At 43.1% G+C, this 260,953-nt stretch overlaps 3 protein-coding genes, 2 long non-coding RNA genes and 1 pseudogene across 10 annotated transcripts in view; 4 read left to right on the top strand and 2 right to left on the bottom strand.

The window, feature by feature from the left end:
* The window catches only part of tyw3 (tRNA-yW synthesizing protein 3 homolog (S. cerevisiae)), a 27,181-nt gene extending 20,019 nt beyond the window's left edge, over nucleotides 1–7,162 (bottom strand). For all 3 annotated transcript variants that reach the window (XM_088311485.1, XM_088311486.1, XM_088311487.1), the window contains exons 1-3: nucleotides 6,919–7,162; nucleotides 2,313–2,393; nucleotides 2,109–2,207 (exon numbers count right to left, since the gene is read on the bottom strand). In XM_088311485.1, coding sequence (XP_088167611.1) covers nucleotides 2,109–2,207; nucleotides 2,313–2,393; nucleotides 6,919–7,086 — 348 coding nt within the window. In that variant the 5' untranslated portion in view covers nucleotides 7,087–7,162. The remainder of the gene's footprint in view (nucleotides 1–2,108; nucleotides 2,208–2,312; nucleotides 2,394–6,918) is intronic.
* A 10,551-nt stretch (nucleotides 7,163–17,713) lies between these two features.
* On the top strand, nucleotides 17,714–253,200 carry LOC148325152 (phospholipid phosphatase-related protein type 4-like). Of its 4 annotated transcripts, XM_088311141.1 has the most exons (11): nucleotides 17,919–18,187; nucleotides 69,512–69,697; nucleotides 91,970–92,099; nucleotides 94,058–94,250; nucleotides 109,487–109,544; nucleotides 109,742–109,915; nucleotides 142,015–142,150; nucleotides 186,905–187,112; nucleotides 205,229–205,829; nucleotides 224,925–225,072; nucleotides 244,631–253,200. In XM_088311141.1, the coding sequence occupies exons 1-11, from the start codon at nucleotides 18,107–18,109 to the stop codon at nucleotides 245,395–245,397; spliced, it is 2,682 nt and encodes an 893-aa protein (XP_088167267.1). In that variant the 5' UTR covers nucleotides 17,919–18,106; the 3' UTR covers nucleotides 245,398–253,200. The 4 variants fall into 4 exon arrangements, with proteins under 4 accessions (XP_088167266.1, XP_088167268.1, XP_088167264.1 ...); XM_088311140.1 differs by lacking the exon at nucleotides 69,512–69,697 and having other exon boundaries at nucleotides 17,714–18,187; XM_088311142.1 differs by lacking the exons at nucleotides 91,970–92,099; nucleotides 94,058–94,250 and having other exon boundaries at nucleotides 17,714–18,187.
* On the top strand, nucleotides 36,971–39,216 carry LOC148325155 (uncharacterized). The gene is made up of 3 exons (XR_015846079.1): nucleotides 36,971–37,831; nucleotides 38,400–38,453; nucleotides 38,543–39,216. It is a non-coding gene; the product is annotated as an uncharacterized LOC148325155 (long non-coding RNA).
* Nucleotides 42,331–49,511, bottom strand: LOC148325154 (zinc finger BED domain-containing protein 4-like; annotated as a pseudogene).
* On the top strand, nucleotides 187,553–189,553 carry LOC148325153 (uncharacterized). Its single transcript, XR_015846152.1, has 2 exons — nucleotides 187,553–187,739; nucleotides 188,413–189,553. It is a non-coding gene; the product is annotated as an uncharacterized LOC148325153 (long non-coding RNA).
* A 639-nt stretch (nucleotides 253,201–253,839) lies between the features above and the next one.
* Nucleotides 253,840–256,634, top strand: LOC148325151 (uncharacterized). Its single transcript, XM_088311197.1, has 4 exons — nucleotides 253,840–254,145; nucleotides 254,282–254,362; nucleotides 255,808–256,318; nucleotides 256,409–256,634. The coding sequence occupies exons 1-4, from the start codon at nucleotides 253,840–253,842 to the stop codon at nucleotides 256,609–256,611; spliced, it is 1,101 nt and encodes a 366-aa protein (XP_088167323.1). The 3' UTR covers nucleotides 256,612–256,634.
* The last annotated feature ends 4,319 nt before the right edge of the window (nucleotides 256,635–260,953 follow it).

The raw sequence follows: 260,953 nt of genomic DNA, 5'->3' as shown, positions 1-260,953 counted from the left end.
TATACTTTTCTCCAAACTGGTTAACAAGGTCAACCTCATATATGTTCAGAAGAGTGTTGAGCCCTTAATGACGTCAAAATATGGAATTTGTGATTTTTTGCCAAAAGCTGTTGCCTTGGCAACGCTCATTTCGCCAATGAAAACGCAGATTTTGAGGGTCTAAATATTGACGAAAACTCATGAAACTTTGCACACACACACACATCAGGCCTGGCAATATCATCAATATTTTATTAATTCCTTGTGCAAATATGCTAAAGGGATCAGATGTACGAACATTTGGGGGAGTATGTATTAAGACAAGACCTACAAATAAGTCAGCCATTTATAATTTACTTTAAAGTTTGACATGCTGCTGTAACTTGAGCCACATAATTTCTTCTGAAGATTGCTCATCTATAATTGAAAAGGTTTTTTAGGCCTTCATGATCTTAATAGAAAAGGGTTGACATTTTTCACAAAAAGTCAGACATTTTGAATTTGAATTTACTTGGCTTAGTACTTAGTTTTGTCGCTTTGACAACAAAAGTTGCTGTACATTGAACCACATAATTTCTACAAAATATTTCTTTTCATTTGAGAATACTATAAGCCTGAAGACATCTACAAACTTATGAACTCATAGTGATAGCGCCTCCTAATGGTTTAAGGAAAGAAATATTTCCTTCTTTGATGTTTTCCTCCAAGCAGGTTAAGAATATGTACCTCATATTTGCTCAGAAGAATGTTTAGGCTTTCAATAACCTCAAAATATGAAACAGGCTGTGGGCATGGCTAAGCACAGTTTACCAATACAACAAGACAGATTTTGAATGTGAACGAAAACTAATGAAACCTTATACACAGATTAGGCCAGCCAAAATCATCAATAGTTTATTAATTTCTTGTGCAATTTTTAAAAAATGCCTCACTAGTGCCCCCAAGAAATTTTCAAAAAGCAGCCCTGGATGTACGTTTCACAAAAATTGGGTGGAAAAAGAAAGAGCATGTGCTAACTCAGGACCACGCATCGTGTTGTGTTTATGTTTGACACTCAAAGTGACACAACATGACACATTTGCCACAATACATTAACAGCAACACTCAACAATAAAATATAACCGACCTAGGTCGTTAGAATATCGAAGACAATGCAAAAGAAATATTTGAATAAAATGGGTTATGTGCGAGAGAGAGAGACCATCTGACTCCTGACGAGAAACTGTTGTTGCTCTGTTGTTGGCGTCGGCCCACACTAGCAGTGTTGTTTTATAGGTCATATTTGATCAAAATAGCTTTTAATCAGACGTGATTCATTGAAAAAAACATTCCAATTCCAATATACGAGTATCCTAACATGCCAGCTCCCCAATTTGCCAGGGCTGCGAAGGCCCTTTATAACTGCTCGCAGCTATAATTGCTTTATGTTTTTCTGCCAACGGTTTCCCAAATATACGTCTTATTTCGTCGGACGAGTGTTTTGGCCTTCACGATGCTGCAACACTATGTGAATTTTCTCTACAATACGATACGCTTATCCGGCTTGACTGAAGAGCTGAACGGGATATTTGGATAATGTGATGAGTTTCCGAAAAGAACGTTCGGTCAAAATTGCCGTTAGTTTATTAACACGGATGAGACTCGCAAAATGCAACAAGGGAAGATGCTGGGTGAGGCAGTGATGATGCACAACCAATCAACTCAGAGGATAATCCACTCGTGCTGTCACTGGTCGATCTCATGCCGGGAACCAATGACGCGCCTTTTATGAGTGCAAGTGGGGGATGTATAAGGCTTCTGAGTCAACTAACTCATCTCTTAATCAACGCATAGTGGTGCTAACCCTAGCTAGCGCTGACTCACACTTAGTAGTTAATAGTAGGTAGTCGTAGTAGTGGTAGTAGTAGTGCCGCCACGGCAACCAAACTCATGCTCGCGCAAGCTAGGGTTGGAGCAGCTGTTAAACGCTGGCAACAGGCACCATACAAATACATTGTCAGCGTAATTAAGTCATTTTTTTAGCACCCTTAATCTGTGATTGAAGATTTCAGGATGTTGTAGTGTTGTTAAATTCGGTAGCAAAAGTTTGTGATGGCAAATGGCCCCAGAATTTGTTTCATTTTTCTCACCATTAACTGTGCATCCTCTAGTGTCCTACACTGAACATGGAGCACAAATGGCTCAAATTTCAGCACAGCACTTCCACAACAGCTGGCCAGAGCAGACATCTGCAAAGCAAACACACTCAATAATTGGGTCATATATGTAAATATTCAAGCATTGACATCAGCAAATTAATAAACAGTTTGATGACATTGAAAAAAAATCCTCACCACGTCGTCAAATTTGCATTTCGTATGCGAGACCAACAGCCAGACAAGATTCTTTTTCTGTACAATGCAGCTTTCTGGACCCTAAAACAAATTAACCATTATAAGGGGAGAGGAGATATCAGATTTAAGTTAAACAGAAGATTTGTAAGAAGTTGCATTTTCTTTCGCTGACAGCTCTCTAATCCGCGTGTAATTTGTTCTTACAATTTTAAATGGCACTTTTGTTACCTACCTAAATTCCTGTTGTGTTCAAAACACTAGGCTATTTGCTGAGGCTGCAATGATATACTTCGTTTTCATTGTTTATTCTGAATCTACTTCAGTTTAATTTTTTTTTTCCGCTTCTAAACTGTACAGAATTGTATGGAATAATTTTGCCTTGACAGATATATATTTGTTTTATATCGAATCGTAACCCTTGTATCTAGATACGCATCAAATTGTTTTCCTACCAGACTCCCCTCCCTACTGTTAAATAAATACTGATGAGTTCTTTGTTTTTTGAAGAATTAATATTATACAGTAAAACACTCTTACTGTAATGTTTCTCACTGAATTGAGAAGCAAAAGAAAAACAAAATAAAAGTAACTTGCGTTCTGCATTAGATAGGAGGTGCGCTCACAGTAGAACATCTCAATTACACATATTCAGTCAATGGATCAAATAGATCTAAATCACATAATCGTGACTACAGCTTTTTCATCCAAAGAAATAAAGGAATATGCAACTTTGAGTTTGATGAATGTTTATATGAACAAGGTTTGGCAAAAAAAAAACAAAAAACGCTTGCACTGGTCAGAATTTTATTCAACAAATTATTCATTACAATTCAGCACAAGCTATGCACATTTGCAAATGATATATCAACACAGTTTTGTGAACATGTTTTTATTAATAAGCCGTGAATGTGAAGTGTAGTGAATTTCAGCGGTGATCTTTTCCAGGCCAATGGAGAGGATACATATTCTGGCAGGCAGTAATTCACCTCACAGGTGAACCCTAACCATCAATTGACTTACTCTGTGTATTTCTGGGATCATTTTGAGTAAGTATGAGCATGATCCCTTTTTCATAGGTAAAGTTACTAGGGGATAAATATTCTTGCAAGTGCCTGCCAAAATTTGTATCCAGTAGGGCTGAACGATTTTAAGAAAAAAAAAAATCATTGCGTTATTTCTGACAAATCTTGCAATTTCGATTTAATTTTCTATTTTCTTCACAATGTACAGTGACCTTTACAAACATGACAGAAAATGCCATTATAGCATTAAAAACAATAAAAGCTATTATTGTACTAATGCAGAGACACTTAAGAGGTTTTATTAGGGGGCAGTTTTTTGAAGTTATTAAAAACTACTTTCTGTCTAGTGTAATTTTGTATTCATGTATAATTGTGTATATGAAAATGCATATTTTAAACCCCAAAATGTTTTACATTCCAGACTAATGTACGTTTTCTTTGTACATATAATGTATACAAAATGAAGCCCCATGAAGCAGTCAAGCCCAGCAGGGCAATACTTCACACACGTAGGTGCTTCAAGATGATTCATTTGCTCGACTCCGTCATCATGTGCACAGAAAAATGTATACAAGGCTTGCCGCATGCAATAAAATGGTGGATTGTAAATCATGCTTCGAATACAAAAAAATAAAGTTTTAACATGAATTGTTCTGTTACTTGTCTATGTTTGTGCTTTTATGCAACAAGTGAACATTTGAAATGAAGTAAAATCAAATGCTTATTCAGTTTTATTTAAAAACAATATTTCGAACAACACTCAAACCTAGCGAATCATTTCCTGAATCAGTGACGTGTTACAGCCGCTTCATAGTGCTTCAAACATCACCAACACGCGCATTGACTCGCCGTTCATGAACCACTCGTCTACTAAAGTTGTGCCGTTCGCGAACAATTTGTTCATAAAGAACTAATCTTTTCAGTGAGCGTGAGTGGAACGAATCACTTCAGGAAGTGAGTTTTTTTTTTTTGTGCTAACCTGCAATAATGCAGTGGCTCACAAGATTGTATTAATATAATGTCTGTATATAGTGTGAAATATTTCTTTATAAAACATTTCCATGTTTTCCCTCTGATCCTTAACCAGTCTCATTCCCAAAGCAACGGAACATTGACATCTTCGACAGGCACGCAGAGGACGCCGAAGGAAAAAAAAAAGGATGATCCTCGCTAAAGTAGCAGTAAACGTACTTTATTTTTAAATTGTTATTATTTAGTAACTCAGAAAATATAAAATGTAACAAACAGGGGTAGCAAACATGGAGTCAAAGAAATAATACATAAATATATTATCACGCGTGTCATCATCAGCAGATGCGAAGGCTACCGAAGGACCCCACCCACATCTAGCAACCCGACCACTAGTACCGACACCAGCACACGCTTCAGGGATTCAACCCGAGAAGCAGATCACTTAAATGTCAGATTATATGTGAATAGAATCATTGTCCCTTAGCAAAGCTAAATTCATTAAAATATGTAATTTGGAGACCTATTATTGTGCAGCTCTCAAAACACAAGAAAACACAGTTCTATGTAGTGCAAAATAGTGCAGATATTATTGATATGATGATACATATCTAATATGTTTGACATTGAACCTCTTCGTCATGATGACGTCAGCCATCTACTAAATTGCTAATGTAGCTGTTTTTGTTTACTACTGCAGTACTTTTTATCATTGCAGTATTTGTATCATTGCAGCATTTTTATTTATTTGCCCTCTGTACTTTGGACAAATATTAGGATTGTTTCCTTACACTTACATATGTTGAAGGATGTAAGTAAACTGTGTATATCCGCATAGGTTTGCTTTTCTGAATGTTTACTATTATACATTAAAGGCTACATTACACCGCCATCGCTGTGTGACCTATATCTTCAAATTTGAGACAAATAAAGGCCATCTTTATCTTATCTTTATCTTATCCATTGCAGCCCGACCATCTTGAAAGGGGGATGCCCCCCATCTGTGGTCCCTTCTCAAGGTTTCTGATTTTTCCCCAGATGGGGTTTTGAGTCTGTGATTAAGGGCTAGACAAATAAATTTGACTTGACTTGATGAACAAAATTGACAATTCTAGCAATATTACCTCGCTTGACTCCCTTCTGTGAGTAGATGTTGAAACTAGGCCTGCACGATATGCGGTTTGAACATCGCAATTGCGATGTGCGCATGGGCTTAGTCACATCGTAGGACGTGCAATGTTTCTTTTTTAGAACACGGAAACGTTTGGTCTGTTTCATAAAAGCAGCACTCACTCTACACTAAGCTCTACATTGTTGAGACTACACAGACCGTCTTGCTCACGTCCCCTGCTAATTAGTCAATGCCCCCCCCACTCCACTCTCACTGCCAGTCTGCCCTACGAACAGGAGGAGACAGCAGCAGAAGCTGCAGTAGATTTAGTCCCCAACAGTAAGTCAACATCCGAAATATGGAGTTATTTCGGCTATAAAAAGGAATACACAACACACAAAACACAAAAAACCTCTGCCGACAGTGCCTCGCCGTTGTTGCTGCAACTCGAGGTAATACAACAAACCTGCCCGACCATTTGAATTGCTATTACGAGCCCCCATATGACCAGTTCTGACTCATTCGTGGGACCCAATTTAAAACCATCTACTCAAAAACAATGACAGACGCCTTTATTATACCACCTTATGATAAGAAGTCCAAACAGCATTGACAAATCACGAATGCAATAATTGAACGAATGCAATTTTCAAGGGGGGAAAGCGAAAGCAACTCAACGCCGTCACGAAGGAGAAGTTTAAAAAAATGATCCGCACGCTCGACAAAAGGTATAAAATGCCGTGGCGCACGTACTTCTATCAAGTGGCCATCCCAGAGCTGTATAATAAAGCAAAGACTTCCCGAACAGAGGTATTTGAGTAATCTGGTGAAAATGTTTCTAGTTTCAATATTGCAATGTACATCGCAGCCTCCCCAAAAATCGCAATGTCATTTTTTTTCCAATATCGTGCAGCCCTAGTTGAAACTGGGGGGAAAAAAATAACAAGCCGAGCTCCAAAAAGGGGCAAAAAGGGGCTTTAATAGCTGAGTACGACATTCAGATGTCCTACTGTATCAGTGGTCATTAATACAATACAATACAATGCAATTTTATTTATATCGCATTTCAACCCAACTCAAGTCCAATGCAGAAGGCTAGTGACTTTGTTTTTTTTCTTTTGCTTGTCACGGCGCAGCTATCGATCGTTACATTAAAAATCAATCAATTGGAATACAAGTACGTGTTCTCTAAGAGACCGCAACTGTATCTTGACACTTAAACGTGGTCCCGCTGGAAACATCATAGCCCACTTCCTCAATCGCCTCACTGCTATATTTGCGCTTATCGAATTTGTATTTTTTTTCCGACTACTCTACCCACTACTGATGGCAGTTACTGACAATCGCCACACAGTTCCTCCCTACCCACATTATTGAAAACAACGTAATTTCCACATTTGTAAAATATTTACCGACACTCGCCTCAGTACAAAGAAAATTGTGTTACTAATACCGGATATAGCAACCGTATCTAGTGACGTATATATAAAAAAAACACGCTCACCGTGTCAATTACTGTAATACGTCCGGAGCATGAACTGGTGGTGAAATACTCCTCGTAGCTATTGAGCAAAGACACCAAGTGCACAATATCTTCATCCACATTTCCCTTTTTACTAATGTCACTTTTGTTCAGACAACGTTTCTTCCATTCACAAAACGATTTGTCCATTAGCGAAGTTTCTGAAGAAGCCGAAAGCCAGCGTCGATGAAAAGCCAATAAGCAAATGCAGCGTCGACTTCCTCTTGTTTGAATTTAATTGGGTTAACAACATCGTTCACGTAAAATACCGCCACCTATCGGAATGGATGATCATCAAACCAAAGACAGGAACAAAAAAACAAAAGACAAGAGTTTGGGCAAATATTTGTGCGACCAGAAACTGAATCTGAATATCATCGATTTCAATGTGAATTGCTTAACTTGAATATTTGAATTGAAAATTGAATATTTGAATTGCAAACGGAATTGCTTAACTTGAATAGTTGAATTGAAAACTGCATATTTGAAGTGCAAACGGAATTATTGAATTGAAAACTGAATTATTGAATTATATAAATTATATATTTGTTTTATTTTAACCTGAATTTTACGAGTGGCATAGTTTACGGCCTTCAAAACGAAGGTGCTGATTGGCCGAAGAGGAAATTGATGTACCTTTGTGCCACAAGAAACTGAATCTGAATATCGACTTGAATGTGAATTGTTTAACTTGAATATTTGAATTTTAAACTGAATATTTGAATTAAAAACTGAATTATTCAATTAAATGAATCGTAAATGGGAAAATTCAGATTAAAATAAAATGATAAATCTATAATTTATGTAATTCAAGAATTCAGTTTTCAATTCAATAATTCAGTTTTCAATTCAAATATTCAAGTTAAGCAATTCACATTCAAATTGATGATATTCAGATTCTGTTTCTAGTGGCACAAGTATCTGCCCATAATGCGCATCTACTTGAAATCATAAGGATACAGATACATGTTTAAGTAGATGTATAGTATACTTAAAATATCATTATCAGGACTCCTTTTATTTCATACAACCACTTTCCAAAAATAAAGTTGAATAATTCTACACATTTTTTCAGTGTTGTTCATTCTGCAGCAGTAATCCAAGTTATTCAGAGTGAGCTATTTTTAATACACAAATCTGATGTTACAATACTTGTCGAACCAACTATTCTAATTTTCTTTTGTAGTTTCTACATTCTCTGAGAAAATCAGTCCAGCTGCAGCAATATTGTAAACCACCCCCGAATTTAACTGCAACTTCATCAACATACCCCATTTCGTGTTCTCTTGAAATTATTTTAATAGATCTACTGTAAATATTAGGGATGTAATATTTCACTCAAGCCTTGATTCGATTTTTTTTTTCTCATCGCTGCCTTGTCTCTGCGCTGTGTGTGGTGCTGCAGCCATTCACAAACACAATCCACTATTATGTTTGGCACAACCGTGTCAAGAAGGGCTGCCACAAACAAATTTGTTGCTTGTCGACTACTGACCAACAGTAGTTCCAATTAGTCGACTAATCAGATGATATGTCATGTCATTATCCACACCGCTTATCCTTTGTACAGGGTCGCAGAAGGGTGCTGGAGCCTATCCCAGCTGACTACGGGCGAAAGGCACACTACACCCTGAACTGGTCGCCAGCCAGTCACAGGGCAGACATAGAGTGGGAACCAAACCCACGCTGCCCGCACATAACTCAGGCAAATGTACCATTACATCGGTGACTCAGATCATCTGTAAATTATCTTATATGACCATCGGTAGCTTGCAGCAGAATTCTTTAAGGTATGTACAAAAAATGATAAAGACAATAAAGAAGATTGAAGGATAATTTAAATTAAAGATACTGTGGCTTTAATTTTTTGGGGCTGTAAATGTTTAGTGCATTTTAAAATGGAACCAAAAAATATAAACTGTGCTGAATAGCACTAATACTAAACTACCTATAAATACTAAAAGAAATACTGTGGTGTCCTGCTTTTTGGAGCCTCTGTTTCCCCCTACAGGGCTTGGGCGGATTCCTCGTCACCCTCCTGATCCGCCGCACCTGCAGGTCGTCACTCCCAATCAACCAGCAGATAAAAGCTCAGTGCAGCCTGGAGTCAGGCGCCAGATTATCCTGCGTCAACTGTGGCACTCAGGCTCCCACATGCGTTTATCAAGTGAACTTCTGCCAACTGACTTAATTTCCTGTTTCTCTCGTGTCGTGTCTACAGTGCCTCCTGCCTGTCTGCCCAAGCCCGCGTTATCACCTGCAACCTCCTGAATCTGCATCGACCTCTCCAGGTCCTCTCACCTGGCCTGCCTTCCACTGGACCCACCGCCTGTAACAACCTTCTCCACAATAAACCCCTGATTCATGCCACTTCTGACTCCGTTGCTCTTGGGTCCACTTTTCACCTCCACGGCTTCAACACAGCTGTAACAAATACTGTACTTTGTAAACATGGGTCACTCTTCTTAGGCATCAATTCTTTTTTTCTCCTGCAGGAGACGAGGCATTTTCAAGAGAAAAACACAGCGGCAAATAATTATATAAATAAACGATACGACAGTTTTAATCAATTTCAGATGAATCGTTTACATCCCTAGAAAATGAATATCAAATAACGTGTAAATTCTTACTGTGCGATGTCAAAAATAAGATTTCAACTGATTGAAATTGATGTTCATAAATACATTTTCACAAAAAATAATAGTATACATCCTAAGATCATGAATAATAAATGTTATGCCTCCTCAGTATGAGCTGAATTAATACTATGATGTGTTTATTGTCAATTATATAAATTCTTAAGATGTCATTTTCTCTTGGTTCTGTTCGATGGCAGCAGCTTCGTGTCCTCATTCATAGAGGCCCACAAGTCAGATGGCACATCTGAGGGCATGAATTCATCATCGATCTCAGTCGCTCTCACCTAGATTATCAACATTATCTATCGCCATCTCCAACTCTGCTGTTTTTTCAGCCCACTCCATCTAGATCTCAGCTGTTTCAGTGACTTGCAGTTACACTCCATCTCAGCATGCCAGGTCAAGTTGCGACCTTCAGCAAAGAACACATCCTGGACATGACAGTTGATATTTCTGAAAATATAATGACATAAACTTGTCATCATGCAAAGTATATTGTTTCAGGTGATGGTAACTTGGATAATATGTAATCAAAATATATTATTAAGCTAAATGATAACATTGATCAGTCTTGGCTGTAAACTAACAAAAAAAAAAAAACATTATCTGCATGTATGTTAGAAAGAAAATGAAGTGGTGTCATCCTCGTCTTTTTAATAAATACTGCTACTGTTCTTCAGGCAAGCCAAGGCATTTTGTTGCTCGTACTTTAAAATAAAATATAAATGACAAAACTAATATTTTCAATTAAAATGTGCCATGTCACATATTCATGACACATTTGAAAATCCGGTGGGGGGGTCACGTATGTAACAATGCTGACAGAAAAACGTGTCATTAGATAGCAATCTCTAGCCGTAAGCCTGTGAGTCCAAAGCTAATATTTAAGAATAATATTAAGAAATGAATTATAATTAATAAATTGGATATACACGTAGTTGACTTTACCAGTTGTGAAGATGCTCTACCTGAGCTGTTGGAAACTTATCCGTACCCTGCAACGGGCCGAACCGCGGCTCTCTTCTTTGCGCATGCGTGGGTAGTGGAATCGCCGCTGACTGGCTTCCCCTGGGACCTGCCTGCGGCCTGCTGATGTCATCCTAATCTGCATGTTGTGCAGATTCGTCCTCTCACGACGAGATTGGCAATTTGTGCGTAGTGAAGATTCGTAGTCGTAGAAACGTGAGTTATATTCACAAAACATTTGACCCTCACAATTCTGATTCGTACTCACAAAAAAACCTATAATAAAACCCTCACAACTCTGATTCGTACGGAAGCGTATTGCATTCACTTGAGAAAAAATTTTTTTTTTCTGAGTTATTTTGTTTTTGGGCCTTTGTTTTTTTATATAATTTTCTTCTCTGTTTTATGGAGTATTTTTCTCTGTTTTTTGGGAGTAATTTTTTTTTCATTTTTTCTGAGTTTTTTTTTTTGTTTGTTTGTTTTTCTGAGTAATTTTTTCTCTGTTTTTCTGAGTAATTTTTTTGGACCTCTGAACTTCAAGTGACGTCTTGCCGACTCGCTTATGGCAGACTCCTCGCCGCTTACCTCAAACTGCCTACAACTTTATAAGATAAGATAAGATAAGATAAGATGTCCTTTATTAGTCCCACAATGGGGAAATTTGAGGTGTTACAGCAGCAAAGATATAGATCACACAGAGTCGGCGGCGTAATGTAGCCGTTAATGTATAACATTAGCAGCAGACATTCAGAAAAAGCATGCAAATATACACAGTATAAACGTATCTAAGTGTAAGGAAACACTCCTAATGTTTGTCCATTATACGGAGGGGGAAACGCTGTAATGATAAAAACTACTGAATGATTGAAAATACTGCAATCATAAAAATATTGCAATGATAAAAGTACTGTAATGGTAAGAGTACTGAAATGATAGAAAAGTACTGCATGATAGAAAATACTGCAATGGTAAAAGTACTGTAATAGTAAAAGTACTGCAACGATAGAAAAATACTGCAATGATGAAAGTACTGCAATGATAAAAGTACTGTAATAGTGAACATCCTGCAGTGGTAGAAATACTACAGTGATAGAAGTATTGTAATAAGAATACTGTAATGGTAAACAAAATACATCATTGGTCAATATTTAAGTACACCCTTGGCTGAAAGTACAGTAGTAGTTAATATTGCATCCTAGGACTGCACAATTGCACTAATGCCCCCCCGTTTGTAGGCCTGACCCAATGTTCTTGTTAAAAAGTCTGACAGCAGTTGGCAGGAAGGAGCGGCGAAATCTCTCTTTGGTACAGCGAGGGTGTAAAAGTCTGTCACTGAAGGAGCTGTAAAGTGTTCTCAGAGTGTCATTGAATGGGTGGGCTGGTTTGTCCAGCATTGATGACAGTTTTGCCGTCATCCTTCTGCCCCCCACTGAGTCCACAGAGTCCAGGGAGCAGCCCAGGACAGAGCTGGCCCTCCTCACCAGTTTGTCCAGTCTCTTTTTGTCTCGGCCCGAGATGCCTCCTGCCCAGGAGACCACTCCATAGAAGATGACTGATGAAACCACCGAGTCATAGAAGTTCCTGAGGAGTGTTCCCCGAACGCCAAAGGACCTCAGCCGCCTGAGTAGGAAGAGTCTGCTCTGACCCTTCCTATAGAGAGCGTCTGTGTTGTCGCTCCAGTCCAGTTTATTGTTCAGATGAACACCCAGGTACTTGTAAGTTGAGACCCTCTCAACGTCTGTTCCCTGGATATTCACTGGTGCAGGTGGAGAGTGCCGACGCTTGCGGAAATCCACCACCAGCTCTTTGGATTTCCCAGCGTTGATTTGGAATACTTAAACCGGTTCAATTAAGGTATGGCATGTACAGTAATTAGTAACGCAAACATTCGTTGTGCTTTGTGCTTTTTAACTGTATACTTTACTCATAGGTTTTTATCGTTTTATGGAGCATGTCAAGCGACATGATTTCAATAATGTGTTCTTATTAACACTTAATTTAGTCATCACCCGGAAGTTCCTTCCACAACACTTCAATACAAAGCATTATGGGACATGTAGTCCCAAATACCTATTACTACACATAAAGTATACATTTAAAAAGCACAAAACGCAACAAATGTTTGTATTACTAATTACTGCACATGCCTTACCTTAATTGAACCGGTTTAAGTATAAAGTTGAAGGCAGTTTGAGGTAAGCTGGGAGGAGTCCGCCATAAGCGAGTCGGCAACACATCACTTGGAGTTCAGAGGTAAAAAAAAAATTACTCCCAAAAACAGAGAAAAAGAATTACTCCCAAAAACAGAAAAAAATACTCCATAAAACAGAGAAGAAAAAAAATATACAAAAAAAAACAAAGACCCAAAAAAATTACTCAGAAAAACAATTTCTTTTTTTTTTTTCTCAAGTGAATGCAATACGCTTCCGTAGATTCGTACTCACAGGGAAATAATTACGGGTACGAATCTTACATATGCTGATACGGATCGTTTAATTACACATTTTCCTTTTGAGCCCAACAGGCCAAAGGGGAACTCAAGGCCAACGGGCCAAAACTGAACTCAAACCCAACAGGCGAAAGCTGAACATCACAAAGCATTCCATGACTTATTTTATGGACCACCGACAACCTTTAAAACTCCCATTCACCAAACAATAACTCTTCAAGGTCAAACATCGGTCAACTTTTACTGGCAAAACCTAGTCATGCAAACAGTTAACCAGGTATGATGCCCAAACCAGCAACAGACGACCGAATGGTCAAGAACAATTTTTCTTTAAAAAGGTCACCTTTGTCTTGTGTGCTGAATTGTGCAAAGGGCAGATTCTCAGATGGGACCTTAACCGGTGACTGTACCTCTCTACTAGGGGGAACAGTTCGGGGTGCAAATTGAATTACTGAGATTCTGGTTGGTTCATCTTGAACTGGGCTTTGTGTTGAGGCATAGCCTTTCACATCAGGTCTTTTATATGGTTTTATATGGACAATGTTGTACTGAGTCTTTAAAATCTCCCCATCAGCATTCTGCAATGTCACGCGTTTGCCACATATGCTTAGGACAATATAGGGACCATTGAAATCTGGCTGTAGCCTTCCACCTTTTCTCCCACGCTTTTGCATATTTAGGAGAAGTACTTCGTCACCAGCCTTGTACAGCACATCTCTGTATTTCTTGTGGACCCCTTTAGCATATGCTTTCATCTGCTTCTCTTGACTCTTTTTTACATTTTCCTCCACAGACTTCCTCACTTCCTCTTGAGCAACTTTTTGAGAATGATTGAGCTCACCATAATAACCTTCCTCTGGGAGTATGATGGTGGAAATCTGTAATTTTTTTAACAATCATAAAATGAGAATTATCTGAAGCACAGCATGAGACTTTCATTTATTGTCTAATACTATGAATAATTTAAGCAAGTACATGAAAATAAAATAGACTAGGGCTATGTGTATGTCAGAATAGAAAAGAACAAAAGCAACAACTTTTATAATAATATAACACTTACAGTATCTGCTAACTTAAAAAAAAATGTGTAACTGATCATTACATCTCTGCGACAGTTGAGAAAGGACTCAAATGACTCACTGGCAATTCAGCAGGAACTTCAGCTGGAAATCGTGCTTCCCTCCCATACATCAGGTGAAATGGTGAATATTTGGTGGTGGTGTGTACTTTGGATCGCAACGAGAACAGGGTGGCATCCAAGTATAAGTCCCAGTCATTCTGCTGTACATTAACCAATTTCCTCAGGGCTCTAAAAGCAGATATAGTGAAACAAAACATGTGAAATTGTGAAAGGCACAGATATTTGCGATATGAAATGAAAAGCATACCTTTTTATGTTGTCATTGGTCTTTTCATCAAGACCATTGGTCTGCGGATGATATGCTGCTGTGACTACCCTTTCTACCTTCAGGAGTTCACAGAGCCTGGTGTTGAGCTTCAAGACAATTGAAACTAATGTGTAAATAAATCCCTCATACACACATGAAACACAAACCTGGTTGACAAACTGTATTTACAACAATCACTCACAAAGGATAAGCATTTAATGTTGGTGTGTTCCTTTATGATCACTGAAGCAGATCCTAAAATAATTTGCCAAACATGAGCATTTTTTTTTTTATTAATAGGCTTACTTCATTGACGAACTCTCTGCCTTGGTCTGACAGGATTCTTGCAGGGCACCCATGTCTGTATATTATTTTGCAAATATTCAGACCAACTTCAGCAGCAGATTTCGTTCCCAATGGGTATGCCTCGACCCATTTAGAAAAATAGTCCGTTGCAGTCAGGATGTACTGGAACCCACTGGCAGTCTTTGGAAGTGGTCCAGTAAGATCGATGCCAACGAGCTCCCAGACACCTGACACCTGATAAAATAAATAAATATACATATATACAGCTATACATACATACACAAATAATTTTTGAAAATGTTTACATTGACACTATTGTTTAAGACGATTACAACTCACCTTAATACACTGCAGTGGGAGCGCAACAGTGAGAGGTTTGCCAACTTTTTGGCACTTGTCACATTCCTGGATCTTAGGAAAGATTCATAGCAAAGACAGATATACAAACACGAAAATCTATACACATAGACAAAATCTATATTGCAGTAAATCTGTGTTTATGCATGTTCAAATGTTGCTCAAACAAATCAGAAAGGTATAGTACCACATACCCATTTCTCAATGTCGACAGTCATGCCGTGCCAATAAAATCGGCAACATAAGGCACTGCGTGTTTTAAGGGTGCCAGTGTGCCCTCCAATAGGAGAAGAGTGAAACTCTTCGAAGAGCCTCCTGGACTCCTCTTGAGTTTTAATTGCTCTCCTGGAGCAAAAGAAGAGTTCACCGTCTATATCAGGAAAAAATAAGAATCTTAATAACTTTAAATTGCTAATGATCTGAGCTACACGCGGGATTGGTTACAATGAAAATACTGACCTTTTAGAGTGAATTTTGAGGCATACCTTCTTAGGTTTTGCTTCTTGCTTTCATCATACCCAGGTGGGTATGTTCCAGCAAGAAGAAGATTGTAAACTTCGTCCCACTCCTCCTCCATAACTACAATGACAGTTGCAAACTATTTTCCTTCTGATACAGTTGACATGAATTAACAAGCAAAGTATATAGGAAACATTAAGGAGCACATACATAACTGCATACTCAGTCATGCCATATCTGTATAAGGTTTGGAAGTACTAACTTTAAGTGGCTATATTCAGTCATTTTTACTGGATCATTGTTTTTGTTTTCTTTCTAATTAAGTAAAACCACCAACAATGAAACTCAGAATTACTACAAAGAGAACATTTACTGGCGATATCAAACGAGTATGGTATACATAAACTGCGTGAGAAATGTAGGCAACTGAAACACACGCCCAAAGTATTTTGAGACAATGAATACGTCAAATAAGACTCAAATGAAAATGAAAACATTAAGTACTCACCGCCTTTCACCGCACAATGCAGAGGTAGGAAAAAATGCTGCAAACTTCCAGCGAAATCACTATCGGTAGGACAAAACGCAACTAACTTCCCCGCGAAATCAGTATGGGTAGGACAAAAAGCAACTCACTTCCCGCGAAATAACAATCCGCGTTATGCGCATGCGCGCGCTTGCGCACTAGGCATTGATAGGACTTCTCGATGGGTAGGACATTTTGACTGAACAACGGTACACATTTCCGACTCCGGTTTACAGGTACGGATTCTTTTTACACATTTGTGTATTGAAATATGGATTATTTATACACATTTGTGACTGTGTAGGATTCTTTTACAAATACGCATTTGTAAATAGTTTTGCTAAAATAATGGCCCCAACACCTTCGCCTTTGCCTACACCCACTCAGACAGACAAGTACTTGGTGAGCGCTGCGCTGCCACGAAGAAAACGAAGATAACGCCAAAGAAGAATGAAGATGGAGACACGCAAGTCTTTCAAGGATATTTAGCACTTTGTGGATGTGAGCACACGATATTTGTATACTTTTTTTGTTGAATCATTTAGCATTACAACTGTTTTCTTGTATTTATTTTGGAAGTGAAATGCGTATTTATTTGCCGTTTGAATGTGTATGTGAACAGTTCTCACGGGTTGCTAGAATAAACCCTGTAATTGTGTTCAACCTCGTGCTGTGTTGAGACTGAATACATGGTGATGGCAACTACTACACAGGAGAGTTTGTCCCTCACAATGGACATCAATATTCAACTGTTAAAATCTTTGGCAACAACCTTTCTCACGAAACCCAAGACATCGTCAGAGATGTAAACACATTGACATTCAATACATTTCACTTGTTCTGCACTCAATGACAAGAAAAGAAAAGTTGAATGTTGTCCAACAACAAATATGGTTTCAGATGTTACCACAAAATCTGTTAGCATTGTTCAATTACAGAAATGTTGAAGTTTTAGGTAATATTCAAAGTGAAAAGTTATATAAGCATAAGAGCAAGTCGGGGTGTTGGTCTATATATTGTATTTTGGTAGTGTCATGTTTGCTCTTATGCTGAAAGAAACTCCTGGAGGTCGTAGAAATCAATAAATTAGGTTGTTCTGGTCAAAGCTACCGATCGTGCATGTGTTGTTTTTTGTCTGTGAAATGTATGAGTTTTCTCGGTATTCCCCCAAAAATGGGTTGTTGACGACCCATATTTGGATCTAATAGACCAAATTTAATGGCTTCATCCAATTTTTGACCCAGCAGTTTTTAAGGGTGTTGAATGCAGAACATTTAGGCATGCACGATGTTCCACGAACTTATGAAGTAAATGTTCTCATTACTTATTCACTGCATTGCAGATTTTTAGGGGCAAGTAAAATACGCCTGTCTACAACATGAGGTTACATGCCCTGTTTTACATAATGTCAATTAAAATTTCAATTGGAGGCCAATGTGCAGTTTCAACCAGTGCTTATTTACACTGCTTTCCCCCCTTAAATAACAATTTGATAACTGCATTGTGTGTTGTTTTTTTTGGTTGATCCTGCCTGATTTTTAAATAATTTGCTTATCTTAAACGTTAAAGTAAATAATTTTACAAGAGGGCAAATAATTTTCCATTTTCTTTGTATGTCTGTGTGTTCGCTTGTGTGTGTTGTATAGCTCTATTCAAGCGCACGAATTAGAATAGAGTAGGATGTACGGGTCCGTGTTTGCGCCTAGTGTGCGCGCATATGTACGAGTGTGAGCGTGAGAGAGAGTGGTTCGGAGCTTGCGAGCCGCAGGTTAGCCAACCCGATCACAGGAAATAGCATTCCAGATTTGAGCAGTGGACTTGAGGAACCGCTCTACTTGATGATAGCTAACAATTTGGGCGGACGTCTTGTCAATGCGACTGAACCTTGGTAGAACGTCGGATACACGTATTTAGGACAACCAAAGCCGAAACGCAGGACAACCGTCAGCATCATCTTGACAGCCGAGAGACAATAATTCGACAAAAAACGAGACGATTTTGTCAACATTTACACTGGTATCAAGGTATCAAGTCCAGCGCCTTGTCTCTTGGCAACGGGAGAGCTCAGCAGCTGCTCGGAATGACTACCCTGAATCGTCTGAAATTTGGAAAGGAGACAAAGGACAGCGTTACGCTGCTACCATGTTTTTATTTTGTAGAGGTTAGTTATCTATCTATCTATCTATCTATCTATCTATCTATCTATCTATCTATCTCTCTCTCTCTCGAAATTAAAACAGTCACGTTTACAGACTGCCAGATAATATTCAACAATGACAGATGTGATAGAATTACATGTTACAATTCAATACAGTACAATACAAGTTTATTATATAGCACATTTCACAACAGCTGGAGCTGTAACAAAGCACTTTACATACAGAATAACAAAATAGCAATAATTCAACAACAAAGACACTGAAAGCAGTGTATTAAAACATAAATTAATGATCCAAACACATATACATAACCATATACATAAAATGTAACCACATAACCAGAAAACAGTAGAATAGTGACTCATGTTGGTTCGAAAGCCAATGAATAAAAATGTCCTCAAACGTGTTTTAAAAGTGGACAGAGAAGGGGGCTTGCTTAACATTTAATGGAAAGTTATTACAGAGGGAAGGATTGGCAACAGAAAAGGCCTGATGTCCGCTTTGTCCTCGGCACCTCCAGCATCATTTGGCCCATGGACCTGAGGCACTGGGCTTTTGCATAGGGGTGGAGGAACTCAGTGAGGTAGGCTGAGGTTAGGCCATTTAAAGATTTGAAGACAAATAGTAGTATCTTAAAACAAACTCTAAAATGCATTGGGAGCCTGTGATGAAAGGCCAGAATTGGTATTATGTTCTCCCTCTTCCGAGCTCCTGTTCAGTGGTGAGCAGCAGCATTTTGGACCAACTGGAGATGCTTGAGGGAGGACTGGCTGATTCCAAAATAAAGTGCATTACAATAATCTAGCCGAGATGTAACAAAGACATAAATTACTGTTTCAAGTGCTGCAGAGGAAGAAATAGCATTACCTTGACCAGGTGCCTAAGATGAAAGAAGATGGATCTAACAGTAGCACTGATGTGCCACACCAATTGAAAATCACTGTCCAATTTAAAACCCAAGTTAGTCTTTAGATAAGATGCCCAGGTCAACAGGGTGGAATGTGATTTGTTATTTATGTGATTTATGTGAGGGGAAGTAATTCAAGTTGTATTCTAGTAAATAACCGTTCAATTAAGACCGTTATTTTTTCATAATAATCCACCCCTATTCAATATCATGATGTCGGTTACTGTCTGGAGCCTGGAAATAATTCGGGCTTTGACAAGACAGATGTCGGTCAAAATAACATTGTAAGATGTGTTAGAAAAGAGGTCAGCGTCGAGAGCATTTTACCGAAATTTTGGTTCTACCAGAAATCATAAGGAAGGATTATGCCATTTCATGACTCTAGAAGCATGAATACCATAAAAGAAAAGAATACATAAGAAAAGCTCAGAAACACACTCATTAAAACCCTCACAAAGTTGAGCAAATGTGCTCTACCATTGAGAAAGCAAGCAAAATTTGGGGAGTCATCACTAATGCTGCCATCATCTACATTTATGTGTTCACTATTCACTTAACATTTAGTTCTTACACGCTGGGACTCCCCATCATAGCTATCTTAGAGAATATATCACACGTGTAGTATTTGTAGGAACTATTTTTCAAAAGATTGTGACTGCATTTGATGTCACTTCTAATGTATATGCAATAATGGCGCAGCTGTATTTCTCGTACTCTCTGTGTTGTAAGGACCATCAGCTGATATCGCTCATTGAGGAGATCGTGGATGTAAGATATAGTCACAAAAATCAATGAAAATACAGAATCTAGCCTCGACCTAATTTGAAGGTTGTCATCATTAAGAATTGTAATAATATTATAAAATTATAATGCAATTGTTCGGTCCCAGTAGCTCCTCTACATTCCACCTTGTGGATCTGGGTCCCCTCGCGCCTGATCTAAAGCCAACAGTCTCGAACTTCGGTTCGGACAGCGACATGAGACTGTTTTGCTCCAGGTCTATATAGGCTATACTTGATTTGATTTCTCACGAGGTGCACCTTTGAGCTACTTCAGAAAACCTCACACATGTTCCCTCGTTAGAGAAAGCCACAATTAACATGGCAAAAAAAGCCACATGATATGAAGACGTGTTCAACCATTTTTTCAATCATTACACGAGTTTTATGGAATCAAATTTTACCAAACTGTTGTGGGGTGTGAAACAATTCCAGAGGCATGTAATTTCAATCAACATGACATAAGCAATGGATAATGTAGGAAACAGCAGACAATTCTACATAATCATTTGCATAGATGAAGCAAAGCTTTTGCAAATTGCTCAAAAGAATGAGAATGTACAATGATGGGACAATTCGAGAAGTAGTTTTACAAATTTCTGTTCTGATCCGAGAAATACACCAAAACGACAGAAAAACTGTAAAAAAAAAAATACTCGAGATACGTATAAATATACATATACATATAAATATATATATATATATATACATATATATATATATATATACATACATATATATGTATATATATATATACATATATATATGTATGTATATATATATATATATGTATAAATATATATATATAGATACAGGTGATATAATCCCCCAAAATTTAACTCAGTTAAATATTTTAACTCAGTTAACATAGTTTGATTTTATTATTTGCATACTTTGCAAATATTATGCCATATTAGCTGTCTTTAGCACGTCTCAGAACAAAACACTGTGTTTAAGTTACCACTGGGCCTTGCAAACCAACACTGCTGGAGTGTGGCGCTTATGGGCAGTTTTGAGAGATGTTTCGGAAACAAATGTCTTCAAAATGTCTCCATTTAGAATGTATTCAAGAATCTAAGAAAGCTATTAGAACAGTCTTTGAATTAAATATACTTCATATTGGTGATTTTGCATCAATTCCAAGATATTAAGTAAATATCTGTTATAAGCTTTGCAAAAAATAGTAGTTGAAAAATGTGATGAATCACAATTAATCATGGAATTTTTTGTGATTAATTAGTAAAAAAAATTAATCACTTGACAGCACGAATATATATATATATATATATATATATATATATATATATATATATACACATTCGACATAGACTGGCTTCGTCCTTAACATTAAGATGTTATTCACGTGGCATAAAAGTTGCCAGGGAATGCATCAAACCTGAATTAAAATAAAAAATGTTTACAACGTAAAACGATTGTCATCTAATTATCAGTTGTGTTACGACCTTTGTTCGGAGAATCATTAAAATGAATGAGTATGGGGCTTTATGGGGTGAGGGCGGGGTCGGCATGCAAGAAAAGGTTGGCAACCACTACCATAGAATATTGCAGATGCATGAAGTGGAAATGCTGTCTCTCCGTAATTGTTTGTTGTTTATTTTCACAGTCTTGTTTGTAGGATATTGTCAAATTATTGTTAGAGTAAAATATATATATATATATTATATAATATATATATATATATATATATTGATTTCCATTTGATTAAACAACTCACTAATTAAAACACTTGTGAAAAACACAGTACTTCATAATATAATCATAGAGTGGTAGTGTGCTGTACAGTATGTTAGGGTTGAGGGGATCAGCCTGAAACATCGTGTACAGAGATTTGATGATATACTGGAAACGGGTACGGGTCTTGGCCTTTCTCTGTAGTAGTTTGTGGTCTGGTCAGAAAATACAGTTGCTCTCATTTATTTGTTTTTGTATGGGTAATTTTTTCTGTTTCTTCTTTCATCTCTCAGTGTTGTTGCATGTATTTGATATCTCACTGCCAGATCATCCTACCCGCTAACTGGCTGCTAGGCAACAAAGCGGACTGAATTAGGTTTATTTTTGTATCCATGTACTCAGGCTAGAACTGTTGAAACAGGAAAATATTATAGTGGATTTTGTGTTGAGAGTTCTTTTTTCAAAAACTGGTTCATTCAGCTCAGCTCCCGAGGTGGCTCCTCAATTATTACTCTTTTTTTTTCTTTTTGCTTTAACTTAATTATGTATAAAATTAATCATTAATTAAAAATACATTATTGTTAACAGCGTCTTTAATGGTGTAGTGGTACACTCACATGAATAGGGTCTGTGTGTTTTCTGCAAGTGGCCGGTGAATGGTTCAGGGTGTTGTGTGCCTTTTGCCCGTCGTCTTCTTGCCACGGTTCCCTACATTGTTGACCAAGCGAGTTGCTGCTTAATGTGTTATGCAAGCACTGCAATAAACGGACTCCACGGAAGTCACCATCGTGTCTGTGTAATAATAATCACACCATACATCTAACATGGTGTCAGAAGTGGTCGTAATCCGGTGTATCGACGCATGCAGTTGGCGAGTGGGATTTTCCAAACGTTTTGACTGAGACATAGGAGCTGCGCCGAACCATCGCCTTGAAGTAGCCATGGCCACGACCATACCACCGCCTTCTCCGATGACGCTCAGCGGCAATTTGAGTGCGAATTGGGACATTTTCCGTGCGGAATACGAAGATTATTAATTGGCCACGGAACTGGTGAGCAAGCCTAAAGAAGTCCTAGCGGCGACATTGAGGAGTGTTATGGGAGCAGAGTGCAGACATATATACAAGCACAACCTGAGGCTGAGTGCCGCGGAGCGGGCAGATCTGACTGTCATCTTGGACTCACTAGAACAGTACTTCAAGCCGGCGAAGAATGTGATTTATGAGCGTTACCTGTTTGGCTGCTGTAAACAGGAGGAAGGTGACCCTATAGACTGTTTTGTGACCCGACTCAGAGAAAAAGCTGCTACATGTGAATACGCCGCTCTGCGAGACGAGTTAATCAGAGATAAAATAGTTATCGGCATTACCAACAAGAATACATGCAGACGACTGCTCAGAGAAAAGGATATGACACTGGCCAGTGCTATTGAGGCCTGTCGGGTATTTGAGCTGAGTGACGCACAGTTGAGATCTATGGAGCAGGAGAGAGCTCAATTGAACAATATTAATACCATAGGAAAGCCTACATTTAAAAGAGGAACCAGCTCTGTTGAGAAAATGAGCACTCACCCCTCGCAAGTAAACACTCTCTCTGCATGCAAGTACTGTGGCATGTCACATGCATGGGGGAAGGAACACTGTCCAGCCTATGGCAAGAATTGTAATTCGTTTGGCACTGCTAATCATTTTCCAAAGGTGTGCAACAAAGCTAGGAGAAGAGATAATAAACTCAACGCAGTGGGGGGACTGAATGTATGATGAATATCTGAAACTCAAATACAGTGAATGAAGTTAATCCGCTCGAATTTCGTCACTTCCGGTCAACTTCTGGTAATAATAATAATTTTGAATGATACCGAATAACATTGAATGACTTTGAATGATTCTCAAACCCGTCACTTCCGGTCAAATCCCATTACTTACGGTTCTATTCCAGTCAAATCTCGTCACTTACGGTTGATTTAAATACTGTCGCTTCTGTTTAATTTCCGGTCGGATCACTTCTGGTTAATTTTCGTGACATTCCCGACACTTCCTATTCACTTAGGGTCGAATTTTGTAACTTCCGGTTCACTTCCGGTCAAATCCGATCACTTCTGGTTAAATCCGATAACTTTCGGTAAATTTCCTGTCGAATTACGTCACTTCTGGTTCACTTCCGGTCAATTTACATCACTTGCGGTTCACTCCCGGTCGTTTTACGTCACTTCTGGTCGAATTCCGTCACTTCCGGTTTACTTCCGGCTGAATTCAATCACTTCAGGTTCACTTCCGGTCGATATACATCACTTCCTGTTCAAATCTGTTGAAATCCAGCACTTTCGGTTCATTTCTGGTCAAATTCCAGCAGTTTTACTTCACTTCCGGTTGATTTTCGCCACTTCCGGTTCATTTCCGGCCCAATTCCGTCACTTCCGGTTAACTTCCTGTCGTTTTCATCACTTCCGGTTGAGCTATGCCACTTCCGGTTCACTGCCGGTCGAATTACGTCACTTCCGGTTTGAATTTCAGCAGTGTGAAATGTTGAATGTCCCATTGGAGATGAATGGGGAATTTGGGGGTGAAAACATGTAAAATGGGAATGCATGAATAGAGTGAATCACATGAATAATGTGAAAGGAGTCACAGGAATGCGAAATGAATGACCTGAATGTCTTGAATTTCAAGCTAGAAGCATGTAAATGTGAAATGTTAAATGTCTAATTGGACATGAATGGGGATTTTTGGGGTGAAACATGTATAATGGGAATGCATGAATAGAGTGAATGACATGAATTATGTGAAAGGAGTTCCAGGAATGTGAAATGAATGACCTGAATGGGTTAAATTTTAATTTTGAAGCATTTAATAGTGAAATGTTGAATCTCCCATTGGAAATGAATGGGGTTTTTGGGGGTTAATAAAGTGAAATGGTGGAATTTTTGGAATTGATTGAAGTTGGAAAGGTGAAAATTGGATGAAAATGGGGAAGCTGTAGTGTGTCGAAGAAGGGGGCGGGGGTGGGGGGGCTGTTCAAGTAAATCCGAGATTATCCCCACCAAGGGTAAATTGAATTAGCTAATGTTTCCAATGGAGGAAAAGGGCGGCGGGGGGGTTAATTTATGGGTGGGACCGGGGGGCGTGGTAAATTGAAGCCCGCATGGCATGAATTTTACGATTTGATTGAAGTTGGAACGGTGATAATTGGATGAAAAATGGGGAAGCCGTAGCGCGTAGAAAGAGTGCAATTGGAAATGGACGAATGGATGAATTTTTGAAGGGTGAATGAGGTGAAATTGTGAGAGGAGATACGGCAATGTGAAATGAATGACTTGAATGTGTTAAATATCAAATATGAAGCATTTAATAGTGAAATTTTGAATCTCCCATTGGAAATGAATGGAATTTTTGGGGGTGAATAAAGTGAAATGATGAATTATGGGAAATAGGTGAAGGCATGAAAAATGGAAGCCTGAAAGGCATGAATATTTTGAATAGATTGAAGTTGGAACGGTGAAAATTGGATGAAACGTGGAAGTAGTTGCACGCCGAAGAAGTGCAATTGGGAATGGATGAATTTATGAAGCGTGAATGAGGTGAAAGTGTGGAAGGGGATACTGGATTGTGAAATGAATGACCTGAATGGGTTAAATTTTAATTTTGAAGCATTTAATAGTGAAATGTTGAATCTCCCATTGGAAATGAATAAGGTTTTGGGGGGTAAATAAAATGAAATGGTGTATTATGGGAAATTGGTGAAAACATGAAAAATGGAAGCCTGCGAGGCGTGAATTTTTGGAATAGAACAAAGTTGGAATGGTGAAAATCGGATGAAAACTGTGGAAGTGGTTGCGCGCTGAAAGAAAGCGAGGAAGAAAAAAGTCGAATGACATCTGTGTGACGGCCTCAGCCTTCACACAATAAAGTCGAATGGTGTAGAATAACATATGTGTGAAGGCCTCGTTATCCGTCATATGATTGATACAGTGCACTCAGTCAGATGACGGCTGATTTTTTTTTGTGACACATAGGTCACCACTCATGCGCAAACAACGATGCTAAGTGCAGCACAACTAACAAGCTAGCGAGTTGGTTACCTCGAATTTTAAGCCCTCGTTTTATTCTCTTGAACTCAAGGTGGGTATAAACATGAGTGGGGGTGCTGGACCAAGTAAGAAGACAAAAACGTATCACTTTAATACAGAATGGGAGGAGGAGTTGTTTTTCACGATGACATTTTCGAAGTGCGTTTGCCTTATCTGCCAGTCTACCATGGCAATACCAAAGTAGGGAAATGTGGAGTGGGATTTTCGGACTGTTCATGGAAAATATGATACAGTCTTTCCGCCGAAAAGTGAGCTGAGGAAGCGAAAGGTGAAGGTATTAAAAAGCCAGTTGTCAAGACAGCAGTCATTTTTCAGATAACTCAATCAATCAAATTTTATTTATATAGCACTTTTCATACATAAAATGCAACTCAAAGTGCTGTACAATAAAAACATCCAAATTACAACAAAAAACTAAAACCCATTCCACGCACCCAACATAAACACAAGACACATCCACATACACGCCTGAACTCACATTCACACAACTTAATAAACCATCTTAGTAGAAAGACAGAAAGACATGGCAAGGCACAGAGAAACCATATGAGAAAATGTACGCATGGTAGGTCATCCGCGCTGAGAGGGATGACAGCCCACGGCTACAGGGAGCTTCGCCAACACTAGACCCCCGACCCAGACTGACCGGGGTAGCCCCTACACATAGTGCAGAGGGCCCCGGTCCGCCGGGCCTAAGGAGCCTCTGGGATGAAGCCCCCTGTGAGAAAGCCAGCCACACCTCCCAGCGCGGAGGCCCCCCTTGAGGAAACACTGGGGCTAAAATATATAAAAGAAAATGATAATGCTAAAAGAAAAAGAAGCTAAAAAATTAAAAGACAATAATATAAAAAGACTGAGCTAAAATATATAAAAACAAATGATGATACTAAAAGACAAAGAATTTGAAAATTAAAAGACAATAATATAAAACGACGGCGCTAAAATATATAAGAAAAATGATGATACTAAAAGACAAAGAAGCTAAAAATTAAAGACAATGATAATAGATAAAATGACAGTCCTGAATTAAAAGACTAAGATGAATTATTTAAAAGCCAAACTAAAAAGGTGAGTCTTGAACCTCCTTTTAAAAATGGCAACAGTCTCTGTGGACCTGATGTCCTCCGGCAGGCTATTCCATAGACGAGGACCAGAATGGCTGAATGCAGCCTCGCCATGTGTTCCAGTGCTCATCCTAGGAATAATTAACAGGCCGGTGCCAGAGGACCTCAGGGTCCGCGAGGGTTGATACGAGAAAAGAAGGTCAGATAAATAAGATGGCCCAAGACCGTTAAGGCATTTAAAAACTAATAGAAGCACCTTAAAATCAATCCTGAAACACACGGGGAGCCAATGCAGCGATTTAAAAACTGGTGTAATATGTGCCCGCCCTCTGGTCCTCGTCAGCACCCGTGCGGCTGAATTCTGAAGTCGTTGTAGACTGGAAATACTCTTTTTGGGAAGACCAGAGAGCAGGGCATTACAATAATCTAGGCGGCAGGAAATAAAAGCATGCATCAGCACCTCCGTGTTAGCCTGAGAGAGAAGCGGGCGGACTCTAGCGATATTCTTAAGGTGGTAAAAAACAATCTTGGTTACATTTTTAATATGAGGAATAAAACTGAGCTCAGAGTCAAAAGTGACGCCCAGGTTCTTCACAAATTGTGATAATTTATAATCTTGTAGTTTTGGTAAAAGTTTTTCTCTCTGACCCTCAGGACCCATAACTAAAACCTCTGTTTTGTCCTGATTGAGCTGTAGGAAATTCTCTGCCATCCATGACTTAATATCTAAAATGCAATTTAAAAGGCTTTGTGTCATCCGGAGAAATGGCAATATACAGCTGTGTGTCATCAGCGTAGCTGTGGAAACTGATGCCGTGTCTCCTAATGACATCCCCAAGAGGAAGCATGGACAGATTAAAAAGTATTGGGCCTAAAATTTAACCTTGGGGAACCCCACATTTAATTTCATGGGTTTTGGAGGAACAGGTATCCATACTTACTTCTTTGTAAGTCTGTCTGTCTGTGAGATAAATAAAACCAGTTAAAAGCAGTACCAGAGATGCCCACTAGGTTTTTAAGTCTATTTAATAAAATGTGGTGATCTACTGTGTCAAAAGCGGCACTTAAATCCAGTAGCACTAAAACTGTGAGTTCTTTTTGCATCTGCAGAGCACCTGAAATCATTTAAAATCCTTAAAAGAGCTCTCTCTGTACTGTGGTTCATTCTAAAACCAGATTGAAATTTCTCTAAAACATTATTTGTACTTAAAAATAATTTTACTGTAGAAAAAACATTTTTCTAAAATCTTACTTAAAAACGGTAAATTGGATACAGGTCTGTAATTATTTAAAACACTGAGGTCTGAATTGCTCTTCTTCAGAAGGGGCTTCACCACCGCCGTTTTAAACGCAGTGGGGAAGACACCCGTCTGAAGAGAGCAATTAACTATATTTAAAATCTGTTCCTCAAAAAATCCATAAAAAGCTTTTAAAATTGATGTGGGAATTGGATCTAAAAGGCAGGTTGTTTGATTTACCTGGGAGAAAACTCGACCAAGTGTCCTTGCATCAACCAGGGCAAAACTTTCCAGTGTTTCCTCTGGTAAAAATGAGCGTTAATAGAATTTACATTTTGATGAGCTAAAAGACTGGATCTTATGTCATCGATTTTACTTCTGAAGTGGTCTGCAAAGTCCTCACAGAGAGCGTCTGTCGGTGTCTGTTGAGGACTTTTTAAGATCAGAGCTGGTTAAAGGATCGAAGGTGGAGAAGAGATATCTAGGGTTGTTTTTATTAATTGTAATGCGATTTGAGAAGTAAGACATTCTTGCCAGTGTGACTGTTTTATTGTAGGATTTTAGTTGTTGACATAATATTTGATAATGAACTGTTAGGTTGCTCTTTCTCCACATCCTTTCTGCACTCTTGCATTTTCTTTTTGATTTCTTAGTTAAATCATTTCTCCACGGAGGTAGCGTCTTGATTTTTATGTTTTTTGTTAAAAGTGGAGCAACCGAGTCTAATGTTGATTTTAAAACCCTGGTAAAATTATCAACAATAAAATCACTAGGTGCAGGTAAAATGTCAGCAGGAGTGCTCTTTAAAATCTCAATTAAATTTGCAGCCACCTCAGAAGTTAGGTAGCGTTTTCTCACTGTTCTCACCGGGGCTGCTTGTTGATTAAAACTGGCGATGTTAAAATATACACAGTATAGTGGTCTGACACAGCCAGGTCAACGACAGAGGACCCACCAATGGACAGGTTGTAGGTTATGACCAGGTCCAGGGTGTGTCCTCTGTTGTGAGTTGGCTGTGCGACATGCTGTTTAAAATCAAAATAGTTTAAAAGGTTTAAAAATTCTCTGGACAGTGGGTCAGAGAAATTGTCAACGTGCACATTAAAATCGCTAGTTATTAAAATTCTGTTATAAGTGGAATGTAAAATCGATAAGAACTCTGAAAACTCACTAATAAAAGGAGTAGAGTGATGAGGAGGTCTATAAAGTGTGAAGCACAGAATAGAGGGTTTGCTAAGAACAAAGGCATGGTGTTCAAAAGATAAAAATACCTGTTAAAAATAGTTTCCTTTGAAATAAGAGAAGTTTTTATAATTGATGCAGTCCCGCCTCCTCTTTTACAGTCTTTGGTCGAAAATAAAAAATTAAAATTCGGTGGGCAAGCCTCGATGAGAGCAACTGGAGCATCTGTATCTAGCCATGTCTCAGATAAAAGAATACCTTCATGGTTGTTGTCTAAAATCAGGTCGTTTATGATAAAAGTTTTGTTTAAAAGGGAGCGCACGTTCAGCGCAGCCAGGTTAATGTTTGTGCTGGACGTGCGCTCTTGGTCGCATGGATTTGAAATGTTAACATGAAAAAAATTGTCACTGTTAAAACTACTTTGTTTGTGTGTGGGAGGGAAGCGTCTGCGAGTGATGGTTTGAATTGAGAAAATGTCCGATGTGGGTGGTAATGATAGTGGGGGCCTGTTGGGAGTGCTATTGAAAGAAACTAAAATTGCCCTGTAGGTGGGTGTAGTGAGGTTGTTCTTGCAATGGTTTGTGTTAGAGCTTGGGGTGGGAACACAGGCAATTTGTCCCGAGGAGTCAGCTGGGAGCGTGATTGACAACTGCTAAAATCGAGCTACCCAGGAAGCTCGGGTGAAAACCGTCTGGTTGGTAAAAGAAACGACCGTTCCAAAATAGGTTAAAATTGTCAATAAAAGCAAAACCAAAATGTCCGCAAGTGCGTATGAGCCATGTGTTCAGCCTTAAAAGACGACTGAAGCGCTCGCTGCCGGGGGATAGCGGCGGTAAACGACGGCTTATCCAGCAAGTCGAAGAGGACATTAAAATCTTGCTTGGTTTGCTCCGATTGTCGGCGCACTGTTTCATTCGTCCCCACGTGGACAACGAGCCGGGATACGGATGGTGGAAGAGAGAGAAGAACATCTGGCAGGATGTTAGCTATGTGCGTGACTTTGGCTCCGGGATAACAACGGGTGATGGTACCAATGTAGCGTGTGTGTTGAATGATGCTGTCGCCAACAATGACGGTGGTTGGTGAGTGCAGAGGATGTGAAGAATGAGTGCCAGGGGAACCGTGAACTCTATGGAGATAATCCCGACCTCGTTGTCCTATATCGTGCTCCCCAGGCCGGGTGACAACTGAGGACGGGACTGGTGAGTGGTGCCGATGTTGTGGCCCACTCGTGTGCCGGGACACTGCGTCCCTGAGCAGCCCCACTCGAGAGCGGCCGACCGGGCCACGCATGGACTTACCCACTCCGGCCGAATTCAGCGTGAGTGGCAGAGAATTCGAAGGAGCACCTGGGACCCCAGCCCTGGGGTCAGATGCAACAGCTGACATCTCCAACCGCAGGGGCGCAGCAGTGGCAGCGGGAGAATCCTCTGCCAGGGCGGAAAAAACGATTCTTCATGACCAATCGAGGCCGGGGAGATGGTTCTCTGCTCCTCTGGCTGGGGGATGCCACCTCAACCCAGGTGGTACCATGGAGTGGTGTTGAGCAGGATGGGCCTGGCCAGGTAGCCGGATCCCATCTCACCGTGTTCGTCAGTGGAGCCTCATCATACTCACAGCTGTCATGATTCCGCTGGAATGACCATCCATAATGACGGCGGAGAGTTGTGGGAAACGGGTCGTGAAAGACGAGATGAGGAACTCTTTTCGATGGAGTTCTTCCGTCAGACGATGGACTTCCTCTCTCAGGTCAGAGATTGTTTTATTTGTTTCATCCTGCACCATTATGAACCGGGTCCGGTGACCGGGGCTAGCCCAATGGGCTAGCAGCGGCTAGTCTGAGGCAGGAGTATGCTAGTTGTCTGACAGTTGTTTGACAGTTGGCCGGTTCACCGGTGGGAGCGTGTGTCCGTAGGTTAAAAATTTAAAACAGTCACTGTATACAAAAAATAATAAAAAGTATCTCCAAACAGCAAAAGTAGTGCAAGCTTACTATGATGAGCACTCCTACGGAGAACAACTTCCGCGTCACCACACCGGCCACAGACTCCTTCTGCCAAACATGCACTTACTTAAAAAGCGAAAGCCCCCCCTGAGATTAGCTACATCTACATACATTGTACAAAAAAATCCTCTCTTTATCTCTCTCGCTCTCTCTCTCTGTCCCTCTCTCTCTCTCTCTCTCTCTCCATATATATATATATATATATATATATATATATAAATTTGCATTTTTATAGTAGGTAGATCATTTTGCCTTGGTCATTTTATAAGTAGCTCGCATGCTGAAAAAGTGTGAGCACCCCTCCGCCTTCACACAATTACTGCAATAAACGGACTCCATGGAAGTCGCCATCGTGTCTGTGTAATAATCACACCATACATCTAACACACAGCAGGTTCCCACCATGGTTGGTCGGTCGGTCGGCAGTAGCATTAGCTTAAAAAATACAAAGAAATACAATTAACACAAAACATGTATCTCTCATGCCATTCATATCCCAACTGCTGCAAAGCATTTTCGGAGTGTTTCATGTTTTATTTTTTTGGGCACAGTCTGTTGTGTAAAGGTTTCTCCTCAACTGTTATGTTTCCTGCTTGCAATAAGCTCAATAAAACAGACTACGACATTGTGGACAGTGGCCCTTTTATCTATTTTTCCCCTGCGTCACCAAATTGTGACCAACAGTGTGCTAACAGACTGTTTATTGCTCCCAGTCAGTGCAGCACTTTGGTGTCTCAAGCAGTGTTGTTTTCGGCAACAATGACAATGATGAAAATATTTTGTTAACGCCCCTTTTTTTCATGACAAGAACAAGACGATGACGAGCTAAACGAGGTTATTTGATGGTGAAAACATGACGTGACATACATTAAATTTTTGTTGACGAGACAAGACGGGACGAAATTGATAGCGTGTGGTTCGTCAGATGCTCAAAATTGATGACATCCCTTCTTATTGTACTTGTAATCTGTCTTTCAAAACATTGCAATGAAGTGCAACCTATCTTTCGTTTGGGCACGCCCACCACCGGGACAGCACGCAGGGCGCATGTCATGACCCGTGTCGGTCATGTCAGGTGGTTTTGTTATTATTTGTCACCTTCCTGCCATGTCTTCGTTTTGTTTACTTTGTCAGCTGAGTGGGGCATTTTCCCCTCAGCACTCCGTCCCCACCAGCCACGCACCTGTTCCCCGTTAGCCTCGCACACCTGACTCCCATTTGCTCCCATAATTACCGGACTATTTAACCACCCCATGCCGACAGCTCAGCGTCGGTGCATTGCCTTCCTTTCCCGACATCGCTGCCCTCGCTTTAGCGATTCTGCACGCCTCTAATATCCTTGCCTCGTTCATGCCCCCAGCTCTTGTCACCTGTCCCTGTCCCTGTCCCGTTTCATATCCCCACTTAGTTCGTTCCCGTCTTGTTTTGTTCTTTGTCCGTGGTTCAGTTTAGTCACGTTTAGTTTGCCTCTGTTATTTTGCACCCTGCTACGTTGGTTATCCTTGTTTTGATTCCCTTAATAAATTCCCTTAAAGTTACCCTTCTTCCTCACCTTTTGGGTCCACCTCCAACTCGCCTCCCGGCGGATCGTGACAGCGCATGCTTCGCGCACGCACCCTCACACATGGTGTCTCACGAACACGTCTGCGGTCGTTTGTCTCGGCTCGCACACACTGACACGCATTCCTTTGACGGATCATGGAGACAGTGACACTCGCAAGGCTACTTCGCTCTGATAACCGCAACCTGGTACATGTAAACAAGACATATCTTTGATAGTATTTGTACTTGTGCTAAAATGTGCTAAAATTGTGTTAAAATGTTTTTATTCTATGTTGCTTTATGTGAAATAAAGCCACAACAGTTGCCAAATAAAGCGTTTTGGTTCTCGGCTTATTTTGCGGCAAAGAGCGTTGATTCCACTGTTACGTTATCCGTTTATAATGCATAATCCTTAATAGTCAATCAGAAAGTCTTTGCTATTGGGTGGAATCCTTGTATGCCTGCTTTTTAACTAAAACGGACTAAAAGCTTTTTGAGATTTGGTCTATCAAATATCTTATTTACAAAAACTAGACTAAAACTTTTTTTGGGGCGTTTCCGTCACCTAAAACCGACTAAAACCTTTTTGAGTTTTCGTCGACTAAAACTAGACTAAAACTATCACAAATAGGAATGACTAAATCTGACGAAAACTAAGAAGCATTTTTGTCCAAATGACTAAGACTAGGACTCAATCTAAAATGCCTGTCAAAAACAACACTGGTCTCAAGCCTTCACCAACAGAGGGTGCTAAACACACTGTGAAATGCTCCCAGTCAGTTGTGCGGAGCGCTCATGAAAGTCACACATACAGATTTGGAACTCGGTCCACACATAAGGCCCTCCTCTTATAAGGCACCTTGTCCATTTTGGAGAAAGATTTGGGACGCCCTATGGTTGATAAAATAGAGTAGTTTATTTATTTATTTATTTTCACAATTTTTTCATCTTGGCTAAATAGATAGCAATGCTGTCTTTCACTCTTTTGTCGCTCTCTCACTCCAGTTTATGTGCTCACTGTGCCTATAACCTCCCCCTTCTGTCAGATTCCGCTTACCCGGGGGGTGGGGGACCACATCAGGATAGTGGGTCCCTAGTGCCGGCTCTCCGTCCAACGGATCAGAGGGGAGAGATGGGGCGGCTAGAAGCGGGAGAAGGGCGGCGGGGGAGAACGAGTCCCTTTGCCGCCGCCGCGTACCCTTCTTCCGCCGCGCGCCCCACTATTATTTCACCTTTTAAGCCGGCGTCGAGGCGAACTCGCCTAGGTTCGCTAACTGCCCTGTAAATTATTATTGTTCTTTTCGCGTCTTACGCGGGTAGATTTAGAATCTTTACCTTTTACGGAGCCAATCCGGTCTTCCGTCGCTCACGGGGCCACCGAAGAGTAACCGTGCAGAATCGGGTGCTCCACGATCCGACCGCTTCCGTTTTTACGGCAGCTTTGCCTCAGTGAATCTGGTTGCATTTGTTATTGACCTAGTGGATTTTGGCTGCCCTTGTTAGGACCGCGCGGATTTGGTTTCTCAAAGCCGGAGTAAACTTTTACTATTCTAAATCTTTTATTTTGCTGGTACTTAGCCGTTCGCTCACGTGTGTTAAGGGTCAAGTGGTGAGAATGAATCAAATCATAAGGATGACAAAGATAGGATTGTTTTAGAATCGAAAATCTTACAAGATTTATTTACGAACACAAGGGATCGCGTGACATACATCCAGTAAGTGTTTTAACATCCGAACACGGCAGTCGCGGGATACAGAAAGGACAAACTCGACGGCATCACAGAGTCCCCGCGGTCACAATCGATGCGAGAAAATCAGAAAGGTTCCATCGAAAACGAGGAACAGATAGAAAAGAGGGGTTAAAAGAGTTTCCAAATCATCATATATCAAGTTCTGAATTTAAATAGTGAGCCTCCTGAGAGTGATCAGTTCCCGAAGAGCCCCGGGGTTCGAATTCTAGCGATAAGGCGAAATAGGGGGAAAAAAACAGAAATAACTTTGGACAAATCGACTAGGCTCTCTCTTATTTACTTAAGCGCGCATCACTTATGTTATTCCTTCGGTTTCGTTACCTTATCGGGGGTTAAGCCTTTTTTAGTGGTGTCCAATCGATAGAGGAAAAGTAAAACCCATCCCGCAGAGGGACCAGGGTCCGGGGCGAGAAAGGGTGGAAAAAAGCATAAGTCCCAAAAAAAGAGGAAAAATGCACAAAAATAGAATCCTCTGTCAAAGTGTCCCCATGAAATGCGAAAAGATAGCCCTTAGTTCCTCTTGGGCGAGGCTTATATAGTCCTGCTTTGCCTCAAAGTTTCCATGACTCATAGTCACGAGTGGATAGTCTCACTGACTCATAGCTAGTGTTTTTCCATTCCCTTACCACTAACCAGGGTGTTAACTTGTTTTTTTCTGATCCTCTCAGCTCAGTAGTTAAACCCAACCAATGTAATACAATGCAGCTCAAATACATTGGATACATAATATACATGTTGTTACATTCTCTCTTTGTAATCAACAGGTTATTGAACATTTTCATTTCTTCTTCATCATGTGTCATCATCAGAGAGTAATAATGTACACAGGTTATGTTCATGCACAAAGCAGTTTCAAAGCCAAGCCATTTTATACATCATGGCTAAATATGTACTTGCTTATTCTTTCAAAAGTTGCATGTTGTTTATATAATACATCGTAAAAGCAATAATCATTCCAACATTAGAACAACATCCTGACCAACTGTCTAACCATGCAGCGAGTCATCCTAACCAACTAGGGTTTTCCCCTGTGAGTCACTCTGACTATCTGTTTAACTATGCAGCGAGTCAATCTGACCAGCTGCCTAAGTTAACTAGGGGTTTTCCCCCAATCCATTCGTGTTATGTGATTCATCGTAAGTCATGTGTTGAACACAGCAAGAGCATTGACTTTGGTATGTGTATGTTTTGACTACTTTTATCCACAACGAACCATTGAATAACATTAATTTTGATATATGTATGTTTTAACTATTTTTTATTAACAGTAAGACCCCCATCTGAACTAGGCTGAGCTGGCGTGCCGTCGACACTATCGCCATCTAGTGTCTATTCTAGAGAATTGTTTGTTAAGGCTAAATTTAGTGACCTTTCTACTAGGTCTTAGCCCAATTCATACTATATTACTTCCTATATGTTCTATCACTTTGCCTGACCAGGCGCGTCACTCGACACTTCCCACTTCTGAATGTGCGGACAGAAAGATGCTAGGGCTGTCTCAAACGAAAGAGAGATTTCGCCGCTGCTTCCTGCCGGCTGCTGTCGGACTTTTTAACAAGAACATTAGGTCAGGCCTACAACCGGGCGGGCATTAGTGCTATTGTGCAGTCCTATGATGCAATACACACTACTAGTGTGCTTTTTCAATGCTGTACTTAAATATTGACCAATGGTGTATTTCGTTTACCATTACAGTATTCTTATCGTTACAGTACTTTTATCACTGCAGTATTTTCTATCATTGTAGTACATTTACCATTACAGTACTTTTATCATTGCAATATTTTCTATCATTGCAGTATTTTTTTGGCATTGCAGTACTTTTACCACTACGGTACTTTTATAATTGTCAAGTCAAGTCAAGTCAGTTTTATTTGTATAGCCCTTAATCACAGACAGTCTCAAAGGGCTTTACATAACCACAATCGACATCCCCGATCTTAACCCCCAGGAGGGCAAGGAAAAACTCAAAACCCCATTCGGGGAAAAGTGACAAACCTTGAGAAGGGACCACAGATGGGTGAATCCCCCTTCCAGGATGACCAGGCTGCAATGGATGCCAACTGGGCAACATTTGACACGTACAATGATGCTATATAATAATAGATGAGATAATGTGAGAGTCAAATGAATGAAGTGCTGCAGGAAGATGACTTCAGTGGAGTGGGTCCTCATCCAGGGCCGTAATATCCATCGCAGCATATCCGAGGATGAGCCTTTGATCTTGTACCGGTCAGTTGGTGTAAATTCAGAACAGCCACTTCCAAGTGAATCACCATCACCTATTTCCCAAGACGGGGAATTGGGAACAGAAAAAAAAGGACAGAAACAGTAAACAGGCCAACAAGTAGTTCAACGAAGTGCTGAAATATAGGGAAATCAGAAGAGGCGCTGCATGAAGGCGACTTCGGCAGAGCAGGTCCCTCGCCGGTTGGTCAGTGCCGTAATCTTCATAGCAGGTCACCATCACCTAATTCCCAAGCAGGGGAAGAGGGGGCAGAAAAGAGAAGAAGCGGCAGTAACCAGGCCAACAAACAATTAACTCATTGACTCCCTTAGACGTACAAAGACGTCTTTTAATGCAATGGCGCCCTCTACCAAAGACGTATAAGTACGTTTCCTGTCTTTTTTACGTCATAGTGTACATAAGGGTCTGATGCAACCTCTGACTGAGAATCAGCCTTGTCCGCATTGTGAATCATGTAAAAATCACCCAGCAGGGGGCAGAGGTGCAAAAGATCCGCCTTGAATCTGCGCCAGAGTTACAAATGGGGGGCGGGATCCTGGGGTAGACGGTATAAGTGTGGAGAGCGGCGCAGTTAGCAGCAGCATCGGCAGCACTAGCAGCATTAGCAGCAGTAGTATTAGTAGCGTTAGCAATGAAATCCTCCAAGCAAATGACAATCGAGGAATGCTTTTTTGTAAAAAAAAGCTTCCCAAGTGTACATAAGGGTCTGATGCAACCTCTGACTGAGAATCAGCCTTGTCCGCATTGTGAATCATGTAAAAATCACCCAGCAGGGGGCAGAGGTGCAAAAGATCCGCCTTGAATCTGCGCCAGAGGTACAAATGGGGGGCGGGATCCTGGGGTAGACATATAAGTGTGGAGAGCAGCGTGGGTAGCAGCAGCATCGGCAGCACTAGCAGCAGTCGCATTAGTAGCGTTAGCAATGAAATCCTCCAAGCAAATGACGATCGAGGAATGCTTTTTTGTAAAAAAAAAGCTTCCTAAAAGCATCAAGGCGATGGAGACGCTTTGGTTGAGAGGATGACGCTTCGTCGTCGTCACAACAAACAGGCGTCTAAAGAGGCTGCGCGTGCCTTGCGGCCTGCATCGCCTGCCTTCGGACAATAGCCAAAGCAGCCGAGAGTCCTCACCAGATCCCCCCGAACGAGGAGGTAAGCGCTCGCAAGTTACCATTGAACATGTGGTTTTACCCCTCATGCTTTTATTGTACATATCATGCATCTTGCGGGCAGAAAATGTCGCGGAAATGTGCAGTTAGACGCGAGCTTGCTCGCTGACTTTCTCGTCCGGCCGCCTCTATTGCACAATTACACGCGAGCGCAAGTCCTCGCCGACGAGGAAGTAAACGCTCGCAAGTTACCATTGAACATGTGGTTTTAGCCCTCATGCTTTTATTGTACATATCATGCGTCTCGCGGGCAGAAAATGTCGCGTAAATGTGCAGTTAGACGCGAGCCTGCTCGCTGACTTCCTCGTCCGGCCGCCTCTATTGCACAATTACACGCGAGCGCAAGTCCTCGCCGACGAGGAAGTAAACGCTCGCAAGTTACCATTGAACATGTGGTTTTAGCCCTCATGCTTTTATTGTACATATCATGCATCTTGCGGGCAGAAAATGTTGCGTAAATGTGCAGTTACACGCGAGCGTATCTCCTCCCCGACGAGGAAACAACAATACTGAATGGTGTGGTAATCATGCATACTTTCTAAAATTCACAGATTGTGCATCCCGCGGCAAGAAAGTTCCTCCTCGTCTTGTTGGTGTAAAGAAAGGTAAATTATAATATGAAACTTCACACGCCAGCAATAAAATGCAGCAATAAATATATATTTCCAATTGTTTATATTTCTGTAATTTACAGGTTGTGCATCAGGAAGCAGTGGTTCCGGATGGCGTCACACTGGATGGCAACCGAGGAAAATCGACTTTACAGCAACCCCTGGACCACTGAATGCCGCTGCCCATTTGGAGTCTGAGGAGCCAGCTGATTTCCTGCAGCTGTTTCTCACGTATGAGCTTCTGCAGCACATCGCGGATGCCACCAATCACTTCCCAGACAATTATTTTCACACAAACCCCAGTGGACAAACACAAGCTCGCCTATTTGCCACGGACCAGCAAAGCCAGACCACAACGAAAGTGTCGAGTCTGTTTGCGCAAAGGCAAACGGAGTGAAACAAGAATGTGGTGTGAACTATGTTGTGTGCCCTTGCATCAAGGCAACTGTTTTATTTTATATCACACAAAAAAAAAGTATGTATGACACTGATGTATTTCATTTTTGTACATAGTTCAACAGTTCAGTCGTTTTGTGTTATGTGCAAATAAATTTATTTTGTTATCAAAAACATATTTTTTGTGCTTTTTTTTGTTATTTTATAGAAGGCATGCATTATTTAGATGTTGGAGGTGTCATAAAAGCCATAAATAATAGTGTCAAAGTTCAAATTATGGTCGAAATGCATCAGTTTACAAAAAGCTCATTTTCTCAGTTTTTTCCCCAGGGATTGGAGTTTTCATGAAATTTAGCTATTTTCAAATGCTGATTGCTCAAGAATGGAAAAAGATAAACAAACTTTTTTTTCTGTTGAAAGAAGAGAGTCTCATCTTTCTTTTGGTGTGCTCCATGTCTATATAGCATTAGAATACAATATTCTGTGGGCCTTGCAATATTAGTCAAAATGCTGGGATTGAGCGGGTTGCTCCAGTGAAAATGGCTGGTATTTAATGAGTTAAATTAGATGCTAAAGTATATAAATAAATTGATCAAATGTCGCGCCGCAGGAAGACGACATCACTGGAACAGGTGCATGCCCAGTTAGTCAATGCCTTAAACTTCCCAGTGGGTCACCGTCACCTAATCCCCCAGCCGGGGGAAAAGGGGGCAGAAAAGAAAACAAAAGAGAAAAAAAAAAAGCGGCAGTAAACAAGCCAACAAATATTTCAGCTAAATGCACAAGAGTATAAATGCGTCTTTAATAGTGTTTTGAACATTTCTACTGAAGTGGCGCCTCAAATACCTGAGGGTAGTGCATTCCAGAGCATTGGTGCCCAAATAGAGAACGCTCTAGAACCTGCGGACTTCTTTTTGGCTCGCGGGATCACTAAAAGACCAGCATTTTGTGAGCGAAGGTTTCGGGACGGAACATATGGTACCACAAGGTCAACGAGATAGGAAGGTGCTAAGCCGTGCAATATTTTATAGGTAAGTAGCAGAACTTTAAAATCACATCTCAAGTGGACCGGAAGCCAATGCAAATTGGCTAGTATGATCAAACTTTCTCATCCTAATCAAGAGTCTAGCTGCTGCATTTTGAACTAACTGCAGACTTTTAAGACTAGACATGGGGAGACCCGAGAGCAAAACGTTACAATAGTCGAGGCAAGACGTAACAAACGCATGGATTAAGATTTCTGCGTCACAAGTTGATAGAATTGGGTGAATTTTAGCAATGTTACGCAGATGAAAAAACATAGTTCTAGTAAGATTTTTAATGTGCATTTGAAACGACATAGTTGCGTCAAATATAACACCAAGATTTTTTGTTGAATCCTTTTGGGCAATATTACATTTATTGATACTCAGAGTGGTGTCTTTGAAAAGGTATCGATGACGCGCTGGTCCAATGATCAGCATCTCGGTTTTATCTGAGTTAAGACGCAAAAAATTGAAAGACATCCATTGTTTAATTTCGGCAAGGCATGCCTCTATTTTATAGCAATCACGCGGATTCGTTATATCCAACGGCATGTATAATTGCGTATCATCAGCATAACATTGAAAACTAATGTTATATTTCAGTATAATATCACCAAGCGGTAGCATGTAGATGCTAAACAATAGAGGTCCAAGTACCGATCCCTGCGGAACTCCACATGTGATCTTACAAAGATCAGAAGTCGCATTGCCATGAATTACATGGTTCGTCCTCTCCGACAGATACGAATTAAACCAAGAAAGCGCTGAACCTGAAATGCCAACACACGTTTCAAGGCGTTTTAATAATTTGTTATGATCAACGGTGTCAAAAGTGGCGCTAAGATCGAGTAAGAGTAATATTGATGAGGTGTCGGCGTCCATAGCTATGAGAAGATCATTAGTAACTTTAGCAAGGGCCATTTGGAAAGGTTCAAATTGTTTATTAGCAGTCATATGTTCATTAAGTTGTTGCGCTACGACTTTTTCAAGAATTTTTGCAATAAATGGAAGATTTGAAACCGGCCTATAGTTGTTGAGACTCTCTGGGTCGAGGTTTGGTTGCTTAAGTAGCGGTCGGATAACGGCGGTCCTAAAAGCTGCTGGTACTATACCCGTGGTAAGCGATAGATTAATTATATATAAAAGAGACGGTCCTAGGGTCGTAAACAGTTCTTTAATTAGTTTGCCAGGAAGCGGATCAAGCACACAATTTGTCGGTTTTGCCGCACTAACCAATTTTGTTAGACAGTTATCAGCCCTAACGTCCCTATTAACACCATTTATCGCGGAATTCAGCGGAATTTTAAGAACAATGTCTTTAATCTCATCACGAACACACTCAATCTTCTGAGTAAAGAATTGCATGAAATCCTGGGCTGAATAGGAAGAGCTATCCGAGGTTGGTTGCTGTTGCGTTAGCATTGCTATGGTATCAAATAAATATTTAGGGTTGTTTTTATGTAAGACAATTAATCTAGAATAATAATTAGTTTTGGCTGGATCAAGCGCTTCCTTGTATATTAAACTATCGCACCATGCCTGACGGAAGACCTCAAGTTTGGTCGCACGCCATTTGCGCTCAAGTTTCTTACAAGATCGTTTCAGTATGCGTGTTTCCTCTGTAAACCACAGAGTGAGCCTCTTTGGACGAGTTTTAGTTTTTAAAGGTGCGACGGAGTCAAGCACATTTATCATTGCAGTACTTTTACCATTACAGTACTTTTATCATTGCAGTATTTTCTATCATTGCAGTACTTTTACTATTACAGTACTTTAATCATTGCAGCATTTTCTATCATTGCAGCATTTTTCCATCATTTCAATACTCTTACCACTACAGTACTTTTATCATTGCAGTATTTGTATCATTGCAGTATTTTTCTATATGATCTATATCTTTGCTGCTGTAACACTGCAAATTTCCCCATTATATTTCTCCCGATTAATCTATTGAGTAATTTTACAATTAATCGATTAGTCTAACACATATTTTTTAAACAATTTTTTCAAATAATCCAGCAATTATTTTGGAATTGACAATTCACAAAACACTTGTGAACACTTATTTAAATTCTTTGTTTTTTAAATAAAAATTTAAAAAAAACTTGAAATTGAATCAACAGTCATATCTCTTTTAGGCAAGCATCATGACGTGTGAACATGAATGATGTTTTCTCTGTCAATGCATTACAGTGAAACAATGTGAGTGCATGTTCAGCAGCTCAAGTAAAAGAATCAAAAAGAATAAATAACTAAAAAATAAAGAACTCTTTAATAAACAAAAAAACAATGAGGTCAAATACTGAAGACCAGTGCAAGTGAATACAAAAAGAACTTTTTCCAACAGGATTTAACACAATTTCACTTCTCTAATTTCTAGTGTAATTTTGAGGATACTTTGCGTTTGTGTTTCTCGTGTTTTTTTTTTTTTAAGCAGCGGGAGCAGAGCATCATCCAAAACATGACCTGCATGTTGTGCAGCGTGTGGGGTCTGCAAAGAGACGGTGAGACAGAGTTTTTCAGGAGCACCAGCGGAGTAGATACAAAAAAAATTGTCACATGTTTTTCTTTATGGGTACGTAAAGAATACATGTACAACGGTACATAAAGCAGCAGAACCAGTAACGTTACCTACTAGCACCAAAACAATTTTGGCATTAAAACAATGCTGATTATGAGAATATAAAGATGCACGAAAACTCAAACTCACATATAATTCTTTCGATATTCATCAATATTTAATTATTCAATGGTGTAATTTTTAAAAGATGGCTCGCTATTGTGCAATCATGAGGTCCATTATGGGCACCATCTCGCTCGTGGGGACACTTTGTGACATCATCGAGTGTGCACGACATGTTGGTTTTCGCCTATTCACTTTCAAAAGTGACTCAAAGTGAGTGGATGGTGACTGTTTTGGATCATATTTGCTGCAGGACATTTTCCTTCTTAAATAACATTTTTAAATTGGCTGGGCCGATAATTCGATATTGATATGTGTCGCGATAGTCAGGTGATCTACATAAATGGAAAATGGTATCGATAAATTGCCGATCTAACAAAGTGAAACAAGGAGCAGAATAATCATCGTAAGTAGAGGTGGGGGAAAATTAAAATTTTTAGATACATCGCGATTCAGACATGTACCAACCACAATCAATTCACTAACGTCCAAATTTCGATTATTTAAATATGTGAATTAAAGTAATACACAATGTCCTAAATAATGTTGAACAAAGAAGCGTGGTCACCGTCATTTGCGCACATGCACTGAGGAAAATAAAAACTTGGATTACTGCCCTCCACCTCGCTGTGAAATCCCTAAAATCCCCTTAATTAAAAGCAGATGTATGGAATCAAAACAGTGGAAGAGAACTGGACAAGTGCCACGTTATACATAAGTTGTGTCGCGCTAAAACAAAATACTTTGGTAACACAACAAACACGAGTAGTCCTGTAAGTCGATTCCACCCTACGGAGTCTGGGAGACGGCTGGATGTTGTTGCTACCGCTATAGGTGGCGCTACCTATCAGAAAACAATCAGGAAAGAAATTAGAAAACTCAAAGCATCATTGGAAAAGGCAAACGTTTTCAAGGTGCAGGGACCTAAATATATACACATTTTTAATTCATTGGTAGTTTTTGTGATCATTTATGTAATTTTATTTTTGAAGACCCAAATCTGATAAAATGCCATTTATTTTGGTATTGCATTTTTTTGTAATTAGTTTTCACGAATTTCCATCAGTTTAATAAAATAAAATGGAAATGAATTAATCTCGTTTCTTCTTAAAAATAGTGTTTTTAAAAATCGCTAGTGAATCTTTACTCAATGAGATTGTGTCGTGAAAAAGCTCATCAAAACAGATCAATTAAAGATGCCTCGATAGTCGTTTTATAATCGAATCATATCCCCTGACTCATAATTGAATCGTGAAGCGCCCAAAGATTCCCACCTCAGCTGTATTTTTTTTGCATTTTTTAAAATTTCTATAAATGACTGGACAACACGTGTTTCATATTAAAAATGTTTAGATAACCTTAAGTTTTTTCTGATTTATCTGTTTACAAAATACATATCATACATGCACTATGTATGCAAATTCTGTATAATTTGTGCCATGTTTATTTGCATTGTTGAGAGAAGATATTCATTACAATTGTTTACAAAGTACTATGCAAAAATGTTTTAAATAAGAGTGTATTTAATCTACACTGAACAGTGCTTGACTTTTATCTAGTTTGAAAGTTAAATGTTACTTTTTTAAATAAAACCAATGGAATTGATCCCTTCTTTCCTTTTTTTATTCAATATATATGGAAAATTCAATACATATCGATATCGACCGATGTGTCATACTTGTACCGCGATATAGTTTTCACCCATATCGCCCAGTCTTATCGTGGTGGAGAATTTGAGTGTCCCAATGATCCTAGGGCCTAGGTTATCTGGTGCTTTATGCCTTTGGCAGGGCCACTCATGGGAAACCTAGGGACTAGACCCAGTATGGCTCAAAAGACCCCTATGATGATTAAAAATATTGGACTAAGTTTTCCCTTGCCTGGACGCGAGTTACCGGAGCCTGGCCTGGAGGTGGGGCTCGAAGGCGAGCGTCTGGTGGTCGGGCGTGTACCCATGGGACCCGGCCGGGCTCGGCCCGAAAGGACAACGTGGGTCCCCCTTTTCATGGGCAGAGAGAGCGGGGCAGCGGCCAAAGGCGGGGACATTGGAATGTCACCTCTCTGGCAGGCAAAGAGCCTGAGCTGGTGTGCGAGGCTGAGAAGTTCTGACTAGATATATTTGGACTCTCCTCCACACACATTTTGGGCTCTGGTACCAGTCCTCTCAAGAGGGGTTGAACTCTTGTCCACGATGGGCATACTTATTGCCCCACGGCTTGGACCCTGTACATTGGGCTTCACTCCGATAGACGAAAGGGTACCCTCATGATTGTTGTTTGTGCTTATGCACCAAACAACAGTTCACAGTACCCAACATTTTTGGAGTCCTTGGAGGGAGTGCTGGAGAGTAGTGATGGTAAACTGAAGCATCATGAAGCAATGAGGCTTTCCATCCAACTGGTTCGCTCCTGAGCCGAAGCATCATGAGGTTTCATTTGTTCTATTGGGCCTTAATGTGGAAAATTAATGCCATGACAGGCAGAGTGATTAAAATGATACCATGGATTTGATGGGTTCAAATAGGCAGTGAGTTCTGATGTGAATAAATGTGTGTGTGTGTGTGTGTGTGTGCGTGTGCGTGTGCGTGGGGGTGCACGCGGGTGTGTGTGTGTGCGTGTGTGTGAGTGTATTAATTGAAAGAATGCTTGCTTTATTTTAGACATAAACAAGTAACAAGACACACCTTGCATGAATTTTTATTGAGGAAAATTAGCATTTCCAAAGTTTTGGGCTTTAAACGGTTTATTTTCTCCTGCTTTTGAAAATAGTCTTTCGCAAGGGACGGATGAGGTCAGGGTACAGACAAAGGTTATTGCTAGTTTGGAGACGTTTGGAAAGACATGTTTGTGCAGCGCCCAGTAGTCCAGGGGGTTTGACATCCTGCTTATGTCAGGTTCCCCCAGGTAAGAGTGGACCTCCACAGTCGCATCTGCGGTCTCACTCTGGGTCCTCCTCTGGGTCCTCGTCTGCATGACTGTGTGGTCCAATTGCAGCCACAGTTTATCACCTAAGACACAACAAACAGACTAACAGCCAACAGGCAGTTGTGGCTGACTGTCAAGGATGTTTTATCAAAACATACTCGAACAAATGACTCGACCAGGAAGATTGTCTTTCATTACGCGCGGGGCAGCCCTCGTACTCCGAGGCAAAGCCGCTTCCGACTGCACACATGGTTTTTATTTGCATCAGCATAAGCAATTTGAATATGCCATACATAGGAAACTTGACATTTGACTCTGCCACACCCTTTCTGCCTATTCTAATGGTTTCAGATTACAAGACATCTTTTAGTGTATGGTGTACTTTCACAAGGCCTGACACATACAAGTTATCTTACGGCCATGACGATATTGTTGCTTTAGAAATACCAAGCCTTATGCTGGACCTCCCTAATTCATAAGTTACGGCCTTAAAAGCGAGTGAGTCTCACTTTATCTGTTAAGGGTCAGCCATTTGAACAGGGGTCATCAACGCTCCAAGGGAGTCGTTTACAGAAAAGGGATCTGGCGTTGGGGAGTCACATTCGCGACTAATATGCAAATGGATTTCACTTTCCTGTGTTTCTGCAGCAACACAAGTCCATGAAGCCATTTTTTGCAGTCACTGTTTGCCCAAATGGCTAATAATAATTTGGTAGTGCGTTAAGATGCTTTGTTAATACAATCTTGCAGTGTATCTTCACAAGTTCCAACATACACAACCCATTTTATGGCCATGATACTGTTGTTTTAAAAATCACCCAAGGCCTGTTGGACCTTTCTCTGCCACATAAATTACAGCCCTTGCTTATTAATTTTATTAAAGTCCAATTTTGTGAGTGTATCACGGCCTAATAGATTGAACGGGCACCGCGGCTGTAAAACTGCTTCCACTCTTGCTTTTTTAGTTGGGTCGTCGGGACATTGTAACTCAATTGTCTGCGATAGGACTAAGGGTGCCACTAACCCGCGTGCTCCGCATGTAAACCTTTTTTCCGCTTGGTTTAACTGACGCGGCGTCCCATTTGCCTAACACAGTTACATCAGCACCTGTGTCTACAAGGAAAACAGTTAACTTTCCCTGGACTAGCAACGATAGTTCAGGTTTTATCATCGGTTCAGTTTGGTGACGCATTAAGTAACTTTCGAGGGCAAACGTATGTTTAATATCTTCCTCAATGTCTTCACTGCTGTCACTGTTAGAGGGGGAATCCAGAGGTTTGGACATTAACTCGCAGTCCAAAGCCCCTCTGGGGTCCCGGCCTAGTCATTCATCATCAGATGAATCGTCAACACGACGTCGACTAGGCTTAACCTTTTCCCCACACTGACGAGCGAGATGACCTTTTTTCCCGCAATTGAAGCACTTGCCTTCTTTGAACCACTGTTGATGTTTGGGTGACAATTTGGACAAGTCAAATGGATTTCTTTTTTGGTATTTTTGTCCGCGTGATTTTTCTTTGTTATCACGACTCGGTCCCGAAAAATTTATGTTTATAACAGGACGTTCTGTTTTTTTCTTTTTCTATTCGACACGTTCATAATTTCGTGCAGAATTTAGGATCTTTTCCTCCATTTGACAAGTCGGCCAATTTAAATTAGGTTGTTTTATTTGAAAAGCCTGTAATTTTCTTTTTCCTTTTCACCTAATCACAAATTTCTTATCACAAAAGTGAACATGTTAATTCTATTTTATTTCCTATTTTCCTAATATTGTGACTCATTTCACTTCAACCAGATCTACCTTAAAGTGGACAAGTACACATCAATGTTATTTGTATTTCCTAATTTCTTCTCTGCTTTAATGAAAATTATAGCCTTCTAGCCAAATCTTTCCCTGTCATTTCTACCTTTGCATTTCATTCCATTTCTGGAATAATAATACAAACATCATCAACTGAAATATGAAATATAAAATATTTATTTCTTCAATTCAGCAAAAAGCAGAATCTAATTCCTATCCTCATTCATTTGTTCAAATGACACACTCTTCAATCACTAACTCTCTCTCTCCTTCTCCCCACCTGGGATCTCTCCACAGGCTGCTCCTTCTACACGCACCTGATTTACGACCACACCTCCTCTTTGCATCCTGCAAAGGCTTCTCCTCCTCCCAATTTCCAAATTCACTGTAGCTTATCCAAAACCACTCAAAACTACCGATGTGTCGAATCAAAAATTTCAAAATCAGGAAACACCTATGCTTTTGCAAAGATTCCTCATGTTCACTTTCAAAACCTTCATTCAATCTTTCATAACACCTACTTCTCTCTTTCAATTCATGCAACCAACTCAGTGTCCTACGTCCCTCAACCACATAGGTTCTAATTCTGTTACTCTATACAGTTTTCCACTTGCAAATCTGCCTATGACATCCTTCTCACTTGCCCTATCATTTGAACTTCATCAACCCTTTCTATGGAACATTAATTGTTCCTTTCCCTTCTCTACACACTCTCGCAGAGGCTCTCTCTCATTGACTCAAACCCCCACCCTTCCTCTTCTTTGTTCTCACGCACACGCGTACACACACATTCCGACACAGACATATACACGGGCCCACAAAACAACACATACAGTTCTCAACATTGAACAGCTTCAAACGAGAAGCTAATCAATATTTTTCAATTTCGGAAAGTGGATAGTTAATTTCCCTTGTCAATTTTGTCGCCATTTCTGACGGTCTTAATTGTTATGGTGTCTAGTTATGGTTCCTCAGTGTTGAGAAAAATTCAAAATGCCTGACTTTGGGTTGAATACCAAGCTTCTACTCCAAATTTGGAGCGGGTATTCCTGGGTGTTTTTACTAACAACCCTTGGTCAGTTTTAGATTTCTCAAACGTTGGACATTCATACAATACACATTCACACTCACAGATTGATCAATTCTGTGTTTGTGAAAATAGATAAACTATTTTCGTCTTCTAGAAATAACAAACGTTGTACTATCACTTCCAAATATAGTAATAATTACATCTGTACTCTACCAGAAATAAGAACCCCTAAATCTGTCTTCCAGAAAAAACAACAGTTAATTCTGTACTGTCCGAGCAGATATAATAAACTACACTTGTACTCTCTACCAGACAAGGAATACCTTAATCTGCCTTCCAGAAAAAACAACAGTTAATTCTGTACTGTCCGAGTCTTCCAACTAAGTTAAATCTGTTGTATACAACTGACCTGTGACAATCTCTCCACTGGTTGAGACACTCGCGGTTCGTGGATGAAGTCTGTGCTCTCCCCGGTGGAGGATGACCGAGGACCGGCCTCCTGGAAGAGAGGTCTTTCACGATGGCGCCGTTTTCAGTCGTCGTCAATCGTCCACCGCAGATCACACGTTTTCACCCGGCAATCGAAGGACCAAGTAATGTCAAGGATGTTTTGATAAAACATCCTTGACATTACTTGGTCCTTAAATTTCTTTAACACTGACCATCGTAGAGATGAAAGCAAAAGAATGCCTTATACCACAATAATGCACTGCCGCTCATTTCCTGCTTTGTTTAACACCATTAAAATGTATAGAATATTACCTTGCGCTACAGGCTGGGAAGCTTCTGATGTGTCTGGTTGTGTTGATGAAGATGATGGGTTGGAGTAGGAGGAAGATGCCCTGTGGTGGATCACTGTCGCACATTCAGTTGTGAGCCTCCTCTCAGCCACTTGTGCTTTATTGGGGCAAAAGAAGTCTATCTTCTTGAACCTGCAAATGACAATGAGACTCATTGCAGTTGCGAACTGTTCAACAAGAGGCAGTTGCTCATTTGTTGGTACTAGTAGACAGATGAGAAAAACAGACAAGTGATACAAACCTGTGATCCAGCAGTGTTGCCAGTGACGTGATGCTAATGGTTTGGAGGTTGTAGAGCTTGTCCCTCAGTTGTTTTTTAAGACCCTCAGCCATTGCTTTGCTCTCCTCCATTTGTATGATTCCCATGTCATCCTCCAAGGTCTGGTGCAGCATGGCCAAAAGTGGTATGACCTTGGACCCAGACACTCTCCTCTCTCAGAGCTCTACGGCGGCATCATTATTTGGGGAAAGCACCTGCAGACACTCAGGAATGAGCCTCAACTGGTGGGATGTCAGTGGGGTAATGTCAGTGTGTAGGCCTGCCAGGGCTGCTCCCACGGCTTCCCTGACGTTGTACATGCGTTGGAGCATGTGAAAGGTGCTTTTCCCTGCGTGTCTCCAATATCCCGCAAAAAAAACAAAACAAAAACTCTTGCGAAGCAGCAACCGTGATGAAGGAACCGTGAGATATTCGTGAGGAGCAGCAGAAGGAGCGGCAGCAGGAGCAGCAGCAGAATCAGCATGTTTTCTTTTTTTTACGCTCTTTTTCATGTGCTCTCATACACACCTGCCTGGTAGGGAGAGCATATGTAGGGTCGAACGCTTGGATAAGCTTCCTGAACCCTGTGTCCTCCACAAACCTGAAGGGCTGGCAATCTTCTATTACGATATTGATCAATGCCTCTTCCACTGCATTCTTATCCACTGCAGAAACAGAAAAGGCCTATTAATGAGAGATGTCATTCATTTTATGTTTCACATTTGAAATATACATAGTAAGCTCTGCTGCTTTTTCATTGCATTTTAAAATGAATTACCTGAGCGTGGTTCTATTTGAGTTGGCTCCTTATTTTGATGCAGGGCCCATAATGCCTCAGCATAAACGAAGTGTTCTCTTGGTACCTAAGTTCTTTAGGACAAAATTTTCCCTTCACCTTTTGAAATATTAGCAAGTAGAGGAAAGACATTAAAACGAGGGATATACTGTGTTGTCACGATAATTCTTAATATATATTCACATTTGTTATTATAATTTGTACCTTTATAAAGGGTATCTGCTCGAAATGATTCCAGACAGGAGATGTTCTCTTCTTTTTAATTGTGGACGGTGAGTCCATTACAGTGCTTCTGTGGCGCTATGCGATAAATGGATACATAGAAATGGTTGCCCCCCCCCCGAAATTTTATTGTCGTTGGGCTGAATGTCATTTTCCAATGAGAACATGAGGGTGTCTGTATGTTTATCAGGGTGCAATATTAGCTTCGCCAGCAGAGGGTGCCTAGGACCTTGCTCATCAGAGCCGACGCTGACTACAGTAGCAGAAGAACAGTCAATTTGTGATGACGCAAGAGAAGCTGCGCTTCAAGAACATTTCTGAATGTTACTATTGTGCCCTGACAGGGAGAAGTGCTGCTGATTGGAGAAAAATAAATACGTTGCACGGCAGATGAGTTGGCCCATCATTTCAAGCTGTGTAACATATTTTGGCGAGCCAGCCAGGAGGTGGCGCTAGTGAGTCGTCAACACCATCACCAACCACCATCCTACCCGTGAGACGAACCTTCAAGACAAACAATAAAAATGGACGCAACACAGCATCTGCGCGATAAAGTGAGTGCAATCTTGTGGCAGTTGGAGAGAGAGCCTCTTGTGGACGTCTGCAGGCGGTTGAAATGTCCCGGTCTGGACAGTGGAGAGTCTCAAAGCCAAACCAAAAGGGCACTCATCAAGCTGGCAGAGGGCGTGTTCGATGAGATTGAGAAATGTGAGGAAGAGGATTCAGCGCAACAGTTCTATCGAGATTTGGTCACGTACACCCAGAGCCTAAGTGAAAGAGAGTGCCCATCGGAAAAGGGACTCCCATCCATTGGACCTGTGCCGAGGAAAGAGTCTGGAGACACCCCTCCACGAGCCACTCCTGTCAAAATGATTGATTTTTCACCGAAAGCCCGACCAGAGGCAACCCGAACCCTGCAAGAGGTAACATTAAGGAGGGAGTTTAGGATTTGTGGACAAATTGGGGAGCATGGGCAAAAGGAGAAGTTGTCCTACCTCAGCCTGTTACGTCAAATCGAAAGTGGGAGTGAAAAGGGGCACTCAGAGGCGGAAATAGTTGAAGCTGTAATCAGAGCCATTACCCCAGGATTGCCCCTAAGAGACATGCTGGAGATAAAACATGGACTGACACTTGGTAAACTGCTCACCATATTAAAGGGACACTACAAAGTGGATAGTGCCACAGAGCTCTATCATCAGCTCCTCAACGTCTCTCAGGAACCGAAAGAAACTCCCCTCAATTTTGTTTTCCGCGCCATCGAACTGAAAGAGAAACTGCTGTGGAAAATAGCAAATGAGGAGACTGATGAACTATACAGTAGAGCCACAGTCCAGCGTAAATTTCTCCGCTCACTGGAAACTGGACTGCTCAGCGACTCCATTAAATACCAGTTACTTCCCCTCTTGAGTGAGATGACCACAACAGATGAAGAATTGATCGGGGCAGTTAACGAAGCCTCCAAGCTAGAAAGTGAACGACTAGAGAAACGCAAGAGATCCACTGCTGCTAGGGTCCCCAAAGTCCAAGAGCTTCACACGGAATGCCAGCCAGTCCCGGCACCGGCTTCAAGCCACTCCAAGCCCAGTGAACCCTCCACTTCAGCGGCTGTGAAAACAGTTAAAGGGAAGGAGACAAAGTCAGAAATGCAGCAGATGATTGAAGAACTACGTCAAGAAATGAAACAAATGTTTGTGGCTGCTATGGAAACTAATCCCAACGCGATGGTAACAAAACAGATAGCGAAAGGCTGTAAGAAATGCAGAGAAGACGGGAAAGGAGAAAGCTGCATGCACTGTTTCAGGTGTGGACGAGAGGGCCACTACTCTCGTGGATGCCGGGCCCAGAGACCATCGACGGGAAACGAGGAAGGACTTCTGAGACGGGACCACCAGTAGTCCGAAGCCGAGTGTCCCAACAGAAACAGCAGGAGCCAGCACCAACCCCCAGCGAAAGTGCATCCAATGCCCTGTCAACTATAACGGAAGTCCGCTATTTAACTCCTCAACGTAAATCACGGTTAGTAAGCCTGGTGGGAAACCGATGCACTGTGAAATGCTTCATGGACAATCAGCCAGTGACAGTGTTGTGGGATTCAGGGGCCCAGTCCAGCATTGTCAATGAGAATTGGCGACAAAAGCACCTGCCCCACACAGTTATCAGACCAGTCTCGGAACTGTTGGATGATGAGACACTTACAGTCTTTGCTGCTAATGACACTCCCATCCCATATATTGGCTGGATCGAAGTCAGCTTTAGAATTAACAGTGACTCGTCCCCAAACAGTGAGATGCAAGTGCCAATATTGGTTTCCAGTCATCCCGCCGTGGCTGACGACCCGATTATTGGGTACAATGTTATCGAAGCCGTGGTCAAGCAGGAAGACGTAAAGGAAAAATGTGGAATACGGCAGCTAACGTACCACGTGAGTAAAGCCCTTGAAATCACCGTGAGAACTGCTCAAAACGTTGTGAAGCTAGTGCAGAAAAACTGTGAAGATTCAGGGACAGCTGTGGTACGAGTTGGAGTAAAAAGAGTGCCGTTACCAGCTAAGCAAGTCACCACAGTTTATGCACGAGCTCATGTTAGTCCGCACGCAAGTGGGCAGGACATGTATTTTTCACCTCATGAGGCTGACCCACCATCAGAGGGCGTGATCTTCCAGGACGTACTGGTGCAAATTCCAAACAGAAAAGTACCATATGTGCCCATCCCCGTGACGAACACCACAGACCACACCATTTATTTGGAAAGTCATAGAGTAATTGGACACCTGGAGCCGATAAAAACTGTATATGCAGCAAACATTCAGACAAAAATAAACGAGCTGACACAAGGATACAAGGAGGGAACAGAGCCAAAGTCACACAATCCCAGGAATACACCTGAGAATGAGCAGAAGCCGAGATGTTGGGATCCACCAGTGGACCTACAACACCTAACAGATGGCGAACAAACAGTTGTAAGGCAGATGTTGCGGGAAGAATGTGAGGCATTTTCAATGGATGATGATGACGTTGGTTGTATACCATCTTTGAACATGCGCATAACTCTCCACGACACAAGGCCAGTGCAGAAAACCTACATGTCTGTTCCAAAGCCTCTTCACAAAGAAGTGAAGGAGTATTTGCAAGATCTTCTTAACAGAGGTTGGATTACGCCTTCCCGGTCTCCCTACTCATCACCTGTAGTGTGTGTCCGTAAGAAAGACGGAACTCTTCGTCTTTGCTGTGATTATCGAGAGCTCAATCGCAAGTCAGTCCCAGACCGCCACCCGATACCAAGAATTCAAGACATGTTGGATGCATTGGGTGGGAGCTCTTGGTTTACAGTGTTAGACCAGGGTAAGGCATACCACCAGGGCTTCGTGGACGAAGCAAGCCGTCCTTTGACTGCCTTCATCACACCCTGGGGGCTCTATGAATGGGTGCGCATTCCCTTTGGCCTGAGCTCTGCACCCGCTGAATTTCAAAGGAGTATGGAACACTGTTTGGAAGGCCTAAGAGACACTGTTTGCCTCCCGTACCTGGATGACAATCTGGTGCACAGCAACAACTTTGAGGAGCATGTAGAACACATCCGCCTTGTCCTCCAGCGTTACAAACAACATGGTGTTAAGCTGACCCCAAAGAAATGTGATCTGTTCAAGCGCAAAGTCAAGTTCCTGGGCAAGTTGGTAACAGGCGAAGGCTACACAATGGATCCAGCGGAGTTGGCTCCGGTGACTGCTTTAAAAGAGAAGACACCGGTAACCGTTGGAGAGGTACGTCAAATGCTAGGCTTCCTCTCGTATTATAGGCCGTTCATCCCCAACTTCTCCCGTGTAGCTCACCCACTTTATAGCCTGCTTAGTCCTCCAACTAGTGAGAACGCTGCCCCAGATCCAGTCAACAAGTCCAAAAAGGGAGTGAAGAAAGCTAAAGGCCACTTACCATCACGCACACCTATTCAATGGAACAGTTCCCACCAAGAGGTGTTGAATCAACTTGTGGATGCACTTACCAAACCGCCAGTCCTCGGGTACCCCGACTTCACCGAGCCCTTTGTCTTACATTGTGATGCATCCCAGGTAGGGTTGGGCGCTGTCTTGTACCAGCGACAACAAGGCAAGATGCGAGTTGTGGCCTATGGTTCCCGCACCCTGAGTCCAGCAGAGAAGAAATACCACTTGCACTCTGGCAAACTCGAGTTTTTGGCAATGAAGTGGGCCATTTGTGAACGTTTCCGGGATTATCTGTACCATGCCCCATCGTTTGTGGTCTACACTGATAACAACCCGCTGACATATGTGCTCACTACCGCAAAACTAAATGCCACCGGTCACCGATGGGTTGCGGAGCTAGCCAACTACAACTTCACGATACGCTATCGTCCAGGCCAGAACAATGCAGACGCTGATGGGCTGTCGCGGATGCCTCTGGACATTGACAGTTACATGAAAAGTTGTACAGTGGAAATTGGACAGGAAGCAATAAGTGCATCGATGGAGTCTATTACAGTACAGCAGAGACATCCGTGTCAAGGCGTTGGAGTTATCCAGGTTAGTGCCCTACAGTTGATCAAAGATGCTTGCACCAACCGACCTTTCACACCAGACCAGATTCGCAGGGCACAGGAATCAGATGAAGTCCTGTCAAGAGTTCTCTGGTAAAAGACCCAGGGTAGAAGACCAAGTAGGACAGAGGTGAAGGCAGAGAATCCTACGGTATCCGCACTCCTTAAACAATGGTTGAAGTTACATGTTGACAAAGATGGTATCCTGCGTCGCCAAACAAACCGTCGAAAGCAGTTATTGGTTCCAAAAGTCTATCGTCCCATGATCTTCAAAGAGCTCCATCAGGACATGGGCCACCTAGGTGTGGAACGAACACTCGATCTGATTAGAGACAGGTTCTACTGGCCGCAGATGGCAAAAGAGGTTGAACACTTTGTCACTGAACAATGTGAGTGTATCAAGAAGAAGAAGCCAAGCAAGCAGACTTGTGCCCCTCTGGTCTCAATCCAGTCCACTTATCCATTTCAGCTTGTGTCCATAGATTTTCTCCACCTCGAAAAGTGCAAGCATGGCTATGAGTACATACTAGTCGTTATGGATCACTTCACGAGATTTGCCCAAGCGTATGCGACCAAGAACAAAACAGCTAAGACAGTCGCTGACAAGATCTTCAATGACTTCGCACTAAAATTTGGCTTCCCGACAAGACTACATCATGACCTGGGCAAGGAATTTGACAACAAGCTCATGAATAGATTGAAGGAGCTCTCAGGTATCCAAGGCTCGCACACGACGCCCTACCACCCACAAGGCAATGGACAGGTGGAGAGATTTAACCGTACCCTATTGTCCATGTTACGGACCTTGGAGGACAAAGAGAAAGATGATTGGAAAGAGTCACTGGCAAAAGTTGTTCATGCATACAACTGTACGAAGAGTGAGGCAACCGGCTACGCCCCTTATTACCTCATCTTTGGACGTTCTCCACGCCTGCCCATTGACCTAGTCTTGGATTTAAGGAAAGATGAAGATTATATGGACTATGATGACTATGTTCGATGTTGGAAAGAAAGAATGCAGGAGGCCTATGCAGTAGCTTCGACCACAGCTACCAAGGAAGCTGCTCGGGGAAAAGCTTATTATGACAAGAGAGTCAAAGGGAGAGAACTACAACCTGGAGATAGAGTACTCCTAAGAAATCTCACGCCTAGGGGTGGTCCTGCAAAGATTCAGTCCTACTGGGAGGACCAAGTCTATAAAGTAAAGGAAAGAAAAGCAGTTGACAGTCCGGTGTATTGGATCAGTCCGGAAAATGGCAAAGGAAGAGATAAGGTGGTGCACAGAAATCTCCTACTGCCTTGTGACTTCTTACCCCTCGAAATTCCACCGACGCAGACTGTCGACCTCCAAAAGAATCCCCCAACTGTCTCAAGGAAAAAGTCGAGACCACCAGCTAAGCAGCAACAACAGGCAGAGAACAGCGACAGTTCGGATGACAACTTCAGCGAAACCCGCCGATGGTATCTTAGGCCAGCAGTTCTGGAAAGACGACAGCGGCAGACCCCACTCAACCACCTGGCAGAGCCCTTCCAGCCCCAAAGAAGTCTACCGCGCCATGAAGAGGATTTGCCACCACAGAGTGAAGAGGATTTGCCACTACAGAGCGAAGAGGATTTGCCACTACAGAGCGAAGAGGATTTGCCACTACAGAGCGAAGAGGGCTTGCCTTCGCGGATCCGTGGCAGTGCACCTGACATGGACAGCCTTGGAGGTGGTGAGCCTGAAACTGAACTGTTCGCTGGAAATGAAGGTATGAGTCACACAGTGAGACAGCGTCCTCAAAGGCAGAGACAGAGACCAATTGTACTGAGTTATGACACATTAGGCCAGCCAACTTTGGTTAAAAGAGACTTCACAGTTGCAAAGACTCAGAGTATTCAATGCCATAACTTTTGGAGACCGTGGGTTGTGTTAGTGGATTAATGTACCTGTTTGTGAACATGTTAAGTTAGCGGAAATGTCAGGAGACATTTAATTTTGTGGGGGCGAGTGTGGCGCTATGCGATAAATGGATACATAGAAATGGTTGCCCCCCCCCCGAAATTTTATTGTCGTTGGGCTGAATGTCATTTTCCAATGAGAACATGAGGGTGTCTGTATGTTTATCAGGGTGCAATATTAGCTTCGCCAGCAGAGGGTGCCTAGGACCTTGCTCATCAGAGCCGACGCTGACTACAGTAGCAGAAGAACAGTCAATTTGTGATGACGCAAGAGAAGCTGCGCTTCAAGAACATTTCTGAATGTTACTATTGTGCCCTGACAGGGAGAAGTGCTGCTGATTGGAGAAAAATAAATACGTTGCACGGCAGATGAGTTGGCCCATCATTTCAAGCTGTGTAACACTTCTCAATTATTTCCTGTCACGCCCCCGACCAAGAAAACAATTTGCGCACCCCACCACCATTTTTTTTACATTTCGTACTAATGTACATGTTCTTTGTATATTGATGTTAGATTGTCAATAAAATATCCCTAAACAAAGCTAAATTGATAAAAAATATATCATTTTGAGAACGATTATTGTGAGGATCTCGAAACTCAGCACTGTTGTGCAAATATTGATGAGATGATGAATACTTACTATCCGTTTTTTTCTTTATTAACATGATCAAACCAAACAGTTATTAATACGTACATAATATAGAAAAGACAAAAAGAGCCAGGGGGATTTTAAAGAAAAAATCTAGATAAATAACATAAAGCAACAGTTTTACTACGTTTACGTTTTTTTTATGTTTACAATACGTTTGACGTCGAACCTCTTCGTTGTGATGACGTCAGCCATTTCCGTGTTCCAGCCTGAGAGTGTCTGCTAAATTGCTAACGTAGCCGTCGTTTTATTTTATGTTTAGATATGTAATGGTTGCAATACAACATTTCTCTTCATAGCTGCTGGCTTTCTGCCCAAATGCGTTTCAAGTCAAACTTCTGTTAAAAGTCCAGCAGAAAGATGTCTTTTAATGGTCCCACAATGGGGAAATTTGCAGCGTTACAGCAGCAAAGATATAGATCACACAGAGGCGGCACGTAATCCATCCATCCATCCATCATCTGTACCGCTTCTCCTCACTAGGGTCGCGGGGGGTGCTGGAGCCTATCCCAGCTATCTTCGGGCAGTAGGCGGGGGACACCCTGAACTGGTTGCCAGCCAATTGCAGGGCACACAGAGACGAACAACCATCCGCACTCACACTCATACCTAGGGGCAATTTACAGTGTTCAATCGGCCTGCCATGCATGTTTTTGGAATGTGGGAGGAAACCGGAGTACCCGGAGGAAACCCACGCAGGCACGGAGAGAACATGCAAACTCCACACAGGATGGCCGGAGCTGGGATTGAACCCACGCCCAAAGCTGTCTCTCACTGTGAGGCCATCGTGCTAACCAGTTGGCCACCGTGCCGCCCGCGGCGCGTAATGTAGCCGTTAATGTATAACATTAGCAGCAGACATTCATAAAAAGCATGCAAATATACACAGTATATACGTATATACACAGATCCCCATGAATATACACACTTACATCCCACAACATATACAAGTGTAAGGAAACACTCCTAATGTCTGTCCATGGTACAGAGGGGAAATAAATAAAAACGCTGCAATGATAAAAAAACCAAAAAAAAAAACACTGAATGATAGAAAATACTGCAATGATAAAAAATACTGCAATGATAAAAGTACTGCAATGATAAAAAAATACTGCAATGATAGAAAATACTGCAATGATAAAAGTACTGTAATAGTGAAAGTACTGCAATGATAGAAAATACTGCAGTGATAAAAGTACTGTAATGATAAGAATACTGTAATGGTAAACAAAATATTTAAGTACAACATTGGATAAAGCACAGGAGTAGTGTGTATTGCATCCCAAGACTGTACAATTGCAGAAATGCCCGCCCGTTTGTAGGCCTGACCCAATGTTCTTGTTAAAAAGTCTGACAGCAGCCGGCAGGAAGGAGCGGCGAAATCTCTCTTTCGTAGAGCGGGAGTGTAACAGTCTATCACTGAAGGAGCTGTGGAGTGTTCTAAGAGTGTCATTGAGTGGGTGGGCTGGGTTGTCCAGCATTGATGACAGTTTCGCGGTCATCCTCCTGCCCCCCACTGAGTCCACAGAGTCCAGGGAGCAGCCCAGGACAGAGCTGGCCCTCCTCACTAGTTTGTCCAGTCTCTTTTTGTCCCGGCCCAAGATGACTCCTGTCCAGGAGACCACTCCATAGAAAATGACCAATGAAACCACTGAGTCATAGAAGTTCCTGAGGAGTGTCCCCTGAACGCCAAAGGACCTCACCCTCCTGAGTAGGAAGAGTCTTCTCTGACCCTTCCTTTAGAGAGCGTCTGTGTTGTCGCTCCAGTCCAGTTTATTGTTCAAATGAGCACCCAGGTACTTGTAAGTTGAGACACTTTCAACGTCTGTTCCCTGGATATTCACTGGTGCAGGTGGCGAGTGCAGATGCTTGCAGAAATCCAACACCAGCTCTTTGGATATCCCAGCGTTGATTTGGAGGCGGTTCTGTTGACACCTGTCCTCAAAACCCTGAGTAACCCCTCTGTACTCCTGATTGTCTCCGTCAGTGATGAGGCAGAGAACCGCAGAGTCATCAGAAAACTTCTACAGGTGACAGGTAGAGGAATTGTATTTGTAGTCCGAGGTGTAGAGGGTGAACAGGAAGGGAGCCAGAACAGTTCCCTGTGGCGCTCCCGTGCTGCAAAGGAGCACTTCAGACACACAGTCCCGTGTGGCCGGTTTGTGAGGTAGTCGTGGATCCATGTGATGAGGTGGTGGGCCACTCCCACCTGCTCCAGCTTGTCTCACAATAGTGTGGGCTGGATGGAGTTGAAAGCACTGTGGAGAAATCAAAGAACATGATCCTCACAATGCTCCCCGCTTTCTCCAGGTGGGAGAGTGAAGTGTGGAGCAGGTAGATGATGGCATTATCCACACTAATGCCAGGCTGGTATGCGAACTGGAGTGGTGTCAGGGAAGTTTCTATTAAAACAAGCCTGAACAAAATGAATCAACCAGCCAAGATCGTCTTTGTTACTCGCGAGGAGTGGCCCCCTGAGCAGTCAGGGGCGAAGCTCCAGCTTCCTGCTCCGGTATGGTTTTTATTGTATCACAGCAAAGCAATTTGAATATGCAACTCATACAGAATGGAAACCCCCCTCGCATAAAGGTCAGTGTGACTTCAGTTTGTGTCCTTGGTTCTCAGACCCCTCTACTTCATATCAGACTGGAATGTGCGCCTGACTTGTCTCTTCCTATCAGTGCAGGCACTTCTGTTAACACTGGATAACAAGGGTACAATGTTCACTTGAATTTCAAATGACCTGTAAGCATAGTTTGAAACTTGATAATATGACAAACTAATTTCTTTGACAAGTGGGGGCATCGAAGAGCTCACCAGTGTCATGACCAGTGTCGGTCATGTCAGGGTTTTTTTGTTATTGTTATTGTCACGTCCCATGCCATGCTTTTGTGTTGTTTATGTTTGTCAGCTGAGTAGGGGCGTTTCCCCTCAGCACTCCGTTCCCACCAGCCACGCACCTGTTCCCCATTAGCCGCGCACACCTGACTCCCATCTGCTCCCCTAATCAATGGACTATTTAACCACCCCTTGCCGACAGCTCAGCGTCGGAACATTACGCCCTTTATGGACTGTCACGACCACCCTCCTTCTCACTCTCGTTTCGCCCGCGCCCTCGCTCATGCCCATGCTCATGCCCACGATCCCTAGTGTTTGTCACAATCCTCGTTACTTGTCTCCTTTCGTTCTATTTAGTCACGTTTAGTTTGTCTTTGTTATTTAGCACCCTGCCACGTTAGTTTGTCCATGCCACGTTGTTTGTCCTCGTCTGATTAATGTAATAAATTCCCTTTAAGTTTACCCGTTTCCCTGCTTCCTCGCTTTCTGGGTCCACTTCCTCCTCGCCGACCGGCGAGCACCCCCTGACAGAATGTTCCGACCTCGACCGCCTACGGACCCAGCGGGAAGCTCTCGGCGGCGTCATCGACGTCGTCGCTCGGACTACCCCCCTCAGCCTGCCAACGAACCCCGTGTCCTTCATGTAGGCTCCATTTTTCGTTCCACGTCGTTTTCACCCTTTGCGTTCCGTGATCACGTTAATGAGTACCCCTCCGTCAGACCTTCCCCCGTGCTAATCGACTCTGATCTCGACGATGACTCAGAGTCGGAATTTGCAAACGATTCTTCCTCTCCCGAGGAATTATGGGCCCCCTTCTGTGGTGATCCTTTCTCCCCTTCGGCCACCGCGAGCCCTGACTGCGGCACCCGCTTGGCCTACCGGGCACCCCCAGGTGGCGGCCAACAACGGCGGCCCATTAGGGGTTCTGCTACCCCCCACGGCATCACGCACGCTGCACCCCCTGAGTCACGCAAGTCACAGCCACCTCGTTCACTCCGTTTACCGTCGGTTTCCGCACCGTGTCACGCTCCCCTTGCGCCTCATAGCTCACGTTCACCAGCACCTGTAGTTTCGGTCTCTCGTGTTCCTCGCGTCTCCCGTTCCCCTGATCCCCTATGGCGGCAGGCGGGTAGGGATCTGGTCCCCCGTCGTCAGCTGCAGCAACCCATGCCGCCTCCACGTCAGCTGCAGCGATCCAGGCCGCCTCCATGTCAGCTTCAGCGACCCATGCCGCCTCCACGTCAGCTGCAGCAACCCATGCCGCCTCCACGTCAGCTGCAGCAACCCATGCCGCCTCCACGTCAGCTGCAGCCTCCAGTGCCGGTCCCTCACCAGCTGCAGCCTCCAGGGTCCCACTCCGGCTCACCGTCAGCTGCTGAGCCCCGTCCCGGCCCCCCGCCAGCTGCTGAGCCCCGTCCCGGCTCCCCGCCAGCTGCTGAACCCCGTCCCGGCTCCCCGCCAGCTGCTGAGCCCCGTCCCGGCTCCCCGCCAGCTGCTGAGCCCCGTCCCGGCTCCCCGCCAGCTGCTGAGCCCCGTTCCGGCTCCCCGCCAGCTGCTGAGCCCCGTTCCGGTGCCTCGCCAGCGCCTCAAGCCCATGTTCCGGCGGAGCACGGCTTGCGTCCATCCCACGTTCACGTCCCGGCGGAGCACGTCCTGCGTCCGTCCCAAGTCCTCGTTTCAGCGGAGCACATCTTGCGTCCGTCCCAAGTTCACGTTCAGGCGGAGATCATCCTGCGTCCTTCCCAAGTTCACGTTCAGGCGGAGCACATCCTGCGTCCGGCCCAAGTTCCTGTTCCGGCGGAGCACGTCTTGCGTCCACTCGAAGTCCCCGTTCCGGCGGAGCACGTCTTGCGTCCGCTCGAAGTCCCCGTTCCAGCGGAGCACGTAGTGCGTCCGTCCCATGTTCACGTTCCAGCGGAGCACGTCCTGCGTCCGCCCCATGTTCACGTACCTGCGAAGCCTGTACGGCGTCCGTCCCAAGCCCTTGTTCCGGCAGAGCACCTCCTGCATCCGTTACAAGTCCTCGTTCAAGCGGAGCACGCCTTGCTTCCGCCCGAAGCTCACGTTTCGGCAGGGCACGTTCCTGCCTCGACGGCGGTTGACGATTCCCGGCCGTCCCAAGTCACGTTCGCGACGATGAACCGCCGCCGTTTCCCGTCTCTGTCTCGGCGGTCTTCGACGACGCGCCGTCGCCTTTCGTCTCGGCCTCGACGGTGTCTGAGGAACCGTCGCCGCCTTTCGTCCATCCCTTGGCGGCGCCCGACTACCAGCTGCCGCTCCAGGTTCTTGCCTCGGCGGTGGACGACGACCTGCCGTCGCCTCTCGCCTCTGCCTCAGAGGCGTCCCACGAAGCGCCTTCACTCCCATTTCCTGCACCCGCGGTGGACGACGTTCTGCCGCCGCCCCCCGTTCCTGCATCGGTGGTGGACGACAACACGCCGCCGCCTCCCGCCTCTGTCCCGGCGGTGCTAGATGAACCACCGCCACTTCTCGCCTCTGTCTCGGCGACGTCCGATGATCCGCCACGGTTCCTGCCTCGGTGGTGGACGATGACCAGCCGCCGCCTGCCAGACGAAGCGCCGCTGCTCCCGGTTCCTGTCTCGGTGGGGCTCGACGACCAGCCGCCGCTCCACGTTCCTGTCTTGGTGGGGTTCAACGACCAGCCGCCGCTCCACGTTCCTGTCTCGGCGGGGTTCGTCGACCAGCCGCCGCTCCACGTCCCTGTCTCGGCGACGCTCGACGACCAGCCGCCGCTCCACGTCCCTGTCTCGGCGCCGCTCGACGACCAGCCGCCGCTTCACGTTCCTGTGTTGGCGACGCTCGACGACTCGTCGCCGCTCCAAGTCCCTGCCTCGGCTGAACCCGCCTCGCCACTGCTCCAAGTTCCTGTCTCGGCTGCGCCCGGCCCGCCGCCGCTCCACGCTCCTGCCTCTGCTGCACCCGGCGTTCCGCTGCCGCTTCTCGTCTCAGCCTCGTCGCCGTACTTCGTGTGGCGATCTGGACCTCCCGGACGTCCGCCCGAATGGCCAAGGCGGGACTTGCAGGTCTGGCCACCCGGACGGCCGCCTGAAAGTCCACGAAGGGACTCGCTGGTCTGGCCTCCCGGACATTCGCCAGACCGGCCTCGAACACGGGGCGTGGTCCCACCTCCCGACCCCCTTCCGCCCACCCTCGTTTTTTGGACATTGTTTTCCCTTTTTCTGTCTTGTTTTTTTTTTTGGAACGTCTGGAATCCGTTCCTTGGGGGGGGGGGTACTGTCATGACCCGTGTCTGTCATGTCAGGGGTTTTTTGTTATTGTTATTGTCACATCCCATGCCATGCTTTTGTGTTGTTTATGTTTGTCAGCTGAGTAGGGGCGTTTCCCCTCAGCACTCCGTTCCCACCAGCCACGCACCTGTTCCCCATTAGCCGCGCACACCTGACTCCCATCTGCTCCCCTTATCAATGGACTATTTAACCACCCCTTGCCGACAGCTCAGCGTCGGAACATTACGCCCTTTATGGACTGTCACGACCACCCTCCTTCTCGCTCTCGTTTCGCCCTCGCCCGCGCCCTCGCTCATGCCCATGCTCATGCCCACGATCCCTAGTGTTTGTCACAATCCTCGTTACTTGTCTCCTTTCGTTCTATTTAGTCACGTTTAGTTTGTCTTTGTTATTTTGCACCCTGCCACGTTAGTTTGTCCATGCCACGTTGTTTGTCCTCGTCTCATTAATGTAATAAATTCCCTTTAAGTTTATCCGTTTCCCTGCTTCCTCGCTTTCTGGGTCCACCTCCTCCTCGCCGACCGGCGAGCACCCCCTGACAACCAGGGGGCGCAGATGGACGAGGACCAGGCTCTCCAGGTTCTTCATCAGATGAGACGTCAGCGCCACTGGTCAGAAGTTGTTAAGATCCTTCGGATGGGGGGGTCTTTGGAACCGGAACCTGGCAGGATGTTTTCCACAGCTGGGGGACTATGCCCAGCTTCAGGCTCAGGTTGAACATGTGCTGGACGATTCCACACAGCTAGTCTGTGCTGGATTTGAGGAGCTGGGAGCTGATCCCATCTGGACCCGCTGCCTTCCTTGCCTTCATCTTCCAGTTCTTCACCTGAGATGTTGTGAGGAACAAGGCTGAGCAGGAGGAAGTGGTGGTTGTCTGATGTGGCTGTGAACTGAAGCCTGTTAAGAGAGAGTGGGGAGAGAAGAGAGGGGGGAGAGAAGAGAGGAGACAGAGGGGGAGAGAGGGTCTCGTTCGCAGCGGCAGGAGGAGTTGGTGGGGCTGCAGCAGGGGAGCCTGAGCGGGGTCAGGCATTTGATCAAACCTATTGAAAAATAGATTAAACTCATTTGCCCACTGAAGCCCCCCCCCTCACCCCTTCTGGGTCTTACCTGGTTGTCTGTGGCCTGAGATGGTCTTCAGGCGCCCACAGACATCCCAGGCATTATTCTTCTGCAGTTGTTCCTCCATCCACATCCTGTAGGACTTTTTCCCCTCTCTGATCCTCCTTCTCAGCTGACGTTGCACTCTCTTCAGCTCCTCCTTGTCGCCTGACACAAAAGCCGTCTTTTTCTCCTTCAGGAGAACTTTAATGTCCGGTGTGATCCAGGGTTTGTTGTTGGAGAAACCTCTCACTGTCCTGGTGGGAATGGTGTTCTCCATGCAGAAATGAATATACAGTGAACCCCCGGTTATCGCGGTTAATGGGGACCGAGACCACCCGCGAAAGCTGAAAATCCGCGAAGTAGCATCGCACCTTAAAAAAAAAAAAAAAAAAAAAACGTGTGTGTGTATATATATATATATATATATATATATATACTAGCGGCACACCTTCAAAAATGCTTAAAAAAAAAATATATATATATATATATACATATATATATATATATATATATATATACAGTGAACCCCCGGTTATCGCGGTTAATGGGGACCGAGACCACCCGCGAAAACTGAAAATCCGCGAAGTAGTGTCGCACCTTCAAAAAAACAAAAAAACCAAAAAAAAACACTGTGTATATATATATACTTCGCACCTATATATATATATATATATATATATATATATATATATATATATATATATATATATATACTGGTAGAGAGAGAGAGAGTGAAATTCATGTTATAACAAAAAAACTAATATTATTAAAACTTATTTTTTTATTCCCCAGCCATTATTTTGTATTTATTCAATTACTTCTTTTTGTATTTATTTAATTACTTCGACTTTTACCTGCTGGTACGCCGTCCGGTGTGCCCTGTGAATGTTATGATCCTCCAGCAGAACTGGAGGATTGAACAGGACTCTCCAAACGCAGACACGGGAAAAAAGGTGGTGATACAAAGATAGTGTAGCGACTTTGTAAATAGTTCAAGGGTTCTGTGTTTTCCTCTTTTCTGTGGAGGCTGTGAAGGCAGCAGGGGAGTGAACGTTATGTTGTTGTCGTTGTGTTGCTCTCTCTCTGATTGGCGTGGTTGCGGCCAACAGCAGCCGTTTTTGGCTTAATAATAAAAGCGTTCGCTGATGGACAAATTGGCCTGATTTATTATACAACGTTACAATATTTATTATAATCACAATATAGTCAGTGTAATCAGCGCGTCTCGCAGCAGCTGATGGCATGGCGCGAGATGATCGCTGGAGGAACGCCCACACAGCTGAAAAAACAAAAACACACGCGGCATGACAGGCACGGATCATGACAGTGAAATGAAAGGTGCCATTCTTCATTTATTTATTTATTCATTCATAACTGACAGCCTCGCTCTCCGCTGTTGCCCGGGCGGAAGGTGCTCCTATTCGGCTTAACTACCACGCACGCCGGCCGGTCTCCTTCGGAGCTCACGCACGGTCCCGAACGAAGCCAAATGTCGCCGCGCGAGTGCCCGGGCGGAAGTTGTTTATCTTCGGCTTGACAGCCACACACGCCGGCCGGTCTCCTTCGGAGCTCACGCACGGTCCCGAACGAAGCCAAATGTCGCCGCGCGAGTGCCCGGGCGGAAGTTGTTTATCTTCGGCTTGACAGCCACACACAGCGGCCGGTCTCCTTCGGAGCTCACGCACGGTCCCGAACGAAGCCAAATGTCGCCGCGCGAGTGCCCGGGCGGAAGTTGTTTATCTTCGGCTTGACAGCCACACACGCCGGCCGGTCTCCTTCGGAGCTCACGCACGGTCCCGAACGAAGCCAAATGTCGCCGCGCGAGTGCCCGGGCGGAAGTTGTTTATCTTCGGCTTGACAGCCACACACGGCGGCCGGTCTCCTTCGGAGCTCACGCACGGTCCCGAACGAAGCCAAATGTCACCGCGCGAGTGCCCGGGCGGAAGTTGTTTATCTTCGGCTTGACAGCCACACAGTCCGACGCAGAACACGAGTGACTTTATTTTTTTATTCTTTTGCTACTCTTGACGCAGCTATCGGTGGTTATAAAAAAATAAACAAATCAGTCAATTGGAATACAATTACGTGTTCTCTAACAGGATACCACCTATGTGTATGTTGACACATAATTTGATCTCGCTGGAAACACGATCGCCCAACTCACTCATCCTCTCCCCTTTTCATCGTGTTTTGACCACTGAAATTCCTTTATGGTGGCTTCATTGATTGCGAAATTTCTTTGGTCTAACTAATGCAAATGCAGGTAATTCCCCCCCGAGCCAAACGCTTACTCTACGTGTTGAATTGTAGCGAATGGTGTGCTGAAAACCGCACCGACTAAGACTGCCACTTTTATGGAAACCCTAGTTTAAATTACAGCAAATCAAAAACACAAACTCATACATTCTTCGTGCCTTTCAATGAAAACAAACGTAGTAACATCGCACCGCCTTCAGTCAATGCGTGCGCGCTCCCGCGACAGGGGATGCAGATTTTGGCAGGGGGTAAGTACTTTGGCACAACACCGGTCCCGAACGAAACGGGCGGAGGTTGTTCCTCTCCGGCTTGACTGCCACGCACGCACGCACGCCGGCCGGTCTCCTCCGGAACTCTCGCAAGGCCCCGAGCGAGGCGAAATGTCGCTCTTCTCTGTCCACTCTCTTCTTCGCCCACACTCTTCTTCGGCGCACGCCGGCCGTCTAACCGCTCCAGCGCCCCCTTGTGCCGCTCGGCGAAACTACAATGCCCCCGAATATTTTTTAGACCCGCGAAGCACTGAACCCGCGAAAGGTGAACCGCGAAGTAGCGGGGTTTCACTGTAGTCTGTAATTGTGTCTGTTAGACCATTAATGTCATCCCCGTGGGCTTCGCTGAATACCTCCCACACAGTTGTGTTGAAACAGTCCTTTAAGGCCTCCTCGGCTTCTCCAGACCATCTCTGAACTGTGCGTGTCAACTGGCTACCTGCTGTCTAGAGGTTTGTACACAGGCAGGAGAGCAACCAAGTTGTGGTCAGCTTTGCCCAGCAGGGGGAGGGGCAATGATGTGTACGCCTCCTTGGAGTTGGCATAGAAAAGGTCCAATATTTTATTGTCTCTGGTGTGGCAGGTTACATATTGTGTGAATGAAGGCAGAGAGGAGGAAGGATGCATGATTGAAGTCACCAGAGATAAGGAGCAGAGGGCATTTGGGTGCTGTGTTTGTCGCCTGCCCACAGCTGCTGTCAGTACGTCACAGGCTGTCTCACTGTTAGTACAGGGTGGCACGTACGCGATCACATGACTGAACTCTCGCGGTAAATAGTACGGACGGATGCTAACAGCTATCAGCTCAATGTCCCGACTGCAAAGTTGATTCTTAATAGTGATGTGCCCAGGGTTATACCATCTATCATTAACAAACACAGCCAGTCCTCCTCCTTCCTCTTACCGCTCTCCAGTGTGCTGTCCAGCAGTTCCGGTCACGTCATTGCTTGCTGGAGGGGCGTGAGTTCCAGTCACGCACCTGTTCCTCATCTAGGTCATTTACCATGTACTACTTGAGGACTTCCTACTTCATACAGTGTTGGATTATTCACCTTGGTCACAATCATAGATCTTAAGTGTTGAATGTGTTGACGTCATGTTTTCCAGTGTTCTCAAGTCTCGTTGCTGTAAGTACTGTTTGATTGTTCTCGGTTTGTTATTTACAAAATTGGATTTCCTTGTTCTTTTGAGACAAGCGATTTTCGTTATTACTTCTGTTTAGTGCATACGTGCAAACAACAGTCAAGACCCATGTCCCCACCCGAAGGCTGAGGGAAGCTACCCTCTCGTCCACTGAGTTGAATGTGCAGATAAAGATATTCACGTGAAGACACTAATGTTCACGCTTTCTCACATTAATTACAAATCAGAAATATCCAAACAACACTTGTAACAACTGTTGGGTCACTCTTGAGAGTGTATATCTGATCCTGAGTCGGACCAGCATTACTCCTGCTCGCCTCTAGTCTTTAAATCTGAAGGCGGTTACAATAAAATAAGTGGTGAGTTCTTTTTCCAAAGTAGAGGTCAATACTTTGTTCGAAAAGCATACTATTCACACTTGACTTCTGTATATGGACAATGTTTATGAACCACAGCTATTGAACATACAAGACACGACAAAATCCTATTCTCCGGCAAGCCTAAATGAATGAAGAAGCAAAAACAAAAATCAGAAATGAATGAGAGGTGAAGGACAAAATGGGACTTCTAATAGAAAAGTACAGTTTGCAAGCGTTCAATTACAAATTTGTATGCACCAACTCAAAGCCAAGGGAGCCGCATTTGTAGTCACTTACATCTGTTCAGCAGGGTCTCACACGTTGAGCAGATGTAAAGAAAAGAAAAAAAAGAAAAAGAGAAAAGTACCAACCAAAAAAGAACAAACATGGCAGTTGGAAGACTTTTGTTCAATTTTTCGGCGGAATCTTGTCCCATAATGTCATATTGCGGTCAACACGAAGTAGAGACTGTACTAATTCTAATTGAACCAGGAAATGTATTTGCCAAACACATCGCATTATTAGCTCCTTTTGTGAAAACAGCAAGTTGTACTATAACAATGAAAAGTTGGACATGTGCACTGAAAAGTTAAGAGAGGTTCAAACTCGGTTCACCTGCAAAGGTTATAGTGCATTTTAGGTCCATTCTGATATTTAATTACTTGTGAGTTGTGTGTTACATTATGTATAACTTAATGGTTTTTTTTTATTGTGTGTGGTGTGTTTGCCTTTATGCAGCTACCCATTCTAGCTCTATCAGTCATCAGTCTGTATTTCCTGGAGCTTACGGATATTTTCCAGCCAGTGCAAGCTGGGTACAGCTGCAATGACAAAAGTCTTTCTCTACCCTACATCATACCCCAAAAAGAAGTTTGTTCTCTACCTCTGCTCTTCAGCTTGGCATTTGCCATTCCCACCACTACTGTGAGTAGAATGTACTTATTTAGTTCCTGCATGTGATCTGCAAAGCTTATTTTTTATTTTTTTAATTGATTGATAGCTTTTATTCTCTATGACTGTTGTGACATACAATTATTGAAAAAATATGTTTTAGATAATTGAATTTTAAGCTAAATACTGGATTTTCATAAGGCACACCACATTAAATGGTGTTGTCTCAATTACGGGTGCTATTACCGTATTCAACACATACATAAGGCTCAACTATTATTGGGTGCATTCACGGTAAAACATACCTTATCTTAAAGCATACAGCAGCATGCTTGTATGCAAAAACGTTTTTCAAAGGCAACGGCTTTGGTTGTACTTTATTTATTTAACATGTCAAGTCAAGTCAATTTTATTTTTATAGCTCTTAATCACAGACAGTCTTAAAGGGCTTTACATACCCACAATCACCATCCCCTGAACTTAACCCCCAGGAGGGCAAGTAAACACTCAAACCCCATTAGGGGAAAAATGAAAAACCTTGAGAAGGGACCACAAATGAGGGAATCCCGCTTCCAGGATGATCAGGCAGCAATGGATGCCAAGTGGGCAACATTTGACATGTAAAATGATGCTATACAATGTTAGCTGAGATAATGTAACAAATGGATATTAACAAATGGAGTTGTTGTGGCGTCCAACTTAAATTAAGCCTAGGCAGGCTAAGACGAGGGGAGTTTGACTTTTTATTCATAGAGGCGCATCCACAACGTAGGAAAATGACTGCCACTTACTTCATTTTGCCATTCAAGGTACTTCTTTTGGACAGATCAGCTCTTTCCACAATGCGAGGACGTTGACGTTTGACGTTTATTTTTCTCACAAGTCCGTTTTACATGTGTGCTCATAGTTATTTTCCACAATGATTTTCACCATGTTTTCACGTTGGTTCTCACTATATTTCACGATGACTTTGACGGTGCTTTCACGCTCACCCCACCACCAGATCAAAACCAAAACAATAACTACCCACAGGTGAGTGCAGCTACTAATAAGACCACTCCCCCCTGTGACAACACCAATTACTGTGAAAGTGGAGTGTGCGCACGCTTGGCTTGTGCACAACGCACAAGCACGCATCCCAACAACGGAAGAAACAACATAAAAATAATATGGCTCATACAGGAGTGCTGCAGGAAGACGACTTCAGTGGAGCCAATCCTCGCTCAGTTGGTCAATGCCTTAAGCTACATCGCGGGTCACCGTCGCCTAATTTCCCAAGGGAAGAGGCTGCAGAAAAGAGAATAGAAGCGGCAGTAAACTGCCCAACAAATAGTTCAACTAAATGCAGTGTATAAATGAGTTTTTAATAGTGTTTTGAACATTTCTACTGAGGTGGCGCCTCTGATATCTGTGGGTAGTGCATTCCAAAGCGTTGGTTGACCGAATAGAAAACGCTCTAGAACCTGCGGACTTTTGGGTCTCAGGATCACTAAAAGAGCAGCATTTTGTGAGTGAAGGTTTCGGGACAGAACATATGGCACCATAAGGTCAATGAGATAGGAAGGTGCTCATATGTAAGTAGCAGAACTTTAAAATCACATCTCAAGTAGACAAGAAGCCAATGCAAATTGGCTAGTATCGGGGGTCATATGATCGCACTTTTCTCGTCCTAACATATTCAGGTCATTCATTTCACATTCCTGTATTCCCATTCACACTTTTACCTCATTCACGTTTCATAAATTCCAATTGCTCTTCTTCGACACACCACTACTTCCGCATATTTCATCCAATTTTCACTGTTCCAACTTCAATCTTTTCCAAATATTCATGCCATGTGTGCTTCCATTTTTCACGTCTTCACTTATTTCCCATAATTCACCATTTCACTTTATTCACCCCCAAAAACCCCATTCATTTCCAATGGGGCATTCAACATTGCACCCATGCATCCACTTCGCATATTCAATACATTCAGGACATTCATCCTCCTTTCTATATGGTGGGTTGGTTCAGCGGACAGGCACCCGCTTCCAAACTTGGAGGTTCTCGGTTCCATTCCCGGTCGTTGAATACTTTTCAGGATCATTCTACATGCTTCCACCTTCCATTATTCACCATCATTCCACATTCTCTTTCAATGTCATTCACTATAATTCAACATTCAATATTATTCACTGTGATTGAAATCATTCAATTTTATTCACTATGATTCAAAATCATTTAATTTCATTCACTATAATTCAAATTCATTCAACCCCATTCAATATTTCAGTGTCATTCAGTATTTTTCAAAAACATTGTGTCATTCAAAATAATTCAATGTCATTCAGTGTCATTCAAAATCATTCCACAAAGAAATTTCCAGCTTCTCCGCCTTCACACGCAATTTCTTAAGGAATTGCATTTTCTAATTATTTTTATATATTCTATTGTCTTCCTCGCCTTTTTTTCGGCACGCTACTACTTCCCAGTTTTCATCCCATTTTCACCATTCCAACTTCGTTCTATTCCAAAAAGTCATGCTTCGCAGGCTTCCATTTTTCATGTCTTCACCAATTTCCCATAATTCACCATTTCACGTTTCACCCCAAAAATCCCCATTCATTTCCAATGGGACAGTCAACATTTCACATTTACATCTTTCCAGTTTGAAATTCAAGACATTCAGGTCATTCATTTCACATTCCTGTAACTCCTTTCACATAATTCATGTGATTCACTCTATTCATACATTCCCATTTCACATGTTTCACCCCAAAAATCGCCATTCATGTCCAATAAGACATTTAACATTTCACATTTACATGCTTCCAGTTTGAAATTCAAGACATTCAGGTCATTCATTTCACATTCCTGTAACTCCTTTCACATTATTCATGTGATTCACTCTATTTATGCATTCCCATTTTACATGTTTCACCCCCAAATTCCCCATTAATTTCCAATGGGACATTCAACATTTCACATTTACATGTTTCCAGTTTCAAATTCAAGACATTCATGTCTTTCTTTTCACATTCCTGTAACTCCTTTCACTTCATTCATGTGTTTCACTCTATTCATGCATTCCCATTTTACATGTTTCACCCCCAAATTCCCCATTCGTTTCCAATGGTACAATCAACATTTCACATTCAGATGCTTTCAGTTTCCATTCACATTTATGTCATTCCACTTAGAAATTCAAATGTTTGAGCTCATTCAACTGCCCTTGGACTGGCAGCCACCTTGGACTAGGTCATTAGCCCCCTCCAACCATCTTGGAGAAGGATGCCAATCAACAGTAAGTGAACCTGAAGTGACATCATCATATCTGAAGTGAACCAGGAGTGACGTCACAAAACCGGAAGTAGGCGGGATCTGACGTCACGTACCCAGAAGTGACATCACAAACCCGGAAGTGCAGCCCCAAAACAGAACGTGACCCGGAAGTGACGTCACCGGACACGATCCGGAAGTGACGCCACGAACCCTGGAGTGAACCGGAAGTGATGTCATTCGACCAGAAGTGAACCGGCAGTGATGGCATGAAACCGGAAGTGAACTGGAAGTGATGTAATTCGACAGGAAGTGAACTGAAAGTGACGTAAAACGGCCGGAAGTGATATAATTCGCCCGGAAATGAACCGGAAGTGATGTAATTCGACCGGAAATGACGGAATTCGACCACAAGTGAAGGAATTCGACCGGAAGTGACGGAATTCGTCCGGAAATTTACCAAAAGTTATCGGATTTAACCAGAAGTGATTGGATTCGACCATAAGTGAACCGGAATTGTCGGGATCTAACGAAAATGAACCGGAAGTGACGGGATCCGACCGGAAATTAACCCGAAGTGACAGTATTTGACCGTAAATGAACCGTAAGTGATGGATTAGTCTGGAGGGGAATCGTAAGTAACGGGATTTGACCAGAAGTGACGGTTTGAGAATCATTCAAAGTCATTCACTGTTATTCGGTATCATTCAAAATTATTTGTCATTCAGAATCGTTCACAATCAATCATTGTCATTCAGTATGATTCAAAAGTTTTCAACGTTATTCAGTTTCGTTCAAAAATATATAATAAATTCAGTATTGTTCAATCTCATTCATTGTCATTCAGCATCAGTCATCAGTATCATTCACAATCATTCATTATCATTGAGTATGGTTCAAAGTCGTTCAATGTTAGTCATTTTTGTTCAAAATTTCAAAATGTAATTCAGTTTCCTTGAAAGTCATTGATTGTCATTCACAATCATTCCTTGTCATCCAGTGTCATTCAAAGGTGTTCAATGTTATTCAATTTTGTTCAAAATGATTTAATGTCATTCAGTATCATTCACAATCATTTCATTCAAAGTCATTTATTATAATTCACAATCATTCATTGTCATTCATATCATTCAAAGTTGTTCAATGTCGTTCAGTTTCATTCAAAAATATTTAATGTCATCCAGTATCTTTCAATGTCATTCATTGTCATTCAGCATCATTCAATGGCATTCAGTATCATTCACAATCATTCATTGTCATTCAGTATCATTCAAAGTTGTCCAATGTTATTCAGTTCCATTTAAAATAATTTAATGTCATTCACAATCATTCATTGTCATTCACAACCATTCATTGTAATTCATTATCATTTAAAGTTGTTATTGTGTTATTCAGTTTTTCAGGGGTAGTCCGAGCGGCGACGACGAAAGCTTCCCGCTGGGTCCGGATGTGGTCGGGTCATTCTGTCAGGATTCTCCGCGCATAATGTTCACAACCCACAGGTGCAGCCATGTTTGCTCCACTATGGGTATCTTTTTTGGTGTCGGGAACTAGCGGAAAGGCGGTGGGTGCAGGGGCTTGGTCGGCAGGGTGAGGGGGGTAGTCCGAGCGGTGACGACGAAAGCTTCCCGCTGGGTCCGGATGTGGTCGGGTCATTCTGTCAGGATTCTCCGTACGGCGGGCCGGAGGTGACGTCGCGACGCCGTACGGCGAGGGGGAGGTGGACCCAAAATGCGAGAAAGCCAGGAAATGGGGAAACGTAAAGGGAATTTATTAAATCAGTAGAGCGAGGGCAGACAAAGGAACGTGGGCAAACCTAGAAGACAGACTAAACGTGACAGAACTGGACGAGGATGATAACAAAAACCGAGACAAAATACAAAGGAACGGGAGCGAGGGCGAAAAGCAATAACAAGTACATGAACATGATCAAAAGCGAGAGTCGAGAAAGTCCGTAATGGGGCAACAGGGAGCAAAACGGGATAATGACCCGACACCGGGTTGATGGCATGGGAAGCTTAAATAGTCCGGTAATCAGGGGAGCAGATGGGCATCAGGTGTGTGATCGTTAACGGTGAGCAGGTGCGTGACTGGTGAGGACGAGGTGCTGGGGGGAAACGCCCCTAGTCAGCTGATCAAACAAAAACACAACAGCATGCACACAAAAACAATAACTAAAACCTGTAATGCCCGACGGGGATCATGACAGTTTTGTTTAAAATGATTTCATGTCATTCAGTATCATTCAATGTCATTCATTGTCATTCACAATCGTTCATTGTCATTCAGTATCATTCACAATCATTCATTGTCATTCAGTATCATTCAAACTTGTTAAATGTTATTCAGTTCTGTTCAGAAATATTTAATGTCATTCAGTATCATTCAATGTCATTCATTGTAATTCACAATCAATCATTGTCATTCAGTATCATTCAAAATTGTTCAAATTAATTCAGTACCATTCACAATCATTCATTTCATTTAGTATCATTCAACGTTATTCCATATCATTCAATACATTGAATGTCATTCAGTAACATTCAATTTCGTTCAGTATCGTGCAAAATCATTCAATGTAATTCAGTTATCATTCAAAGTTGTTCAATGTTATTCTGCATCATTCAAAAATAATTTAATGTCATTCAGTTTTCAATTATATTCACTATGATTCAAAATCATTCACATTATTCACATTTAATATCATTCAACTTTATTCACTATGATTTAAAAGGATTCAATATTATTAACTATCATTCTTAATCATTCAATTTCTTTCACTATCATTCAAAATTATTCACAATCATTCAATATCATGCACGATGATTAAATATCATTCAATTTTATTCACTATGATTCAAAATCATTCAATTTCATTCCTATCATTCAATATAATTTATTATTCACTACAATTCAAAATCATTCAACATCATTCAATATTATTCACTTTGATTTCATATTCAATTTCATTCACTATCATTCAAAATCATTCACTTTCATTCGCTATGATTCAAAATCATTCAATTGTATTAACTATGATTCAAAACCATTCAATAGCCCTGGATGTCCAGCAGGGTTCGCTCTCTCCTCAAGGCCCGTGACGCTGCCTTCAGGTCAGGCGACAAAGCCCAGTACAGGGTGGCCCGTGCTGACCTGAGCAAAGGCATCAAGCTAGCCAAGGCAATCTACAAGGGGAGGCTGGAGGCCCACCTTGCCAGTAACAGAGCACGGGAGGTGTGGCAGGGTCTACGGAGCATCACCAACTTCCGAGGCGGCAGCACGACCTCTGTAGACCCGAGTGCATCGCTGGCAGAGGAGCTTAACTGCTTCTTCGCTCGCTTTGACTCGCCCCAACCGTCAAACCCCCGCACTTCATGCTCCAACTCCCCCCCACTCATCGTAGAGGAACACGATGTGAGGCGCGCGCTCCTGGCGGTTAACCCCAGGAAAGCTACTGGACCCGACGGAATACCAGGCAAGGTCCTCAGAGCATGTGCCCACCAACTGGCACATGTTTTCTGCAGGATCTTCAACCGCTCCCTGGCTCAAGCAGTCATCCCCTCCTGCTTGAAAACTTCCACCATTATTCCTGTCACCAAAAAGTCACCCGCCGTCCACCTGAATGACTACCGTCCTGTTGCTCTCACACCAGTCATCATGAAGTGCTTCGAGAGGCTGGTTCTCCAGCACATCAGGGACTGCCTTCCTCCCACTCTGGACCCCTACCAGTTTGCATACCAGGCTAACAGATCCACTGAGGACGCCATCGACACTGCTCTGCATGTTGTGCTGGGCCACCTGGAACAACAGCAGAGCTATGCAAGGATGCTCTTTGTGGACTTCAGCTCGGCATTCAACACGATCATACCAGACATCCTCGTCGCCAAACTGGACATTCTCGGCCTCCCTGCCCTCACACGCATCTGGATTAAGGACTTTCTGACCAACAGACCCCAGACTGTGTTGCTCGGCCCCTACACGTCCTCCACCCGCATGCTGAGCACCGGTTCCCCTCAAGGATGCGTGCTGAGCCCTCTCCTGTACGCCCTCTACACCTACGACTGCAGCCCGGCCCACGGCAACAACACCATCGTCAAGTTTGCCGACGACACGACAGTGGTCGGTCTGATCTCGGAAGGTGACGAGACAGCCTACAGAGAGGAGGTAAAGAGACTGACAGCTTGGTGCAAGGACAACAGACTGCACCTTAACACTGCAAAAACAAAGGAGATTGTCGTCGACTTCAGGAGGAACAAGACGGTGCCGCCCCCCCTCTGCATCGAAGGCGTGTGTGTGGAGAGGGTCCACACGTTCAAGTTCCTGAGAGTACAGATCTCCGACGACCTGTCTTGGACTCAAAACACCACAGCAGTGGTAAAGAAGGTCCACCAGCGTCTGCACTTCCTGAGAGTCCTCAGGAAATTCAACCTGGACAGGAAGCTGCTGCTAGCCTTCTACCACTCGTCCATCGAGAGCCTGTTGACGTACTGTGTCTCCACCTGGTACAGCGGCTGCACTGAGGCGGACAGAGTGAGGCTCCAGAGGACAGTCAAAACAGCGCAAAGGATTATTGGCTGCCCTCTCCCCTCACTGTCGGACATCTACACCGCCCGGTGCCTCAAAAGGGCTCTCAACATCGTCAAAGACAACACCCACCCAAACTCACACCTGTTCGACCTGATGCCCTCTGGCAGGCGCTACAGATGCATCAAATCGAGGACCAATAGACTGAGAAACAGTTTCTTTCCGAGAGCCATCTCCATTCTGAACTCTCACACACACACGAGAACACCCTTACCTTGCAGAACAGCATTGTGATGTGTTTTTATATACCCTATTCAGTACTAAATTCCATTGCACTCTCTTATTTATTTATCTAATTTATATATTTGTCTGTATTATTGTTGTATTGCACTGGAGAGGGGAGCCCTCTAATCTCGTTGCACACTTGAGTACAATGACAATAAAGGGATTTCTAATTCTAATATTATTCACGATCATTCCATTTCATGCACTATAATTCAATATCATTCAATTTTATTCACTATGATTCAAAATCATTAAATTTCATTCACTATGATTCAATATAATTTAATATTATTTAATATTATTCACTATAATTAAAAATCAATCAATTTCATTCAAAAAGATTCAGAATCATTCAATATTATTCACTTTCATTCAAAATCATTCAATTTCATTCACTTTGATGAAAAATCATACAATTTTACTCACCATGATTGAAATTTATTCAATATTATTCGCAATCATTCAATTTCATCCACTATAATTCAATATCAATCAATTTTATTCACTATAATTCTAAATCTTTCCGATTCATTCACTATGATTCAATCTAATTTCATATTATTCACTATAATACAAAATCATTCAAGATTATTCACTATCATTCAAAATCATTCAATGTCATTCTCTATGATTTAAATTCATTCAATTTCATTCACTAGGATTCAATATCATTCAGTTTTATTCACTATGATCTAAAATCATTCAATATTATTCACGATCATTCAATTTCATGCACTATAATTCAACATCATTCAGTTTTATTCACTATGATCTAAAATCATTCAATATTAGTCACTATAATTAAATTTTGTGCACAATGATTCAATATCATTCAATTATATTCACTATTATTTCAAATCATTCAATTTCATTCACTGTGATTCAAAATCATTCAATATTGTTCACTATCATTCAAAGTCATTCAATTTCATGTACTATGATTCAAAATCATTTATTGTTATTCACAATCATTCAAAATCATTACATTTCATTCACAATGATTCAAAATTATTTAATGTAATTCACAATCATTCATTGTAATTCAGTATCATTCAAAGTTGTTCAATGTTATTCACTTCCATTTAAATTATTTAAAGTCATTCAGTATTCATATTATTCACTTTGATTTATTATCGTTCAACTTTATTTACTTTGATTTAATATCATTCAATTTTATTCACTATAATTCAAAATAATTCAATTTCATTCTCTATGATTCAACATCATTCAATATTATTCGCTTTGATTTCATATTCAATTTCATTCACTATGATTCAAAATCATTCAATTTCATTCACTATGATTCAAAATCATTCAATTTTATTCACTTTGATTCAAAATCATTCAATATTATTCACGATCATTCCATTTCATGCACTATAATTCAATATCATTCAATTTTATTCACTATGATTCAAAATCATTCAATTTCATTCACTATGATTCAAAATCATTCAATTTTATTCACTATGATTCAAAATCATTCAATATTATTCACGATCATTCCATTTCATGCACTATAATTCAATATCATTCAATTTTATTCACTATGATTCAAAATCTTTCAATTTAATTCACTATGATTCAAATTCATTCAACCTCATTCAATATTTCAGTGTCATTCAGTATTCTTCAAAAACATTCAGTGTCATTCAAAATCATTCAATGTCATTCAGTCTCATTCAAAATCATTCCCCACAAAAAATTCCAGCTTTTCCGCCTTCACACGCAATTTCTTCAGGAATTGCATTTTCTAGTTAAACATTTTCTCCAGCTTTACAAGAATGTGAAAATTGACCCCTCATATCAGACATCCGCACCCCGGAAGCTAGGAGATAATGCACCTCGGGTGATTGTCGCTAAAATGCAGTTCGATGGCGACTCGGTGGACATCCTTAGAAGAGCTAGAGAGAGAGCACCGCTGATGTACGATGGCAAAAGGATTCCTATTTTTCCGGACTTTACCAATGGCGTGGCAAAGGCATGAGCCGCATTCACAGACGCATGGAATGCTTTGAAAGGGCATGATGTTTGTTTTGGATTATTGTATCGGGCATGATTTCAAATAACTTTTAAGAATGAAAGCTGGCAGTTTCAAGATCCTGCCAAGGCCATGGCCTACAAACAGTCTACTATCCTTTCTGGGACTGAAGCTTAATCTGAAGATATTGTGTATCTAAAGGAAATGTCATATTTAATCACATTTAGTCACTTTTTTTTTCTCCTTTCTTTTTTTTTTGTTGTTTTTTTTTTGTGAGCATAAAGCAATGCATTGTGAACTGATTTTTTTTCTTTTTTCTAAATACACGATGGGATTAAAAGTTGTTCAGCTAGTAAATATTTATTATTATTATTATTTCTTAATTTACAGTTTTTATTTATTTATTTATGTTTCTTATTTTATTTCCTTCCTATCGGCAGGGGCCTGAGCTCCAGCAGCGTTTGTTTTGCTTTTTGAGGTTAAACAAATGTGTTTGATTTTTAATTCTCCTGTTGGGAGCACAATAGATTGTATTGTGTCTTTTTGCTGTTAAAACATAGTGGCTTGGTACTTTTCCCTTTTTTTTTTACATTCATCATGTTCAAGTTTCTTCTTTTATTGTTTGTTGCGCCCTATTATTTTCTACGTGGACAACAAATCCTTCATTCTTAATGGACTATGGTGAGCAGGAACTGCTGCCAGGGCTCTGGATTTACCAATCCACGATTGTGAAATTAAATGGACGGTCTCATCCTAAAACAATAAATGCCCAGGACCAGATGAATTTATAAATTAATTCTTTAAGTGTTTTCGAGAAGAAATAACTCCCCTTTAATTGAATGCCTATCATTATTCATTGGAAACTAAAACAATTGCGCCATCTTGGTCAGAAGCTACAATAGTTGTACAACACAAAGATGGTAAGGACACTACTAGCTGTGGCTCATACAGACCCTTGTCAATTGTGAATGGGGACGTCCGCATTTTGACAGCTTTTTTGGCACAACGGTTGAACAATATAATAACTGAGATTATTCACCCTGATCAGACTGGATTTATTACGGGGAGACACTACGGTAATAATTTGAGGCAGTTACTTAATGTTTTATCATACCAAAAACAGAGTAAAATCACGACAACAGTGTTATCATTGGATGCCCATAAGACATATTTAATGCATATGTTAATAAAATTTTAATTTGGTCCCAAATTTATAAATTGGATTGAAACGATCTACTCTTCCCCATCGGCAGTTGTTAGGGTCAATGGGTCTACAAAAGACAGCATAAAATACCTAGGAATTTATATTCCACTCCCATTGGATAATCTGTACGAGGCGACTTATGCCGTAATAATTAATACTGTCAAAAGTGATCTTGACTGACGGACCGCGTTGCCTCTTTCTCTCCATGGACGCATTGAAGCTATCCGTATGAATGTCCTGCTTCATTTTTTGTTTTTATTCCAAATGTTACCAATAGGAATTCCGAGTTTAAAATTTGTAGAAATTGATAAAATTATTCCTAAATTCATATGGCATGGGAAACGCCCTCAAATTAAATATCAAACACTTCAAAGCGTGAAAGAAGAAGGCAGGCTTAATTTACCTCATCTGAAATTGTATTTTTGGGCGGTACAATTAAGAGCCCTGGTTATATAGATGCAAAATGATGCGCATAACAAGATTGGTGGGCATTGAACAATCTATGTCAGGCATCACCAAATGGCGCACCTCGGTCCGGATCCGGATCGACTGATGGTTCGGACCGGACCCATGACCAATCTATGATGAATTTTTTTCAGGGTGCATTCCAAACCTGGACGCTGCTATTCTAGTTAATACGGCAAAAGCGTCACTGATTTGAACCAATCAAATCTTTTGTATTCGATCCACTGCCAGTCGCGCAGCAAAGCAGACTGGATGAGAGTGCTGCTGACAGCATGGCTTGCTAAAAGTTAGCAATGTCAATGCGTGTTGTTTTAAATGAATGGACGGAGAAATTTATGTTCGTTCTGGCTGCAGCCGAATCAAAACCAGCGTGCATCATATGGTCCGAAATCTTTGCAACATTGCGAACGCCACAACGAAACAAGGAACTGCTCTTTTGCGCAAAGTAATCCGCTGAAGTCTGAGGTGAGAGCACGTAAAAACATTGAACTTCTAGTGCAGTATAACTGATTTTTATATTTTCGTTTACAGCCCAGCGTCATGCAAACCAATGTTCACTAAAAGTATCATAGATTTTGGGGAAACATAAAAAAAAAACAACATTCAGTGATGGGGAAGTTGTGAGGTATTGCTTACATGCGGTTGCACAAACATTATTTAAAGGAAAACACAAAGACCAGATGTGTGAGATAATCAACCAAATCCCAATGGCCTTGACTCCGTTCCAACCCAGATTTAAGTCACTGGCAGGGAACACACAAACTAATTTTTCTCAATAAGAGAAGTTAAAAGAAATATTTAAAAGAAAAGGTGGTGTCAAAGCTCGGTTTCAATTACCGTATTTTTGCAGTCATAAGGCGCACTTTAAAGTCCTGAAACTCGTCCAAAAAAACCAGGGCGCCGTTTGAGGTGGAGCGCCCATTATGTGGACCAAGTGCACCGCTGGGTTGACTGCGAACATTTACTGCCTGCACAACGCTTATATAGAGAGAGAAGGCGGCCGTGGCTAACGACAGCAGGGGGCGTGAGAGGGGAACGATGGGCGTGAACGACAACAGGCGGACGTGAGAGGGGAGATGGGCGTGAATGACAATGCAAAGGCACGCCCCCAGTGCAAAGCAGCCCCGATGCCCCTATATATACCAGGTGCAACACGTTGCTCAGGCAATTAATCAGCAAAAATGGCATCAATGAAGAAACACTCTTACGAAGCACAGTTCAAGCTACAAGCTATCAGCTACGCAAATGTTCATGGGAATCGAGCAGCTGCGAGGGAATTAAAAATCAACGAATCCATGGTTCGCAAGTGGAGGAAGCAGGAAGACAGACTCCGCCAAGTCAAGAAAACTACACTGAGTTTTCGTGGAAGCAAGGCAAGGTGGCCCGTGTTGGAAGACCAGCTCGAGCAATGGATTGCTGCTCACAGAACAGCTGGGAGAAGCGTATCTGCCATCACCATTCGACAGAGGGCAGTAATGCTTGCTGGCGAATTGAACATCGAACATTTCCAAGGAGGGGCGTCTTGGTGTTTTCGTTTTATGAAACGGCGCCATCTATCCATCCGGGCAAAGACGACCGTCGCGCAGCAACTCCCAGAGGATTACAAGGAGAAGATGGTCGCCTTCCGCTCTTACTGCAGCAAAAAGATTGCCGACAAACGTATCCAGCCCAGCCACATCACCAACATGGACGAGGTGCCGCTGACTTTCGACATCCCGGCGAACCGCACTGTGGAGAAGAAGGGGGTCAGCACGGTAGCAATCCGCACAACGGGACACGAGAAGTCGGCTTTTACTGTTGTGCTAGCTTGCCATGCTAACGGACAAAAATTGCCACCTATGGTGATTTTTAAGCGGAAGACGCTGCCTAAAGAGAAGTTTCCTGCCGGCGTTATCATCAAGGCCAATCAAAAGGGCTGGATGGACGAGGACAAAATGAGAGAGTGGCTGAGTGAGGTATACGTAAAGAGACCCGGTGGTTTTTTCCACACATCACCGTCGCTGTTGGTCTGTGACTCCATGCGTGCCCATCTGACAGCCGCTGTGAAAAACCAAGTCACGCATATGAACTCAGAGCTTGCCATCATCCCGGGAGGCTTGACAAAGGAACTCCAACCACTCGACCTTTGTATAAACAGGGCGTTCAAAGTGAAGTTGCGTGCTGCGTGGGAGCGATGGATGGCGGAGTGCGAACACAGCTTCACAAAGACTGGGAGACAGCGAAGAGCAAGTGATGCCACAATTTGCGGGTGGATTGTAGGTGCTTGGGCGAACGTGTCTGCTAGCGCTATTGTACATTACATCCGAGGAGCCGCTCAGCAGCGACACAGAATTGGACAATGACGAGAGGGAACCTGGCGTGTTTGTGGGAGAACTTGCCCAACTGTTTGTATCTGATACGGAAGATGATGATTTTGAAGGATTTGTGGATGACTGATCAATATTAATGTGAGTACATTGTTAAATAAAATACAACCAAACTCAGTTTTGCTCCTGTTGCCTTTTTAAAAACAGCTAGCCACGCTATCTTCTGTTTTAGTGTGCATGCATGTTAACTAAGCTATTGTATGGTAATCTGGGAGGTGTAATTTTGCTGGGCCTACACTATTATGCTATTCAGTTGATTTGGGGTGATAGTTTTAGTTTTGATGCAACTCCGTGACCGCACATCGTTTGTTGATTAGTGACTTGCTCACACCGGCATTGTGTCGGCATCCCATCTGAGGGGCTGCGTGGCAGCGAGACGGCGAGGCAGACTGATAATGACTCTCGTGTTTGGTGGAGAACGTGTCCAGCTGTTTATCTTGGATACAGAAGACAAGGACTTGGTGCATTTTTGGATGAGGAAAACTTCAGCACGTTGTTAAAAGCTAAAATAAAGTACCACTGAACTCCCGCTGCCATTTTAAAAACACGCTAGCGCGAATGAGCAGCTAGTGCGACTGCTTGGTTGCTCGGTTCTGTTAGCGCCCAATGAGACGGTGCGTTCTATCTATGTATCAAATACAGAAATAGCACCCTCCACTGGTACTGCGCCCTTTGACGCGGCGCGTCTTTTGGCTGTAAAAATACGGTAGTTTTTCATTAGGACAGCCCTTTTTATTGATTGATTACTGAACATGTTGATCTGTTTTACTTGGGAAAAATTAGGCCTTCCGTTTTTGCCGTCTTTGAGTTCAGAAAAGAAAGGGTAAAAGATGTGAACTCAATGCTCAGAACTTGATTTATTTCTGCAGGAGATTTTACTTATTTTTTCTGGAAGTGGCGGTCTTAAGTTCTTTAACCTAGAGCCTCTTTTACATTTTCTTAAATGTGAAATAAACACCTTATATTTGTTTGCTGGGAAATGTGTTTAATGGGAACATTGAGAAATATTTAGTATATAAGTGTGCTCTGTTGAAAATGACATAAATATTGAAACTATATAAAAATGTGAACATAGGCTAGACAATAAGGGAAGTTGGACTTTGGTTCGGACCTTTTAATTGGACGAAATTTATTTGTGGACCACTGTGACTTTTAATTGAATACCCCTGATCTATGTGCTCCGTACGGCTGCAAGCATTGCCATTTACCAGTACTCAGGTTTAGGGCCTGGCAAGATGGACCAAAACTACCTTTGACATCTGGAAGGGGTTTAGAACTGCCTTTAAGTTACAAACTCAGATTTTGGCGATGGCTTATCAGACATTTGAAATCCTTCACTCCAGTTAGCCTTAATATGGGCTTTTTGAAATGGGCCAACCATGACCTTGTTTATGTGTATAGGTTGGTTGATAAAGGGGGGATTATTGTCATTTGAACAGATAAGAAGTCAGTTCCAACTTCCAAAAAGTGATTTCTCTACATACCTGCAAATACGATCTTTTTTTGATATCCCATAAAGAATGGGGGAAAATATCGGGTCCATTACCAATTGAGGTTCTTAATTCTTCTTCTTCTTTTACTTTCGACTTTTCCCTTCAGGGGTTGCCACAGCGAATCAGTTGCCTCCATCTTTCCTTTCATTTTAGCTGAAACTCTTCTATCGCACATCACACCTGACACTTGTCTCCACCCGTTCTAAACAGCCTGCTCATGCTTCTTCACTTCTTTTCCACACTCTCCATTGCTCTGGAATGTTGATCCTAAATACTTAAACTCCTCCACCTTCTTGGTCTCTTCTCCCTGTAAGATCCCTCTTCCACTTGGGTCCCTCTCATTTACACACAGATACTCCGTCTTGCTACGGCTAATCTTCATTCCCCTCCTTTCCAGGGCAAACCTCTACGTCTCCAGCTTCTCCTCCACCTGTTCCCTGCACTCACTACAGATCACAATGTCCTCTGCAAACATCATAGTCCATGGACATTCCTGTCTAACCTTGTCTGTCATCCTGTCCATTACCATAGCGAACAAGAAGGGACTCAAAGCTGATGCCTGATGTAGTCCCACCTCCACCCTGAACTCCTCCGTCACTCCTACAGCTCATTCTTAATTAAAATTAAAAAACAACAAGAGGACGTTAAAATTATTGCAAAATTACATAAGATATTTTTGTCAATGGCTCAAAATAAGCCCATTCAGGAAAAACACAGATGGAGGGCGGGGGCATTACGGGCTGTGTCGGATGAAAAGAGGAAAGAGGCGTTTATAGCGGCACATCTAAAAATTCAAATAAATGTAGATAATTTAAATGGAAAATATCCTGTAGACATTTCAGGACCCCAGATACTGTGGCAAAGATGAACCAGAATGTTCCAAGCTGGCGCTGGAGACACTGCGGCGCAGAGGTGCCAAATCACACTCATGTCTTTTGGAAATGTCCTAAATTACAGGGTTTCTGGGATGTTGTATATGAAGCAATAAATTGGGTTCTCAAAACGCCAATCCCTAGGGAGTTAGTGGTGGCCATACTTGGGATTCTACCACCAGGGGTGCAGGCGACCTACCTCTTGAATCTTTTTTGCTGCAGTTCTGAAGTGTATCACAACATGTTGGTTGCAAACAGATCCACCCTCCTTTGATTTCACCAAGACTCTACCAAATGGAAAGAATAACTTATTCATTGAGGCTTCAACTAAATACTTTCAAAAAATTGCGGGTCCCTGCGTAGGATCTAAAACAAATATTGGAATAGGCAATATGCTTTGTTTTTTTGTTTTTTTTTTTGTCTGTTTGTTGTGCTCTGGCTCCATAATTGTTTTTCTCAGCCTGTACCACTTTTGGATCACGTTAAATATTTTCAATTACTGGTGCATTGGAGGTCTGTATTTGGAAATGACTGCATCACCTTTGACCTTTGTTTTATTGCATTTGCTCGCTTTGACTCACCCCAACCGTCACCCCCCCGCACTCCATGCCTCAACTCCCCATCACTCACCATAGAGGAACACGATGTGAGGCGTGTGCTCCTGGCTATTAACCCCAGGAAAGCTCCTGGACCCGACGGAATACCAGGCAAGGTCCTCAGAGCATGTGCACACCAACTATCACATATTTTTTGCAGGATCTGACGGAATACCAGGCAAGGTCCTCAGAGCATGTGCCTACCAACTATCACATATTTGTTGTAGGATCTTCAACCGCTCCCTGGCTCAAGCAGTCATCCCCTCCTGCTTGAAAACTTCCACCGTTATTCCTGTCCCCAAAAAGTCACCCGCAGTCCTCCTGAATGACGACCGTCCTGTTGCTCTCACGCCAGTCATCATGAAGTGCTTCGAGAGACTGGTTCTCCAGCACATCAGGGACTGCCTTCCTCCCACACTGGCCCCCTACCAGTTTGCATACCGAGCTAACAGATCCACTGAGGACACCATCAACACTGCTCTGCATGTTGTGCTGGGCCATCTGGAACAACAGCAGAGCTATGCCAGGATGCTCTTTGTGGACTACAGCTCAGCATTCAACACAATCATCCCAGACATCCTTATCTACAAACTGGACATTCTCGGCCTTCTTGCCCTCACACGCATCTGGATTAAGGACTTTCTGACCAACAAACACCATACTGTGTTGCTCGGCCCCTGCACGTCCTCCACCTGAACGCTGAGCACCGGTTCCCCTCAAGGATGCATGCTGAGCCCTCTCCTATACGCCCTCTACACCTATGACTGCAGCCCGGCCCACGGTAACTCCCACCTGTTCGACCTGATGCCCTCTGGCAGGCGCTACAGATGCATCAAATCGAGGACCAATAGACTGAGAAACAGTTTCTTTCCGAGAGCCATCTCTATTCTGAACTCTCACACACACACGAGACCACCCTTACCTTGCAGAACAGCATCGTGATGTGTTTTATATACCCTTCAGTATTATTTTCCATTGCACTCTCTTATTTATCTAATTTATATATTTGTCTGTATTATTGTTGTATTGCACTGGAGAGGGGAGCTCTCCAATCTCGTTGCACTCTTGAGTACAATGACAATAAAGGGATTTCTAATTCTAATTCTAACAACACCGTCGTCAAATTTGCTGACGACACAACAGTGGTCGGTCTGATCTCGAAAGGTGACGAGGCTGCCTACAGGGAGGAGGTCCAGAGACTAACGGCTTGGTGTGAGGACAACAAACTGCAACTCAACATTGCAAAACAAAGGAGATCATCATCGACTTTAGCAGGATCAAGACTGTGCCACCCCCCTCTACATCAGGTCCGATGACCTCTCCTGGACACACAACACCACAGCAGTGGTAAAGAAGGTCCAGCAGCGTCTGCATTTCCTGAGGGTCCTCAGGAAATTCAACCTGGACAAGAAGCTGCTGCTGGCCTTCGACCACTCATCCATCGAGAGCCTGCTGACGTACTGTGTCTCCACCTGGTACAGCAGCCGCACTGAGGCAGACCGAGTGAGGCTCCAGAGGACAGTCAAAATGGCGCAAAGGATTATAGGCTGCCGTCTCCCCTCTCTGGCAGACATCTACACCACCCGGTGCCTCAGCAGAGCTCTCAATATCGTCAGACAATACTCACCCGAACTCACACCTGTTTGACCTGTTGCCCTCTGGCAGGCGCTACAGGTGCATCAACTCAAACACTAATAGACTGAAAAACTGTTTCTTTCCGAGAGCCATATCCATTCTGAACTCTCACACACACACACACAACCACCCTTACCTTGCAGAACAGCGACGTAATGTGTTTTTAATTATCCAATTTCGTATTATTTTCCATCTCATTATTTATTTTTTTATTTATCTAATTTATTTACTTGATTATATTATTGTTGTATTGCACTGGAGAGGGGAGCTCTCTAATCTCGTTTCACACTGTACAATGACAAAGGGATTTTTGATTCTGATTCTGATTTTCTGATTTTGGGATGTGTACAATTTTGTGAATGTTCTGTTGTTAGGGAAACTCTTAATTAAAGATAAGTTCTGAAAAAAAAAGAAGGCAGAGACCTTGGCAGTCCAATACACGGCTACAAAAACTAGCACTTGAGACATGGAATGTAGCCTCTCTGTCAGGGAAGGAGCCCAAGATGGTGCGCAAGGCAGAAATGTTCGGACTATGTATAGTCAGGCTCACCTCCACACACAGCTTGGGCTCTGGTACCGTTCCTCTTGAGAGGGGTTGGACACTCTTTCACTGTGGAGTTGCCCTAGGTGAGAGGGCATAATCATTTCCCCTCGGCTGGGAGCCTGTATATTGGTGTTGACCCCGGTGGACAAGAGGGTAGCTTTCTCACCACCATATGGTGGTGAGGAGCGGTTCCTGACTGTTTTTTGTGACTATTCACCAAACAGCTGTTCACAGTACCCACCCTTTTTGGAATCCTTGGATGGTGTGCTGGAGATCACTCCCACTCGTGACTCCATCCTCCTGCTGTGGGGACTTCAATGCTCACTTGGGCAATGACAGTGAGACCTGGAAGGGGGGGATTGAGAGAAAAGAGTGATGTTCTGTTCCTGGACTTATGTGCTCGCCATGGATTGTCCATAATGAACACCATGTTCAAACATAAGGGTGTCCATATGTACACTTGGCACCAGGCCTTCTTGTGTGGAGTTTGCATGTTCATGGGTTTCCTCCAGGTAATGGGGTTTCCTCCCACATTCCAAAAACATGCACAGTAGGTTGATTGGACACCCCGAATTGCCCCTAGGTGTGTTTGTCAGCAAGAATGGTTGTTTGTATTGGTGTGCCCTTTGTGTGTTGGCAACCAGTCTAGGATGTTACACCGCCTACTGCCCGAAGATAGCTCGGATCGGCTCCAGCACGCCCGCAACCCTGCTGAGGAGAAGCGGCTCAGATGATGGGTGAATGGATGGATTGTATTGTCCATTATCTAGCGTCTCGTGACAAGAAAACATCGCACCATTAACACTGTGTATAATGAAATGGTGTGCAGCTGACATTGACTTGGGAAACTGTGAGTCTGTGGGGAGAAGATCTCAACAATTCCACCGACATGCCTTCCATTGAGGAAGCAGAGCCTGGAGCCTCCAAGTTGGACTCGCCTATCTAGTAACAGAGGTGTTTAAAAAGCGCCTTGATAGCAAAGCCATGGATGGATGACATCTTTCGGTGTTCCCTTAAGGCTCTAAATGATGTGAGGCAGTAATAGTCTACCACACTGCGCGGACACTTTTTTAGAAAGGGGACCAGAGGATGTGTTCCTGTCACAAAGGATTCACACTCCTAAAGCCTCCCTGTTAACGTCTATTCAGGGGGGCTGGAGAGGACGGTCGGCCAGGAGGTCGAATCTCTGATTCAGGAGGAGTAGGAGGTTTTCGTCCCTTACATGGAACAATGGGTCATCTCTACACCCTCGGCAGGAATGCGCTTTGTTTGAAGAAGGCCTTGTTTGACCATGTTCTTCAGGGAGTTCTATGTGGGGTGCTTATGGAGGACGGGGTCCCAAGACCCCGAATATGGGCTGTTTGGTCCATCAACTACTGATGTCAGAGTTTGGTCTGCACTGTCAGCAGTAAGTTTTATTTGTTACCAATGAAGGATTGCCTCCGCTGTCACTGATTCTGGTCATAACTTTTATGGTCGGAATTTCTAGGTGCAGCCAAGGCATTGAGAAGGTCCGCTGGCCTCAGTATTGCATCTCTGCTTTTGGCAGAGGATTTTTTTGGCTTTTTCAAGCGATGAGTTCCAACTCTCACTGGAGCGGTTCACAGCCGAGTGTGAAGGAGTAGGGATGAAAATCAACACTTCCAAATCAGAGACAATGGTGCTCAGTCGGAAAAGGGTGGTGTGCCGTCTTCAGGTTGAGGATGGTATCCTACCCCAAGTAGATTTGGTGTCTTGTTCACAAGTGAGAGTAAGATAGATCGGCAGATCAGTGCCACATCTGCTGTGATGCCGACCGTGTATTGATCTGTTGCATTGAAGAAGGAGCTGAGCCAAGAGGATCTACGATTCTACATTCACCTTTGGTCACAAGCTGTGGATCGTGACCGAAAGAACAATATCCCGGATCCAGGTGGCCGAAATGAGTTTACTCCACAGCGTGTCCGGGCTCTCCCTTACCGATAGGGTGAGAAGATTGGTCATCTGAGATTGACTCAGAGTCAAGCCGCCTCCTGCACATTGAGAGAAGCCAGATGAGGTTGCTTGGGCATCTGTTTAGGATACCTCCTGGACGCCTCCTTGGTGAGGTGTTCTGGGCATGTCCCACCGGCAGGAGGCTGTGAGGACGACCCAGGACATGCCGGAGAGAACATGTCTCCTGGCTGGCCTATGGAAAACCTGGGGATCCCTCCGGAAGAGTGGGAAGACGTAGCTGGGGAGAGGGAAGTCTGGGCTTCTCTGTTGAAGCTGCTTCATTCCCAACCAAACCCTGGATAAGTGGATGGATGGATGAATGTTTAGAAGACCTTAATCAAAGGTATGAGGCAAAACCATTTCATAACTCAGTGATTGAGAATTGCAAATAACCCATCTAGTACTGAGGAATTTGATCCAGCTCAAAAGTTGCCAAAAATTGATAAAACATTGCACAATTTTTGTGTGGCTTGGCAATTTAAAATCCACTGTCACTGTTTTCTCATTATTTTTCTTTTTTCCATTTTGCAGTCTTACAATTCCAGTTTCAGTCATTTCAGTGTGTTGTCTTAATGTAAAGGGTAGGGAACTCCGGTTCCTTGAGAGACATATCCTGCCTGTTTTAGCTCATTCCCTACTCCAAACACACCTGACTCAAATTCTCAGGATTGTTTCAGGCTCCTACAGAGGTTTTTGATGTGCTGATCGTTTGAATCAGGTGTCTTTGGAGTAGGGGGCGAGCTAAAATAGGCAGGATATGGCTTAGAGGAACCGGAGTTCCCTACCCCTGTCTAATTGTATAGCTCTGCAACCAATCAGAAAGTTCAGGGAGTAGTCTATCGCCAAGTCAGCGGTGCTTCAGCATGCCACGCCCCTGAATAGGAAACATGGTGTTGTGCTGCTTTTGTCACAAATGGACTGAACAGGGTATTTTCTAGACATTAGCGCAGTCATAAGTAGTCATTTTAATCCTGATGCAATATACAATACAATACAATACAACTTTATATAGCGCATTTAGGCTGGAGCTGTAACAAAGATATTAATTGGGCTGTCCAGTTAATCATTACACATGATTATTTTACTTGTTCTTCCTTTTGTTTAGATCCTCATTGGAGAGGCTATTCTATTCTGCTATCAATCCAGGAGGTCCTTGACTATGCAGACGGAGGCAAACATCAGTGCCGCTGGATGTAATTTCAACTCCTACATACGCAGAGTTGTTCGCTTCATTGGTGAGGAAACGCATACACTAGTGTACTCCATGCCTGTTTTCAATTACTACAATGAACCATGGAGTAGAGATAAATGATTAATTAGGAATGGGCACTTTTGACATTTGAACTGGTTCTCTCCCAATTCCTGGTACTTGGGAATTGATACCAGTACTTAGTGGCAATGTTCCCTGTAATTTGTCTGAACATTCACACAAAGTCCCTTGGCATTCTTCACACTATACGGTGTGAAACAACAGACATACACCTGCTGGCCAAAAGACCCGTCCAAAACCTGAGACTAGAATAAGTTACAAAATATAGGTATGTTACATAAAAAAAAATCAAACCACCTATAGCCTATATCAAAATATAGGATAGAATCTTTTTTTTTTTTTTTAATAAATTAGGGCTTGAACATGTGCACTTTTATTATTCAAAATATATGAAGTGAAGAGTGGCATGAGTGATGCTTTTCATCAATGTGAATATAAAAATGGTTGTAACGGTAAAGTATGTTAATTTTTGCATATTGTTATTAATATTTACTCTAAAAGTGTGAAGATGCTTATTATTATTATTATTTTTATTTTGAATGTAGCTAGATATGGTAGACCAATATGAAAATGCATTGATATGTCCGGGATAAGCTGAGCTTTTTTATGTAAAAGAAAATAATTCCCAAAAGGACTTATTCCCCCATCAGCGACTTGTTTTGCAAGATTTCTTGACAAGAGTTAGCATATGGGGGAGGGAGGTAAACTTGTGACTGGAAGCTCTTCCCACTTGCACGGTACACACCTCAATTTCCCTACCCAATTGATAACCTTCCCGTCCTGGATTTATTTTTATATTTATTTATTTATTCTTTTAGGTGGGGTTTTGATTTTGTTGTTTGTTTTTTGTGTCTTGGTCTTAACGAAATTTTGTTGCCATATTTACTGTTGTGTTTTTGTGCCATGACAATAAAAAAAAAGGCTAACTCTAAAGGAAATTGTCAGACCACAACTGTATAAAAGAATTAACAGCGTTACTTGTAAGTAAGATATGAACTGTGTCATGAACAACACTTTTTTCCCAGGACATACAAAACATTATAAAAAAGAAAATTTGGTCCTTTCTGCACGAGTGTGGATTTTGCATGAAGTGATAATGACTGTGATCTCTGCTGTGAAGTGGGAAAAAGAAAACAATAGTGGCTTTGAGTGTTCTCATTTTGTGCTGAGGTGGATAAATACTTCACTGCACCACCGTCCCGTCCTGAATTTTTTCTTTTTATTTTTAATTTCTGTTTGTTTTTTGTATTCTTCCCAAAATGGCAATTTCCCAAGAAATCAATACATAATGGGAGTTATCCATTGGGTTGAGATTTATTGAAAGAAATTACACAATGACACATGTAAAAACAAACAAACCAAAAAATATATAGATCATCTTATATCATTATCTATCAGCCTTAAAAGCAAGTATTGAGATTTGGATCACAATTCAGTAAATATGCAATGTGCAGTGTGGTAGGGCAGAAGAAGAGAGGGGTAAAACAGAGGAGGGCACAAGTAAGTATTAGGTACATTCTATGAAATAAATTATTACATAAAATATCGAAGGTTTTTAAATGCCGTGTGTAGAGTGCAGACCTCAATACATATAAATTTACAAAAGTGAACATGAAGATGAAGATGAATTGTAAATACAAAGAAAAGTTTTCCAAAAGTCTGAATGCTGAATCTGAATGTGTTTCAACAAATTGTGAAATTTATGCAGCTTTATGCAACCACATTTTTAAAATTGTATTTCCAATATCAAAATTCTTGGTGCATGTTTTTTGACATCACGAGTTGTCATTTTGTGTTTATAAATTCAAGATGTACTATTGTGTAGTCACATCATTATCCATTATATTTTCAGAACAATTGGAAACAATCAGGTATTTAATAATTTTTACAATTAAATACAATTCTTCTAATGCTTTTTCGCAGGTGTCCATATCTTCGGCCTGTGTGTGACAGCACTGATAACTGACATTTTTCAGCTCTCCACTGGACAGCACACACCTTATTGGCTGGATGTGTGCAAACCCAATTTAACTCAAATAAATGTATCAACTTGTGATGGCGCTTTCATTCTGGATGATATTTGTTCTGGACAAGACTTTCTAATCATTGCTGGGAGGTAAATATTGTGTTCTGTCTTGGATTAAGAGTATTTGTATATTGTCTTTTGGATGTAACGTGTGCATGAGGATATGTGTTTGTGTCAATTAATGCATTGCTGTTCCGTTTTGACCAATTTGCACACACAATAACAGCATATATTCACCTCCAAGACTATTGGAACCACCCTTTCAATAGTAGACATGATATACAGTGGAAACTCAATTCACAAACGCATCTGTTCAAGAACAAATCAATTTATGAACAATATTTAAGAACAATGCTGCTTTGATTTACTAACTATGTGACAGACGATGTATAGTAACAGCATCCATGCAGAATGTTCAGTTGTGTTCTCAAAAAACATAAACACTCAATGCTTTACGTTCTTATTCTTGTTTTTTTATGTAAATTAGCCATCAGGATGACGCCAAAGAAACTGATTAATATGAGTTATAGATGCATCTGCTACAACTACAATGTAAAGATAAGACAATTTAACAAAACACAAATAATAACAAAGTTTCAACAATAGGATGAATAAAATAATAAAACTAAATTAAAACACATTAAGGGCAAAATCTTAAGCTTTGTTATAGAAATAGAAATAGAAATAAAAATGGGTTTTTGGTGAGTTTTAAAAATGGAGATCTTGTCATAGTTTCAAACAAACAAAGAATGCTCTATTCTCAAAGATTTGTTCTTCAAGAGCAGCAATTGGAAAATGGCCGAATCCAAAGTGCACTACATGATGTAATAAAGGCAGACACAAGTATGGCAAGTGTCAAGTACGGAGTGGAATTTGGAACGGAACACAATGACATGCAAGTTGAAAAGTCTCTATCTACCAAAATACAAAGAACCTACAGTGACAGGGCTGGATACAGAAGACATTGAAGAAAGCTGACAATCTGACCGGAAGAAAGCTTGACATACTAACAGAGTTTCAATGAGTAACTCGTGCTAACATACTGATCCTATATGACAGAATAATGTGACATAATAAAACGATCAGAGAATAAAAGGAGCACAGCAACTGCATAGTCAACTGATCCATAAAGGTAAAACAAGTCACAACACCAACGGTCCCAAAGGCGCATGCCCTGATGATTATTGCTACTCAGGTTTCACAGACATTTTCAGACATACAGTATGAACTGCTTTAAATATTTGTCCATCAAACGTTCATACAAACTTTTGGTTGCTGTCGAACATTTGCGCCTGGGCAATTACATACATTTTGGGTGTATGTGTTTGTGAGAGTCGCCGATGGTGTAGTGGTACATCCACCTGAATTGTGTGCAGGCAGCGTGGGTTCAGTTCCCGCTTGGTGGCGGTGTCCATGTCTGTCCTGTGACTGGCTGGCGACCTGTTCAGGGTGTTGTGCGCCTTTTGCCCGTAGTCAGCTGGGATAGGCTCCAGCACCCTTCCGCGAACCTGTACAGGGTAAGCGGTGTGGATAATGACATGACATGACATGTTTGTGAGAGCGCAGGTGTGCTCCTCGGGCTATATCTGTGTATGTTGGCAAAGGGACCGAGTCTTATATTTCTGTTGTATTTTAATTGCACAGTGCTTTGAGTTTTAGTTATATGCATGAAAATAGTCGTATCAATAATATTTGATTTGATTTGAAATGATCCATACTAAGGACAAAAAAATGAAAAAAAAAACGCATTAAAAAATACCTAAATGGTTGGTTGTTGGGGACCACTGCTTTCCTCTATTGTATGGAAATTTAACATGTTAAAAAAAACCTAAATGGTTGGTTTTGGGGACCACTGCTTTACTCTAGTGTATGGAAAATTAACATATTTTCCACAAATTCCCGATGGGCACTCCGCACCTGGTTCATTCTGTCTGCTGCGGGTACTGTTAGTTGTCATGTCCATCCACATCTTGTCATGTTTCCAGTCATTGTGAGTCGATTCCTAAAATTCTGCATCTCCTGTCTGCAAAAGTCCAATGTCAGGGAAGTGCTCGTATATTTCCATTAGAAAATTAGATTTTATTAATTAATTTTATGCTTTATGTACAGCACTTGATTACAGTTGTTTTTTTTTTATATGTGCGCAAGAAAAAAAATTATTGCCTCCATTTTATACTTACTCTTTAACACTCTCAAAATCTATTGATATTGTCACTCTGAAATCACTCTGCCTCTATTGGATACGCCATCTGACATTACAGCGGTGTTGCAGCACATACCTGATGAATGGGTTAGTCGACGTTGTGAAAAGGGTTTTGGCCTTTCCATTGCTTTGTTAAATATCAATTTGTTGAATACGTCAATCAAACTTAATCCCAAACGTTTTGGGAGGAGGTGGGGCTGGGGGCAAACACTCTTGCTTTTATTCGAGCTAATGAGCAGATTGCATAATTCAGTGTTAGACACATTTCAGTTAGGCCCATAGCTAATGGTTGTTTCGTATGAGGTAAGATATATTTTCAAAATATTTTGCTGTAGTAACTTTGCAACAAGCAGTGGCTGACAAAACAGGTCAGGAAAACATGATGGAAGCATTGATTGCAATTAATTAAAAGAGCGAATGAAGAGAGTGATTTCACCCCCACCATTCATCTTGAAATTGGCCTAAGTGTAACGGTTGGGTGGAACCGTAATGGTGAGAAAAGGACCTAAGAGCAATTGGAATATGAGAAGGGGTTTATTTTTGGGGAAGCAAGTGAAGGCAGCGGTTCCGGAGTTTGGCAGATGGTGCTGATGAGCTGCAGGCGCGCAGGAGTCGGCGCCAGAAATTGCAGGGGCGTGCCTCGGACGGGAACGAGGAAGCCGCCCAAGCCCTTAAAGGCAAATAATAGACTCCACAAAACATTAAAAGCACAGGACACCACAGTACCCCACCCTCAATGAACGCCTTCTGGCGTCCTACCAGGCTTGTCAGGGTGAGCCGCATAAAAGTCATTTAATAAAGAATCATCCAGGAAGAGTTTACGAGATATTCATGAACCTTCATAACCTTCCCAGTCCACCAGGTACTGGAACCCCCTTCCTCGGGCTTCACATCAAATACCCTGGAGACTGTGAAGGCAGGGTGGTCGTCAATGATCCGGGGGTGGTGGTGGGGGAACGGGCTAAGAGAGCTGGAGGAGACAGCTTGAGGAGAGAGACGTGAAAGGTGGGGTGAACCTTTAGTGAGTCTGGGAGCTTAAGACTGAACGAGCGTGGGTTAACAATCTTCACTATGGGAAAAGGTCCAAGGAGGAGGAGTGAGCTCACGTAACTCTGTCTGGAGTGGAAGGTCACGGGATGAGAGCCATACCATTTGTCCGGGTTTGTAGTCAGGCGTGGAGTTTGATGAAGGTCTGCCAGCCGTTTTTCCTCAGCGCAGAATGGGCGAGAGATGCCTTGACCTCCGTCCAGACTCCCTTAACCCACCAGAGGTGTTCTTTCACCGATGGAACAGCCACTGCATGTTCCTGATCCTCGAAAAGTGGTGATTGGTAGCCAAAACAAGCCATAAAAGGGGACATACCTGTCGCAGTATTGGAGAGGCAGTTGTGGGCGTATTCAATCCAGAGGAGGACAGAACTCCATGACACCTGGTTACAGGTCACCACACACCTTTAGCAATAATCTATCCCCAGAAATGCACAGACGAGACATTTTTCTGGTTTCACAAACAGACGGTTTTTGAGGAGGTGTTGATGCACAAGACGGATATATGCTGGCGGTATTCCTGAAGGGAGCGGGAGAAGATGAGTATGTCATTTAGGTAGACAAAATCAAGCCGGTTCAACATGTCTCTCAGGATGTCATTCATAAGGGCTTGGAACACAGCAGGGGCGTTTGTGAAGCCAAAAGGCATGACCAAATATTCAAAATGACCCAGGGGAGTGTTGAAAGCAGTTTTTCACCCATCACCCTCTTTAATCCAGACTAAATGATATGCGTTTCTGAGATCCAGTTTGGAGAAAACCTGGGCCTCGCAGAGAGGTTCAAATGAGGGATCGATGCGTGGGAACGAGGACTTATTTTTAAATGTGATTTTAATTTAGGCCCTTGAAGTCTATACAGGGGTGGAGTAAGGAATCTTTCTTCTTAACGAAGAAGAAACCTGCTCCGAGGGGAGAGGAAGAGGGCCGAATGAGACCGGAGGCAAGGGAATCCCGAATGTACGTCTCCATGGCGTCCCTCTCTGGACGGGAGATGTTGTACAGCCGGCTGGTGGGGAAGGAAGCTCCAGGGAGAAGGTCGATGGCGCAGTCATAAGGGCGATGAGAAGGTAATGTGAGAGCGAGGTCCTTACTGAACATGTTGAGGTCATGGTAGTCGGAGGGCACAGAGGAGAGATCATCAGGAGTTGGAGCCCAAGGGGAAGATCGCGGAGCCGGGTCAGAGGACCACAGGCACTGCGAGTGGCAAAAAACACTCCAGGTGGTAATGGAGCAGTTTCTCCAGTCGATGGAGGCGTTGTGTTTTCGGAGCCAGGGGAACCCAAGCACTATGGGAACATGGAGTGAATTGATGAGGTACAGCTGAATGGTTTCTCTGTAGTTACCTGAGATGATGAGTGTAAATGGTATTGTTTGATGGGAGATCAGGGAAATAAGATGTCCATCCAGGGCCACCACTCTTCGGGGGGAAGTGAGGGGTTCCCAAAAAAACCCTAACTGTTTGGCAAGGGCTAGATCCATGAAGTCATCATCTGCTCCGGAGTCGATTAAGATGGGGACCGAGAAGGATTTGTTTTGCCATAAGATACCTAGGAGTGGAACGGGGAAGCCGCCCAAGCCCTGAATGGCAAATGATTGTCAGGTTTAAAAGGTCCTGACGCCTTCATTAGACTGAATTAAATGCAGAGAACCAGAGAAATAACCAGGGAAAGTTTTCTTTTCTTGACCATTCGCGGATGGGAGGAGAAGTCAGGAGGTGAAGTAGGCGTCTTGCCAGTTCAATCTCCCGCACCCTCTCTCACTTCTCCGACCACCCGCTTGATCTTTTATTCAGGAAAACGAAACTTATGGAAATTGAAACTTAAACAAGCGTGTGGGTGTGCCAGTTGTGCGCGTGTGTGCTGAAGCAATAATGTGCGTGTCTGTGTGTGTGCAATTATTACTGATACAAATAGTGTATAAAAACATGATTAAAAATACACAAACTATTTACATATTCTCACATTTCCCCCCTGTTTGTGGGTTTAAATCATGTCCTTACGGCTTTAAGATGAATCATCATAATGAAGTCCTACAACAGTGTGGTCATCCGTGGAGGGGCGAAAAACCCTCAGCAGGGACAAAATTCCCCTCCTCCCTTCCGGCGTGGAACGAGATCTTCATCATTTGATGACCATCAGGGAATAAAACATATAAAAATACATTTCAATGTGCCTAGTGAAAAACTGTCTCCATGCAGAGCTTGTCCCTGGGGTGACTTGATGAAGGCCCCTTGCCTCGTTGTAGAAGGAGACAGCCGTCTTTACCTCCCAGATCTTCGTGTGTGGTGTATGTGTGTGCACGTGTGGGGCTTGAGCGACAAGTCCATATTCTTTTTACGTTTCAGTGTCCAGTTCGAGTTCGTCATTGTCCAGTTCGAATTTGTCATTCTCAACATCAATCAGGTTGTAATGGTACATTTGAACAACAAACATGTGGTTAATCATCATCTTTTGTCATAAAAATAATGAACAGTCTACACATAAAAAAAATTAAAACCATAATTATCCCGATATATTGTGTTTCGAATTCTTCATAGTGGTCATAACATCAATAATTGTTTTGTTTTTATTAAATGCAAAAATATTCTTCAATCAAGGCTAAAATTTCTTTATTTACGTCATTAATTTCCAAACCATATCTAATCTTTTTATTCTGTGGCTTCAACATTCGTATCTGTGGCTGGTTGTGTGGTTCTGATGTGCGTGTGGTCCGAGATTGTGACTCAGGTGGGCTCCTGTTCGAGGGATTCGCGTTGCTAGGCCTTTAGCTGGAAACCGGTGAAGCTTGTACTGCAACTGGTGGATCCAGCTGCCACGCCCCGCGACCTTTGCTGCGTCGGGGTCACTGCCATCATCTGGCGAGGGCCATCTCAGCATTCACTTGTCCCAACGAAGTCGTTTCAGCACCTTGAAGAAGAGCTGGTCTCCCACACGGACGTGGTTTCTGTGGATCAGAACACACTTGACCAGTATTTGTTTTTCTTGCATCTTTTTCGGTCAAACATGTTTTTCGTTGGTGGTTCTGATGAACCTGAGAGTCGATAGGGGATAGTGTCCTTCCTTCGGCTGGCATTGTCCTCATTGCTGTGATTGAAACACAGTCTGGCCATTGTCTTTTTTTTTTCTTTGTCTTGATAAGTCTGGCCTTAACAGTTCCATTAGTGCGTTCCACAAGTCCTGTAGACTGTACGCACAGTGACGCTTTGAGTCAATTTTGTAACAACTATCCCACTTGTTACAACATCATTCACAAAATGCATCATTTTCACTTCAAATCACTTCTTGAAATTCCAAATGTCAGGATAATTTGATTACACAACACTTTTTCCAATTGTTTTAACATCAGCATGTGTTGATGGAAACAACTTAATCCATTTTGAAAACATTTCAATCATAGCCAAACAATATTGCAACCCAAACAAATAACAGTCCAAAAAAAAAATTTTTTTTTTGTTGAAAAGTCTGTATGTGGGAACAATTTCATATCATACTTCCCCTCTGTTGACACACAACTATCTGCTCGTGTGTCAATCATCTTATTCCTCTAATCAATGAATTAGGCAGCCAGGATTTGCCATCTGCCAATTTGCTGATCCTGTCCTCAGCAATGTTTGCACCTTTGTTCTCCCAATGTGTGCGTTCAATTAGTGGTGCCTTTTTCCCTGGCTTGAGATCAACTTGTCAAGTTGGTTTACTGCGTGTGTGTGTGTTCATTACCCCTCTTGTGCAAAGCCGACCTTGAGGTCATGTCTTGGGCTGCAGCCCTTCGCTGCATTGTCAGCGAGGCAGTTTCCAATTGTAATTGGGTCATTTTTATTAAGTAAGTTTTGCTTTTTCAAATAACTATTTAAACATGTTTTATGCACAACTTTTCGTTTCCTGTTGTGGTTTTAAAGCCCTTGTTTGCCCAATGTTGACAGAACACATGAACATTTATCTTGACTGTCAGTCCACATTGTAACCATACAGCTCATACAAGATGGGAAAACCCCAAATTTTAATTAGCTCACAACCGCCTACGCTCTTCCTGCTTATCCTAACAATTTCTCTTTTACAAGTTATCTGTTGGTATCACACTACTAATACTCCCATCACATAAAAGTCAGTGTGAGTTCTTCCTGCAACCTTGGTTCTCAAACACTTTTACTTCTTATCAGTCTGGAATGTGCACCTGGTCTGTGTCCTCCAGTCGGGAGGAAAGGAAAAAAAAAATAAAAAATGTCAAAAAGTTTAAGTCGGGGGTTGGTGATAATTTGGATGGCTCCACAGTCGTGTGGCGCCTTCTAAATGGTGCGTGGAAAAAGAATGACGCTGGGCTGAAAACAGGGACAGTGACAAATAACTTATGCGCGTGAACGAGAACGATATCAGGACTCGGCCATGACAGTCAGGGAAAGGAAGCAAAGGGAGCAATGTTCCTGAGCGCTTAAGTAGTCCTGGTAATTATGTCAATTAAGTCAATGTGAAACAGATGCGTGACCGACGAGGAACCGGTGTGTGGCTGGTGGGCGCGTCTCTCCAGCCATGATGACACGAGACGTTAACGAGTGCTGGAGGAAACGCCCCCACTCAGCTGGGACAACAAAACAAAGACATGGCATGACCGAAACGGGACGTGACAAAAACAAACAAAGACTTGACATGACCGACACGGGTCATGACAGTCTGCGGCGTCATCCGGGGAGCAGTAAAGCTCTTCATGCCCCTGTGCAGTCATTCATCGTTATTACCTCATCGTACTGCACAGGTCTTTTCATCAACTACGCTTAGAAGAATTTATTGTAAGAGGTCAGTTGAATGTTGTTTTATTGTTTAACACGAATCTCTCTCTCTACACCCATTTTCTATATGGTATGGTACAATTTTATTCATGTACAGGTATTACTGTAATCTTAAACCCCCAGAAATAGAAATTATAAATGTTAATTTGTTGCGCAAAACGACGGACTAATTATGTTAGTTAATTGTAGTGTTTGCTTGTTTTTGAAAGCTGATAACAATAATTGGTTGTTCGTAAGCAAATTGTTCGGTAGAACAGTGTTCTAGACCCTCAATTGTTATTGTAAACAGACAACATATTTTACAGGTTTTTTTTGTTATAACATGAATGTCACTCTCTCTCTCTCTACCCGTATATATATATATATATATATATATTATTATATTTTTTTTAAGCATTTTTGAAGGTGCGCCGCTACTTCGCAGATTTTCAGTTTTCGCGGGTGGTCTCGGTCCCCATTAACCGCGATAACCGGGGTATTACTGTATAACGAAAACAGCAAGGGCCCCAAAACGGAACCTTGTGAGACACCGTACGACAAAGGGGCAGAGCGGGAATCAGTGCAACCTAGGCGAACACAGAAGGTCCTGCCAGTCAAATAGGATCTAAACCATTCAAGAGCGCTACCATTAATGTCCACCTGGTGCTGTAAACGAGCCAGAAGAATATCATGGTCCACTGTGTCAAACGCTACATTTAGATCTAACAAGACAAGGCACACATAGTGTCCAGTGTCGTTCATTTAAAACAAGTAACAGGGCTGACTCTGTGCTATGCATTTTCTTGATACCTGACTGAAAAACCTCCATGACGTTGTGTTCATCCCAAAAGGATCAGAACTGCATATGCACCATGTTTTCCAAGATTTTACAAATAAAAGGCAATTTGGAAATGGGTCTAAAATTTGACAGCACACCTTGAGCAAGGCCAGGTTTCTCAAGCAGGGGTACCACCACAGCATGTACACCAGAAGAGAGACTGCTGTTGATAATGGCCAAAACCGATTTGCCAATACTTGGGAGAACTTCTTTAAAGAAATGAGGAGGGATGGCGTCATGTTGCGAGCCAGAAGGCTTAATATGGCAAACCACATCCTCCAAAGATGACAAGGAGATCGTGACAAAGGAATTTGACACTGCGGAATAAGGAACGTGTACGGAGGGGTCAAATGTAGCATTTGAAACAAGAGTCTGAGCTGTAGTAACCTTGTCCATAAAAAAAATGCAAAAATGAATTACACATTTCAGGGGACGAGTCTGTGCAATTTGGCTGTTGGGGTTTAAGTGTAAATTGTTTGAAACAGAGTTTGCAGATTATGACAATTTGCCTGAATAAGACAAATAGGACAAATACTCCCTCTTTGACTCTTTCACCTTGTTTTGATAAACTGTGCCTGCAGTTTTTTAGAATTTGATATGAGACCTGCAGCCTGTCTTTTTTCCACCAGCGCTCAGCTTTGCGGCGTTCTACTTTAGCTGCACAATTTCTTACATTAAACCATGGCTCCGGTCTTACTTTTGGCCGCATAATTTTTAATGGAGCCTCAGAATCCAAAATATTGCTACATGACAAGTGGAACCAAGAGCTGAGTTCCTCTGTGTTTGATGAGGAAACACAGAGCTGATCAAAGGCTTCAGAGAACCAAATAGGAGTGAAGGCTTTCAAAATCCGGCGGTTGCATTCACTGGTAGTAGGTTGAACAGCAGCAGAGGAAAACACAATATCAAAGAGCCCTGTTATGTGATCAAAAATCATTGTCCAACACTTTCAAATTTGAGATCGACAAGCCAAAAGTAAGGACAAGGCCTAACGTATGTCCCTGTTATATGAGTAGAGCAAGGCAAGCATTGCACCAAATTGAAAGAGTCTATGAGTTTCGAAAAGTCCTTTGCCACTCCATTTTCAGGGCAGCACACGTATCTTAAAATCCCCCATCAGCAGGATATGATCATATTTTAGCATGATTTCCGCACAAGGATTGGAAAAGTCATTCAGAAATCCCTTGTTGTATTTTGGAGGCCTGTAGATGACAACGCAGAGCACAGGAGCAGCCCTGCCTACTTAAAAGAACATGCTCTCGAAGCTGGTAATTGATGAGGCCATTATACACTGTTTACATTCAAACTTGTTTTTAAAAATAGTTGCCGTTCCTCCACCACGGCCTGACGTTCTCGGAGCGTCCAAGTAAGAACACGCAGGTGGTAATAGTTCCAGTATCACACTGCACTCACCGGCGCTCGTCCAAGGTCTCCGTCAGGCAGAGGAAATCCAACTCATTGTGAGGAAATAGCTCCCTCAGAATAAATGTTTTGTTCGTCAGCAAACGGGCATTTAACAACGCTCTCCTTGAGGGAGTTTAGCTGGTGTGCGTAGCTCCTCCGATGGGCGAGCTCTGGGAAGCTCTCACAGTTATTGATCGAAACTGCGTCGGAGGACACGTGGATGGCAGCGCGGCCGAAGCACCTCTGGACAGCCGATGATTGGTACCAAGCAGGGCTCTCGAACGCGCCATCACAGAGTACATCCATGCGTCCGGGATCGAGCAGGGGATGAAGCGTGCTTTAGCTCCCTTTTTAGCTTCGTCAGCTGGCCAACGCGTTTGCGTTAGTTTTACCCCAACTATGCTCAAATGCAGCTGAATCGCCAACTTCACGCCGCAGGTCCAGCAGAGACTGGCAATCATACACCAGCCGCGAGTCTGTGAGCATTTGGATGAATAGCAGACAGAAATTATGGTGTTTGGTCCCAGTGGCCCTTCTACTTTCAACCCTGTTGACCTTGGTCCCTGACATCTTTTCTTAAGCCAAAAGTCTCAAACTGGGTTTTAAACTAAACAGTGATTTTAAATTACATCGGCAAATCAGTGGTGTTGTTCGATCAAGCTTCTTTCATCTTCGCCAGCTGGCTAAAGTGAAGCCCTTTCTTAGTCATGTCATTATCCACACTGCTTATACTGTGTAAAGGGTCACGGGAGGGTGCTGGACCCAATCCTAGCTGACTACGGGCGAAAGGCACACCACACCCGGAACAGGTCGGCAGTCCGTCACAGGGCAGAAATTGTCAGAGTTAGAACCGATCCCACGCCGCCCACACACAAGTCAGGCGGATGTACCCCTACACCAGGCATCACCAAATGGCGGACTGCGGTCCGAATCCGGACCGCGGGATGGTTCGGACCTGACCCATGACCAATCTATGATGATTTTTTTCAGGGCGCATTCGCAAACGTTGGCGCTGCAATTCTAGTGAATACGGCCAATCAGATCTTTTGTTTACGATCCACTGCCAATTGCGCAGCAGACCGGAAGTGAGTGCTGCTGACAGTATGCCTTGCTAAAAAGTTAGCAAGGTCGATGCGTGTTGTTTTCAATGAATGGACGGAGAAATTTAGTTTCGTTCTGGCTGCAGCCGATTCCAAACCAGTGTGCATCATATGCCCGAAACCGTCGCAACATTTCGAAGGGCCACTACGAAACAAAGCACCGCCCTTTTGTGCAAAGTTATCCGCTGAAGTTTGAGGTGAGCGCACGCAAAAACAAACTTCGAGTGCAGTATAACGGTTGTTTACATTTTCGTTTATAGCCCAGCGGCATGCCAACGAATGTTCACTAAAAGTATTATGGATTTTGGAGAAACATAAAAAAAAAACATTCAGTGATGGGGAAGTTGCGAAGGAGTGCTTAAATGCTGTTGCACAAACATTATTTAAAGGAAAACACAAAGCCCAGATGTGTGAAATAATCTACCAAAACCCAATGGCCCTGACTCCTTTCCAAACCAGATTTAAGTTACTGGCAGGGCAGTCACAAACTCATTTTTCTCATTAAGAGAAGTTAAAAATAATATTCAAAAGAAAAGGTGGTGTCAAAGCTCATTTTTAATTATTTTTTCATGAGGACAGCCATTTTTATTGATTGTGCACTGAACATGTTGACCTGTTTTACTTGGATAATTAGGCTTTCCGTTTTTTTTAGGCTGATAACTCTTTGATTTAAGAAAAAAAGGCAAAAGATGTTAACTCAATGCTTAGCACTTGGTATATTTCCGGCTGAGATATTTTCTATTTTTTCCGGAAGTGGCACCCTTAAGTTCCTGGAGCCACATTTTCTTGAATGTGAAATAAACGCCTTATATTTGTTTGACTGGCAAAGGTGTTTAATGGGAACATTGCTAAATATTTCGTATATAAGTGCGCTCTGTTGAAAATGACTAAATATTGAAACTATATAAAAATGTGAACATAGGCTAGACATTAAGGGAAGTCGAACTTTGGGTCGGACCTTTTAATTGGAATAAATTTTCGTCGTGGACCTCTGTGACTTTTAATTGAATAGCTCTGCACTACACCATCAGTGATGCCCTTTCTTTCAAAGCAGTAATCCATGCCTTTGTTACATCTAGGCTAGATTACTGTAATGCACTTTACTTTGGAGTCAGCCAGTCCGCCCTCAAGTGCCTTCAACTGGTCCAAAATGCTGCTGCTCGCCTTTTAACTAGATCTCTAAAGACGGATCATACAACCTCTAATCACTGGCTCCCGGTGCACTATATAAATAAAGTTGTATTGTATTGTATTGTACCTTAGAGTTTGCGTTAAGATACTTCTGTTTGTCTTTAAAGCTTTAAATGGCCTTGCCACAGCGTACCTCTCTTTGCTCCTCCTCCCCTACGCACTTCCCCGCTGCCTCAGGTCTGTGGACCAAATTCTGCGGGAGGTGCCGAGGACTTAGCACAGCCTCAGCCAGCCTCGCGTCTTTTCTTTTGCCGGTCCTTCCCTATGGAATGACCTCCGATTAAATGATAGGCAAGCTCCCTCTCTGTCTACTTTTAAAACCCGTTTGAAGACACATTTTTATTCTTTAAGCTTTCGACTCAACATGAGACTCTTTTCAGCTGTTCTTCTGGTATCTATTGTATGTGTTAATGTGTTTTAATTTGTGTTCTAATTTACCACAAATTTATATTACACCATATGGAAACCGCTTCGTTAGAGCTCCAGCTGTTGCGAAATGGGCAATATAAATAAAGTTGTATTGTATTGTATTGTATAGCTTCAGAGTGTCTTAAGAAAACAAAATGAAAGTGTTGGAGTGGTCTAGTCGAAGTCCAAACTTGATGTAAATGCCGTGGCATTACCTTGAGAGGGCAAAGATGCAAAGATGTATTGGCCAAAATCCCTCTACAGAGCTCTGATACACTCATTGCGAGCTATGGCAAATGCTTGACTTGTGCTGTTGCCCAATTAGTTATTAGGTTAAGGGGGCATAACTTTTTCTCACAGGTAGGTTTGGACTTTTTTTCTTCTTGCTGCCTGATAAAAAACTTAATAAAAAACTGTATTTGTGTTTACTTTTGTTGTATTTGTCTAATATTTACATTTGTTAGATGCGAAACATTTAAGTGACAAATGTGTAAAAAAAAATCAGGAAGGTGAAAACTATTTTTCACACCGGTGTAGCTTTGATTGTGTCAACCTAGAAGCTCATGAATCTTGTACTGTGGCAGAAGATCATATATCTGTTCATTAGCTTTGCATAGAACCCAAAAGAAACCAGTGAACCTGATCAACTAAATTAGGTTATGTCAAGAATTTCCTCCATTTCTTTCCATCCTTTTCTTTGTAGGACACTGAGACAGATGGCACCATACATTCATCCATTATCTGTTCCGCTTCTTCTCACAAGGGTTACGGGGGTGCCTATTCCAACTGTCTTCAGGCAGCAGGCAGGGTACACCCTCAACTGCTTGCCAGAAAATTGCAGAGCACACATAGACGAACAACCAACTATCCGTGCGCACACTCATATGTTTGGACAATTTAGAGTGTCCAATCAACCTGCCATGCATATTTTTGGTACGTGGGAGGACCCCGGAGTATGGAAGGGCCGAGCTGGAATCTATTTCTGCTAACCAGTGGGTCTCTGTGCCGCCACAGATGATACCACATCAATGAAATTCACCACACGCGCACTAACAATTCCACTGGAGACCTCTCTGAACTGTGGATGCAAGCCAGTGACGACCAGACAAAAATGTGTGCGAGTGAGAAATGTGGCCAGAAAGTTCTTTTTGAGTTTGAGTTTGCTTTGAATTGATTGAATAGTCCAGACTCGTGTTATTGAAATTGCATGGAGTGCCCTACATTATCTACAAAGCATATGTGGACACCACCTTATAAAGAACTAATCCCCTTTATTTTTACCTCTGTGCCCATCTCTCTAGTTAAGAAATCCATGTACCAAACACCTAAATTGGGTTTTTCCGTTGTCTGTACCTCTTAATATAAAGTGTAGCAAAGGCAAACCTCACAATCTCTGACTTGAGAGGTTTACCTATGACCATAGGTGTCAAATTCCAGTCCTGGAGGGCTGCTTTCCTGCATGCTTTCAATCTCTCCCAGCTGGAACACACCTGATTCAAATGATCATCTTATCAGCAAGCACAAAAGAAGCCCGAAATGTATCCCGCTCATTTGAATCAGGTGTGTTGCATTTGGGAGAGATGGGAAAGATGCATAAAGCTGCCCTCCAGGACCGGAGTTTGACACCTGTGCCTTAGACAGGTGCGTTGCCCAGGCTACGTCCCTGTGTACAGACCTATAACGTTACCGCTTAAACCACTTGGGTTGTACAAGTCAGAAATTGACAAATATTTTTCTTATTGAATCACATGACAAAAATATTGATTTAAAAATGAGAACACATCAGTAATTCTAAACTTATTAAGAAAAATACGCTAATTATAGTGCCTATACTGCCCGCACTAGCTAACTCAAAAGATTGTGTCAATACTTCACTCAACAAATCCCTTGCCCCCCACCACACGCTACACACACACACGCACACACCCACACGCACACCCCCACACACGCGCGCACGCACACACACGCACACATTGAATAATGTTCTTTTTTATGTATGTCAAAATAGAGTTTGTGATCATACATATATTACCAACTTCCGAAGATAAAATTGTTCTGCCATCATGGGATCTCCTATTGGTTCACACATATTTTTAACCTTGTTCAACCTACAGGTATATATCACTGGTGTCAGGCCAATAACTTGTTCCTCACATTCCTGGAGACTCCAAAACTGGCAAGTTCAGATTAGTCAATTATGTGTAAAAGTAACACCCACGTGTGTGGACTGACCAATAGTTTAGATTTTTGAAAGTATGTGAAATTCATCAAAATATAACTTGCAGATGTTTTGGCCCAACGACAGTGATATTTAGTGGTGTATTTATTGTCTTTTTGCTGACTGAAGCCACAAATAACTTATTCTTCTTATTTTAAAGGAAGTCTTTTCCCTCCCAGCATGCTTCTTTGGCTGGCTTTGCAGCTGTCTATGTCTCCGTAAGTCCACACACAAATGCACAGACGCTCATACACACACATGCACACAGAATTAGAACCTACTACATGTCCAATTATATCTTTGTTTCGATGGCACGTACGTGATGTAATATTGAAAAATAACTTTCATTAATTAAATGGTTATCAGAATATGATTAATTGTTGGATTGTGTAAAAAGTTTTGAATTGTGTTTCAGATGTATTTAAATGCAGTACTGACAGACTCCACAAAGCTGCTGAAGCCCCTTTTGGTGTTTTCTTTCATCATGTTGACCATCCTAGCCGGATTAACCAGGATCATACAGTTTCGAAACCACCCTGTTGATGTCTACTGTGGATGGATCCTGGGGATAGCTGTTGCTACTTATCTGGTAATGTAGTCAACAAATCATTATTTCATTGATGTGAATGTTGAAGTATTAGAAAAGTGATGGGTAACTTTAATGATGAGGGAGCCTGAATTTTTAATCAGCATTATTAGCGGGCTACGTAAGACAGCATACTTCTTTACCAGACGCATGGTGAAAATAATATTTTTAATATGGCCAAAATACGTACATGTATCCATCCATCGATTATCTGTACCGCTTCTCCTCACAAGAGTCATGGGGGGGTGCTGGAGCCTATCCCAGCTATCTTTGGGATGTAGGCGGTGCTACACCCAGGACTGGTTGCCAGCAGACAAAGGGCACACAAAGACGAGCAACCATCCGTTCTTGCAATCAAATCAAGGGACAATTTCGAGTTCTTAATCAACCATGCATGTTTTTGGAATGTGGGACAAAATGAGGACCCGAAAAAAACCCAGGTAGGCACGAGGAGAAGGTGCAAACTCCATGCAGGAAGTCCGGAGCCGGAATCGAACTCAAGACCTCTGCACTCTGAGGTCATCGTACTAACCAGTCGTCCACTGTGCCGCCATTAAACCATACAATAATTTGCAAACGCTCATATTAAATTTTTACATGGCAAAGAAGATATTTAATGTTCAGACTGAGGAGCATTATTGTATTTGCTCATTTTGAATTTGATGCCTGCAACTCATTCCATCAAAGATAGGGCAGTGACATAATTACCACCGTGTTCCATCACCCTTCCTTTCAAGAACCCAAAATGCTTTTTGAGACTGAGGGCTCTTATTGTTGAAGCTTTGTAGGTAGAATTATTTCCCATTCTTGCTTGATGTACGCTTTCAGTTGCTGATCAGTCCTGGGATCTCCGTTGTCGTTTTTTGAGATTCATAATGGACCCACACATCTTCAATGGTAGGCCGATCTGGACTGCTGGAATGCCAGTCTAGTACTTAAACTGTTTTACTAAAATGACATGTTGTAATACCTGCAAAAAATGAAATGATCAGGGATAAACAGCATACTAGCAAACAATGAAACAATCAAACAACCAAAACAAGTGTGAGGGTTGTTTCTATCAAAACAAGCCGAACAAATGAATCAACCAGCCAAGATTGTCTCTTGTCACGCGCAAGGAGCAGCCTCCTGAGCACTCAGAGGCAAAGCTAAAGCTTCCTGCTCCCGCGTGGTTTTTATTGCATCCCAGCAAAGCAATTTAAATATGCAACTCATACAGAATGGAAAACATTAAGCTTTGACTTTCTCACACTCGCCCACGCTCTTACTGCTTATTCTAACAGTTTCTCTTTTACAAGACATCTTTTTCGTATCACACTTCTGCTAATCTTGAACCGCAAGGGAGTACATCCTCACTTGTGACCTTGCAGCTCAGACACTTCTACTTTTTATCAGTCTGGAATGTGCACCTGGTTTGTGTCTTCCTGTCAGTGCAGGCACTTCTGTTAAACACTGAATTACAAAGGTACAATGTTCACTTGAACTTCAATTGACCTGTAAGCATAGTTTGAAGCTTGATAATATTACAAACTAATTTCTTTGACAACAAGGAACAAAGAAATACAATCGACACTATTACTGCCACAGGTGGTGTGTTTTTACCTTGTTTTACATCCAACTTGCGGTGGTTTTGCTGCTGCAGGTGGCTATCTTTTGTGTGACTGTCTTTGGAGTTGTCACTCTGAGCCAAGGCTCCATTGTTTATAGCCATGCTAACCCTGCGCCGGCTCCCAGAGTGAGACCCGATATCCCACGCAAACTGAGGAGGAAGTGACGGAGATGTTGTGTGGGGCTAAACGCCGGCAAGGAGGAGACGATACCACCCTGTCCTCCTGGCTGTTATTATGGGGAATGTTCGATCCCTTGCCAATAAGACGAGCTAATGCCGATATCCCAGCATGAGAGGAACTTCCGTGAGGCGAGCTTGCTGATGTTCACGGAGTCGTGGCTAACAGACGCCGGACCCTGTCGCAGAATTGGACGGCTTCCAAATCCTATGTGTGGACAGGACGCTGGAGAATGGTAAAGGGAAAGGGGGAGGTCTGGCTGTGTTTGGGAATGATAGATTGTGTAACCCTGGGCACATTACTATTAAGGAGCAGCTCTGCAGTCGGGAAATTGAGCTGCTAGCTGTTTGCATGAGATCATACTACATCCTGTGAGAGTTCAGTCATGTGATTGCGGTGGCAATGTACGTTCCTCCCTCTGCTAACTGTGAGTCCAGCCTGCGACGTACTGACTGCATCTGTGAGCAGGCTACAAACACAGCACCCAAATGCCCTGCTCCTCATCTCTGGTGACTTCAATCATGCATCTCCTTCCTCCTCTCTGCACTCATTCACACAGTATGTCTCCTGCCACACCTGAGACAATAAAATACTGGACTCTTTCTATGCCAACACCAAGGTAGCATACACATCACTGTCCCACACCCTGTTGGGCAAAGCCGATCACAACATGGTGCCTATGGAGGAACAGCTGCACCAGAATAATGCCAGGAGAGTCCATCCACCATCTCAGGGCACAGACAACCGAAGACCCAGACGGGTTGCAGCCTGCAGTGGTCAATTGAGTTGAACCTATTTTTCAATAGGTTTGATCAGATGTCTGCCCCCAGTCAGTCCCTCCTGCAGCAGCCCCCACCAATCCCTCCTGCTGCGAACAAAACCACTTACCCCACCCTCACAGTATTCAGCTGCCAGCAACATTAGTCACCACTCCCTCCTGCTCAGCCTTGTTCCTCACAACATGTCAGGTGAAGAACCAACTGAGGAAGATGACGGTGAGGAAGGCAGCGGGTCCAGATGGCATTAGCTCACAGCTTCTTAAATACTGCGCAGACCAGCTGTGTGGAATCGTCCAGCACATGTTCAACCTGAGCCTGAAGCTGGGCAGAGTCCCCTAGCTGTGGAAAACATCCTAATTGGTTCGGTGCCAAAGACCCGCTATCCAAGGGAGCTCAACATCTTTAGACCAGTAGCGCTGACGTCTCATCTGATGAAGAGATTGGAGAGATTGGTCCAAGATCACCTGCACCCCCCTGGTGAGCTCCTCAATGGAACCACTCCAGTTCGCATACCAGCCTGTCTCATCAGTGTGGATGACGCCATCATCTACCACCTCCACACTTCACTCTCCCACCTGGAGAAGGCATGGAGCTCTGTGAGGATCATGTTCTTTGACTTCTCCAGTGCTTTCAATACCATCCAGCCCACTCTATTGGGAGACCAGCTGGAGCGGGCGGGATTGGCCCACCATCTAATTCCATGCATCCATGACTACCTCACAAACCGGCCACACCAAATGAGGATACATGGCTGTCTAAAAAAAATTAATGCAGTTAAAATTTTTCAGTTAACTCAGTACTGTACCATATTAGCTGTACATGTACATGTAAATGAGAGGGACCCATGTGGAAGAGTGAGCTTACAGGGAGAAGAGACCAAGAAGGTGGAGGAGTTTAAGTTAATAGGGGTCAACAGTCCAGAGCAATGGAGAGTGTGGAAAAGAAGTGAAGAAGCATGTGCAGGCAGGCAAGAACAGGTGGAGAAAAGTGGCAGCTGTGATGTGTGATAGAAGAGTTTCAGCTAAAATGAAAGGAAAGATTTATAGAACTGCGTGAGACCAGTGATGTTGTTTGATCTGGAGACAGTGCCACTGAGGAAAAGACAGGAAGCAGAGTTGGATGTGGCAGAGATGAAGATGCTGAGATTCTCTTTGGGAGTTACCAAGATGGATAGGAACAGGAATGAGTACATCAGAGGACAGCACATGTTAGAGGCTTTGGAGATAGTCATCATGCAATATTTTTATCATTGCAGCATTTTTTTTTATCATTGCATTTTTATTTATTTCACCTCTGCACCCTGGAGAGGCTTCCCTCTGTACTATGAACACACCATAGGATTGTTTTCTTGTATATGTTGAGGGATATAAGTGTGTATATACATGGGGATTTGTCTAGATATGTATATACAGGTTTGCTTTTCTGAAGTTTTGCTGCCAATGTTATACATTAACGGCTACATTGCGCCTTTATCATTATCTTTGCTGCTGTCACACTGCAAATTGTAAGACTAATAATGACCATCTTTATATTTTTTAATCTTTTCCACCACTTCCTTAGTGGAGGGTAGTGTCAAAAACAAAGCGAACAAGCAATGTGAATGACAAAATGGGGTCCAATTTTCAATTCTTAGTATGTCCCCATTGATGGTAGGATTCTACATTTTAAATCATTTTAGACGCGTGATGATTACCAAGTACTTTTAACAACAGAGTCTCTGTTCTTCGTGTTACAACTGCCAGGAGTCGTCTGTCTAGATCATTTACCCTTTTAGGAACATTAAGATTGGTAACTCAGCATTTCAGAAATCATAAAAAAATTAGCATCAGCTCCTAAGTCAATTAGGGCCGTGGCTCTATCGCTAAGCCCACCCAAAGAAATAAGCCCATCGAGTTCAAGTCTCTTTTTGCGAGCAACGCCTTCCTCCACGGGATACTCACAGATTGCTGCAGAAGGATGTTGTGAGTAGTCAGAGTTTCAAGAGGCTTTTTGTGAGTCCGATGAACTCTTGAATTTCCCCTGTTCGGACGTGGCCTTCTTGAACAGTTAGTGACCTTGTGACCCGAAAGACCGCAGTAGAGGCACATTCTTAGCTGCATACACCGTGTGCGTTCGGTAGCCGAGAGACAACCTCCTCCTCTGTGCATTGGCTCCTCGGGAACTGAGGTTGCCACCATTGAGGTTGAATCTGGCACCTGATGGTAGATGATACTGCCTCTCGCCACAGGCAAGACTAGTGAGGGAGCAACTTGGCCACCTCGTTTCTCCACGCACTCCCTCTGACGCTCTCGTAGTCGGTTGTCCAAGCTTATGGCCAGACCCATGAGCGCTTCCAATCCGGAGGTCTCGTCACGCGCCGCCAATTCATCCTCCAAGCAGGTGTCGAGACGGCGCTGAAAAATGCTGCAATGGTTTGCCTGCTCATCAAAACCACTCTCTGAGGTCAAAATCCGGAAGGAATATGGAAAATTCAGCCATAGTTTGAGTCACTTATTTAACTTCCAGAAATCTACACCCCGCTTCTTTACTTTTAATAGGGTGGTCAAACACTTTCATCATTTCCGCAAGAAAAGATGACAGGGATGAGCGCAATTCTGGATTATTGTTGCTGACAGCCATAGCCCAGTCACAGTCTTGTTTGTAATTTAACTCATGCCGCCTTGGACTTGTCAGTGGAATAAGTACAAGGCGGTGGGTCACAAACGAGGGTGCACTGGTGAATGAACTGCCTGCAGCCACTAGGCTCCCCAATATAGCGATTAGGGTGTGAAATGTTGGGTTCCCGGATGTTTGATGCACTGGGTGTTGGTGCAGTGAGGACACTAGATGACGTGGCAGACGTAACAGGTGTATCCCTACTTGCGAGCAACTGGGCACAGGTTTGCTCAAATTGCAAACCAAAAGTGCTAAAAGTGGTGGTTAACGCCTCCAAAATGCTGTTTATCCTTCGCTCATGCTCTCCAACCAACCTCTCTTGATTGTCAACGCTGAGCACACTCACTCAGCTTCTGCGGGTTTCGTGATTATGGCCAGAATATTCTTTCATGATCGCGTGCCCAGAATTTCGAACCCCAAAGCAGAACCAAACACAAACTTGAACGAATACAAAATGTTATTAAACCTACGGAGCACGAGAATATGAGCAAGGTATCAATACAAAGTGGCCAAAATAAACAATGCAGATAGATCGTTGTGAGTCCAGTTGAAAAAAAAAAGCAACGTTATTGTGGTACAGAAAGACGGGATTTGCTGAGGCCCTGGTAATAACAGAAGAGCAATGCAAGAAGATGAACGTGAAAGCAGTCCTAAAAAAAAAACACTTGCGCAATACCAAGAGGCAATCTAATTCTGATACTCCAGATGAAGCCATCACTGATGCGCTGAAAAGTCTGGAGGTTTCCTTCTCCCTCCTCCTTCCTCCTTTTTTTTTTTTTTTTGCCAAGATGGCATGGACGCAGCGGCTAACGCTCTCCCTTCCAGTGCTCTTTATTGCGTTTTATTTGTGTTTGCTAAATTGGACAAGAAGCTGCTGCTGGCATTCAACCACTCGTCCATCGAGAGCCTGCTGACCTACTGGATCTCCACCTGGTACAGCGGCTGCACTGAGGCAGACAGAGTGAGGCTCCAGAGGACGGCAAAAACAGCTCAGAGGATTATTGGCTGCCCTCTCCCCTCCCTGTTGGGCATCGACACCACCTGGTGCCTCAGCAGAGCTCACAATATCATCAAAGATGATACCACCTGTTCGACCAGTGGCCCTGTGGCAGGTGCTACAGGTGCATCAAATCAAAGACTAATAGACTGAAAAACAGCTTCTTTCCAAGAGCCATCTCCATGCTGAACTCTCACACACTCACGCAACCACCCTTACCTTGCAGAACAGCGACATGATGTGTTTTTGTTTATCCAATTTCGTATTTATTTTCTATTTCATTATTTATTCTTTTACTAATCTAATGTATATATTTAATTAAATTATTGTTGTATTGCACTGGAGAGGGGAGCTCGTTGCACACTGTACAATGACAATAAAGGGATCTCGGATTGTGATTCCAACACGGTTGTTGATGCTGTACTTCAATCCGTTCAAGACTGTTTTGAAATCTACACGAGTCAGAAACAAATTCAGTGTGCTCTATAAGTTCCCCATCATGGACGAGGGGACCTTAACTGAAAATTGAGGTTCCCTGTAAGACATTGACAATTACCTGGACTAAAGAGAATTAATTGACGAAATAAAAAAACTTTCCAAATCTTCCAGGCAATAGCATGAGTAGCTTTGAGCTTCTCAGTTACCTTCATGAAAAACAGCTGACTGATTTGTACCCAGACTTTTGGGTTGGGCTAAGAATAGCCTTTACATTACCCATCACAATGGCCTCCGCAGAAAGAAGTTTTTCAGCTAAAATTGATCAAAACATACATCAGGTCCACAATGGCACAAGAGCATCTTTCCGGACGAGCCATGATCACCATCAATCACCAAATGGGGAAGGAAATAGATTACAGTGGCATCCTGAATGACTGCATCTACAAAGGCAAGAAGGTTAAATGCTACAGAATGGCCACTTTCACATCAAAACATCTCGTTGTTTTGTTATTTAATTTGCTATGTATTTGCTGTTAGTTCTGAATTGGGAGTTGTATACCTTGTTTTGCACTTGCCCATGAAAGATTATTCATTTTTTTAACTATACAAAGCATAAGCTTCATATTGCAACCACTTTTAAGGAGGGGAAATGGTACATTTTGTTGCCTATTTCAAAGAAACACCTCATGGATGCACCGGGACGCATCATCGATAATGTATCCTGGGGTCATCGGGTGTTTCGGGTCTCACAACATTATACACCCTCACCCGGCGCGACCCAGTCAGGGATGATCAGGCCCCGACTTGTGTCCCAGTAGCAGTCCACGGATCTGCCCTCTTTATCCAAAGCCACCGAGTGGGCTTTTCAGCGGCTTCACTTGCGGAATTCATGGCCCTCTTCTTTGCAACTCCTATGATTTCGAGGCAGCTCAGGACCTTGCACAGGGACCATCCAGCATATCCCCTGCAGCCTACCTCTATGGGCTTGTAGAAAGTCCTCCAGCCTCCCCCTCTGCTCTCGTCCACCAGTTCCTGATACTTAGCTCTCTTCCTTTCATTTGCTTCCTCAATGTGTTCTTCCCAGGGTACTCTCAACTCCAGTATGATCAGTTGTCCTGAAGACTGGGAGGTCATGATCATATCTGGGCAGAGGGTTGTTGCTGCAATGTGCTGGGGGAACCTCAGCTGCTTCCCCAGATCTACTTGCAGCTGCCAGTCGGATGCTGTGTGCAGTAGGCCAGTTGACTTCTGTTGGTTTGTTTTTGGTTTCTCTCCAGCCTTGACAAAGGACATTTCCTTCTTTGGAGCGTGATGGTTTTTGCTGGAGCTGATGGCTGAAGCTACGCTCTCAGCCTTTGTATTAAGTTCATTTTGTCTTCTTATTATTTATATTTGACTAGTTCATTTATAGCAGACAATTTTGTTTTAGGTTAGATTTTTTTTTTTTTTTTTTACTTGACATGTTTCGGCGAGTCTTTCACCTTCCTCAGAGTGTCACATGATGGTGTCTTGTGACTCGTCTTTATCAGCTGATGTTCCATGAGGGCGTGATTTACCTGTCAAAAAAAATTGACAGGCAAGTCGCGCCCCCCGCTGTCCGTTCACTCCTCCAAGATGCTGCTCCAGGTGGTAGAGAGGATGAAGGCTCCCTCGTCCCTGTTCATCGTTTTTGTGCCTCGTTTACGGATCTCGATAGCCTCCCTGATCCAGCGCTGGTGTTTGTTCTCTTCGGTGCGGATGACCCTGGCCTTCTCCCAGTCCATGATGTGGTTTTCCTTTTTGTAGTGGTCGGTGATGGCTGATTTGTAATGTTCCTGTTGTGCTTGTTCTTTTATTGATCTTGTTTGTCTTGTTGCCGTCTCCTTCTCGCACTCTGTCTTGCGTTCTTTCTTTCTTATTTTTAAACTCCTTCCTGTCTCCCCAATGTAGTTTTTGTTGCATGATTTGCATGGGATTTCATAAACAGAGTTGCATTTGTTTTCTGGGTGTATTCTGTCTTTTAGGTGTACCAGTATTTGGCGGAGAGTTGTGTGTGGTTTAACCGGTGTGTTGATATTGTATTTTTTCATTGCTCTTTGGATCCGTTTCGTAATTCCTCTTACGTACGGCATCGTTACCATTCCTCTGTGCTCTTGTTTGTTTGTTTGTTTTTTCTTCCTCACCTGTGTTGTTGTTTTTGTTTTTGACCTGACCTGCCCCTTTCGTTATGGCCCACTGGATACTGACAACTTTTTAGTGCCTGTTCTATATGTTTTTCCTCCTGTGTTCTGTCCTCCGGGTCTGTGATTATTGTGGTGCGTTCGTGTAGTGTTCTGACAACTGATAACTTATGAATTTGGGGTGCTCTGATGTCCAAAGGAGGTATTGATCGGTGTGTGTGTGCTTTCTGTGTACTTTTATTTTGATGTCGCCGCTATCTGTGTGATGTATATTCAAGTCCAGAAAGGCTATGGATTGGTCCGCTTCCTCTTCATGTGTAAATTTGATGCTGCCAGTGGTGTCTATGGAGTTGAGGTGGTCGGTAAGGTGTTGTGTGTGTCCTATTTTGGTCTTTTCAAGAATGTCATCCACGTAGCGTTTCCATAGAGAGGGTTTGAATTTGTCTGGTGCTGTTAAAAGTGCCTTTTGCTCTAGGTCCTCCATGAAAAATCCACACAGGATGGCTGAGAGTGGGTCTCCCATGGCGAAGCCTTCTTTCTGCCAGTATATGGTTCCTGAATCTGAAATATGTTGATGTGGCGATGAAATTGAGTAGTTGGATGATGTCCTGTACTGTTAGATTTGTGCGTTTTTTGAGTGTCTTGTCCGCTTTTAACCTGTCCTGTACTATTTGGATGGTAGCCTGTGTGGGAGTTTTGGTGAACAGTGAAATGACATCGTGAGAAATGAACGTTTCGTCTTTTTGTACTTTTATGTTGGTGAGTTCTGTGGCGAGTTGGTGTGAGTTCTTGCAGTGTTGGTCTTTGAGTCCCAGTAGTGGTTTTATTATTTCTGTGAGTGCTTTTGACAGATTATATGTAACCGATCCTATGCTGTCTACAATGGGACTAAGGGGTGTGCCTGGTTTATGGATTTTTGGCGTGCCATAGATTCTGGGGATGATGTTCGCTGTGGGTACCAGGTGGTTGTATGACTGCCTATGAATTTTATTTTCGTTGAGTAATGGTTTGAGTAGTGCTTTGAGTTTATTTTTCTTGTCTTCTGTTGGGTCTTTCTTTAATTCTTCGTAGGCGTCGTCGTGCAGTAGCTGATGCATCTGTTGTTTGTATTTGTCCGTGTCCATGATTACTGTGGTTCTGCCTTTATCTGCTGGGAGGATTGCGATGTCTTTATTTTTTGATAGTGTTTTCATGGCTATTGCTTCCTGTTTGGTAATATTGCTGGGTGGTGGTTTGGCCGTTTTTAATATACCTGTGACTTCATTGCGTAGTGCTGCTTTTTATCCTGGGTTTTGTATTTTTTCACATGCTAATTCCGTTGCTAAAATGAAATCCTCGTGTGGTATTTTTTGGGGTGTGATCGCGTAGTTTAGTCCTTTTGATAGTATGCTGCGTTCTGCTTGCGTGAGGTTGTGGCGTGACATGTGCACCCATTTTTCATTTGCGTGTACGTGATTCGATTCCGTCCTTTTTTTTCGCGAGATGAGTCGGTCTAGCTTTTGAATGTGTCGGCTTTTGGTGGCGATGAATTCCTGTTTGTGTATGTTGCCTAAGTGTCCGTGAAGCGTTGGTACCGTGTCCATGTCCAGGGGAAACCGTAGTTTGAACTGCTCCGTTTCCCGCTGTAGATCGCTGCTGATGTGGTTGAGTTTGTTTGCTGTGCTCCTAATCCGTTCTTTCACCAGGGTCATCCGCACCTTTTTGATGATCCGTTCCGCGTTCCTGGTTGGGATCGGGTTCTTGATCTTCAGACTGGCCGGGATAACTTCTTCATCCCGGCAGCGCAGATTGAACCTCAGGTGGTTTTGATAGCGAGCCTGTTTCTTTGACAGCTTTTCCAGGAGGCGAAACTCTGACGCATGTTTCTCCATAACTTTTGCGTAGTATTTGTATTAAGTTAATTTTGTCTTTTTCTTATTATTTATATTTGACTAGTTCATTTATAGCCGACAATTTCTTTTTAGGTTCGATTTTTTTTATTTTTTTTTTTTACCTGACATGTTTTGGCGAGTCTTTCGCCTTCTTCAGAGTGTCACATGATGGTGTCTTGTGACTCGTCTTTATCAGCTGATGTTCCATGAGGGCATGACTTACCTGTCAAAAAAAATTGACAGGCAAGTCACGCCCCCCGCTCTCAGCGTTTGCTTTAAGCACCTGGTCATGCCGCCAGCGATAGCGACCATCGGCCAGAGCCTTCGGGCAGCCGCTGAGGAGGTGTTCTAAAGAACCTCTACCTGAGCACAGCGGGCAGGAGGGTGTCTCACTTCCCCCCCCACACACATGGAGGTTCGCCGGGCTTGGCAGGACATCGGCTTGGACCAGGAATCGGACCTGCTGCAAATCTGGCTGCCAGATGTTATTCCAGGTGATCCTGCGCTGTTGTGCGCTCTCCCACCTTGTCCATGCTCTCTGTTGCCGTAGTCTACTGCCTTGCTCACTCGCTCTTCTTCCACACCTGCTCTGACCTCCTCCTGGATCAGGTGGTGCCTTTCCTTCCCTTGGGTCTGGCTGATGGGGATCTTTGGGAAGTAACGCAAGCCTGCTCTGCCTGTTGCCACAGTGCCCACCAGTGCCTTCTGTCTAAGGCGTGACCGCCAGCTCCACTGCTTCCCGTGTCTTCCACCTCCTTCCTGTCCTCACCTCGACACTGCTGACACCTTTATGTCGTGTGAGTCCCTGTGAAGGCCCAGCCACTTTCGAAGAAAACCACTGATCTTCCTCTCCAGAGAGTCAACTGCTGTTCGTGTGACTGCATAGATCAGCAGGGGCCACAGCATACGGGGCAAGAAGGAATGCTGGTAGATCCAGGCCTTAAACCTACCAGGCAGGCCAGACCTGTCTACCTTGGTAAGTGGGGTTCCAAGTTCTAAGCTGGCCTTCTGGATGGCTGCTGAGTCCTTCAGGGTAGAGTTGAAGAGTTTCCCCAAGCTTTTGACGGGTTCCTCTGTGATGGCTGCGATAAAATATTAGTGAGATGTTTTATCTTTTTATGTAGTTCTTATATTTCAGTTATTTGGAAGCTCTTTATTGTTCTGCTTGACTTTTAGTGAATGTCTTATTTGTTGAATGCATGATTTAACATTATAAACATGCATATATTTACATTGTCTATTTGCTTTGTGTGGTTTTAAAATTGGTTTGGCACCAATGTGCTTACAATATTATGTATTTAATAATTTTTGCAGCAAAAATAATAATACAACCCTAATGATAAATGGTACATTTGATCTTATTCCATGAACAAAGAAAGAAAAAAATATATATAACCAGCCATCCAATTAGCTAGAAAGATGCCGTGAGTGGTGTGCTTTGGGTCGCGTCTGTTGTGTAAAGGTTAAGCTAACCCAGTGCTTCTCAATTATTTCCTGTCACGCCCCCCCTACCGAGAAGAAAACGATTCACGCCACCCCACCACCATTTTTTTCTTTCTTTGTATATTGATGTTAGATTGCCATAAAATATCCCTGAACAAAGCTAAATTGATAAGAAAAATAATTTTGAGAACTATTATTGTGTTGTGCAACTATTGATGAGATGATAAATATTTACGATACATTTTTTCATAACTTTATGAACATTAACAAACCAAACACAGTTATTAATACGTTCATAATATAGAAAAGACAAAAAGAAGAGCCACGGGGATTTTAAACAAAAATTCTATACAAATAACATAAAGCAACAGTTTTAATATGTTTACAAAACGTTTTTTTTTTGTTTGTTTGTTTTGGTTACTATACGTTTGACATCGAACCTCTTCGTCGTGATGATGTCAGCCATTTCCGAGTTCCTCTTATTTTATGTTTAGATACGCAATGGCTGCAAGACAACATTTCTGTTCATAGCTGTCGGCTCTCCGCCCATACACGGTTCAAGTCAGACTTCTGTTAAAAGTCGAGCGAACATCAAAGCAATTCATTTTAGCGATTAGCATGCTTAGCTCCTCCTTGCTCGCTTCCTCGTTTAGAACGCTACTTGTTAGTGAAGTCGTTTATTTGCCATCACGTAGCTTGTTGCTGCTGCGGTGCACTGACTTACATATAGTTCAAATAAAGTCCGTTCTGGTGCGGCGTAAGGTAGCTTGGCGCAGATCATTTAAGTAGCGGCAAAAGAAATCACTTCCGGGACAACGAGCGGCAGGGCGACGTTTGCTTTAAACTGAACTAGGGGCACAAACACTTTGACAAGCTCAAACTCGAGTTGTCTAAGCTCGCCTTTTTTGGTCCCGAAATTATGCATCATTCAGCTGTACTACGGCGGAAGAAAAACATGTTCCCCAGGGTCCCACGCACCGCATCGCACCGCACCCAATCTCTGAGCTAACCTCTGATGTTTCTTGCTTGTATTATTATGAACTAGAAGACAGACTACGACATCTTGGACAGTGGCCATTTTATCCAGCTTTCTCAAACCTTCACCAACAGAAGGTGTTTAACACAATGTGTAATGCTCCCAGTCAGTGCAGCAGAGCGCTCATGAAAGTACAGATTTTTGGAACTCGGTCCACAAATAAGGCGCTCCACATTTTGGAAAAAAATTGGGACTTTTAGGTGCACCCTATGGTCGTGAAAATAGGGTAGTTTTCATTAAAGTAACTCAGAAAGAGATTTTCTCAAGTGTCATTGCATCTCTTGCACACACAGAGTCTGTGCCCATAAACAGTGATCTTCAAAAGCTTAACCCGGTCCTAAAAGATTCTATCATCCTGCCGAAGAACATTCATGTTTCTTTACTTTTGGTGAGACAATAACGTGGAAAGGTAAAACTTGAAGGCCGCCATTTTACTGAGGGAGCGCTGAAGGCACCAGGCTATTGGATAATAGATGGGAAGCAGCTCAGTTCCTCAGTTATGTGTTGTATGTCGCCAATTGTGTTGCAAAGGACATCCTATGGCAGATTTATCTCCTGAACGCCTATACATTTGCCCACCATTTACATATGTTGGAGTATATGTGTTTGGTCCCTTGACAGTTGCCTCCAGGGCGCACAAGAGGTGTGGGGGGTGTCATGGGAGCGACTAATAGGACTCTCAAGACGCCTCTGGGATGCCATTCTGCTCAAAGACTCTTTAATGGACTTGCATGATGGTCATAAATGCTAGACCTCTTAATCCAGTCTCCAACGATCCAGAGTCACCTTCCATGCTATCTTTTGCGATGATTCTCGCACAGAAAGTGGGAGTTCTTCCACCGCAAGGCGAATTCACAAACAAGGATCTTTGCTTGTCGGCAGTGGAGACAAGTACAAGCCTTCGCCAATGAGTTCTCTCAACGCTGGTGTCAGGAATATATTTCTACTCCACAGACTACAAGGAAATGGACAGAAACAAAAGGGAACATAAAAGTAGGAGCTATTGTTCTTCTGAAGGATTGTCAAGCTCCTCGAAACAAATGGCCTCTGGCAAGGATAACAGCCGTTTCTCTCGGGAGAGATGGTAGTGTTCGAGATGTTCAGCTAAAAGTGTCGGATCAAGGTTCTTCAAAAACTTTTCAGAGACCAATTTCAGAATTAGTTCTACTTTTGCCAAATGATTAATTGGGTTAAAATGTTAATTGGTGACCTAATATGGTCAGGCGGGGAGGGTTCTGGCTTTCAGGCGAGGCTTGTTTAATTTGTTCATGACAACTCTTATTTTGAAAAGCATGCTTTTATTTTGGCGGATGTACTTTAAAGCATGAAGTGTTGGTTGTTCAACGATGTATGGGAGAGGAAGCAAGAGTTGCACAGTTGACAAAGGAAGAAAGAGAAATTCCATCAATTCCATATGTGCTCCATCAGAAGTCGGTTTAAAACCTACAGAGGCAACACTTGTATGTAACATGTCATATGTTGTTAGTTGGAATCTCAAGTTAAAATCCAATTATTATTTTTTTTAATGTATGATAGTTTAGGGGAATTGCTGTTGAATTAACAGCTGACTTGAGTCTCTGTTTAGTATTAGCTTTCAATATGTATGATACTGATTAACATGGCTGATAAACTTATTTTGTATTTATTTTTAGTTTCACTCTGTCAATAGTGTCATGATTTTCTATTAAAGGTGGAAAACAACCAGAGGAAGTTTTGCATCATCACTTAAGAGTTTAGCTTGCTGTATGGCTTGGACTACATTCACGCACGTCTAGGTGAGAACAGTACAAAGACATTAAAAATATAAACAGTGATGTAATTTTTGTTTGATTGATGGCCTGTCTTATCTGCAACAGTCAGTCACCTCACTGAAAATAATTAAAGCTCGAAGACGTATCATGAGAAATATGTCAGTGCTTGCATGTTTTGTATGTGAGTTTCCCGCACTTTTTTTTTAAACTGCAAGCTATTACTAACGCGGAGGGACATTGGAATCGAGCAGCCAGGAGAGAATTCAAGATCAACGAATCTGTGGTTTGCAAGTGTAGAAAGCAGGAAGACAAGCTTTGCCAAGCCCAAAAGACAAAGCTGAGTTTCTGTGGAAACAAGGTGATGTGGCCCAAGTTGGGAGCAATTGACCAATGATCAAAGAACAGCTCGGAGAAGACGGGGCAATAACGCTTGCAAAATAAATGAAAATCAAACATTTTCAGGGAGATCGGCCTAGGTTAGATTAACCTTTACACAGCAGATGCTGCCCAAAGAAAGGTTTCGTGCCGAAGTCGAAGCCATTAAAAGGGCTGGATGGATGAAAAAAGACAAATGGACAGATATTCATGGATTTCAACTTACATCATACTCTTTAAAGTGCTGATCAGTTCATTCCTAGAGGTACAAAATCAAACACCGGTTGACAATATCTTTGGTAATGTTGACAGAAGGGTTGCTCAAAGCCTGGAGAAAACATAAAAAGTAATAAAAGACAGTGCCACACAACCAAACAAATGATTCACAAACATTGTGTCTCAGACAAAGCACACCCACGTTTACACAAAATATCTAATTCTAACACCCAACGTCCAAACAAAACTTTATTTTTCCCCATTCCTGCTATACCTCTTGTAGTCAACTTGGGAGCAGTCCACCAGTTGACTGCGTTGACTGGTTGAGCATTCCTGTGTTCAAATGTTTTTAAGATCGTGAAAATCCCAAAGAGAAATCATGATTAAATTTAGATTAATGGCCCGGCTTTAATCAACGGTGCGTTGAGATAAAACTACAGTTGTCTGTAGGGACACTCAAGTCATGGAAACAAACATTCTCCAACTATATAGACGTGAAAGTAACATAACCTGTTGCAGAAGTTGGAGGGGGGTTTACTATACTGTATATCAAATGCAGTAGAACATCATACCATATTTTCACAACAGTTAGGCGCACTTTAAAATCCCAAATATTCTCTAAAACAGGTGTGGCACCCTATGGTCGTGAAAATACAATACAATACAACTTTATATGGGAGCTGTAACAAAGCACTTTCCATATGGTACGGAAGTGTATACTTGATAAGTGCAATAGATACCTGTGGTCTTGACTTAATACAATCCCTTTTGCACAGAGAAAAGAAATTAATAAAGATCTATAATTATTTGGATGGTGATCATGTTTTTTGTTCCTCAAACTCACATGGTCATCCCTCTTTAATATGCATGTGCTAATGTCCTAGTCTTAGATTTGTTCAGAATTTTAAATACCATTCCATTCATTATCACAAAACATATAACCCATGTCAAAAGAATAATTTGTTACAGTGCTCTATTACATTGCTTAATTCCAAAATGTTTATTCAGCTTTTACCTATAGAGTAATTATCGATAACTTATGAAGCCTTTGCATTGACCTTAATAAGAGGAAAATAGTGAATAGCAAAAACCTAAATATCCTGGCACATGAAAATGCAGGAAAAATATCAGTTGATTTATCATATCTTAGTAGGTGGCCCCTACCCTCAAGGTAAGCAGAGAACAAAAGATGAAATATCAAATCAGATCAGAAAATATATAATCTACTGTAGCTAAAGAAAAAGGCAAGTTCATGTGTGAAGTGTTTAGTGTTGACTCTCTTTCAGCGTTCCATTCACAATCTGTATAAGTGGAACTCATCCAAAAGCATTTTCAAAAGTTTCAAAACCGAAATAAGTGAGGTTGGAAACATTTTTTACGGCATAGTTTCCATCACCATCACGCTTCTCATCCCTGCTACTATCGTTCGGAAAGGAGTGAATATGCAGAGTCAAGGACATTCATTCATTATCCGTACCTCACACGAGGGTCGCGGCTGTGCTGGAAGTAGAACTTAAAACCCATGTAGTACATCTGAACTTTCCTCAACTCTCTGAACAATATTAGCTCCCTTTGTTACTCGTGACTTAAAGTATGAGTGAACTTGTTAGGGTGGTTGAGGTGTGGAGGCCACCCGGCCCCTGTAGTGTATATTAAACTTAGTAAGTTAATAATTTATAACCAGTAAACACGTATGTTATAACACAAAACAATGTTCAACTGCTGGAATAACGTTATGTGAGGTGTTGGTCGTGAAACGTCTTTCCTGAGTGAAATCGTAGTTGAAGACGTCAATGGCGGACAGTCATCGGACTGTGCGCAGCACATCCATAAATGTGCTCTGGCAGGCGTGGACAGCGATTAAAACCAAAGAGGTCGCATTAATAAGCATTTATTATTTTTCCACATTGCTGAAATTACTGAAAAAATATCATTAAATTCAACAAATTTAATTTAATCTTTTTTTATTGAAACAGAAATTAATAAAACCACATTGATAAATAATTTAAATTTGATAACACCAACATAATATTATACCAAACTTCGCACAATCATATATCCATCCATCAATTATCTGTACCGCTTCTCCTCACAAGGGTTGCTGGCGGTGCTACCTTTGGGCAGTCGGCAGGGTGCACCCTGAACTGGTTTCCAGCCAATCGCAGGGCACATATAGATGAACAACCATCCGTGCTCACACTCATACCTAGGGGCAATTTTCAGGATTCAACCAACTCGGAGGAAACCCACGCAGGCACGGGGGAGAACATGCAAACTCAAGATCCCATGACCTCTGCACTGTAAGGCCATCGTGATAACCAGTCAACCACTGTCCCGTGGCACATATATATATATATATATATATATATACCGTATTTTCGCAGCCATAAGGGGCACTTTAAAGTCCTGAAACTCGTCCAAAAAAGCCAAGGGCGCCTTTTGAGGCGGAGCGCCCATTATGCGGACCAAGTGCACCGCTGGGCTGGCTGCGAACATTAACTGCCTGCACACTGCTTATACAGAGAGAAGGCGGGCGTGGCTAACGACAGCAGGCGGACGTGAGAGGGGAGATGGGCGTGAATGACAACGCAAAGGCACGCCCCCTGTGCAAAGCAGCCCCCAATGCCCCTATATGGGCAAACATGTCTGCTAGCTCTGTTGTTAGGGCTTTCGCAAAAGCCGGCATCATGAGGAGCCGCACGCAGCAGCGACACGGGGAATCTGACAATGACGCGAGGGAACCTGGCGTGTTTGTCGGAGAACTTGCCCAGCTGTTTATTTCTGATACAGAAGACGATTTTGATGGATTTGTGGATGATGACTGATTAATAATAATGTGAGTACGTTGTAAAATAGTTCAATAAAATACAACCAAACTCAGTTTTGCTCCTGTTGCCTTTTTAAAAACAGCTAGCCACGCTAGCCATGCTATCTTCTGTTTTAGTGTGCATGCATATAAACTAAGGTATTGTAAGGTAGGCTGGGAGGCGGAATTTTGCTGGGCCCACACTCTTATGCTATTCAGTTGATTTGGAGTGATAGTTTTAGTTTTGATGTAACACCGTGACCGCACATCGTTTGTTGATTAGTGACTTGCTCACACCGGCATTGTGTCGGCATCCCATCTGAGGGGCTGCGTGGCAACGAGACGGCGAGGCAGACTGATAATGACTCTCGTGTTTGGTGGAGAACGTGTCCAGCTGTTTATCTTGGATACAGAAGACAAGGACTTGGTGCATTTTTGGATGAGGACAACTTCAGCACGTTCTTAAAAGCTAAAATAAAGTGCCACTGAACTCCCGCTGCCATTTTAAAAACACGCTAGCGCGACTGAGCAGCCAGCGCGACTGCTCGGTTGCTCGGTTCTGTTTGCGCCCAATGATACGGTGCGTTCTATCTATGTATGAAATACAGAAATAGCACCCTCAACTGGTATTGCGCCCTTTGATACGGCGCGTCTTTTGGCCGTAAAAATACGGTATATATATATATATATATGCCGTAAAAATACGGTATATATATATATATATATATATATACATATATATATATATATATATATAGATATAAATATATTAGAGGTGTCGGAAAAACGTGTTATTAATGGGATTAATCCAACCCCCTTTTAACGCCGTCAATTTTTTAACGAGCGATCAAGACTCATCTTGGCCTAAAAAACAATGTAGTCCAATGACGTAGCGCTGCCGCTTGCGAGACCGGAAAAAAACATCAAGCATGCAAAATTTAGGACACGCCTGCATGAATGCGTTTTCTTTCCGGTTCCGGCGCCGCGCGAGTGGCTGCCTGTTTACAGCAGCGTGGCTCACTATTGAGCCTTTTTCGTGTGTTTTTTCCCTTTACCCTGTTTTATTTTATTTTTACCTCATCTCAGCAATGGACATACAACTTGCCGTGGTACTACTGCTGTTGGGGGCTGTTTTTTGCGCGATCGTGTCCGGAGACGAAACTCGGAGCTACGGATCGATCGTGTACTCAAGAGATCAGCTGTTAGCACTCCGTGCTAACCCCGCGTCGGCTCCCGGAGCGAGACCCGATATCCCCCGCGAGCTGAGGAGGAAGAGACGGGGATGTCGTGCGGGGGCTAAACGCCAGGCAAGGAGGAGACGATACAACCCCCCTCCTCCCGTCCGTTATTATGGGGAATGTTAGATCCCTCCCCAATAAAATGGACGAGCTAACAGCGCTAACTCGGCACGAGAGGATTGTCCGGGAGGTTAGCTTGCTGGTGTTCACGGAGTCGTGACTAACAGAGCTAACGCCGGACGCCGTCGTGGAATTGGACGGCTTCCAAATACTATGCGCGGACAGGACACTGGAGAGCGGTAAGAAGAAAGGGGAAGGGCTGGCTGTGTTTGTTAATGATAGATGGTGTAACCCTGGGCACATAACTGTTAAGGATCAACTTTGCAGTTGGGACATTGAGCTGATAGCTGTTAGTGTAGCACCTGGAATAGTACATTTTCTTTGAATGATGTTGCAATCAGATGATGACCTTTCTTATCTGGTCTATGTTGGGATGTGATATAGTGCTGTACAGTGGGGGGCAGTGTTGAGTGTTGTGACTGTTGGCGAAGTGCGAGAGAAGAAGAATCGCCGTGCTGTAGCGATGGTGAACTAATGTGAATATGACCTCTGTTAATAGTAATAAAAGTTAAAATACCCTACACCTAACTCTGTCCGGCCAATGGTGTAACAAATTGGAGGTTCCACCGAGATTCAAATGAATATTGCAAACTGACAGAGGACGTCTTCGACGACGGGAAAAGAAAACGGACGTGGGACGCGTGCTAGTACCGAGTTGGCTAAAGGGAGCTATCAAGGGGTAGCTGCAAAGAGAGCTCACGGTTGGCTAGTGCTACACGGCCTTGTTTTATTTTTCATTTTTTCCAAGTGTCGTCGATTATACTGCGACCCGCAAGATGTCTGAGCACCGAGAAGAATTTTTGATGAACATAGAAACTCAACTGCTTGGATTATCAGTGAAAGAACTACACAGAGTCTGTGAGTACTGTGAAATAACTGGGAGAGACTCGGAGGACATTAAGAACAAGACTCGTCGCGCATTAGTGAGGCACATCGTGAAGTTTTGTGAACGCAATGACTTTCTCAAGAGGGAGGACGAGGGCATGTCTGTGCTGTCGGAGCTGAACGACACGTTGCTCTTGCTGCGGGAGAATCGCGCGGAGGATGACGGCGCGGGAGCAGTGGGCGGCGTTCGCTCCTTCACCGGCCGCAGAGGAGAGAGAGGTGGATCGTCCGACTCGGCCAGCGCCCGATCGACGACTGGAGGTGGACCGCGCGCCACAGGTGCAGTCGAGGGAGACAACGCGGGACGAGAGTGCGCAAAGCAGAGGAAGGGACTCCACGAGCAACAGCTGCTGTATTTCCACCGGATTCAGAAAGGACTTCAGGATAAATGGTCACGTTGGTGAGACAACATCTAAAGACACTCTGAGTTTTAGCAGTTTGGAACACCAAATTGAAGGAGGTTTAAGGAAGGGTTATTCAGAAATTGAAGTCATCGAGGCTGTGGTGCGGGCGGTAAATCCCAGTTTAAAGCTTAGGAGTTATTTAGAGGGAAAGCAGGATCTTACTTTAGCCACTCTCAGGCAAATATTAAGAGCGCAATATGCAGAAAAAGATGCAACTGTTCTGTACCAACAACTAGCGAAAGCTGTACAGGACCCGGCTGAAACTGCTCTGGATTTTTTAGTTCGAGTGCTTGATTTGCGTCAAAAGGTGTTTGCATCTGAGCGTGCCCAATCTGGCCTCAAGTATAACAATGAGTTAGTTCAAAGCCAGTGTTTCCAATCCATCATAACAGGCTTGTCAAATGACAACATAAGAGCAGAAATGAGGATGTATTTACAGGGACGATATAGTAGTGATGAGGTGCTTTTAGAAAAAATGCAGATTGCGCAGCACAATGAAAATGAACGGGCCCAAAAAGTAAAAGAAAAAAAGAACACTCAGAGGGCAAGTCTGAGCACAATCGTGAGGGGTAGTGACGAAAGTAATCCGTTAGCAGATAAACCGTCAGATAAACAAAAGAAAGATAACTCACTTTTTGCAAAAATGGAGGAGAGTAACACTGCAATTAGGGAGCTCACAGGCCAAGTCGCATCTCTTGTGCAAACTGTACAGCGTGGTGGGCAGGCAGTTGATAAAGACCGAAACAAAGTGTCGGCTAACACTTTTAGGCGACTATCTAGGCAGTGTGTAGCATGTCAGCAAGAAAAAAAACACTGCACTCACTGTTTCAAGTGTGGTAGTGACACACATTGGGCAAGAGGGTGTAAGGTAGGGGGCATGAAAAAAACATTGGGAAACGAATAGCGGTTGTGACAGGGGGACGTGCCATAACCTCAGAGTATAAGTCCCAAGAAAATTCAGGCAAAAAACCCCTAACAGAACCCGTAAGAACATGTGTTGTGAAGAGAAAAACAAACAAACAGCCTACTCATAACACCGTAACTCCAAAGCCAAATACAAAATGCAAAGCTGAAAAATTTGTTGGCTCCTCCGACAAATGGACAAGACGCAAACGAGTTGCTCAGTTAATCGGAAGAAAATGTCTTGTCTGGTGCAAAATAAACAGTGTGAAGACACAAGCGCTGTGGGACACTGGCGCACAAGTGTCCATAATAAGTGATGCATGGAGATCCCAGAACATACCCACTGCCGAAATTCGTCCTATCAGTGAACTGCTAAGCAGTAAGGAGTTGCTGAATGTAAGGGCTGCGAATGGCTCTGAAATCCCATTTCAGGGCTGGGTACCAATTAGTTTCAGTCTGTGTGATCTGAAATTGAAAGAAACTATGTCAGACGAGCTACTTGTCCCAGTACTAGTGAGCAAAGACATCCTGCAGCGGCCAATAATAGGGTTTAATGCTATTGTGGAAGTGTTGGGAAACAAAGAGGATCAGGGTCAGTCGAGCAAAAACATTGGAATGCTCAGGAATTCACTAAGACTCGGGTCAGGAAAGGCAGAAGCTTTGCTAAACCTCATCCAGGGGGCTGCAAATGAGACTGTAACTTACTCTGTAAAGACTGGACGGACACCTGTTGTAGTCCCTAGGGGACAAATCAAGTGCATCACATGTCCTGTCCACACAGATCTGAAAGTGAAGACCGAAATGCTCTTTGAACCCGAGGAGGACCTATCATTGGATGAGGGACTTAAACTTGAATATCAGCTGATAACTGTTTCTTGTTCCTCACGTAAAATCAACATTTATGTGGAAAATGCCACGCAGCATGACATTGTAATGCCTTGTAAAACTGTGATAGGGAGCATACAGAGGGTGACAAACTGTTACCCAGTGCAGTCAGAGGGGCCGCAGATAAATTCTGTTGTTGCTGAAACTCCGCAGACGTCTCCAGACTCTCCCACCAACCTGTCTCGAGATGGTCCGTATTACCAACCATTTGATCCACCTGTCAATGTGGGCCACTTGACCTGTGAACAGCAAGCAGTGGTCAAACAAATGCTCAAAGAGGAATCGGAAGCATTTGGGAGAGACAAAGGTGATATCGGTTACATTCAAAATTTAAAAATGGACATTAAGCTGACTGATGACATCCCGGTAGCAAAAACATACAATGCTATACCTCGCCCGCTGTATGACGAAGTAAAAATCCACATCCAGGACTTGTTAAACAAAGGCTTTATACGGAAATCCTTCTCTCCGTATGCTGCTGCAGCCGTCTGTGTGAGAAAGAGAGACGGAAGCCTAAGACTTTGTATTGACTACAGAGGGCTCAACAAAAAGACAATTCCGGACAGACACCCCATACCACGCATACAGGAGATTCTGGATGGTCTTGGAGGGAATGCTTGGTTCAGCGTGCTGGACCAAGGAAAAGCTTATCACCAAGGGAGTGTCAGTGAAGACTCGAAGAAATTCACAGCTTTCAACACGCCGTGGGGACTATATGAATGGAATAGGATCCCATTTGGTCTCACAAATGCACCTTCGGCTTTTCAGCGCAGTATGGAGGAAAGTTTAAAAGGTCTCAGAGACAAAATATGTATTCCATACCTAGATGATGTCCTGGTCTATAGTAAAACATTTACGCAACATGTTGAGGATGTAAGATCTGTCTTAAAACAACAGAAAGCTTGGGGAATTAAACTCAGGCCAGACAAATGTGAACTTTTCAAAAATGAAGTCCGCTACGTGGGTAAAGTTATTTCAGCTGAAGGGTACAAGATGGACAATAAGGAAGTTGCAACTGTACAAGCACTCAAGTCAAAACCACCTTCAAATATCAAGGAGTTGCGCAAACTCCTGGGATTTTTGGGGTACTATCGGGGCTATGTGCAGGATTTTTCACGTCACGCAAAATGCTTGTATGACTTACTCTCCACAGATGTAACCCTGGTTCCGGAGTCAAGATCGAGGTCTCACTCAAAAAGGACAGGACAGCTTCCCTCACATCAGAAAATAGAGTGGAATAACACTCACCAGAAAGCCCTGATCTATTTGGTTGATGTGCTGACCAACCCACCTGTAATGGCTTACCCCAGGTTTGAGGATCCATTCGTTCTGCATATTGATGCTTCGGAACAAGGGTTGGGAGCAGCCTTGTATCAGAGACAGGATGACGTACTCAAGAGTTATTGGGTACGGCTCACGAACGTTAACACCAGCGGAAAAAAATTATCGTTTACATTCAGGGAAGCTGGAGTTTTTAGCGCTCAAATGGGCTGTCTCAGACAGGTTTAGGGACTACTTGTTCTATGCTCCCTCTGTAACAGTATACAGTGATAATAATCCTGTCACATATGTTTTGAGTACAGCTAAACTGAATGCAACAGGACATCGCTGGGTGTTGGAGCTGGCCGATTACAACATATCACTGAAGTATCGACCAGGTAAGGCAAACATTGATGCCGATATCCTGTCCCGTATGCCGATAGACATGGACTCCTATATGAGTGTACCGAGCAGTACTCCCCTGACACTTTGAGTGCACTATTCGGTGCAATTGTAATGCAGAAGCAACACGAAATAGACTGGATATCAGCTGTCACATGCAATCCACTGGTTCAGGAATTGGCGACAGATCAACGGCCAGATGTAAATATAACTCCAAAAGACCTATTGCAGGCACAGGCAAGAGACCCTGCCATATCCCGTGTCCTCCAGTTGAAGGCACTTGGTGAAAAGCCAAATAAGAGGGTCACAGATGTGGAAGCAGCAAAAACTAAACAATTGCTCCATGAATGGAATAGGCTCTACGTTACTCAAGAGGGCTTGTTGAAGCGCAAAACAGCAACCTGTACTCAAGTTGTCCTCCCAGAGGTGTACAGAGATCTGGTGTATAAATACCTTCATTGTGAAATGGGACACCTAGGGGTGGAGCGTGTACTTAATCTGGCAAGGCGTAGATTTTATTGGCCGGGGATGCAAAAAGATATTGAGTTTTTCATAACTCAAGTTTGCAAATGTAACATCCAGAAGAAACAGCATGTGCAAAGCAGAGCCCCAATGCATCACATACCTGCAACCGCTCCTTTTGAAATGATTTCGATAGACTATCTTCACCTTGAGAAAAGCAGGGGAGGGTATGAATACATTTTGGTGATAATTGACAACTTCACTAAATTCGCCCAGGCATATCCAAACCGTAACAAATCAGGCAAAATGGCAGCAGAAAAAATCTTTAATGATTTCTCTCTCAAATTTGATTTTCCTTCTAAAATACATCACGATCAAGGCAAAGAGTTTGAGAACAAGTTATTTAGACAATTACAAAAATACACTGGTACAGCAAACTCAAAGACAACACCCTATCATCCACAAGGGAATCTTGCTGAAAGGTTTAATCGCACCCTGTTGGCAATGCTGCGAACCTTGGATGAAGAGAAGAAGGCAAATTGGAGTGACTATCTAAACAAAATGGTACATGCATATAATTGCACAACTAGTGAAGCCACCGGATATTCTCCTTTCTTTTTGCTGTTTGGTCGAAACCCTCGTTTGCCAATTGACCTGATTTTTGGAATAAATGAGGAGGAAGGATGTAACTCACACCAAGAATATGTACAAAAATGGCAACAACAAATGAAAGAAGCATATGACATTGCATCAAAATCCATTAAAAAACTACAGAAAGAGGGAAAACCTACTATGACAGGAAAAGACCAAGTGCAGTGCTGTTCCCAGGTGACAGGGTTCTCGTGAGAAATATGTCAGAACGTGGAGGTCCAGGGAAGTTGCGCTCATATTGGGAGAATCGAATACACATTGTCGTCTCTCGGAAGGGGAAAGACAGTCCTGTCTATGAGGTGAAGCCTGAATGTGGCACAGGGAGAGCCAGAATCCTTCATCGTAACATGTTAATGCCATGCAATTCCTTACCACTCCAGGAATCAAACCAAGATACAGGAGGAAAACGAAACCTTGATCAGCAAGGGAATGGCATCACCAAATCATCTGATGAAGCTTCACTGAACGCAGAAAGCTCGGATGAGGAGGAAGGTTTCTGGCCTCAAAGTGCGAGGAACTATCATCAACATCACCAATCTGTGGAGCATAACATTGCCCCTCCCCTGACACTTGAGGCACAATCAGATTCAAAACTGAATGCCGAAGCAGAGGAGTTCAGAATGGATATTCCAGGTCAAATTGTTGGGGACAATGACTCTCATGAAATCTTCACAACTGGAAACGCCGGGCAAGACGACATACACGCCATCCTGCCTGAAGACCCACCGCAAATACATGTACCCGAGCCTACTGACACACAGCCACGTAGGTCACAGAGAGAAAGACGACTTAAAGAGACCTTTACATATGATTCGTTAGGCAAACCTACTTATCGTCCAGTGAGGCAACACACCAACTCTATGTATGTTAATACACTGGCACCGATCTATGGGCAATGTAGTGTACCTTGGCTATCCCCACAGCTGTCTGGTTTGCACAGGGATTATAGTAATCCTAACTTTGTTCCTGTAGAATATTATTGAAAAACTACCCCATCAATATAGATGTGAAAACAGAATGGTTAGTATTCAGCAGTTATGACATGGAACAACAGTTAGAACTGAAATTTGAAAAAAATGTAAGATGATGTCACGTGCGATATATTGATTACAATGTCATTATTACGTTTATATCGCTAGACTAGTACAAGTAAGGTTCACTCGTGGCTTTGAAATAATGTAAATGGTATTGGTCCAACAAAGTTATACATTTTCAACGAGATCTCACAATGGGTGGGGGAATTTAAAGTGAAATGACTGGAATTATTATTTGTGTCACAGCATTAATTGAGGACTGTTCTGCTATTTCAAACTGTTCATAAATTGACTATTAATGTCTAGACACTATAGTGTTTGCAGGTAAAGGGATTTCTAATTCTAATTCTAATTCTATCTGGTCTATGTTGGGATGTGATATAGTGCTGTACAGTGGGGGGCAGTGTTGAGTGTTTTGTTTTGAAAGGACTGTTGGCGTAGTGCGAGAGAAGAAGAATCGCCGTGCTGTAGCGATGGTGAACTAATGTGAATATGACCTCTGTTAATAGTAATAAAAGTTAAAATACCCTACACCTAACTCTGTCCGGCCAATGGTGTAACATTAGCATGCGTCCGTTCTATTTACCGCGAGAGTTCAGTCATGTGATCGCGGTGGCGGCGTACGTGCCACCCTCTGCAAACAGTGAGACAGCCTGTGACGTACTGACTGCAGCTGTGAGCAGGCTACAAACACAGCACCCAAATGCCCTGCTCCTTATCTCTGGTGACTTCAATCATGCTTCTCCTTCCTCCTGTCTGCCTTCATTCACACATTATGTAACCTGCCACACCAGAGACAATAAAATATTGGACCTTTTCTATGCCAACACCAAGGAGGCGTACACATCACTGACCCTCCCCCCGCTGGGCAAAGCTGACCACAACTTGGTTGCTCTCCTGCCTGTGTACAAACCTCTGGTCCGCAGGCAGCCAGCTGTGACATGCACAGTTGAGCGATGGTCCGGAGAAGCCGAGGAGGCCTTAAAGGACTGTTTCAACACAACTGTGTGGGAGGTATTCAGCGAAGCTCACGGTGAGGACATTAATGGTCTAACAGACACAATTACAGACTATATTAACTTCTGCATGGAGAACACCATTCCCACCAGGACTGTAAGATGTTTCTCCAACAACAAACCCTGGATCACACCGGACATTAAAGCTCTCCTGAAGGAGAAAAAGAGGGCTTTTGTGTCAGGCGACAAGGACGAGCTGAAGAGAGTGCAGCGTCAGCTGAGAAGGAGGATCCGAGAGGGGAAAAAGTCCTACAGGATGCGGATGGAGGAACAACTGCAGCGGAACAATGCCAGGGATGTCTGGAGGGGCCTGAAGACCATCTCAGGCCACGGACAACCAGGTAAGACCCAGAAGGGGGGGGGGGCTTCAGTGGGCAAATGAGTTGAACCTATTTGTCAATAGGTTTGATCAAATGCCTGACCCCGCTCAGGCTCCCCTGCTGCAGCCCCCACCAAACCCTCCTGCCACTGCGAACGAGACCCTCTCTCCCCTCTCTCTCTCCACAGGCTCCAGTTCCCAGCCTCATCAGACAACCACCACTTCCTCCTGCTCAGCCTTGTTCCTCACAACATCTCAGGTGAAGAACCAGCCGAGGAAGATGAAGGCGAGGAAGGCAGCAGGCCCAGATGGGATTAGCTCCCAGCTCCTCAAATCCTGCGCAGACCAGCTGTGTGGAATCGTCCAGCACATGTTCAACCTGAGCCTGAAGCTGGGCAGAGTCCCCCAGCTGTGGAAAACATCCTGCCTGGTTCCGGTTCCAAAGACACCACATCCGAAGGAGCTCAACAACTTCAGACCAGTGGCGCTGACGTCTCATCTGATGAAGACCCTGGAGAGACTGGTCCTCGTCCATCTGCGCCCCCTGGTTAGCTCCTCAATGGACCCACTCCAGTTCGCATACCAGCCTGGCATCAGTGTGGATGATGCCATCATCTACCTGCTCCACACTTCACTCTCCCACCTGGAGAAGGCGGGGGGCACGGTGAGGATCATGTTCTTTGATTTCTCAAGTGCTTTCAACACCATCCAGCCCGCCTTATTGGGAGACAAGCTGGAGCAGGCGGGAGTGGCCCACCACCTCATCACATGGATCCACGACTACCTCACAAACCGGCCACAGTACGTGAGGACACAGGACTGTGTGTCTGACGTGCTCCTTTGAAGCACGGGAGCGCCGCAGGGAACTGTTCTGGCTCCCTTCCTGTTCACCCTCTACACATCGGACTACAAATACAATTCCACAACCTGTCACCTGCAGAAGTTCTCTGATGACTCTGCGATTGTCGGCCTCATCACTGACGGAGACGATCGGGAGTACAGAGGGGTTACGCAGGGGTTCGTGGACTGGTGTCAGCAGAACCGCCTCCAAATCAACGCTGGGAAATCCAAAGAGCTGGTGGTGGATTTCCGCAAGCGTCTGTACTCTCCACCTGCACCAGTGAATATCCAGGGAACAGACGTTGAGAGGGTCTCAACTTACAAGTACATGGGTGTTCATCTGAACAATAAACTGGACTGGAGCGACAACACAGACGCTCTCTATAGGAATGGTCAGAGCAGACTCTTCCTACTAAGGAGGCTGAGGTCCTTTGGCGTTCGGGGAACACTCCTCAGGAACTTCTATGACTCTGTGGTTTCATCAGTCATCTTCTATGGAGTGGTCTCTTGGGCAGGAGGCATCTCGGGCCGGGACAAAAAGAGACTGGACAAACTAGTGAGGAGGGCCAGCTCTGTCCTGGGCTGCTCCCTGGACTCTGTGGACTCAGTGGGGGGCAGGAAGATGACGGCAAAACTGTCATCATTGCTGGACAACCCAGCCCACCCACTCAATGACATTCTGAGAACACTCCACAGCTCCTTCAGTGATAGACTTTTACACCCTCGCTGTACCAAAGAGAGATTTCGCCGCTCCTTCCTCCCGACTGCTGTCAGACTTTTTAACAAGAACATTGGGTCAGGCCTACAAACGGGAGGGCATTAGTGCAATTGTGCAGTCCTAGGATGCAATATACACTACTACTGTACTTTCAGCCAATGGTGTACTTAAATCTTGACCAATGATGTATTTTGTTTACCATTACAGTATTCTTATAACAGTACTTCTATCACTGCAGTATTTCTACCATTGCAGGACGTTCACCATTACAGTACTTTTATCATTGCAGTATTTCCTATCATTGCGGTACTTTTACCATTACAGTACTTTTATCATTGCAGTATTTTTCTATCGTTGCAGTACTTTTACTATTACAGTACTCTTACCATTGCAGTATATTTTATCATTGCAGTACTTTTTACCATTACAGTACTTTTATCATTGCAGTATTTTCTATCATTGCAGTACTTTTCTATCATTTCAGTACTCTTACCATTACAGTACTTTTATCATTGCAATATTTTTATCATTGCAGTATTTTCAATCATTCAGTACTTCTTTCAGGCATTAGGAGTGTTTCCTTACACTTAGATACGTTTATACTGTGTATATTTGCATGCTTTTTATGAATGTCTGCTGCTAATGTCATACATTAACGGCTACATTACGCGGCCGACTGTGTGATGTATATCTTTCCTGCTGTAACACCTCAAATTTCCCCATTGTGGGACATCTTTATCTTTATCTACCACAATTGCTGCCTATGTTTTCACCGGGTGTTTTATGCCTGGTGTAACAAGTGTCGTTGAGACAGGTTTTATTATAGTTCTTACAAAAGATGGGGTTTGTAGGGTAACTTCTACAGGTTGTGTCTGCACAAACATGACAATGCCTGGACATATAAAGGGCATTCTGATTCTGATTGTGACATTGATGTTCACTATTACAGTACTTTTACCATTGCAGTATATTTTATCATTGCAGTATTTTCTGTCATGCAGTGGTTTTTATCATTACAGTGTTTCCCCCTCTGTATAATGGACAGGCATTAGGAGTGTTTCCTTACACTTAGATACGTTTATACTGTGTATATTTGCATGCTTTTTATGAATGTCTGCTGCTAATGTTACACATTAACGGCTACATTACGCCTGTGTGATCTATATCTTTGCTGCTGTAACACCTCAAATTTCCCCATTGTGGGAATAATAAAGGACATCTTTATCTTTATCTTTATGGGCTTGCTGTACTGAACTTCCATCGCAGCACATCCAGTTTAAAATACCATTTGATGGCCAAGCACACTGCTGATGCCAATTCTCCAGCCCCTTGTCAAACCCAGGCATCCATGGAGAATTTGCGACAGAAACCGACGGACGGATCAACTAAAAAGAGACTCACCGAAGCCATAGCTAATTGGGTGGCCACTGCGTGTTAGCATTGTGGAGGACAAAGGACTGACTGAAATACTTAGCATTCTGTGCACTTAAAATTGTCTTCGAGATACACCATTGCAACCCGCATTCATGACTTGCAGGAAGCGGAGAAGGCGGAAGCAGTCGCGCTCACCGCGGTGATTACTGGACTCCCTCGGCGTGGAGCCTATTATTTTGACCCATTTCATCTGCTCTTTGTCAGCATTTTATAGTTCTTATATTACTCCAATTTGATCCCTTAGAAAGGCTGTTGAGATGCTATTTTGTGTGACTCTGTGTGAGACGAATTTAATGCTTTGTTTTTTCAATTAAAAAAAGTATTTGCATAAAAACAAAAAAATCAATTCTCATATATTAAATGTATTACAATTCAGTAAAATATTGGGACAAAAAAATGGGAGGGATTTTTTTTACAATGAATAAAATGTGCGATTAACTACGAGTTAACGAGTTAATCAAATAAATATTTTAATCGCTAGACAGCACTAATACATATATATATATATATATATATATATATATATATATATATATATATATATATATATATATATATATATATATAATTAATCACAAAAAATTCCATGATTAATTGTGGATTAATCACATTTTCAACTATTTTTTTGCAACGCTTGGAACAGATATATACTTGAATAATATCTTGGAATTGATGCAAAATCACAAAATATGAAGTACATTTACAATCAGAATCAGAATCATTAAAAGACTGTTGTAATAGCTTTCTTTGATTCTTGAATACAATCTAAATGGAGACACCTTTACAGGCATTTTTCTTCGAAACATTTCTCAAAACTGCCCACAACCGCCACACTCCAGCATTGTTGGCTTGCAAGGCCCAGTTTTGTTCTGAAACCTGCTAAAGATGTACAGCTAATATGGCGCAATATTTGCTTAGTATGCAAATTATTTTTGAAGTAAATCAAACTGAGTTAATTGAGTTAAAATATGTAACTGAGTTAAAAATGTTGGATTAATCACCCGCGTTAACGCTTTAATTTTGACAGCCCTAATATATATATATATATATATATATATTGCAAATAGCTTTTATAAATTGAATGTAATTAATGTTCAAACTAATTAATGTTTTTTTTAGTTTTTTTTTTTTTTAATAATCTATCATTTTGAATCTGAGAGCTGCAACAATGACTTAAAACATGTTGAGTATAAAGCATTTCATTCATCCTTTGTGCAGGGAATTTTTGCAGTTGGAAGTTTCCAGCCCGGGCAAGAGAAGTCAAAAAGGCAACCACTTCTCTTCACATTAAAGAAGCCTCCCTCCTCTTCTTTCCACAGCGTTTGCGAATCAGATGTGAACAACAGCCGCGAAGGTAAAGAAACTTGTCTTTTGTGCCTGTATATATGACACAGATCACCCCAATCATCAACACATGGAACAGTTCGTTCAGTTTATCTAATTTCTGACAAGTTTCAAAGTAGGAACTGAATCCAATTGCACAATGCTCAGACAAGATATGTATATATATGAGAGATATTTGAATGTGGTTTTATTAAAAATGTGATGGGAGTCCCGCCGGTTGTGACGTCATCATCATCCGCGTGACATTTCAGAGTGACGTCCTCACCATGCAACAATTTCAGGTGACATCACCATCGTGTGACAATTTCCGGTGATGTCATCGTCGCGCTGCAATTTCAGGGGTGTGTCGCCAATATCCGGGTTATCAACTTTAAAAAATGGCTCGTTTTGCCTGAAGTAAAACAAAATCATAAGAAAGATTCATCCTGTGGCTGAATTTCTTAAGAAAAGATTTAAATTTGAGGTATGGAGCTGTTTTTTCTGCCATAACAATGATGAAACTTTGGATCATTTGTTTTTCCTTTATCCTATTTCTCAATGCTTTTGGACTGATTTGGAAAATTGACTGTTATTGAAAATTAATAACATTCCAAAATTTAATTATTTTCTCCATGTATGATGTAGAATTTTCTGTTTCTGAATTGATGAACATGATGTTGTTGTTGGGGAAATATCGCATACACTGTGCCAAATGGAGAAATAGTCAGCCCTCCTTCCCAGCATTTATCAGAATCAGAATCAGAAATCCCTTTGTCATTGTACTCAAGTGTGCAACGAGATTAGAGAGCTCCCCTCTCCAGTGCAATACAACAATAATTCAGATGAATATATAAATTAGATAAATAAGAGAAGAGTTAGTGCAATGGAAAATAATACTGAATAGGATATATAAAAAGGTAGGGGTGGTCGTGTGTGTGTGTGAGAGTTTAGAATGGAGATGGCTCTCGGAAAGAAACTGTTTCTCAGTCTATTGGTCCTCAATTTGATTCACCTGTAGCGCGTGCCAGTGGGCATCAGGTCGAACAGGTGTGAGTTTGGGTGGGTATTGTCTTTGACGATATTGAGAGCCCTGCTGAGGCACCGGGCGGTGTAGATGTCCGACAGTAAGGAGAGAGGGCAGCCAATAATCCTTTGCGCTGTTTTGACCGTCCTCTGGAGCGTCACTCTGTCCGCCCCAGTGGAGCCGCTCTACCAGGTGGAGACACAGTACGTCAGCAGGCTCTCGATGGACGAGTGGTAGAAGGCCAGCAGCAGCTTCCTGTCCAGGTTGAATTTCCTGAGGACTCTCAGGAAGTGCAGACGCTGGTGGACCTTCTTTACCACTGCTGTGGTGTTGTGTGTCCAAGAAAGGTCATCGGAGATCTGTACTCCCAGGAACTTGAACGTGTGGACCCTCTCCACACACACGCCTTCGATGCAAAGGGGGGGCGGCACCGTCTTGTTCCTCCTGAAGTCGATGACGATCTCCTTTGTTTTTGCAATGTTGAGTTGCAGTCTGTTGTCCTCGCACCAAGCCGTCAGTCTCTTGACCTCCTCTCTGTAGGCTGTCTCGTCACCTTCCGAGATCAGACCGACCACTGTCGTGTCGTCAGCAAACTTGACGATGGTGTTGTTACCGTGGGCCGGGCTGCAGTCGTAGGTGTAGAGGCTGTATAGGAGAGGGCTCAGCACGCATCCTTGAAGGGAACCGGTGCTCAGCGTACGGGTGGAGGACGTGTAGGGGCCGAGCAACACAGTCTGGGGTCTGTTGGTCAGAAAGTCCTTAATCCAGATGCGTGTGAGGGCAGGGAGGCTGAGAATGTCCAGTTTGGCGACGAGGATGTCCGGGATGATTGTGTTGAATGCCGAGCTGTAGTCCACAAAGAGCATCCTTGCATAGCTCTGCTGTTGCAGAGCAGTGTCGATGGCGTCCTCAGTGGATCTGTTAGCCCGGTATGCAAACTGGTAGGGGTCCAGAGTGGGAGGAAGGCAGTCCCTGATGTGCTGGAGAGAACCAGCCTCTCGAAGCACTTCATGATGACTGGCGTGAGAGCAACAGGACGGTAGTCATTCAGGAGGACTGTGGGTGACTTTTTGGGGACAGGAATAATGGTGGAAGTTTTCAAGCAGGAGGGGATGACTGCTTGAGCCAGGGAGCGGTTGAAGACCCTGCAGAAAACATGTGTCAGTTGGTGGGCACATGCTCTGAGGACCTTGCCTGGTATTCCGTCGGGTCCAGTAGCTTTCCTGGGGATGGCGGCGCCCTGTTCGGCGGCGGCTACATCGGCTCGCAACAGTTTTGGACATCTTGGTCAAAATGCTCAGTCTTCGACTCAGTTTTTGATGGCGGACACAGTCAACTCAAACCGCAGATTAGCATATGATCGCAGGTTTTTGCAGGATATGCGATCATCCAGAAATCAAGTGCCCGTTGCTACGACCACTCTGGAGTGGTTACATAGCCTCGGAGTGCTACGCCGACAAGACCCAGCGGCCTACGGAGCAGCGGAGCAGAGAGGCAAGCGTAGGCGATGTGACCGGAGGAGGAAGCGGGGTTGTCGGGCTGGCCTAACAGCTAGGCTAAAGGCTAAACCCTTCAGAACGCCTCTCCCATCCATTTTTCTCTCCAACGTTCGCTCTCTGGACAATAAACTGGACCATCTACAACTGGAGCTAACATCGAACCGCGAGATGACGAACTGCTGCGCTATAATTCTGACGGAGACATGGTTAAACTCATCAATCCCGGCTGACGCTGTTAGCATTGGGGGGCTAACTGCATTCCGTGCTGACAGGAGCGGCGAACTCACCGGTAAGAACAGAGGAGGCGGACTATGCATTTATACCAATAACAACTGGTGTAAAAATGCTAGGATAATCTCGAATCACTGCTCACGGGACATTGAGCTTTTGACGGTGATCTGCAGACCCTTCTACCTCCCCAGGGAGTTTACCGCTACTATCGTTACTGCTGTGTACGTGCCCCCCAGCGCTAATACAAAGGAGGCAATGGACGTTCTCTACCGAACTGTGAGTGAACTGCAGCATGCTTACACTGGAGGCATTTTCATTGTTGCTGGAGACTTTAACCAGGCCAACATGAAAACAGTTCTCCCGCATTTCTACCAGCATGTGGACTTTGCTACAAGAGGAAGGAACACATTGGACTTGGCCTACACAAATATCAAAGGAGCATACAGAGCAGCCCCCCGCCCCCACCTTGGCTCATCAGACCACCTTTCTGTTATGCTAATTCCTGCATACAAGCCCCTGCTGACCAGAGAAAAACCTACAGTGAAGCAGGTGAGGGTGTGGACTGAGGGGGCAATGGAGGCACTACAGGACTGCTTTGAATGCACAGACTGGGACATGTTTAAATCGGCTGCCACCTACAACAACAAAATAAACATAGATGAGTATGCCATGTCTGTGTCAGCCTACATCAGTAAATGCGCAGAGGACGTCAGCAACACCAAAACCATCTGCAGCCGTGCCAATCAGAAGCCCTGGATGACTGCTGAGATACGCAAATTGCTAAAGGCACGGAACCTTGCCTTTAAATCTGGTGATGAGGAGGCACTGAGATCAGCGAGGGCCAACCTGAACCGTGCTATCAGACTAGCAAAGCGATCTCACAGTCAAAAAATCCAGGACCTTTTCCTCAGCACAACCAACACCAGGGATATGTGGAAAGGCATTCAGGCCATCACCAGCTACAAGCCAACCACCCCCCCAGTGGGGGACACTGGCATGGACTTCCTGAATGACCTCAACAACTTCTTTGGGAGGTTTGAGGCACAAAATGGCACCCCTGCAGTGAAAGCGGTTCCACATCAGGACGAAAGAGCACTCCTCCTGGACTCAACTGACGTGAGGAAGACCCTGAAAAGGGTCAACACACGGAAGGCCCCAGGCCCTGACAACATTCCAGGGCGGGTCCTTAGGGAGTGCGCCGATCAGCTGGCTTGTGTCCTAACAGACATTTTCAACACCTCGCTAGACCAAGCCACGGTACCATCATGTTTCAAGATTGCCACCATCATCCCAGTGCCAAAGAAACGCCAGATCTCATCATTGAACGACTACCGGCCCGTTGCACTGACTCCTGCCATAATGAAGTGCTTTGAGAGGCTGGTTAAGGAGCACATCACCTCCAGTCTCCCCTCCTCACTTGACCCCTTTCAGTTTGCCTACCGGACAAACCGCTCCACCGGGGATGCCATCTCCTCTGCTCTTCACCTGAGCCTGACACACCTAGAGGAGAAGAACACCCACGTGCGGATGCTGTTCCTGGACTTCAGTTCAGCATTCAACACCATCATCCCACAACTCCTGGTAGACAAACTGAGACTTCTGGGCTTCAACACCCCCCTGCGGAACTGGCTGCTGGACTTCCTCACTGACAGACCCCAGTCAGTGCGGCTTGGTCAGAACACCTCCAATGTCATCACCCTCAGCACGGGCTCCCCCCAAGGTTGTGTCCTGAGCCCCCTGCTGTTCACCCTGATGACACACGACTGCGTCCCTAGGTCAGCCACAAACCACATCGTGAAGTTTGCGGACGACACAACAGTGGTGGGCCTCATCAGGGACGACAACGACCTGGCCTACAGAGAGGAGGTGGAGCAGTTGGTGGGCTGGTGCAGAGTCAACAGCCTGGTCCTGAATGTTGACAAAACTAAAGAGATCATTGTCGACTTCAGGAAAAACCAGTCCAACCATGCCCCACTTCTCATCAACAACAAGGCTGTGGAGGTGGTCAGCAGCACCAAGTTCCTAGGGGTGCACATCACAGACAAACTCACCTGGTCTGTGAACACTGCATCACTGGTGAAGAGGGCACAGCAGCGCCTGTACTTCCTGCGGAGGATGAGGAGAGCCCACCTGCCCCCACCCACCCTCATCACATTCTACAGAAGCACCATAGAGAGCATCCTGACTAACTGTATCTCTGTGTGGTGTGGAGGCTGCAGTGCCTCCGACTGGATTAGTGTGAGGAGGGTGGTGAGGACAGCAGAGAAAATCATCGGGACTTCTCTCCCCTCCATTCAGGACATTGGCCAGAAGCGCTGCCTATCCCGAGCCAAAAACATCATTAGGGACCCCTCTCACCCCCATCATGGACTGTTCACTCTGCTAGCCTCTGGGAAGAGGTACTGCAGTGTGCGGTGCAGGACCACCAGGTTCTGCAACAGCTTTGTCCCCCTAGCCATTAGACTGTTAAACGGTCAATCACACATATAGTAAGCCTACCCAGCTGTTACCCCCCCACTTGCGTGTTTGCACTCTACAAACTTTCTATTTTTTTGCACTGTTGTACATAAAATCCCTTTTCTAGATTCCTACTCAATACGACATATTTATATCGGTATATTTAAGGAAACTGTGCGGGTCAGATGTATCGACATTTCGTTCTGTATACATGTGTACAAGAATGACAATAAAGTATATCTGAATCTGAATCTGAATTAATAGCCAGGAGCACGCGCCTCACATTGTGTTCCTCTCCGGTGAGTGGGGGGGAGTTGAGGCATGAAGTGCGGGGGTGTGACGGTTGGGGCGAGTCAAAGCGAGCGAAGAAGCAGTTAAGCTCCTCTGCCAGCGATGCACTCGGGTCTACAGAGGTCGTGCTGCTGCCTCGGAAGTTGGTGATGCTCAGTAGACTCTGCCACACCTCCCGTGGTCTGTTGCTGGCAAGGTGGGACTCCAGCCTCCTCTTGTAGTTTCCCTTGGCTAGCTTGATGCCTTTGCTCAGGTCAGCACGAGCCACCCTGTACTGGGCTTTGTCGCCTGACCTGAAGGCAGCGTCACGGGCCTTTAGGAGAGAGCGTACCTGGCTGAACATCTAGGGCTTCGCATTTGGGAAGGTCCGTATGGTCCTGTTTAGGGACACAGTTTCCATGCAGAACTTGATGTAGTCCAGTACACAATGCGTGTAAACATCAAGGTCCTGATGATCAGAGGTCCCAGTTGGTGTCTTGAAAGCAGTCCTGTAATTCACTCATGGCGTCATCACGCCAGGTTTTCACAGTCTTTGTGGTGGGCCTGAATCTGCGCCTGAGAGGGGTGTACGCAGGTGCGAGCTGCAAGGACAGGTGGTCTGACTGGCCGAGGGGGGCGATTGGGAGGGCCCTGTATGCGTGCTTGATGTTCAAGTACACATGGTCGAGAGTGTTGTCTCCCCTCGTTGGGCACTTGACATGCCGGTGGAACTCTGGGAGTACAATTGGCCTTATTAAAGTCCCCCGCTACTATGTGAACGCCATCAGGGTGGGCCCGCTGATGTTTATTGATGACGCACGCGAGTAGCGAGACCGCCGTGCTAGTGTTAGCGTCGGGAGGGATGTAAACAGCTGTGACGATCACTACCGTTAGCTCCCTTGGGAGAAAATAAGGCCGGCATTTAACGGACATGTACTCGATGTCGGGGGAAGAGTGCTTCTGAACGATCGTGCTATCGCCGCACATGTTCTCATGCACGTAAACACAGAGCCCCCGCCCCTGCTCTTACCGGTGTCCCTCGTCCGATCCGCGCGATGAAGCGAGCGCCCAGCCAGCTGGATGTTAGCGTCGGGGATGTTGGCGTGCAGCCAGGATTCCTTGATGACCATCACACTGCTGTCTTGCACATAGCGGTTTCCCAGGATTTGTAATCCCAGATCGTCGATTTTATGGACCACGGATCTGGCGTTGGTGAGGTAGACTCGGCAGTGGTTGCCTGTGGGGCTGCCGTCGCAGCCGTAGCAAGACACCGGACCTGCAGCCCCGCTTCTGCTTTGTCTCTCTCCGTCGCCTGCGCCGCCTCCCGGTCCCGATGACAACCCACGGTGAGCCGGGCGGCCTCGCCAGTTCATCAGGAATTTTGCGATCATAGCAAAATTTCTCTGTGATGGTTATTTCGCATCGACATCCAATGTCCACGATGTCCTGGCGGGTATATCGATGCTGTGCCTCAGTTGGTGCCAATAAGACCAAGCAAACACAAATAAAAAGCAATAAGGAGCACTGGGAGGGAGAGCCGTTAGCCGCCATCTTGGAAAAAGAAAAAATTGACTGATTGATTGACTTTAAAAGGTTGAATTGTATTCATTAATTATGCTCCCTTCTTTCCTTTGGGATAGAAATGCTGAATTTTTTATGGGGGGTTGTTTTTTCACTTATGAATCCCCTTTTTTGTTTTTGTTTAATTTCTCTATTTTGGTTGACATGCTGTTACTAAGTTATCGTCATTCCCGATCCCGCCCTAATCACGCCCGTCTTCCAGATGGAGTCCGTTTCAGGCGCCAATTTCCGGGTTAACGGCACTTCCGGCCTCTAGCTATATTTGGACATCCGGGCGATGATGTCACCCCCCACACCCCTCTGTAAAGAAGCAAGCCTAAACCTGTTCCTTCCAAACATGCCCGGTCATGTCTGGGTTGTCGTCACCCTTCCTCTGCCCATATTTCGGCATCCGTGCTGAGACCAGGCGACATCACCCCCACCCCTGAAAAGGAGCAAGCCTCAACCTGTCCTCCTCGACACAAGTTTCATTCTCCCCACCTCTGACACCCAAACCCCTGAGCCTCCCCCAAGTCTCAATTCAGTTTAAGAAAAGCCCAAATCAAGCTCCAAATTTTCTAGCTGAAGAGCCAGACCTCGACCTGAGAACACCTCAACAAAATGAAGACGATCAGATCAAGACACACCAACACCCTGAACGCCACACCGAGAAGGGTAACACCAATCAGGGCAACTAACTGCATCAATAACAACATTAAAGATGAAGGACCTTACGATCAAACAACTGAAATCTCCACAGGTAATCGATCGACGCGATGACACAGATATATATCTATAAAATGTAACTTTATACTAAATGATTATATTTCTATAGAATGTGTGTTTCTATGTATCAATAGATAGATAGATAGATAGATATGTACATTAACACAAAACATAAACAATATTTCTAAATTCACATATATATATATATATATATATATATTATATATATATATATTTATATATATATATTTATTTTATATATATATTTATTTATTTATAAAACATAATTGAAAAAAAGGATCTTTCTATTGCAGATAGCGGAGTGGAGGAACCTACAAACGTCCATGATCTGACTACGGTTACAAACGATGTCACTGCAGAGACCCCTCCAACTACCCCCTCAAACCGTGTTGAGCCAATATACTCAGTATGGTATGGGAGAATCCAGGGTGCCGCGATAACCCCACCAGCATCATATGAAGCTTCATACGATGATGACGAACCCACATATGGAGGGTGGGTCCGCCCTGACACCCCGAGAACACCGCTGACCCTCTGTGAGATGTCGATCCACAATACACAACCCCTTGAGCACATACAAACACAACATCAACACGATGAATTAACAAATGAACCAACCACATCAAATGAACCCGAGCACATGCAAATGCAACAATACGATGAATTAACAAATTAACCAACTGCACCAGATGAACCCGACCGAGCACATGCAAACCCAACATCAACACGATGAATTAACCACCCAATCATCAGAGGATTCAGATATACAAAGCGGAAGACATCAGGTAATCATACGCAACTGTTTCAATAATACAGAACTCAGGGTCTCCCTGAACATACCTCCCTCTGATGATAACTTTAATTATGCAACATTATACACAGATATCAAGAGTTTAATAAATGAGCAGCTCGATGTAGCAATGTCGAACATATCTCCTGGGGATATGATTCAATCAGTGGTGGTAGGGGAAAATGTAAACCAACATTAAGCATTTCGCATGACAGATGACCCCAATGTGACTGCAAACGCGGTTCAAAATCTGCTCGATCAACTAGTACAAAAAACGCAGAAATCTGGTTTGATGGACAACTCGAGTTTGTCATCCAAATTGTAAATCAGGGGTCTTCAATCCTGTTCCTCGACACACACCTGAGCGATCGTAATCTAGCTTCTACAGACCTTGCTGATTATCTAATCATTTGAATCAGCTGTGTGGCAGCAGGGAGAGATGGAAAACCTGCAGGACACCGGCCCTCGAGGAACAGGATTGAGGACCCCTGTTGCAAATGATAAACGAGGAGGGGTTGGGCAAAAACGCAGACTAGAGGATCTTCTGGATCATGAAATCATTTGTACATACCTGTCGATCTGCTGAATACTAAACTGTGTTTTGCTACCTCGCTAGCCTTTTTAATGGATAATTCCTTGACAGTACAAGCAGCCTTTCAACAAGCACTTGAGTATCAAAAAGCAGTGGGTTTGGATGAAATGACCCCAGTCGGGTTTAATGATATTCATAAATTCGAGACACTTTTGAGATATAAAACTGTGGTTCTATACAGAAAAGAAGGAGAACATGGTCCGTTCCTTCATTTCGAGACAGATTACCCTAAATCCCCATCCTCCTTGGTGTTGTTTTTACAGAAACAACACTTCTGTGGTGTGAAAAACCCAGAGGTTTTGCTAGGTTGTAGTTATTTTTGTTATTGTTATAAAGGACATAACAATAACAATCAACATCAATGTCACAATCAGAATCAGAATGCCCTTTATATGTCCAGGCATTGTCATGTTTGTGCAGACACAACCTGTAGAAGTTACCCTACAAACCCCATCTTTTGTAAGAACTATAATAAAACCTGTCTCAACGACACTTGTTACACCAGGCATAAAACACCCGGTGAAAACATAGGCAGCAATTGTGGTAGATAAAGATAAAGATGTCCCACAATGGGGAAATTTGAGGTGTTACAGCAGGAAAGATATACATCACACAGTCGGCCGCGTAATGTAGCCGTTAATGTATGACATTAGCAGCAGACATTCATAAAAAGCATGCAAATATACACAGTATAAACTTATCTAAGTGTAAGGAAACACTCCTAATGCCTGAAAGAAGTACTGAATGATTGAAAATACTGCAATGATAAAAATATTGCAATGATAAAAGTACTGTAATGGTAAGAGTACTGAAATGATAGAAAAGTACTGCAATGATAGAAAATACTGCAATGATAAAAGTACTGTAATGGTAAAAAGTACTGCAATGATAAAATATACTGCAATGGTAAGAGTACTGTAATAGTAAAAGTACTGCAACGATAGAAAAATACTGCAATGATAAAAGTACTGTAATGGTAAAAGTACCGCAATGATAGGAAATACTGCAATGATAAAAGTACTGTAATGGTGAACGTCCTGCAATGGTAGAAATACTGCAGTGATAGAAGTACTGTTATACTGTAATGGTAAACAAAATACATCATTGGTCAATATTTAAGTACACCATTGGCTGAAAGTACAGTAGTCGTGTATATTGCATCCTAGGACTGCACAATTCCACTAATGCCCTCCCGTTTGTAGGCCTGACCCAATGTTCTTGTTAAAAAGTCTGACAGCAGTCGGCAGGAAGGAGCGGCGAAATCTCTCTTTGGTACAGCGAGGGTGTAACGGTCTATCACTGAAGGAGCTGTATAGTGTTCTCAGAGTGTCTTTGAGTGGGTGGGCTGGGTTGTCCACCATTGATGACAGTTTTGCCGTCATCCTCCTGCCCCCCACTGAGTCCACCACTGATACAAGAAATGCACCGTTTGTGGATTTAGCTACTACAAGGCCAAGACCAGACAAACATCAAAACATGTATGTCTAGTAGTCAAATACCTAGCATGTAAAACACCTTTGAAAGATGATGTAACTCAAGATCGCCTCAATCGAACTCAATCACTCTCTATACACAGACACAGCCTCATCTACATTGTCAGCGATGTGGAAACACCTCTAAAACTGGGTCAATATCTCGTGATCTGACTGATGAATTGGATGGTGACAGCATTTAGGATTTTGTTTCAGCTGGTCCTAAAAGCTATGCCTATCAAACTAGAACAGTAAAAAGTCAAAGGCATCACACAGACACACAAAAGCGGTCAAAACATCAATTTTGATAGTGTCACTTCGTGGAGTGGTACAAAGACATGACACAGTGGAACGAGTCCACAAATGAGACGCACAACACGTGGACACTTGAAACACCACAACACAGCTTTGACCACGACAAAAAGGGATTTCAACTCAAAAATACTTTATTTGTCAAAAGGTTTTATATATCTATCTAATTTATATATTTGTCTGTATTATTGTTGTATTGCACTGGAGAGGGGAGCCCTCTAATCTCGTTGCACACTTGAGTACAATGACAATAAAGGGATTTCTATTCTATTTCTATTCTATTTCTATATATATATGACAAGCGAAGGTTTTTACCAGACGGTCACAGTGTCCCGTCCAAAAGAGAAATGAAATTATGACAGGTCGAATTCGATGCTCCTTTACAAGTACCTTTTTCATGTTTGATCTCAGGGCCTAGTGGTTGTGGGAAAACATATTTTGTGAAACGTATTTTGGAAGATTGTAATCATGTTATGAGAAATGTACCTAATAATTTTGTGTGGATTTATACCTCATACCAACCCATGAACCATTAATTACAAAAGTTGATAAAAAACATAAAATTTATAAAGGATCTCCCTGATTCTTTTGTGGATGAAAACCTGTTTCCGTTACATCAGACTAATTTGATCATCTTTGACGATCTTATCTTCCAAGCCTCAGAACATCCTGAAGTGGTGAAAATCTTTACCCAATAAAGACTTCACAGAAATATGAGTATCATGTTGTTAACTCAGAATGTATTCCATCAAGGTAAATACAGTCGTACTATCAGTCTGAACAGTAACTACATGGTATTGTTAAAAAACCCTCAAGATTAATTACAGACCAGTATTTTGGCTAATCAGATAGATTTAGAAAGTTTTGAAGATGCAACCAAAGTTGCTCATGGGTATTTATTTGGTTGTCCATAACAATACCGTTTGAGATAAAGATGTCCTTTAATAGTCCCACAATGGGGAAATTTGCAGTGTTACAGCAGCAAAGATATAGATCACACAGAGCCGGCGGCGTAACGTAGCCATTCATGTATAACATTAGCAGCAGACATTCATAAAAAGCATGCAAATATAGACAGTATATACGTATACAGTGAAACCCCGGTTATCGCGGTTAATGGGGACCGAGACCACCCACGAAAACTGAAAATCCGCGAAGTAGCGGCGCCCCTTCAAAAATGCTTAAAAAAAACCTATACAGGTATACAGTATACCCCCCTGTATACAGTACACCATATAGAATACGGGTAGAGAGAGAGAGAGAGTGAAATTCATGTTATAACAAAAAAAAAACAAATTATTATTAAAACTTATTATTTTTTTATTCCCCAGCCATTATTTTTGTATTTATTCAATTACTTATTTTTGTATCTATTTAATTACTTCGACTTTTACCTGCTGGTACGCCGTTCGGTGTGCCCTGTGAATGTTATGATCCTCCAGCAGAGCTGGAGGGTTGAGCAGGACTCTCCAAACGCAGACACGGGAAAAACGGTGGTGATACAAATATAGTCAGTATCCAATTACAATCTAGGACTATGAGGGTCTATCGGCTATAATATATATAACACCAATCTATCGGCGGAAAGAACGTAAAGAGCTGGTGGAACACTCACACCAGGAAAAGGGAATAACTATAGAACGAAAAACGCTTGCAAAAGGCAAGGAATGACTAACGAAGATTGCTTACCACGGAAGGATAAGAGGAGACCAATCATCGACAGAAAAAGAGAACAGAAAACGAGCCGAGCTGTAGCTGATAACGAAATGAAAGAAAAACGCGACAACAAGAAACACTTGAACAAGATAACGATCGAAGTACGGGAGCATGAGCAAGTAGGCTAGCAATCCGACGCCAGGTAGTCAATGTAGGTGGATTATATAGTGAGTGTAATCAGTGAGTGAATGGGAATCTGGTGCGGGGCTGGTGGGCGCATCTCGCAGCAGCTGATGGCATGGCGCGAGACGATCGCTGAAGGAACGCCCACACAGCTGAAAAAACAAAAACACACGCGGCATGACAGGCACGGATCATGACAGTGAAATGAAAGGTGGCATTCTTCATTTATTTATTTATTCATTCATAACTGACAGCCTCCCGCTCCGCTCGTGCCCGGGCGGAAGAGGTGCTCCTCTTCGGCTTAATTGTCACGCACGCCGGACCTGCTCCCCCGAAGCGTGTCTCCGTTCGGTTGAACTCGGTTTCATTTCGCCCCGCTCGTGCCCCGGGCGGAAGGTGCTCCTATTCGGCTTAACTGTGACACACGCCCACCCTCCTCCCCCGGAGCTTCCATTCGGTTAAACTTAGGGGCCGCTTGGCACCGCCCGTGCCCGGGGAAGGTGCTCCTCTTTGGCTTAACTGTGACGCGAGCATGCCCTCCTCCTCCGGAGCTTCCATTCGGTTAAACTTAGGGGCCGCTTGGCACCGCCCGTGCCCGGGGAAGGTGCTCCTCTACGGCTTAACTGCCACGCACGCCGGCCGGAGGTCTAGTACGGTCCGAACCGCGCGAAACGTCGCCCCCGATCGTGCCCGGGGGAACTTGCTCTTCTTCGTCCACTCTCCTCTTCGCCCACGCTCTTCTTCGGCGCACACCGGCCGTCTAACCGCTCCAGCGCCCCGTCGTGCCGCTCGGCGAAACTACAATGCCCCCGCGGAGCGGAGCGAATGGAGAACCCCGATCGTGCCCGGGCAAAAAAGTTTTTAATTTTTGAATATTTTTTTTAGACCCGCGAAGCACTGAACCCGCGAAAGGTGAACCTCTAAGTAGCGGGGTTTCACTGTATACACTAATCCCCATGTATATACACACTTAAGTCCCACAACATATACAAGTGTAAGGAAACACTCCTAATGTCTGTCCATGGTACAGAGGGGAAATAAATAAAAATGCTGCAATGATAAAAAAATACTGCAATAATGGAAAATACTGCAATGATAAAAGTACTGTAATGGTAAAAGTACTGCAAAGATAAAAAAAATACTGTAATGATAGAAAATACTGCAGTGATAAAAATACTGCAACGGTCAAAGTACTGTAATGGTAAAAGTACTGTAATGATAAGAATACTGCATTGGTCACTATTTAAGTACAGCATTGGATAAAGCACAGAAGTAGTGTGTATTGCATCCTAGGACTGCACAATTGCACTAATGCCTGCCCGTTTGTAGGCCTGACCCAATGTTCTTGTTAAAAAGGCTGACAGCAGCTGACAGAAAGGGGCGGCGAAATCTCTCTTTCATACAGCGAGGGTGTAACAGTCTATCACTGATGGAGCTGTGGAAAGTTCTAAGAGTGTCATTGAGTGGGTGGGCTGGGTTGTCCAGCATTGATGACAGTTACGCCGTCATCCTCCTGCCCCCCACTGAGTCCACAGAGTCCAGGGAACAGCCCAGGACAGAGATGGCCCTCCTCACTAGTTTGTCCAGTCTCTTTTTGTCCCGGACCTAGATGCCTCCTGCCCAGGAGACCACTCCATTGAAAATGACCGATGAAACCACCGAGTCATAGAGGTTCCTGAGGAGTGTCCCCTGAACGCCAAAGGACCTCAGCCTCCTGAGTAGGAAGAGTCTGCTCTGACCCTTCCTTACGAGAGCGTCTGTGTTGTCGCTCCAGTCCGGTTTATTGTTCAAATGAACACCCAGGTACTTGTAAGTTGAGACCCTCTCAACGTCTGTTCCCTGGATATTCACTGGTGCAGGTGAAGACTGCCTTGCAGAAATCCACCACCAGCTCTTTGGATTTCCCAGCGTTGATTTGGAGGCGGTTCTGTTGACACCAGTCCACAAAACCCTGAGTAACCCCTGATTGTCTCCGTCAGTGATGAGGCAGAGAATCGCAGAGTCATCAGAAAAATTCTACAGGTGACAGGTAGATGAATTGTATTTGTAGTCCGAGGTGTAGAGGGTGAACAGGAAGGGAGCCAGAACAGTTCCCTGTGGCGCTCCCGTGCTGCAGAGGAGCACTTCAGACACACAGTCCTGTGTGGCCGGTTTGTGAGATAGTCGTGGATCCATGTGATGAGGTGGTGGGCCACTCCCGCCTGCTCCAGCTTGTCTCACAATAGGGTGGGCTGGATGGAGTTGAAAGCACTGCAGAAATCAAAGATCCTCACAGTGCTCCCCGCCTTCTCCAGGGGGGAGAGTGAAGTGTGGAGCAGGTAGATGAAGGCATCATCCACACTGATGCCAGGCTGGTATGCGAACTGGAGTGGGTCCATTGAAGAGCTCACCAGGGGGCGCAGATTGACGAGGACCAGGTTCTCCAGGGTCTTCATCAGATGAGAAGTCAGCGCCACTGGTCTAAAGTTGTTGAGATCTTTCGGTTGGGGGGTATTTGGAACCGGAACCAGACAGGATGTTTTGCACAGCTGGAGGACCAGTGTACTTGCAGATCAGTGCCCTACCGTCTACAAGTTGACATGTCTAGGCTTTAAAAAAGAAATGCTCCGCTCCTCAAGAACCAGTTTCATGCCGCACCCAAGAGACATAAAGACATACTGACCAGGGGCCCGCCGGCTTTGATCAAGGTACTGTGTGAAATTGCTTTCAACCTGTTGAAAGGTCATATACCTCTTTCTCCAGCACAGCATAAGAAATTTAAAAAAATGAAGAAAATTATTAGATTATTAGCCCATAAAAAAAACGAGCCTGAAGAAAAAGCGTGCTGTTTTGACTCAAAGGGGTGGAGTTTTTCTTTCTCTGGTGGGTGCTATTGCAGCCCTGCTCGGCAATCTTTTGGGAGGCTTAATCAGGAAAGACTAACCAGCAGGAGTTTGAAAACAGCCCAGGAAATGTTTCTTCTGTCACCTCAACAACTGGATAAACTGAGAAAACCAGAACCTACCCTCTGACAGACGGCTGAACAGGATTTGGATTTGAAGATGAAAGTTTTAGAAGATCATTCCTTAACTCTGCATGAAAAAATTTAAAAATATCAATCTTTAATCTTAATTTAACACTTCTCAAACAAGAAGAAAATGAAGAACGACCCCTCGTCTCGACTCTACCTCCAGATGTTTTGACTCCTCCAAAGAGTGTTGAAGCGCAAAACAAAATGGTGGGGGATGAAGTGGAACCTTGGCTTGATATACTGTAAAACGTTCCACGGCGTTCTCGGAAAAACGCAACTATGTTTTGAGAAAACTCAAGGAAAGTAAAAGAAGCTGGACCCCTCGCAACAACTTTGTCTCTCAAGATAAGCCGATAAAAGGGTGACTTATTTACTCTGACAGCGCATTGTAACGGGTAAAAATACCACAACTCGACCCCCAAGTGGCTGGAAGGAGTTTCTAAATACTCTCTACGAACTCAATACATAAGTATATAAGTACGGAATCATATTTGCATTGTCCAATCTTTCCGTTTTACAGAATTTCCTTATGTGGGAAATGACTACGGTACATGTGTGAAGTGTGCTGCCACTGCACTCTTCCTCACGCATGCGCACACACATCCACACGAGCTTTCCACAATGTTTGCAACACCGGTATGAACGATCAAGTATGTTTTTTTCTTCCACTCACTCTCTAACTTTACCGACCCTCCCTCACCAGATAAGACATTGCTCAGCTGATGTTGCGCAACAAACTTTTGAAGCCAGCCGCGGGACAGCGGGAAGTTTTATGTATGTCAACAGTTAACTACTTCTGTGCTTTATCCAATGCTGTACTTAAATAGTGACCAATGCTGTATTTTCTTTACCATTGCAGTATTCTTATCATTACAGTATTTTTTATCAATGCAGTATTTTCTATCATTGCAGTACTTTTACCATTACAATACTTTTATCATTGCAGTATTTTTATCATTGCAGTATTTTTTATCATTGCAATACTTTTACCATTGCAGTATTTTTATCACAGCAGTTTTTTTCTATCATTGCAGTGTTTTTTTTTATCATTGCAGTACTTTTTACCATTACAGTACTTTTATCTTTGCAGTATTTTCTATCATTGCAGTATTTTTTTATCATTGCAGTACTTTTAGCATGACAGTACTTTTATCATTGCAGTATTTCTATCATTGCAGTATTTTCCATCATTCAGTATTTTTTTATCATTGCAGCGTTTTTATTTATTTCCCCTCTGTACCATGGACAGACATTAGGAGTGTTTACTTAAACTTGAATATGTTGTGGGACGTAAGTGTTTATATACATGGGGATTTGTGTATATACGTATATACTGTGTATATTTGCATGCTTTTTATGAATGTCTGCTACTAATGTTATACATTAATGGCTACATTACGCCGCCGCCTCTGTTTGATCTATATCTTTGCTGCTGTAACATTGCAAATTTCCCCATTTTGGGACTATTAAAGGACACCTTTATCTTGAAAGCATTCCAGGACACGTTCATTTACGCTGCTGTACTTCGTCCGTCAAGCCGCAAGCAATTTCCTCTGAGCAGGTAAACTGAGCCACAACCGATTCCTTGTTTTTTTACTTTGTATCCCTCTTCGCTTAATCGGATGCATTTCACTCTCTCATCCACGGTTATTACTGTTCTATGATCCACAGATATAAATGTAATTGAATGAATTTTAAATCTTTCGCAATTTCTGTAAAACTCATGCCAAAGAAGTCATTTACATGTCACTGTTTTGGATCCGATCACAGCGGAGTGGTCAAAGTTTTTCTGTTGTATGGAGCGGGGAACTGCTTGCGTTTGCATTACTGCGGGCTTTGTTGTGGCCTGCAGGTTCCGGATATCGGAATTTTCGTTGTTGAGGAATCCATTGTTAATGTAATATAGTCGTAGAAAATGTAATGCATTCGTTCTTTTTTTTCATGTGAGGGAATTTCTGTTTGACAGAGGTCCGGAGGTGGGTACTTACTCTATTCCTGAAACCACCATCATCAACCCACGCGTCCGTGATCAATTCAGACAGTTAAGACTCAGAGGATCGATAAATTCTGATAATGAGACAGAAAAGCGTGCATCCAGCAGGAAGAATAAGATGTGTAGGAAAAGACCTGTTTCTGTGAAGTGGTTGGGTTATTCCCCTTCATAATTGTCATTGAAGAATCAAAATCTTTTTTTATTAAATAAAAGCATTTTGAAATGATGACAGACAATAACATGTTTTAAATTTGTGAAAAGAACACGACATTTGTCCGGTACACGGTGTTTCTGAGCACGTTTAATAATTTTTGGCAAAAGTAGATACTATTGCATCGTTTTTTTAACACATCATCCTTGTAACAAGATAACACATCCTGCTAAGTCAATCCGCAACCTCTATTAATTAAATAGATGGAATGTTGACCACAGGTGAATGACAGCTCGTGTTGTAGTCGTCTGTTATGATACAAAATACAGCGGGAATGTTCTTCCAAGAAAGTGTTTTTGGTTTGCGGGTAATATTGAAATTCAGGAGGAAATCCAAAAGTATCAAATAAAGTACTCGTTCCATCTTTTCCCAGGGTTAGAGCCAGCCAATGTTCTCTAAGGAGGTTCAAATATGTGTATTGACTATGTAGAAGATCGGTGGGGTAGGTTGCAAGGAATTAATTTCAAATAATTGTTCTTGTAGACCAGGGGTCTTCAATCCTGTTCCTCGAGGGCCGTTGTCCTGCCCGTTTTCCACCTCTCCCTGGTACAACACACCTGAGCAATCGTTATCTAGCTTCTGCAGACCTTGCTGATTATCTGATCATTTGAATCAGCTGTGTTGCAGCAGGGAGAGATGGAAAACCTGCAGGACACCGGCCCTCGAGGAACAGGATTGAGGACCCCTGTTGTAGACGTTTGATGAGTTTCTCCAACTCTCTTCCATTCATCAGTAATACCAAGACTTGTCGCGGAATTAATTACCAGAATGGAATTGTAGCAGGCGTACACGATAAGGGGGGTAGTATTAGGAAGTGGGACTGTGAATCTCATCTCAAACCTCAAACTACCGCTGGAGAGAGCTCCCAAATCATCATTGGGGTTAAAATTAAAAACATAGAGAGCAAATCCTCCTGAAAAGTCCTCACGATCGATACAAAGAGGTAAATCTTTCAAATGTCTTCCAGTAGCTGAAAACAGGTTATGGAACTCCCGAACAGCGTTTCCTGCGATGAATTGTGGTTGAAAGGCTTTGGCTGGAATCTGTCTCACTTCTTGACATAGAGCTAAATATTCCAAATTATGATGCGCAAAATTAAAAGGGTTCAGATCTTTTCTCCCAACAAATGCATTGTGGTTTACAAGCCCTAGCACCACATACCTAGGTGTATGACTGAGGAAAAGGTTATCTTGTTGACAGGTTCTAGAGTGTTGGGGGATAGAATAGGTTTTCACATTAATTCTTGACTATGGATATCAAGCATTTTCTTTGTTGAGAGCTGCTGCATGACCGAGTCTAACTGCCGGTGAGACGGAGGTTCTTTTCACAAAGAGGGACGCTCCCATGATTTTCAGACAATAGGTCACATCGGGAGGGCTCATAAAACAGAATTGATCAATGACTGATGAGTTTCACTCGTAGATCCACGTTATTGAGATGTCTTTCACAAAAGAATATGTCTGCGTGTAAAGGTCCTATCACGGTGAATGGTCGCGAACCCGAAACGAATGAGCTATGCGTACCAAACCTTCATTAACAACATCTTCCGTTAAAGCTGTTGAATCCATCTGTCCTTGTGTATCTTTGTAAAACACAGCCAATGTGATTTGACTTTTTAGAGAGTCGTCTGAAAAGTTTAACAATGTTTCTATCATAGCTCTGTAAGGATGAATTGAGCTAGATTGCGAGAATATTGTATTCAAAGGACAATTAATGATACCCACGCGCTCATCGGGTGCCAAATTGGTACCGTCCCTGTCGAGCACTCTCAGTTGCATCTGAAGCTGCGTATCTGAGGGATCAAGATACTTGGACCGTTCTCCAGGCGCGAAAAACTCCATAGGACCATCATCAGTGAGAGCGGAGAGAGGGAACATTTCCACATATTGACTTTGCTCGATCGATATTTGGGTCATGGCTGGGGTGAATAAGTCAAATTAGGGTGCACTCTGCGGACTTGTGATGTAAAAGAGCCATGACGAACCAGTAAAAAAAACAACCAAAAAAAAACAGGTAAAGGAATGTTTGTTTGTTTTTTAAGAGAAAATGTCCTTGTTGTTTCATCGTCGTTTCCTCGTCGAGAATGATTTCTTCTTGTACATGCATTTGCGTTTTTTATGGTCTCTCAGCCGCTGTCCCACGGGTCGTTTAGCCAGTCTTCGTGCCAGAACCTTAGCTCCGAACCTTCTTTTGGCTCCGCCTTACGATGTATTCTTTCAAACACACGACCGGCTACATCTGTTGCAATGTTTTTAGCAGCCCTCTGCAGGTGCGGTCTGACGCAGCTAAATGCTTTTTTGATTAGTGGTGTCACAAAACGTAATAACTTGGCAAAGATTGATCCAAATACACGCCCGTATTGGACCGGTAATTTATGAAAACCTGATAACGTCCTACCCGCTTGATTTTTGTAATAGTCGACAGAACAGTAAAGATCAGTATGCGTCTCCAACGCCACCAGTTTTTCTATCTGGGTCTGAAATGTAGAGTGACGATAACTTTTCCGTGTGTAAATGCCATGGGTTGATTCTGATCCGTCTTAATTTAAATTCTTATATCTTCAATATGTCTTCTACTGACTGGTATGTAATGAAGAGGGTTGAAGGATCTAAAGACAATGTTTCCATGGGTACCTTCAATAGGTATATTTCTCAAGAGATTTTAATTCGCCCTAGATCATTCGTTGTATGTCAAAAAAATCGTATGTCAAATTAATATTTCCCATATTAATACATGTAATATGAATTAATGCGTTCCAGCGCTATAAAAACCACCCCAAAAATCAGTTAAATAACATGTAATAGAAATAATTTGTATAAAAACAAGCGAGTAATAACACAAATGATTATAAAAAAAAACATAAGATAATGTTTATAAAATCAATAGAAAAACAAATTTTATTTACCTCAGTGACTGTGAGCTGCGGCGTGCAGGAGGAGGAGGTGGATGAGGAGGACTAATACGTAAACACTAAAACACTTTTTTCCACATTGATAACCCAAAAACATTTAAACACTTATTTCTACATATGTACAGTATACAAAATCTAAACTTATTCAAATCTTTTTTTTTGGCTGCTTTTTTATTTTTTTTATTACTTAATCATCACCTAATCATCACTTTCATGTCTGGCCATTTTGGCCCCACTTTCATCAATTTCAGAACCCTCACTTCTGACCCTTTTGGCCTCACCAACTTTCACAAAGTACCAATCAAGAGAGATCTGTTTCTGCCTCCTTCTCAGAATGTTTCGGAAGAATGTGAGACACCTTTCATCAACTAAAACACTCGCTCTGCCTGTAGACAATTTATCAGGGTGTCTTTTTTCCACAAAATCACACATTTCCTGCCACTTGCCTAAGATATCACCAATTTCACGTGAAGATAGTTCCTCCTCTTGCTCAACATCCTCCTCACTGTTGAGTTCTTGCATTATCTCCTCGAGGGAAATCTTGTGCAACTCCTTCAACTCCTCCGTCGTGAGTTCTTCACCATGTTCCTCAACGAGTTCTGCAACATCAGCCTCGTCTACATCCAAGCCCATTGATCGACCAATAGATACGATCTCCTCCTCAAGAGGTTCAATTCCCTCAAAGTCACGTTCTAAAATAACATCTGGCCACAGTTTTCTCCAAGCTGAGTTCAATGTTCTTTTAGTAAAACCTTGCCAGGCAGTATCTATCAGCTTAATACATACGACAATGTTGAAATGTTGCTTCCAAAATTCTCTCAATGTTAAGTTCGTATTTTCAGTAACTTCAAAGCAACGCTTGAAAAGATGCTTCGTATAAAGTATTTTGAAGTTTGATATCACTTGCTGATGTATGCGCTGGAGGATAGACGTTGTATTGGCTGGCAGATAGACTACTTTGAATTTAAATTCATCTAAAAGGTCATCCTCAAGTCCAGCGGGGTGGCCGGGGGCATTGTCCAATAGGAGTTAAGTGGCAGACCATTATCTGTCAAGTATTTCTTGACTGACGAACCAAAAACGATGTTTATCCACTCTATAAAAAAACTGACGTGTCACCCATGCTTTGCTATTGCACGCCACAGAACTTGCAGTTTTTCCTTAATCACTTTATGAGCTTTGAATGCCCATGGATTTTCTGAGTGGTAAACTAGTAACGGTTTCAATTTCAAATCGCCGCTAGCATTGGAGGCAAGGGCAAGCGTTAACCTATCCTTCATAGGCTTGTGACCGGGTAAATGTTTCTCTTCTGCCGTGATAAACGTACGCCTAGGCATTTTCTTCCAAAATAAAGACCTTTCATCACAATAAAAAAACTTGTTGTGGCAGGTATCCTTCTTCACGAACGAGTTTTTCAAATTTCTTGATGAAACTTTCAGCCGCCTTAACATCAGCTCTCAAATCACGAATAACGGAAGGAATACCACTTTGTTTCTTAAAGTTGTCAAACCATCCACGACTGGCTTTTAACTCTTCATTCCCTTGCGATGATTCCCCCTCCGTCTCGGCTGCTTCACGCTTAAGGTCTTTTAAAATGTCGCTGGCTTTCTCACAAATGATCGCTTGCGAAACGGTGTCGCCAGCCAATTCCTTCTCCTTTATCCATATTAACAGTAGCCGTTCCATCTTGTCATGTATTTCAGTACGTAATTTAGAAATAATGGTGACACCTTTTGATGGTTGCTGCTTCTTGATGTCTTCCTGCTGTTTGATGATCGTGGATATAGTGGAAGGATTACGATCATATTCCTTTGACAAGTCGACGATACAAATCCCACGTTCATGCCTGGAGATAAATACGTGTTTAATTTTCATTGTGATAATTTTCTTAGTTTTTTTTCTTCTCACCACCTTTATCTTTGGGACCCATGGTTAATAACAAAATAGCGTATTATTAATCAAAATAATACAAAAACGAGCACAAAACACTACGAATAACAAGACGTGTATAAACAGTGAGGCGTCAGCAACCAAACAGAGGCGCGTTCGTATCTCAAAATTTTCCGCCGTATGTTAGGACATAAATTCATGAATATTTCCTTTTGCATCTCAAAAAAATCTTATATTAGGACGTTCGTATCTCAAGGTACCACTGTAGATGATACATGCCCGCTTTTATATCTGCAGGGTGGGGTGGGTCGCTGACCAGTGGGGTCCACGGCTAATCCATTCATCAGGGTATTTGTATTAAGTTCATTTTGTCTTCTTCTTATTATTTATATTTTGACTGATTCATTTATCGCAGACAATCTCGTTTTAGGTAAATTTTTTACCTGACATGTTGCGGCGAGGGCGGCACGGTGGCTGACTGGTTAGCACGATCGCCTCACAGTGAGAGACAACATCGGTCGTGGGTTCGATCCCGACTCCGGCCATCCTGTGTGGAGTTTGCATGTTGCATGTTTCCTCCGGGTACTCCGGTTTCCTCCCACATTCCAAAGACATGCAAGGCAGGTCGATTGAACACTCTAAATTGTCCCTAGCTATGAGTGTGAGCGCGGATGGTTGTTCCTCTCTGTGTACCCTGCGATTGGCTGGCAACCAGTTCAGGGTGTCCTCCGCCTATTGCCCAAAGATAGCTGGGATAGGCTCCAGCACCCCGCGCGACCCTAGTGTGGAGATGCAGTATAGATGATGGATGTATGGATGTTTCGGCGAGACTTTTGCCTTCTTCAGAGTGTCACATGATGGTGTCTTGTGACTCGTCTTTATCCATTCATCAGGGATCGCCCCAAAAATTGTAGGCTAAGGGTGCTGGAATCGTACCCTGAAACGACTAATCCCTGACCAGAAAAATCTCCCCTTTAATGCTGTTTATATGTGGGTTTTCCTCAGGGATTTTCTTGAGAAGTGCATCCACATCATTTCCATTTATTCAATATTATCATAGTAACTCATTGGTATGGTTAAAGTATTGATTGTGAATTTGCTTTCGTCAAGGACTCGAAGGCAACGTGATGTGTTTTTATAGACAGTAATACCCCGCTACTTCGCGGTTCACCTTTCGCGGCTTCAGTGCTTCGCGGGTCTAAAAAATATTCGGGGGCATTGTAGTTTCGCCGAGCGGCACGAGGGGGCGCTGGAGCGGTTAGACGGCCGGTGTGCGCCGAAGAGGAGAGTGGACGAAGAAGAGCAGGTTCCCCCGGACACGATTTGGGGCGACGTTTCGCGCGGTTCGGACCGTACCAGAGCTCCGGAGGAGGCCGGCGTGCGTGGCAGTTAAGCCGAAGAGGAACAACTTCCGCCCGGGCACTAGCGGGGCGACATTTCGCTCCGTGCGAGAGCTCCGGAGGAGACTGGCCGGCGTGCGTGGCAGTTAAGCCGAAGAGGAACAACTTCCCCGGGCACGGGCGGTTCCAAGCGGCCCCTAAGTTTAACCGAATGGAAGCTCTGGAGGAGGAGGGCGGGCGTGTGTCACAGTTAAGCCGAATAGGAGCACCTCTTCCGCCCGGGCACGAGCGTAGCGTGAGGCTGTCAGTTATGAATGAATAAATAAATAAATGAAGAATGCCACCTTTCATTTCACTGTCATGATCCGTGCCTGTCATGCCGCGTGTGTTTTTGTTTTTTCAGCTGTGTGGGCGTTCCTCCAGCGATCGTCTCGCGCAATGCCGTCAGCTGCTGCGAGATGCGCTGATTACACTGACTATATTGTGATTATAATAAATATCTTTGTATCACCACCTTTTTTCCCGTGTCTGCGTTTGGAGAGTCCTGCTCAATCCTCCAGCTCTGCTGGAGGATCATAACATTCACAGGGCACACCGGACGGCGTACCAGCAGCTAAAAGTCGAAGTAATTAAATAAATACAAAAAGAAGTAATTGAATAAATACGAAAATAATGGCTGGGGAATAAAAAATAAGTTTTAATAATAATTTTTTTTTTTTTTGTTATAACATGAATTTCACTCTCTCTCTCTCTACCCATATATATGTATCTATATCTTTGCTGCTGTAACACCTCAAATTTCCCCATTGTGGGACTAATAAAGGACATCTCATATATATATATATATATATATATATATATATATTTTTTTTTTTTTAAGCATTTTTGAAGGTGCGCCACTACTTCGCACCTATATATATATATATATATATATATATATATATATATATATATATATAGGTGCGAAGTATATATAAGTATTTTATTTTATTTTATTTATTTATTTTTTTTGAAGGTGCGCCGCTACTTCGCGGATTTTCAGTTTTCGCGGGTGGTCTCGGTCCCCATTAACCGCGATAACCGAGGGTTCACTGTACTCCATAAAATTTACAAAAAGCGAGGTGAAACACTCAACCAGGGCTGCTTTTTTTAACATTTCTCGAGGGCCATGGCGAGCCATTTCAAAAAAGCTGCACAACTAACGTATAAAATATTGATAAATTTGCTCGGCCTGATGTGTGTGTAAAGTTTCACGAGTTGTCGTTCATATTTACAACCTCATAATCAGCGTTGTTTTATTGCCGAACAGTGCAATGCCACTCCCACAACCTTTCACGAAAAAGGACGAATTTCGTATTGTGACATCCTCATGGCCGAAACAGTAATCCGAGCATATATGAGGGCGACCTTGTTGAGTTGCACGGAGAAAAACATCCAAGAAAATAACTTGTATTAGCTTTTACCAGTTGGTGGCGCTACTACTACGATGAAAAATAAGTTGGTAGAAGTCTTCAGGGCTGAAGTATCCTCAAATGTGTACAACTTCGAGAAGATAGGATCATCTGAGTCATGTTGCCGGAGCTTTTGTTTTCTAATTTATATATTTATCTGAATTATTGTTGTATTGCATTGGAGAGGGGAGCTCTCTAATCTCGTTGCACACTTGAGTACAATGACAATAAAGGGATTTCTGATTCTGAGATGGATATGATGGGCCAGATTCACTCTGTATTGCACTATTGAATTGTCTATAAACACTTTCGGACGTCACTGATGGTGTAGTGGTACACTCGCCTGAGTTGTGTGCTGTCAGGTTTAAATGCCCATTTTCGGAGAGCTTACTGAAATAACTTACTAAATCTAACAGCCGAAATAAAACGCTAGCTGAAAGGCCAGGAGGAACCAGACACCGTTGTTCGTTTTCACCGCCGGCGGGGGAAAAGAGTGGGACAGAGAGGCCGCGAGCAGCAGCTCGCCTGCTCGCAGCCGCTCCATGCAACTCCTCTCCTCCTCCTCTCACCGGCTCTGCTTTTGGCCGAATTTGTTACCAATTATTTTTATATAACTCCTTGGACTAGCACGATGCAGTTTTATTACCGTACTGACTAAACGGTCGAGGCCTGGCCTCTGCGCGCTTGTCTCACTCACCTCTTTCACTCCCCTTCCAATTGTTTTAATATTTTAAAATTTTTAAAATGGTGGTACAAAATAATTTGAAACACAATACCTGGTTGCTCCTGGGTCAGCCTGGTGCGATAGGGAATCGTTCTCCGGGCGGGCGGTCGGAACGGGAGTCCGGAGGCCCGTTTCCTCAACGGGGAAACGCTGGTACCAGATTTGATGGCGTCCGGTCGTCCCGCGGCGAGCGTCCGTCCGGATGTGATTCCCGGGTTTCGGCACCAAATAAATGTCAGGTTTAAATGCCCATTTTGGGAGAGCTTACTGAAATAACTTACTAAATCTAACGGCTGAAATAAAACGCTAGCTGAAAGGCCAGGAGGAACCAGACACCGTTGTTCATTTTCACCGCCGGCGGGGGAAAAGAGTGGGACAGAGAGGCCGCGAGCAGCAGCTCGCCTGCTCGCAGCCGCTGCATGCAACTCCTCTCCCTCCTCCTCTCACCGGCTCTGCTTTTATTAGCTTGACTCAAGAATCACAAGAAATTAGAATACAATGAAGGTCTGTTTAGCCTAAACTAAATCACCAGAAGACAGGAGATTACTTAACAATGGTGGTCTGTTTTAGACTAAACTAATCAGCAGAAGACAGAAAACATCAATAACTAATCATCAGGAGACAGCAGCAAGCAGAAAATAACAACTCACAGTGTAAAGGTTACTTTAACTAAACACATCTTCAGGATACTGTGTCTGTGTGTTAAAATAACAACGTAAGTGTGTTAAAGCAATTATCATTGATATAAATATTGTATAAAAACATGATTATAAATACACAAACTGATTACCTATCCTCAGCCCATCTTACATTTCCCCCCTGTTGTGGATTTAAAAATCATGTCCTTACGGCTTTAAAACAGATCCTCAAAATGAAATTATACAACAGTGTGATCATCAGTGGAGGGGCGAAAACCCTCAGTAGGGACAAAATTCCCCTCCTCCCTTCCGGCGTGGAACGAGATCTTCATCATTTGATGACCATCAGGGAACAAAACATATAAAAATACATTTCAATGTGCCTAGTGATAAATAACAAAACTGTCTCCACGCAGAGCTTGTCCCTGGGGTGACTTGATGAAGGCCCCTTGCCTTGTTGTAAGAGGAGACAGCCGTCTTTGCCTCTCGGCTCTTCATGTATGGTGTGTGTGTGCACATGTTGGGGCAGGGGCAAAAAGGGTCCATGTGGTTTTTTTAGGTTTCAGTGTCCAGTTCGAGTTCGTCATTGTCCAGTTCGAATTCGTCATTCTCAACATCAATCAGGTTGTAATGGTACATGTGGGCAACAAACATGCGGTTAATCATCATCTTTGTCATAAAAATAATGCAACATGAACAGACTACACATAACAAAAATGAAAACCATAATTATCCCGATATATTGTGTCTTCCAAATTCTTCATAGTGGTCATAACATCAATAATTGTTTCGTTTTCATTAAAAATCCAAATGCAATAATGTTCTCCAATCAAGGCTGAAATTTCTCCATGTATGTCACCAACTTCCAGACAACATCCAATCTTTTTGTTCTGTGGCTTCAACATTCGTATCTGTGGCTGGTTGTGTGGTTCTGATGTGCGTGTGGTCCGAGATTGTGACTCAGGTGGACTCCTTTTCGAGGGATTCGCGTCGCTAGGCCTTTCAGCTTGCACTGCGACTGGTGGATCCAGTCGCCACGCCCCGCGACCTTTGCTGCCGTCGGGGTCACTGCCATCATCTGGCGAGGGCCATCTCAGCATTCACTTGTCCCAACGAAGTTGTTTCAACACCTTGAAGAAGAGTTGGTCTCCCACACGGACGTGATTTCTCTGTGGATCAGAACACACTGACCAGTAATTGTGTCTTTGCATCTTTTTCGATCAAACATGTTTTCCATTGTGGACTGGGACCGATGTGCCAGTCGCTGGTGGCTCTGATGAACCTGAGAGTCTATGTGTGCAGCCATATAGGATTTCGAAAGGGGATAGTGTCCTTCCTTCGGCTGGCACTATCCTCATTACTGTGATTGAAACAGTCTGGCCATCGTCTTTTTTGTTTCTCTCATTGTCTCAATATTGTCTGGCTTTAACAGTTCCATTAGTGCGTTCCACAAGTCCTGCAGACTGTATGCACAATGACGCTTTGAGTCAATTCTGCAACGACTGTCCCACTTGTTACACCATCATTCACAAAATGCATCATTTTCACTTTCAATCACTCTATAAATTCCAAATGTCAGGATAATTCGATTACACAATACTTATTCCGACTGTTTTAGCATCATCATGTTGTTGGAAAACAATGTAACCCATTTTGAAAACATATTAATTACAACCAAACAATATTGCATCTCAAACAAATAAACCTTTGTGTAAAAAAAAGTTTTTTGTTGAAAAGTCTGTATGTGGGAACAATTTCATATCATACTTCCCCTCTCTTGACACACGGCTATGCTGGTGTGTCACTCTTGTTACTTTTCCAATCAATGAATTAGGCAGGCAGGATTTGCCATCTGCCAATTTGCTGATCCTGTCCTCAGCAATGTTTGCACCTTTGTTATCCCAATGTGTGCATTCAATTAGTGGTGTATTTTTCCTTGCGTGATATCAAATTGTCAAGTTGATTTGCTGCGTGTGTGTGTGTGTGTGTGTGGTCATTTTCTCTTATAGTAATGCAGTGCCGACTTTGAGGTCATGCCTTGGGCTGCAGCCTTCGCTGCATTGTCAGCGAGGCAGTTTCCAATTATAATTGGGTCATTTTCTGTTGAGTGAACTTTGCATTCACAAATAACTATTTAGACGTGCTTTATGCACAACCTTTCTTTTCCTGTTGTGGTCTTTTTTAAAGCCCTTGTTTGCCCAATGTCGACAGAACACATGAACATTTATCTTGACTGTCAGTTCACATTGTAAATACAACCCATACAAGATGGGAAACCCCAAATTTTGACTAGCTCACACCCGCCTACGCTCTTCCTGCTCATTCTAACAATTTCTGTCTTACAAACGATCTGTTTTGTGACCTTGGTTCTCAAACGCTTCTACTCCTCATCACTCCGGAATGTGCACCTCATTTCTTTCTTATCAGTCTGGAATGTGCACCTGGTTTTTGTGTCTGACACGCCTGAATCAGTGCAAAACATCATGCAGCTTGTCCTGAACATACAGAATTTAGTATCCCTTGAAACAAAATTTTCTATTTGCAATCCCCAAAACAAAAACAAAAAAAAAATGTTCCTCCAGTCGGGAGAAAAATGTCCTAAAAAATATTAAAAAAGTGTCCATAAGGTCAAGTCGCGGTTTGGTGATAATTTGGAGCGGCTTCCACAGTCGTGTGGCGCCTTCTACTGGTGCGGGAAAAAATGACGCTGGGCTTAAACGTACCGCACCTTATCAGTGTAATGTGTCCCTGTGACAATTAGGTCGCCGTGCAATGTGAATGTGGTGGACAAGAATGTAATTTTTTAATTCCTTAAGCAGCAGTGAAGACTGCTTGAACACACTCTGACGCGGCTCTTACCACGGGATCAAATTATTGTGACTAATATGCAAATGGGTTCACTTTCCTGTGTTTCTGCAGCAACACAAGTCCATGAAGCCATTTTTGCAGTCACTGTTTGCTCAATGCTCATAGTAATTTGGTAGTGCGTTAAGATTCTTTGTCGATACAATCACCTTTTTGGTCTCATGTTCCCTTGAAAATTATGTTTACTACACACTAGACATGACCTACAAAATTTTTTTTTTAAAAAGGTTTGTTCTCCTAGCTGTACTGTGGATATCAATCCCCCCTGTTGAGACATGGGAATTTCCATGACTCAATTTAGCAGTTAAATATCAAGTTGGTAGTGCTAACACATCTTAATCAATGAGTACATGCTTGACAAGTTCAAAAAGCTTTGTCAGCCTCAAGTGTTCAAACAATTTTTCTCTTCTTGCAAATATCATTGGCTTGTCATAAATGATGTCCAGCAATGGTCGTGTGATTTCTGAGTAATTTGCAATTCATGCGACAAACAAAAATACACACTTCTATAAAAACATCATTTACTTCTCTGTTATTGGTTTTAAGCCTCTGGCAATGTTTTTTCTATTTGCTTATCACTGATAATGCGCCCTTTTAAAGTTTTGACGAGTGTTTGAATTTGCCCTGGTTTATTAACTCTGATATTAAGGTCCAATTGTGTCAGTGCATATCACGGCCTAATAAGTAAAACGCACGTTGATGTAGAAATGCTTCTACACTTACTTTTTATGTTTGTTTGTTTGTTTGTTTTATTTTATTTACGTCACGTGATCCTCCGTTGCTATCACGACTGGTCCTGAAAAAGTAATGTTTATAACAGGACTTTCTGCTTCCTCCTTTTTTCCTCCTTTTCCTTCCTTCTGCTCAACACGTTCATGCCTTTTGTGCATAATTTAGAATTCTTTTCCATTTTACAAGTTGGCCAATTTAAATTAGGTTGTTTTATTTGAAGAGCCTGTAATTCTCTTTTTCCCTTTAATCACAAATTTCTTATCACAAAAGTGAACATGTTAATTCTATTTTATTTCCTATTTTCTAATCTTGTAACTCATTTCACTTCAACCAGTTCTACCTTAAAGTGGACAAGTACACATCAATGTTATTTGTAGTTTCTAATATCTTCTCTGCTTTTATGAAAATTATAGCCCTTGCCAAATTTTTTCCTGTATCATTTCTATTTCTGCATTTCATTCCATTTCTGGCCTACCTTAATACAAACATCATCAACTGGAATATGAAATATAAAATATTTATTTCTTCAATTCACCAAAAAGCAGAATCTAATTCCTATCCTCATTCATTTGTTCAAATGACACATTCGTGAATCACTAAACTCTCTCTCTGACCTCCTTCTCCTCACTTGGGACCTCTTCACAGAGCTGTTTCTTCACACACTCACGATTTACGACCACACCTCCTCTTCGCCTCTCGCAGAGGTTTCTCATGCTCATTTCCAAAAACTTCAATCAATTGTTAAGTTTTTTAAACACCTACTTCTCTCTTTCTGAAGGAGACACAAGTATACAATGAAGTAAAAACCATCATCAAAATGATATACCTTGTCTGTTTAAATCATGTATGTATAAATTGTGTCAACACCAATCTTTTTTTTTTTCTATAAGTTAATCACATCTCACAACTTGGGCTCTCATTGTTCTGTAAAAATAAAGCTAATTTCAATTCATGCAACCAACTCAGTGTCCTTCTGGGTACTTCAACCACACAGGTTCTAATTCTGTTACTCTATTCAGTTATTCCACTTGCAAATCTGACTATGGCACCTTTCTCACTTGCGCTATCATTTGGAATTGATTTATTATAAGCAATCCTACATGCACCAGTGTCACAAAAAAGGTAATTGGTGACCCATTTACCAATACGGTTATTCCAGCTCAGTTATTTAATCAAAGACCAATATCTCTTGTAAATTTCGGAGGACCTCTTCATTTAGAAACTCATCTGTTCCTTCATCAACCTCTAATGCCAACAGCCTGATGTATTTCACTTGTTCGCTCCTCTTCCTATTCTTTCTCTCATCTTTAATGGGGTCTTTCTTTGTCTTTCCTTTCTAAATCAGCTTAGGCGTCTAAGTTCAATCTTTTTTTTTTTTTCAGAAAACGCACATCAGGCTATTTTTCTCTCTTTTCTTTTAAGCCTATCCCGTTGTATAAGTTATTTTATTTTATTTTCAAATTGGAATAGATTTATCTCCTCAAATCTTCTCCTTTATTAATTTCTTTTGTAAATTTGGGAATTATTTTCCTCAATAAGATCTCATCACTCATAAGTAGCCTTTTGTTGGTTACTAATCATTGATTTCATTTTATCTCTACTTCATCAATCCTTTTAGCACAATTCTAACCCCTTTTATCACTCTTTCTGACATTTAGACACACAGACAGACACACAGACATATACACGAGCCCACAAAACGACACACACAGTTCTCAACACTGAACAACTAGAAACAATAAGAACATGTTAGTAATAACAACAACACAATCTATTCTTATCTTTGGCCAATAATAAATCCTTTAATTCAACTACTACCTCTCTATTGACCTTTATTTATGCCAATGGATCCCATATCCACTATTTATTCAATTGAATATTTCCTAAATTTATATATGCGCAAATTTCTCTATCTCTTTAGAGTTTTTCTTTGTCTTGTCTATGGTTATTAATTTTGGCGGTACTGTATAGTACTTTTGTGAGTGTTTAACTAACCTCCGAATTTATATAAAATGTATTTAATTTTCCATTTAACCTAAATCTTTAATTTATTTTATTAAGATCCTGTATTTTGTTTTTTGTTTTTTCACATGCATCCAATCCTTACACTGCAGCATATTTCTGGGTTTCATTTTACTACCTAATATCCCCATTTTAGACAATTTGGACCAGTTTGTCAACACCTAGGGTGTTCTAAAAACTGGTTTCTTAGTAGGACAGCAACTCAAATTTCCTGTTGCGGTAATTCTCACTTCAACCTTTTCAGGTGGAGAATTCTTGCCTTTTGCTTCCACACCAGTCTGCTGTTTATACCTCTACTGCATTACATGGGATAAAATACCAAATGGTATTTGTAATCCCCAATCACACCATTCACTCACTTACATTTGCACTTGCATACAGTTTTTCGCAAACATTCACAAGCAAAATGTACATTGCACTTCCACTGATGTTGTGGTTTTTTTGTTTTTCTTTTCTTATCCCTTTCTTATCTTCAGCTTACTTTGTTTTCCTGCCAATTCTTTTCTCACTGCTTTGAAACCTGATCCATCAGGCTTGGCTTAAAGTCATATTTCTTCACTCACTTCTCCAGAAATTGGCAACAATCCGAGTCAGTACCCGTTCATAAACTTAACATCTGAATTTGCTTTCAACTCTTTGGCCACGTTTTTGACCTATTTTCTGTTGTTGTCTAAAGTCTGTTATCTTTACTCACGCTCACACAATCTTTCACACTCATCCACTTCTCTCTCTCTCTCACACATCTGCGCAGCTCACCATTCACACACACACATACACTTCTCAAGCAGTTTGTTTACCAAAGAAATTTAAATAAAAATAATAAAAACCACCGAAAATAATGCCTTATTATTTTATTATTCTCTAAATTTTAATGTGAAATTGTGAGTAGACCTTCTCCAGATTGTCGATCATTTCCATTGTCGACACCGGAGGGAACCTTCTAATTTCCGCGGAAACCTTGTTTCCCTTCTCTTAGGCTGTCGTCTTTTCTCTAAAATCTGCTCAATTTCTCACCGAGTTATGGCCCAATTCGCCACCTTAGACACAGAGGAAACACTACTCAATTTGTTCACCGTGCTATACGTATCTCTAAAATTTGCTCAGTTTCAACGAGTTATGGTCAATTCTCTACCAATGAGTTATGGCCTAATTCGCTACCAATTATTTTTATATAACTTCTTGGACTAGCACGATGCAGTTTTATTACCGTACTGACTAAACGGTCGAGGCCTGGCCTCTGCGCGCTTGTCTCACTCACCTCTTTCACTCCCCTTCCAATTGTTTTAATATTTTAAAATTTTTAAAATGGTGGTACAAAATAATTTGAAACACAATACCTGGTTGCTCCTGGGTCAGCCTGGTGCGATAGGGAATCGTTCTCCGGGCGGGCGGTCGGAACGGGAGGAACGGGAGTCCGGAGGCCCGTTTCCTCAACGGGGAAACGCTGGTACCAGATTTGATGGCGTCCAGTCGTCCTGCGGCGAGCGTCCGTCCGGATGTGATTCCCGGGTTTCAGCACCAAATAAATGTCAGGTTTAAATGCCCATTTTGGGAGAGCTTACTGAAATAACTTACTAAATCTAACGGCCGAAATAAAACGCTATAAATCTAACGGCCGAAATAAAACGCTAGCTGAAAGGCCAGGAGGAACCAGACACCGTTGTTCATTTTCACCGCCGGCGGGGGAAAAGAGTGGGACAGAGAGGCCGCGAGCAGCAGGTGGTCTGTTTTAGACTAAACTAATCAGCAGAAGACAGAAAACATCAATAACTAATCATCAGGAGACAGCAGCAAGCAGAAAATAACAACTCACGGTGTAAAGGTTACTTTAACTAAACACATCTTCAGGATACTGTGTCTGTGTGTTAAAATAACAACGTAAGTGTGTTAAATAGAAATAGAATAGAAATCCCTTTATTGTCATTGTACTCAAGTGTGCAACGAGATTAGAGGGCTCCCCTCTCCAGTGCAATACAACAATAATACAGACAAATATATAAATTAGATAAATAAATAAGTACTGAATAGGGCATATAGAAACACATCACAATGCTGTTTTGCAAGGTTAGGGTGGTCTCGTGTGTGTGTGAGAGTTCAGTATGGAGATGGTTCTCGGAAAGAAACTGTTTCTCAGTCTATTGGTCCTTGATTTGATGCATCTGTAGCGCCTGCCAGAGGGCAACAGGTCGAACAGGTGTGAGTTTGGGTGGGTATTGTCTTTGACGATGTTGAGAGCCCTTCTGAGGCACCGGGCGGTGTAGATGTCCGACAGCGAGGGGAGAGGGCAGCCAATAATCCTTTGCGCTTATAAATACACAAACTGATTACCTATCCTCAGCCCATCTTACAGTGCGGGCGGTGTCTATGTCTGCCCTGTGACTGGCTGGTGACCAGTTCAGGGTGTAGTTCGCCCATAGTCAGCTGGGATAGGCTCCAGCACCCCCCTGCAACCCTGTACAGGATAAGCGGTGTGGATAATGACAGGACATGACACTTTCGAACTTGAATTGGAGGGCAAGGTTATGTAAAATCTGCCTTCAAGATTCTGATCCATGGTGTCTAATGACAAGAGTTCTACTCAAGCTTGTGTAGCAGGTACCCAATTTAACAGGCCATCCCTTCCAACGTATGATTAATTGTCTCTGTCCTCTGACGTTACGTCTTTTGATAATTTTCTCAACCTGAAAGATTTGATCCTTGGATATCTTGACTTTCTGGAGTTCAGGTGCATAGAAAGTTCCTTGTACGATTTCTTCATCATAATCTTTAAGCCTGTAAACAGGTGGGAAACGCGGTACACACTCCGTTATCCTAAATATTTCGTCTGTAAAACTGTTTATAATTCTTGTCAAAGAGACCTCTCACTTTTGATATTCTAAAATGATCTCCTTATTTAAATTTCATTTTTAGTCTATCACTACCCCAATGGGTTAGGTTGCCGTACAAGTTTTGAAAGACCTGTAAAGTATTCTCTGGAGTGACTTAATTGGGTTTAAGTTTTATACTTGGATGGTAACTTTCATTGTAACTGTCGACTAAATCCTGTAATCGATATAATGATGCGTGTTCTTGGCGGTGAAATATCTCCACAATCTGGTTTCGATTGAACCTTTCAACCACTGAAGCTTTCAAATCACTAGCGGTTACAAAATTATTAATATTGTGTTTTTTCATCAACTTTTGGAATTGTGTGTTGAAGAACTCCTTTCCCCTATCAGTTTGCAACTTTTCAGGGAAGAAGGAGTAGAACCGATTAAAAGGCTCGGACAACTTCCGGGCCCATCTTATTCTTCAAGATACAAGTGTATGCACGTTTTGAAAACACATCGATGGCCGTGAGTAGATATCGTTGTAGTCCGCTAGAGTCTGCATATTCCATAGATTGGCTTGAAATTGATTCATAGATCTTGAAACAAAAACTATATCTAGGGAAACAAATTTGTGCTGGTTTGTGCAAGGTGTATGCATCTTGCGATGCTAAAAAAATTCTTGACTTTGTCACGTGTGACTTTTAGACCCATTTTCTCCCGCACAGCTAAATGGAGGTGATATATACCTCCAAAACTGGCTGGATGAATGGGATCGTAGTAAAGTTCTTTCATCCACCTCTTCTCACTCATTACGCTTTATGATTTAGTTTCAAGTGTGACACCATTATTTACCTATTCCAAAATATACATACGCAAATGTCACTGGTACAACAACCACATTTTAAAAATAAAAAAAAATTGGGTCACATCATGGGAAAGAACACGTAGTTGAGTAAAACATTATCTCTCTCTAGGAGCTAATAACAATTGTGAGTTGTACTAATATTAAGTTGAAAAATGCACGCGATAATAATGTTTATAACGGCAAGGTTAAATATGGTTACAAACGTACACAATATAATGATATGAAAACTCAAAGTCGTAATAAGCATGTAGGCCTGGTATAGAACAGAAGGATTAACCTTTGATTCCAGCATCTTTGAACATCTTCAATTCATGTGTGACATCAATGTGTTGTTGGTTACGGAGCTGATATTTCATAACATTGTGAAACAGTGTGAGTATGGTGAGTACATGGCTTACATTTATTTCATTTTTGCAATTTTCCAAAATGTTTTGAAATGTCTCAGTCAAACCCAAGTTGCTCACAGATATGACATGTCGCACAAAAGATTCCCAAGGAGTTTGAAAAACTGTCAAAGACATGGCTCGCACTTTTTGCATTAACTAAAGGATGTTTTCAATGGCAGGGTCTTTATCAGAATCAGAATACCCTTTACTGTCATTGTATTCAGTGTGCAACGAGATTAGAGAGTTCCCCGCTCCAGTTCAATACAACAATAATTTAATTAAATATATAAAATAGATTATTTAAAGATTAAATAATTAAATGGAAAATTAACACAAAATTGGAAAAATAAAAACACATTATGTCGCTGTTCTGCAAGGTATGGGTATTTGTGTCTGAGAGTTCAGCACGGAGATGGCTCTCGGGAAGAAACTGTTTTTCAGTCTGTTAGTCTTTGTCTTGATGCACCTGTAGCGCCTAGGTCAAACAGGTGTGAGCTCGGGTGAGTATTGTCTTTAATGATATTGAGAGCTCTGATGAGGCACCGGGTGGTGTAGATTTCCGACAGGGCAGGGAGAGGGATGCTAATGATCCTCTGTGCTGTTTTGACTGTCCTCTGGAGCCTCGCTCTGTCTGCCTCAGTGCAGCCGCTGTACCAGGTGGAGACACAGTACGTCAGCAGGCTCTCGATGGACGAGTGGTAGAAGGCCAGCAGCAGCTTCTTGTCCAGGTTGAATTTCCTGAGGACCCTCAGGAAGTGAAGACGCTGGTGGACCTTCTTTATCACTGCTGTGGTGTTGTGTGTCCACGAGAGGTCATCGAAGATCACTACTCCCAGAAACTTGAATGTGTGGACCCTCTCCACAAACACGCCTTTGATGTAGAGGGGGGGTGGCACAGTCTTGTTCCTCCTGAAGTGGCTGACGATCTCCTTTGTTTTTGCAGCGTTAAGCCGTAGTTTATTGTCCTCACACCAAGCCGTTAGTTTCTGGATCTCCTCCCTGTAAGGTGTCTCGTCACCTTTTGAGATCAGACCGACCACTGTCGTATCGTCAGCAAATTTGACGATGGTGTTGTTTCCGTGTGCCGGGCTGCAGTCATAGGTGTAGAGAGCGTACAGGAGAGGGCTCAGCACGTATCCTTGCGGGGAACCGGTGCTCAGCGTTCGGGGCCGAGCATCACAGTCTGAAGTCAGTTGGTCAGAAAGTTCTTAATCCAGGTGCATGTGAGGGTGGAGAGGCCGAGAATATCCAGTTTGATGATGAGGATGTCTGGGATGATCGTCTTGAATGCTGAGGTGTAGTCCTCAAAGAGCATCCTGGCATAGCTCTGCTGTTGTTCCAAGTGGGCCAACACAACATGCAGAGCAGTGTCGATGGCATCCTCAGTGGATCTGTTAGCTCGGTATGCAAACTGGTAGGGGTCCAATGTGGGAGGAAGGCAGTCTCTGATGTGCTGGAGAACCAGTCTCTAAAAGCACTTCATTATGAATAGTGTGAGAACAAAAGGACGGTAGTCATCCAGGTGGATTGTGGGTGACTTTTTGGGGACGGGAAAAATGGTGGAAGTTTGACTGCTTGAGCCAGGGAGCAGTTGAAGATCCTGCAAAAAACATGTGATAGCTGGTGGGCACATGCTCTGAGGACTTTGCCTGGTATTCCGTCGGGTCCCGTGGCTTTCCTGGGGTTTACTGCCAGGAGCGCACGCCTCACATCGTGTTCCTCCAAAGTGAGTGAGGAGGAGTTGAGGCATGGAGTGCAGGGGTGTGGCGGTTGGGGTGAGTCAAAGCGAGCAAAGAAGCAGTTTAGCTCCTCCGCCAGCGACGCACTCAGGTCTACCGGTGTTACGCTACCTCCTCGGTAGTTGATGATGCGCTGTAGACCTTGCCACACCTCCCGTGGATTGTTGCTGGCAAGGTGGGACTCTAGCCTCTTCTTGTAGTCCGTTTTGGCTCGCTTAATGCCTTTTTTCAGGTCAGCACGGGCCACAATGTACAGAGCTCTGTCGCCTGACCTGAAGGCAGTGTCACGGGCTTTGATGAGTGAACGAACCCGCCTGGACATCCAGGGTTTCATGATTGGGAAAGTCTGAATGGTCTTGTTCAGGGACACAGTTTCCATGCAGAACTTGATGTAGTCCAGTACACATTGTGTGTAAACATCATCAAGATCCTGATTTCCAAAGAGGTCCCAGTCTGTGTGATGGAAGCAGTCCTGTAAATCATCCATGGCGGTCTCATGCCATGTTTTCACAGTCTTTGTGGTGGGCCCGAGTCTGCATCTGAGAGGGGTGTACGCAGGCGTGAGCAGCAAGGGCCGGTGGTCTGACTGGCCGAGGGGGGCGAGGGGAATGGCTCTGCACCCGTGCTTGATGTTCGAATAAACATGATCAAGAGTGTTCGCTCCCCTTGTTGAGCACTTGACATGCGGGTGGAACTTCGGGAGTACAGTCTTCAAATTGGCCTTTTTAAACTCTCCCGCTACTATATGAATGCCATCAGGGTGGGCCCGCTGCTGTTTATTGATGACGCACACGAGAGTAGCGAGAGCGCCGTGCTAGTGTTAGCATCAGGAGGGTTGTAAAGTATGTTGACTACTGTTTGCGCCATCGGGACATAATAAGGCCGACATTTAACAGACATGTACTCGATGTCGGGGGAGGAGATTTTCTCTACGATCATGCTGTTGCTGGACCAGTCTTCATGCACGTAAATACAGAGACCCCCACCCCTGCTCTTACCAGTGTCTCTCGTACGATTCGCGCAATAAAGCGAGCGCTCAGCTAGCTGGATGCTAGCGTCGAAGGCGAAGGAAATGTCCCTACTGTTACTGCTACATGGTCCTCATGCACGCCTGTATGGTACGTATATATATATATATATATATATATATATATATGTATGTATATATATATATATATGTATGTATATATATATGTATGTATATATATATATATATGTATGTATATATATATGTATGTATATATATATATATATATGTATGTATGTATATATATATATATATATATATATATATGTATGTATATATATATGTATGTATATATATATATATATATATATATATATATATATATATATATATATATATATATATATATGTATATATATACTATAGATTATAGAAATAGAATAGATAAATATATCATCTGCAATGTTGTGATTGATGCGGTGCCCTGATTGGAGTCACCGTTCTCGGTGTGGTGTTCTGGGCGTTGCTGCGTCTTGATCTGAACATCTTCATTTTCTTGAGGAGCTCTTAGGTTGAGGTCTGGCTCTTCAACTTGAAACTTTAATTTGTCTGTTTGGAGCTTGGTTTAGGCTTTTCTTATTCTGAATTGAGACTAGGGCGGCGGATCGGGGGTTCGGGTGTCAGAGGTGAGGAGAATGACGTCAGTCTGAACATGCCCTACCATGTGTTGAGGGGGACAGGTTTAGGCTTGCTCCTTTTCAGGTGGGGTTGATGTCGCCCAGTCTCAGCCCGGATAAGGGCAGAGGGTGCGTTCAAAAGGGTGACGACAACCCAGACATGTTTGGAAGGGAACAGGTTTAGGCTTGTGGGGATGTGGGGGGTGAAATCATCGCCCGGATGTCTAAATATAGGTAGAGGCTGGAAATGCCGATAACACGGAAATTGGCGCCTGAAATTGACGTCAACCGGAAGTGGAGCATGACTAGGGCGGGATCGGAAAAGACGATAACTTGGTAACAGCATGTCACCAAAATAGACATATGAAACAAAAACAAAAAAGGGGATTCGATTCATAAGTGAAAAAACAACCCCAAAAAATCTTCATCTCTCTTCAAACGGATAGAAGGGAGCATAATTAATGAATACAATTCAAAACAATAAATATTTACAAATGTCTGTACATATTTTCTTCACATAGTTGCATATTTCTATTTTCTTAAGACCAGATAAAGACCTTTTAAAGTCAATCATAAATGCTGGGAAAAAGGGCTTACTATTTCTCCATTTGAGACAGTGTATGTGGTATTTACCCAACAACAAAATAATGTTCATCATTTCAGAAACAGAAAATTCTTCCTCATCCATAAAGAAAATAATTTAATATAATTCAAATTTTGGAATATTATTAATTTTCAATGACAGACAATTATTCACATCCGTCCAAAAGCAATGAGAAATAGGACAAAGGAAAAACAAATGATCCAAAGTTTCATCGTTATGGCAGAAGAGTTGGAGTTGATTCACCGATGAAATGAGAAGTATTTAGTAAATGAACCTTAAAAGCCAAACTTACTCCAATGCGTGTTCGTTTTTTTGTACTCAAGAAGAAAAGGGTCAAATAGAATTAGAATTAGAAATCCCTTTATTGTCATTGTACTCAAGAGTGCAACGAGATTAGAGAGCTCCCCTATCCAGTGCAATACAACAATAACACAGACAAATATATAAATTAATATAAATTTGGGTGGGTATTGTCTTTGACGATGTTGAGAGCCCTGCTGAGGCACCGGGCGGTGTAGATGTCCGACAGTGAGGGGAGAGGGCAGCCAATAATCCTTTGCGCTGTTTTGACTGTCCTCTGGAGCCATACTCTGTCCGCCTCAGTGCAGCCGCTGTACCAGGTGGAGACACAGTACGTCAACAGGCTCTCGATGGACAAGTGGTAGAAGGCCAGCAGCAGCTTCCTGTCCAGGTTGAATTTCCTGAGGACTCTCAGGAAGTGCAGACGCTGGTGGACCTTCTTTACCACTGCTGTGGTGTTGTGAGTCCAATAAAGACTCAACAACTGATTAGAGTTCCGATATTTAGTTTCTTGATTTCTGGAGATCTGGAAATAGCACAAAGACGGGCGGCTTTTTCTTCATCGCACGAGAAACTGTACTCGAGTGAGCACAGTCAAAAAGAGGCGCGCGCTATTTAGCCCAGCATCACATTATATAGGATTTCGCGAGCCAGGTTTCTATGTCAAGGGTCATGTAGGTTGAAATCGGTCGGCCTCACTCCCTCCCACGGCACGGTCCACATCCAAGGGAAGGTCCTCTCCAGTTTAGTCATCGTCTGGAAGGTTGATTCCCATCTGGCACGCCAAGGCTGGCCTTTTCCGGCGGGCAGTCTCTCCATCTCTCTCTCCGCTGGCATTCCCCTGTAATCTTGTTCGTGTGTGTGCGTGTGTGTGTGTGTGTGTGTCTGTTCTGTGGGTGTGGGGGTGTGCTCCCAGATCAAATTATGTCTTTCGGAATGTGTTTTTGCAATAGCGTCCCTGTGACCCCTGCACCGCCCAATTTGGTATGTTTGCATCTTCTACGGCCTACACGAAGAATGTGCCCTGTCGTATTTGTCCATGAAGTGCCGCCTGGTTTGTAATCTGTTTGTAATGTGAGGACTGAATATGTTTGCTTTGAATGTGAGTGTCGGTCATGAAAATACTATGTGTGCACATTTAAACTAAGTAATATAACTTTAGCATATGAGAACAATATAATAAATCAGTAAACCCCATGACTTCCATCCCAGTCATTCCTATCCACAGTACTTCTAGTTTCATTTGATAAAGGCTTCTTGTCTAATCAATGTTTGACATATTCAGTCAATATGAACCTGCTAAATTTAATAATCGACATTCTGTCCAGTAAATGCTTAAAATAATCTTATCTTCTTATCTTTTCTTAAGAAATTCAGCCACAGGATGAATCTTATTTATGATTTTGAAACACGTTTGTTTTACTTTCGGCAAAACGGGGGCCATTTTTTATAGTTGATAACTCGGAAATTGGCGCTCCGGATATGAAGACACACTCCAGAAATATATATATATATATATATATATATATATATATATATATATATATATAAAACATTTTATTACGTGCACACAAAAGAAGAATGCGACCAAATCAATTGGGAATGTGTCAAAGAAATCAGAGGTCAACCAGGGCTAGGCAACACATTGTGTTTGGCTTTGGAGAATCAGGGAGACGAGGAAAGAAAGTGAGGACATGAGAAGGAGAAGGAAACAACGAAAGAAAGTGAAGATATGAGACAAAATAGCTACTGTAAATTGTAAACAGTAGAGGAAGCAAAACTGGATATTAAACCTAAAATCATAAATGTTGAAAATCTCTTTGTCGATGCTTGAACAAACAAACAAACATCTTACGGGCTCCTAAAATGATGGGGTGGATATTCACTAATTAGGGCCTGAGCAGCGAGCCCTGCAAGGCCCCTATTGTTTTTTTTAGAATTTATTATTATTATTATTATCATTAGGGCCCGAGAAGCGACTGCTGCAAGGTCACTATTGTTTTTGTAGAAATTATTGTTATTATTATCATTAGTAGTTGTAGTCGTCGTAGTAGTAGTAGTAGTAGTAGTAGTAGTCAGCATAAACTATGCAAACAAGATGGCTCTGTAGCACAATCTAGAGTGGGAAAATCAAAAATCAATCCCTGTATATTTGACCTAGCCCTATGAAAATTGGTTGGCACATGGAGCACCTCGAGACGCGCAAAAAATGAACAGGAAGTGAGTTATGAGTGTCTGAATGTCCAATTTTGGCCATTTACTCTGGATTTGTCCGATTGACCTAAAGCTTTCGTTGTACCATCTTAAGACCTGGGACAAACATTTTTAGTTTTTGAATTATTATGACGGAGGCTAGGCTTCAAAGTTTGCGTTTAATATTTTCCCTCGCAACAATAGACAAAAAATCTTTTTTTTTTCCTACATTTTAACGGACTGCGCGGAGCCTGCTGAATGAATCCCCTGAATGTACAAACCTTTTTTGCAACATAGTAGTAACGACTACACGGCTACATACTGGCTCAAGGTAACATATGTATATATATATATATATATATATATATATATATAAATATATAGGTTCACCAAACTCATGAAACTTTGCGCACTTATCAGGCCTGGCAAAATCATCAATAATTTGTCTGTTTTTTGTGCATTTTTTGAAAGATGGCTCGCTAGTGCCCCATAGAAATATTTTTTTAAAAAGGCTGCCCCGGTTTTACGTTTCCCCTAGATCTACGCAAATTTGGTAGTATATGGAACAGCCCAAAACCTAAAAAAAGTTTTTGAAGCCCTACTCTAAAGTTAGCCATTTTTAATTTCCATTTTTGTCCTTTTATAGAGGTGATTTTTTTTTCTAAATAGTTTTTGATCGGATGTAATAATGTTCCATTATCTCAATGTGCCAGTACCCCAAAGTGGCCAAGGCTGCGAGGGCCCCTTATAGCTGCTTGAAGTTTTAGTTTCTTGATGTTTTTCTGCCAGCAGTTTCAGAGAAATAACTATTATTTGGTCAGTGGAGTATTTTTGGCTGTAAATTTTGTTAATTTTTAATATTCGCAGTCTCAAAAATGTGGCTCAAAATGCCCTACAAATATTTAGTGAAGCAGCCTTGATAGTACATGTCAACAAGAGTTGGTGGCACATGTAACAGCCCAAGACCTACAAAGAGTCTCTGAAGCCTTATTAGAAACTAAAAAGGTCATTCATTTTTTATTTATTTTCCAATATTGCCCCATTTTTGGAATGCAATGCAATTGCAATGTGCTAATTTCCAAACGTGTCAGTACCCCAACGTTGCCAGGGCTGTCCTTTATAGCTGCTCGCAGCTCTAGTTTTATTTCTTTCATGGAATGAGTGACATCACACTTGTCTAGTCAAATTCCAGCTTGTTTTTTTCAATGCGTGTGACTTCTTTGTAAAATATGTGTACATTTTTGGTGGCTAAAACAGTCACTTATGTTTGAACATATTTAAAATGTAAATTATAGACAGTGACAGCATAAATTTTAAGTCATTCAACAAACAAAAAAAAGCTCTTTTTTCTTGGGTGTGAAATGCGGGAAAACAATTTTCACAACTGCAAAACTTAAAAAATATTTTGTTAACTTGCCAAACTTAGAATTGTCTGTTTCTTGCTTTGAATTTTGAAACCACACAACTTTTTACTGTGTTGTTCCGCATAATCAAGATCAATTTCAAATCTTGGTTAAAGTTTTAAATATTATTTTTTTCCTTTCTCAATTAATGCAGGAAGCCAAATATATGTGGGAGTAAATAGTAATATTGCAATTTTCTGAAATTTTCTGTCAAGTTTACACTTAGCTCCAGCAGTTTTGTCTCTTTACTTTGTAATCTAGTGGGCCACTACATGTCGTCAGTCAGCCAATCAGAGCCAGTCAACATCAGGTCCACGGCTCATACCTTGTCCCGCAAGCAGACAGAAAAAATTCTGACGCCAAGCTCCTCCTTCCAGGAGGCTTCTCAAGCCAATGTGAAGGAGATGATGATTCCCTCCACTCCTCTGAGGAATTGTAATAAAACCTTCAGCAGCAGCACATTGCCAAGGTAACCACCAAATTCGAGTTTGACCTCCGTTGTTCTGCTGAGTTACTCCGATTGATCTATCATATCTTTGTGAATGTGTTGTTACCCCATTAATGCATTCAATTAATCACTGAGTACTCCGAAGAAAGTATGCAATAGTTGTCATTCAGTTAATGTTTTACTTTTGATGCAAATTATTAATATTATATACAATATAAAATATTAGTTTGTTTATTTCAAGTCAACATTCCTGATTATATTTATGGTTACATGTATTTTCTTTACTTTAATATCAAATTTTCAAAAAGGTGCTGGATGTAATTTTTTGATTTGGACCAAAGGATTTTGAGTGTGATTTTGCGCATGCGCAGTCTTTGAAACCTGCAGCGAATAATTTCCAAACCGCTACCATTATGGATTTGGACGTGGGGGTTACCGGATGTTGAAATCGGTAAGAACTTTTGGAAACTTTACATTTTGATAACTTTACGGTAAGTTTAAAGTCAGTTTTGTTTTTAACCATGTTATTGGCCTTGACTGGACATCATCTTTACTCCTTGAATTTGACTCACGGAGACAACGTTTTTCCAATCACAGTGAAAGCAGGCAGCTACACAGTACGTGGATGGGTGGAGCTCCCGCTTAAAGGTATGTATTTTACCCAGCTATACCAGGAAGTCACCATAAAATTTTGAATTGCTGCGGAATAAGCGTGAGCCGTGTGTGACGCTTGTATGAGTCTGTGCATGTAAAAAGTATGTGAACACTGTTGTGTCCAATGTGTTTTTACACTAAACTAAGCTAAGTTAGCAAGAGCCGTGTTTTCCTCACATTAGTCTTCCCGTTCTAATTTTTACTGCAGTAATCAAAATGAAAGTTTTCTTTGACTTTATTTGATTTTACCTTTTGGACGTGAACAATGTCTCAGAATAGTCTTCCATACATTGAAATACAACCACGCACTTACTTAAATGAACAAAGGTATAGAAACAGTGACCAAACTCCTCAAGAAAATGAGTGTGAGTGTATGAAGCAACATGTTCCAGAAAACAAGGTTTTTGCTCGTAACATTATTTTATTTGTGACTTGGGCTAATTGTTACCAAAAAAAGAAGAAAAGTGGTATGTAAGTTTTATGTTTTTGTTTCCCCCACCATCATTAGTCTAAACAGCATGGATACTATCAGCCTTCTCTTTTGTCAGACATGTAGCCTGTAAAAGTACAGAGACTGTTTTTTTTCTCCCAAGTCTGTACTCAACTGTTCTTCTAGATTTTCAAGTATTAATTAGATAATTGATTTTTTTTTTTTGTGCATATGCAGGAAAATGAGGCAGAATGCAGGAATATGATGCTGACAAAGTGGAGCATGCAACCATGGCCACCTGTGTCAATGGGAGAGAGGATCCTTGGCACCCACTCAAAGATATTAAGATAGTCATTGATGGATCACTTGGGTCCTGAACAAGTTCCCCTTCTTATTTAATGTATAATGTTAAACCATTCGGGCTGAAAAAGTTCACTGAACAATTAAAGGGTTTAGATTTAAAGTTTCTTTTTTTCAGACATGTCACACAAGGATGCAGTGACAGTTATGATGAAGGTTGAAATGACAGTCGAAACTGTCAGTAAGGTAAGAATTTTTTTCTCTTTGCTAGAATAAAATCGGGAACACTTTATAATAAGTACATACTAATAAGCATTAGCTAGGCATTTCTAATTACTGAAGTCATCATTCACAAAGCAGGTTTTTAATAATGCATGTAGTTTGTAATTACCTTAGTATAAAAGAGTTATCCGTCATTATTTTGCAAGGTACCAACGGATACTTCCTTTTTCTGTTATCGACTACAGTATACAGTATGCGGTTGCACATTGAATGATTTTGTTGTTTTTAATTTGATGTGAATGTCAGCATTACCTTTGTTCTGTCATTACCATTTATCTAAATGACAAGTGAAAACTCTTTGAATTATGTTAAATTAATAAATTAATAAGTATTTGCAAGCAATATGCAAATGATTATTCATGTCCAAAACATGCTTTATAAATGATAACAATTGCTGAGCTAATGCTTATTAGTGTGTACTTATTCTAAAGTGTTACTAAAAAAACATCAGAAAAAAAAGAAACTTTAAACCTATTTTTAAAAGAAGACGAGATGAATGCCATAGTGCTAATAAAAGGGTTTATTAGGGAATTTGTAAATTAAGTCAGCCCCAAGTATGAATGCTTCATACATGAATCCAGGTTAAAACTGATTATATTAGATATATTGAATATGAATGATCTCTGAAAGCATTTTTCAAAATATTTTTTAAAAATCATTTTCTGGACTGTACATTCAATTTTAGTAAGCTATCTTTAATTTCTCTGTATTTTGTTTTTAAATGTCGTTATTTTTTTATTTTTTTCGTATTGTGCTTGTAATTATGTGCTCTCTAAATAAAGCTCCCTGGCACTTGCCTTGCCTATGATTCTAAATTATTATTTGAAACACATTTCATCTTAAGTCTTTTTTTTAATTCAATTCAATATGTATTTCATTCAATATATAATTCAATATATATATGACAATATATATATATAATTCAATATATATATATAACTTTAATTAAAAAAATATATATATACATATATATATATATATATACATATATATACACACACAAAAAAATGTAATCGCTTGACACCACTAATATATATATATATATATATATATATATGTGTGTGTATATATATATATATATGTGTAATATATATATATATATGTGTATATATATATACATATTAGTGGTGTCAAGCGATTAAATTTTTTTAACTAATTAATCGCACATTTTTCTGAAATTAATTGCGATTAATCTAAATTTGTTCTTTTTTTATACATTTATTAACGAGTAAAATCTTGGAATTCATGTCATCAACACAAAAAGTATATTTCTATTGAAATACTTTTAATAGCAATTATTTTAACAGCTTTCTCTTATCTTTGAAAAAATTCCTCCTTTTCAACAAAATCAATATTGACTTAGCTTTACTGGCATCTTTTCTCTTCATGCTCTTTGCACTAACATAAATAAAAACAACTCAGAACAATTTTTAAGTACGAAAGGGCGATAACATTTTACAAGAAATACTGGTAATATAAATAAGTTTCTCAACCTCATGTCAGTTAACTTTCAAAAAAGTGCATGAGTCAATGTAGCGGTCCCTTGGACTTGAAATAATGACGTAGAGTTTCAACTGGTGTCAAGAATCTTTTATTGCTGAACAACGGGTCCAGCATACATCACTGTGAAAACTACGGAACAGAAAAACACAAACTGTAACAGTAGTTCCCAAAACAATTCACATATCAACTACATACAAACAAATAAGGAAATACAAATGAATCGAATTACATCAGCTGACGAATAATCCACATTTTTAGTACATTTAGTATTTTATGCATCGTCGTACCTCGTTACGCTTTCCAAGGGTGCTAATAAACGGTTGTCTTTTCCCGGGACAGACGTTGATATACTGAGCATTCCTCTGGAAATATATAAGGACATGATTCGTGGGGTCGCGACCCGGAAGTTAAATAAAGAAAACGAAGAAGAAATAACCCCCAAAACTAACACGGAAATGCCACTAGGTGGCACTGCAGGTCCACAACCTCCCATCCACACACATAAACAAAACAACAACAATGCACCTTATCAGGCATTTACACTCCCACCAAATCCTAGTACCATGAATAAACAATATACAAAGAGTAAATGAGCTGTACAGGATTTCTTGCATCTATTAAACCTGTCAGGTTAACTATGTGTGTGGGGTATCGAACAGACAAACCAACAAACAAACTGTCTTGTTTAGTCTCCCAAAAGACGCACTAATTTTTGGATAGGTCTCTCAATAATTGATGGATCAAAGGAAGGATCTGTTTGTTTATGAGATTTTCGCTCTCCAACTTGCAATTTAATGCGACACACCAAGCCATCACTACTTTGAACCGTCTCAATCCAAGTTCCCACAGATTCCTTGGGAGGTTATCATCCTTAACAATGACAATGTCATCTACTTGGAGGTTGCGACGAGGTGAGTGCCATTTCTGTCTAGTCGATATGTTCATCAAATATTCTCTTTTCCAGCGGCTCCAGAACTGTTCAATAAGATATTGGACTCTTCTCCATCTCTTAGTCGCATACAGGTCTTCCTTAACAAACATCCCAGGGGGAGGAAGAGCTCCTTTGGATTTCATCATAATGAGGTGATTCGGTGTTATTGGTTCAAGTGCATTTGGATCATTAATTCCGTCTACTGACAATGGGCGGCTGTTCACAATAGCCATGGCCTCATAAAATAGTGTTCGGAGGGAAGCATCATCAAGTCGACCTTGGCATTGTGCAAAGGTGCCGTTCAACACATTCCTGACAGTTCTGATCTGGCGTTCCCAGACACCACCTGCATGGCTGGCAGAGGGGGCATTAAAACAAACTCACACTGCTTCTCAGCCAGGAAAATTTCCAGTAGCTTAGCGTCACATTGTTTTAGCCCTTCCTTGAATTTGTTTCTGGCACCCACAAAATTAGAACCTTGGTCACAGTGGATTTGTCGAACAGTTCCCCTAAGACTAATGAAGCATCTCAATGAGTTGATGAAAGAGTCTGTTGACAAATCCTGAAGCAATTCAATATGAACAGCTCTCGAGTACAAACATGTGGAAATCAAGCCGTATCTTTTGTATTCTTTCCGAGCTTTCTTCACAATGAAAGGACTAAAACAGTCCATGCCACTGCACGTGAATGGTGCTGAGGCTTCAACTTGTTCTTTAGGTAGTTCTGCCATTTGTTGGTTTTCTGTTGGCCGCCCAAGTTTTCTACATAACACGCAGGCATGTATTAGCTTGGAAACCAGCTTGCCTCCTCCAATTACCCAGAATCCGTTTGCCCGAAGCTCATTTAGCGTCTGGCTCCGACCCTGATGGCATGTTTTAGCATGGAAGTGGGACACAATCAGTTGGACAATGTGGCTGTTAGCTGGTAAGATGACTGGGTGCTTGACTTTGTGACAGAGCAAGGAGCTTTTTAATCTTCCACCAACACAGAGAAGTTCGTCAGACCAGATGGGGTTGAGACTGAAAAGAGTGTTTGTGTTTGGAAGATATTGTCCATCCTGAAATATCTTGATCTCAGAGGCAAAGGCTTGTTGCTGAACAATCTTAATCAAGTCCTTTGCAGCCCTTTCGCGCTCATCAACTGTCACAAGCTCACTGTGTAGTTTCTGCTTAGATCCCAGTCTCTTGATTCTTGCAACTACCTTAAGGATCATTGTCCAAGAAGAAAACTGATCCAGACGTCTGAGGATGTCACTATAGTTCTTTGTTTCAGTTGCAAGTACTTGAATAATCTTCACCTGTGGATCGCCAACAAGAAATTCTGGTGGGCTGCTGGCCGTTAGATGCAATTCACGCTCCCAGAAAAACTTTGGCCCTCGCAGCCAGTTTGTCGAATGAATATCTGAGGCACAAAGACCTCAAGATGCATGATCAGCAGGATTTTCAGCAGTGTCCACATAGTGTCACTGACTGGGATCAGCGTTATACCTTATCACTTGAACTCGATTCGCAACAAATATGGAACCTACGAGCATCGTTGTTAATGTATCCAAGCACGACTTGAGAATCTGTCCAGAATACCTCTTCACCAGCTCCCAGCTCCTCAAATCCTGCGCAGACCAGCTGTGTGGAATCGTCCAGCACATGTTCAACCTGAGCTTGAAGCTGGGCAGAGTCCCCCAGCTGTGGAAAACATCCTGCCTGGTTCCGGTTCCAAAGACACCCCATCCGAAGGAGCTCAACAACTTCAGACCAGTGGCGCTGACGTCTCATCTGATGAAGACCCTGGAGAGACTGGTCCTCGTCCATCTGCGCCCCCTGGTCAGCTCCTCAATGGACCCACTCCAGTTTGCATACCAGCCTGGCATCAGTGTGGATGATGCCATCATCTACCTGCTCCACACTTCACTCTTCCACCTGGAGAAGGCGGGGAGCACGGTGAGGATCATGTTCTTTGATTTCTCAAGTGCTTTCAACACCATCCAGCCCGCCTTATTGGGAGACAAGCTGGAGCAGGCGGGAGTGGCCCACCACCTCATCACATGGATTCACAACTACCTCACAAACCGGCCACAGTACGTGAGAACACAGGACTGTGTGTCTGACGTGCTCCTCTGCAGCACGGGAGCGCCGCAGGGAACTGTGCTGGCTCCCTTCCTGTTCACCCTCTACACCTCGGACTACAAATACAATTCCACAACCTGTCACCTGCAGAAGTTCTCTGATGACTCTGCGATTGTCGGCCTCATCACTGACGATGACGATCGGGAGTACAGAGGGGTTACGCAGGGGTTCGTGGACTGGTGTCAGCAGAACCGCCTCCAAATCAACGCTGGGAAATCCAAAGAGCTGGTGGTGGATTTCCGCAAGCGTCGGCACTCTCCACCTGCACCAGTGAATATCCAGGGAACAGACGTTGAGAGGGTCTCAACTTACAAGTACCTGGGTGTTCATCTGAACAATAAACTGGACTGGAGCGACAACACAGACGCTCTCTATAGGAAGGGTCAGAGCAGACTCTTCCTACTCAGGCGGCTGAGGTCCTTTGGCGTTCGGGGAACACTCCTCAGGAACTTCTATGACTCAGTGGTTTCATCAGTCATCTTCTATGGAGTGGTCTCCTGGGCAGGAGGCATCTCGGGCCGAGACAAAAAGAGACTGGACAAACTGGTGAGGAGGGCCAGCTCTGTCCTGGGCTGCTCCCTGGACTCTGTGGACTCAGTGGGGGGCAGAAGGATGATGGCAAAACTGTCATCAATGCTGGACAAACCAGCCCACCCATTCAATGACACTCTGAGAACACTTTACAGCTCCTTCAGTGATAGACTTTTACACCCTCGCTGTACCAAAGAGAGATTTCGCCGCTCCTTCCTGCCTACTGCTGTCAGACTTTTTAACAAGAACATTGGGTCAGGCCTACAAACAGGAGGGCATTAGTGCAATTGTGCAGTCCTAGAATGCAATATACACTACTACTGTACTTTCAGCCAAGGGTGTACTTTAACATCGACCAATGATGTATTTTGTTTACCATTACAGTATTCTTATTACAATACTTCTATCACTGTAGTATTTCTACCACTGCAGGATGTTCACTATTACAGTACTTTTATCATTGCAGTACTTTTATAATTACGGTATTTCCTATCATTGCGGTACTTTTACTATTACAATACTTCATCATTGCAGTATTTTTCCATCGTTGCAGTACTTCTACCATTATAGTACTTTTATCATTGCAGTATATTTTATCATTGCAGTACTTTTACCATTACAGTACTTTTATCATTGCAGTATTTTCTATCATTGCAGTACTTTCCTGTCATTTCAGTACTCTCACCATTACAGTACTTTTATCAGTGTAATATCTTTATCATTGCAGTATTTTCAATCATTCAGTCGTTTTTATCATTACAGTGTTTCCCCCTCTGTATAATGGACAGGCATTAGGAGTGTTTCCTTACACTTAGATACGTTTATACTGTGTATATTTGCATGCTTTTTATGAATGTCTGCTGCTAATGTTACACATTAACGGCTACATTACGCCTGTGTGATCTATATCTTTGCTGCTGTAACACTTCAAATTTCCCCATTGTGGGACTAATAAAGGACATCTTTATCTTTATCTTTTTATCAATCTTCATGTCAAGCTCACATTTTGACATGGCACTGATTTTTGTGGAAACCACTGCTGCGGCAAGTTCTAGCCCAGGAATACTTGTCACCTTTGATTGGGCAACCCTTGCCTTTGCAAACACAAGACTGCAATGTACATCATTCTTGTCGTTTGTGTACCTTAGGTAAGAACATGCACCGTAACTGACTGGCATCCGCAGCTGGCATCCGAAAAATGGTGCAACTCTACTTTCACAATGTTATGCAAGTCACATGGATGGTAACACCGTGGAATTGAAATTTCTTTCAACTTGTGAAAACCATTTAACCACCCCTCCCACCGTGGGGTAACATCTTCTGGGAGAGGATCGTCCCATCCAATGCCTCTGTAACAGAGTTCTTGAAGGATAAGCTTTCCCTTTAGACTGAATGGTGTGATGAATCCAAGCGGATCATAAAGAGAGGCAATGATGGACAGGCAACCGCGTCGGGTTGAAAGCTGATCTTGCAAACTAATATTGAAGTAGAAAGTGTCCATTTTTATGCACCATTGAATTCCAAGTGCAGGCTCTGAAGGGGATGGATCTAATCCAATGGGTTCGATGGTTGCTGCCCTTTCCGAAGAATTTAAGAATGTGAGGGCTGCTTCCTTATTCGAGTTGAATTTACGAAGGCGCAGGCCTCCTCTACTGCACAATTCTTGTGACTCAATGATCAGTTTCTTGGCTTCTGCGACTGATGGAACGCTGACTAAGCCGTCCTCAACATAAACGTTTTTCTCCACAAATGTCGAAGCTAGTGGAAAGAGGGATTTGTGTTGTCGTGCCAGATGTTTCAAACCAAAGTTGGCACATCCTGGAGACGAGGAGGCGCCGAAGAGATGAACTGTCATCCTGTACTCCTGTGGTTCCTTCTACAAATCTCCACCTTTCCACCAGAGAAATTTCAAATAATTTCGTGATTCAGGAGTGGCAGAGAACTGATAAAACATTATTTCGATATCACCTATGATTGCTACTGCCTCCTTCCTGAAACGACAAAGAACACCTATCAAGGGATTAATTAGGTCAGGGCCGGTTAACAGGGTGTCGTTTAAAGAAATACCATGGAATTTGGCTGAACAATCAAATACGACTCTTAACTTGTCTGGTTTTCGGGGATGAAAGACGCCATGGTGCGGAAGGTACCACTCACTCTCTCCCTCAGATGCTACAGGGGCAGGCTCCTCTTCAACTTTGTTAATAGTTTCTTCCATTGATGTGATGTATTGATCATAATATTGTTTATTGGCCTTTAATTTCTTCTTAAGACACTGCAGTCAAATTGTAGCTAGTCTCTTATTGTTTGGTAGATTAGGTGGACTGTTACCTTTGAAAGGAGGGGGGAACTCATAATGTCCGTCTTTCCTTTGTGTGATGCGATCACTGAGGAACTGTATGAAATGGACATCATTCTGCGAAACATATTTATCTTCAGAATTTCTGTCGATGAAGTCTGATTCGAGAGCCTTCAGAACATCTGTAGTTGATGGACTTGGGATTTCCTTTTCTGTCAGCCGATGCACAAAATTCTGACTTCCTTGTCTGTCTAGGTGGGGGTTTGATTAGCCAACAATACTCCATCCTAGTTTTGATCTTTGTGCATACGGTTGCATTTTATCACCAATAACAACCTCAAGAGGAGCTAGTGCAATGGACAGTCATGTCCAATCAGGAGCCTTACATCACAGTCTTGAAGTGGTGGTAGCTTATCTGCCAAGTGTCTGAGATGAGGCCACAATAATGCTGTTTCTTGTGTTGGTACATAAGACTTATCCACTGGGATGAAGTCTCGGCTGTAAGCCTTTTCCAGTGAGATGCGATTCTTCGAGTGTAGTCCTCTAACTTGAAGACCTTGGATGTTTTTGCTTGATATGATTATGTCAATAGCTGTCATAGTACTGAGTTTCAAATTTATTGGTTGTGCATCCACCTTCAGTTTGTCCAGTACATCCTTTAAAACTAACGTTGAGTCACTCTGTGTGTCCAGTATTGCATATGTGAGAACCTCTCTGTGTGGTTCTAGTACTGAAGATACAAAGACTGGGACAATACTCGAGGTGGCAGAAGCATGTCGTGTTGATGTATGAGATATAACATTGTACAATTCCTGGTTTAGAGGTTCATTTGCGGAAGTGGAGTTATTGCGTATTGCTTCCACAGGTCCTTGGTTTCTGTCTTCGTGCAAACAGATAGGGTGACGACGACTGCATATCTTACAAGTATGCCGTTTCTTACAATCTTTGGTAATGTGACCTTTTCTTAAGCATCCAAAACAGAGTTGATTTTCATAAATGACTGCCCTTTTTTCTTCGCCACTTTTTGCTGCAAAGACGGGACATTTTGCGATGCCATGATTTTCACTTTCACAGACTGTGCAAGGCGGCTTTAGTGCTGTTTGCTTCTGGATTCTCTTGAGCAGATGTACTTGCTTGTATATTTGTGTTTAGAGCGTTGGCTTTGTTCTGTGATTTTTTTTCTGTAGATTTGAAATTTATCAATAACGGAGAAGCAATGGGGTTACAAGCAATCCGTACTTCTGTGTTCAGGAACTCCGTGAAGCATGCGAGATCTGGATAGTCTCCAGAAGTGTCAAGTTCTGCAACAACTATTCGACTCCACCTGCGCACAATCCATTCTAGTAATTTTTGGAGCAACTTGTGGTTTTCTTCGCAATCATTAAGAATAGCTAGTCCTTTAACATGTGTGATTGCCTCTGTGCAGCCTTGGAGGAAGTCTGCAAACTCCCGTAGTGCTTGTGAACCGTTGGCGTCGATCTTTGGCCATCTCACAAGCTTATCTCGGAAAGCCCTTTGTATGATGAATGGGTTCCCATATCTGTCCTGTAAGACTTTCCAGGCTCCTTTTTATGCATTCTCTGAATTGCGATAAAAGAAACTTTCTACAGCTGTGAGCGCCTCTCCCGTAAGATAATTTTTTAAACAAAACATTTTCTCACTTGGTGGGAGGGGTTTCCTATCAATAAGAACAATGAATGACATCTTCCACTCCGTCAACTTTAAAGGGTTACCACTGAACACAGTTGGTTCAGGTGCTGGCAAGCGACTCATGCTTATTGAACTTGCAATTGCTTGGGCTAAGATTGGCAGATTCCCGAGTCATTGAGATTTCAGGGGGAGCTGCTTGATGAGGATGAAATGACACAGCATCTGGATTCAATTGAGGTTTAGGTTCTGTTCTATAGCAAGCAGAGAAAGTTTGGTCATGAAACTCTTCGTGTTTCTCAGAACCTTTGAAACTGCCATATGCTTTCATACGAGCTGCTGCTATAGCTACATCCTTTTCTGCTTGCAACTGCTGCAATTTTGCTCTCTCTTGTTCCAACTGTTGTTGCATTTCCACCTCCTTTTTTTCATTTCTGAAAACATCTTTGCCTCTTTAAGTTTCCATTCACCCTCTAGCTTGTGGAGGTCTGCTTGATGTGTTTGAATTTCTTTCTTCTTTCATCATAATGAGACGATTGTTTTGGTGTGGGTGTGGCCAAAAATAGATCCATACTCATCTTTGCTTAATATTTCTCTTACCCTTTCCTTCTCAAGCTGGTCATTAAAATCTTGGTTAACAGTCTCGAGACGGTTCATAAGAAGATCACATATTTCCCCTGTTAGCGAAACACAGGCATCCATTTTTTTGACAATCTCGGGCGTGGTGTTACAGTTATGTAGGATAGGTTCATACTGCTGGCTTACGTCATTATGCTTTGCTTGAATGTGTTGCTTTAAGCTGAGAAGGTCTTCTGATGAACAGAGGGTTTTTAGTTTTGTCCTTGTCTGCCTTGCGGCCAGCTTCCAATTATCAAAGGCCTTGTTAAAAGCCTTCTCACGTTTTTTAGTACCTTGTTTATTCATCTCTTGGCCTTTCTCTGTTAACTTTCTTTCGCGTGATCTGGATTTGAGCTGTGTGTCGGTAGGACTGACTGCACTCTCTCTTGTTCGGCTGCTCTAAGTCAAGGAGCTTTTTATTGTGCTATGCCTGAATTTACACATTTAAGATGTAGTTACACTTTACTACAGAGTAACATTTACATCAAGCATTAACAGATTATGGACAACCTAAAGGATTCTTAGCATGAAACAGCAAGCAGAATGTCAGAAATAAAGGGTGTGCAGATTAATGGAAAGAGATAAAGAGATGTAACATTGATTATGCAAAAGCACGTGTACCTTGAACTCGTCACCAATTTTAGAAAAGTGAGCAGCTGTGAATTAGTTCACAATATTTACCTTAAAACAGCAAGTCATTATCAGGAAAGTTCAAATATGCTAAACTTGCATGTCCATTTGAATTCTTGCCAGGTTACGAGAGCTGATCGATGGCAGCGTAGACTGGTTGGTACCGGGTGTCTTTGGTTGATGGTGATCAACTCTTCACCAGGGATGGCAAGGCTTTGTGCTGCGACGAGTTTTCACTGTAGCGGCCCCTTGGACTTGAAATAATGACGTAGAGTTTCAACTGGTGTCGAGAATCTTTTATTGCTGAACAACGGGTCCAGCATACTGCACCGTGAAAACTATAGAACAGAAAAACACAAACTGTAACAGTAGTTTCCAAAATAATTCACATATCAACTACATACAAATGAATAAGGAAATACAAATGAATCGAATTACATCAGCCGATGAATAATCCACATTTTTAGTACATTTAGTATTTTATGCATCGTCGTACCTCGTTACGCTTTCCAAGGGCGCGAATAAACGGTTGTCTTTGCCTGAGACAGACGTTGATATACTGAGCGCTCCTCCGGCAACATATAAGGACACAATTCGTGGAGTCGCGACCCGGAAGTTAAATAAAGAAAACGAAGAAGAAATAACCCCCAAAACGAACACGGAAATGCCACTAGGTGGCACTGCAGGTCCACAACCTCCCATCCACACACATAAACAAAACAACAATGCACCTTATCGGGCATTTACAGTCAATATAAAATGCAACAATACAGAAGAAAGTGCAGTTAACCATTGACCAATCTCTACGCCCTCTACACCTACGACTGCAGCCCGTCCCACAGTAACAACGCCATCGTCAAGTTTGCTGACGACACGACAGTGGTTGGTCTGATCTCGGAAGGTGACGAGACAGCCTACAGAGAGGAGGTCCAGAGACTGACGGCTTGGTGCGAGGACAACAGACTGCAACTCAACATTGCAAAAACAAAGGAGATCGTCATCGACTTCAGGAGGAACAAGACGGTGCCGCCCCCCCTCTGCATCGAAGGCGTGTGTGTGGAGAGGGTCCACACGTTCAAGTTCCTGGGAGGACAGATCTCCAATGACCTTTCTTGGACACACAACACCACAGCAGTGGTAAAGAAGGTCCACCAGTGTCTGCACTTCCTGAGCGTTCTCAGGAAAGTCAACCTGGACAGGAAGCTGCTGCTGGCCTTCTACCACTCGTCCATCGAGAGCCTGCTGACGTACTGTGTCTCCACCTGGTACAGCGGCTGCACTGAGGCGGACAGAGTAAGGCTCCAGAGGACAGTCAAAACAGCGCAAAGGATTATTGGCTGCCCTCTCCCCTCACTGTCGGACATCTACACCGCCCGGTGCCTCAGCAGGGCTCTCAATATCGTCAAAGACAATACCCACCCAAACTCACACCTGTTCGACCTGATGCCCTCTGGCAGGCGCTACAGGTGCATCAAATCAAGGAACAACAGACTGAGAAACAGTTTCTTTCCAAGAGCCATCTCCATTCTAAACTCACACACACACACACACGACCACCCTTACTTTGCAGAACAGCAACGTGATGTGTTTTTATATATCTTATTCAGTATTATTTTCCGTTGCACTAACTATTCTCTTATTTATCTAATTTATATATTTATTTGAATTATTGTTGTATTGCACTGGAGCGGGGAGCTCTCTAATCTCGTTGCACACTTGAGTACAATGACAATAAAGGGATTTCTGATTCTGATTCTGACACAAATTTGGGTTAATCCTTCACACTCAGCCAATTACTGAGGCATACCAGTCTGTTCACACTATCAGGGGACAGAGAAGCACGTTTCTTTTGAATGATGTGGCCTGAGAGTGAGAAAAATCTCTCACAGGGCACTGTGGTTGCAGGAGTTGACAGGTATTTGCGTGCAATGGGTGCCAGCCTGCTATGTGCTCCTTCTCTCTGTGACCACCAATGTAGTGGACACCCCTCCAATTCCATTTTAGGCTCTGCTTTGTAGCGGTCCAAACAATGCTCTGTGGACTCCTCTTCTTCATCTGATGTATCAGACGTTCCCATCAAGTTGGATAGCTTTCTCTTTTTTGGAGGCTGTTCTGTCATTACATTGGGTGGTTGTTGTGTCATCAGGCCACACAATGAAGTCCACACCTCACTCCTTTCATCTTCACTTAAGATCTTTGAACCTGGGGTCAAGGGCAGTGGCACTCTTCAGCAGGTGAGGATGGTGCTGTTCTTCCTCTGAGTTAGGTCTGTGGTAAATAACTTCTTGAACCGCAAAACATTGATTGGATCATCATCTGAAGGCTCCAAAACTTTGAACAAGTGACAGTAGGCGGGCAATACTACTGAACTACTGCTCCCCTCCCAGCAGTTCTGTCACATATCTGCAGTAGGAAACACGTAATTTTTTCTTAATTACGTCTGTTTTAATTTATATAGAACACAGAAAAACAACACTCGTGTCACCACTTTACTGTTTTTTATCCGCAAACACGAAGCTTAGTTGAGCAAACACGCACACACAAAACTCAAGTTGCCAAAGACATAATGAGAGAAAAAGAAAAAATAGTAAGTATGACACGCATGCATGCGCCCACACGCAAGCACAGGGCGGAAAAGGACACAAAAAGGGAAGAACTTACTTGCAGGGTTCAAGTAGTTCTAGCTTTTGCAGTTTGGACAGCTCCTGTTCAGTCAGCATGGCAACCTTACGCTTCTGCTGCGCCAGTGTAGTTGATATAGGAGATTTGTTTCCACGGATCGCTTTACCATCTCGAGGGTGGAATTCCATCTTGTTGGAACGTCCTGGCCAGCGATTCTTGCTTATGTCCATGTGCAACTTGCTGTTCGTTTAACTCCTGGGCGTTTGATGGACTGTGCTTGAAGTGCGACACTTTGCCAAAACAATTTAAAATCCGCTGTCGTTAAGGCAAACTGTCATAGTTCGTTGCAGACTGTGGGCTGTGCAGGCTAGATGTTGAAATGGGAGTAGTCTTGCGGCTGCAACCATGTTTCGGGCACTATCAGTGCAAAGAGTGGTTAACTTCTCCTTTATTTCCCATTTGTTTGCAATATCCACAAAATGGTCAGCACATTGCCTCATGGTAGTTTCACTGCTCCGTTTTACTCACAGCGAGCGCAAATGAGTGCAGAGTCCATTCTTTGCCAATAAAATGCGCTGTGACCCCCAAGTAATTATCATTGTTCACAGAAGTCCTTTGACCACCCGTGACAGCAATATTCGCTGCTTTTTTAAGCATGTTCTTTCGCCAAGCCCTCTCATCCTCATACAAAGCGTATATTCGTGATACTACGGTTCCCCTCAAAGGTAAATTATACAGGTTATCTCCCGATGCTGCTCGAATCATCTCTCGGGGTCCGTCATCTTCAACTGTGCTAATTGGGTGTCAGTTTTTTGCTATCCACATAACCAAGATATCGGTTACCTTATCACTTACATCTTTAGATCTGCGCCCACGAGCAGCACACTCAAGCAGCGTTGCTTGGCGAGGCCCCGTGTTGCTAACTTCAGCAGGGTGTTTTGCTCGAAGATGATACGACAAAGAGGAACAACTTCTGTGATATTTAAATTCAGCTTTACACAGTGAGCAAACTACTGTAGATTTCTCCAACGAGCCATCGAGCAACTTTTTAAAGTAAAACTTTCCACTTAAAAGCCCGTCTTTGTCCATCTTTGCATCAGGGATTCTCCTCGAAGTTTGGCTGCACCACGTGAGGTAAAAGGTCAGCCCACACCGGAAGTAAATAAGCTGCATTAACGACATTGTTTCTTTAACGCATTGTATTTTATATATATATATATATTTATATTAGCTTTGTCTACATATATTGCAACACCCCCTTCCTTTCTTTTCTCCCTATTTGTTGTAAACAACGTATATCCTTCTAGTTCCACGTCACTTATTTTTCAGTAATCGAGCCAGGGCTTCTGATAATTATTTTGAATTTGTTCAATTTAGTAAAGTGTTTTTTTATTTTAGGGAAGTTTCTATAGAGGCTTATACTATTAAAGTGTATAATTAAGAGTCCATTTTGCAATTTGATATTTATAATAAATTGATTATCCATATAGTATTCAGATTTAAGTCATAAATATTCTCCAAAACAGACAGGGCGCCCTGTAATGCGGAGCACTTTATGTATAGAGTGAGATCCATAGATCTGTACAGGTGCCATTCTCTTGAGCAACGCACCTGACCACCTTGCACCTTGTGTCTAATACTGGCGGTGACGGTTTGAGACAGTCAGTTAGAACAGACATCACTGCAACACGAAGTATGTGAATTTTACAAAAAGCTGTAGAAACAAGAAAACAACATTGCTTTTGAGGGTCTCAATATGCAGGAAATGATGCATCCAGTTCTCCAGAGGTCGTACTGTGAAAGTTATGTATTTTGGCTGGCAGCCTGAATCATCCCCATCACTTAGGGATGCACGCCCTGTAAATTACAGAAATATCAACAATTACAAATCTGATCTATTTTATTGCTACTCTATGAAAACTTTTATCCACCTTTCTTTGCACCAACAATGTGAGGAGCTTTTTGGCTGCTGAATGCACAATTTGTAATTTACAGAAATATGTACCATTACCACACAATTTGTTTTGCTGTTGCAATAGATTTACTGTATTTTCACGACCATAGGGCATACCGTATTGAAGGGCGCAGTCTCAGTTGCGTGTGCTTTTTCTGAATTAAGCACATACAAAGGGCACACCATATCATTGGGAACAGGTATGTCAAGACATACCTCAGTGCAGAAACTATAGGTATCATGCTATCATGCATGCTAACATGTTTTGCAAAAGGCAGCTTTAAAAAGGCACAATAGAGTAATACACGCCATTAGCAGTCCGGCAGGTACAAAGGCAGATTTTGTGACAACACAAGCAGCAGTGAGTCAGACACATAGTCATGAGCAGTACATGATCACACAATGTCGGGGGAGGGATGTCACAATAGACCACACTACTTACAGTCACGGTTTTGAATCAAAACCAAAACTATCACTAACATTAACTGAATAGCAACAATGAAACATCCAAATCAAGGAACAAAGAAATAAAATTAACACAAAACATGTATCGAGTGCTGCAGAGCATTCTGGGTGTCCTTCAATTTTACAAGATGAAAAGTGAAGATTACGACCTCGGATGGTAAAAGAAAATCTGTGTTAGTAATTCAAATTAGAATCCTCATCAGATGTATTTTTTCCTATATTTCAGTACTTGGAGATTTTATTTGGTTGTCGCGCTGCAGTGAAAATGGCATGTCTTGTCATTGATGTAAAATTTTCAGTTTTTAGTCTTGTCTTTCATGATGTCATTTCAGTTTTATATTGAAGTTTGCTTCCTGCCCTCATGTTTCTTTGATATGGTGATTTTCTCCACCTGTGTCCCAGCCATTGTGTTTAAAGAGTCTGCATCAACCCTGTCATTTGTCAGACCATCTTGTAGCATCATGAAGCAGCCCATGTTTGTAAACTTGTTAAACCATAACATTGGCGGCCAAAATAATGAAACAAGGATACATCCGTTGGATATTTGTGAAGCCTTGGCTCGTAAAATATCTGAATATGCATTTTTTACTGCAATTATGGAAATACACACGGCTGTTTGAATTTCCACGTTTATCGGAAGAACATTTTCGCATACAGTACTTAGAGTGTTCAAGAGTCCATACTTTGTGTTCTTCATGTTGAGAATTGAGAATCAGTTTTTTTTTTACATTCGTTCCTAGTTTACATCATTTTTAGTTACTTTTCTTGTATCGTTTATCCGCGCTTTGCTCTATTTTTTTTGTTGCCCTAGACTATGATGTTGTCCTGTATTGAATTTTGTTTTTTTATTGTTGTTGATACTTTTATACTCAAATCTATTTCTTTTTTTGAAACCAGCTAATCATTCTCTTGTATCCCTTTATACATCCTTGTCAATATGAACACTAATCATCTACTGTATCTTGCATATATATATACATATATATATATATATATACATATATATATACACATATATATATATATATATACATATATATATATATATGTATGTATATATATATATATATATATATATATGTATGTATATATATATATATATATATGTATATATAGACGCACAAAGTTGTTTTTGCTTCTTCCTCCAGGTCCCATGGGGGCTCATCATCGGAGGGGTGTCGCATTCCTCGGCGTCATGCCTCAATCCATACCTCAATGGATTCAACCCGATCCAAGCAACTCCTCAGTCAGTGGAAGAATAAAAATGACAAGAGGAAGCTGTCCCTGCAGGTCATAGATGGCATAAAACCAGCTTCCTTGTCTCCTCTAAGAGATGTGCAGCGGCACTACCCCTCTGAATCATCTGCTATAGGTTTGGATACAGAGGTCCACAGTGGAACCCGCCTTCCTGCAGCCACTGGCCAGGAATCTGGAGTCCACATCCCAGGCTCATATATAAAAATAGCTGCAAGTTGTGTTCCTTTTGCCAATAAAAATCCCCTGGCCCAGAATGGAGCAACTGGGTTTGCTGGTGGACCAAGAATGGTTATTCAGTCACGTCCTGGATCTTCTCAATTAGTTCACATTCCTGAAGAGGAAAATTCTACTACCAAGGATCAGGAGAGTGAATCGGAAGACAGCAGTTTTGATGTGGTTCGATCTGCTAAACAGAAATGGATGAGAGTTGCGGAGAAGACCACGATACCCTGCAGACCCCTCAGTGCAGGTGGTCAGCCTCGGCTTATGCAGGTGATTGATCTTTATTCCAGTTGAACCAGCTCTACTTTTGAATTTTGTGCTACCACTATCATTATGAATATGCAATTTTTCAAAAAGAGAAAGGTCTGGCATTATCATGAATTGGACATTAGATACATAATATTGTTGATAAATGTATTTGTCCCCACAGATAACTATATATATGCGATGTTTCCAGCAGGCCTGTCGCCCGTGTTGACTCTGACAATAGCGTACTCGCTGATTTGATCCCTTGTGTCATCAGAAATCAGAAAGCAAATCAGAAATCCCTTTATTGTCATTGTACTAAAGTGTGCAACGAGATTAGAGAGCTCCCCTCTCCAGTGCAATACAACAATAATTCAATTAAATATATAAATTAGATAAGAGAATAAATAGTGAGATGGAAAATAATACGAAATATGATATATAAAAATACATCACCTCGCTGTTCTGCAAGGTAAGGGTGGGCGTGTGTGTGTGTGTGAGAGTTCAGAATGGAGATGGCTCTTGGAAAGAAACTGTTTCTCAGTATATTAGTCCTTGATTTGATGCACCTGTAGCGCCTGCCAGAGGGCATCAGGTCGAACAGGTGTGAGTTTGGGTGGGTTTTGTCTTTGACGATATTGAGAGCCCTGCTGAGGCACCGGGTGGTGTAGATGTCCGACAGTGAGGGGAGAGGGCAGCCAATAATCCTTTGCGCTGTTTTGACTGTCCTCTGGAGCCTCACTCTGTCCGCCTCAGTGCAGCCGCTGTACCAGGTGGAGACACAGTACGTCAGCAGGCTCTCGATGGACGAGTGGTAGAAGGCCAGCAGCAGCTTCCTGTCCAGGTTGAATTTCCTGAGGACTCTCAGGAAGTGCAGACGCTGGTGGACCTTCTTTACCTCTGCTGTGGTGTTGTGTGTCCAAGAAAGGTCATCGGAGATCTGTCCTCCCAGGAACTTGAACGTATGGACCCTCTCTACACACACGCATTCGATGCAGAGGGGGGGCGGCAACGTCTTGTTCCTCCTGAAGTCGATGACGATCTCCTTTGTCTTTGCAATGTTGAGTTGCAGTCTGTTGTCTTCTCACCAAGCCGTCAGTCTCTGGACCTCCTCTCTGTAGGCTGTCTCGTCACCTTCCGAGATCAGACCGACCACTGTCGTATCGTCAGCAAACTTGACGATGGTGTTGTTACCGTGGGCCGGGCTGCAGTCGTAGGTGTAGAGGGCGTATAGGAGAGGGCTCAGCACGCATACTTGAGGGGAACCGGTGCTCAGCGTACGGGTGGAGGACGTGTAGGGGCCGAACAACACAGTCTGGGGTCTGTTGGTCAGAAAGTCCTTAATCCAGATGCGTGTGAGGGCAGGGAGGCCGAGAATGTCCAGTTTGGCGACGAGGATGTCCGGGATGATTGTGTTGAATGCCGAGCTGTAGTCCACAAAGAGCATCCTGGCATAGCTCTGCTGTTGTTCCAGGTGGCCCATCACAACATGTAGAGCAGTGTCGATGGCGTCCTCAGTGAATCTGTTAGCCCGGTATGCAAACTGGTAGGGGTCCAGAGTGGGAGGAAGGCAGTCCCTGATGTGCTGAAGAACCAGTCTCTCGAAGCACTTCATGATGACTGGCGTGAGAGCAACAGGACGGTAGTCATTCGGGAGGACTGCGGGTGACTTTTTGGGGACAGGAATAATGGTGGAAGTTTTCAAGCAGGAGGGGATGACTGCTTGAGCCAGGGAGCGGTTGAAGATCCTGCAGAAAACATGTGACAGTTGGTGGGCACATGCGCTGAGGACCTTGCCTGGTATTCCGTCAGGTCCAGTAGCTTTCCTGGGGTTAATAGCCAGGTGCGTGGGGGAGTTGAGGCATGAAGTGCGCTGGTATGACGTTTGGGTGAGTCAAAGCGAGCGAAGAAGCAGTTAAGCTCCTCTGCCAGCGATGCACTTGGGTCTACAGATGTCATGCTGCTGCCTCTGTAGTTGGTGATGCTCCGTAGACCCTGCCACACCTCCCGCGGTCTGTTGCTGGCAAGGTGGGACTCCAGCCTCCTCTAGTAGTCCGCCTTGGCTCGCTGAATGCCTTTGCTCAGGTCAGCACAAGCCACCCTGTACAGGGCTTTGTCGCCTGACCTGAAGGCAGCGTCACGGGCCTTGAGGAGAGAGCGAACCTGGCTGGACATCCAGGGTTTCGCGTTTGGGAAGGTCCGTATGGTCTTGTTCAGGGACACAGTTTCCATGCAGAACTTGATGTACTCCAGTACACATTGTGTGTAAACATCAAGGTCCTGATGATCAAAGAGGTCCCAGTTGGTGTCTTGAAAGCAGTCCTGTAATTCACTCATGGCGTCATCACGCCACGTTTTCACAGTCTTTGTGGTGGGCCTGAATCTTCGTCTGAGAGGGGTGTACGCAGGTGCGAGCTGCAAGGACAGGTGGTCTGACTGGCCGAGGGGGGCGAGTGGGAGGGCTCTGTATCCGTGCTTGATGTTCGAGTACACATGATCAAGAGTGTTGTCTCCCCTCGTTGGGCACTGGTCATGCTGGTGGAACTCTGGGAGGACAGTTTTTAAATTGGCCTTATCAAAGTCCCCCGCTACTATGTGAACGCCATCAGGGTGGCGAGAGTGCCGTGCTAGTGTTAGCATCTGGAGGGTTGTAAACAGCTGTGACGAGCACTACCGTTATCTCCCTCGGGAGAAAATAAGGCCGGCATTTAACGGACATGTTCTCGATGTCGGGGGAAGAGTGCTTCTCAACGATCATGCTGTCGCTGCACCAGTTCTCATGCACGTAAACACAGAGCCCCCGCCCCTTCTCTTACCGTTGTCCCTCGTCCGATCCGCGCGATGTAGCGAGCGCCCAGCTAGCTGGATGCTAGCGTCGGGGACGTTGGCGTGCAGCCAGGATTCTGTGATGACGATCAAACAGCTGTCTCGCACATAGCGGTTCCCCGGAATTTGTAATCCCAGAATGGCGATTTTATGGACCACGGATCTGGCGTTGTGGTGAGGTAGAGACTTGGCAGTGGTTGCTTGTGGGGCTGGCGTCGTAGCCGTAGCAAGACACCGGACCTGCAGCCCCGCTTCTGCTTCCTCTCTCTCCGTCGCCTGCGCCGCCTCCCGGTCCCGATGACAACCCACGGTGAGCCGGGCGGCCTCGCCAGTTCGTCAGGAATTTTGCAATCATAGCAAAATTCCTCGTGATGGTTATTTCGTATCGATATCCAATGTCCACGATGTCCTGGCGGGTATATCGATACTGTGCCCCAGTTGGTGCCAATAAGACCGAGCAAACACAAATAAAAAGCAATAAAGAAGAAGACGCCTCCAATTGGGTTGAGACGTCAGGGCCTTTATGGAGGTCGTTCAGGCTCATTCCCTTGAATTCCTGGCTACTGTTCCAGACTATTCTGATTGGCGCATGGATTTGGCGCAGCCAGATGGTTGATGTACCAGATCGATCCATCCCAATCCTCAATCTGTTACCTGGTGAGTTTAATGGCTGCTCCTCCTGATATCATCTCGTGGATTTGCTCAGTATTTCTAAAGCTTACTTCCGCTGCTCGGAGGTTATTTGGCAGAATTGCTGGGCTGGCCTTCCATGGGTATGCCACATCCCAATGTGGGCCATTACTGTGCTTATCCGCATACATAGGAGAGAAAATCCTTTATTTTCTCCAATTCCCGTTCCTCCCCAAGGGTCATCTCCTGGCCAACAGGGGGACACTTGCCCCACTTGCAGCCCCTACATTTTGGATTGCATGCTGCTCCAATACTGTCCTGCTTGAATCACTCATGGACTTCCTTATTTGTGGTAGCGGTCCTACAGACACTGACTGTGCTGTGTCCTTATTGGTGTTTACACAGACCTCCTTGTAGAGCCCTGAAGCTGTCCTCATGTTTCTTGCGAAGTGGGTTCCAGATTGGTGCAGGGTTAAGTCAATAGCTTCAAACAAGCTGGGGTGAGTACCACCAACGGTTTTACCCACCCGGCCATCCCAGGGGACAAGATCTCCCACGCTTTTTAATGGCTGCGGAACCAGGTGACATTCCCTGTGGCTTACTAGAATAGAATAGAATAGAATAGAAATCCCTTTATTGTCATTGTACTCAAGTGTGCAACGAGATTAGAGGGCTCCCCTCTCCAGTGCAATACAACAATAATACAGACAAATATATAAATTAGATAAATAAAGAAGACAGTGCAATGGAATTCAGTACTGAATAGGGCATATAGAAACACATCACAATGCTGTTTTGCGAGGTTAGGGTGGTCTCGTGTGTGTGTGAGAGTTCAGTATGGAGATGGCTCTCGGAAAGAAACTGTTTCTCAGTCTATTGGTCCTTGATTTGATGCATCTGTAGCGCCTGCCAGAGGGCAACAGGTCGAACAGGTGTGAGTTTGGGTGGGTATTGTCATTGACGATGTTGAGAGCCCTTCTGAGGCACCGGGCGGTGTAGATGTCCGACAGTGGGGGGAGAGGGCAGCCAATAATCCTTTGCGCTGTTTTGACTGTCCTCTGGAGCCTCACTCTGTCCGCCTCAGTGCAGCCGCTGTACCAGGTGGAGACACAGTACGTCAGCAGGCTCTCGATGGACGAGTGGTAGAAGGCCAGCAGCAGCTTCCTGTCCAGGTTGAATTTCCTGAGGACTCTCAGGAAGTGCAGACGTTGGCGGTCCTTCTTTACCACTGCTGTGGTGTTGTGACTCCAAGAAAGGTCATCGGAGATCTGTACTCCCAGGAACTTGAACGTGTGGACCCTCTCCACACACACGCCTTCGATGCAGAGGGGGGGCGGCAGCGTCTTGTTCCTCCTGAAGTCGACGACAATCTCCTTTGTTTTAGCAGAGTTAAGGTGCAGTCTGTTGTCCTTGCACCAAGTTGTCAGTCTCTTTACCTCCTCTCTGTAGGCTGTCTCGTCACCTTCCGAGATCAGACCGACCACTGTCGTGTCGTCAGCAAACTTGACGATGGTGTTGTTGCCGTGGGCCGGGCTGCAGTCGTAGGTGTAGAGGGCGTACAGGAGAGGGCTCAGCACGCATCCTTGGGGGGAACCGGTGCTCAGCATGAGGGTGGAGGACGTGTAGGGGCCGAGCAACACAGTCTGGGGTCTGTTGGTCAGAAAGTCCTTAATCCAGATGCGTGTGAGGGCAGGGAGGCCGAGAGTGTCCAGTTTGGCGACGAGGATGTCTGGGATGATCGTGTTGAATGCCGAGCTGTAGTCCACAAAGAGCATCCTTGCATAGCTCTGCTGTCGTTCCAGGTGGCCCAGCAACACATGCAGAGCAGTGTCGATGGCGTCCTCAGTGGATCTGTTAGCCCGGTATGCAAACTGGTAGGGGTCCAGAGTGGGAGGAAGGCAGTCCCTGATGTGCTGGAGAACCAGCCTCTCGAAGCACTTCATAATGACTGGTGTGAGAGCAACAGGACGGTAGTCATTCAGGTGGACGGCTGGTGACTTTTTGGGGACAGGATTAATGGTGGAAGTTTTCAAGCAGGAGGGGATGACTGCCTGAGCCAGGGAGCGGTTGAAGATCCTGCAGAAAACATGTGACAGTTGGTGGGCACATGCTCTGAGGACCTTGCCTGGTATTCCGTCGGGTCCAGTAGCTTTCCTGGGGTTGACCGCCAGGAGCGCGCGCCTCACATCGTGTTCCTCTACGATGAGTGGGGGGGAGTTGGAGCTTGAAGTGCGGGGGTGTGACGGTTGGGGCGAGTCAAAGCGAGCGAAGAAGCAGTTAAGCTCCTCTGCCAGCGATGCACTCGGGTCTACAGAGGTCGTGCTGCTGCCACGGAAGTTGGTGATGCTCCGTAGACCCTGCCACACCTCCCGTGGCCTGTTACTGGCAAGGTGGGCCTCCAGCCTCCCCTTGTAGGTTGCCTTGGCTAGCTTGATGCCTTTGCTCAGGTCAGCACGAGCCACCCTGTACTGGGCTTTGTCGCCTGACCTGAAGGCAGCGTCACGGGCCTTGAGGAGAGAGCGAACCCTGCTGGACATCCAGGGCTTCGCATTTGGAAAGGTCCGTATAGTCTTATGTTGGGACACAGTTTCCATGCAGAACTTGATGTAGTCCAGTACACAGTGCGTGTAGACATCAAGGTCCTGATGATCAAAGAGGTCCCAGTTTGTGTCATGAAAGCAGTCCTGTAATTCACTCATGGCGTCGTCACGCCAGGTTTTCACAGTCTTTGTGGTAGGCCTGAATCTGCGCCTGAGAGGGGTGTACGCAGGTGCGAGCTGCAAGGACAGGTGGTCTGACTGGCCGAGAGGGGCGAGTGGGAGGGCTCTGTATGCGTGCTTGATGTTCGAGTACACATGGTCGAGAGTGTTGTCTCCCCTCGTTGGGCACTTGACATGCTGGTGAAACTCTGGGAGTACAGTCTTTAAATTGGCCTTATTAAAGTCTCCCGCTACTACGTGAACGCCATCAGGGTGGGCCCGCTGATGTTTATTGATGACGCACGCGAGTAGCGAGAGCGCCGTGCTAGTGCTAGCGTCGGGAGGGATGTAAACAGCTGTGACAATCACTACCGTTAGCTCCCTCGGGAGAAAATAAGGCCGGCATTTAACGGACATGAACTCGATGTCGGGGGAAGAGTGCTTCTCGACGATCGTGCTATCGCCGCACCAGTTCTCATGCACGTAAACACAGAGCCCCCCGCCCCTCCTCTTACCGGTGTCCCTCGTCCGATCCGCGCGATGTAGCGAGCGCCCGGCCAGCTGGATGCTAGCGTCGGGGACGTCTGCGTGCAGCCAGGTTTCCGTGACGACGATCACACTGCTATCGCGCACATAGCGGTTTCCCAGGATTTGTACTAGAAGATCAGTGGTCTCAGGGAGGACCAGCTCTGCTACAGCAACATCTGGAAAGATACGTTGGAGTTGTTGCGGTTTGATATGGTGGATGATCTGAGCAATACTCTCTAGGCCATAACAGAGCAGTTTATGTTCTACCACAGTCCCTTTTGTGGTTTTAACTCGTAGCCATAGGGAGTACGTCTTTGTAGTGATGGTCTTTGTCATTCCTCCTATGCCATTGACAATTAACTGGATGCCATTAGTGAGCAATCCAAGCCGCTGTGCAGCACTGTGGGTCATATAGTTGGTGTCCGATGCAATAACAATTAGAGTGCCAATCAGCTGGCCGGAGTTGTTTGTCACTTCCAGCAACACCATTACTACTGAGTACTCTGGCCCACTTCCAGCAATGCAGGTAGTAGCTGAGGTCTTTTTGAAGAATGATTTTCTGAAACCATCTCTTAGTTCAGGATTGGCCTTGCTTGAAGCTCCACTTGTCAGTCCAAGCCCCTTTTTATTTATCTTCTTGAGGCTTTGCTCATCACTGTTGGAGTTTGTTTCTTGAAGCGTATACCTGAGGCAGACCAGGTAATGATGGGCTCTCCTTTTCTGCAGCCAGTTTTAGTACAGATAAACCTTCTGTTACACTGGCTATCGTTCAGGTGGAAGCCCAGGCACTGAGTGCATATATCACGAGTCTCAAGATGGGCCTTCCTTTTCTGCACTTTCATCTCCCTGAAGAGTCTGCCAGTGTATTCCCCATCAGAGCAGGCGGTGCATGAGCTCAATCGTGGCTTTGACTGAGATGACCCTTTTTAACCAGAAGTGGCTTTTGAGAATGCTTTCTTGGTGGTCTTTGCAGCTTGGCTTTTCACTGCATTACTACCTTCTCCAAGGCTCCCATCAACTCGTCCAATTCCTGCACACCTCCTACTTCTGCAGAAAACACAGAGTCGAAGTGGTTCTGCAGCTACTATTCACTGGGTCAACCTTATGCTTGATCCACTTCTCCTTTCAAGAGATAGGTAGTTTTCTTTCCAGAGACTGCTACCAGGCGTTTTTTTAAGCTGTACTCCTCCCCCAGAATGACCAGGTTGCTGAGGGCTCGCTCCACTGTCTGGATCAACTCAATTGCTTTCCTGGGGTTGTTTCCAATCTCAGGGGGCAGGCTCTCGATCTCCTCAGCTATTTTCAGCACAATTCTTGCTTTAATACCGAAGTGGTTGTCAATTCGCTTGAGCATATCATCTCGCGTAGCCCAGCTGGTCGGACCACGCCTGTCTTTACCTTGTCACTAAGGCTTGCCAAGAGATGGAACACCTGCAGTCCTCAGTGGATTTCCTATCAGCTCCAACTCTGTCTATTCAATCTTCCACATATAATAGTCCATCATGTCTCCAGAGAAGACAGGTAGCTGTGTTCTTTCAAGACTGATTTGAGGCTTTGAGCCAATAAGTGGCACATGAGGTGTTAACTGCAGATTTGCTCCAATTGGTTCTGTCTTGGATGTGTTGAGACATGATTTTTTTCCAGGTCAGTTCTCAAGCACAAAGCTTGTTTCTTAAATTTATACAGTTGCTGTATGTAAACTGTTGCCATGTTGCCAGGAACATGGCAGTCCCAGTTGTGCAGTTTTTGCTCAAATATGTAGATATGTGATGATACTCTAGTCATGTTTGGACAAGTTCTCTACTTTAGTGTCCTCCACCTCTGTGCACTTTTCCTTTGCACCATCAGCATACAGTAGAATATATATTAGAGGTATGGCTGGGCGATAAACCGAGAATTTTGCCCACATAATTTTGCCCATGTCGGTAAATTCGGTATAAAAAAAAAAAACTGAAAAAGAAAAGTCTTTTCTGTCTGCGGCGATGTTCATGCCTCTTTAAAACTGCTACAGCGCATGTAGTCACGTGACTCATGCGCTTTAGAAGAATGTAAACAGAAGACGCGTTCGTAGCAGGCGATTCAAATCCTGAAGTAGCTGACACGGCTGCAGACAAAGTAAATTGTTCCTGTCGCGCTTGTCCCGAAAAGAAATTCAACATCTGTCGTTTGGAAATGTTTTGGGTTCCATAAAGACGATGTTTGAGCAAAAGAACATGAACTACAAAGTGCGTCGTAAGCACCTGAAACAGCGCGTCCAACCTTTTCTTTTTCACCACCCACAACACAACCATGCTGTTGACTTGGAGCTTGTGATAAAAGTTCAAAGTGAGAAGCAAGGTTTGACAAGTGACAACAGCCCATAACGGAGGCGACACCATACGAGAGAACGTCTCAGAGGTGGACGCGGTAGCCGAGCACATAGCTAAAGATAGAGCACCTCTAGTTACAGTGGAGCGCACAGGATTTAAACGCCTCATGAACGTAGCCGACAAGAGGTACGAAAATATTTGTCGCAAACAGCATTTCCCGATATGGACAACATCGGGACGGGAGCGGAGACATATCAAGCATTTTGCATCCACATCCGACTTGTGGTCGAGTCGCAACATGGATCCCTGTTTGAGCCTGAATGTGCAGTCCATAGACGACAAGTGGCGACCGCGCACCAGAGTACTCGAGACGGCACATTATCCTGATGAAGCACACTTGTTTATTTGGCATTGGCATTCCATTGACATTTTTTTCATTTTATTTAGCATTTTGTTTACAGGCGACTAGCTCCTTTGCACATGGCATTATTTATATTGTTTACAAGATAACTTTACACAAATCTAGGCCTTTGCAAATGTCATTACAGCATCTCGGCACAATATATTTGCAGAAAAAGATTTTGTGAGAGGTACCCTTTTTCTCCTGTTCTTTTTGACATTGTTCAAGTCATGCAAAGCAAGCTATTTTGAATGTTTATTCAAATGATTTTTGTACTTTTATTTTTCATTGAAAGTAATGTGTACCAGTTGGTTAAATAAAAAAAATTATTTTGATTTTGGTCCTCAGGGGGAATTTATCTCGCATTTATTGTTATCGAGGTAAAATTGCCCAATTTATCGCGATATTGATTTTAGGTCATATCGCCCAGCCCTAATTAGAGGTGTCAGAAAAACGCAATATTAATGGCATTAATCCAACCCCCTTTTAACGGCGTTAATTTTCTTAACGAGCAATTAAGACTCATCTTGGCCTAATAAACATTGTAGTCCTATGACTTAGCACTGACGCTTGCGCGACCGGAAATAAATGTCAAGCACACGAAATTTAGGACACACCTGCATGACCTTGCTGTGCGGAGTTTTCGCCGGTTTATAGAACTAAAACCATCATGGCGATTGGCAAAAATTATTACATTCTGAACGACAAGTTTTTGTTTTTTTAAAAGTTACCTAATGGTCTCATTGATATGAGCAAAGTCATTTGTGTGTATTGCCATCGTGCACTGAACTACCATCGCAGCGCGTCCAGTTTAAAATACCATTTGATGGCCAAGCACACCGCTGATGCCAATTCTCCAGCCCCTTGTCGAACCCAGGCATCCATGGATAATTTGCGACAGAAAACGATGGATGGATCAACTAAAAAGAGACCCGCCGAAGCCAGAACACAGTGGGTGGCCACTGTGTTTTAGCATCATGGAGGACGACGGTCTGGCTGAAATATTTCGCATTGCGTCCAACGACTGCACTTACGATGTCCCTGAGATACACAATTGCAACCTGCATTCAAGACTTGCAGGAAGCGGAGAAGGCGGAAGCAGTCACGCTCACCGTGATTACTGGACTTCTCTCAGTAACTACAACTACCTCGGTGTATAGCCCATTATTTTGAGCCATTTTATTTGCACTTTGTCTGAATTTTATAGTTCTTATATTACTCCAATTTGATCCCTTAGAAAGGCTGTTGTGATGCTCTTTTGTGTGACTCTGTTTGTGTCAGTCGAATCCATGCTTTGTTTTTTCAAAAGACAAAATGATGCATTTGCCACAAGCCATTGATGGCAACACACAACAATAACAAATAACATATCTGGGTCCTTGGAATATACTAATTTACAGTGCTAAAAATATTGGAAAAAATGGGTTAGCAAATGTGTTTTGCTGAGCAATGTTATTTCTGAGTTTTATTAGAAATTTAGAATTAGAAATCCCTTTATTGTCATTGTACTCAAGAGTGCAACGAGATTAGAGAGCTCCCCTCTCCAGTGCAATACAACAATAATACAGACAAATATATAAATTAGATAAATAAGAGAGTGCAATGGAAAATAATACTGAAGGGTATATAAAAATACATCACGATGCTGTTCTGCAAGGTAAGGGTGGTCTCGTGTGTGTGTGAGAGTTCAGAATAGAGATGGCTCTCGGAAAGAAACTGTTTCTCAGTCTATTGGTCCTCGATTTGATGCATCTGTAGCGCCTGCCAGAGGGCATCAGGTCGAACAGGTGGGAGTTTGGGTGGGTATTGTCTTTGACGATGTTGAGAGCCCTGCTGAGGCACCAGGTGGTGTAGATGTCCGACAGTGATGGGAGAGGGCAGCCAATAATCCTTTGCACTGTTTTGACTGTCCTCTGGAGCCTCACTCTGTCCGCCTCAGTGCAGCCGCTGTACCAGGTGGAGACACAGTACGTCAACAAGCTCTCGATGGACGAGTGGTAGAAGGCCAGCAGCAGCTTCCTGCCCAGGTTGAATTTCCTGAGGACTCTCAGGAAGTGCAGACGCTGGTGGACCTTCTTTACCACTGCTGTGGTGTTGTGAGTCCAAGAAAGGTCATCGGAGATCTGTACTCCCAGGAACTTGAACGTGTGGACCCTCTCCACACACACGCCTTCGATGCAGAGGGGGGGCGGTACCGTCTTGTTCCTCCTGAAGTCGACGACGATCTCCTTTGTTTTTGCAGTGTTGAGTTGCAGTCTGTTGTCCTTGCACCAAGCCGTCAGCCTCTTTACCTCCTCTCTGAGGGCTGTCTTGTCGCCTTCCGAGATCAGACCGACCACTGTCGTGTCGTCAGCAAACTTGACGATGGTGTTGTTGCCGTGGGCTGGGCTGCAGTCGTAGGTGTAGAGGGCGTATAGGAGAGGGCTCAGCACGCATCCTTGAGGGGAACCGGTGCTCAGCGTGCGGGTGGAGGACGTGTAGGGGCCGAGCAACACAGTCTGGGGTCTGTTGGTCAGAAAGTCCTTAATCCAGATGCGTGTGAGGGCAGGGAGGCCGAGAATGTCCAGTTTGGCGACGAGGATGTCTGGGATGATCGTGTTGAATGCCGAGCTGTAGTCCACAAAGAGCATCCTTGCATAGCTCTGCTGTTGTTCCAGGTGGCCCAGCACAACATGCAGAACAGTGTCGATGGCGTCCTCAGTGGATCTGTTGGAGGTGAAGAGAGAGAGATTCAGAGACAAAGGCGAGGCCTTTTATCTGCTGGGGACAGGTTGAGGTTTGAACTATCCGCCCCCCCCCCCTCCCCCAGCTTCAGAATTCAAGTGAGGCCCAAATATTTTTCTAAAATTTGAGTCAATTGAATTGTTCTTTTAAACTTAAAATTGTTCTTTGTGCATTTCACAATTTCTAACTGGTATCAAATCTCATGTTGAACTAAATCCGAAGTCCCGTCAATTAAGTCTATAACTTTGGACAATATATCTATACTGTGTGATCATAACATGACCAGGAAAATAATTTTTTATCATGACCTAACAGATTCATCAATGCAGAGTTATCAGGATAAACACAGTAAATGATACACAGGTATACGTTCAAATATATCTCCTTTCAATGTAGTTTTGGTAGATAATCCTGCACAGGAATTTGTAGCTGCAGTTTTTATGTAGACCTCTCGGGATCAGTCTTTGGCCAGCCTGCCAAGTTGGTGGAAGCTGACCCCCCACTGTCACGAGTTTGGCACGTGCGAAAATGTATGCATAGACGGCAGCTTGAATACACAACCAGGGTCTGCTAAAGTCCTCTAGGTGACGAAGAGTGTCTCTTATCAGGTGTCTGTTGATCAACTTAGGGTCTGGCAAGTCCTTGCCAAGTCACATTGTAGGGACCCCATGCTGATCTGCTTTATACTGAGCAGACATATACTGATGCGGTCTGGCTGGCTCTTGTCTTTCAGACGTCAATCAGTGGTCCACATGTGGCATATGCGGTTTATTTATATTTATTAGTGCTTTGAAGCCGTTAAAATATTGAATCATAATTAATTAACTCGTAGTTCATCACACATTTTATTAATTGTAAAACAAATCCCTTTTTTTTCTCCCAATATTTTATTGAATTGTAATACTTTTAATATATGAAAATTGGGTTTTTTTTGTTTTTATGCAAGTACTTTTTTTTTATTGAAAAACTAAAGCATCGGATTCAACTCACCCAAGCAAAGTCACACAGAACAGCATCTCAACAGTCCTTTCTCAGGGATCAAATTGGAGTTATGTAAGAAATATAAAATGCCAACAAAGTGCAAATGAAATGGGTCAAAATAATAGGCTTTCATACCGAGGTAATTGTGGTTTCTGAGAGAAGTCCTCTAACTACCGGTGAGCGCGACTGCTTCAGTCTTCTCCAAGGACTCCTTTACTTTAGCCTTCTCCACTTCGTGCAAGTCTTGAAAGCCGGTTGAAATGGTGGCTCTCGAGGGCAATTCGTACATGCAGTCCTTGGACGCAATGCGAAGTATTTCAGCCAGACCTTCATCCTCCATGATGCTAATAGGCCTACACGCAGTAGCCACCCACTTAGCTATGACTTCGGCGAGTCTCTTTTTCGTTGATCCAACCATCCGTTTCTGTCGGAAATTATGCATGGATGCCTGGGTTTGACGAGGGGCTGGAGAATTGGCATCAGCAGTGTGCTTGGCCATCAAATGGCATTTTAAACTGGACGCGCTGCGATGGTAGTTCAGTGCACGATGCCAATTCACACAAATTACTTTGCACTTATCAATAACACCATGAGGTAACTTTCTAAAATAAAACTTGCTGTTCAGAATTGTCAAGTCAAGTCAAGTCAATTTTATTTGTATAGCCCTTAATCACAGACAGTCTCAAAGTGCTTGACATAACCACAATCGACATCCCCTGATCTTAACCCCCAGGAGGGCAAGGAAAAACTCAAAAACCCCATGAGGGGAAAAGTGAGAAACCTTGAGAAGGGGCCACAGATGGGGGAATCCCCCTTCCAGGATGATCAGGGGGTCAAGGGGGCAAAATTTGACACATAAAATGATGCTATCCAATGTTAGCTGATATAATGTAAGAGTCAATCAAATGAAGTGCTGCAGGAAGATGACTTCAGTGGAGCGCGTCCTCGTCCAGTTGATCAGGGCCGTTATCACCATGGCGGCACTTCCAAGGATGTGGTCAGCCTTCGATCTTGTACCGGTCTGTTGGTGTAGAATCAAAACAGCCATTTCCAAGTGAATCACCATTGCCTAATTCCCAAGCCGGGGAACTGGGGACAGCCAAAAAGGACAGAAGTAGTAAATAGGCCAAAAAGTAATTCAACTCAGTGCTGAAAATAGAAGTAAGAAAATCAGATGAGGCGCTGCACGAAGACGACTTCGGCGGAGCAGGTCCCTGACCGGTTGGTCAATGCCTTAAATTTCCTAGCGGGTCACCGTCACCTATTTCCCCAGGAGAGGGGGTAAAAAAAAGAAAGGAAGCGGCAGTAAACAGGCCAACAAATAGTTCAACTAAATGCACAAGCGTATAAATGCGTCTTTAATAGTGTTTTGAACATTTCTACTGAGCTGGCGCCTCTAATATCTGTGGGTAGTGCATTCCAACGCATTGGTGCCCGAATAGAGAAGGCTCTAGAACCTGCGGACTTCTTTTTGGCTCTTGTGATCACTAAAAGACCAGTATTTTGTGAGTGAAGGTTTCGGGAGGGAACATATGGTACCACGAGGTCAACGAGATAGGAAGGTGCTAGGCCGTGCAATATTTTATAGGTACATAGCAAAACTTTAAAATCACATCTCAAGTGGAACGGAAGCCAATGTAAATTGGCTAGAATAGGGGTAATATGATCGAACTTTCTCGTCCTAGTCAGGAGTCTCGCTGCTGCATTTTGAACTAACTGCAGACTTTTAATACCAGACAGGGGGAGACCTGAGAGCAAATGGCAACAATAATCGAGTCGAGACGTAACAAACGCATGGATTAAGATTTCTGCGTCACTAATTGATAGAACTGGACGAATTTTAGCAATATAGCACAGACAAAGAAACGCAATTCTAGTAATATTTTTAATGTGCATTTGAAACGACATAGTTGCGTCAAATTTTTTTAATCTCGTTGGGCAATATTACATTTATCGATACTCAGAGTGGTGTCTTTGAAAAGGTGCCCATGACGTGCTGGTCCAATGTTCAGCATCTCATTTTTATCTGAGTTAAGATGCAAAAAATTGAAAGACATGCGTTGTTTAATTTCAGCAAGGCATGCCCCTAATTTATAGCAAGTATGCGAATTTGTTATATCCAGCGACATAGATAATAGCGTATCATCAATATAACAATGAAAACTAATGTTATATTTACGTATAATATCACCAAGCGGTAGCATGTAGATGATAAACAATAGAGGTCCAAGTACCGATCCCTGCGGAACTCCACATTTGATCTTACAAATTCAGAAGTCGCATTGCAATGAATTACACGGTGCGTCCTCTCTGACAGATAAAAATTAAACCAAGAAAGCGCTGAGGATGTAATGCCAACACACCTTTCAAGGCGTTTTAATAATATGTTATGATCAACGGTGTCAAAAGCGGCACTAAGATCGAGTAAGAGTAATATTGATGAGGTGTCGGTATCCATAGCTATGAGAAGATCATTATTAACTTCAGCAAGGGTCGTCTCAGTAGAGTGGTCGGCTCTAAAACCTGATTGGAAAGGTTCAAATTGAATATTGGCACTCATATCAGAATCAGAATCAGAAATCCCTTTATTGTCATTGTACTCAAGTGTGCAACAAGATTAGAGAGCTCCCCTCTCCAGTGCAATACAACAATAATTCGATTAAATAAATAAATTAGATAAATAAGAGAATAAATAGTGAGATGGAAAATAATACGAAATAGGATATATAAAAACACATCACATCGCTCTTCTACAAGGTAAGGGTGGTCGTGTGTGTGTGTGAGAGTTTAGAATGGAGATGGCTCTTGGAAAGAAACTGTTTCTCAGTCTATTGGTCCTTGATTTGATGCACCTGTAACGCCTGCCAGAGGGCATCAGGTCGAACAGGTGTGAGTTTGGGTGGGTATTGTCTTTGACAATATTGAGAGCCCTAATGAGGCACCGGGCGGTGTAGATGTCCGACAGTGAGGGGAGAGGGCAGCCAATAATACTTTGCGCTGTTTTGACCGTCCTCTGGAGCCTCACTCTGTCCGCCTCAGTGCAGCCGCTGTACCAGGTGGAGACACAGTACGTCAGCAGGCTCTCGATGGACGAGTGGTAGAAGGCCAGCAGCAGCTTCCTGTCCAGGTTGAATTTCCTGAGGACTCTCAGGAAGTGCAGACGCTGGTGGACCTTCTTTACCACTGCTGTGGTGTTGTGTGTCCAAGAAAGGTCATCGGAGATCTGTACTCCCAGGAACTTGAACGTGTGGACCCTCTCCACACACGCCTTCGATGCAGAGGGGGGGCGGCACTGTCTTGTTCCTCCTTAAGTCGATAACGATCTCCTTTGTTTTTGCAATGTTGAGTTGCAGTCTGTTGTCCTCGCACCAAGCCGTCAGTCTCTGGACCTCCTCTCTATAGGCTGTCTCGTCACCTTCCGAGATCAGACCGACCACTGTCGTCTCGTCAGCCAACTTGACGATGGTGTTGTTACCGTGGGCCGGGCTGCAGTCGTAGGTGTAGAGGGCGTATAGGAGAGGGCTCAGCACGCATCCTTGAGGGGAACCGGTGCTCAGCGTATGGGTGGAGGACGTGTAGGGGCCGAGCAACACAGTCCGGGGTCTGTTGGTCAGAAAGTCCTTAATCCAGATGCGTGTGAGGGCAGGGAGGCAGAGAATGTCCAGTTTGGGGATGAGGATGTCTGGTATGATTGTGTTGAATGCTGAGCTGTAGTCCACAAAGAGCATCCTGGCATAGCTCTGCTGTTGTTCCAGGTGGCCCAGCACAACATGCAGAGCAGTGTCGATGGCGTTCTCAGTGGATCTGTTTGCTCGGTGTGCAAACTGGTAGGGGTCCAGTGTGAAAGGAAGGCAGTCCTTGATGTGCTGGAGAACCAGTCTCTCGAAGCACTTCATGATGACTGGCATGAGAGCAACAGGACGGTAGTTGTTCAGCAGGACTACAGGTGACTTTTTGGGGACAGGAATAATGGTGGAAGTTTTCAAGCAGGAGGCGATGACTGCTTGACCCAGGGAGCGGTTGAAGATCCTGCAGAAAACATGTGACAGTTGGTGGGCACATGCTCTGAGGACCTTGCCTGGTATTCCGTCGGGTCCAGTAGGACAGGTGGTCTGACTGGCCGAAGGGGGCGAGTGGGAAGGCTCTGTATCCGTGCTTGATGTTTGAGTACACATGGTCAAGAGTGCTGTCTCCCCTCGTTGGGCACTTGACATGCTGGTGGAACTTTGGGAGTACAGTCTTTAAATTGGCCTTATTAAAGTTACCCGCTACTAAGTGAACGCCATCAGGGTGGGCCCGCTGTTGTTTATCGATGACGCACGTGAGTAGCGAGAGTGCCGCACTAGTGTTAGCATCAGGAGGGATGTAAACAGCGGTGACGAGCACTACTGTTAGGAAATAAGGCCGGCATTTAACGGACATGTACTCGATGTCGGGGGAAGAGTGCTTATCAACGATCACGCTGTTATTGCGCCAGTTCTCATGCACATAAACACAGAGCCCCCTCACCCCTGCTCTTACCGGTGTCTCTCGTTCGATCCGGGCGATGTAGCGAGCGCCCAGCTAGCTGGATGCTAGCGTCACGAACGTTGGCGTGCAGCCAGGATTCTGTGATGATGATCCCACAGTTGTCTCGCACATAGCGGTTTCCCAGGATTTGTAATTCCAGATCGTCGGTTTTACGGACTACGGATCTGGCGTTGGTGAGGTAGAGACTCGGCAGTGGTTGCTTGTGGGGCTGCTGTCGTAGCTTTAGTAGGACACCGGATCTGCAGCCCCGCTTCTGCTTCCTCTCTCTCCGTCGTCTGCGTCGCCTCCCGGTCCCAATGACAATCCACGTATCGATATCCATCGTCCACGATGTCCTGACGATCGATACTGTGCCGCAGTCGGTGTTTATAAGACCGAGCAAACGTAAATAAAAAGTGATAAAGAACACATATACAGTAATATAAATACTTTAAGTGGTTATTTCATTTGTAGTGCCTTTAAACTGATTTATTTATTGCTGTATTGCCAGTTGTTTTCCGTGTAAAAAAACAAGCATGAATGTGTTGCTTTTATCATATTATTTATTACATTTCTACCATACTGGCCAAGTCAGTCCGGCATCTATAAGGTATGTGGGCACCTGACATAATGCCTTATTGGCATTAATGTCGGACCCAGAGAACAAGATTGCTAACAGCACTTAGAAGAAGCCTAGATTTGCTGTATATTAGCAAAAAGTTGCAAATTTTATAGACTTCCTCTGACAATGCACATTCCTTTTTGAAAATTGTTCAACTTTTCTTTTGCGTTAGCTCTTCTTCTCTTTTATCAATGCCTGAATTTTGACCCATTTCTTAAATCAACTATAAAATACCCTCATTATTTTTATTTTATTTTGTTCAAATATACTGACAAAGTCAAAAAGTCTTAATGCAATACACCTATATGTTGTACTTTTATGCATTTAAAACTGAAAAATGGGTTGGTTCCGACCTTAACACCGGAGGAATGTTGTTACATTATTCTGCAAACTAAATTAGAGAATAACCAACCTTCATTTGGTGATCAAAATATTCACCTCAACAAGATAATTTTATTTCCCTCTTTAAAATAACTACACTGGACCTCCACATACTCTCAATTCTGCAGTCATGGGTTGGCATATTTACTGATTTAAAAAAAAAAATAGTTTCAATACTTTTTTGTTGTTGTTCCCCTCTGTTTTTTTTGTGGATAACGCATATTATTTATTCATATGTGTTTTTTTAAATAATGTTTAATCATTGAATATATTTTTATAATCAATTTGTCTCCAATGATTTCAATGGGTGTCGAATTACATGTGGATTATTGCTATTCCCGGTCCCAAGCACCTAATAGCGTGGGTCCACTGTAAATAATTTTCTGACACAAAAAACATAGTAAACATTGAAAAAACAATAATCTTGTTTATAAATGTGGATTTGTGCTCAGTGGATATAAACTATCCCACAGTAAACTAAGATGTGGTCATATTTTACTGTCTTTCTAGGTAATTGCATTCTCTAAACAGCAGGGTTTGCGCAACTCTCGATCAGAGGATGGTGGCAGCACTGTCAGCTGCACTGGATCAATTCGGTATAGAACCCTGATGGACCAGGACCCATCACCACCAGCCTCCACAACTGGTGCTCTGGAAGGTACGCAGTACGCACTGCACAAAGACTCAAATCATCTGTTAGGTTAGGCCTCTTTCCCGCATATGATTAAATAGGTGATTTGACCTAGGCTGTGGTTTTTCTGTGACATTTTCTCCTGGCTTGGCATCTTCTTATCTATGACACCTTTGGTACACACCTAGTAGAGGAATCAGTTAAGACACAGTCAAATGTAGTGTCATGTGTTAGGGAGAGTCAACCTCCCTGTGGGTTGGCAATAAAGGAAGTATGAAGAATATAATACAATACAATACAACTTGATATTTATAGTGCATTTCTTAAAAGTTGCAGCCATAAGGATGAGCTTTACGCAGAGTAAAACACAAAGTAGCGGTAATTCAAGAACAAAGACAATGAAAACACTAAGTTAAATACAAATTAATGATACTAACAGTGGAACGCTGCAGTTAAAGCCAACAAAACAAGACACACAGTCTCCAGTGTCATCATTAAAAACTAAGAGGACAGGTGTGTGTACTATGCATCAACTTGAAACCTGAATGAAAAACCTCCATGACATGTTCATCCAAGAAAAATTTTAAAGTGTGCACCACTTTTTCTAGAGTTTTGGAGATAAGACAGCCTGGTCAAAACTTTGACAGCACACCTTGATCAAGGCCTGGTTTCTTAAGCAGGGGTTGAAATATAGCATGTTTAAAATGTTGGGGGACTACAGAAGACAGAATGCTGTTGGTAATTGCCAAAACCCAGGGGAACCGGACGGCTTAATATGGCAAACCACATCCTCCAAAAAATACAAGGAAACCACCTCAAAGGAATCCAACACTGTGCTCGTGGAGGCTCGTGGAGAGAGGGGTCAAGTGTCGCATTCGAAACGATGGCTGTAGCAATCTTGTCAGTGAAGAATTGCAGAACTCTATTGCTGTATAGTTTTAAATAGAGAACATGAATTATTTGACAAGTGTTCCAGTTTGGACACTTTCACTATGCAGTCTTTTCGGATTTGATATGGGACCTGCAGTCTTTTTTCCACCTTTGTTCAGTTTTGTGTCATTCTTGTTTAGATGCACGAGTTTTCTCATCAAACCATGGCTGAGGTCTTATTTTGGCTGCATAATTTTTATACAACCACATGCAGTAATCCAAAATATATTGGCAAGATAAGCTGAACCAAGAGCTGAGTTCGTCTGTGTTGGAGGAGGAAACACAAAGCCAATCAAAGGAATCTACTGCGTGACGTCTCTAATATCTTTGGGTAGTGCATTCCAAGGCAGTGCTGGCCGAATAGAAAATGCTCTAGAACCAGCAGACTTCTTTTTGGGTCTCTGGATAACTAAAAGACCAGCATTTTGTGAGCGATGGTTTCAGGACAGAACAAACGGTACCACAAGGTCAACGACATAGGAAGGTGCTAGGCTGTGCAATATTTTATAGGTAAGTAGCACAACTTTAAAATCACATCTCAATGCAAATTGTCTAGTATCGGGGTCATGTGATCGAACTTTCTCGTCCTAGTCAGGAGTCTCGCTGCCGCATTTTGAACTAGCTGCAGACTTTTAATACTAGACATGGGGAGACCCGAGAGCAAAACGTTACAATAATCGAGGCGAGATGTAACAAATTTATGGATTAAGATTTGTGCGTCTCTAGTTCAAAGAGAAATAATTTGGTTTGGCTAATTCAAGTGCTTCCTTGTATATTAGTAAACTATCGCACCATGCCTGACGGAAGAGCTCAAGTTTGGTCACACGCCATTTGCACTCAAGCTGTTAGGCAAGCCCCCTCTCTGTCCATTTTTAAAACCCGTTTGAAGACACATTTTTATTCTTTAGCTTTCACTAACACAATATGACACTGTCGTTGTTCTGCTATTACTCTGGTATCTATTGCAAATGTGTTTATGTGTTTTAATTTGTGTTCTAATTACCAGTTAATTTATATGAAGGCATATGGAAAGCACTTTGTTGCAGCTCCAGCTGTTGTGAAATGCGCTATATAAATAAAATTGTATTGTGTTGTATTGTATTGTATTGTAAGCTTCCTACATGATAGTTTAAGTATGCGCGTTTCCTCTGTAAACCATGGAGTAAGCCTCTTTGGATGAGTTTTAATTTTTAAAGGTGGTACGGAGTCAAGCGCGTCTAACAGAGTGGCATTATAATTGTTTGTGAGATCATCAATCGAACCAATATAATTAGGAAACGAAGCGGTCGCTAGAGGGAGTAGCTCAGAAAGCGTAGCGGTGGTTGAAGAACTAATATTGCGGCTGCTATAGCTTTAAATGTGGTCAGAACGATGACAATCAGCCAAGACTTCAAACTTAATAAAGTAATGATCAGATATAGCAGTAGTATATGGTAATACGATAACGTTTGAGGATGCTAAGCCTTGGGTTAATACCAAATCACTTACCATTTGTTTGCATCGCTTCATCTATTGTTTGCGTGAAACCAAAAGTATCAAGAGGTTCCAACGGTAGATTCATATGAATGTTGTAGTCACCCATGATGGATGAGTTAACATGTCAACCACAAATTCATAAAATTCATCTAAAAAGCCCAAGTCCGAGCCAAGGGGAAGATAAAGCATAATGAGAACTTCAAATGTTTTGAAGGAATTGCTAGAACGACGGCTAAGTTTCAGATCAGATTCAAAAAGGAGGGCTACACCCCCACCTTTCTTACAAGGGCGCGCAAAATGTGAGCTCACGAAGTTTGGAGCAAGGCTTCATTTAGCGGTAAAACTGATTTGGTTTTAACCAGGTCTCGCAAAGACCAATCATGTTAAGATTATGGTTTCTAATGAGGTCATTAACTAACAGGGCTTTCGATGAGAGCGATGTAATATTAAAAAAAACAAGTTTTAATAAACTAGGTTGATCTAAATTATTCCGCATGACAGGACTCTTGGTCATAATATTAATAAGATTGCATTGCCTAGATTCCGTATTGTACCTCGAGCAACTATAAACACGGCAAGAAATTACAACGCTAGGAATCTGATAGTTATTTGTCGCCTTTCAAGTGCTATTATTTTGAGAGAATGCCTCGTCGTCGATAAGACCGACCGAGGAGGAATGCTTAAACCCATCATGTATTGCCACATTAGTAGAAACTGTATCAGCATGTGATGCAACAGTGTGTGGTGTGTGGCACTCTAAACTAGAAGAAAAGCTATGTGCGTTGTCTGAATCTAGCATAACGCTAGTTAGCTCTCAGACTCCATACCCAGCCTTAAAGGCTGACTAATTGCCGCAACCCAACCTGGTCTGATGTGAACTGCCATGAAAGGCTCAAACAGTAATCTATGTATCTGGAAAGAGTGCTGGCGCCATCTCAGTTAGGGTAAAGAAAGATAAAAGTGTAAAATGTGAATGTGAAGCCTGGAATGTTGCTTTAATGCTCCACAGGCTTCCTACAAAAACATCCCTGGAGGTTCCTCATTTTCCTAACAGGCTTGCTTGTCTGGTGTTTGACCAGACCTTGACATAGAAATAGCGCAGGTCCAAGTCCATAAACTTAATGCAACAACAAGAGAGTTCATGCTGTGGAAGTGGGCATAGAAAAATACGGCTGTCAGTCAAGTTAACACGAGGAAATTATTTGCATACGCTTTTGATTTCAGACTATGGACAAGAAGGAGAGTTCCGATTTAGAAACATTCTTTAACATTAGTCGGTCGAGTCGGCCCCAGAAAGAAGGTGAATTATCTACAAACTGCAGTCCCTGCTCACGACAAAAGCTAGCCAGCCACTGATTAAGAAAGAATAATCTGCTAAACCACATCATTGCCTCTCGCAGGCAAGGGGCCAGAGACAATTACTCAATGCTGACTCATCTTCCGAGCGAGATCACAAGTCCTTGCAGTGTTACAGCAGCAAAGATATAGATCACACAGAGACGCCGGCGTAATTTAGCCGTTAATGTATAGCATTAGCTGCAAACATTCAGAAAAAACAACCGATGCGAATATACACAGTATATATGTATAGACACAAATTCCCATGTATATACGCACTTAACTCCCTCAACAAATATACAAGTGTAAGGAAACACTCCTAATGTCTGTCTACAGTCCAGAGGGAAGTCTGTCCATGGTACAGGGGGGAAATAAATACAAATATTGCAATGATAAATGGACCCAATGTTCTTGTGAAACATTGTGACAACAGCCGGCAGGGAGGAGTGGCGAAATCTCTTCTTTGCACAGCAAGGGTGTAACAGTCTATCACTGAGGGAGCTGTGGAGTGCTGTTAGAGTATCATTAAGGTATGGGCTAGGTTGTCCAGCATTATTGACACTTTCGCCATCATCCGCCTGTCCCCCCACTGAGTCCACAGAGTCCAGCGGCCATTCCAGGAAAAGAGCTGGCCCTCGTCACTAGTTTATCCAGCCTCTTTTTGTCCCGGCCCAAGATACCGCCTGCCCAGGAGACCACTCCATAGAAAATAACCGATGCAACCAGAGTCATAGAAGGTCCTGAGGAATGTCCCCTGAACCCCAAAGGACCTCAGCCTTCTAAATAGGAAGAGTATGCTCTGACCCTTCCTATAGAGAGCATCTGTGTTGTCGCTCCAGTCCAGTTTATTGTTCAGATAAACAGCCAAGTACTTGTAAGTTGAGACCCTTTCAACGACTGTTCCCTGGATATTCACTGGTGCAGGTGGGAGAGTGCCGACGCCTGCAGAAATCCATCACCAGCTCTTTGGATTTCCCAGCATTGATTTGGAGGCGGTTCTGTTGACACCAGTCCACAAAACCCCGAGTAAGTTCTCTGTACTCCCTATTGTCTCTGGCAGTGATGAGGCCGACAATTGCAGAGTCATCAGAGAACTTCTGCAGGTGACAGGTAGGGGTGTTGTATTTGTAGTCCGAGGTGTAGAGGGTGAACAGGAAGGGAGCCAGAACAGTTCCCTGAGGCGCCTCTGTGCTGCAGAGAAGCACGTCAGACATACAGTCCTGTGTTCTCACGTACTGTGGCCAGTTTGTGAGGTAGTCGTGGATCAATGTGATGAGATCAGAATCAGAATCAGAAATCCCTTTATTGTCATTGTACAGTGTGCAACGAGATTAGAGAGCTCCCCTCTCCAGTGCAACACAACAATAATTTAATCAAATATATACATTAGATAAATAAGAGAATAAATAATGTGATGGAAAATAATACGAAATGGGATAAATAAAACACATTACGTCGCTGTTCTGCAAGTTAAGGGTGGTCGTGTGTGTGTGTGTGAGAGTTCAGAATGGTGATGGCTCTCGGTAAGAAACTGTTTTTCAGTCTATTAGTCTTTAATTTGATGCACCTGAAGCGCCTGCCAGAGGGCAACAGGTCAAACAGGTGTGAGTTCGGGTGAGAAGCACCGGGTGGTGTAGATATCCGACAGGGAGGGGAGAGGGCAGCCTATAATCCTCTGCGCCGTTTTGACTGTCCTCTGGAGCCTCACGGGGTCTGCCTCAGTGCAGCTGTTGGACCAGGTGGAGACACAGTAGGTCAGCAGGCTCTCGATGGACGAGTGGGAGAAGGCCAGCAGCAGCTTCTTGTCCAGGTTGAATTCCTGAGGACCATCAGGAAATGCAGACGCTGATGGACCTTCTTTACCACTGCTGTGGCGTTGTGTGTCCAGGAGAGGTCATCGGAGATCTGTACTCCCAGGAACTTGAATGTGTGGACCCTCTCCACACATTCACCTCTGATGTAGAGGGGGGGGTGGCACAGTCTTGTTCCTCCTAAAGTCGATGACGATCTCCTTTGTTTTTGCAATGTTGAGTTGCAGCCTGTTGTCCTCAGACCAAGCCGTTAGTCTCTGGACCTCCTCCCTGTAGGCTGCCTCGTCACCCTTCGAGATCAGACCGACCACTGTCGTGTCGTCGCCAAATTTGACGACGGTGTTGTTACCGTGGGCCGGGCTGCAGTCATAGGTGTAGAGGGCGTATAGGAGAGGGCTCAGCACGCATCCTTGAGAGGAACCGGTGCTCAGTGTTCGGGTAGAGGACGTGTAGGGGCCAAGCAACACAGTCTGGGGTCTGTTGGTCAGAAAGTCCCTAATCCAGATACGTGTGAGGGCAGGGAGGCCTAGAATGTCCAGTCTGGAGATGAGGATGTCTGGTATGATTGTGTTGAATGCCGAGGTGTAGTCCACAAAGAGCATCCTGGCATAGCTCTGCTATTTTTCCAGATGGCCCAGCACAACATGCAGAGCAGTGTCAATGGCGTCTTCAGTGGATCTGTTTGCTCGGTATGCAAACTGGTGGAGTCCAGTGTGGGAGGAAGGTAGTCCTTGATGTGCTGGAGAACCAGTCTCTCGAAGCACTTCATAATGACTGGCGTGAGAGCAACAGGACGGTAGTCATTCAGGAGGAATGCCGGTGACTTTTTGGGGACAGGAATAATGATGGAAGTCTTCATGCAGGAGGGGATGACTGCTTGAGCCAGGGAGCGGTTGAAGATCCTGTAAAAAACATGTGATAGTTGGTGGGCACATGATCTGAGGACCTTGCCTGGTATTCCGTCGGGTCCAGTAGCTTTCCTGGGGTTAATAGCCAGGAGCACATGCCTCACATCGTGTCCTCTATGGTGAGTGAGGGGGAGTTGAGGCATGGCTTGCGGGGGTGTGACGGTTGGGGTGAGTCAAAGCAAGCAAAGAAGCAGTTTAGCTCCTCTGCTAGCGCCACACTCGGGTCTACAGATGTCATGCTGCCGCCTCGGTAGTTGGTGATGCTCTGTAGACCCATCCACACCTCCCGTGGTCTGTTGCTGGCAAGGTGGGACTCCAGCCTCCTCTTGTAGTCCGTCTTGACTAGTTTAATGCCCTTTTTAAGGTCAGCACGAGCCACACGGTACAGGGCTCTGTCACCCGACCTGAAGGCAGTGTCGCGGGCCTTGAGGAGAGAGCGAACCTGGCTGGACTTCCAGGGTTTCGCGTTTGGGAAGGTCCGTATGGTCTTGTTCAGGGACACAGTTTCCATGCAGAACTTGATGTAGTCCAGTACACATTGTGTGTAAACATCATGGTCCTGATGATCAAAGAGGTCCCAGTTGGTGATTTGAAAGCAGTCCTGTAATTCACTCATGGCGGTCTCCCGCCAGGTTTCCACAGTCATTGTGATGTGTTTAGTCTGACTGGGTTTTGGGGAGGGGCGGGCACACTACTGTAAAAAATTCTGCGAAGCAGCAAAGCCGTCATCAAGGCATCATTGAAGTCACCAGAGATGAGGAGCAGGGCGTTTGGGTGCTGTGTTTGTACTCTGCTCACAGCTGCAGTCAGTACGTCATAGGCTGTCTCACTGTTAGAAAAGAGAGGTAGATACACCGCCACTGCGATCACATGACAGAACACTCGCGGGATGTAGCACGGACGCATGCTAACAGCTAGCAGCTCAATGTCCGGACTGCAACGTTGCTTCTTGATAGTGATGTGCCCATGGTTACACCAGCTATCATAAACAAACGCAGCCAGCCCTCCTCCTTTCCTCTTACCACTCTCCAGTGTCCTGTCCGCATGTAGGCATCCGGCGTTAGCGCTGTTATCTATGACTCCATGAACATCAGCAAGCTAGCCTCCAAGAAGTTCCTCTCGTGCCGGGTTACCGCCGTTAGCTCGTCCATCTTATTGGGAAGGGATCTAACATTCCCCATAATAACGGACAGGAGAACGGGGTGGTATCGTCTCCTCCTTGCCAGGCGTTTCGCTCCCACACGACTGTCTCTTCCTCCTCAGCTCGCGGGAGATATTGGGTCTTGCTCCGGGAGCTGTAGCGGTATTATCACAGTGTTCTAACAGCTGCGAATACATGATCAATCCGTAGCTCCGAGTTAAATCTCCGGACACGGGCGCGCAAAAAACAGCCACCCGCAGCAGAAAAAACAACCGCCAGTTGGATGTCCATAGCTGCGATGAGGTAAAATAAATTAATAAGGTAAAGGTAAAAACACACAAAAAAGGCTCAACGGTGAGCCGGAGCCGCTGAAACAGGCTGCCCCTCGCGCGGTGCCGGAACAGATGCCACATTATTCTGCTGGCGGACGCGACCCTGTAGCAGGCAGGGTCTTTCCATGAGAAGGGTGCAAGTGTTGCAGGTGGTGGTGCACAAAACCAAAGATGTTTACTTGACCGATGGATGAAGGCAGACAAACAGACGAGCAGCCGAAGAGTCCCGCTGGTCACATGAATTTTTTTTTAAAACAATATCGTTGTAAAACTTTGTTGATATAACAAATGCAAATGCCGAAATGCACATAGCTTTCCACCCGTTTTGCCTTCTCTCATTGTGCGCTCTCCCGCAATCAGGGATTCCAGATGTTTTTTGCCTGTTCCTGTGAGCGCCGCAAAATAGTACGACTGCCATTAATGCTATGTTAAAAGGATTGTCGGCATTAATAAACTAGTGAATTAATGCAAAATTAATGCGTTAAATTGCCCAGCCCTACTACATATATATATTTTTACACTTGAACAGCTTCACTACATTCATACAAGGATAATCAGTTGAATTGCAGTCAAAATGAATAATTGTATGTTGAAAAAAATGCTGAATGGTAATTAATGGTAACCACCACCTCACACTGCAGAGGTGGAGGTTTCGATTCCGGCTCCGGCCTTCCGTGCGTGGGTACTCCGGTTTTGTCCCACATTCCAATGACATGCTGGTAGGTTGAGTGAACACGCTAAATTGTCCCAAGGTATGAGTGTGACCGCGGATGGTTGTTTATCATTGTGTGCCCTGCGATTGGCTAGCAACCAGTTCAGGGTGTACTCCACCTACTGCCCGATGGCAGCGAGGATAGGCTCCAGCACCCTTGCGACCCTTGTGGAGATAAGAGTCTGAGATAATGGATGGATGGATGGATGGTAACCAATGGCCGTCATTTACACAAGCTGTTCAAATACTGCCCACTCATGCACAAGAATGCACTAAAGAAATAGTGCGTGTAACTAGCGTGAAATTATTGATCAATCAATAAATACGGACCGATGAAAAGTAGCTACGTCGTCACTGATGGTGTAGTGGTACACTCGCCTGAGTTGTGTGCAGGCAGCATGGGTTCAGTTCCCACTCAGTGACGGTGTCTATGTCTGCCCTGTGACTGGCTGGCGACCAGTTCAGGGTGTAGTGCGCCTTTCGCCCGTAGTCAGCTGGGATAGGCTCCAGCACCCTCCCGCGACCCTGTACAGGATAAGCGGTGTGGATAATGACATGACAAAAGTAGCTACTAAGTGATTGTAAAATAAAAAAAATAAAAATTGGGGGGGAAAATGTTAATGTCATATTTGGCAGCAAACCCATTAAACTTCCGGTTCAATTTATTAAAGTTGCTTAGGAGATGCTGGGTTGCACCTTGTGGAAACACGAGGTAACAAACCTAACTCCAGTAATCCCTAGTTTATCGCGGGGGGATACGTTCCAAAAATAACTCGTGATGGGTGAAATCCGCGAAGTAGAAGTAGTTATTTTACAATGCAATACTGTACTGCAGAATGAAACCAAAAAATAAAACCTCTTTTCAGGCCCAAGATGTTTTTTAAGAAATAGAAATATAAACGTTTTCTTACCAATAACTATAATAGTTTGAAGAACGGTGTTGTAAAACAATATATTTTTATTAGTGAGTGGGATTTTGGACCGGTAAGGGAGGGATGTGTTTTCACGCGAGAGGACGTGGGTGACGCATGAAAACTGCAGAGAAAAACGGACGATACCTGCTCTCGCGAGAGAAGGACGACGTGTTGGCGAGCTGCAGAACACGCGGACGTACAAAACGATCAGAGAACTGACAATCACTTGTGAGCTGTTTGGAAGGAGTCTTGGCAAGTGTGGACGTCGAAAGATTGGCTGAAGTGTTGGCGAAGGTCGCAAGGATGTCGTGGATGGAGACCGACGAGGCAGACCTGGCTGCATGCTAACGGTAGCTAAGCTTAAAGCTATCTTAACTCAGTTGATCTGAGAACTGAAAATCACTTATGAGCTGTTTGTCTTGGCGAGTGTGGACGTCGAAAGATTGGCTGAAGAGTAGGCAAAGGTCGCGAGGACGTCGTGGACAGAGAGCGATGAGGCAGACTTGGCTGCGTGCTTACGGTAGCTAAGCTTAAAGCTATCGTAACTCAGCCGTGTCGACGCTCGGACATGACGTGCAACTTCGGATTTCACCGCTCCCAATTCTGCAAGTAGAGATTGCAGCGACGTGGACTTCGGATTTCATTGCTCACAAGTGCTGCAAGTAAAGATTGCACCGCTCTCAATTTTAACAAGGAAGAATTTCAACGCTCTCAATCCGCACCGTACTCTAACCTAAACCTGCTTGAACGCACCCACCCACACTCTGGCTTCGAGAGCTCCGAAGCCGTGAGTACGGTGTGGGCTCCTCCGTACGTGCATATGAATGTAGAAAACGAAAAAGGAAAAAAAACTAGCCATTGTTTCACGTTGTGAAGTGTTCAGTCTGACTGGGATTTGGGAGGGACTCAAAGACAAAAAAAAGAAAAAAAACCAAGACATTGTTTCACATTGTGATGTGTTTAGTCTGACTGGGTTTTGGGGAGGGGCGGGCACACTACTGTAAAAAATTCTGCGAAGCAGCAAAGCCGTGATAGGTGAAGCGAGAGATCACTGTATTTTCGTTTTGAGGGATGTATTATTACACGATGGACAGCATGGGACTTGATTTAACTATGTTGTTGCACATTGACATTCTGCCAGTTTGTTGGTAACAACTGATTTTAAAAGTGATGCATTTTAAGGGTAAATAGGCCTTTTGATTACATGAGTGTGTCGGCATGTCACGAAGAGCAAGTGGCCCAACCCGCGACCACGCATTTGGCATCCAGGACTTCCACCAGACTAGCCTGATAGGTCACCCTGTTCCCACCTCCAGGCCCTCTTCCAAATGTCCTACCTTTGACAATTGTGTACTATGGTTTAACTTTGAGACAGACAGCACCTCAGAAGTGGGTACTTTATTCTCTTATTTATCTAATTTATATATTTAACTGAATTATTGTTGTATTGCACTGGAGAGGGGAGCTCTCTAATCTCGTTGCACACTTGAGTACAATGACAATAAAGGGATTTCTGATTCTGATGTTATGTCTTGTTTTTTCATTGGGTTCATTGTTTACACCTGTGCTCATCAACTTGGGCCCTTGTGTCTTCCAATCAGCTCCTTCAGCCATTTGTCTCATCCAGATGTTCGTCATCTCGCCAGTTTGTTTGTATTTAGTGCCCTGCTTTCATTCAGGCTCCTTTGGCTCATTGTCACTGTCCTGTACCCTGGTGCAGTCTTGTTACTTGTAGTGGTGGGTGTTCAGTTCAGTTACTTTGAGTTTAGTTTTTTATTAGGACTTCGTTGAATTTGTATTTAGATCTTACCCCTTTGCAATTTATTTTGTTAATAAATATTGTTCAGTCCATCCTGCACTCCTGCCTGCCTTCATCTGCTTGGTTGCATTTTGGTCTAAACCTCGTGCTGACCTGACAGTATTAACAGCATGAAATATTCTGAATCATGTACTACTGGCAAAGCAAAACCATTGATATGCATTGGTGGGCCGCAGTGATCGCCGCATTAATCTTTGTTTGACGCCATTATTTTATTTGACTTGGCTAATTTTGTGGTTCTGCTCTGGTTGGTAGTTAGAACACCCCCGTCAAAATGTTTAAATTGGCCCCAGGAAATTGCGTCCCCACAACCCTTTTATCTATTATTTCATTTTGCACCATTTTCCCATTTTGCTCTGATTTAATTTTTCACCTAGATATTTTACACTTTATCCTTGTTTGTCCCTTGAGGAACGTAATTTCAATAATCTGCTGTCTTTCACAGCATAATGAATGACTGACATGCTGTATGCTTGACCCACAACATGACAAGTGAACATGTGACATACAATGTTTCATTGATTCACCCTATATTCATAATTATTGAATTTTGACTGCATATTCAGTATTGTTAATATTGATTCCACACGAAGAGTATTGTGGTGTCTGGTTTGGAGCTTTTAGAGTTTACAAAATAACCATGAAAATAGATAAGTTAGGACAAAAAGAAAAAGCCTGCTGATCTGCGCCATGGATTGAGACACAAGCCTTGCAACTAGGAGAGTTCAAAGTCCGGCCAAATCTTTTCGGAAGCGCCTCACACAGCGGCACACGTTACATTGTATATACCAGGTGCAAGGACCGGTCAAGACTCTTTCAAATGCCACACACGAAAATTGAGTCTAAAAGATACTAAGTGGTGCGGCTTAGAAAGCACACAACAAGCAGATGCAGAATTTTTTAACCAAAGTCAATGGCAGGTTAACCTCATTCGAAAGCCCATAACAGACAGATACAGACTTTTTTTAACGAGGTCAACGGCAGGTTTGCCTCTCTCAAAAAAGCACCCAACTGGCGTATGCGGAGCAAAATGAGGAACCAACATGAGGATCATTTATGTGACTGCAAGTGCCTTAAAAAACCTCAACTAGAACTATTATGCCTGAGCATATGGTTGCAATGCATTGCTAAAATGACTGTCTCCAACATGTGATATGCTAAGTTGTCAAAGAAAAGTTTTATTGAAATTATAAATTAAAGAAAATACGATGACATGAAGAGGGCCATAAATTGTGTGATTAGCACGACTTGCGTGACACCAATATAAATAAGGTTCATTGGTAAAGTAGAGAAAAAAGTAATACACACTAGGACACAACCAGAATTGACTAAAGCTAAGGCCATTCAGAATAACACATTGGGACACCACCGGAAGTAACCAAGTTTGAAATCATTAAGCATAACTTTTGAAGCACTGTTAGAACGGACAAAACGTCCAGTTTCGCCCAATAAGAAAAAGGGGCTTGGGCTCGAAAAACTGTATAAAAGTTGCCGTCTTGTCGGGATTAAGTCAGACTCTTTTCATCAGGGCTGGAGAACTGTCTCTATTTTTTGGGGGTGAAAATAAAAAAACTCTGTGTGGTCAGTGTGGAGCCTCACCCTCAAATTATCGAGTAATTTTTTTCTGCTGCTTCATGACGACCTGGGAGGATCCCGCTCATTGCTGCGAACCGGCGTGACGTTCTTACTTCCGCTTACTTTTTTCCTCGCGTCGACCCTTCGACTCCCTCTGTCTCGGGCCGGCTGCTCACCTTCCGGCAGGGTGCGCGGGGGGGGGCACTCGGGAGCTGACACGACAGTACAGGTCTATAGATAAGCGGAGCGGTTGGATGTGCGTTCCCAATGATAGAAGCACCTGCGTCTTATTGTCACGACATGCAGCATGATGCCAAAAGTCTAGGATATATAAGTTATAGGCACCATTTAAGGAAAATGGATGTTGAAACCGTCTATTCAGGTTGACTGTATATTCAATATTGTTTAATATTGACCCTGGGCAGTTACCATAGGTCAGGGGTGTCAAACACCTGCATGTTTTCCATCTCTTCCGGCTGCAACACACCTGATTCAAATGGGCAGCTTACTTATCAGGCTTCCTCAGAGCTTGCTGCTGAGCTGATCATTTGAATCAGGTGGGTTGAAAGCATGCAGGAGAGCGGCCCTCCAGGACTGGATCTTGACAACCCCTGCCATAGGTCTATAGATGGTGGTTGGATACGCTGTTTTGTTGATAAAAGCATCTCCTGTGTAACTTTCTTCCGGCCTACTCCTGACTTAATGCTAAATTCTGCTGTAATGTCATCCTTTCACCACACACAACAGTAATCATCAATTTTAGTCAGTCTCATTCACCGAAAACTACCCCAGTTGCTTAATAATATCTACAGTCTAACAGGATGCTAATTCAGAAAACAATCTGTTGTGGCAGTGGAAATGAGCACACATGTCTGACTGTAAACGCGTCTTTATTCCAAGACTGCCAACCAGAGAGATTTGCGCCCAAAAAAACATTCACATAAACACGCCTCAAACTGTATACCTTCTGGTTGAGAGGCATGGTCCTAACGTCCGCCAGTGGCGGAGCTTGACTTTTATCCTTGCGGTGGCCAGGGAGTGGCCTATGCTACTTCAGTGGGTCCTCAGACCTTAAAATACATTTGTTTCTCGACCTATCAATTGCAATCGGAGTGTCAAATGTTGTAATGTACATACCAAGCACACAAGAGATGAGATTCGTGCATATATAATTTTTAGTTTATTAACAATGCTGAAAATGTAAAACAATTGGGCTACAATTTTTCCATTATGGATTAATAATAATAAATTCTTACAAAAATTATGAAAATGCACCAACACATTAATAGTTAAGGGATACAGAAGATACACAATAAATGCAGCCAACTATTCAATACAATACAACTTTATTTATAGCAAATTTCAGGTAAGTAGTTTTACCACCTCTTGGCTGAGTGAAATTCTTGCTGGGGACAGCTGGCTCTGGGTCTTGCTCTTGTTGCTCATTGACATCCTCATCCTCAGAGGCCTAAGTGTACCTCTTCAAAGGAACTACATTGTATAGTGTAATCAAAATAAAAATGCATCCATCCATTTTCTGCCGCTTATCCGGGGTCAGGTCATGGAGGCAGCAGCTTCACCAAGGACATCTAAACATCTCTCTCCCCAGCCACATCTTCCAGCTCTTCAGGAGGGATCCGCAGACATTCCCAGACCAGCCGGGAGACATAGTCACTCCAGCGTGTCCTGGGTCGTCCCCGGGGCCTCCTGTTGGTGGGACATGCCCGGAACACCTCACCAGGGAGGCGTCCAGGAGGCATCCTAATTAAATGCCCGAGCCAACTCATCTGGCTCGTCTCAACGTGGAGGAGCAGCGGCTCGACTTTGAGTCCCTTCCGGATGACAGAGCTTTTTTCACCCTATCTCTAAGGGAGAGCCCTGCCCCCACGGCGGAGGAAACTCATTTCGGCCGTTTGTCATGACCATAGGTGAGGGTAGGAACGTAGATCCACCGGTAAATCGAGAGCTTTGCCTTTTGGCTCAGCTCCTTCTACATCACGACGGACCAATAAAGCGTCCGCATCATAGCGGACGCTGCACCGATCCGCCTGATACCCGAGATACTTGAACTCCTCCACTTGGGGAAGGATCTCATCCCCGACCAGTAGAGGGAACTCCACTCTTTTCCGACAGAGGACCATGGTCTCAGATGTGGAGGTGCTGTTCTTCATCCTAACCGTTTCACACTCGGTTGTGAACCGCTCCAGTGAGAGTTGGAGATCACAACAGTACTACATCATCTGCAAAAAGCAGAGATGCTATACTGAGGCCGCCAAATCGGACCTCCTCATTGCCTCGACTGCGCCTAGAAATTCTGTCCATAAAAATTATTAACAGAATTGGTGACGAAGGGCAGCCTTGGCGGAGTCCAACCATCACTGGGATGCGGACCAAACTCTGACATCTGTGGTACAGGGACCGAACAGCCCGTATTAGTGGCCTTGGTACCCTGTACTCTGGAAGCACACCCCACAGAATTCCCAGAGGGACACGGTCAAACTCCTTCTCCATGTCCACAAAACGCATGTAAACTGGTTGGGCAAACTCCCATGCACCCCTGAGGACCCTGCTAAGAGTGTAGAGCTCGTACACTGTTCCACGGGCAGGACGAAACCTATACTGCTGCTACTCCTGGATCTGAGATTTGACCTCCCGACTGACCCTCCTGTCCAGTACCCCTGAATAGACCGTACCAACCCGAGAGATAGGTGAGTCTACCATGGAGTCCTCAAGCTCTGCTTCCTCAATGGAAGGCTTGTCTGTGGAATTGAGGAGGTCTTCTCAGTATTCTCCCCACCGATTTGCAACGTCCGGAGTCTAGGTCAGCAACACCCCATCTCCACTATAAACAGTGTTAATGGTGTGCTGCTTGCTCACCCCCTCTCAATTCTATCCCCCACCTTTCCCCCCCCCTTCTCTCGCCCCAATGCCAGGCAATTGCACACTCTGTTCGTTCATCAATACATATCAACATGAACAGAAAAAAAGTGTTGATTTCATCCAAGTTGTTCACTAGCACATATTTATTTAGCATATTTTCTGAACTATAGAGCGTCCCAACTGGTAAAAGAAAAATCCACCGAAAAGCCGCACCGTTGTATTAGCCGCATGGTTCAAAATCTCTGAAAGAAGTAGGGCCATATAGTCTGGAAAATACGGTAATAGCATTTTCGTTGCAAAACAAACCTACACCGTAGAGTTCATACTTGCTGCGCATGATGGACAATGAGAGCGCCAGTGTGTATCAGATTCTCTTTCTTCCTTACTCATCCCAGGATGGGAGCTGTTCACAGACATGAATTCTGGCTGTCTGCCTGCCTCATCTTTTCCTGACTTGAAGTTATTTTAAAGAGTGACTCATTGGGACACCAGCGTAAAACTTACTTTATGACGAAGATTTCACTGTCCATGAAGTGTATCCTTCGTCTCCTTCTTTTTCCTTACTTTGTTGATCTCCAGCAATGATAACTGACTCAAATCTGTTTCAGTGCCTATTCTTCTCCTCATGAACGTGGATTGTCACGCTTTGTGGTACATAGCGTGGCTACTACTGTACAAGAGTGACTTAGCAGTTGGTTCAGCGATGTCAGTCATCTGGGTTGGTACCTGGGGGAGGTCCAATCAGATTTCACGGGGGTCCAGTGCTACCCCAGCCTCTCCTCTGGCTCAGCCAGTTATGTCCGCCACACTGTCTTTAAAAGAAGGAGGAGGACAGGCAGCACTCAAAGTCAAATAAGAAGAGCTCATCAATACAAACATTGGAAGCACTCATTTTGGACTTTGGACAAAAACACGACGTACTGTGTACTGGATAGAAGTACAGGAGGTATAGTAGGTGAGCGCCTTCAGGTTTTAGGGATACACATAAGCAAGGACCTAAATATTTTCTGGACAGAAGGAGAAACCACTTATCTGCCAGACTGCTCATTATCAACCACCTTGGCATGATTTGGAAGTTGGTCAGAGGCAAAAGGTGGTTGAACCAAAAAAGCAGTTCTCCAGGAGGTGAAAAAAGTGATACTAGGCATTGAACGTAAGATCTTTGATGCGTCAAAGATTTAGGTTTTCTGGAAGTAATTAAATGCAGGGGGAGGGGCTTTCCAGTGTATTGTCCAAAATGTCAGTTTATGACTTCCCAAAGTCCAGAAGTAATAGTTAATTTGCATTTCCTGCATTTATTTAGATTTTGGTCCACAGGGGGAATTTATCATGCATTTATCGTTATCGAGGTAAAATTGCTCAATTTATTGTGATATTGATTTGAAGGTCATATTGCCCAGCCCTATCACATATACATATATATATATATATATATATATATATATATATATATTTATATATATATATATATATATATATATATATTTATATATATATATATATATATATATATATATACACATCTATATATATATATACACATCTATATATATATATATATATATATTTATATATATATATATATATATATACACATCCATATATATATCTATACACATCCATATATATATCTATATATATCTGTATATATATATATATACACATATATATATATATATATACACATATATATATATATATATATATATATATACACAATATACTACTGTACACTGTATCCATTGGTGTACTTAAATATTGACCAGTGCTGTATTTTGTTTTACCATTGCAGTATTCTTATCATCGCAGTATTCTTATCATTGCAGTATTCTTATCATTGCAGTACTTTTACCATTACAGTACTTTTTTTTATCATTGCAGTATTGTTTATCATTGCAGCATTTTTATTTATTTCCCCTCTGCACCATGGATAGACATTGAGAGTGTTTCCTTACACTTGTATATATTGTGGGATGTAAGTGTGTATATACATGGGTATTTGTGTATATACGTATATATTGTGTATATTCCCATGCTTTTTATGAATGTCTGCTGCTAATGTTATACATTAACGGCTACATTACGCCACTGTGTGATTTTTATCTTTGCTGCTGTAACACTGCAAATTTCCCCATTGTGGGACTATTAAATGCATCTTTATTTTATATAATATATATATATATATATATATATATATATATATATATATATATATATATGATAAAAGTTACATCTTTGTCAGGTTCGCCAATTTGACATATAGGGTTCATAGCTGAAAAGAGAGAGGCACCCAGCTCAAGTGGATATAGAGAGGTTAACAAAGTTTATTTGGCAACTTCATCTCCCTTCTGTTCATCGATGTTTTTCATACATTCCCTTTTATAACATCGAGGAATCAGATTACACTTCGAGAAATCAGATTACACTCAAGGGTGGTACAGTTCGTCTTCTCAAAAGCTGGTTTAGTCCGGTTTATCATTGGCGTGCCGCCATGGGTCGCAGCTGACTTTGACGTCAACATCTTTTATCAGGACCCAGCACGATGTTGCTTGCTTCAGACTTTGAGGCCAACTTCTTTATCAGGACTCATCAGGATGTTGTTGACTTAATCCTCACTTCTGAAGAAGTGCCACCGCCCTGCCAATTGCAGACACCTCTCTGCAGTAGAGATGTCCTCCTGTACCTCCACTCTGACTGTAAACACTCAAGCATAGTCCACTCCACTAATTTGCAACATGATATGTGCACCATGTATTGAAATAAAGTTGCGTCATGGCAAATGTATAATAACCTCTAAATATTATTCTAACAATCTTCAAGTATTATGAGTAAAGAACAAAGACAGTAACAACTTCTGCCTCTCACAACTTTCTGAAGATGGAAAAAAAAACAGAGCAGTAAGACAACATATTTACACGAATGTATTTATCAAGGTTCACACAGAAATTGTGACCTTGTATTTGTTCTCCACCCAATCTCAGAGGATTCAGAAACATTTATCCCTGCAGGGTTAATGTCTTTTCTCTTGTGTCTTTGAGATAAAACAGCACATAGTTTTGTGTTACACTCAGGTTAGATCAAGGAGACTGAAACTCGAGCCAGCCATGTTTTAACACATCACCCGTCCTGCTGTTGCATACCTGAATTTATCTTACGACAATCATATTGTTGTATCGTTTGATGGATGTTGTCTTCTTCAGATAAAATCACAGATGACAACTGTAATAATCATGAATGGCATTTGTGTCAAACTCTTAAGGAGTTGAGTATGCATGACCTCTCTGTAACTTGGTAATACCGTGTTAGCTAAAACGTTAGACAAATGAGTATAGACTTATTTTAACATGTATAATTGTAAGAAAATATTTGTTTTATTTTACTTTGCAATGTGACAGCACTTGTTCAGCCCTGAATGCCCACGCACACACGTACACACACACCGAGAAGCAAACCCCCTAAAATGTTTTCACATGTCTGGCCCTAACCCTCTCACTGAAAACTCAGTTGTGATAGGCTCAAGCTCACCCAGGACCCCAAACAGTGTCAAGTGATAGAAAATAATGAATACAAAGCAAAAGTTCAAAAGTCCAAGATACAGATACTGAAATTGGCATAAATAGACACTCATTTGAGGGAAAAATCAAACACTGCAGGCAAAGGAAAAAGATGAAGATTTGGGGGGGTTTTCCCCACCCAATCGTCAAATGTTATTTCAAGTCTTTAATGATATTTTTTTTCTCTCATTTAAGGCCAAGGTTTGGAACGAACTGGCAGTATAGTCCGTGTTGAAGCCCACCCAGAGTCTAATAAGCCTGTGGTAAAACCTCCGAGCACTGATGGAAGTGGCTCTTGGCGTTGGAATCCAACAGAAAAGCGTCCATCGCCACGACAGCCAGCTTGTAACATCAAGAATTTCAACAGAAATGCAGACACCTGTGATCCATTTCAGGATGCCAGATCACTGGACGGACGGCAGAATGTAACAGGGACCAAATTGGAAAGTAAAGTTGTTGTTGAAGGTGTGCCTATCAATCACCCACATGTAATATATCAGTCACAATCTAATTTTCAGGATCCAAACCCTCCCACACTTCTCACTCCCAGTGCCATATTTGCGCCTCCTTTCCATCATCACCCTCAATCTGTCACTACAATTAGAGTCACCCCTGTGGAAGGGACTGATGCCAGTAGTGATGGCAGCTCTGACAGCCGTTCGGCTGAATCTTCCAGCCGGGAGTCCACGTTGAAGAGAAAAAGTGGCACACATTTTCACCATTCTCAAGATTCAGGCCATATAAATGATCACATTCTCTGTGAGAAAAGCGACCTCTTCAAAGGTGAAAGCAATTTTTCCAAAGAAAAAACAAAAGGTTTTCAAGACAACCCCATCCACCCTAACAGGCATTTACAAGGAATAATTGGCTGTCCAAGCCCACATCCTCCACCTACTCTACCCCACCCCCATATGAATCACTCCCCACCTCCAACTCTTGGGTTGGCCTTTAAGGAAGCTTAATGTGAAGTACATCCACGAAAACATGCACCCTGCATAACCAATGGAGATATTATTGTAATGGAAATATAGAGTACACAAATATTCCAGCCATTTGACAAGTTGACTGGGTTATACCCTTTAGCCATTCATCTGATTCTTTCCATTACCTTGGTGAAAGTCCTCTTATGTTTCCATTGTGATATGCTTCAACATGTTTAAAACTAATAAATGAATTTGTTACAGGCCATGGAGAACATACTGGAAACCTATAGGGAACCAACTGATGACAATTGTCGTCTGCAGCATTGAGCTTTTTACTTGAAATATTCATTCATTGAGAGGCATATCCCCCTACACCATCACAGCTGATTCAAATGATCAGAATGTTTTCAGACATCTACAGAGCTTGCTGATGGGACATATCCAGAGATGGGCACATCCATTATCTGTACCGCTTCTCCTCAAAAGGGTCGAGGGGGGTGCTGGAGCCTATCCCAGATATCTTTGGGCAGTTGGCGGTGGTTGTTTGTCTTTGTGTGCCCTGCTTTTGGCTGGCAACCAGTCCAGGGTGTACCCTGCCGACTGCCCGAAGACAGTTGGGATAGGCTCCAGCACACCCCTGACCATTAGATACCGTATTTTCACGACCATAGCATGCACTGTATTCAAGTGTGCAGTCTTAGTTGCGTGTGCTTTAAATGTATTAAGCACATACAAAGGGTACCCTTCATTATTGGGCACAAATATGTCAAGACATGCCTCATTGCTAAACAATGGCTAGCATGCATGCTAGCACATGTTTTGAAAAGGCAGCTTTGAAAGGGCAAAATTTAGTTAGTCATAGGTCATTAGCAGTCCTGCTGGTGCGCGGGCAGTTTTTGGCAGAACTCAACCAGCAGTAGGTTAGACACATTGCCATTAACAGTACGAGACCACATTATGCAGGGGAAGGGATCGCACTAGTCACCACCCTACTTACAGTCATGGTTTTAAATCAAAAACAAAACTACCACCTAACATTAACTGAACAGCATACAAGCAAACAATGAAACAACGAAAACAAGAAACAAAGAAATGCAATTAACACAAAACATGTATCAAGTGATGCAAATGATTCTGGGAGTCCTACACAGCCTCAGGCAATCAGAAGGCCGGTTAAAAAGATGTCGTGAGTGGTGCGATATGGGCACCGTGTTTTTATTTTTTTCCCCAGAGTCTGTAGTGTAACCTGTGGTGTTTCTTGCTTGCAATAACATTTATGATAAGACAGTCTTTGATATCTGCCCTTTCATCCAGCTTTCTCCCACCTGTACATACTGGTCTGATTGTCTCAAACCATCACCAATCATCACCAACAGGAGGGTTCACTCAATGTATGACTCCCAGTCAAATCAAATGAGCTTTCTTGTCACAGCCTTTACCAACCTAACATGCACTGTGAAATGATCTAAATTGGTCAGGTGTGTTGCTAAAGAGAGTAAAACGTGTACAGATCCACAATCTTTGTCTGTACATAAGGCACTCCGCGTTAAATCTTGGGGGAGAATTGGGACTATGAAGTGTGCCTTATGGTTGCGAAAATACGGTACACACACACACACACACATACATATATATATATATATTTATTTATTTATTTATTTATTTGTGGGGCTACAGACATTTTTATTGTATTCACTTTACCCCATAATGTCAGATAAAATGTACTCCAGTTATTCAAATATACCTTAATTTTGTCCAAAACCTTGTCCATGTTAACCCCCATAATGTTTTTTTTATATCTGGGACTAGTTGTCCACACAGATATATCATACTCTTTAACTACAATCTGAAAATAAAAACTGCTAGTTGGTCTTGTGAACAAGTTAGAGACACTGTCAGAGCTTCAAATTAATGCAATACTTGAGTATGCGTCTATAACTTCCAGCAAAGCCGGTACTGAACTCGTTGGATTCCGATTTAAAATCTTCCCCCACCATTGGAGCCAACTCACCACCACGTGGAGATCAGTAGACAGCGCCGCCTCTCTCTTCACCCGAGTGTCCAAAACATACGGCCGCAAATATGATGATACAAGTACAAAGTCTATCATCGACCTACAGCCTTGGGTGTCCTGAGGGAAAGTGCGCATATGGCCACCCTTATGTTTGAACATGGTGTTCATTATGGACAAGCCATGACAAGCACAGAAGTCCAGTAACAGAACACCACTCAGGTTCCTCCCATTCATGCCCTTCCAGGTCTCACTGTTATTTCCCACATGGGCATTGAATTCCCCCTCCAGTACGAGGGAGTTTCCAGGGGGCACGCTCTCCAGCACACCCTCCACGGACTCCAAAGGGTGGGTACTCTGAGCTGCTATTTGGTGCATAAGCACAAACAACAGTCAGGACCCGTCTCGGGCAGTTTGCAGTAATTTTAACTACCTGGCATCCAGCTAACGAGAATCTCCAGCGTTACAGCTACTCTCTCATCCACCAGGGTGAACCCCAATTTGCAGGCGCCAAGAATGGGGGCAATAAGTATGGCCACACCTGCTCAGAGCCTTTCACCTTGGGCAACTCCAGAGTGGAAGAGTGTCCAACCCTTCTCAGAATCAGAATGCCCTTTATTGTCATTGTTCTCTGTGTGCAACGAGATTAGAGAGCTCCTCGCTCCAGTGCAATACAACAATAATTTAATTATATATATATATATATATATATATATATATATATATATATATATATATAATAGATTAATTAAAGATTCAATAATTAAATAGAAAATAAATACGAAATAGGATAAATAAAAACATACTATGTCGCTGTTCTGCAACGCAAGGGTAGATGCATGTGAGAGTTCAGCATGGAGATATCTCTCGGGAAGAAACTGTTTTTCAGTCTGTTAGTCTTTGTTTTGATGCACCTGTCGCGCCTGGTGTGAGCGCGGGTGAGTATTGTCTTTAATGATATTGAGAGCTCTGCTGAGGCACCGGGTGGTGTAGATGTCCGACAGGGAGGGGAGAGGGCAGCCAATAATCCTCTGCGCTGTTTTGACTGTCCTCTGGAGTCTCAATCTGTCTGCCTCAGTGCAGCCGCCGTACCAGGTAGAGACACAGTAGGTCACCAGGCTCTCGATGGACGAGTGGTAGAAGGCCAGCAGAAGCTTCTTGTCCAGGTTGAATTTCCTGAGGACCCTCAGGAATTGCAGATGCTGGGTGACCTTCTTTATCACTGCTGTGGTGTTGTGTGTCCAGGAGAGGTCATCGGACTCAAGAAGACTGGTGGAAGCACCTAAGCTGTGTGTGGAGGTTTGGTGTCTCTTCGGAAAGACCAGCTCGGGCTCCTTCCCTGCCAGATAGATTCCATGTCCCAAGAGCTCGTTTTTGTAGCAGGGGATCAGAGCGCCAAGGTTCCTGCCTCTTTCTGCCGCCCAGCTCACAGGGCACCGGATACCTTTGGGAAGGTGAACCGACGTTGCCTTTTTGGGCTGAGCCCGGCTGGGCCCCATGGGTACAGGCCAGGCCACCAGGCGCTCACAATGAGCCCCACCTCCATGCCTGGCTCCAGAGGGGGGGCCCGGTGACCCGTGTCCTTGCAAGAGAAAACTAGGTCCAATTATTTTATCCATCATGTCTGGACCCTCACCTCGGACTTGTTTGCCATGGGTGACCCTACCAGGGGCAAAAATCCCCAGACAACTTGACTTTCAACATGCCACCAGTGTCTGATTAATTAAACTGTAGAAACTTTCCAACTTCATTTGTATTGATCCACAAAAAATAAACATCAAAGTCTCTCTTTTGGATAATAGAAGAAATTTGTTATCAGGTCTGCAACAGTGAATTACATCTTGGCTTTAGCTAAGACCACATAAGAGGCTTCCTTATCATATCTTGAGATGATCTAAATTCAAAGTTTCCTCTTGTTACCAACGTGACATCCATCTTTTGTCTTAAGATGGCGCCGCAGATGCGCTGGTTTATGCAACTGTTAGCAACTTTCTCCCCACTGAAAAAAAATAACAGTGCCTCGGGTTTGTTGCAACTTGTGGACATAAATCAAAATTAAGTATAATCTTCAACATACAAGCGGAATTTTGTCGACTCAGTTTTGGCCTTCTTCTTTTGTGCCTCTGTTTTTGGGAAATCTTACGCTTCAGCCATGACTCCATTGTTTGCCTCTTCAAGTGACTGACAGGTAACGAGAGGTGGCACGTGACAAGTTGGGGGAGAATCTGGAAATTGATTAACCTACTGAAAATAAAATTTGTTATATGACCTTATATTTTCCTGAAACATTTAATTAATTCAATAATTATGTTAGAGGATTTTTGCATGTTTGTTTGTTTTATTTAAAATCTCGCATACTCCCTGGAGTTCCTTCAAGTATCCCCAGGGGTATGTGTACTCCCATTTCAGAACCACTGTTTTAAAAATACTATTAAACTATACAATGAAGTGTGTATTTCATTCATACGACATCACCGGCTGTTCAATCAGCCTTTTAACTTTGTAAAAACAAGTTGTCCTTTTCCCAAGCTCATTTTCAAAGCTATGGAATCTGCACAAACTTACCTCATGATGCCTGGATGTTACTTTTAGCTGGCGAATATATGCTATGTGGTAAAATTACGACTGAGTCTGTTTAGGGTTATATTTATTTATTTATTGGGTTTAATTCTCAAGTATAAAACTTAAAAAGTTTCATCATTGGATGGATAATTTGATATGAGGCACTCCTCTGATGTGGCATGAACACCACGAAAATAGGTTTCTTAAAACATTAAACAAAGATTTAGATCTATTAATGTAGATCATAGTTGCTGATGGCCACATTGTCATTTTTTGCTAAATAATTTTCGTGGCTTGCATGATATACTATGATTTTGTGTTGTGTACGAGTGTTTGTAAGTATAAGCAAACACATATTTAGCCTGTGGAGTGTATAATAAAAAATAATAAATATATTCCCACTTTAAATATTTTGCTTTTTCTCAATGTATTTTAAATTACTAAAAGTGTAACGTTGCTATGCGCTCATGTAGTTTCTGATTGCTCTTTTGTCAACAACCTGTCTGTGTAATTTCATACATTTAGATGCAGAACTGTAGAATTTGATTTCCAACAATATCTTGATTTTGAGGTGAAAAAGTGTAAACTGGACATGTACAACTTTTTTTTGTATACAAGACATTTTGAAAATTTGTGTGTATGACAAGCTCTGTTGAAAGTATTTGTTGTGGATGCATTTGTACTCAAGGTATACGACAATGAGCAAGCAAACAAAGAAATGATGTGACCAATGACGTAAAAAGCAAACAGTGTGCTCGGATGTTTCGGAGGGTACGGCGTGGCTAAAGTAATGGAGTGTAATGGAAACATTTGTATTGCTGCTTCATTTTAAAACAACAGAACTGAGTTTAACTTCTTCAAATTATTCTGATTCATTCTCATGATTTTAAGTGTTGCCTTATAAACCTTTGTGCAGACACAGATAGTTACACACACCATTTTATCATAGCGTATGTACATGTGCAGACACAAATAATGTGCGCATACAGTATTTGTTTTGAGGTAGATGAATAGGCATTTTACAATTGTTGTATACATCAAATTACTTACATGAAAATACCTGGTTTTGTATTTTGTCTGTGAGAATACTATTTAAGAATGTACAACTTTCAGAAATGACTACAAACTCGGATTCAAAATAGGTTGGGACGTAAAAGAGAGACAGTATGCTACGGACCGTAAGGCGCACCGGCATATAGTCCGCAGCAACTCGTTTTGAAAAAAAGGAAAAAAAACAATACACAAGCCACACCAGGGTGCAGGACATTTTGTACTGTAAATGCACATAAAAGGTACATAAACAGATTGGTAAAACAGTGCCTTTTAATTCGGCAACTACTTTGCTAAGAAAACAAAACAGATCCAAGAGAAAAATAACCAAGATTTATTTAGCCTATTTTCTGAACTATAGAGCGCCCCTACCATTGAAAGAAAAATCCACAGAAAAGCTGCACCGTTGTATTCACCGCATGGTTCAAAATCTAGGAAAAAAGTCTTATAGTCCAGAAAATACGATAATTGGTCGATATGCTTTCTCTGATTCGATTGTTTGTGAATGATTTATGGGCCTTTGATCCTATTGTTAGTCGACTGATTTATAATTCCCAAGAAAACTTTTTTGACGGGTCAAAAAATAGCATAAGTTCCGGTTTCTGAGCACGTTGGGAAACTTCTTCACTTGAGTTTAAGTATTTTATTTCATATACTAAACAAAAAAGCAATACATTTTAAAAATGATTTCCCCTGTGACTCCAGTGTATTTTTTATGGAGAAAGTGGTGATCCAAAATTGTGAAAGGCTTTGATTTTTAAAGAGGTGTATCAGGCATTGAGTAGGATGACCATCTAAGGATACCTTTGTGTCTGTGTGCGTGAGTGAGGATTTTTAAAATTAATGTTAAAAAAAATAATAATAATAATAATTATAATGTGCTTGCTGGCTGATCATTTTCTGCTTTTACTGCTCTGAGGTAAAACTGTTCTACTTTTTTTCCCACTTTTCTTTTTATTTTCTTCTTTGCAACACCAACGTCATAATATGTTAAATCTTGCTGTGGTTTTAAGCACTGGGGATGTAGTGATTTTTCCAAAATAGTTTTAGATAATTTACCCGACTCTTTCAACAGTTGCTGTGCTAAATTATTGTAGAATAATAGGGGAGCATAGAGCATAAAAGATTTTACACATTGTATTCATAGTTTTGTCTATTTAAAGGGCCAGATAATTTACGTTAACATTGGCATTTATATAATAGGTTTACATGTAAAAAGAAAACCATCAGTACTAAGAATCAAAGAAAGGAACAATAAAAAGCCAAATGAACAATAATACTACTGTCTTAAGATAATGGTCATATGTGATTTTTTTTATTTATTTTTTTTTTTTTAACGGAAACGGAATCACAGAGGTTCTCTCTTGGCTGGTAAATAGTAACTGGAGTTCCCTGTCAGATAGCACAGAGCGACATTCACACTCCAGAATCAAAGAGAAGAACAACAAAAAGCCAAATGAACAATGAATACTACTGTCTTAAGATAATTAATCATCACAAATGATTTTTTTTTTGTGCAAATTTCTAAAAAAAAATACAAAATACTATATGGAAGCACAGATTCGCTAGTACATAGTGACTGGAGTTCCCTGCTTGATAGCACAAAGAGACATTCACAATCCGTAATAAAAATTAAAAAAAAGTGAACAATTAATACTACTGTCTTAAGATAATTAATGGCCATGTATGATTTGTTGTGTTTTTTTTTCACTTGTTACAGCTCCAGCTGTTGTGAAATGCGCTCTATAAATAAAGTTGTATTGTATTGTATTGTATTTTACTGTATGGAATCCCTCTTAGCTAGTACATAGTGAGTGGAGTTCCCTGTTAGTTAGCACAGAGGGACATTCACACTCCAGAATCAAAGAAAGCGAAGACATGACAAATTAAAGTTAAACTAAAATTTTAACCAGATAATTGTTGGTCAAATATGATTTGTTGTGTATTTTGATTCACAAAAAAACAGTAATGTCAAACACAAAGAAATATTTCTCACTATTCACAGGATATGAGCATTTTTTTTGTTGCTATGTAGGTAACAAATACAAAGGACTCCCAAAAAAGTGACGAACTTGTAGAACTAATTAAAATATCTATGGAGCCATCAAGTAATTATGAAGATATCAATAAGTATTTCAACGTTATGATTAAGTGACATGCCGTTATATGAACAACCACTGCTGTCAATCATCCTACTGGGGCTATATTTATATATCAGAATCAGAAACAGAAATCCCTTTATTGTCATTGTACAGTGTGCAACGAGATTAGAGAGCTCCCCTCTTCAGTGCAATACAATAATAATGTAATTAAATATATAAATTAGATCAAATGTGTATGAACTATGAGAGTAATGACTGTATCACTTTTGCTTAGTTTCCTTGAACTATCAATGTTGTGACCCTTGACACTGATGCTCCGTAATGTAAACTCCCAGTATCCAGGTACGTAAAAAAATCGTCCATAATCTGATTAGTTAGACACTACTGACAATGCGTCCAAAATTATAATTTATCCATCCACCATTCCACCAGTCACCACCAATACAACACAAACACTCAAGTATCTGGCAGGACAAGGGAATTTACACCTATATCCTGTGATTTGTGAACTGAGTTACTGGACTAGTCCAGTGACCGCTGAGAAAGATCAGCTGACAACAGGGGAAAGTCCTTGTGGCAGCATGGAAAGACAGCTGACAGGAGGAAATAAACCCCACTGGGACAGGCATGGGCTAGCTTCCCATGCTTTCGCATGTTAGAAGCACCCACTATAGCTACGAAAAGATAACACCCCTAGAGTCTGCGAAAGCGGGGGCGGAAGATGACTCATCGGCTGACCCTGGACCAGAAACGACTATGAGTAAAAGCACAGTACAAAAGAGTGCCACTGCAATTGCCAGAGCTAAAGCTACAACGGCGGCGCACAAACTGCAGATATGTCCCGGCGGTTGGAGGAGCATCACATCACAACATGGGTTGGGAGTTCACCAAGGAAAGAAGAAGTGTTTGAGAGAAGAGAAACAGAGGCCTCGCACTGACTACTTTCTACAAAAGGAGTCGAGTCAGTCGAATGAAGTACAGCAACTGGACGCAAACCACAGATTGCAGTACATCAGTACCACTGTCACGGAGGAAGCAAACACAGAGCTGATAATAACGACGGTAGAACCCACCCAACCTCCTAGACCTGTAGTCGAAATAGACTAGCCGGGCTTAGACTGCGTCTCAAGTGGCCCGGGGTCGTGGATAGGAAGCTGTGAGAAACGATCAACCTGACCTGACCTTGTGCCTCAAACAGCTACTAGGGACAATGGAAAAGAAGTTGGACAGAATGGGGGACATCATTTACCAATATGGGTCAGAACGCGTCGGAGTGCAAGTAAGGCAAACACTCCTAATGTCTGTCCATGGCACAGAGGGGAAATAAATAAAAACGCTGCAATGATAAAAAAAATATTGAATGATTGAAAATACTGCAGTGATAAAAATACTGCAATGATAAAAGTACTGTAATGGTAAGAGTTCTGAAATGATAGAAAAAATACTGCAATTATAGAATATACGGCAATGATAAAAGTACTATAATGGTAAAGGTACTGCAATGATAGAAAATACTGCAATGATAAAAGTACTGTAATAGTAAAAGTACTGCAATGATAGAAATTACTGCAAAGGTAAAAGTACTGTCATGGTAAAAGTATTGCAATGGTAAAAAAATACTGCAATGACAGAAAATACTGCAATGATAAAAGTACTGTAATGATAAGAATACTGTAATGGTAAACAAAATACAGCATTGGTCAATATTTAAGTACAGCATTCGATAAAGCACAGTAGTAGTGTGTATTGCATCCTAGGACTGCACAATTGCACTGGTTCCGGTTCCGGCGCCGCGCGAGTTGCTGCCTGTTTACAGCAGCGTGGCTCACTATTGAGCCTTTTTCGTGTGTTTTTTCTCTTTACCCTTTTTTATTTTATTTTTACCTCATCTCAGCAATGGACATCCAACTTGCGGTGGTTTTACTGCTGTTGGGGGTTGTTTTTTGCGCGATCGTGTCCGGAGACGAAACTCGGAGCTACGGATCGATCGTGTACACAAGAGATCAGCTGTTAGCACTTCGTGCTAACCCCGCGTGGGCTCCCGGAGCGAGACCCGATATCCCCCGCGAGCTGAGGAGGAAGAGACGGGGATGTCGTGCGGGGGCTAAACGCCAGGCAAGGAGGAGACGATATCACCCCGTCCTCCCGTCCGTTATTATGGGGAATGTTCGATCCCTCCCCAACAAAATGGACGAGCTAACAGCGCTCACCCGGCACGAGAGGATTGTCCGGGAGGCTAGCTTGCTGGTGTTCACGGAGTCGTGGCTAACAGAGCTAACGCCGGACGCCGTCGTGGAATTGGACGGCTTCCAAATACTACGCGCGGACAGGACACTGGAGAGCGGTAAGAGAAAAGGGGGAGGGCTGGCTGTTGTTAATGATAGATGGTGTAACCCTGGGCACATAACTGTTAAGGATCAACTTTGCAGTCGGGACATTGAGGTGATAGCTGTTAGCATGCGACCGGTCTATTTACCGCGAGAGTTCAGTCATGTGATCGCGGTGGGGGCGTACGTGCCACCCTCTGCTAACGGAGAGACAGCCTGTGATGTACTGAATGCAGCTGTGAGCAGGCTACAAACACAGCACCCAAATGCCCTGTTCCTTATCTCTGGTGACTTCAATCATGCTTCTCCTTCCTCCTCTCTGCCTTCATTCACACAATATGTAACCTGCCACACCAGAGACAATAAAATATTGGACCTCTTCTATGCCAACACCAAGGAGGCGTACACGTCACTGCCCCTCCCCCCGCTGGGCAAAGCTGACCACAACTTGGTTGCTCTCCTGCCTGTGGTCCGCAGGCAGCCAGCTGTGACACGCACAGTTCAGCGATGGTCCGGAGAAGCCGAGGAGGCCTTGAAGGACTGTTTCAACACAACTGTGTGGGAGGTATTCAGCGAAGCTCACGGTGAGGACATTAATGGTCTAACAGACACAGTTACAGACTATATTAACTTCTGCATGGAGAACACCATTCCCACCAGGACTGTAAGATGTTTCTCCAACAACAAACCCTGGATCACACCGGACATTAAAGCTCTCCTGAAGGAGAAAAAGAGGGCTTTTGTTTCAGGCGACAAGGACGAGCTGAAGAGAGTGCAGCGTCAGCTGAGAAGGAGGATCCGAGAGGGAAAAAAGTCCTACAGGATGCGGATGGAAGAACAACTGCAGCGGAACAATGCCAGGGATGTCTGGAGGGGCCTGAAGACCATCTCAGGCCACGGACAACCAGGTAAGACCCAGAAGGGGGGGGGGGCTTCAGTGGGCAAATGAGTTGAACCTATTTTTCAATAGGTTTGATCAAATGTCTGACCCCGCTCAGGCTTCCCTGTGGAAAACATCCTGCCTGGTTCCGGTTCCAAAGACACCTCATCCGAAGGAGCTCAACAACTTCAGACCAGTGGCGCTGACGTCTCATCTGATGAAGACCCTGGAGAGACTGGTCCTCGTCCATCTGCGCCCCCTGGTCAGCTCCTCAATGGACCCACTCCAGTTTGCATACCAGCCTGGCATCAGTGTGGATGATGCCATCATCTACCTGCTCCACACTCCACTCTTCCACCTGGAGAAGGCGGGGGGCATGGTGAGGATCATGTTCTTTGATTTCTCAAGTGCTTTCAACACCATCCAGCCCGCCTTATTGGGAGACAAGCTGGAGCAGGCGGGAGTGGCCCACCACCTCATCACATGGATTCACGACTACCTCACAAACCGGCCACAGTACTTGAGGACACAGGACTGTGTGTCTGACGTGCTCCTCTGCAGCACGGGAGCGCCGCAGGGAACTGTGCTGGCTCCCTTCCTGTTCACCCTCTACACCTCGGACTACAAATACAATTCCACAACCTGTCACCTGCAGAAGTTCTCTGATGACTCTGCGATTGTCGGCCTCATCACTGACGATGACGATCGGGAGTACAGAGGGGTTACGCAGGGGTTCGTGGACTGGTGTCAGCAGAACCGCCTCCAAATCAACGCTGGGAAATCCAAAGAGCTGGTGGTGGATTTCTGCAAGCGTCGGCACTCTCCACCTGCACCAGTGAATATCCAGGGAACAGACGTTGAGAGGGTCTCAACTTACAAGTACCTGGGTGTTCATCTGAACAATAAACTGGACTGGAGCGACAACACAGACGCTCTCTATAGGAAGGGTCAGAGCAGACTCTTCCTACTCAGGAGGCTGAGGTCCTTTGGCGTTCGGGGAACACTCCTCAGGAACTTCTATGACTCGGTGGTTTCATCGGTCATCTTCTATGGAGTGGTCTCCTGGGCAGGAGGCATCTCGGGCCGGGACAAAAAGAGACTGGACAAACTAGTGAGGAGGGCCAGCTCTGTCCTGGGCTGCTCCCTGGACTCTGTGGACTCAGTGGGGGGCAGGAGGATGACGGCAAAACTGTCATCAATGCTGGACAAACCAGCCCACCCACTCAATGACAATCTGAGAACACTTTACAGCTCCTTCAGTGACAGACTTTTACACCCTCGCTGTACCAAAGAGAGATTTCGCCGCTCCTTCCTGCCGACTGCTGTCAGACTTTTTAACAAGAACATTGGGTCAGGCCTACAAACAGGAGGGCATTAGTGCAATTGTGCAGTCCTAGGATGCAATATAAACTACTACTGTACTTTCAGCCAAGGGTGTACTTAAATATTGACCAATGATGTATTTTGTTTACCATTACAGTATTCTTATTACAATACTTCCATCACTGTAGTATTTCTACCACTGCAGGATGTTCACTATTACAGTACTTTTATCATTGCAGTACTTTTATAATTGCTGTATTTCCTATCATTGCTGTACTTTTACTATTACAATACTTTCATCATTGCAGTATTTTTCTATCGTTGCAGTACTTTTACTATTACAGTACTTTTATCATTGCAGTATATTTTATCATTGCAGTACTTTTACCATTACAGTACTTTTATCATTGCAGTACTTTCCTGTCATTTCAGTACTCTCACCATTACAGTACTTTTATCATTGTAATATCTTTATCATTGTAGTATTTTCAATCATTCAGTAGTTTTTATCATTACAGTGTTTCCCCCTCTGTATAATGGACAGGCATTAGGAGTGTTTCCTTACATTAGATACGTTTATACTGTGTATATTTGCATGCTTTTTATGAATGTCTGCTGCTAATGTCCATCGAGAGCCTGCTGACGTACTGTGTCTCCACCTGGTACAGCGGCTGCACTGAGGCGGACAGAGTGAGGCTCCAGAGGACAGTCAAAACAGCGCAAAGGATTATTGGCTGCCCTCTCCCCCCACTGTCGGACATCTACACCGCCCGGTGCCTCAGTAGGGCTCTCAACATCGTCAATGACAATACCCACCCAAACTCACACCTGTTCGACCTGTTGCCCTCTGGCAGGCGCTACAGATGCATCAAATCAAGGACCAATAGACTGAGAAACAGTTTCTTTCCGAGAGCCATCTCCATACTGAACTCTCACACACACACGAGACCACCCTAACCTCGCAAAACAGCATTGTGATGTGTTTCTATATGCCCTATTCAGTACTGAATTCCATTGCACTGTCTTCTTTATTTATCTAATTTATATATTTGTCTGTATTATTGTTGTATTGCACTGGAGAGGGGAGCCCTCTAATCTCGTTGCACACTTGAGTACAATGACAATAAAGGGATTTCTATTTCTATTTCTATTTCTTATACATTAACGGCTACATTACGCCGCCGACTCTGTGTGATCTATATCTTTGCTGCTGTAACACTTCAAATTTCCCCATTGTGGGACTAATAAAGGACATCTTTATCTTTATCTTTATCTTTAATGCCCGCCCGTTTGTAGGCCTGACCCAATGTTCTTGTTAAAACGTCTGACAGCAGCCGGCAGGAAGAAGCGGCGGAATCTCTCTTTCGTACAGCGAGGGTGTAACAGTCTATCACTGAAGGAGCTGTGGAGTGTTCTAAGAATGTCATTGAGTGGGTGGGCTGGGTTGTCCAGCATTGATGACAGTTTTGCCGTCATCCTCCTGCCCCCCACTGAGTCCACAGAGTCCAGGGAGCAGCCCAGGACTGAGCTGGCCCTCCTCACTAGTTTGTCCAGTCTCTTTTTGTCCAGGCCTGAAATGCCTCCTGCCCAGGAGACCACTCCATAGAAAATGACAGATGAAACCACCGAGTCATAGAAGTTCCTGAGGAGTGTCCCCCGAACGCCAAAGGACCTCAGCCTCCTGAGTAGGAAGAGTCTGCTCTGACCCTTCCTTACGAGAGCGTCTGTGTTGTCGCTCCAGTCCAGTTTATTGTTCAAATGAACACCCAGGTACTTGTAAGTTGAGACCCTCTCAACATCTGTTCCCTGGATATTCACTGGTGCAGGTGAAGACTGCCTTGCAGAAATCCACCACCAGCTCTTTGGATTTCCCAGCATTGATTTGGAGGCGGTTCTGCTGACACCAGTCCAAAAAACCCTGCGTAACCCCTCTGTACTCCCGATCGTCTCCGTCATTGATGAGGCCGACAATAGCAGAGTCATCAGAGAACTTCTGCAGGTGACAGGTTGTGGAATTGTATTTGTAGTCCGAGATGTAGAGGGTGAACAGGAAGGGAGCCAGTACAGTTCCCTGCGGCGCTCCCGTGCTGCAGAAGAGCACGTCAGACACACAGTCCTGTGTTCTCACGTACTGTGGCCGGTTTGTGAGGTAATCGTGGATCCATGTGATAAGGTGGTGGGCCACTCCCGCCAGCTACAGCTTGTCTCCCAATAGGGTGGGCTGGATGGTGTTGAAAGCACTGGAGAAATTAAAGAACATGATCCTCACCGTGCTCCCCGCCTTCTCCATGTGAGAGAATGATGTGTGGAGCAGGTAGATGATGGCATCTTCCACACTGATGCCAGGCTGGTATGCGAACTGGAGTGGGTCCATTGAGGAGCTGACCAGGGGGCGCAGATGGACGAGGACCAGTCTCTCCAGGGTCTTCATCAGATGAGATGTCAGCGCCACTGGTCTGAAGTTGTTGAACTCCTTCGGATGGGGTGTCTTTGGAACCGAAACCAGGCAGGATGTTTTCCACAGCTGGGGGACTCTGCCCAGCTTCAGGCTCAGGTTGAACATGTGCTGGACGATTCCACACAGCTGGTCTGCGCATGATTTGAGGAGCTGGGAGCTAATCCCATCTGGACCTGCTGCCTTCCTCGCCTTCATCTTCCTCAGCTGGTTCTTCACCTGAGATGTTGTGAGGAACAAGGCTGAGCAGGAGGAAGTGGTGGTTATCTGATGTGGCTGGGAACTACAGCCTGTGGAAAGAGAGAGGGGAGAGAAGAGAGGAGAGAGAGGGAGAGAGAGGGTCTCGTTCGCAGTGGCAGGAGGGGTTGGTGGGGGCTGCAGCAGGGGAGCCTGAGCGGGGGCAGGCATTTCATCAAACCTATTGAAAAAGAGGTTCAACTCATTTGCCCACTGAAGCCCCTCCCATTTGGGTCTTACCTGGTTGTCCGTGGCCTGAGATGGTCTTCAGGCCCCTCCAGACATCCCTGGCATTGTTCCACTGCAGTTGTTCCTTCATCCGCATCCTGTAGGACTTTTTCCCCTCGCGGATCCTCCTTCTCAGCTGATGTTGCACTCTCTTCAGCTCCTCCTTGTTGCCTGACACAAAAGCCCTCTTTTTCTCCTTCAGGAGAGCTTTAATGTCCGGAGATGAGGTAAAATGAAATGAAACAGGGTAAAGGGAAAAAACACACGAAAAAGGCTCAATAGTGAACCAAGCTGCTGTAAACAGGCAGCCACTCGCGCGGCGCCGGAACCGGATGTGCGGATGATGGCCAGGAGGAAGTAGCGGTTTCACTTTGCATGCAAGGAGCAATTGCAAAGCACCACTTCCCCTTCTAGTAAATG

The sequence above is a fragment of the Idiotropiscis lumnitzeri genome, chromosome 12 (assembly GCF_059441095.1).
Source record: "Idiotropiscis lumnitzeri isolate Australia: NSW breed Sydney's pygmy pipehorse chromosome 12, RoL_Ilum_1.0, whole genome shotgun sequence".
Taxonomy (NCBI): Eukaryota; Metazoa; Chordata; class Actinopteri; order Syngnathiformes; family Syngnathidae; genus Idiotropiscis; species Idiotropiscis lumnitzeri.
The sequence above is the reverse complement of the archived record's forward strand: the minus strand, read 5'-3'. Positions and strand labels throughout refer to the sequence as shown.

What these genes read in the sequence shown, in the direction of transcription:
- LOC148325151 (XM_088311197.1), top strand. Translation starts at nt 253,840, where the DNA reads ATGAGTAAAAGCACAGTACAAAAGAGTGCCACTGCAATTGCCAGAGCT. An exon ending in CAGAGCTGATAATAACGACG is followed by an intron (nt 254,146 to 254,281) that starts GTAGAACCCACC and finishes TGCCTCAAACAG; the next exon opens with CTACTAGGGACAATGGAAAA. An exon ending in CTCAGGCCACGGACAACCAG is followed by an intron (nt 256,319 to 256,408) that starts GTAAGACCCAGA and finishes GACCCCGCTCAG; the next exon opens with GCTTCCCTGTGGAAAACATC.
- LOC148325152 (XM_088311138.1), top strand. Translation starts at nt 52,152, where the DNA reads ATGCAGAGAAGACGGGAAAGGAGAAAGCTGCATGCACTGTTTCAGGTG.